This window comes from Pelophylax lessonae (genome assembly GCF_965119305.1).
Source record: "Pelophylax lessonae genome assembly, chromosome: 4".
Classification (NCBI taxonomy): Eukaryota; Metazoa; Chordata; class Amphibia; order Anura; family Ranidae; genus Pelophylax; species Pelophylax lessonae.
The window spans coordinates 156,883,395-157,163,210 of NC_138771.1; the positions used below are offsets into that span (position 1 = coordinate 156,883,395).

General features: G+C 44.7%; 1 protein-coding gene across 1 annotated transcript; it reads left to right on the forward strand.

Annotated features, from left to right (window-relative positions):
* Positions 1–79,299: 79,299 nt before the first annotated feature.
* IL15RA (interleukin 15 receptor subunit alpha) lies at positions 79,300–243,517 on the forward strand. The gene is made up of 9 exons (XM_082254181.1): positions 79,300–79,567; positions 126,277–126,465; positions 146,994–147,050; positions 166,519–166,599; positions 214,805–215,014; positions 224,858–225,067; positions 239,914–239,946; positions 240,033–240,102; positions 243,338–243,517. Exons 1-9 carry the CDS (start codon positions 79,354–79,356, stop codon positions 243,426–243,428), a joined length of 1,155 nt encoding a protein of 384 aa, XP_082110307.1. The 5' UTR covers positions 79,300–79,353; the 3' UTR covers positions 243,429–243,517.
* Positions 243,518–279,816: the final 36,299 nt, after the last annotated feature.

Consider the following 279,816-nt stretch of genomic DNA (forward strand, 5'->3'; position numbering starts at 1 on the left):
AGTAGCCAAGTCTCCTTCTCCCCCTGGTGCTCCTGGGCTTTTTGTTTTTATATGCTCCTGCCCTCTTGCAAATGGTCCTGGGCTGTGTATTTTGATCTCAGCTAAGCTGTAGTTCTGCTTCCAGCATACAAGTTCCAGCGACCCTGCACTTCTGTATTGGAACTTGTGATGAACAGAGTTGCTGATGCTGAACATTGCCAGGTCAAAATAAAGATCTGCATTACAGTAATAATGTACAGTGTTATATATATATATATATATATATATATATATATATATACAGTATATGTGTGTAAAATAAGTGCATGTGTGTGTGTGTAAAAAAAAAGAGAAACCGTGAAAATAAGGAGTGGGGGGGGGGGGGGTGAGGGTGAGCAGGTGCAGTATTGAGCGGAGTAAATCTTGTATAGAGACATTCATAGAGAAAACATCCTACAGGTGAGGTCGTGTTAGTGGTGGTGCAGATGTGTTGGAGAAGAAATCTCCAAAGCAGACACTACTGCCCATGCACAGGATTTTGCTGCCTTATTGCCAATGGCCTCTCTTGAGCGCCGTAGTAAAAATCTATCCATGTTCCCAATGTTTAAAAAGCCATGTACAGTCATGGGCATGAGGATATGCCTTACAGTTCAGATTAGCACACATATAGAGGATTGCATTATGCATGCACGGGACAAAGTCTGCCAGGATTGTAAGCATCATTCTGTGCTATGAGCCCACCGTATTAACAGTAGGAACCCTGCGCCATCTTTCCAAAGTCCAAAGAGAAATTTTACCCACTTGAGTACCAGCCTGTATATAGGTTTAGTGCTACCTCCGAAGGAGCCATTTGCTAATTTGAGTTACCCTCAGCCTCTCAAACAAGCAGAATTTAGGGCAGTTCTGAGAACAGAGCGAGAGGTGAAGATCTGCTGTCGAAGTCTGTGCCATACATCCGAGGGACCAGAGCCCTACAAGGGAACAAGCTGACCACCTGCTGACTTGACCGACCAGGGAGTGCGGTGCTCATGTTGGAAACCAGGTAGTGAAACACTGGAGGTATTCCTGCCTTGTTGGAACCCCAAAGGACTAGCTGTGGAGTATGTGCCTATCACCAATGAGGACCTGATCAAACAAATTGGCACATAAGAACTGATATTTCTGAGACAGCAAACTGCCAAGTGCCCAGGACTGAACCCCCTGCTTGCCAGAAGTAGTGAGCTGAACTACACATCCTAAACTCTTGCTACACATGGTAATGCAATAGAGACTGCCCCCTTGTTTAGCAGCCCACTAGCCATATGCTGCACACTCCAAAATGGACACCTACTTGTGCACCACCTACAAAAGGGGCCCAACTTAAGCCAGTGAACACTGACATTTAGGCACCAGGTACTTTGCAAGCAATCTTCAAGGGTACCCCTACCTCAGGAAAGCATACACCCACCCGCTATTGTGGCTGTATGCGCAGTGTGCACACGAGGATCTCTATTTTCCTGGATTCATTTATGCCAATATATTAACCCTGTTTGTATTAGTTATAGTTTGGTTTACTATTGCCACAGAAAAATGTATTGCCAGGTAAAATGTATTGCATAATCCATGATTATTTATCTAGTATAGTATCTTTAAATCTGTTTATTACCTGTTAATTGATTTATGCAATCTACATAAATTAACTACATTGCCATAATAACTAATCTACCACCAAGTTGCTTGTGACCTATTTTCTGTGCTTTATTATAGAGTGGTAGTTTACTAATGCTTAACGTAGTTGTAGTCTCAGTCATAAACTCTTTTTATCTTCTCTGTTATAGGGCCATAGTAATTGCAGTGTTTTTTTTTTTCAATTTTAAATAACATTGCTAAGTATCTTTTTAAACCAGCCCTTCTGTGTGGTCTTTTCTCCTCTCATTCCCAAGCACAGGGAGTCCAGTGGGAGGGGCTGATAGACCCCCCTGACATACTGTATGTAAGAGACGGCAGAGGAGGCAGGAGGCGATGAGTGGGAAGGGAACTGGCTTTACACACTGAAATGGCAGGGAGAGAGGAAGGGAGATACAGACACGCTGTACAGAGAGCCCTATGATGAAAGGTGTAAACTGACCACGCTATCATGGATCGACAGCCATAAATGCCATGGTCAGTTTACAGACAGGAACACAGGAACAGCCAGTATCAACTGGGTATTATACAACATGGAAAAGACTAAATAACAGTGCAACATCAATATGCAGTTTATTGTGCCTTAAAAAGACAGGAACGTTATTGTTTGTATAGGTTTACAAACATTTTACCTCAAACAGGTGTGAGCAGGCCTTCAGCTTATAACCAGGTGTGTCAGTGGGGATTGAGCAGTCTAAAAAGTCATGCAGAACAGAGAACCTATCATCACCAGCGTCTCCTGCAGGGGTAAGCACTACAAAAACATGAGCATAGATACCTTTAACTTGGCTGTGAATTAGTACCAGGAAAGAGACAGAAGAACGTCTAGTGGTGAATTACCTCAATGTATTGATAAGGGGTAGACTAAATGGCGGTTTGACCATAAATGAGTTCCATACCACTAGATTGGGATTACCTCATGAATCAGCAAAGTCAACAATAAATAGTGTACAGTATATAAGCATTAACTGCAATGCAATGTAAATAATAATACTATAACTAGTGTTGCGTGCACTCTAGGAGAATAGGTAGGATATGGTGCATTGTCCCCAGAGAGGTACCTCCTAGCATAAGCCAATAGGTGAGGATCTCTGTAACAGCTACAAAGGGACTGTCTTTAGTCTTATCGCTTTAGCTAGCTAGTGTTGGGGCCCAGTTGTACTGACGGTGGACATGAAAATAGTCACAGTCAAGCCTGGGACAATAATAGGACTACTAGATGGCTGTATGGTCAGTTTGAAAAAAGGCTTAGTCTCTCTCTGCTCTGAACCCAGGTGACTCTGGCTGTTTGGCCCCACCTGGACTCAGCACTCCGGGTCATGATCAGGCCATTGTTATGCAGCAGTGGTGGAGCACACTGGACAATGTAGTACACTCTATGGGCTGCCTCATGTACAGGAGTAGGGGAGTCAGTCACCAGCAGCCCCTGCGGGGTTAGTGCTATACTGATATTTTGTAACAAATGAGTAAGTGAATTAAAGGATGTTTAATAATCCTAGAATTCCGGACAATTTTTTTTTTTTTTTTAACTATGCAGTGGGGCTTACGCCTGCACTGCATGGGTTACCTGCTCCTTTTGGTCTAGGGGTAAGAGAGCCAAGATATAATCACCTAATCTCCCAATCCCCCAGGGCAAGATTGGTCCTTTTGGCTTCTTCTCCAACCCCCCCCCCCCACGGGGGGAGCGGTCTTGTGCGATGGACTGTTCCTGACATTGTCACACCCCCCATAGACCGCCTCTGGATGTAAAGACATTAGGAACAGTCCACTGCTGGACTTGGAGGAGTGGTGTTTTCCAGAGAATTAAAGGATCAGAGTATAGGCACAGCCTCACTGCAAGGAAAAAAAAATTGCCCAGAGTTGGACTTTAAACCCTTTTTTCCGAAAGCTACAAATTGAAGCATTACATAAAAAATGGAATAAAGCACAATAATGACCCGGACTAAGATTTTTTTATCATAATTCACAAAAGTTTTTTTTTTTTTTTTGTCCCACAGTAAAAGTGGAAGAGAAGACTGAAACTAGCGCAAAATGTATGTAAAGCTCATGCTATTAAAAAGATATTCTAACATTTATCTTTTATGTATCTACCTTCATTCCATGTATCTAACAGTGTTTTCTGTTTGTTAACAGCAATACATCGATACATCATTACTTGCACAGCTTTGATCATCATGGTCATGACACTGTTCATCTTTGGAGCAAGACATTGGTGTGTCAGTTTTATAAAATACTTTTTAAGAGCAAAGCTTCTGTGCCAGAATTAAAGGAGGACTGAGCCAGTTATAATGCCAGTGGGGTTACAACTACTTTTGACAAAGTAAACTGATGAGGATGGGGGGGGAGCAGAGGTACTGTAGGTGGTAAGCTGAAGCTGTATTTTGTAAGAGCCAGAACTTTAGGTGCTAAAAGGACAATAATGTCCCACTCTTGCCGTATAGTCCAGAGACCCTAAACCGCCTTTAGTGCTTGTGTTGATGGGCTTTGGGCTTGTGTTGAGGGGTAAATGCAGCTTGCTTTCAGTTGAGAGTTGACAGTTTGAGGCAATTTAAAGTACATTCACAGTTTACCGACTGATGGATATGACCCGCAGTTGTTCTTCTAAGCTGCATAAATCTGATTAAACTGCTTTTTCATTCCGCCTGCCTTCTATTGGAAAAAAAACTGCAAATCCTGTCCATACATATCTGTAGCCGAGTGTCTGCATCCCCACCATTCTTAGCCCCCCTCCCCCTCACAGTTCGTATTTGCTCAGCGCTTGTGCCAATAGGCATCAGGAGGAGGACACAGCCGCCGAATGACACACTGGGACACGTACTGTCAGACTGTATGGATGGCTAAACAGAACATCAAATCCAAGGTGACTTTGGGACACCAGGAGTGAGGAGGATTTTTACTATACTGCTTGGGAAAGTTTGGGCCTTTTGTTCCCAGGATGCAGAGGAGTTAAGACCTTGGTCCATTTGCTCCCTCCCGCCACAGGACCTGGCTGGAAAGGGGGTCTGATTCTGTTACCCTATGTGTAAGACACTGGTTGTTGTGCAACGTTGGCTGCACTGGCGGCACCTCTGATCCAAACCCAGGGAGCCTGGAGCATCCATCCACCATCTGTGTAAACTGCTGTTTGCCGGGGACTTCGAGGAGGAACTGGGAGGGCCCCTTCCACCATGAATGCTGAAGCTGTATCCTTGGGACTAGTGAGAGGGCTATCGGCCCATACATTACCCTGCTGGCAGGGACTGAGTTGCTGAGAGCAGGACACCAAATACAGCCAGTTGATACCGCATTTATCCCAAACCTGTGCTGCACCTACTAACTCCAACTCACTGTATACTGAATGGCCACTACATCTAACACACCTTTACATGGTACTTGTCCCACATCTACATTGCATCCGTACAAAGACTATACCACCCCTATAGAAATTTTTAACTGCATACAGGTTCTTCAACACTTCTTAAGGGTCTTGACGTATAGCTGGCAGAAAAAACATTTTGCCCTGTCACACAACTTGCACACAAACCCCCTATATCTCTCTAAACTCTTTCTTTTTTTGGAATTCTATATTTAAGAATGGTTACAGGTTTGTACTATAGGACCATAAAGGATCCGCTTGAACAGAGTTAAAGGTCTGTTACAGTCATAAACTGAAGTCATAAGGCAAAATATAATGAAAAAGTACAGGCCTTTCCCTAACTATACGGAATCTAGAACACGTAAACCAAGCAAAATCGTACACTGAGTACAGACTTTTTTAACCATATTCCGTTACCCTTTTTTGCTCCTAAGGTAGAGGAAGGGTTCCAGAAAGATAAAGGAGTGGTGAAAGGGAAGGGGGAGAAGAAAAGGGAAAAAAAAAAGAAGGGGCAGGGGTGGTTGTGACCTATCCCCTGGGTGACGTCCTAAAGGCAGGAGGCAATTAAGTTATGCCTTGCTGGCAAGAAGTCTCTTATCTTTCTCTGAGAGCATAGCCACCGTTAGTGCACAGTATAGCGCCAGTGATTTATAGTACATCTATTTTTCTGCTCATAGCTGTAATTCAGGTGGCACTGTTACTGCTTATGCTGTTCTGGACAGCTAATGTTACCTAATACCTTGTCTTTATTGCTAAATATTGTGTATACTAAGTGTAAAAATATAAAATATTATTATTAATTTCATCGCTAATCTCTACCTGCCTTCACCAAATTTATTTTATGACAATATATTAAATTTGCTTTTACCAGTTGGTTTGGTGCTTGCTTTCTTTAAATTTAGCATCATAGTTCGATACTGGTGTTAATGTCACAAATTTCTCTGTGATACAGTGTGTTTGTGTACTCAGACTGTCATGCGCACGAGGGGCTGAGGTCTTTAAGAAGGTTCAGGCAAGAAACAGAGGACCCATCCTAACCAGTAGCTCCTTCGGGGGGGGGGGGGGGGCGGGCGCTACATAGCATTCCAAACCAGAGGCGTAACTAGAACCTTCAGGGCCCCAGTGCAAGAAACCATGAAGGGCCCCCCTGATCCCATCCCGGGGCCCTTCCCACTAAACTCGGGACCCTTGCCACTGATCAAGGGCCTTTTCTCCCATTGCAGTCCCACAGCGAGACCCCTTCCTGCATAGTTGCCAATCTTTCCAGATAGTTTTAGGAACACTTTTTTTTTTTTTCTGTGTTCAGCCAGTCATTGTATGCGGAAAATGTATCTTCTCCGCATACAATGGGGTGGGCCATTTAAATGGGTGTGGTTCTACAAGAACTATCTAATGCCATACCCCTTTGCACATCTCTACGCCCCCCGGTATGCCTCTGTACCCCTCAGCATGCCTCTATACCCCCTGAAAATCTCTGTACCTCTCTAATAACCCCTGTACCCCTAGCACACCTCCATATCCCCAGAACACTTCTGTACTACTTCTGTTCCACCCCCCCCCCCCCCCACACATACACACACCTCTGCACTTCCCAACATCCTCTGTATTCCCCAGCACAACTATGTACTCTGCTGCACATCTCTGCATCCCCCCACACCTCCATAACTCCTCCCCACACACACACACACACCTCTGCACCTCCCAGCAACCTCCAGCATCCCTCCAGCACACCATTGTACACTGCAGCAAGTAAACTTGGCACCCCACATACCCCTAAGGCTCCTTTCACACGGGGAAGACCCGTCAGCAGGATCCGATTGCTCAGCAGAGGATCATTCAGCTGATTCCCACTGAGCAAATGGATGACAGGTCCATATCTGCTCCCCTTATGCAGAGCAGACACGGACACCACCCACTGCTCTCTATGGGGGGGTTGGATGGAAACAGACCGCCTGTCTGTTTCCATCTGACTGTCATCTGATCCGCCGAACGGATGGGGAATGGATCCCCATCCGTTTTCTTTTTTACAGGATTGGATGGCGGCGAGTTTCAGCGGACACATCATGTCCGTTTACACCTGACACTCCATTAGGAGCTATGAATGGACCGGTCGGGTCAGCCTGAAAAGGGTCTGCCAGTTTGAAAGGGGCCTAACACCTAACACATCTCTGCTCTGTACCCAATGGATGTGCACCTCCAACCTCCAGCACATCTCTGTACCCCCCCCCCCCCCCCGCAACCACACACACACACTTTCCCAACACACACACCAGTGTACTTCCAGTACAGTCATATCACCCCATGGCTACTCATCTGCACATTTATCAGCAGCTCTGTGGTGCCTGCAGCATCTCCCCCTGCACCTCAGTTCACTACAGCTGCAGCTCTGTGGTGCACACAGGATCTCCCTCCGACTAGCAGTTCACTTCCCTCTATACAATGGGGCCCCTGACCTGGACAGGCACCAGATTCAGTACACAAGTGAGTTGCTCTGCTTGGACATTGAAGATGATACCTGCCTTGGTCAGAGGCTCCTCCCCTATCCACTGTATAAAGGGAAGTGAACTGCCAGCTGAAGGGAGATCCCGTGGGCACCACAGAGCTGCCCCCTCCCACCCCTCTCCACTGCATAGTAAATTGCCAGCCAGAGGTACAGGTGGAGATGCCAGGTTTTAGCCTCCCAAGAGTGGCAGAATGTCAGGGCCCTGTAGCAAGTGAGACTGCTGCGACCCCGGTTGTTCTGTCACTCTTCTAAGCTAACAGTCCCTGTACATAAAAGCTGCAGCGGTCTCTTTATTGCCCTCCCTCTCAAGTCACAGCTGTCTAGCAGCTAAAAGAAAAAAAATATTTTCAGGAAAATGGGAAAGATGGCATGAAGTCATTGTCATTGTATCCAGTTTTGAACACAGACCCCAGAAATCAAAAAGACTGGTGCAGATAGATTTTTTGCAAATCTGTCTTGGATGCTTTCTAAAAGTGGCACAGCGTGAGCCAAATACCTGAATTTGTCACATGCTGCTCCACCTATAGAATGACAAATTTTATCCAATAAATCTGTTGTTTTTCAACAGAACAAGCTGTGTTGCAGATATAGCAATTAGAGGGTTGAGACAAACGATATACTACTAACAGGGATGCTTAGAATGGTCTGCTTTTATTCATTTTGGTAAAAATCTTTATCCCAATTGAAACAAGATTGTTACTGTAACTGCTTATAAAGTGTTAGACCGCATTCACACTGCAGCGGCACGACTTCTGCACGACTTCGGGGGCGACCTGTGAAGTCCCGTGCACCGCGACTTCGGCGCGACTTGCACGGACTTCACATAATGGAAGTCAATGCAAGTCACCTCCAGGTCGCCCCGAAGTAGTACAGGACCCTTTTTCTAAGTCGGAGCAACTTGTGTCGCTCCTATTAGAACGGGTCCTGTAGCACTGCATGGACCGCGAGGGACTGCGACTTGTCAGGCTGACAAGTCGCCTGACAAATCGCAGTAGTGTGAATGGAGTGGAGTTTTGCTCCAATTTGTTAGTGTATCTGAATTAACACTACCCTCTCTTCAGACTAACAATGCTGCTGACCAAAGTTGTCTCTGTTGCTCCTTACAGCAGTTGTAAACTGCTGGTTGTTGTTTTTTTTTAATTTTTTTTAGGACCTGCAAGGTAAAGGCATAATGTGCTAGTACTGTATGCATCGCATACTAGCAAATTATGTGAAGCTTACCTGAAAACTAAGCCCTCCACGGATGAGATGTAATCGCTGGAGGCAGCATCCATCTTCACCCATTCTCCCTTCCTGGTCCGCGGACTCTGGCTGTGTGAAAGGCCAGGGCCACGATGACGTCACTCCCACACATGCATGGGGGAGCCGTCATTCAAGGCACAGGTATCTGAAGAAACGGCACGGGTGGCCATTCTTTCATAGCGCATGCGATGATGTCTTTATCAGCTGCATGTAATGTAAATATCTCCTAAACTGTGTAAGTTTAGGAGATATTTACAGTACCTATAGGTAAGCCTTATTATAGGCTTGCCTATAGGTACAAATTATGCACAAGAGTTTAGTTCTTCTTTAATCCATAATGTAGGAACTCTAATTCAGGAGGTGTGTTACTGACCAGATCACCAGGTGGAAATAGAAGGAACAAAGCCTAAAAAAGAAAACTAATGCAACCATAACATCTGATGATTTGTGAGCTGCAATATATTACATTTTGGTTTGGGGTTTATTACCACTTTATTGTAAGTTTCTAATGCTTGTATTCTTAACAGGCTACCTTTTAAATAAATGCAGCTCTTTAGTAGTCAGTAGAGTTTGAATACAGATGTAAAATAAGACCCTGTATATAGCCTATATAAAAGTTGTATTTAATAGGGAAAGTTTAGGGTGCTGTGTGTTATACTATGCACTATGGTAGGCATGCGCAACCAGTGGCCCGCGTCAAACTTATGGCAACCCACACAGCCTCCTTTGCGTATGAGCACTCTACACAAGTCGCTATTGTGGCTGGCTCCCCGCTCTTCCCTTTCTTTCCTAATACATAGAGAGGAGCCTTTAGCGAATTGAATAAGTCTACATAGTAGTATCCATAAAAGGGCTCTAAAGGTTAATTCTTACAGTTGTGTAATAAGCTTGGTGCCATTCCGGGTGCATGTGAATGCATTATGTCGTTAAGACGTTTTTGTCACTACTAGGGCATTCACTTCCCTGGTTTATAGGTCTTAGATTTTCCACAGTGCTTGCTTTGGCAACTCAAGGGATAGCTGTAAAGACATTGATATAGTGAAGGCTGCAACTTTGGTTCAGAGAGTGGAATTAATGGTGATCTGGCTAATAAAAAATGGAATTTTTATGACTGTGATTAAACAGTGAGAAAACATTCAACGGGGACTGGTCCCACAGAACATGATGATCCTGATTGTTGCTTACATTTTTAATTATACTATTCAAAATAAAAAAATCTAAAGTTCTGAACCATTTCATTTCATTGTGGCCCATAACTGCTTACCAAATCACCTAAGTGGCCCGGGATCTTTATAAGGTTGAGCATCCCTGCACTGATGAATACAATATTCATCCCTTTAAATGTACATCATGTAATGTTAAAGCTGAACTAAAAACAATTTTTTGTACATTTGCATTATAAAAATAAATGACCACTAAGGAAGTAAGGCTGGCTGCTGCAGCATTCATTAGATCGCTTACTTTCATTCAGCCCACTCTTTCTTGTTAACACTGAAACTCAAGCACTGAGATTTTCAATCCCCGCTGTAGTATACTTATCAGTCCCAGTGAGTTGCTTGCTGTTTGCTGAGTTGCTTCATTTACAGTGCCTTGCAAAAGTATTCGGCCCCCTTGAACTTTTCAACCTTTTGCCACATTTCAGGCTTCAAACATAAAGATATAAAACTGTAATTTTTTGTGAAGAATCAACAACAAGTGGGACACAATCATGAAGTGGAACAAAATTTATTGGATATTTCAAACTTTGTTAACAAATAAAAAACTGAAAAATTGGGCGTGCAAAATTATTCAGCCCCTTTACTTTCAGTGCAGCAAACTCTCTCCAGATGTTCAGTGAGGATCTCTGAATGATCCAATGTTGACCTAAATGACTAATGATGATAAACAGAATCCACCTGTGTGTAATCAAGTCTTCGTATAAATGCACCTGCACTGTGATAGTCTCAGAGGTCCTTTAAAGCTCAGAGAGCATCATGAAGAACAAGGAACACACCAGGCAGGTCCGAGATACCGTTGTGGAGAAGTTTAAAGCCGGATTTGGATACAAAAAGATTTCCCAAGCTTTAAACATCCCAATGAGCACTGTGCAAGCAATATTATTGAAATGGAAGGAGTATCAGACCACTGCAAATCTTCGAAGACCTGGCCGTCCCTCTAAACTTTCAGCTCAGACAAGGAGAAGACTGATCAGAGATGCAGCCAAGAGGCCCATGATCACTCTGGATGAACTGCAGAGATCTACAGCTGAGGTGGGAGACTCTGTCCATAGGACAACAATCAGTCGTATACTGCACAAATCTGGCCTTTATGGAAGAGTGGCAAGAGGAAAGCCATTTCTTAAAGATATCCATAAAAAGTGTTGTTTAAAGTTTGCCACAAGCCACCTGGGAGACACACCAAACATGTGGAAGAAGGTGCTCTGGTCAGATGATACCAAAATCGAACAATGCAAAAGGTCATGTTTGGCGTAAAAGCAACACAGCTGATCACCCTGAACACACCAGCCCCACTGTCAAACATGGTGGTGGCAGTATCATGGTTTGGACCTGCTTTTCTTCAGCAGGGACAGGGAAAATGGTTAAAATTGATGGGAAGATGGATGGAGCCAAATACAGGACCATTCTGGAAGAAAACCTGATGGAGTCTGCAAAAGACCTGAGACTGGGACGGAGATTTGTCTTCCAACAAGACAATAATCCAAAACATAAAGCAAAATCTACAATGGAATGGTTCACAACACAAGTAAACATATCTAGGTGTTAGAATGGCCAAGTCAAAGTCCAGACCTGAATCCAATCGAGAATCTGTGCAAAGAACTGAAAACTGCTGTTCACAAATGCTCTCCATCCAACCTCACTGAGCTCAAGCTGTTTTGCAAGGAGGAATGGGCAAAAAATTCAGTCTCTCGATGTGCAAAACTGATAGAGACATAACCCAAGCGACTTACAGCTGTAATTGCAGCAAAAGGTGGCGCTACAAAGTATTAACTTAAGGGGGATGAATAATTTTGCACGCCCAATTTTTCAGTTTTTTATTTGTTAACAAAGTTTGAAATATCCAATAAATTTCGTTCCACTTCATGATTGTGTCCCACTTGTTGATACTTTACAAAAAATTACAGTCTTATATCTTTATGTTTGAAGCCTGAAATGTGGCAAAAGGTCGAAAAGTTCAAGGGGGCTGAATACTTTCGCAAGGCACTGTAGGCCTTACATTCTTCTCACATAATGCAAACCATTCTCTGATATGAGGAGGGGGGGTCGTACCATTAATCAGCACCTCCTCTAATCACAGAATGCCTTGCATTCTGTGAAAAAAATGCATTTTTCATAATGGAGGAAGTGGTACAACATGTGACCTGTCATGTGATTAGTGTACTACAGCAGGAACTGGAAACCTCAGAGCTGGACTTTCAGTGCCAACAAGAGACAGCATGCTGAATAATAGTAGGTGATTTAACGAACACTATGGCAACCAGAGATGGGGCACACCTAATTAGGGTAATCTATTTTAACTGTTTAAATGTACAAAAATAATTTATGGCAGGACTTCAGCTTTATTCATTTGTACTATTTCTTTTTTCAGGAAAGAGATGTCTGGTAGAAAATGTAGAAATACAACAAAGAGCGTGAAATCTGAAAGTGAGAAAGAAAATGAAGAACATACAACTGTAATTCAACTTAATGAAAACAAATAATAAATAAAAAAAAGCAATGAATAATTATATATTTTATAAAAATAATAATTATTGAAAATTTTATCGTAAAGTTTAATTTTTTGGTGTTGTCACCACTATATATCTGTATACCTATTCTGGGCCAACACTAAAGCCTGACACTGAGGCAACTAACATTTTCAGAAGGATAGGTCAAAAAATTCATGGTTTATGTTTCTAAAGATGAGATTATTCAGATAACTGAACTGTCCCCTTCAAAGCCCCCCTTCCTTGCATCCCAGTCCCCTTCAACCCCCCCCCCTCCTTTGTTGCATCCCAGTCCTTCACAGCCCCCCTTTCTAGTATACCAGTACCCTTTACAGCCCCCCCCCTTGCATCCCAGTCCTCTTTACTGCCCCCCCCACTCTTGCATCCCAGTCCTCTTCACAGCCCCCCCTTTCTTGTATTCTAGTCTCCTTCATAATCCCCTTTTTTTGTATCCCAGTGCCCTTCACAGCTCCTTTTTCTTGTATTCCAATCCCCTTCATAGATCCATCTTTCTTGTATCCCAGTCCCTGCTTTCTTGAAACCCATTCCCCTTCGCAGCCCCCCTTCATTGCATCCCAGCCTCCTTCACAGCTCCCTCCTTCCTTGTATTCAAGTCCCCTTTACACCCCCCTTTTCTTGTATCCCAGTCCTCTTAATAGTCCTTCTTTGTTGTATTCTAGTTCCATTTACAGCCCCCTTTGTTGTATCACAGTCCCCTTCACAGCCCCCTTCCTTGTAACCCCGACCCCCTTCACAGCCCCTCTTTCTTGTATTCCAGTCCCCCTCACAGCCCCCCCCCTTGCATCCCAGTGCCCTTGACAGTCCCCCTTTCTTGTATCCTAGCCTCCTTCACAGACCTTTTTCTTGTATTTTAGTCCTCTTCACAGCCCTCCTTCCTTGGAACCCAATCCCCTTCATAGACCCTATGTCTTGTATTCCAGTCCCCTTCACAGCTCCTCCCCTCCTTGCTTCCCAGTGCCCTTCATAGTCCCCCTTTATTGTATCTGTCAGGGTACCAGGAAACCAGACCACAGGTAAAATAAGCAGTTTATTGGAGAAAACAAAAATAATCGCACAGCAAGAGTGAGGAAGAGAGAGTAGGAACAAGCCGGGGTCAAGTCCAGGAGCGGGTAGTCATCCAAGCCGGGGTCGGGTTCAGAAGTGGGTAGTCTGCCGATGCCAGGTCATCTGTCAATGCCGGGTCGTCAGCCGATGTCGGGTCAAGAGTTAGGAGAGTCATTAGCCAATGTCAGGTCATACACGGAGGAACACAGAGAACAGAAGACTGCTAGCAGAGATGTACATTGGAGCACAAACACAAGGGCAAGGATTGCAACCCAACAGATGATAGTTATAGTCAGGTGTGCAGCATCATCAATGTGCGATGCCCAGGCCGCAGGAAGTGATGATGGAGTCAGAGTCTATATGAGGCAGGAGTCTGCATATGTCCAAGATGGCTGCCAACCGGAGGGCAAGGTAAGACCTTGACAGTATCCCAGTCTACTTCAGACACCTTTCTTGTATCACAGTCTCTTCACTGACCCCTTTGTTGTATCCCAGTCCCCTTAACAGTCCCCCTTTCTTGTATCCCAGTCCCCTTCCAAGCCTCCCTTCCTTGAAACCCATTTCCCTTCACATCCCCTCTTTCTTGTATTAAAGTCCCCTGCACAGCCCCCCCCCCACATTCCAGTCCTCTTAACAGCCCCCCCCCCCCTTTTGTTGTATTCCAGTCTCCTTCACAGCCCCTTGAAACTCAGTCCCCTTCACAGTCCCTCTTTCTTTTATTCCAGTCCCCTTTGCAGCCGCCCCACCCCTCCTTAAATTTCAGTGCTCTTCGCAGTCCCCCTTTCTTGTATCTCAGTCTCCTTCACAGACTCCTTTCTTGTATCCCAGTCTCCTTCACAGACCCCTTTCTTGTATCCCAGTCCCCTTCACAGCTCCCTTATCTTGAATTGCAGTCCACTTCACAGCCCTCCTTTTGCTGGAATACGTAATTGTCTTTTGTGCAACAACTACAGTACATCAGTATTTAGTAGAGATTAGTGTTGAGCGAACACGGACTGTATTATTCGTGTTCGTACCGAATAATTGGATTTTTTGTACCCGAACACGGACACGGACACTTTACTGTATGTTCGGGTAAAAATCCGTGTTCGGTCGTTTTATTTCCGGGTTTTGCATGCTTTGGCGCTCTTTTCATGGCGGGCTTTCAACAGCCAATCAACAATCGTTTAACTGGTGTGCCTTAAGCCATCCCAGCCATGCCTGCAAATGTCTCAGTAGCTGTGATTGGCCGTCTGAAGCATGTGACCAAGTCTTTATAAGTTCGAGGCAGCCGCAGCGGCGTCATTATGCTGCTTAGATTCAGGGACAGAGCACACATCAACGTGCTGGCTGCTGATTAGGGAAAGATAGGCAGGAAAAAAACATTTGTGTCCGGATAGAATTGAGGGACAGGTCGGAGTGTTTAGGCAGGGCGAGTTGTAGGCATTTTAGGGATAGAGTCTGCTGAATTATATAGGGTCAGTGTCTTCTACAAACTACAATCGATATTGCTGTGTGGGGGGTGGGGTGAATCTGCACTCAATCCTGATCTACGATCTCTTCTCAATCCTGTTAGGGACAGAGTCTGCTGAATTTTAGGGAAACTGTGTTCTACAAACTACAATCGATATTGCTGTGTGGGGGGTGGGGTGAATCTGCACTCAATCCTGATCTACGATCTCTTCTCAATCCTGTTAGGGACAGAGTCTGCTGAATTTTAGGGAAACTGTGTTCTACAAACTACAATCGATATTGCTGTGTGGGGGGTGGGGTGAATCTGCACTCAATCCTGATCTACGATCTCTTCTCAATCCTGTTAGGGACAGAGTCTGCTGAATTTTAGGGAAACTGTGTTCTACAAACTACAATCGATATTGCTGTGTGGTGTGGGATTGGAGATAGGCAGGTGTCAGTGATCCACATCCATTTTTCTGTGTGTGAGCTGCAGTGAACACAATCTTTTTGGGCTGCAGTGAACACAATCTTTTTGGGCTGCAGTGAACACAATCTTTTTGGGCTGCAGTGAACACAATCTTTTTGGGCTGCAGTGAACACAATCTTTTTGGGCTGCAGTGAACACAATCTTTTTGGGGTGCAGTGAACAAAATCTTTTTGGGGTGCAGTGAACACAATCCTTTTTGGTGTGCAGTGAACACAATCTTTGTGGGGTGCAGTGAACAAAATCCTTTGTGGGGTGCAGTGAACACAATCTTTTTGGGGTGCAGTGAACAAAATCCTTTTTGGGGTGCAGTGAACAACATCCTTTTTGGGGTGCAGTGAACACAATCTTTTTGGGGTGCAGTGAACAAAATCCTTTGTGGGGTGCAGTGAACACAATCTTTTTGGGGTGCAGTGAACACAATCTTTTTGGGGTGGAGTGAACAACATCCTTTTTGGGGTGCAGTGAACAAAATCCTTTTTGGGGTGCAGTGAACAAAATCATTTTTGGGGTGCAGTGAACACAATCTTTTTGGGGTGCAGTGAACACAATCTTTGTGGGGTGCAGTGAACACAATCTTTTTGGGGTGGAGTGAACAACATCCTTTTTGGGGTGCAGTGAACAAAATCCTTTTTGGGGTGCAGTGAACAACATCCTTTTTGGGGTGCAGTGAACACAATCTTTTTGGGGTGCAGTGAACACAATCTTTGTGGGGTACAGTGAACAGAATCTTTGTGGGGTGCAGTGAACACAATCTTTGGGGGGTACAGTGAACACAATCTTTGTGAGGTGCAGTGAACACAATCTTTGTGGGGTGCAGTGAACACAATCATTGTGGGGTGCAGTGAACTCAATCTTTGTGGGGTACAGTGAACACAATCTCATACTGAAGGTTTGAGGGTGCTGCCTGTTCCATACTCCCCCTACTCCTCATCTAGCCTTTTAGGGGTACAAACAATAGTAATTGGGGCCTAGTGTGGTTGTGTACGTGTGATATACATACACTTTTTTGGGATCATATTTTCTATTCCGCTATTTAATCAAAAACCTTTGGGGATCAGTTAAATTGGGGGATAGTCTGTGTTGGTACGTGTGAGAGAGATCCACCTTTCCAAGTTGTTGGGGTTCATCTCATACTTCTGAAGGTTTGAGGGTGCTGCCTGTTCCATACTCCCCCCTACTCCTAGCCTTTTAGGGGTACAAACAATAGTAATTGGGGCCTAGTGTGGTTGTGTACGTGTGATATACATACACTTTTTTGGGATCATATTTTCTATTCCGCTATTTAATCAAAAACCTTTGGGGATCAGTTAAATTGGGGGATAGTCTGTGTTGGTACGTGTGAGAGAGATCCACCTTTCCAAGTTGTTGGGGTTCATCTCATACTTCTGAAGGTTTGAGGGTGCTGCCTGTTCCATACTCCCCCCTACTCCTAGCCTTTTAGGGGTACAAACAATAGTAATTGGGGCCTAGTGTGGTTGTGTACGTGTGATATACATACACTTTTTTGGGATCATATTTTCTATTCCGCTATTTAATCAAAAACCTCTGGGGATCAGTTAAATTGGGGGATAGTCTGTGTTGGTACGTGTGAGAGAGATCCACCTTTCCAAGTTGTTGGGGTTCATCTCATACTTCTGAAGGTTTGAGGGTGCTGCCTGTTCCATACTCCCCCCTACTCCTAGCCTTTTAGGGGTACAAACAATAGTAATTGGGGCCTAGTGTGGTTGTGTACGTGTGATATACATACACTTTTTTGGGATCATATTTTCTATTCCGCTATTTAATCAAAAACCTCTGGGGATCAGTTAAATTGGGGGATAGTCTGTGTTGGTACGTGTGAGAGAGATCCACCTTTCCAAGTTGTTGGGGTTCATCTCATACTTCTGAAGGTTTGAGGGTGCTGCCTGTTCCATACTCCCCCTACTCCTAGCCTTTTAGGGGTACAAACAATAGTAATTGGGGCCTAGTGTGGTTGTGTACGTGTGATATACATACACTTTTTTGGGATCATATTTTCTATTCCGCTATTTAATCAAAAACCTCTGGGGATCAGTTAAATTGGGGGATAGTCTGTGTTGGTACGTGTGAGAGAGATCCACCTTTCCAAGTTGTTGGGGTTCATCTCATACTTCTGAAGGTTTGAGGGTGCTGCCTGTTCCATACTCCCCCCTACTCCTAGCCTTTTAGGGGTACAAACAATAGTAATTGGGGCCTAGTGTGGTTGTGTACGTGTGATATACATACACTTTTTTGGGATCATATTTTCTATTCCGCTATTTAATCAAAAACCTCTGGGGATCAGTTAAATTGGGGGATAGTCTGTGTTGGTACGTGTGAGAGAGATCCACCTTTCCAAGTTGTTGGGGTTCATCTCATACTTCTGAAGGTTTGAGGGTGCTGCCTGTTCCATACTCCCCCCTACTCCTAGCCTTTTAGGGGTACAAACAATAGTAATTGGGGCCTAGTGTGGTTGTGTACGTGTGATATACATACACTTTTTTGGGATCATATTTTCTATTCCGCTATTTAATCAAAAACCTCTGGGGATCAGTTAAATTGGGGGATAGTCTGTGTTGGTACGTGTGAGAGAGATCCACCTTTCCAAGTTGTTGGGGTTCATCTCATACTTCTGAAGGTTTGAGGGTGCTGCCTGTTCCATACTCCCCCTACTCCTAGCCTTTTAGGGGTACAAACAATAGTAATTGGGGCCTAGTGTGGTTGTGTACGTGTGATATACATACACTTTTTTGGGATCATATTTTCTATTCCGCTATTTAATCAAAAACCTCTGGGGATCAGTTAAATTGGGGGATAGTCTGTGTTGGTACGTGTGAGAGAGATCCACCTTTCCAAGTTGTTGGGGTTCATCTCATACTTCTGAAGGTTTGAGGGTGCTGCCTGTTCCATACTCCCCCCTACTCCTAGCCTTTTAGGGGTACAAACAATAGTAATTGGGGCCTAGTGTGGTTGTGTACGTGTGATATACATACACTTTTTTGGGATCATATTTTCTATTCCGCTATTTAATCAAAAACCTCTGGGGATCAGTTAAATTGGGGGATAGTCTGTGTTGGTACGTGTGAGAGAGATCCACCTTTCCAAGTTGTTGGGGTTCATCTCATACTTCTGAAGGTTTGAGGGTGCTGCCTGTTCCATACTCCCCCCTACTCCTAGCCTTTTAGGGGTACAAACAATAGTAATTGGGGCCTAGTGTGGTTGTGTACGTGTGATATACATACACTTTTTTGGGATCATATTTTCTATTCCGCTATTTAATCAAAAACCTCTGGGGATCAGTTAAATTGGGGGATAGTCTGTGTTGGTACGTGTGAGAGAGATCCACCTTTCCAAGTTGTTGGGGTTCATCTCATACTTCTGAAGGTTTGAGGGTGCTGCCTGTTCCATACTCCCCCTACTCCTAGCCTTTTAGGGGTACAAACAATAGTAATTGGGGCCTAGTGTGGTTGTGTACGTGTGATATACATACACTTTTTTGGGATCATATTTTCTATTCCGCTATTTAATCAAAAACCTCTGGGGATCAGTTAAATTGGGGGATAGTCTGTGTTGGTACGTGTGAGAGAGATCCACCTTTCCAAGTTGTTGGGGTTCATCTCATACTTCTGAAGGTTTGAGGGTGCTGCCTGTTCCATACTCCCCCTACTCCTAGCCTTTTAGGGGTACAAACAATAGTAATTGGGGCCTAGTGTGGTTGTGTACGTGTGATATACATACACTTTTTTGGGATCATATTTTCTATTCCGCTATTTAATCAAAAACCTCTGGGGATCAGTTAAATTGGGGGATAGTCTGTGTTGGTACGTGTGAGAGAGATCCACCTTTCCAAGTTGTTGGGGTTCATCTCATACTTCTGAAGGTTTGAGGGTGCTGCCTGTTCCATACTCCCCCTACTCCTAGCCTTTTAGGGGTACAAACAATAGTAATTGGGGCCTAGTGTGGTTGTGTACGTGTGATATACATACACTTTTTTGGGATCATATTTTCTATTCCGCTATTTAATCAAAAACCTTTGGGGATCAGTTAAATTGGGGGATAGTCTGTGTTGGTACGTGTGAGAGAGATCCACCTTTCCAAGTTGTTGGGGTTCATCTCATACTTCTGAAGGTTTGAGGGTGCTGCCTGTTCCATACTCCCCCCTACTCCTAGCCTTTTAGGGGTACAAACAATAGTAATTGGGGCCTAGTGTGGTTGTGTACGTGTGATATACATACACTTTTTTGGGATCATATTTTCTATTCCGCTATTTAATCAAAAACCTTTGGGGATCAGTTAAATTGGGGGATAGTCTGTGTTGGTACGTGTGAGAGAGATCCACCTTTCCAAGTTGTTGGGGTTCATCTCATACTTCTGAAGGTTTGAGGGTGCTGCCTGTTCCATACTCCCCCTACTCCTCATCTAGCCTTTTAGGGGTACAAACAATAGTAATTGGGGCCTAGTGTGGTTGTGTACGTGCGAGATACATACACTTTTTTTGATCATATTTCCTATTCCGCTATTCAATAAAAACCTTTGAGGATCAATTGAATTGCGGGATAGTCTGTGTCGGTACGTGTGAGAGAGATCCACCTTTCCAAGTTGTTGGGGTTCATCTCATACTTCTGAAGGTTTGAGGGTGCTGCCTGTTCCATACCCCCCCTACTCCTCATCTAGCCTTTTAGGGGTACAAACAATAGTAATTGGGGCCTAGTGTGGTTGTGTACGTGCGAGATACATACACTTTTTTTGATCATATTTCCTATTCCGCTATTCAATAAAAACCTTTGAGGATCAATTGAATTGCGGGATAGTCTGTGTCGGTACGTGTGAGAGAGATCCACCTTTCCAAGTTGTTGGGGTTCATCTCATACTTCTGAAGGTTTGAGGGTGCTGCCTGTTCCATACCCCCCCTACTCCTCATCTAGCCTTTTAGGGGTACAAACAATAGTAATTGGGGCCTAGTGTGGTTGTGTACGTGCGAGATACATACACTTTTTTTGATCATATTTCCTATTCCGCTATTCAATAAAAACCTTTGGGGATCAATTAAATTGCGGGATAGTCTGTGTCGGTACGTGTGAGATCCACCTTTCCAAGTTTTTGGGGTTCATCTCATACTTCTGAAGCTTTGAGGGTGCTGCCTGTTCCATACTCCTCCTCCTCCTCATCCATCCTTTTAGGTGTACAAACAATAGTAATTGGGGCCTAGTGTGCTTCTGTACGTGTGAGATACATACACATTTTTTGATCATATTTCCTATTCCGCTATTCAATAAAAACCTTTGGGGATCAATTAAATTGCGGAATAGTCTGTGTCGGTACGTGTGAGATCCACCTTTCCAAGTTTTTGGGGTTCATCTCATACTTCTGAAGCTTTGAGGGTGCTGCCTGTTCCATACTCCTCCTCCTCCTCATCCATCCTTTTAGGTGTACAAACAATAGTAATTGGGGCCTAGTGTGTTTCTGTACGTGCGAGATACATACACTTTTTTTGATCATATTTCCTATTCCGCTATTCAATAAAAACCTTTGGGGATCAATTAAATTGCGGGATAGTCTGTGTCGGTACGTGTGAGATCCACCTTTCCAAGTTTTTGGGGTTCATCTCATACTTCTGAAGCTTTGAGGGTGCTGCCTGTTCCATACTCCTCCTCCTCCTCATCCATCCTTTTAGGTGTACAAACAATAGTAATTGGGGCCTAGTGTGCTTCTGTACGTGTGAGATACATACACATTTTTTGATCATATTTCCTATTCCGCTATTCAATAAAAACCTTTGGGGATCAATTAAATTGCGGGATAGTCTGTGTCGGTACGTGTGAGATCCACCTTTCCAAGTTTTTGGGGTTCATCTCATACTTCTGAAGCTTTGAGGGTGCTGCCTGTTCCATACTCCTCCTCCTCCTCATCCATCCTTTTAGGTGTACAAACAATAGTAATTGGGGCCTAGTGTGCTTCTGTACGTGTGAGATACATACACATTTTTTGATCATATTTCCTATTCCGCTATTCAATAAAAACCTTTGGGGATCAATTAAATTGCGGGATAGTCTGTGTCGGTACGTGTGAGATCCACCTTTCCAAGTTTTTGGGGTTCATCTCATACTTCTGAAGCTTTGAGGGTGCTGCCTGTTCCATACTCCTCCTCCTCCTCATCCATCCTTTTAGGTGTACAAACAATAGTAATTGGGGCCTAGTGTGCTTCTGTACGTGTGAGATACATACACATTTTTTGATCATATTTCCTATTCCGCTATTCAATAAAAACCTTTGGGGATCAATTGAATTGCGGGATAGTCTGTGTCGGTACGTGTGAGAGAGATCCACCTTTCCAAGTTGTTGGGGTTCATCTCATACTTCTGAAGGTTTGAGGGTGCTGCCTGTTCCATACCCCCCCTACTCCTCATCTAGCCTTTTAGGGGTACAAACAATAGTAATTGGGGCCTAGTGTGGTTGTGTACGTGTGATATACATACACTTTTTTTGGATCATATTTTCTATTCCGCTATTCAATAAAAACCTTTCTAGGGCAAGATCTTAAATTACAGAAATATGAGGAGACCGTCAAATAAGGGCCGTGGCCTGGGTCGTGGTGCTGCTGGTAGAGCTCCTGTTGCAAGGAGAGGACATGGTCGATCTGTGCCAGCTACACGCACAAGTGAAACACCTTCCTCAAGTGTGAGTAGGCGACAGAACCTGCATCAGTATTTGGTAGGGCATCAAACGCCCCTAGAAGTGATGAGGCCAGAACAAGTTGAGGCGATAGTAGATTGGTTTGCTGCTGACAGTGCCTCCAGTTCCTTCACATTGTCTCCCACCCAGTCTACTGCAGAAAGGTCAGAGTTGGCACCTGCAGCCAATGTCCAACCGTCTTTCACCTCACCCCCTTGCAAATCAGGCCAGCAGTCTGAGCCCCAAGCCATACAGCAGTCTCTTATTCTTTTTGAGGACTCTGTCAGCAGGGTTTCCCAGGGCCATCCACCTAGCCCTGCCCCAGAAGTGGAAGAGATTGAGTGCAGCGATGCCCAACCACTTATTCCTCAAGATGAGTACATGCAAGGATCATCGCAGCACGTCTCCGATGATGACGAAACGCAGGTGCCAACTGCTGCGGCGTTCAGCATTGTGGAGACCGACAAGGAGGGCAGGGGTGAAGACTGGGTGGAAGATGATGTGGAGGACGATGAGGTCCTCGACCCCACATGGAATGAACGTCATGCAGGTGAACTGAGTAGTTTGGAGGAAGAGGCGGTGGTCGCACAGAGCCACCAGCACAGCAGAAGAGGGAGCAGGGTGCAGAAGCGGAGCGGCCGTGCCCTAGACACTACGCCCGCTACTGCCCAACGCAGCAAGGGAACGAGCGCACCAAAGTCAGCTCAAAGGAGTTCTCTAGCGTGGAAGTTCTTTAGAAAATGTGCTGATGACAGGACACGAGTGGTTTGCACCCTGTGCAATCAGAGCTTGAAGCGAGGCATGAACCTTCTCAACCTGAGCACAACCTGCATGATCAGGCATCTAAGTGCAAAGCACGAGCTGCAGTGGAGTACACACCTTCAAAACCAAGAAACGTCTCTGGCTCATCCTGCTTCCTCTTCTGCTGCAGTCTCGGCCGCTCCAGCCACATCTGTAGTGATACCGGCACCTGCCACCCCGCAAACAGACGATCTGTCAGCAACACCACCACCTGGGTCACCAACAACCATCTCCACAATGTCCCGTGGAAGCGTTCAGCTTTCCATCTCCCAAACACTTGAGAGGAAGAGGAAGTACCCCCCTACCCACCCGCGATCCCTGGCCCTGAATGCCAGCATTTCAAAATTATTGGCCTTTGAAATGCTGTCATTCCGTCTGGTGGAGACGCACAGTTTTAAAAACCTTATGTCGGTGGCTGTCCCACAGTACGTCGTGCCCAGCCGCCACTACTTTTCCAGGCAAGCCATCCCTTCCCTGCACAACCAAGTGGGGGAAAAAATCAGGTGTGCACTGCGCAACGCCATCTGTGCCAAGGTCCACCTAACTACGGATACGTGGACCAGTAAGCACGGTCAGGGGCGTTATATCTCCCTAACGGCACACTGGGTAAATGCAGTGGCGGATGGGCCTGAGGCGGATAGCAATTTGGCGCATGTCCTTCCACCACCGAGGATTGCAGGGCGCTTCAGTTTGCCTCCTGTTCCTAACTCCTCCTACTCCGCTTCCTCATCCTCTACCGCCTCCTCATCCGGACAGCGTAACACCTTCACCACCAACTTCAGCACGGCCAGGGGTAAACGACAGCAGGCAGTTTTACAACTTGCCTGTTTGGGGGACAAACCACACACCGCGCAGGAGTTGTGGAGGAGCATGGAACAGCAGACAAATGAGTGGTTGCTGCCAGCGAGCCTCAAGCCCGGCCTGGTGGTGTGCGATAACGGGCGAAATCTCATAGCAGCTCTGGGCCTAGCCGGTTTGACGCACATCCCTTGCCTGGCGCATGTGCTGAATTTGGTGGTGCAGAGGTTCCTTAAAAACTACCCCGATATGTCAGAGCTGCTGCAGAAAGTGCGGGCCGTTTGTGCGCACTTTCGGCGTTCTCACCCTGCTGCTGCTCGCCTGGCAGCGCTGCAGCGTAACTTCGGCCTTCCCGCTCACCGCCTCATATGTGACGTGCCCACAAGGTGGAACTCCACCTTGCACATGCTGGAAAGACTGTGCGAGCAGCAGCAGGCCATAGTGGAGTTTCAGCTGCAGCACGCACGCGTGAGTCGCTCTGCGGAACAGCACCACTTCACCACCAATAACTGGGCCTCCATGCGAGACCTGTGTGCCTTGTTGCGCTGTTTTGAGTACTCCACCAACATGGCCAGTGGCAATGACGCCGTTCTCAGCTTAACTATCACACTTCTATGCCTCCTTGAAAAAACAATTCGGGCGATGATGGAAGAGGATGTGGCACAGGATGAGGAGGAGGAGGAGGATGAAGAGGTAACATTTCCAAGGCTTTCAGGGCAGTCATTCGCAAGGGGCTCCGAGGGTGGGTTCCTGCACACGCAAACGCCAGGGACGCAATTGTCCAGCAGGGGCACAGTTCTGGAGGATGAGGAGGATGAGGAGGAGGAGGAGCTGGAGGAGGAGATGGAACCATGTTCACAGCAGGGTGGCACCCAGGCCAGCTCATGGCCATCACTGGTGCGTGGCTGGGGGGATACAGAGGACACGGACCATACACCTCCCACAGAGGACAGCCTTTCGTCGCCTCTGGGCAGCCTGGCACACATGAGCGATTACATGCTGCAGTGTCTCCACAACGACCGCCGAGTTGCCCACATTCTAACTTGTGCTGATTACTGGGTGGCCACGCTGCTGGATCCCCGTTACAAGGACAACGTACCGTCCTTAATTCACTCACTGGAGCGCGATCGCAAGATGCGCGAGTACAAGCGCACGCTGGTAGACGCCATGCTGCTGGCATTCCCATCTGACAGCGGGGCCACAGTGGAAGCACAAGGCAGAGGAGGAGGAGGAGGAGGTCGCCAACGCAACCAGGGCACCGCCAGCACCTCAGAAGGCAGGGTTAGCATGGCCGAAATGTGGAAAAGCTTTGTCAGCACGCCACAACAAACAGCAGCACCAGCAGCTCAGATGGAACGTCTTAGCAGGAGGCAGCATTTTACCAACATGGTGGAGCAGTATGTGTGCACACGCCTACATGTAGTGAATGACGGGTCTGCCCCCTTCAACTTCTGGGTCTCCAAATTGGGCACATGGCCTGAGCTTGCCCTTTACGCCTTGGAGGTGCTGGCGTGCCCTGCAGCCAGTGTATTATCTGAACGGGTATTTAGCACGGCTGGGGGCGTTATAACAGACAAGCGCAGCCGCCTGTCCAGAGACAATGTGGACAAGCTCACGTTCATTAAAATGAACCAGGCATGGATCCCACGGGACTTTTCCGTACCTTATGCAGAATAGCAATGGATACCGACCTTACCCACCCATTGTTCCATTTTTGCTCTTTCTCACTCTTTTGGGGTGTACCCTCATTTAAAATTTGTGAAAAGAAGCAGTGTTGGCTACCTCGTCCTCCTCCTCAGGGCCAGATTAATGTAGGGTCTATTGGAGCTGCAGCTCCAGGCCCCTACCTTTTATATAGGCCCCGGGTTGGCCATATTCACTGTTACCGCTCTTCTGTCACTTGTAAACACAGAAGTCTGGCTTCTATGCTCGCTTCCCCAGGCAGCACCCTCAGAACCTCCCCACACAGCGTGAAGGCCGGACAAGGAGGGACAGTTGGCGATGCATGGATGTGTTTATGGGCTTCAGAGACAGCATCCCATGTTGAATTAGGCATGCATGGCTGCACCCTTCCTCCTCTGGGTGCATGGCAAGGCACGGCCCTAAGGCCCTTCAAAATCCTCAGCACCAAGCCCATGATGCTGTTAATCCGGCCCTGGTCCTCCTCCACCGCCGCTTCCACCTACACCGCCCATAGGTGTGCGCAGCCTATTGCATTAAGGTGTGCACCCCAAAGTTGAAATACACATGCATGTGTTTGCCAGCAGGGAGAGTAATGTATCGGGGCCATGTACCTGTAGGCAAGGAGAAATAGAGCAGAGCAGGTCCCAGGGAGATCTTTCCCATCTCCTCACTGGCAATGCTATGTGCCCTAGGTGATTAGGGTGTGCCCAGGCACACCCAGCACACCCTGTGCGCACGCCTATGTCACCGCCACATCCACCACCACCTCAACCTCCCTCCTACTCCATATGGGCCTCGTCCTTCAGAGATGAAGAAGAACATTGTTTTATTTTTCTGTTTTTTTTTGTTGTTTTAAGTTATTTCCCTATCCACATTTGTTTGCAGAGCACTTGCCATGCTCTTAATTACGTTTTGCTGCCATTTGCAGCACTCTAGCCCTTTCCTTTGGTGTTTTAGAGCCATTTTAGTGCCTTAAAGTTCGGGTCCCCATTGACTTCAATGGGGTTCGGTGTCCGGGAAAAGTTCGGTAAAAGTCCGGGACACGGACCGGGACTTTTTTTTAAAGTTCGGCCGAACCCGTCGAACACGGACATCTAGGTGTCCGCTCAACCCTAGTAGAGATATATTCTTTATTTTCAATATTTTTATTGAGCATTATTAGATTACAAGTAATGTTACAGTGTAATAATGCATAATATAGAACATAAAATTAGTATTACATGTAGTATACATAGGATTTCAAAGGTTTTCAGAAAAAAAGAAACTTTAACAAACTTATTTAGTTATGTAAGTGAGTGTTAATAAAAAAATGCAACAATAATGTTACAAGAGGGGTGGTAGGTGGATGGGGGAGAGGGGGTAGGAAAGGAAAAGGGGAGAGGGAAGAAATGCATGAGATAACTACCAAATATTTCCTGCTTGGTTAATGTATCATACCAGTTTGACCAGGAATTCCACATTTAGTGTAGGAGGGGTTTTTTTTTTTTTGTCAGGAGAAGTTCGTAATTATGGTGGGTTTGGACCATCATGATAACATCTGTAACCTCTGGAGGTTTGGAGTTTTTCCATAGTTTGGTTATGTTATGCCTGGCTGCCAGTAAAATGTGAGTAAATGCTTTTCTGTGAATTACGGGTAGGCGTTCTATATTTAGATTTAATATTGCTATTTCAGGTGATGGTATAATGTTTGTTCCAGTAATCTGGGGAAGGAGTGTAAAGACTTTACTTCCAGTAGTGTGATAAACTAGGGCATTCCCAGAGGGTGTGGAATAGTGAGCCAAGTGCTCCGCAAATCCTCCAGCAATTGGGGGATGTGTGGTTGTCAAATTTTGCTTTTTTTATCTTAGGTTAAGTATCTGCTTTGGACAATATTTTGCATAAGTTCCCACATTGCAGTGCATTTTGTGGTATCATATATGGATTGGAGAGCTTTTTGCCATTGCTTTCCTGTGTATGGTTTGCCTAGGTCTCGTTCCCATAGGTTGAAGGCCAATGTGTGTTGGAATTGTGTCTTTTCTTGAAGTGTATTGCAAAATAGAGATACTCATTTTCTCCCAGAGGAGTTAGGTAAGTAGTATGATAGTGCCTTTATAGGGATGGAAACCCAGAGTTGTGGGTTGTTTTCAATATAGTGAGAAACTTGTAGGTATCTATAATAGGATTCCTGGCCAAGTTTTAGGTCTGTTTTGAGGTAATGGAAAGTTTTTATTTGTCCATTATGGATTAGATCGTCAAGAGTAAGGAGTCATGTTTGAGCCATTTATGTAGTGGAAAGTTGGGAATAAGTAAGGCGAGAACAGACATGGGTAGTTTGATGGGTGTTGTAGGTTTACTATTCCAAATATTGGAAGTGAATTTACGCCAAGCTCTAACTGTTGCTAGGATAGCTAAAGGGGGGTGATTCAGAAGGGTTGCTTTTTGTTTTAGGCTGCAGAGCCAGTTTTTTAGGTTTTTGCCTGGGATGGCATGCATTCCTAGAGCACTCCATCTGGTGGAGGTCGTTAGAAGGAACCACTCCCTTAGCTGAGATAGAATGCTTGCTGTGTGGTAATCTGCAATTTCTACTGATCTGTGTTTGACAAGTCTGAATCTAGACACTGGTGTTTTTTTCTTGCCCAGATGTCGAATTGAAGTAATGTTTGGAGGGAATTAGTTTAATGTTTAGGTAGGCGAATAGGTAGGGTGCGGAAAAAGTATAGAATTTGTGGAAGGATGCACATTTTAAATGCTGCCAAATGGCCAGCCAATGAAAATTAGTGTTTTTTACTTTCAAAAAATTTTTTATTTTGTTGTAATAATAACAAGAACAAAGGAAATACAGCAAACACAGTATGCGTGAACTGGGTTACAGGGTAAATGCACAATAAAGAAGAATAACAAAAGTGTGCAGACTGCTTGGATTGTGCCAACAGAACAATATCTAAATAGAGCTTTTCCAAGAATTTATGATACCGGATATGAACAGGAAAACTGACTCCCCAAAAAAAAGGAAAACAGATAGGTGAAGGAAACATCCAGTATACATGTAGTCCGGTCTAGGCTATGAGTCAAAAACCCCAAGAAGACTGCAACAGCCTTTCCATGACCCTCCCTTCCCCAACAAGTTTAAAAGAGGGGGGAAGGTGTCGTGTGCCCTAGCTTAGGGGAACAAATTGTGAGTAATAAACAACCCCGTTCACAGTAATAAGAAGAAATAGGGAGAGAAAGAAAGAGGTAAAGAGCAGGGAAGGAGAAGAAGAAGAGGGGGGAGAAAAAGAGTGCAGCCGTGAACCGGAGAGGCACGCCCAGAGAGTGTAATTTAAGCCAGGCCCGGAACTAGTGAAATTCCTGAATAGGCAGCCCAAGGTCCCCAAACCATTTCAAATTTAGTTACCGTATCTGTTAGGGTGGCTACCATCTTCTCTTGTGACATGATCCACGTAATTTTATTTCTAATTTTCCTGATGGACACCGTGCGTTGTTTCCATGCTGCCGCGATAGTCATTTTGGTCCCCAGAAAAATAAAGAATATCAGTTGTTGTGTATATTTGGGCGTTTTAGGTACTTTAGCGTTTAACAAAGCAATGGCCGTCTGTCTGGGAATTCTATATCCAATGACTTTAGAGATCATGTGGAATACTCTATTCCATGAGCCCCTCAATTGCGGACAATCCCACCACACGTGGAGCATATTACCAGGAGTTTGGCATCCCCGGAAGCAGAGTGGAGAGGAGGAGGGAAACATTTTATGGATTCTCGTGGGAACCAAGTACCAGCGAGTCAGAACTTTTATGTTCGCCTCAATCAAGGATATGTTTCCCATGCTTCCATGTAGGGTAGTCTAGTTCCATCAGACATAAGAGATAAATATATCAATGATATGCCACCCCTTTGTGCCTCCGAGTTTCCGCACCACGTCTCATACTCCGTAAATGCCATAGGGGGCACCATCCCCACAGAAACCGATTGTAGAAAATGAAAAATTTGGCGAAACCTGAAGGTTTCCGACTTGGGCATCTCTAGTTTGTCAATGCAATGTTTCAGTGAGTACGGGCCCCCATTGCTCTAAAAAGATATAATAGTCTCGGAAGCACGTTCATCTTGATCGAGTTGATTCTGCCCAGCCAAGAAAGATTATGAGAAGACCAGTCCGCCAGTTCCCTCCCCAAGGATTGATAGATTGCTGTATAGTTCAGTTTATGGAGAAGTTCTATTCTGGACGATAAGTTTATACCTAAATATTTAATATGAGACTCACTCCACTGGAACTTGAAAGAGGATTGGAGAGAAAGGACTTCCCGGGAGTTGACCGAGACATTAAGAATGGAGGATTTGTCATAATTTACCTGTAGTCCCGAAACTTTCGCAAATTTGTCCAGTACTGAACAAATGTTTGGTAGGGTGGTTGTAGGGGATGAGACAAATAAGAGAAGATCGTCCGCAAATAGAGCACATTTGTGTTCAGAGGGCCCGCAAAAGACTCCTTTGATGTTGGGATCCGCACGGATGGCCAACGCCAAAGTTTCTATGGCGATTGCAAAAATAAAGGGTGATAGGGGGCATCCTTGCCTTGTGCCTTTTGAGATTGGGAAAGGGTCTGAGTAGAACCCCTGATACCTAACCTTAGCTGTGGGCGTGGAATACAGTGAGAGCATGATACCCATAAATTTACCACCAAATCCCCATCTGGTTAGGAGCGTGAAAAGGTATGACCATTCTACAGAATCAAACGCTTTCTGCAAGTCAACCGAAAGCAACAGTCCCTCCTGGCGTCTCGAACCATCCCACCCTGATTGGAGTACCGTGATAATATCCACTGCCCTTCTAATTTGGTCAGGACCCTGCCTACCTGGCATAAAGCCCACCTGGTCTTTATGAATATATGAAGTTATAAAAGAGGATAATCTATTAGCTAGGATTTTAGTTAGTATTTTCAAATCGTTATTTATCAGGGATATGGGTCTATAATTGCTAACCTCCCCAGGATCTTTGTCGGGCTTGGGGATAACGGAGATGAAGGCCGAGTTACTGTCTCTATCTAGCGGGTTGCCCGAGCGTATTTCGTTGAAATATCTGACTAAGTGGGGGGTTAACGATGGTTGGAAAGTTTTATAATATAGGTTAGGAAAGCCATCCGGGCCAGGTGCTGAATTCAATTTTAGCGATTTAATAACCTCTGTGACCTCAGACTCTGTAAAGGGCGCATCAAGCTCAGCTCTATGGTCAGAGGATAGCGTAGGAATATCGAGATCCGAGAGAAAAAGGTCCAGTTCCAAATCAGCCCCTACCCTATCTGAAGAGTACAGGTTTTTGAAATAGTCTGCAAAGGCCGGCAGGATGCGTTTGGGGTTTTGAGACTTTTGACCCCCTGGAAGAGAGAACTTGGGGATATGGGTCGCACGAACTTGAGGTTTCAGTTTAGATGCCAACATGGACCCAATTTTATCTCTGTGGTGATAAAACTTTGCTCCCTGCCATCTCAGATACTTTTCCGCCGAGCTGGTGAGGGCAAGGTTAAGTGCAGCCCTGGCCTCATCCAACGTACCTATGGGAACAGAGGAGGGTTTTGCCTTATGTTTAATGAGCAGGGCAGAATAGTCCTGTTCCAATTTATCAATATGTGCCCGTCTTTCCCGTTTAAGGTTTGAAGACATGCAGATCAGGGTGCCCCTAATGGTGGATTTATGAGCCGCCCACAACATCTCCGAGGACGTGTCCCCGGTATCGTTGAGAAGAAAATATTCGGAGATAGCCTTTTCGATTTCGGATACTCTGCAGGGCTCGCTAAGCATAGATTCGTTAAGTCTCCAGTGGAAAGCGGCATTAGCGGGATGGGGTCGGGAGATTGTTGTCACAACCATGGAGTGATCCGACCACACCGCGTCTACAATAGACGCGGAATGGACATACGGCAGCAAGGTAGTAGACATGAGAATGTGGTCGATGCGTGCGTAAGTCTGGTGTGGGTGGGAGAAGTGGGTATAATCTCTGGTTGTGGGATTGAATTCCCTCCAGCAATCTATCAATCCGGTTTGTTGAAGCAACTTGGCAATTTTCAGGCTGAACTTAGTGGGTCTTATTGACTGGGCTCCCGGGGGTCTGGACTTATCCAGGCTGAAATCGAAGGCTGTGTTGGAATCCCCTCCAAAAATTATATGGCCCTCCAAATGGGGGAGAAGTATTTTAAACATATTTTGGAAAAATTTTAATTGATTGTAGTTAGGGGCGTATTATGATACGAAGGAGTATAATTGGCCATCAATCGTGCCCTTAATCAGCAAAAATCTACCTCCCTCATCCGCTAATTCCAAAGTACAAGTGAATCTACAAGACTTGGCGAATAGAATCGCAACTCCGCAAGTTTTGGTGTCCGCGCTAGCTAAATAAAAGGTGGGGAACTTGGCATGTAGGAATCTGGGTTTATACGATTTCGGGAAATGAGTTTCCTGAAGTAGCAAAACATCTATTTTCCTATGGTGCATCTCCTGAAATGCTTTCCTACGTTTCACGGGAGAATTGAGACCCTGAGCATTATGTGTAGCTAAGCGGAAACGTGGAGCGGAGACCTTAGAAGAGGACATTTTGTCCGAAAGAGAGAAGCCCATGGAACGATAAACCACTTACCCCATTAGTAGTGTGTATATCATAGATAATGCTGAGGCCTGATGAGATGGTACCTGGCGTGGTGCGAGAGGTAGCAGAACCACTCCAGAGCACGGCTGCTAGAAAAGGAAGAAAGAGAAAGATTAGAGAAAAAAGAAGGCGCAGATCAACGTCCAAAAAGGACATTCGGCATCGGATTGCGATCTGCATCAATCCGAACCGATAGGTAGTCAATGTCCCGTCCCCCTGATGTGGGAAACGGGGTCTGTCACACCGGGAAGACCAGAATATAGAGTTCCCTGGTGACAGGTGGAGGCGTCATCCGACCACTCCGACAGGGTCCCCCCCATCTGAAACATAACAAAAAAGCATCAAAGTGCGCATAAAAAGGTGAACCAAGTTAACTAAACATAGAGAAAAAACCCCCAGACATAGAGATCGCCATAACTGTAAACCAATATGAGTTGCGGTTGATCTAGGCATGCCTCATGGGGGCATGGTGAGATAAGCTACATATTAAGATGGAACATACGTTGTGGGAAAAGCTCCTGACCCCACTTTGGGGAGAGGAGAAAAAAAAAAAAAAAGGGAACTATTAAAGTCACAGCAAGTCAGGTATAATCAGATGTCAAATGGACCACAAAAAGAGATGTCCACAGAGAACCACGTTCTCAAGTTTGAGAAATATGAAAAAAAATATAAAATGACCAGAGATTTCACGGAGGATTACTGTCCTTGGATCGCTTGAATTTGGTTTTGTTCCACACGGGCGTCAGAGGACTCGTTGGGATCGGGCGTTTAGAGGATCCTGGGTTGGTAGACAGGTGATGTTGTTCCGGGGATTGTGAGAGAATATTGAGGTGAAGGAGCAGTCTCTCGCCGTCTTGAAGACTGGAGAAGGAGTATGTTTTATTCTTTAGGGAAAACTTCAATGCAAAAGGAAATGCCCACCAATACTTAATTTATTTTTGTGTCAAGACAGTAAGCAGTGGTTTCAATGCCCTTCGTCGTTGAATGGTAGACGGAGCAATATCAGCGAAAATTTGCACCGGGTGTCCGAGACATGTGAGCATTGCGTGCCCTTTTAATGATTTCCTCCTTAACTGTGTAAAAATGAGGTTTAACTACCACGTCTTTCGGGTTACCGTCCTTTCTAGGAGGGCCTAAAGCCCTGTGGGCTCTATCCAATTCAAGTTTGTGATCCGGTATCTCCGGGATGAGATCCTTAATCAGACTGTGGATGGCAGCAGGGATATCTGTGACTGTGTCTGGAAGCCCTCTCAGTCTGAAGTTTTCCCTGCGCGAACGATTTTCCAAATCTTCTGCTTTAAGCAAGGCAGAATCCACTTGCTCCTGCAGGGTGTGTATTAGGGTGGAATGTTGATTAGTTTTTGCGATCGTCATGTCCAATTTATTTTCGATCGCTTCCATACGCGATCCCAGGTTCTGAAGATCCATTTTGAGATCAGAAGTGATCTTAGATGCGACTTGTGTGAGACCATCGTTCAGGAGGACCGACATCCTAGAGATGATATCATCTGAATGTGAGGTGTCAGGCCTGGCGGAGCACAGTAGGCCAGAACTGTGCTGAATGATGGCGGGAGAATCACAGACTGGGGACAGTGAGTAATCTGCTGCCATCCGTCCCAACAGGGATTCCGTGGATGCCGGGGATGGAGTAAGAAGCAAGTGAGTACTCACTGCGCCCTTTGGGGTGAGGTACTGTGCACCGCCGATGTCGTGATGTACCTGTGAGGGTTCCCCTTCCTCCATCTCCGCTGTGTGAGGCGCCGGATCTGCCATCTTGGCTCGAGCGGTCTCCGACTGTGCAGCTTGGTATTCCGGTCTGAGGTCTCTCCTGACTCTGCTATGTGGCATGTACCGGTTCCGGGGATCGTGGGGAATCGGGCTGGCGTCTCCGGGTGCGGATAGATGTCCGTTCACCGGCTCGGGGCGGGAGACAGTGTCGGGGTGGCACGGAGCTCCGGGCTTAAGCGGCCATCTTGGAGAGCTCCGCGCATGCGCCTCTAGTAGAGATATATTCTTAAACCAGTAGATGGCAGTGTTTATAAGTTTGTAGCTGCATCTATGTTATGCTCTGCGTCTTTTCTCTTTAATACATTTTCATTTTCCTGTTAGCTGTTATGCAGCAAATCTCATGTAGACTATGAACTGTCTGTTCTGTAGGTCTTTACACAGAATTTTGAAATACCTTTCTTGTATCCCAGTCCCCTTCAAAGCCCCCTTCATTGCATCCCTGTCCCCTTCACAGCCCCCCTTCATTGCATCTCTGTCCCTTTTATGTGAAAGCCCCTCCCCTACATTGCATTTACTCCTTCCATTCACAGCCCTCCTGCAACTTTTCCAATCCTACCTTACAGCCATCATCTTCCTTTGATCCCAGTCCCCTTCACAGCCCTTCTGTTTTGTATCCCAGTCCCCTTCTCAGTCCCCTTTCCTGCGTCCAAGTCCCCTTCAAATGAAAGCCCCCCTCCCTAACATCACATTTCCCCCTTCCAATCACAGCTTTCCTCCAACCTTTCGAGTCCTACCTTACACGGCAGGTAAAAGGCAGCAGGCGTGGCATGTCTGGACAGAGTGTGGGAGCTGACCAGAATGCAAATAGATGCTGGGTAAAAAGATGGGTGGCCAATAAATTATAGCAGAGGATAATGTTTAGACTGATTTATATTTTTCATAATGCTCTCTATTGTTATTATTAATTATGTATCTTTGCAGTTTGTTTGCAGCTTAAAATAAATAAAATCATGTTATGGTCACTGGTACCCAGATGCTTTTCGAAATGAACATTAGTAATTTATATGATTCATATTATTGTCCCAGCCCTTGCAGCCCTTTCTGTCTATGCCAGTAGTTGAGACCACACTTCCTCATTAAAACTGGGTGACTTGTAACAAACCTCAATATACAACTATATGCAGCTCTACCCATAATGCTTCAGCACAATCACACTCTCCCCATCAACAAGGTCCTCTTTCACACTCGCTTTGAGATCACTTTCCACACAGAGACAGATACCACCACCTTTTCATTTTACCCCTGTCTCTCTGAAAGTGAGCATAGCCAGGAATATTATTAGTCTGTAAGGGATACCAAATACAAGTATCCAGCAAGGATCACCAGATCAGTAGTCTATACCTTATGAAATCAGTAGCCAGGCTGAATAAGGTAAATTAAGTTTTTTAACATAAATATCATAAACTACCAATAAAATGACAAAATAAATGTGATAGTGCAGCAACCTGTCAGGAATCATGATTCAGACTAAGACAGAAAATGCTGTAAAAATCACACCTTTAATGTAATAGTAAAAATAGTACAGATCAGGAACGTAGTCAAAACATAAGCCAGGGTTCGGAAGTCAAAGCGGGAAATCAGACAAGCCAGTGACCAGGAAGCCAGAAATCAGCATAGTCAGAAGCAGTAGGTTTGGATTCGGAACCATAAGGGACGTCAGCCGGGCAAAGTCTTTAACAGGAACACAGCAGAAACTCAGGATATCCTGACAAGGCAAAGGCAGGAAAGGAATGAACAAGGCAGCTTAAATAGCCAGATGGGGCTAGCTGTAGGCAGGACTGATGGGCAGATAATGATAACTAGGTAAACCACTGAGGAAACAATGAGTGCTGACAATTATCTGACAGCTGAGCAGCCTGAGCACAGAGAAGAGAGCTGCTGTGAGCCCAGCCATGACAGTACCCCCTCCTCAATGACCCCTCCCCCTCAGAGGGGCACCAAGATTGAGGGGAAAACATCTATGGAAAGAGCACGGAGGAGAACAGGAGCATGGACGTCCAAGGATGAGACCCAAGAGCTTTCCTCCGGATCATACCCTCTACAATGAACAAGGTACTATATGCACCCGTGGATCCTATGGGAGTCAATGATCGATTGTATCTCATGCTCCTCATTAGTGATGGACGAACATCGGCGGGGGCGGTTCGCGAACGTTAGCCGCAAACCTTGTCAAAAGTCCGCGAACTGCAATTTCGCGGCGGGCCCCATTGACTTTAATAGGAGGCGAACTTTAAAAACCTTTAGGTCATATTTGCAGCCACAAAAGACTTACTAGCTGTGCACAAATAGTCCCACCACATGGACAATGTCATATCAGAAGTATTGCAATTGGAAAAGCTGCCCTAAAATCTTTTATTTTTTTACAGCAAAAACATTTTTTTTCCCCCTAAATCAGCCAGAACTGACAGCAGCCGGTAAATACATGTCAAATACATATAGGGTCCATTCACACATCTGTAAAATGGGTCCACATCCATTCCACAATTTGGCGGAACGTTTACAGACCCATTGATTTTCATTCACAGGATACAGAAGTAAGTGTTGGTCATAAAAGGCCCCAAAAATTAGGCATTCAATGGACATGAAATGCCTTTTCTGCAGCTGTATTTACCGAAGACAAGGACCATGAATTGTTGTGGCTGGATGGCTGTCTGGCGGATATTTGTGGCCTGTCATGAGGAATTGTAATCAAACATGGTCTACTGGTCACATGTGTTGAATTCCTCAGAGATCCATGCCTCATTCATTTTTATAAATGTGAGATAGTCAACACTGTCATGAGCTAGGCGAGTGCGCTTATCGGACACGATCCCCCCTGCTGCGCTGAACGTCCTTTCGGACAGGACACTGGACGGGGGGCAAGCCAACAGTTCCATTGCAAATTGGGCAAGCTCTGGCCAGAGGACAGCGCTGTGGATTGCTACCCGCAACTGTCTCTCTGGGACTGGAAATTCCTCTGCCAGCGCACACGAAAAAGCAGAATGCAGCATTTCTTCCAGTCCTGGAAGTGCTGGATTCTGACTGCCCTCTGTGTTGGTGGTAACATTTCTGCCATTTTTTGTTTGTACCAGGGGTCTAAGTACGTTGCCACCCAGTACTGGTCCTTGCCCTTTATGCTTTTTATACGGGGTCCCCCTTAAAACACTGGAGCATGAAGGCCCCCATTCGCACTAAACTGGACGCGGTGTAGTGGCCTGGCTCCAGCTCATCATCCAGGATAATCTCGTCCTCGTTCTCCTCCCCCCATCCACGGAGAACACCAGGGATCCCAGACAGGTTTAAAGCATGCTCTTCTTGCTCCTCCTCATCTGCCCCAGCACCATCCTCCTCTGACTCCTCTTCAGACACCTGTTGTTGACTTGCCTTAGATGGAGTAGCACCCCTGGAAATTCATCCAACATTGCGACTTCCTCATCTTCCTGGCCCTGTTCCTCGACGGCTTGATCAATGACACAACCCAATGCACGGTCCAGAAAGAAGGCGCAAGGTACGATGTCACTGATGGCACCCTGGCGGTGACTGACCAGTTTGGTGATCTCATCAAATGGCAGCAGAAGTCTGCATGCGTCTGAGCAGCCACTGGCGAGGTGAAAAAAAACCCAAGCTCCTCAGAACCTGTCCTGCCACAGAGTTCGTACAGGTAGTCGTTAACTGCACGTTTCTGCTGGAGCAGCCTATCAAGCATATGCAACGTTGAGTTCCATTGCATCGGGCAGTCACAAATAAGATGCCTGACGGGCAGGTTGTGTCGCCGCTGAATATCAGCAAGGCGAGCCATGGCTGTGTAAGATCTTCTGAAATGGCCCGATGATTTTCCTTTCCTGCCGCAAGACGTCCTGGACCCCAGGGTATTTGGCAACGAATTGCTGCACAACCAAGTTCAGGACATGTGCCATGCATGGCACGTGTGTTATTTTGCCCTGTTTCAGCGCGCTCAGCAGATTGGCACCGTTGTCACACACCACTTTACCAGCTGTCAAATTGTGCAGTGTCAGCCACTGATCTGCCTGTGAACGCAAAGCTGAAAGGAGTGCAGGACCAGTGTGGCTCTTGGCTTCCAGGCACAACAGACACAGCACAGCATGGCAACGTCTCACCTGGCATGTGGAATAGGTTCTGGGGATCTTGGGCGGCGCAGCAGAAGAGACGGTAGCAGCGAAAAGGAGGTCAGCCGAGGAGGAGAGGGAGGGTGGAGTAGGAGGAGGAGAAGAAGAGGCAGGCCTGCATTCAATCCGTGGCGGTAAAACCAAATCTACACGGGTACCACGGTTTACATGCTTGACGGCTGTCAGAAGGTTCACCCAGTGGGCAGTAAAAGTTATATACCTTCCCTGCCCGTGTTTGCTAGATGTATCTTGGCACCGACACTGTGTGCCAGAGATACATTCACTTGCCGCTGAACATGGCCATACAGCTCTGGAATGCCCTTCTGCGAGAAATATTTCCTGCCTGGGACCTTCCATTGTGGTGTTCTAATGGCCACAAATTTCCGAAAGGCCTCCGAGTCCACCAGTTGATATGGCAGTAGTTGGCGGGCTATCATTTCCGACAATCCAGCAGTCAAACGTTGGGCAAGAGGGTTATCCAGCGTCATCATTTTTTTACGCTCGAACATTTGGGCCACGGAAGCCTGCCTTTTTCTAGAACAACGTGAGGACGGCATGATGGAAGGTGGAGTGGAGGACAATTGTGAGGAGAGAGGAGAAGGAGAAGAGGCTGGACGGTGAGAGCCTGGAGTGTGGCTTTGTGGGTTCTGACGGCGTTGCTCCCACTGGGCTCGGTGATGGGAGTTCAGGTGCCTTCTTAAGGTGGTCGTCCCTAGGTGAGTGTTGGGCTTACCGCGACTTATGCGTTGAATGAAAAGGCTGCAGATGGCAACACTGTTGTCCGCAGCGGACACATTAAAAAAAAGCCCACACTGCGGAGCCATGTGTCGGCGTCCTGGGAGCCAGATGTGACTGTACATGATTGATGGCTCGCTCCTGATACATTTGCAGTCTGCTTTGTCCCTCCTGTGCAATGCAAGTTCTGCCTGCTTATCCTCCCTATCTGCTGGTCCGTCTCTCCCTCTGAACTCCCCTCCTCTTCCTCTCTTGTGGCCACCCATGGGACGTCCATAGACCCGTCATCATCCACGTCACCTTCCCCACCACTTACATTCGAGATCTCGGAGTAGGCAGCAACAACGGGGACCAACCTCCTTAGGGTTAATCTTGGTACAGTCGTCAGTGGTGGCTGTTGCTACCTCCTCTTCCTAATCCGATGCAAACAATGGTTGCTCATCGCAAATGTCTTGTGATGGATCGTAAAATAATTCCAGTGACTCAAGCGGAGGGTATATGGTGGTGGTGGTGGTGTTGGTGGTGTCTTTGGGGGTGCACACAGCAGAGAGTGAAGAGGGTGCACATAGAGAGGATGAGGAGGGTGCAGAAGAGGAAGGCTGAGTGAGCCACTCAACCAAGTCTGGTGCGTCCTTTGATGTAATCGAACGCACCTTCTGAAACTTCACACTTTGGCTCCGGCCTACTGCTCCTGCCCTACCCCTACCACCCCTGCGTAAGGGCCTGCCTCTTCCTCTGCCTGTCATTTTTTAAATTACTCTGTGACAAACGTCTTTAGAGAAGCGCAGTATATGTGGAACAAGGTATATAACACCCCGCTTCAATCTGTGGTATTGTTGGGCCACTGGTTTATCACACCAGTTTTACAAATAATTGGCCAGTAACTGTTGTCACTGTGTGTAGCACAGTTAATGCAGCAAGAGGCCACATTTTTGCAGGACTAAAATACACTCTTATAAATGTATACTCTTAAATAACACCCCACTTCAATATGTCGTATTGGGGGGCCACTGGTCTATCACACCAGTTGTACAAAAATTGGCCAGAACATTTGGCACTGTGTGTAGCAGAGTTAACGCAGCAAAAGAGGCAATATTGTTGCAGGACACAAATACACTTATAAAAGTATACTCTGATAACACCCCACTTCAATATGTGGTATTGGGGGGCCACTGGTCTATTACACCAGTTGTACAAAAAATTGGCCAGTATGTTTGGCACTGTGTGTAGCAGAGTTAACCTAGCAAAAGAGGCAATATTGTTGCAGGACACAAATACACTTATAAAAGTTCACTCTGATAACACCCCACTTCAATATGTGGTATTGGGGGGCCACTGGTCTATTAAACCAGTTGTACAAAAAATTGGCCAGTGAGTTTGGCACTGTGTGTATCAGAGTTAACACAGCAATAAAGGCAATATTGTTGCAGGACACAAATACACTTATAAATGTATACTCTGATAACACCCCACTTCAATATGTGGTATTGGGGGCCACTGGTCTATCACACCAGTTGTACAAAAATTGGCCAGTACATTTGGCACTGTGTGTAGCAGAGTTAACGCAGCAAAAGAGGCAATATTGTTGCAGGACACAAATACACTTATAAAAGTATACTCTGTTAACACCCCACTTCAATATGTGGTAATGGGGGGCCACTGGTCTCTCACACCAGTTATAATACTTTAAAAGTGCTTTTGTCACTGTTTGTAGTATTGCTGCAGAAACGCTCAACACACCAGTCACAATGCTGCACAGTGCACAATACAAATCCACTATAATATGCTTTCTATATTAGAAAGTATATTATAAGTGGATTATACCCCTATATAGTGCACTGCACACCTATAACAAATACAATTAAAATTACTTTTGTGGACCTTAACAGAGCGAATCTGTCCCTGGTGCACACAGCAGACCTCTCCCTATACTGACAAAAATGAGACAGTACACCTATACCAAATACCAGCCCTTAAAATTACTTTTATGGACCTTAACAGAGAGATTTGTGTCACTGACAATCTGTCCCTGGTGCACACAGCAAACCTCTCCCTACACTGACAAAGGAGACAGTACACCTATACCAAATACCAGCCCTTAAAAGGACTTTTGTGGACCTTAACCTCCCTGGCGGTATGATTCTTTTGGATTTTAGGTGCTGAAAGCGGTACCATTATTTTGCATGTAATTCAGTTACAGTTGGTTTGGGCTGCTCATTCACAAGAATTACGTATATATATATATATATATATATATACGTGTGTGTATATATATATATATATATATATGTGTATATATGTATATACGTATGTATATATATATATATATATATATATGTATATATATATATATATATATATATATACACTGTATATATATATATACACTGTATATATATATATATATATATATATATATATATACATATATATACATAAAAAGTACAGTAAAACTGCAGGAAAGGGCACTGGGGGGGCAATGTAATGTGATTTTATTTTATTTTGAACGGTATCAGTGTGTTTGGTGTGTTTTACATTTGAATTTGCCGCTGGTTCCACCCCCCGGCGGACGTCGCGTCGCCGGAGACGGAAGCCGGGGCTCGCAGACGAAGGAAGCTCCGTCGCCGCATTTAACTGACAATTGCGCGGTCGTGCGACGCTGTACTAAAACAAAATTTACGTCCTTTTTTCACACAGATAGAGCTTTCTTTTGGTGGCATTTGATCACCTGTGCGATTTTTATTTTTTTGCGCTATAAACAAAAAAAGGCTTGCCAAAACCTGGGCACAAACTGGCTACCCCTGTCCAAGATAATAACCTTGGGTAGCCCATCTAAACTAAAGATCTCCCGAGCGAAAATGTATGCCAGTTCTTTGGATGTAGGCAAGTGGAATATAATGAGACCACTATAAGAATAAATGTGTTGCCCTGGGAGTAAGGTGACTCCTCAATAAAATCCATAGACAAGTGGGTCCAAGGCCTCTCTCCATTGGGTATGAGTTGAAGGAGGCTGTCAGGGAATTCCTGTAAAACATCTGGAGCATGGATATGCGCATGCGCATGGTATTTCTCAAAGAAGGGATAGCAGGCGCGCGCGAGTGGGAATTTGCGAACAGGCATGTGCACGTGCCAGACAGGCTATTTAAAGGTAACTTGATCCCATATCCCTTGCTGACTGATCTTCAGCTGTGCCCTGTGTCCTGATTGATCCTGCATGTTCTCCCTTTTACTGACCTGGCGTGTTCTTGAGCTGACACTGGATTCTGCTTCTGTCTTGTCATTTACCCTTGATCCAGCTCTGTCACCGACTCTGGCTCTGCTCATGATTTGATACCTCGCTGCCTGCCTGTTGACAACCCTGGCTTTTCCTGAGACCCTGCTTCTGATTCTGATACAAATAAATTCATCTGACTGGTTAGTGTAGCATTTGAGGGGAAAATAACAATAATAACATAAATACTCCTTTATGTATATATTGGGTTTATTATAAAATTATGGTGCATATATTGCTTGCATTTTGGAGGAGCATTTATTAACACCGATTGAGTATATATATATATATATATATATATATATATATATATATATATATATATATATTGTGTAAGGGGTTAGCTCGGTAGCGGGTGTGGGTGACCCCCTTGGGTGGGTTCGTTACACAGAGAGACAGCTGAGGAGTGGTTGAAAACAACGGTCTATGGTTCATTCTTCCAATTTGCTGGAAACAAGTGCAAGCATCCAAACAGCATAAATCAAACAAACATAAAATAAACCCTGGCCACTTGGGGCGTCTACCTTCACAACACAGGAACCTACCTATGGTGTCTGTCCCAACCTACTGCTGGGCAGACACTGCTGGTCATACAGCAGAAAACCAATAGTCTATTTGTTTTCTTTTCACACAGAAAAATTCAACACCTCCTCACCTTCAGAAGTCTCTCAGCTCACTGCTCTCCTTAACACACAAAGCCTCAGGGTGCAGCAATCCGTAGTCATCCTTTGGATAACTTATATAGGCCTTAATTGCCTCATTCTGAATAGCTGAAGCTTTCCAACGTCCTTAAACCTTTCTGGCTATCTCTGCAGCCGACACCTGATAGTAATTGGTGAATTGTCTAAACAAGGCATAAATGTATCTCCCCCATCTGTGACAACACCCACAGATTTACCTGACTTCCTGTCACATACCCCCCCCCTCTTGTTTCGACCCTAGGGTTGGGACACAGGTTGCCAGGCACGCATGCACTCGGGACAAACCATCTGCATTCCCCATGTTAACACCGGGGCGATGCGTTACCACAAAACTAAATTCCTGAAGGGCCAGGAACCACCTATTAATTCTCCTATTGGTCTCCTTGTTCTGTGCCATCCACTTTAATGGGGCATGATCCGTCACCAGTTCAAACTGTCTACCCAGGAGGTAGTACCGGAGAGAATCCAAAGCCCATTTCACCGCCAAACACTCTTTCTCAATGGTGGCATAATTCTCGTCATGGGCCTTCAACTTTCGGCTGAGGTACATAACAGGGTGTTCTTCCTCCTTGATAATCTGGGACAGTACAGCTCCTAAACCCACATTTGACGCATCTGTCTGAACCACAAAGTCCCGTGAAAAATCAGGCAAATTTAAAACCGGCTGACTACATAAGGTCTGTTTTTAAAGCCTGAAAAGCTGTTTCTGCTTCGGGAGTCTATTTGATCATGACAGACTCCTTCCCTTTTACTGCAGTGCATGTGGTTACAAAAAAGGAATGTCGTCTCTCTGTCAGAAAGTCACACTGCAAGGGTTCATCACCCGCTGGGCAAACCGCTGTTACATGTCCCTCTTCCCGGCAACGGTAACAAATCAATCTTCTGGTCCTCTCCTGTGGGATGGGTCTTCCAGGCCGCTCTCGCCAAACATTAGCAGTAGTCCCGATAATACCTCTAGTTGCTCTTTGGTCCCTCTCTCCACCCCCATCCCTTGATGCAGTCTTACCCATAGGTGGGGAGGGTCTGGTGTTGGGGTGAAAAGTCTGTGCGTCTCTGGGGAAAGAGGTCAAATTCTCTGTTGTTAGGTACCTTTCGACTAGGTCTACTAGTTTGTCTGCGGTTTCCGGACCACCATGACTCACCCATTTCTGCAGGGTGTTAGGAAGAGACCTAAGAAATTTGTCCATGACTACCCGTTCCAAAATTTTTGGTCCGGACAGAATTTCTGGCTGCAGCCATTTCCTAGCCAAATGGATGAGGTCATACATCTGCGACCGAGGTGGCTTCCTCAGCTGATAACTCCAATTGTGGACCCGCTGAGCACGGACATCCAAGGTTACCCCAAAACGTGCCAACATTTTCTCTTTTAATCGATCTTAGTTTTTTGCATCTGCCAGCTCCAAATCAAAATATGCCTTTTGGGCTTCTCCAGATAATAGGGGGGCCACTAGTCCAGCCCACTGTTCTTTAAGCCAACTCTCTTTCTCCGCTGTTCTTTCAAACGTGGTCAGAAACATCTCAGGGTCATCATCTGCAGTCATCTTTGGCAATAAATGGCTTACCCGAAAAGTCGGTATGTTACTGGCCTGACTCCCAGCCTCGGTCTGCTGTCTCTGAAGCTGTTTCACGATGGCCTCCATTTGCTGCTGGTGTCTCTGTTCCAGGCCTGCAATGCTCTCTTGGTGAGCCTGTGGTTGAGCTGCAAGGCTCCGCTGAAAACCCGCATTTGTCTGTTGTTGATTTGCATTTTCCTGCTGTTGATTTGCATTTGCTTGCTGTTGATTTGCATTTGCTATAGCCAGTTGTTTCAGTATCTCCTCCATTTTGGGTTTACTTTAACTGCCCGCGGCACTCTACCATGTGTAAAGGGTTAGCTCGGTAGCGGGTGTGGGTGACCCCTTGGGTGGGTTCGTTACACAGAGAGACAGCCGAGGAGTGGTTGAAAACAACGGTCTATGGTTTATTCTTCCAATTTGCTGGAAACAAGTGCAAGCATCCAAACAGCATAAATCAAAAAAACCTCAAATAAACCCTGGCCACTTGGGGCGTCTACCTTCACAACACAGGAACCTACCTATGGTGTCTGTCCCAACCTACTGCTGGGCAGACACTGCTGGTCATACAGCAGAAAACCAATAGTCTATTTGTTTTCTTTTCACACAGAAAAATTCAACACCACCTCACCTTCAGAAGTCTCTCAGCTCACTGCTCTCCTTGACGCACAAAGCCTCAGGGCGCAGCAATCAGTAGTCATCCTCTGGATAACTTATAGAGGCCTTAATTACCTCATTCTGAATAGCTGAAGCTTTCCAACGTCCTTAAACCTTTCTGGCTATCTCTGCAGCCGACACCTGATAGTAATTGGTGAATTGTCTAAACAAGGCAGAAATGTATCTCCCCCGTCTGTGACAACACCCACAGATTTACCTGACTTCCTGTCACAATATATATATATATATATATATATATATATAAAATTTATAATAATAATATATATATATTTTTTTTATATTGTTATATACTAAGTTACCACTTAGATGGTCTTTTCAGTGTCAGTTTTTGCTTCGCTTATTTTCATCTTATTTGATGATTTTTCCTTCTCAGATAATACTTCCTCATTTTTTCTATATGAAATGACATATGAAAACAATTTATTTCATTTATAGTTTTATAATTCTGTTTTTTGTTTCAGTCCTATGATCAAAATGATTTGTATGATTATATGCTCATCACTGTTATTATTACTATTATTTTATACATATGTGGTGGAAGTCTTTTGGATTTTTCTTTTTTCTTTTCTGTTTCACTTCTTAATTTTTCTACTTTATTTAATTTTTGCTTTTTGCTTTGTGGAATATTCTGCTGCAGGAGATATGTATGTTACTAATTGACAACACCGCTTGTTATTGTATTGATAGTTTTCAGGTGTTTGGATACTATTTGTGCAGCCTTTCCACATGCATTTTTCATGGTTATGACTAAGCTAATGCAATTTCGTGAAACGCGTTAACCTCTGTCTCCTGTCTCTGTAAGTTTTTCTGTCAGAAACTGATCAATAAATCGTCAATATTTTCAAGTCGGAGTGCAGTCTTTCATCATCTATGTCAGGGGTGGGGATCCTTTTTTTCTGCCAAGGGCCATTTGGATATTTATAACATCATTCGGGGGCCGTACAAAATCATCAACCTAAAAATTAGCCTGTTATATTTGGTCAAACATTGAATTAACTCACCCCTAATGTGATGGCTGGAACTGTGTCTCTTTGGTTAGGTGTGTGATGTTAGCTGGTATTGATGATGTCGCTACTCGCAACTGGTTTTCCAGGTTTGCGTCGGTCAGTCTGGAGCGCAGTCGACTCTTTGCGGTGGTAAGTTTTGATAGGAACTGCTGGTGGGTACAGCTGGCTGGTTCTGCTGGTGGGTACTGCTGGCTGGTACTGCTGGTGGGTACTGCTGGCTGGTACTGCTGTGGATACTGCTGGCTGGTATTGCTGTGGAAACTGCTGGCTAAGGTTGGTACTGTAGAAAAACAAAATTCGGTGTAACCGAAAAAAGAACTGCGCAAATGGAGTGATATTTAACAATGAATATATAAATGTGAAAAATTAGGGAATTTCTTCCTCTAGCGAGCAGCAATAAAGGTTGGTACTGTGCTGTGCTGTGGGTACTGCAGCTGGTACTGCTGTGGGTACTGCTGGCTGATACGGCTGGCTCAGGCTGGTACTGCTGGCTGGTACTGCTTGCTCAGGCTGGTACTGCTGGCTGGTACTGTGCTGTGAGTACTGCTGTGGGTACTGCTGCCTTGTACTGCTGGCTCAGGCTGGTACTGTTGACTCGTACTGCTGACTTGTACTGCTGTGGGTACTGCTGACTAGTACTGCTTTGGGTACTGCTGGCTAAGGCTGGTACTGCTGGCTGGTACTGCTTTGGATACTGCTGGATCAGGCTGGTACTGCTTGCTGGTACTGTGCTGAGGGTACTGCAGGCTGGTACTGCTGGATGGTACTGCTGTGGGTACTGCTGGCTTAGGCTGGTACTGCTGGATGGTACTGCTGTGGGTACTGCTGGCTCAGTCTGGTACTGCTGTGGGTACTGTTGGCTCAGGCTGGTACTGCTGGATGGTACTGCTATGAGTACTGCTGGCTCAGGCTGGTACTGCTGTGGGTACCTCTGTAGGTACTGCTGGCTCAGGCTGGTACTGCTGGATGGCACTGCTGTGGGTACTGCTGGCTCAGACTGGTACTGCTGTGGGTACCTCTGTGGGTACTGCTGGCTCAGGCTGGTACTGCTGGATGGCACTGCTGTGGGTAGTGCTGGCTCAGGCTTGTACTGCTGGGGGGTAATGCTCTGGGTACTGCTGGGTGGTAATGCTCTTGTTACTGCTGGCTCAGGCTGGTACTGATGGGTGGTAATGCTCTGGGTACTGCTGGCTCAGGATGGTACTGCTGGGTGGTAATGCTCTGGGTACTGGTGGGTGGTAATACTCTGGGTGCTGCTGGTACTGCTGGGTGGTAATGCTCTGTGTACTGCTGGCTCAGGATGGTACTGCTGGGTGGTAATGCTCTGGGTACTGCTGGTACTGATGGGTGGTACTGCTCTGGGTACTGATGGCTCAGTCTGATACTGCTGTGGGTACTGTTGGCTCAGGCTGGTACTGCTGGATGGTACTGCTATGGGTACTGCTGGCTCAGGCTGGTACTGCTGTGGGTACCTCTGTAGGTACTGCTGGCTCAGGTTGGTACTGCTGGATGGCACTGCTGTGGGTACTGCTGGCTCAGGCTGGTCCTGCTGTGGGTACCTCTGTGGGTACTGCTGGCTGTGGTTAAGGACAGATAAGATTACATCAAAGAGTCACTACTTTCTGACCGGAACACTTACACCATACTCCCCCAGGATCCACTGCTGTTTTCTCTTTAAAATAAATACTCAGAATAAATATAATGAGTAAGCCCTTCCCCTTCATGACATTGTTGAAAAGGGGAGTAGCACGGGTGACCTTAAAATGATGCCCCCCCCCCTTGAAAAAAGTTCTGCGGATGCCCATGCCCACCACCACTGCTTTACTGAGCCCATCCCCCCAACACCACTGCTGCAACTCATTCCATCCATCCCACCACCGCTGCCAATAATCTCATCCCCCACCAACACCCCTGCCAGTGATCCCATCCCCCACCACCATCATCCCTGCCACTGATCCCATCCCAACCCCCCACTACCATCGCTGTCACTGATTCTATCCCCCCACCACCACTTCCAATGATGCCATTCCATCTCCCCACCTCAGCCACCACCACCACTGCCACTCATCACATCCAATCCCATTCTACCACCACCATCGCTGCCACTGATCCCATCCCCCCACCACCACCACCACCACTGCCACTCATCTCATCCCCCCACCACCACCACTGTCAATGATCTAATGCCATCCCCCCACCACCACTGCTGCCACTGATCGCATCCCCCCACCACTGCTGCCAATGATCCCATCCCTCCACCACCACTGCTGCCACCCATTCCATCTCATCTGCCCACGCCCACCACCACCACCGCTGCCACTGATCCCATCCCCCCACCACCACTGATGCGACTTATCCTATCCCATCCCCCTACCACCACCACTGCTGCTACTGATCCCTTCACCACCAGCACCGCTGCCAATGATCCCATCCCATCCCCCCCAACACCACAGGTGCCACTGATCCCATCTCCCCACCACAGCTTACAATGATCCCATCCCATCCTTCCACCACCACGGCTGCCACTGATACTATCCCATCCGTCCACACCCACCACCACCACTACCACTGCTGCCACTCATCCCATCCCATACCCCTTCAACCACCACTGCTGTCACTGACCCCTTACCCACCAGCACCACTGCCAATGATCCCATCCCATCCCCCCACCACCACCGCTGCCACTAATCCCATCCCATCTGCTCACCACCACCACTTCTGCCACTGATTCCATTCCCCCCCTCCACCACCACTGCCACTCATCCCAGGGGTGTAAGTTCAGGGGCCCATGCGTCATCACTGTACACCTGGACAGGAAGGCTGGTGGGGGCAGAATATAGAGGAACAAATCCCCTCCATTTTCCCTCTGCACCCGCTGAAAACTGGCTTCTCCTCCTCTCCCTCCCGCCACCATTCAGTGGCTGCAGGAGGAAATAGGAGGAAATTGGAGGAGATTGGTTCCTCTATATATCACCCCCACCGCCCTCCTATCCAGGTTTTGCTGCCACCGGGCCCTGGGATCAGTGGGAAGGGCTTCGACTGGGGGTCAGGGAGGCCCTTCATGGTTTCTTGCACCAAGGCCCTGAAGGTACTAGTTACGCCTCTGATGTGGGTGCAGAATATGTCCAAAAAAGCAGGTGATCCAGGTACTGACAAAACTCCTGACATAGCCCAATCCTGTGAATAATGAAGCCAAGATTCGGCAATATGAATTAAATCATAGTTCTCTTCATGCACCAAAGCTGACAACTTTTCTATTTTACACAAAAAAAGAGGGTTAATAGACCACGCTCAAATAAAGTGCCTAAACCAAAACGTGATCACATTAATCCATAAGTAATTGTGAGTCTCTTTCAATAACCAGATTTCTTTGTATAATTACAGTCCAATTCATATGTGAAACACTTTTCCTTTTCCCTTGTGTTGAATCACCTGTTTTTAAGCAGATGGATGTAACCTCCACCAGGTATTTTTCACCAGGACCTTAAATACACAATTACCAGAACGGTTTGACCCCTATTACAGGCAGTCAAATCAAGCACCAGTACAACAAAAGGGCGATCCTGCTTAAGGTTCTCCTCACCAGGTTTATATGGATATATCAGCCATCAGGCAGGCATATAATAGACAGGAGAGAAAATGAAGAAACTCCTCTTGGTCTAGTAGGTTAAAATAGTGTTTATTTAAACAATATGTAGACTTAGAATTAGGTTGTCCACATTCAGCCGGTCTAGACAGTACTCTGGAGCGGTGAGACAATCAGGGGACGTTCTCACGTCCCAACGCGTTTTGTCAGCATGCAACTGATGTCATCAGGGGTCATGTGATCGCATACGTCGTTTCTCTAATTTATACAACCAAGCCGCACTGACATCCAATCCAGTTCCATCTCCCTAAAGGACCTCCTCAACAGGAAGTGGAATCAGCTCCCATGTATCAGGACCGAATATCCAATAAAGCAAGATGTATATTATCCCTATTAAAGAACAGGGTCAATTTGGATGGATGGTGTAAAAATTTAGAAATACATCGGGTCCGAATAGTAGCGGGAAACTTTTATTTAAATACATATCTTCTTTTGTTTTGTTGTTAAGGTTAAGTGGGAAATGGGAAATTATTGGGAATGGGAAATTATTGAACAGGAACTAAATTCGATGTCACAAGATTAACAACCATAATAAATATTGATGTGAATAAAATCATTATTAATAATAATGATTATTAATATCATTATTATTATGTTATTAATAACAATAATAACAACATCAATATTAATACCACAAACAGTTAATAAATATCAATAACCATTAAATTAATATTAAATATTAAAATCCTATTTTATGTATTGTTTTTTATATCAAATGAATTTGAAAAAAATATAAAATAAATAAAATAACATAGCATCTCAATAATTTGAAATAAAACAATTGAGATCTATGCCTATGTTCATGCCTGAGGGGTGCAGCGTATTCATTCTATATATTCACTCAGTTTTGTTTCTGGATATTTTCTGAGTCAATTTACCTCCCCTCCAAAGAGGTTCTACCCTATCAATTCCACAGAAAGTCATACCACTTGGGTCCCTGTTATGGTGGATACGAAAGTGGTTAGATAAACTGTATTTGGGGAACCCCATTTTTATGTTTTTAATGTGTTCATTAATTCTGACACATAACTTTCTGGTGGTTCTCCCAATATATTGTAACCCACAAGGGCAAGTGATGAGGTAAGCGACATGTGTAGATTGGCATGAGATAAATTTCTTTATCTTGTAGGTTTGTCCTGTGCTCCTGGATTGGAAAGATATACCTTTTCTAGATTTTCTCTCAATCGTCCTACAAGCCTTACATTTCTTGCACTGAAAAAAAAAACAAAACATTTTGATCTTTGATCTTTTCATTGCAGGAGATGTAAGGCTTGTAGGACGATTGAGAGAAAATCTAGAAAAATTACACCTTAGGATTTTAATATTCAATATTGATTTAATGGTTATTGATATTTATTAACTGTTTGTGGTATTTATATTGATGTTGTTACTATTATTGATTTTATTCACATCAATATTTATTATGGTTGTTAATCTTGTGACATCGAATTTAGTTCCTGTTCAATAATTTACCACTAGAGGGCAATATATTCCCACTTAACCTGAACAACAAAACAAAAGAAGATATTTATTAAAATAAAGGTTTCCCGCTACAATTTGGACCCGATGTACAAACACAATTCCAAAAAATTTGGGACAAATTGTGAGTAAAAAAGGAATGGACTAATTTACAAATCTCATAAACTTATATTTTATTCACAATATAATATAGAAAACATATCAAATGTTGAAAGTGAGACATTTTGAAATGTCATGCCAAATATTGGCTCATTTTGGATTTCATGAGAGCTACACATTCCAACAAAGTTGGGACAGGTAGCAATAAGAGGCCAGAAAAGTTTAATGTACATATAAGGAACAGCTGGAGGACCAACTTGTAACTTATTAGGTCAATTGGCAACATGATTGGGTATAAAAAGAGCCTCTCAGAGTGGCAGTGTCTCTCAGAAGTCAAGATGGACAGAGGATCACTAATTCCCCCAATGCTGTGGCGAAAAATAGTGGAGCAATATCAGAAAGGAGTTTCTCCGAGAAAAATTGCAAAGAGTTTGAAGTTATCATCATCTACAGTGCATAATATCATCCAAAGATTCAGAGAATCTGGAACAATCTCTGTGTGTAAGGGTCAAGGCCGGAAAACCATACTGGATACCCGTGATCTTCGGGCCCTTAGACGGCACTGCATCACATACAGGAATGCTACTGTAATGGAAATCACAACATGGGCTCAGGAATACTTCCAGAAAACATTGCCGGTGAACACAATCCATCGTGCCATTCGCCGTTGCCAGCTAAAACTCTATAGGCCAAAAAAGAAGCCATATCTACACCTGATCCGGAAGCGCAGGCGTTTTCTCTGGGCCAAGGCTCATTTAAAATGGACTGTGGCAAAGCGGAAAACTGTTCTATGGTCAGACGAATCAAAATGGCTGCGTAGAAGAAGGATCCAGGTACTGAAATGGCCAGCCTGCAATCCAGATCTTTCACCCATAGAAAACATTTGGCGCATCATAAAGAGGAAGATGCGACAAAGAAGACCTAAGTTGAGCAACTAAAAACCTGTATTAGACAAGAATGGGACAACATTCCTATTCCTAAACTTGAGCAACTTGTCTCCTCAGTCCCCAGACGTTTGCAGACTGTTATGAAAAGAAGAGGGGATGCCACACAGTGGTAAACATGGCCTTGTCCCAACTTTTTTGAGATGTGTTGATGCCATGAAATTTAAAATCAACTTATGTTTCCTTTAAAATGATACATTTTCTCAGTTTAAACATTTGATATGTCATCTATGTTGTATTCTGAATAAAATATTGAAATTTGAAACTTCCACATCATTGCATTCTGTTTTTATTCACAATTTGTACAGTGTCCCAACTTTTTTGGAATCGGGTATTTGTATTTATACATTTTTACACCATTCATCCAAATTGACCCTGTTCTTTAATAGGGATAATATACATCTTGCTTTATTGGATATTCGGTCCTGATACATGGGAGCTGATTCCACTTCCTTTTGAGGAGGTCCTTAAGGGAGAAGGAACTGGATTGGATGTCAGCGTGGCTTGGTTGTATAAATAAGATAATTGACGTATGTGATCACATGACCCCTGATGACATCAGTTGCGTGCTGACAAAACGCGTCGGAACGTGAGAACGCCATACGTCACTTCCGGTCCCTGGATCGCAGGTGGAACATGGAACGGCGTCCCTTGATCGTCTCACCGCTCTAGAGCACTGTCTAGACCGGCTGAATGTGGACAACCTAGAGGTAAGTCTATATATTGTTTAAATAAACACTATTTTAACCTACTACACCATGAGGAGTTTCTTCGTTGTCTCTCCTATCTATTATATGCCTGCCTGATGGCTGATATATCCATATAAACCTGGTGAGGAGAAGAGAACCTTAAGGAGGATCGCCCTTTTGTTGTATTGGTGCTTGATTTGACTGCCTGTAATAGGGGTCAAATCATTCTGGTAAGCAGCTATTGTGTATTTAAGGCCCTGGTAAAGGATATCTGGCCGAGGCTACACCCATCTGCTTAAACACGGGTGATTCAACACAAGGGAAAAGGAAAAGATTTTTCACAGAAATCTGGTTATTGAAAGAGACTCACAATAACTTATGGATTTATGTGATCACTTTTTGGTTTTTGCACTTTATTTGAGCGCGGTCTAGTAACCCTCTTTTTTGTGTATCATTGAGCGTATTCAACACTTTTTTGACGTGCTTCTCATTTATTCATTTATTTATTTATTTCATTATTCACTTATTGACTTATTTATTCACTTTAATAATTTTTGATGAATTTGAATAACACATTTATTTAAGGTTTTGAAATTAATTAACCAAGCACAGGTATTTACTCGTAGGTGAATGTATTGCATTGGCACTTTTTCTTCACTATATTATCCTATGCGCAGGTGCATTAGTGAATAGCACTAATTTTCTACCAACTTTTCTATTTTGCTTGGCAGACTTCTGGCATTGGTGAACACTTTAATCCATTGTTGCATTTTGCACTTGTGTTTTGCATATCTTTTTTTTTTTGTAGTGGCGTTAGGAAATCTCAGGGCCCTCTTCATTGCTATAAAGCAGGGAATGAGAGAATCCATCCTTTATTATGCACTGTAATTACAAGACAAGATAATTACAAGTAGCTAAGATGTTCTGGAGGGAGAGGGAATAAGGAGAATGGCCTGGCTACAGTAATGCAGATGGATGGCTGAAAGGACAGTTAGTGGATTGAAGCACCCAAATGAAGTTCCTCAAACTGTTAGAAGCAGCTATAGCATATTAAGAGCAAAGATGCACAGGCTTGTACCACCTTGTCCTGCGGGACAGTATAATATATTGAAGAGTTATAATTCCCTATGAGCCTTTGTTGATCTGGCAGATCATACTGTCTAGGGCCCAAGCTAAACACTGTTAAAGCGGTAGTATACTCCGCTTTTTAACTTTTACCCAGAGGTAAGCCTATAATAAGGCTTACCTGTAGGCAAAATTAATATCTCATAAACCTGCATGGTTTAGGAGATATTCCCCCTGCATGCAGCCGCTGACACCAGCGGTGCATGCGCTCTGAAGGTCCGGCGTATCTTGCCGAACCTTCAGAGCTCCTTGCCGGCTCTTTGCCGGAAAGAGAACTACCACGCGCATGTGCGGGAGTGAAGTCATCGCGGCTCCGACCACTCACAGCGCCGGAGCCGCCGAACTCGGAAGAGACGCCAAGGGAACATGTCAGCTGCCTCAGCGGTGTCCGGGCAACTGTGTCAGGGCTTCGTTCTAAGGTATTTCATAATGTGCTAGTATGCGATGCATACTAGCACATTTATGCCATTGTCCTGCAGGGTTTGTTTTTGTTTTTTGTTTTTGTTTTTTGAGGATACAACCGCTTTAAGAGAAGTACCTGGAGTTGTTATAGAACAGTTATTTCCAGGTTTGCCAGTCTATGATTTACACTATAGATTCCTTAAGCCAATTAAAAATCACAGAGGGGCTGATGAAAGTTCTTCTGAATAATCTGTCCAAATTTGTAAGCTACTGGTGTCCCAATCACCAGAGGTCCAGTCGTGGCTGCCCTTGCTCTCACCCATTACCCCCGGGGAAAATCCTGGAGCCTGGTGAGATAATACAGTCCAACGGTCACCTAGAACAGGTCCATGCCCACTACTGTTGAGCCCACTGAACCACCATCCACTCACTGACATGCCAGAAGATAAAAACACATCACCTCTTGTTCTGGAGGATGGATATGAGATTCAACCCTTAACAAATTGTGCAGTCTGGGAACTTGCCAGGGACAGAGATGGATCGCCAAATGTTTGGTCCTCCACAGTTTCTCCAGACACGTAGGCAGCCACTTTGGAGCACATTATGCTTATCCAGTGGGCAGTTTAGCCACTCACCTGGACTACCAGACACAGTAAACTTCATGTGAGAGAGGTACTGTCCCAAGGGAAACACAAGTAGTCGTTTGTAATTTACTGTTTGGTTTATTGTAATAGTAACTCTCTGATGTTAAAGTTGACTCCTTATTTGGCCAGCTTCTTAATCAAATGCAGAAGTTAGCCTCCTTTTCACATAGCTTCTTATTCAGGTTGGACCTTATTCACAAAAGTGATTATTTTCTAAACAATCATCTGCAACGTTATAATAAAATTGTAAAGTTTGGCAACAATTCTATCTTCCTAACTGCCGTGTATTTAATGGGGTAATTCTGAATAAATGCCTTTTTCTCTCTGTAAACTATTTTGGCACACCCAGATGCGACTTGTTTTCATATAATTGGGCATCCCTCTATTAGTTAAACAGCATCATATGCCTCGTTTCCACTGAGCGGAACAGTTCGGATCGGTGCGGTGCGGTACGCTATTTTTGGTGTTTCCATTATGAAAGTGGCCCATTGAAAAAACCGAACCACACCATTTGTGGTCCTCCTTCAGATGTAGGGCCATAGGAAATGGTACGGTACGGTTAGGGCGGAGCTACTGGCGTCACACGATACATTCCACTGATTGGTGGACAGGAAAACGTCACTGCTGTCGTCAAACGGAAGCGCAGTTGTGTCCAGATATAGGAGAAGGATGCCTGCAAATAACAGCAGGGTCTGGTCGACTCAGGAACTATCCACTTTCCTTACTATAATTGCGGACAGCGTTATTCAGAGTGAGCTTGATAGATCAGTGAGGAATGAAAAGGTGTATAAAGATATTTCCCAGCGGATGGCAGCCGAGGGATTTGAACGGACGTCGGGTCAGTGTAGGGCAAAGCTTAAGAAGCTTAACCGCTTCCATACAGAGCAGTTAGACCCCCTTCCTGCCCAGACCAATTTTCAGCTTTCAGCACTCTCACACTTTGAATGACAATTGCTCAGTCATGCTACACTGTAACCAAACAAAATTTTTATCATTTTTTTCACACAAATAGAGCTTTCTTTTGGTGGTATTTGATCACAACTGGGAGTTTTTTTTTTTTTTCATGATATAAGCAAAAAAAGAGCAAAAATTTTGAAAAAAAAAAAACACTTTTTTTTAGTTTCTATTATAAAATTTTGCAAAAAATTAATTTTTCTTCATACATTTGGGCCAAAATTTATAATGCTACATATCTCTGGTAAAATTAACCCAAATTAGTGTATATTATTTAGTCTGTGTGAAAGTTATTGAGTCTAGAAGCTATGGTACCAATTACTGAAAATTGATCACACCAGATGTACTGATGGCCTATCTCCTTTCTTGAGGCCCTGAAATGTAAGGACAGTACAAATACCCCCCAAATGACCCCTTTTTGTTAAAGTAGACAGTCCAAGGTATTTAGTAAGAGGCATGGTGAGTTTTTTGAAGTTATAATTTTTTCCCACAATTTTGGGGAAAATGAAGAAAAAATGTTTTTTTTCTTTTTTTTCCCAAAACTTTGTCAATTTATAAGCTATTTCTAACACATAGCATGTACACAGAAAAAATTACACCCCAAAATTAATTCTGCTACTCCTTCTGAGTATGGTGATACCACATATGTGAGACTTTTACACAGCCTGGCCACAAAAAGAGACTCCACGTCCAAGTAGCACCATAAGGCATTTTAGGAGCATAAATACACATAAAACTTTCTTACTACCTATCACACTTTTCAAGGCCCTAGAGCACCAATACAATGGAAAAGTCCACAAAATGACCCCATTTTGGAAAGCAAACACTCCAACGTATATTCTATGAGGCATTATGGGTCCTTTGAACATGTCATTTTTTTCCACAAGTTTTTGGAAAATGTGGGAAAAAAATAAAAACTTTTTTTTTTTTACACAAAGTTGTCAATTTATAGGATATTCCTAACACATAGCATGTACATAGCAAAAATGACACCCCAAAATACATTCTGCCACTCCTCCTGAGTATGGCAATACCACATGTGTGAGACTTTTTCACCGCCTAGCCATATAGAGGGGCCCAACATCCAAGGAGCCTCATCATACATCCTAGCCACTTGCCTAGGCCTATTTTTGACATTTGGTGTTTACAAGCTAAAATCAGTTGTTTTTGCAAGAAAACTACTTAGAACCCCAAAACATTATATATTTTTTTTAGTAGAGACCCTAGAGAATAAAATGGAGATTATTGCAATACTTTTTATCACACCGTATTTGCGCAGCCGTCTTCCAAACGCAATTTTTTTGGAAAAAATTCACTTTTTTGAATTAAAAAATAAGAAACCAGTATAAAGTTAGCCCAATTGTTTTCCATAATGTGAAAGATAATGTTACGCCGAGTAAATAGATACCCAACATGTCATGCTTCAAAATTGCGCACGCTCACAGAATGGTGACAAACTTTGGTACTTAAAAATCCCCATAGGCGACACTTTAAAAATGTCTACAGGTTGCTATCTTAGAGTTACAGAGGAGGTCTAGGGCTCAAATTATTGCTCTTGCTCTAACGATCGCGACGATACCTCACATGTGTAGTTTGAACACTGTTTACATATGTGGGCGGGGTTTCCGTATGCGTTCGCTTCTGCGCGTGAGCTCACAGGGACAGGGCGCTTTAATTTTTTTTTTTTTTTACTATTTTATTTATTATTTTTTATTTTTACACTGTTTTTTTAAAAAAAAAAAAAAATTGATCATTTTTATTTAAACATAGACATAGACATAGAATGTGTCGGCAGATAAGAACCATTTGGCCCATCTAGTCTGCCCAATATATCTGAATCCTATGAATAGTCCCTGGCCCTATCTTATATGAAGGATAGTCTTATGCCTATCCCATGCATTTCCTAAACTCCTTCACTGTATTTGCAGCTACCACTTCTGCAGGAAGGTTATTTCATGCATCCACTATTACAAGAAATGTAAACATTACTTGTAATAGAAAAAGGCACGACAGGACCTCTTTTTTGTGAGATCTGGGGTCAAAAAGTCCTCAGATCTCACAAGTACACTAAAAGATAGAAAAAAAAAAAATTAAATAAAATGAAAAAAAAAAAAGGGACCTTTAAACTGGTTGCTAGGCAACGACGTTTGCCGTAGCTCCGGTCCTCCAAGACCATAGAGTCGAGTGAGGGCAAGCTTGCCCTCACTCGACATCCTGTCTGTGAGGATCCGGGACCGGATAGTTTTCCCCGCTGCCGGCGGGTCCGGTAAGCAGGGAAAAGGACCAGAATGCGCCGGGAGGGGGGGGGGGGGGGCACCTCTTCCGCCACTCCGGAAGGGTGATCCTGCGGCGAATCCGCCGCTGGGACCACCCTTATCGGAAAGCCAACCGTCCACCGTTTAAAAAAATACCAGGGTTATGGCAGCTATCTGCTGCCATAACACCGGTATTTAGGTTTAAACGGATTACATATATAAACATTTTTGGACTTAGACATGGTGGCTGTATGAAGGGTGACAGGTACTCGGGTACTTTGCTGGGCAGGTGACAGGTACTCTGGTACTGATGAGCAAGTGGCAGGTACTCGAGTACTCCGATAGGCAGGTGACAGGTACTCGGGTACTCTTATGGGCAGGTGACAGGCAGGTGATAGGTACTGATGAGTAGTACTGATACTGATAGGTGATACTGATACTGTACTGATGGGTACGGATGATCAGTACTGATACTGATAGGTGATAGGTACTGATGGGTACTGATGAGTACTGATGAGTAGTGATGGGTACTGATGAGCAGGTGGCAAGTACTCAGGTACTTCAGGTGTGAGGTACTCTGATGAGCAGGTGGAAGGTACTCGGGTACTCTGATGGGTAGGTGACAGATACTCGGGTACTCTGTTGGGTAAGTGACAGGTACTCGGGTACTCCGATGACGGGTACTCGGGTACTCCGGTGACAGGTACTCAAAGTACCCGAGTACCTGTCATCAGAGTACCCGAGTACCTGTCATCAGAGTACCCGAGTACCCTTCATCAGAGTACCCGAGTACCCATCATCAGAGTACCCGAATACCCGTCATCAGAGTACCCGAATACCCGTCATCAGAGTACTCGAGTACCCGTCATCAGAGTACCCGAATACCTGTCACCAGCCCATCAGAGTACCCGAGTACCTCTCTGTATCCCATCAGAGTACCCGAGTACCTGTCACCTACCCATCAGAGTACCCGAGTACCTGTCACCTACCCATCAGAGTACCCGAGTACCTGTCATCAGAGTACCTGATGGGCTGGTGACAGGTACTCGGGTACTTTGATGGGCTAGTGACAGGTACTCGGGTACTTTGATGGGCTAGTGACAGGTACTTTGATGGGCTAGTGACAGGTGCTTTGATGGGCTAGTGACAGGTGCTCTTTATTGGGGGGGGCAATCAGTGTGTTTGGGGTGCACTGTATTTGGTAACTAGCTGTTACCACAATCTCCTCCTCACACAGGATCAGTGTGTGAGGAGGAGAACACGGTGACAGCTAGTTACCGTGTTCTCTGTTGACATTTGTGACCGGCTGTGATTGGACACAGCTGGTCACGTGGTAAAGAGCCAATTTCATTGGCTCTTTACCTAGATCGGGGATGGGCTCTGTTCGAGGGACGAGCCTCGTCCCCGATCGGCGTGCTGTGCGCCCCCGGGGGGCGTGCATTGAGAAGGGAACGAGCGGCTCGCGCTGGAGCCGCTCATGTGATCGGCTGTGATTGACACAGCCGATCACGTGGTAAACAGCCAATTTCATTGGCTGTTTACCGTGATCGGGGTTAGGCTCAGACCAAGGGGGCGCGCAGTAGCGGGGAGATCCGGGCGCCGTCATATGACGTCCGCCCGGATCGAGAAAGGATTCCTGCCGCCGTCATTTTACTATGGCGTGGTATGGAAGGGGTTAAAGGCCAATATAAAAAAATTAAGGATGCCAACAGCTGTAGTGGAAACAGTCAAAGTACTTGGAAGTGGTATGATGCCATGGACGCCATTTATGGGCATAGGCCGGCAAACCAAGGCAGGGAAGGAGGTCTGCATCTTCATCTGCATCTGTACTTCTCGAATCCATGATAGATCCTGTTGGTAAGTTTTTTTTTTTTTTCCTGCTTGGCATTGGCTTTCCCTATGCTAACAATTTAAAAAAATAACTGCACAAAACCATTAACTCTGAACCAAAAATGTAATTGTATTTGTGCAGTGGACTGAAAGAAAATGGTAGGGAGTAGGGCTGCACTGTTTTGTATAATTAATGAAAAATGTGTGACTGGTGTTTTGCTTAATTAGTATGGGCTTGATAATATTAATAGGTGCTGAATATGCATAAAACTACTATTAAAGGCTATCATGCATGATTTCAAGCCGCCACAGTGCACTTTAGCCAAGTAAAGTTAATCAAAGAATGGATAGGGAAATGTACTGTCTGTATAAATCAGCCCCTATTTTTGAGAAAAAAAGACAACTGTAGAAAAGATAATGGAGATTTCTGATGCTCTCATTCTACCTTAGCCCTTAAACTGATATAGTTCCGTTATTTTTTATTTAAATACCTGCACAGAAGAATATAGGCATCTCATTTTTTTACCCACTCTGCATCCCATTGTTTACTACCTGATGATAACTGCCATAAGATAGTACACCGTGTCTTCTTCTCGTTGTTTGTGTATAAAACCCTTGATATGTGCATTTTCAGATACTGTGGATGGACTCTCCAATGATACCTCAAACTTTTCAGACGATGGTCCATCGACATCTTTCAGCAGCACCAGTACGATTGTGTCAACACCAAGCCAACCACAGAGTACGCCAAATGCACCACGTCACACAGGTAAGACATTATGATCAGAGTGAAATTTATAATTGTGCATTTTCTTAAATCAATATTCTGGTATTTTGTATATTCCAGGTGAAAGGAGACGGTTGCAGCTGGATCTGCGCACAGTTATTGATGATATGAGGGCAGTAGAGGAAAGACAACAGGAAAGGATGGAGACCCTTTCTGAGCGGTGGTTTCAGGCACTGCGTCAGGATGCCAAGGAAGCTATGCGCCAGGAGGCTGAGATTGCCCGGCAGCAGATGGAGCAGTTAGCTACCTTCAACTAGGCCTTCCTTGGTGTCCTTGGGCAGCTTGTTCAAGTGCTGGGAGCCAGTCGTGATCCCAGGCCACCGCCAAGGCAATAGTGCCTGTCAGCCAGCACAGGACCTGTACCCTTTGTTTTTTGGTAATTTCTCAGTATTTTTTTTGTAAAAATGTTTTATTTTTTTGAATTCTTACTTGTAAGAAAATATAGAAAGAATATTTTTGTTGTGGAATAAAAGAGATTTTATTTTATAAGAGACTTTAGATGTGTCTGATTCATTAATGTAAAACTTTATTAAAACTTTAAAACAATCATGGTAAGAAATTAGGTGTTGAGGTGCCGCACCAGAGCCTGACGTATTTCATTGCACTCATCTTCAAACTCCTGTGCTATTACCCGTACTGTCTCTTCTGCAGAAGTATTCCAATCCTGGTGGAAGTCTTCTCCATGACCTTCACAAAGATTGTGAAGAGCACAGCAAGTAAGCACCATGGATTTGACAAGTTGAATGTCACTGTCATTCCTCTTCATAAGACACCGCCACCTACCTTTAAGTCTTCCAAAAGCATTTTCAACTACGACCCGTGCCCTGGATGTTTTCTTGTAGGTTTGTTGTTCTGGTGTCAGGCGGCCATTGTCAGGAAATGGTTTCAGGAGCCAATTTTGTAAAGGGTAGGCAGAGTCCCCGAGCACATAATAGCCAACATTCACCCCCCGAATGTTCTTAGTGCAAAGAGGGTACAGCCCTCCCTGCCCAACCCAATCCCAAAATGTGGACAATCATAGAATCCGAGCATCATGCAAACTCCCAGGTTTTCCAACATTCACACTCCAGAATAGTCCTTTTCCATCCACCACTCCCTGGAGGATGATGGAATGCCAGCCCTTTCTGTTGAAGTAGTCAGTGTGGTATTCTTGTGGTGCTATTATTGGTATGTGTGATCCATCAATAGCACCAACACACTGTGGAAGGCCCCACCTGTTTTCAAAGTAGTCAGCCATGTCTTTTAGCTTTTCCCTGTCTGGAAAATGAACAATTTCAGGAGCTAGCAATGTGCAGACAGCCTTACAGAAGTCCTGCACACACCGGCACACTGATGATTTACTGAAACCAAAAAGATGACCTATACTTCTGTATTCACTGTTGGTAGCTAGCTTCCACAGTGCAATGGCAACTCTTTTCCTCACCGGCAAACTGGCTCGGAAGTTTGTGCTTTTCTTCTCCATCGCTGGACGTAGCCTTGCACAAAGGTATGAAAAGGTTTCCTCCGACATTCGGAAATTGTGCACCCACTGTGTGTGTGTGAATCCTGGGACGGTCACATCCCACCACTCATTGGCGCGGGGGAGAGCCCAAATGACTGGTCGGCGGCGCTGCTTTGACAAAAGGAGAAGCATCTTTAAAAGAAGGAAACACAGATGTTACCATATCACAAATAATAAAAACATATTAATACAACATACTATATTTTACACGGCCAGATAGCATCATGTATAAAAGTGAGCAATGAGTACACATTGCAAGTATTACACCTTATACATAAATAAGAAAATACAGAATCTGCAAAGATCTAATATAAGATGGGAAGGATATACACATATGTAAACATGCACATTTGAAGAATTACACCTTATACATAAAGACTCATTATACTACTAATGATTAGTTATGCATTATATTTAATACTTCAAATGTGCATGTTTACAGACGTGTGCAACATGTATGTTGTTAAATACATAATGTACTGTATATCCTTCCCATCTTATATTAGATTTTGTCATATTCTGTATTATTTTACTTTTTAATATGGGTAGAAATAAATGACAATTGGCATAATGTTGCTTACCCTATAACGCTGCTGTCTTTGTCTTTGCCGCACAAAGGTGTACTTCTCCTCCTGACTCAAGAACCAAGCCAAAAGTTTTCTTCTCTTTTCTGCTGTGTTTCGCTTTGCCGCTCGTAACCTTCTCTCACACTGTGTGACATGTATTTTGATTAGTAAGAACCAAAAGCCAAGTAGAGCAAAGACGAACTGCTGGATGACCTCCATTGTTGTTGTTGTTTGTAGCGTCATGTCTGTTGTCGCGCTAGTGTGACGCCACGCCGCCACGCTAGGCATTTGGTGTACGCCCCACATGGACCCTGGAGGTCCGACTTGCAGTGGAAACGCTCAACTGAATAGACCAGACCATTATCACCCTTCCTATCTGTCCCGATCCGAACCATTCCACTCAGTGGAAACGAGGCAATAGTGACTCTTTTCTAGAATCTGTTCCTACAGTTTCACAGACTGTAGTGTGCTGTGCTGCCACCTAGTGCCTATTTAAAGAATTGCCTCTAGTGGCTCCTGTTTAGTAACAACTTAGTGTTTGTTGTTCATTGCAACTCACTGTATACTCAGCTTTTTTGTTCTTTTACTCGATATTCAAAGTTAATCTTACTCTGTATTTACATAGCAACGTCAAGTTACTGTTCACCCCTTTCCTGATTACTTGGCCAATTTCTGTTACATGGTTATCTCCAATATTTAAATACAGGTTTTAAATGACGTCTGTGTCCTCACTGAAATTTATGTCTATAATTATGTGTCCTTGTTGACCACTTGACCTCCGGAAGATTTACCCCCCTTCATGACCAGGACATTTTTTTGTGATACGGCACTGCGTTACTTTAACTGATAATTGCGTGGTCGTGCGACACTGTACCCAAATAAATATGATGTCCTTTTTTTCACCACAATGAGAGCTTTCTTCTGGTGGTATTTGATCACCACTAGGTTTTTTTTTTATTTTTTCTGCTATAAACAAAAAAGGACCAACAATTAAAAAAAAAAAAAAAAACATATTTTATCCTTTCTGCTATAAAACATATCCAATAAAAAATGTAAAAAAAAATAGAATTTCTTCAAAAATTTAGGCCAATATGTATTCTGCTACATATTTTTGGTAAACAAAATCGCAATAAGCATATATTGATTGGCTTACACAAACTTTTTTTATTCTAATAATGGTGGCAATTAGTGACTTATAGCAAGATTGTGATATTGCAGCAAACAATCGGAAACTAACTGACACTTTTGACACTTGGTGGGAACCAGTGACACTAATACAGTGATCAATGCTAAAAATATGCACTGTCACTGTACTAAAGACTCTGGCTGGGAAGCTGTTAAACATCTAGGGCAATCAAAGGGATGCTGTGTGCCTAGCCAGTGTTTTTGTGTACACAGTGTGCTGATTTCACTAAGGGAAGAGATTGACTGTAGTCTCTGCTTTGCAGGAACACAGAATCCATTCCTGCCCCCTGTCAGAACTGAGATAAGTCTTGTTTACATAGGCATATCTCAGTTCTCTGTGTTTTACTGACGTTTGGTAGGTGCCGGAGGACATTGAGTCTCTAGGACCTGCAGATTGGCTTCTACTGTGAATTATAACAGCAGAAGCGGCCTGCCGGCGTCATATGCGCACCCCCTGCAGGCAGAAGTGGAGGATCACGTATATATATATATATATATATATATATATATATATATATATGTGTGTAATCCTGCGCACAGCTGCCGCCCTGTAGCAGTAAAAGTGCTATAGGGCAGTCAGCAAATGGTTAAAGAGATGTCCCCTCTCCTTCTTGTCTGACACCTGTCACCTGGACAGGTAGGGAAGGGAAACTCTCAAATGGACACACAGAAATGAAATGCTGACAGGCGTTCCTTTTGTCCTCTTCTAGAAATGTGTTTTAATTGCTGTCCCTCTACTTTGTGTCTGACCCCCACAGAAGGAAGTGGGGAGATTTTTCCTTACTTTCAGTTCTCTCTGACACCTGTCAAATAGACAGGAACTACGAAGAAATCTTTAAAAAGCTATGCACTTTACCTCACTTGGAATATGAAGTGACTTAAATATCTAAGGCCAACAACAAATCATGTATACAACTATTGCAGCTTAGTGGTACTTAGATCCAGTGGTTGTATTAGGTTTCTTTTTCAGTATTTTCTCCAATATTTTCACCTTGTGATCCTGCCAGTAACACATCCTGTTCTAGGGTCACAACACCCATTATGGCTTCGTTCACACCAATGCGTTGCAGGAACAGGTGCAAAATCTCACATTTTTCGCAACACACAAAAGCCTATGCCCTTTGTAGACATTAATTCTTAATAGCACCACTACACATCTTGCTAAAGCGGCATGCTTGCTCTAACCAAAACGAATGGCATTGCAATATCATGCATTTCAGTGCAGCACAATTTTTCAACTGGTACAGGCACCGTTTTTCCCATTTTTCACACAAAGAGCAGCCCATTAAAATTAATGGTCAATCTAAAAGTCAGTCTAAGTTGGAAGAAATGTGTATATTATGGCTGGAGGCACTTACAGTATCTCACAAAAGTGAGTACACCCCTCACATTTTTTACAAATATTTTTTTAAATCGAAACAACTTTATTGTGAACTGAAAACAACACAAAACATACGCAGCAAAAACTGGCATTAGACAGTAAACAGCAAAAAAAAAAAAAAAAAATGAACAACAGCATGGAGACATAAAATACAGGACAGCAAAAAAATCCCAAACATATGACTTGTTGCGAAACAGAGGAAACATTATGAAGGCATCTAACATCTGGTCAGCAAAACAGCACTCGTGATGTACAAGTAGTGGAAGAATTGAGCCACCGGTCCCAGACCTTATGATACTTGCCCGGGCAACCCCTATTAAAGAGGTTGTACACTCGTTTAAATTTTTTTTTTTTTTTTACAACCTGCAAGAGAAACGCATAATGAGCTAGTATGCATCGCATACTAGCTCATTATGAAATACTTACCTTAGAACGAGCCCCAGCCGTGCCGCTCACTCACCTGTATGACGAGCGACATGTTCAGTCGCCCGTCTTCCGGGATCGCGGCATCCGGCCATCTGATTGGCCGGAGCCGCGGTGACGTCACTCCCGCGCACGCGCGGGAGCCGACGGTCACGACACGGGGCTCTGAAGGAACGGCACGATCAGCCGTTCCTTCAGAGCGCATGCACCAGTGACGTCACTGGCTGCATTAAAGGTAAATATCTCCTAAACGGTACATGTTTAGGAGATATTTACAGTACCTATAGGTAAGCCTTATCATAGGCTTACCTATAGGTACAACTTCCCGAGGAGGGTTTACTTCCTCTTTAACATAGATAATTTTCTTATAGGGGAGAGTAACATTTACCTCATTGATCCAGGCAGCCAAAGTAGGCGCAGCCTGTTGGATCCAACCCCTAGCCAAAAGTTTACAGGCCAAAAAGAGGGTTTCGTGCAAAAAGGTAACCAAGTGTTTGTCCAGCTCAGCGTCAGGGAACAGCCCCAAGAGGCACAATCTGGGGTCGAGTGTTACAGGAGCACCCATCTGGTCATGGAAAAATTGGACAACCTGGGCCCAAAATCCCCGCACACGCGGGCAGTGCCACAAAAGATGGTCAAATGTACCAGCCGACACTTAGGGCAGTGGGAAGCCCGGGTGGGACAAAACTTAGCCATGCGTTCGGGAGTAAGATATGCCCGGTGAAGGATACAGACATGGGTAAAACAGTCAGACATCTTGGGGGAAACAAATTTGGTGCAAAGCAAAACATCGTCCCAGTCCTCATCCAGAACCTCCCCCAACAATGGTTCCCACTTAGACTTAAGGTGGTACGCAGCTTTAGTAGCCGCAGGAGTCACCAACATTTCATACAGTAGGGCAATCAGTTTACAGTGATCCGTTCCCATGAGAACCCTAGACAGATCCAGTGGTTCCACAACAGGACACGTCACCGGGAACTGGGCCCGCAAAGCATGATGAAGTTGCATATAACGAAAAAACATGCTGGGCGGAAGGTTAAATTCCTGCTTGAGTTGACTATATGTTTTCACCGACCCCTGATGTATTACATGAGAGAGCAGGAAAACACCCTTAGAGATCCAAACCTTCGGATCAGGGAGCAGTAGGAGTTCGGGTAACGTTTTATTTAACCACAGCGGAGTATCAGCATGGAAAGTTTCACATCCCATCTTTTGCATTGCCACATCCCAGATCCGTTTATAGTTATAGAGGAGACCCCCACACGGAGGACACCGACGAGACCCATGCACCCCCCGGAAAAGATCACAAAATGGGTGAGGGACATCAGCTCCCGAATCCATACAGATCAAGAGACGGCACCGCAGATTATCCTGTTTATCGAGGTGGAAAAAATGGGACAGCTGAGCAGCCAAATAATACAGGGGGAGATCCGGGACAGCAAGGCCCCCCAGGGAGGTAGGGAGTCTGAGCACACGCGAGGACAACTTGAGCCGGGAGGAGCCCCAAATGAAGGAGTTCCAGAGGGACTCTAGAACCTTAAAATAGCGGAGGGGCACATACGTAGGGCAGTGCCAGAGGACATACAATATTTTAGGTAAAAGGATAATTTTAAGGAGACCTATACGCCCATCACCGCTAAGGGAAGCCTAGCCCACGTTTGCAATTTAGCTTTAAACAGGGCGATAACTGGCTCAATATTAAGGGAAACATATTCCGAGAGATCGCGAGAAACACATACTCCTAGATACTTCACCCTACTTACCCGTTGTAGTGGCGAGGAGGCCTGATCCGAAGTAGGGGGGAAAACATCCATGGGAAGGATCTGAGATTTATCCCAGTTGATGCGTAGCCTGGAAAACTAGCCAAAACGTTCAATCACGATCAATCACCAGCGGGCCGACACAGAGTCCCGCGATGCCCGGATGCGAGCGAAGCGCCTCCGCCAAAGGCTCCACCGCAAGTGCGTACAATAGGGGAGAGGCAGGGCACCCCTGACGCGTGCCCCGAGAAAGAGGAAACACATCAGAGGTCCACCCATTCGCCAACACAAGTGCCCGGGGGGCATCGTAGAGGATGGTCTACCACTCGATGAAGCGCGGGCCAAAACCAAAGGAGCATAAACAGTGCCACAAATAAGTCCATTCGACAGAATCGAAGGCCTTTGCCGCATCAAGCGAGACCACCACACGAGACCCTATCTGATCGTGTGAGGCCTGTAAGTTCATAAAAAGGCGTCTGGTATTGTAAGCAGTGTTTTTCGTGGGCATAAAACCGGTCTGGTCAGAATGTATCAATGTAAGGATAACTTGATTTAAGCGGAGAGCCAGTATTTTAGCCAAAATCCCTCCCCGGCTTCGGGAGCAGTACTATAAGAGCCTCACGCATAGAATCCGGCAGAGCAGCTCCCTCAAATATGGATCGATATAGGGCCAGGAGTCTGGAAAAAAGGGTAGAGGAGAAGTGAATATAAAACTCTATCGGGAGCCCATCTATACCCGGGGCCTTACAGCGGGCAAAGCTAGAAATCACCACCTGCACCTCTTCAGCAGAGAAGGGGGCCTCAAGGGCCGCCAGCTGGTCCGCCGAGAGCTGGGGAAGGGTAAGATCAGCAAATAAGGTGAGCAGTTCAGGGGGATCGTAGGCCACCTTAGAGGAGTATGTGTCACGGAAAAACTCGGCAAACATGCCAGCAACCTGGGCAGTGTCACTAACCAGAGAGCCGTCCGGGGCAGCTAGGGAGATAACATCGGGGGGACAGGCCTCAAAATGAGCCAGGTACGACAGAAGCCTACCCGGATGTTCACCCTGTTCAAAAATACGCTGTCTAGCAAAGAACATTTTATGGCGGGCTCGTTCATAGCTAAGTTGCTCAGCCACCCGTGTCTGTAACCGAAGGCTAGCCAGGGCTTCCGGAGTCGGCGCCAAAGCATACTGAGCCTCCCGAGAAGCTAGCTCCTCCAATATCTGGGCATAAGAGGCTCGAGACTGTCGCTTGAATTTAGAGATAACCTCCGATATATGTAAACGTGCATGGGATTTAAACGCATCCCACACCGTCAGGACATCTGAAGTGCCGTCATTGAACTCAAAAAAAGAGTCCCATTCTGTTCCCATGGATTCAGTGTCAGGGATCACATCCAGCCAAAACGGATTGAGACGCCAGTTACTGCGTGGGGGTCTGGACAAAACATCCAGGACCACCCAGTAAGGGGCGTGATCAGACAGGATACGGGGGCAAAAACCTGCTGCCCGCAGACAAGGAGCAAGCTGCGGAGAAATAAAAATATAATCGATGCGGGACATGGACGCATGAGCCGCAGAAAAGCAGGAGTAAGCCTTTTTGGTGGGGTAAAGGTGGCGCCATGTATCAATAAGGGAGAACTGAGCCACAACATGACCAAAGCGGGTCAAACCACCCGATGGTCGAACAGAGGGGTCAGAACCCACCCTGTCCAACATGGGGTCAATGGTCATGTTGAAGTCCCCTAACCAGACAACAGGCACCGAGGGGTGCCGGGCCATGAAATCAAAACCCGCCCCAAGGGCAGCACCAGTAAATAGGGGAGGCACATAATACGCCATTAGCAACATAGGGGATCCAGCCAGAGTCACATGCAGAAAAACATAGCGACCCTGAGGATCGGTCTCCACTGAGCAAACAGCAAATGGGAGGGACTTAGCCACCAGCACAGAGACACCACGGGAATAGGAGCTGTACGTGGCATGAAAGGCCCAACCCATCCACGGCTTCTTGAGTGCACGAACCATAGAGCCAGTGGCGTGGGTTCCAACCAAAACAATAATATCGGCCGGTTGGGCCTTCAAAAAAGTAAAAAGGGCCGTATGTTTAATTTTGTCCCTTGCGCCACGGACATTCCAAAGCAACACCTTCAGTGGGGCCATGGGAACAGAAAAAAAATATCAGAAGGAGAGCACACATTAGTGGAGACCGAGCCTACAGGGAGGCACAGCATAAAACTACAAAATACAGCAGGGAAATGCATGATAAGAAAAATAAAAAAACAGAAGCATAACGCACAATAGGGAAATATGCACACAACACAGTAGTGTAAGTGATTCATATGCAGTACACAAAAAACATCCATAAAAAACAAAACCCTAACCCACCCAGCTCTACACCAACCCCAACCTGTGTGAGCATACAACCCCGAACAGAGAAACCCAACAAAAATTGGAAAAAAATTTCACCAGCCATGGTGAAGACCCCTAAGGATCTAACACAACCACGGCTGGGGTACCAAGCTTGAAAAAACAAGTGCCCAATACGAGGTGGCTACACAGGCACGTAGCAGCTGGGGGGCAACCATACTCTGAAGGACAAAAGAGGTCACTTGACGCATCCGGTTAACAGCTCCCAGGGGACATGACATCCAGGGGCCGTGCAGGTAGAACAAACCGGAGGTGAGACCGCACGGCAGTCTGTTGAAAGTCCATCAGTCAGGCCGGAAAAATAACAGTGTAAACAGCTTCCAAACAATGAAAGAGGGGGGAAAAGGAGAGTCCAGGAGCAGGGGCAACAGTTAAAGGTCATAGCAGGTAGTTGCTCCAAAACCCCCCCCAGCAGGCACAAACAGTGAGACACAGGCCCCAACGACAGGAGCCCCAGGCGATCCATAGCAGCCAGGAACAGTGAAAAATAGGCACAACGGGCGGGAGGCATGGGAGAGTCAGAGTACTTACAGCTCAAGCAGGGCACAGTCTGTCCAGCCACGCCACAGCCTCATCCGGGTCTTCAAAAAAGTGCACCCGGTCCTCACCGACCACTCTAAGCCGGGAACAATATAGCGTACTTCAGATTGCAGGCACGCAATCTCCGCTTGATATCCACAAACTTGCCCCGACGCCGCTGGACCTCCGCAGAGAAATCAGGAAAAGCTAACACTTGGGAGTTGAGATGAGGAATATTGCCTTTATCCCGGGCCAGGCGGAGGATAACATCACGATCCCTGTTGTTGAGGAATTTAGCTATGAACACCCGTGGAGGAGCCCCCGGGGGCGGCGGCTTGGACGGCACACGATGGGCCCGCTCCACCACAAAGGACTGAGAGAAGGGTTCACGGCCGTAGGTAGTAACAAGTAGGTCCTCCAGGAAGGTGGCCGGGGAGGCCCCCTCAGCACCCTCAGGCAAGCCGACAAATCGCAAATTATTGCGACGCATGCGATTCTCTAGGTCATCTTGTTTAGCCAAGAGCAGGGTGATGCGGCGTTCGGCCTGATCAGAGGAGGCCTGCAGAAGGGGAAACGCATCCTCCACATGGCCCAGGCGGCGCTCCGTCTCCGACATCCGCTCCCGGAGCCGCTGCATGTCTTCCCGGATGAGAGAGACATCGATTTTCACCTCCTCAATTTTCGCCGTCAGGGTCGCCTGGCAGGTTGAGATGGCATCCAGGACCTGTGCAAGGTCAGTGGCGGGAGCGTCCGAGGAGCCAGACTGGGCCGGGCCATTCTCCGGTGGGGACTCCTTGTCCTTGTGCCGGAATTTATCCAACTTAGCGGCGGCTTCGGACTTCTGCCGAGGGGGAGACATACTGCCACCGGGTCCGTGCAGGAATAGGAGCCAATATAGGGTAAGTCAGACGTCAGATAGGAAGCAGGATCGTAGAATCAGGATGATGCCAGCGAAGCTCACGGTCAGTGCGTCCTACTCCATTGAGCTTCAGGCCACGCCCCTTCCTTTTACAAATATTTTATTAAATCTTTTCATGTAACAACACCGAAGAAATTACACTTTGCTACAATATAAAGTAGTGAGTGTACAGCTTGTATAACAGTGTAAATTTTCTGTCCCCTCAAAATAACTCAACACACAGCCATTATTGTCTAAACCACTGGCAACAAAAGTGAGTACACCCCTAAGTGAAAATGTCCAAATTGGGCCCAAAGTGTCAATATTTTGTGTGGCCATGATTATATTCCAGCACTGTCTTAATCCTTTTTGGCATGGAGTTCACCAGAGCTTCACATGTTGTCACTGGAGTCCTCTTCCACTGCTTCAGGACGACATCATGGAGCTGGTAGATGGTAGAGACCTTGCTCTCCTCCATCTTCTATTTGAGGATGCCCAACAGATGCTCAGTAGGATTTCAGTCTGGAGACATGCTTGGCCAGTCCATCACCTTTACCCTCAGCTTCTTTAGCAAGGCAGTGGTCATCTTGGAGGTCGTTAACATGTTTGAATCCTGTCTTTGGCCCAGTCTCCGAAGGGAGGGGACCATGCTTTGCTTCAGTATGTCACAGTACATGTCAGCATTCATGGTTCCCTCAATGAACTGTAGCTCCCCAGTGCTGGCAGCACTCATGCAGCCCCAGACCATGACAATCCCACCACCATGCTTGACTGTAGGCAAAGCGCACTTGTCTTTGTACTCCTCACCTGGTTGCTGCCACACACGCTTGACACCATCTGAACCAAATACGTTTATCTTGGTCTCATCAGACCACAGGACATGGTTCCAGTAATCCATGTGCTTAGTCTGCTTCTATTCAGCTAACTGTTTGCGGGCTTTCTTGTCCATCTTTAGAGAAGGCTTCCTTCTGGGACAACAGCCATACAACCAATTTGATGCAGTGTGCGGCATATGGAGCACTGACATACCGCACCCCTACAACCTCTGCAGCAATGCTGGCAGCACTCATACGTCTATTTCCCAAAGACAACCTCTGGATATGACGCTGAGCATGTGCAGTCAACTTCTTTGTTCGACCATGGCAAGGCCTGTTCTGAGTGGAACCTGTCCTGTTAAACTGCTGTATGGTCTTGCCCACCATGCTGCAGCTGTTTCAGGGTCTTGGCAATCTTCTTATAGCCTAGGCCATCTTTATGTAGAGCAACAATTCATTTTTTCAGATCCTCAGAGAGTTCTTTGCCATGAGTTGCCATGTTGAACTTCCAGTGACCAGTATGAGAGAGTGAGAGTGATAACACCAAGTTTAACACATGTGCTCCCCATTCACACCTGAGACCTTGTAACACTAACGAGTCACATGACACCGGGGAGCAGTGGCGTAGAGTGGGTTGTCAGCACCCGGGGCAAGGCAAGTAATTTGCGCCCCCTAACCCGTGGGATTTTAGCACTCAAGTCTCTTCCACTAGATTAGTTAAAGAAACCCTTACCCCCTAAGCACATGTATTGTTTGTTATGAAAATATTGATGCAATTCAATGCAGAGAGACCAGTGTGCCCCCTTTCAATGCAGAGAGACCAGCGTGCCCCCTTTCAATGCAGAGAGACCAGCGTGCCCCCTTTCAATTCAGAGAGACCAGCGTGCCCCCTTTCAATGCAGAATGACCAGCGTGCCCCCTTTCAATGCAGAATGACCAGCGTGCCCCCTTTCAATGCAGAGAGACCAGCGTGCCCCTTTCAATGCAGAGAGACCAGCGTGCCCCCTTTCAATGCAGAATGACTAGCGTGCCCCCTTTCAATGCAGAGAGACCAGCGTGCCCTCTTCCAATGCAGAATGACCAGCGTGCACCCTTTCAATGCAGAATGACCAGCGTGCCCCCTTCAATGCAGAGAGACCAGCGTGCCCCCATTCAAAGCAGAGTGACCAGCGTGCCTTGCCCCCATTCAATGCAGAGTGACCAGCGCGCCCCCTTTCAATGCAGAGTGACCAGCGTGCCGTGCCCCCATTCAATGCAGAGTGACCAGCGTACCCCCTTTCAATGCAGAGTGACCAGTGTGCCCCCTTCAATGCAGAGAAACTTACCTGCAGCGGCGGCTTCTCCTCAGTTCCTCTTGTCTCCTTGAGTCCTCCCGCCTCCTCCTCGGCCAATGGCATGCGTTTGCCTTTCGGCCAATCAGGAAGCGGGTCTCGGACCCGCTTCCTGATTGGCCAGGAGGAGGATCCGTGTGACAATAGCGAATTTTTATTCGCTATTGTCACACAATGGGTTCGGCCCCGGGTCCACTCTTTTCTGAAGCCTATTAGAGCCCCTGGCTCTAATCAGGTGATTAAAAAAAAAAAAACCCCATTGAGCTCCATGCGCCCGGCGCCCTGCATGTATGTTAGGGAACAGGACGCATGGATGGGGGGGGGCGGCGCCCCTGCGCCCCCAACGCACCAGCCGCCACTGCTGCTGACTCTGTGACAGCACCAGGCTGCAGTGTGCGGCATATGGAGCACTGACATACCGCACCCCTACAACCTCTGCAGCAATGCTGACAGCACTCATACGTCTATTTCCCAAAGACAACCTCTGGATATGACGCTGAGCATGTGCAGTCAACTTCTTTGTTCGACCATGGCAAGGCCTGTTCTGAGTGGAACCTGTCCTGTTAAACTGCTGTATGGTCTTGCCCACCATGCTGCAGCTGTTTCAGGGTCTTGGCAATCTTCTTATAGCCTAGGCCATCTTTATGTAGAGCAACAATTCATTTTTTCAGATCCTCAGAGAGTTCTTTGCCATGAGTTGCCATGTTGAACTTCCAGTGACCAGTATGAGAGAGTGAGAGCGATAACACCAAGTTTAACACATGTGCTCCCCATTCACACCTGAGACCTTGTAACACTAACGAGTCACATGACACCGGGGAGCAGTGGCATAGCGTGGGTTGTCAGCACCCGGGGCAAGGCAAGTAATTTGCGCCCCCTAAGCACATGTATTGTTTGTTATGAAAATATTGATGCAATTCAATGCAGAGAGACCAGTGTGCCCCCTTTCAATGCAGAGAGACCAGCGTGCCCCCTTTCAATGCAGAGAGACCAGCGTGCCCCCTTTCAATTCAGAGAGACCAGCGTGCCCCCTTTCAATGCAGAATGACCAGCGTGCCCCCTTTCAATGCAGAATGACCAGCGTGCCCCCTTTCAATGCAGAGAGACCAGCGTGCCCCCTTTCAATGCAGAGAGACCAGCGTGCCCCCTTTCAATGCAGAATGACTAGCGTGCCCCCTTTCAATGCAGAGAGACCAGCGTGCCCCCTTCCAATGCAGAATGACCAGCGTGCCCCCTTTCAATGCAGAATGACCAGCGTGCCCCCTTCAATGCAGAGAGACCAACGTGCCCCCCTGGCTCTAATCAGGTGATTAAAAAAAAGAAAAACCCCATTGAGCTCCATGCGCCCGGCGCCCGGCATGTATGTTAGGGGACAGGACGCATGGATGGGGGGGCGGCGCCCCTGCGCCCCCAACGCACCAGCCGCCACTGCTGCTGACTCTGTGACAGCATCAGGCTGCTGACTCACTTGCTGCTAAACTGACTGAGCTGAGAGGAAAGGGGGCATAGGCGGGGCTTGGCTTGCGCCACCCCACCCTACACCAATGGACAGGTGAGGCACAGTCAAGCCCCCCGCCCCGCCATTTTCAGCCATAGGGCAGCCGCGCTGGACATCTCCCAGCCTAAAGATGGAGGCAGCCGCAGACAGTGTGTGAACTGTGTATGTCAGAGTCAGACAGAGTGACACTGCAGATGCGCCCCCCAGATGTTGCGCCCGGTGCGGCCGGCCCCCCCTGCACCCCCCAGGCTACGCCACTGCCGGGGAGGGAAAATTGCTAATTGGGCCCGATTTGGACATTTTCACTTAGGGGTGTGCTCACTTTTGTTGCCAGCGGTTTAGACATTAATGGCTGTGTGTTGAGTTATTTTGAGGGAACAGCAAATTTACACTGTTATACAACCTGTACACTCACTACTTTACATTGTAGCAAAGTGTTATTTCTTCAGTGTTGTCACATGAAAAGATATAATAAAACATTTACAAAAATTTGAGGGGTATACTTACTTTTGTGAGATACTGTATCTACAGCAGGTCCTACAAAGAACAGGTTCTTGTCTGGAAATGATTCCTATGGAGATACATCTTATACTATATGTAAAAAAAATATTTTGTGTTTCAGCACTCTTGTCTTCTCTACATAAAGAGAAACTGTATTTCTACAGATAGAATTAGCAGTGCAATAAATAGGCATACAGATTGCATTCCCCACACAGTTAGAAAGGTTCCCCTAGGGACACACATAACCCTTTGATTGCCCCTGGTGGTAACGCCTTCCCTGCTAGTGTCCTTGTTACAGTTACAGTGCATATTTTTATCATTGAATACTGTAGTAATGTCACTGGTCCCCTCAAAAGTGTCAAAAGTGTCAGTTAGGTGTCTGATCTGTCCACCGCAATGTCGCAGTCCGGCTAAAAATCACTAATTGCCGTCATTACTAGTAAAAAAAAATAAAAATGCCATAATGCTATCCCCTCGTTTGTAGACTCTGTAACTTTTGCGCAAACCAATCAATATACACTTTTTGGGATTTTTTTTTTAACCTAAAATTATGAAAAAATTAGATTTTTTTCATTTTTTTATTGGATAAGTTTTAAAGCAGAAAGTAAAAAATACATATTGGTTGATGATCAAAAACCACCAAAAGAAAGCTCTATTTGTGGGAAAAAACGGACATCAATTTTATTTGGGTACAGCGTTGCATGACTGCACAATTTTCAGTCAAAATAACAAAGTGCCTTATCGCAAAAAAATGGCCTGGTTATTAAGAGGGTGAAACCTTCCGGTCCAGAAGTGGTAAACAGTAGCACATGTGGAGTGGCACAGCATGTAACCTTTCCTTCCACTTCCTCTGTGGCCACTGATCCCAGCACCACTTCTTCAGGCAATGCCAGCCTGCCTGGCTGCAACTGCCTCTTTACCAGCCGGCCTGGCTGCCTCTCTACACCAGTCTTCCCGACTGACTCTTCACCAGCCCACCCAGCTGACTCTTTCTCTCTCTCTGGAGACCTCCTAGGAAAAAGGTAAAAGACTTAAGCCTGCCACTGTCTTCAAGGGAGACTGGCTATATGTGGCAGTCTCCCCCCTTTGTTAGTTCCCACCAGTGTTCACTACTCACACTCTCTTCTCTTTGCTCCCGTACCTCCAGGAAAGCTTCCTTCCTTGTGTCTTTGGCAGGATCCTTCTAGTACCTGAGCCCCGGCCCAAGGCAGGACACCCTCAGGGCCACTGACAGCCTCCCTAACACTGTATCTCCATCTTCAACCCAAATGCCCCTGCTGGCATAGCCCATGTATATTAATGCAGTAATCTCTACCTCCTGCCATCCCACTTCTGGGGATTGGCCAAGGCCCTACAAATATTCATGGCAGCCCCTCCTAACTCCCACCCTCTAGTTCAAGAAGGTTCTCCAACCTTCCAGACCAGGGGGAGGCACCAGATAGAGCTACCAAAATGAGTCATCCAGCCCTGGCCTCTAATAACCAGTACCCAATTTAGTGACTCAGGTTATTCCTGGCCAGAATATGCTTTTTCCTACTCTCTCACAAGTAGCACACACTAGAGGGTGCTACACCATGTTGGTGTTTTTGTTTTTTTGTGGGGATCTTCAATCCTTACAAAAGACTCCTAAAGAGCCCATTCAGACTAGCGCGACTTGTCAGCCTGACAAGTCGCGGTCGGTCGCGGTCCATTGAGTAGTACAGGACCCGTTCAAATAGGAGCGACACAAGTGGCTCCAACTTAGAAAAAGGGTCCTGTACTACTTTGGGGCGACCTGGGAGCGACTTGCATTGACTTCCATTATGTGAAGTCCCTGCAAGTCGCGCCGAGGTCGCGGTACTTGCTGTGCACCGTGACTTCACAGGTCGCCCCTCGAAGTCGGATCGCCTCAGTGTGAATCGGCTCATATTTTGTCCCTGATTTGTTTTGCAACAAAGAGCCTTTTATCCTCAATATTTATCCCCAGGATTCAGCAGAATCGTCCTCAAGTTTCCCAGCAGTAGGACAACAAGATGATCCCCCCTTCTGAAAGCCACTTCACTGTTGGGGGGTGGTTATTTTATTCATTGGATTGATGACATTTACGCTGGATACACACTATACAACTTTTTTTTGATCAATTTCCATTAGCTTTTACCTTCAAATATGTAGTACAAGGGCCTGCCTGACTGCATACAAATTAAAAAGTGTTAGGGTTTGACCTTATATCACACTGAACAAAATTATAAAAGCAACACTTTTTTTTTTTTGCCTATTTTTCATGAGCTGAACTCGAAGATCTAAGACTTTTTCTATGTATACAAAAGGCCTATTTCTCTCAAATATTGTTCACAAATCTGTCTAAGGGCTCTTTCACACGGGCGGTCCGATCAGATCCGCCTGTCAGTTTTTTAGGCTGATCTGATCGGATGCCCCATTCAGCCCTATGGAGCAGCGGATGTCAGCGGTGACATGTCCGCTGACACCCGCTGCTATCCGCATCCGATCCTGTCCGTGAAATCTGGACGGATGAAAACCCTATTTTCCATCCGTCCTGGGGATCGGATTGGATGGGATCGGATGAGAGCGGACAGGCGGTCTGCTCTCATCCGATTCCCCATAGAGAGCAGCGGGGGCTGTGACACCTCCCTCTCCGCACTGCAAGCAGAGACGGAGCTGTCATCCGCCGGCTCAGCGGGGATCGCGGATCCATCCCCGCTGAACAGCACGGATCCGCCTACGGAGGCAGACCGTGTGAAAGAGCCCTAAGGCCCCTTTCATACCCTTCAGTTCATCAGTTCAGTCACGTCAAAATGTATCCGTTTTTGATCCGTTTTTTTTTATATCCACAATGCAAAAATGGATGAAAAACAGACAGTTTGTCTGTTTACATCCGTTTTTCGTCCGATCCGTTTTTTTGACGGATGAAAAATAGGGCATTCATCCATTCCAAAAAATGGACATTGACAGAAGCAGATGAAAATGGATGTTAACAGATGATCATCCGTTGTCACATAGAGATGCATTGATGTCCATTTTTCATCCATCAACGGATCGTATGTGTGAAAGGTGCCTAAATCTGCGCCAGTGAGCACTTCTCCTTTGCCGAGATAATCCATCCACCTCACAGGTGTAACATATCAAGATGCTGATTAGACAGCATGATTATTGCACAGGTGTGCCATAGGCTGGCCTGTGGACCAACATTCCACAGGCCAAAATCTGCAACCTGATCAACTCTATGTGAAGGAGATGTATTGCACTGAATGAGGCAAATGGTGGTCACACCAGATACTGATTGGTTTTTGGACCCCCCCCCCCTCTCCAATACAGTAAAACTGCACATTTTAGAGTGGCCTTTTATTGTGGCCAGCCTAAGTCACATCTGTGCAATAATCATGCTGTCCAATCAGCATCTTGATATGCCACACCTGTGAGTTGGGTGGATTATCTCGGCAAAGGAGAAGTTCTCACTAACACAGATTTAGGCAGATTTGTGAACAATATTTGAGAGAAATAGGCCTTTTGCGTACATAGAAAAAGTCTTAGATCTTTGAGTTCAGCTCACGAAAAATGAGGGCAAAAACAAAAGTGTTGCATTTATAATTTCGTGTATATGGTTTTAGTAAATCTAAAGGAAAAAAAATCTAAAGAAAATTGTAAAGTGTGTATTCAGCTTTTGAGAGCAAACATTTTTGGAAAACATGAACTTCCAAGCTCATCTTACACAAAAAAAAAAACATGCATTAGAAATAAGGCAACTGTCCCTTTAAAATGACTTCATTTGTAAAAAAATGAAAGTGAAAGTGGAAATCCACCCTCTGTCTGAGACTTCAAGCTATGAAAACAGCTAAAGACTCCATGGCTTACAACACGGTAAAGCCTGTAGCCTCCCCATGTGGTCTAAAAGCAGATTTCAATGCGCAGCACATGTGGGTAGAAGTTTAGCCCCTCTGGCTGCCCCACTGTGGAATTCCACAGGCGGAAGACAAGACACCCAGCAGTGTCTGATGGCCGTGGCCCTGCTCACTACATACATACATACTTTACTACTTTGTGTGCTGCTGGCCCTGACACTCCGACTGTCTACATCAAGATCTGCTATTGAAGGTAAGAATGGACCCTCTATTTATTTTTTCTGCATACACTTATTTATTCTTATTCAATGTATTATCAGTCCTTAATATTTTCCCATTCAAAGGTAAGAACACATTATTGATTGTTGATTGTCAGCTTAACAAATTGTTCCCACATTTTTCTTGCATAAAATACTTTGTTTCCTTGCAAGCAGCTGAAAAAACATTTTAGGCATTGTGACATGTAAAGATTTATTGGATTGTGTTTGCATCAGACCCCTTTCACAGGGACACCCTCTGGTCTAATCAGCTGGGGATCTGTTAACAAATCCTCTGCTGCATTGGAGCAGAATGGAGCAGTTTTCTGCTGCTTTTAAAAAGCATTCTGGACTAGTTTAGATCTATGGGTAGACAGATCTAAATGGACTTGCGCCCATTTACATCAGGCTATGTCAGATACATCACATTTAAGTCCGAAAAGGATGCAGACCTTTCGATTTTTATTATTTTTGGACCTGGATGGAATCAGAGGTAATTAGATGTAAACTGACCCAAGTCCGTTTATATCTGGTTGCTCATAGACTAACATGAAGCTTCTAAACCAGTCCACTTGAAAAACTAACATGCAAACTTGGTGGTAGTGTCCATGTGAAAGGGGTCTACGTACTTTACTTCCCAAAGTTCTCCCCATGTGCCAGGGGCGTAACTACAGGGGTTGCAAGGGTTGCAATTGCAACCGGGCCCCATGCTCCAGGGGGCCTGTGCGGCTCCCCTGTACACCTAGATAGGAGGGGCGACGGGGGCAGCATGTAGAGAAATCACTGTCCTCCTTTTTCCTCCTGTAGTTGCAGGGAGAAAATGGAGGAGATTGGTTCCTCCGTATGCTGCCCCCGCCACTCCTCCTATCCAGTTCAATTGTGTTCTGCTGTCTCCGGGCCCCTGTGTGCTCCCCTGGTCCCCCCCCCCCCCCCACTGTGCTACCTCCCCCCACTGTGCTCCGTCCCATCTCCTGCCGGCTGCTGCAGGGGATGTGTCACAATAGGGAACCAGGAAGGGGTCAGTAAATATGTAATTTTCCAGCTCCTTCCTTTTCTGAATGGACAGAGTCATAGTTAGTGACATTGTAGAAAAATAAAATAAAATGATAAAAAAAAATACAATTAAAATACCAAAAAATGTAAACTACTGACACCAGTGGGTGAACTTCCAGGATCACAAAGGTTACACTTGCAACCTAGCCCTGGCATTCCACCTCAGTGGGGAGGCCCCAAGATGGCAGGAAGGGGGCCCACTGCAGAACTTGTGAAAGGGTTCCGCTGCATGACCGTAATAAAGGGCCTCGCAACGAGAGTAAAGGGCCCCAGAATCAGTGGGAAGAGCCCCAGGCTTGAAGGGAAGGGCCCCGGCCAGGGGTCCGGGGGGCCCTTCATGGTTTCTTGCACCGGGGCCCTGAAGGTTCCAGTTACGCCTCTGCCATGTACCTATAAGGATCATGTGTTAGAAGTGTCAGATGTAGAGTCCTTATACGTTTTACAAAGAGGCAACAGATTTATCTAGGAAACATAAGTGTCAAAGCTGTAATCTATCCTTCTGAAAACCAAATACGCAGAAGCACTGAATATTTTTCACTGTCTGTAACCTAAGAAGGGGTGGCCGGAGAGTGATTTCATTGAAAATATACATTGGTTGGGGTGTGGGCTTCAAAGAGACTTTGGCATTTTGCTGTGATTGTGCAGTGCAAGAGGGTCTCTTTAAAGCAAATGTAAAACCTAACAAAATACAAATCTTTTTTGTGCCCCTTTGGTCTGTCGACAATGGTATTAAGGCTCCTTTCACACGGCCGCTCCGTGTGAAAGGTCCGCTGCGGGACTTTTTTTTTTTTTTCTTCCACGGAGTGGATGACATTTCTGTCATCCGCTCCGTGTGCCCGCATATCATCCCATCCGTTTGCGGATGATATGCGGACATAATGTAAGTATATGGCACTGCGGATGTCAGCGGATGACACCACTGACATCCGATTTTCCTTCCTTTCCGTTTTTTACACGGAAGGAAAAATAGGGTTCTGTTCCATTTGTAAAAACGGAACAGAACTGAAAGGAGGAAAATCGGGTGTCAGCGGATGGTATTCCGCTGACACCCGCAGTGCCATTCACTTACATTATGTCCGCAAATCATCCGCAAACGGATGGGATGATTTGCGGACACACGGAGCGGCCGTGTGAAAGGAGCCTTAAGGTGTTTTTTTTTTAAATATTTGTTCAATAAGTGCTAGCAAAAACATATCGATCCAACCAAAAATCCAGTGACTGATTCAGTTTCTCTTACTCTCACATGACAGCACTACTGATTGGCCCAGCTCTGTCATGTAAGAATACAAGAAGGAGGGAGAGCGCCTCTGAGTGCAATGAAGGTTTATTGTGACAATTAAAATGTAGTAAGGCCTCTTTCACACGGCCGCTCCGGTTTTTTGCTCCGCTGCGGGACTTTTTTTTTTCACGGAGTGGATGACACTTGTGTCATCCGCTCCGTATGTCCGCATATCATCCCATCCATTTGAGGATGATATATACGGACATAATGTAAGTCTATGGGCATTGCGGATGTCAGCGGATGACACCGCTGACATCTGATTTTGCTTCCTTTCCATTTTTGATCGGAGAAAAAAATAGGGTTCTGTTCCGTTCCAAAAAACGGAACAGAACTGAAAGGAAGAAAATCGGATGTCAGCGGATGGTATTCCGCTGACATCCGCAATGCCATAGACTTGCATTATGTCCGTAAATCATCCGCAAAAAAATAGGATGATTTGCGGACATACGGATCGCCCGTGTGAAAGGGCCCTAACTCACATGGAGGTAAAGAGATTAGCGTGTAGATGAGACAGGCTCCGGGGAGATGGTCCATCTGTCAGCGGTGCTCGGGGGTGTCCGGGATGTCTGAGGGGTCCAGAGAGACCTGAGAGAACCGGCTCTGTTATCTTCCGGGTGGACAGGCGGATGTGACCGCAGGGCGGCGACTGGCAGCGTCTGATGTTAGGAGCGGAAGAAGGGCAACCGGGCTTCACGTGTTTTTCCCTGATGTTTTTCCATGATATTTTATTGTGTCCTATACACACATATAGACACACATTATTACCCGCTGTAGTAATATGGTTTGCACAACCTCTGAGCGTCAACACCCCCACATGCAGCTCTGTCATGTAAGGCTGGGAACACAGTACTTGGCTTCAAATTAAAGTGAAAATTTAAAAAGGGTGTCCAGGCAGGCTTTTTATTGCAGATGACACATACTGTTCACTGGAGTTGATTTACTAAAAGCAAATAGACTGTTCATTTTGCAAGGGAAGTTGCACTTTGCACAAACATTTTCCCAGAGCTTAGTGAATGAGATAAAGCTTTGCTGACTTCCATCATGCATTTGTGTGCAAGTATGATTTTTTTATTCTTTACATTTTCCTTACACATGATTAGGCATTCTTTGCAAAGTTAGATTTTACCGCATTTACTAAGATCTGGGGAAAAATCCCTTGTAATGTGCAATTTCCCTAGAAAAGTGAACGGCGTATTTGCCCTTAGTAAATCAACCCTTATGTCTCTTCTGCAGAAAATGACTCTTAGGTGAGGTGAGAACAGTTTCACTATAATCCCTTCAGAACTTACACAGGTCTTCCTTTTCTTAGTCCAAGTGGCAAAATGAAGCTGCGGGGAGCCAATGTCCTCCTGGCTAGGGGGGATAAGGCAAAGTGACGGCTTGCTTTAACCCTAATGGCTTAAATCACTTATAAGCATACTAACATGTTAATGTTGTTTCAAAACTAATTTTTTATATTTTTAATCTTCACCTTTCAGTAAAATCATACCTATGATCTGGCCATGAATGTCCATGTTCAAGTTACTTTACATTAGAGTGACAGTATTCTGTCCCTGTCTCCCAGTAGTGATCTTCCATTGTCACTATGTCACACGGGATTCCAGTAAGGGCTCCGAGTGGCCATATCAATACATATTGCAGAGGCATGCTGCACTGTTGCCACCATCTTGTAACCAGCACTGAGAAAGTCCATGTAGCCATTGCTGCAGTGCATGTATGTAGACATGATGTTTCAGCAGTAGATTAAAGAGGAAGTAAAGCCTAAAGAATAATAATTTGTACCTATAGGTTAGTCTACAATAAGGCTTACCTATAGGTATTGTAAATATCTCCTATATGTGTACCATTTAGGAGATATTTACATTGAATGCAGCCAATGACGTCATCAGCGCATGCGCTCTGAAGGAACAGCCACCCGTGCCGTTCCTTCAGATACCTTTACCTTGAATGACGGCTCCCCCGCACATGCACTGGGAGTGACGCCATCGCGGCTCCAGCCTGTCACACAGCCGGAGTCCGCAGACACGGAAGGAAGACCGGGAGAAAACGGACGCTGCCTCCAGTGACTAGATTGCATCGCTGGAGGGCTTCCTTTTTAAGGTAAGTTTCACTTTATGCCTTTACCTTGCAGGTCCTAAAAAAAAAAAAAAGTAACCAGCGGTTTACAACCACCTTAATAGGACTGTCGTATTAAATATTTAAAACTGTTCCTGGAACCCGTGAAATAATTTTTATGTGTGGAGGAACCCCTGCCAAATTATTACATCTCTATGTAACTGTACATTAGCTTGGTCAATAACTTTAAATGTAATAATACATAGAAGAATGTGGCATACCTAGCATATTTGACTACCAGAGCAGATCAGTTTGAAAACCTCACTGTGAATATCAGTAATAATCATGGAAAAATAATAATTGGCAGGAAAGAAACACAGTCAGTAAAAATTGTAGTCCATTTTACATTGGTGGTCAGTAAAAAAGTGCCTTTTTACATTGGTAGATGGTATAGTGGTGCCATACAATAGTTTCCAATGGTAAAAGAAGCCACTTATGATAAAGGTCTGTGGGAGGACACTCTTACATCAATCAGTGGGAAGACTATCCCTGTTTCAGAGTACTAAAAAAGATCATTGATATTAGTAGTTTCCAAGAGATGAGACAGAGTCCATTGCCAGCAAATAATGGAAGAACCCTTTTTGAGAAGACTGGTCCAGGAGATGGCCTAAATAAGGGGTACTTACCTTTCCTAAGTCATCTTCCAGGACAGCTTCATGAGAGAGGGATGTGCATCCTGAAAAAAGAAAATGTCAAGCTCTTCGAAAAAGCAACTTTGCCAAGATTGCATTGACAATCTAGTGAATAAGGGAATTTCCTCAAAGAGTGTTGGGATAGCATGAAAGAAGAAATGGCGCATACTTCCCAATACTTCAGATCTCTTCTTCAAGAGTCTTCCCAAAGTGAAGCATTGCTGAGTACTTCTGGTTCAAGGACGTTAGCAGCTGCTCTTACTCCAAGTACAATAGTGGACGGTTAGGGTATGTCAGAAAAATTGGAGATAAACTCAAATGATAAAATGGACTCAGAAAAGGAGGAGCTTAGAGAGGAGAGGAAAAGTAAGTCACAGAGGTTCTTCTTTCCTACTGATGAAAGAGAAAAACTGCTAAAAGTGATGCATTATACCCTATGGTTTGTGGAGGAAGAGAAAGTCATGTACATACATGCTTCACTCTATGCGGGCTTGCAGAAGAAACAACTACACACATTTCCAGCACATCACACTTTTAAAGAGACTATTATTTGACAATGGAAGGAACCAGAGAAAAAGTATTTCTTCCAAACTGCCTGAAAAGGAGATTCCAGTTTAGAGAGGAAGAAGCAGGCTTATGGGAAAAGTTATTTCGATTGGATTCCACTCTTTCCAAAGTTTCTAGGAAAACTGATCTTTCATTTGAGGATAGAGGGGCACTCAAAGACCCTATGGACCAAAAGGTGGAGGGTTATTTAGGACAAACATCAAAAAAGAAGGCTGGTAACACGGTGTGTTAAAAAAAAAAAAGCTTTTTTATTGTAGGTCCATCAGTAGTAAAAAATACTATGCACAAGAGATTTTAATGTGTTTCAGTTATGACTAAAGCCCAGCTGGGATGACATGCACCAATATCTCTTGCGCTGACCCGATAGACCTACAATAAAGAAGATATTTATGAGCATAACACACCATGTTGCCGGCCTTCTCGTTAGATTTTTGTCAACAGCATGTGCGGCTGAGGTCTGAGCACAGGTGTGTCTTTCTTATTTGCAATATATTTGGAGGGTTATAGCATCACATCAGTGTTATATAGACTTTGGAGGGTTACTTAAAGCGAGCATGGGAAGCTATTGCAGCCAATTTCAAGCTCCTTCCGGCTACCACATGCTTAACACGCATGCTAGATCTATGGCTGAAACAACTGCTCACTCATGTAGAACAAGGTACCCCAATGGATCAGAGTGTGTGTTTGTGTGTGTGTGTCTGTGTGTGTGTGTGTATTACTTCAGTATCATAAGCGGTGACAAAATTATTAATAGTATTATTCATTTTTAATATTATTAATACTGAGTAAATAGGCTTATAGCTGAAATGCAATAAATTCTGTGGTTCATGAGGGATGTATCGGTAAAGAAGCTGAAGTAGAGAAAGAACAACTATAGCCAGGTAAAAAAAATGTAAAAAAATAGACTGCCTCACCCACCACTCCTTTATGCTCTTATCAAATCTCCCTTTTTTTGTGTAAATAGAATTTCTAACACCCAATATTAAGGGAGGAAGAGGGAAGAATCATTCATTTACTAGTGTTTACATTTGCATATTTGTTAGGGAGATTGGATCTCCTCCTCTAAGGTGCTTTGCAACTCCTTTCCACTGAACATGGGAAGCAGAGTGTCTTAGTTATTAGTACTTCTGCCCTGCAGCACTAAGGTCATTGGTTTGAATCCCAGCCATTATACTACCAGCATATTCGTGCTTGCATGGGTTTCCTCCAGTTTCCTACCACACTCAAAACACGTGCTGGTAGGTCAACATCTTAATCAGTGGCGGCTGGTGCTCAAAATTTTTTTTTTGGGGGGGGGGGGGGTGCAAAAAGAAAAATGTAATAGGTATTGCTTTGCGGCAAAAAAAAGGCAGTAAAAAATTGCGTGACTTTGAGGTCACGGTACAGGCATGGCACAGGCATGGCACAGATGATGGTATAGGCATGGCACAGGTCATGGTATAGGCATGGCACAGGTCATGGTACAGGTGATGGTACAGGCATGGCACAGGCATGTCACAGGTCATGGTACAGGCATGTCACAGGTCATGGTACAGGCATGTCACAGGTCATGGTACAGGAGATGGTATAGGCATGGCACAGGTCATGGCACAGGTCATGGTACAGGCATGGCACAGATGATGGTATAGGCATGGCACAGGTGATGGTATAGGCATGGCACAGGTCATGGTACAGGCATATCACAGGTCATGGTACAGGAGATGGTATAGGCATGGCAAAGGTCATGGTACAGGCATATCACAGGTCATGGTACAGGCATGTCACAGGTCATGGTACAGGAGATGGTATAGGCATGACACTCCCATCCCTCCCATTCCTAGATTTACACAAAGGTAAATTGAGTAAACTTGCCACATTTTAATTCAGTTTTAATATTTCCCTTAGTTATCACTGATGGAGGTCACACAGTCTAGGAATGGGAGGTTGGCTCAGCAGGCTGTCTGGACTCCTTATCATAGGACATTCCAAATAGCAGAGTGGGCAGTGGCAGTGGCATCCTTCCCTGTCCTGGATGAGGCCAGAACTACTACAAGGAGTTCTCATCATGCCATCAGTCCAGAACCATGATGGAACCATCTTATACCAGGCCGCTGTGTGCCATTTTCTATTAATAAATATATAGTGCCAAGCCAGCAGCCTGCTTAGCAGTGTACACAATATAAGACAGTGCAGGCCAGGCCAATTACATTGTACATCAGGTAAAGTGCTATGCTAACTTAGCATAGCACTTTACCTGTGTACAATGTAATTGGCCTGGCCTGCACTGTCTTATATTGTGTACACTGATAAGCAGGGTGCCCAAACTTTTGCATTGTTCAGCTCTCAGAGATAAAAAGAAACATTTTATCATTTGGTTCTTTAGATCAAAGGGATGAACTTCTGTCTGAAAATGAGGTCAGTTTAACCACGTAAAGACTAAGCCTTTTTCTGACACTTGTTGGTTACTAGTTAAAATTCGTATTTTTTGCTAGATAATTACTTACAACCCCCAAACATTATATATATATATATTTTTTAGCAGAGACCCTAGAGAATAAAATGGAAAAGGAAAATATGTCACACGTATTTGCACAGCGGTCTTTCAAACCCATTTTTTGGGGAAAAATACACTTTATTACATTAAAAAAAAAAAAAAAACACTAAACAGTAAAGTTAGCCAAATGTTTTTGTTTAATGTGAAAGATGAATTGTGATCTTTATTCTAAGTGTAGCACCCTCCTAGGTAGGTGCTAGAAGAGAGTATAGTTTTTGGATCTTTCTGCTTACCAGGAAGATTGCCAGGAAAATATATAGTGCTCTCTGCCTACCAGGGAGCAGGATCCATTGGTAGGGTCTGCTCATGGTGTTCATGTGCATGTTGTCTGAATGTTTCACACTGGTCCAAAAGGGAGGCATATTGGACAGTGGGAGGAAACCTAACAAGTGAGGGCACAGGCATTGTTACAGCCCTGGTGATTGGTAGAGAAAAGTGCATCAGTGCATGCTGGGTGACTGTATAAATGCCAAGGGCACATGTGCTTAAGGTCTTCGGCTGGAGAGTGGGGTCCCGGAGGGATGGGTCGGTTGCCCCTCCTCTGTAGAAGCTGCCATCCGGCCTTAGGTAGTTGACCTGAGTGCCTGAAAGCCAGATAGGAGCTGAACCCAGATGTCCTGCAGAGCTGACTGGAAGGGAGACACTGGAAAGGATCTGATTCTGCCTATAGTGCGTACAGATCTGTGTCATGGGGCCTGTCATGTGAGGGCCATCCCTTCAGTGAGTCAGTGGATTGGAGTCAGTCAAGGGGATGCTAGAGAGTGTCCTGAAGATAGTGTAGTTGCATCAAGTCTGTTGCTAGAGAGAACATGAAGACTTAACCCTTCCATACAAGTGGCAGTATGGTAAAAGCAGTGTGTCTGCTTCCACAAATAACCTGGTGAGACCAAGTGAGAGTTGTCCTTATCTACTGTAGATAGTTCAGTTGGAGTATCCCCCTATTCCGTTCCCCCATCCAAGTTCCACAATAAATACAAACCCAATACCCCTGGACTGTTTATTGAGTAAGGGGGGAAATATGTGAAATTCCCCCAGCAACTGTGTGCAGGTAATAAGAGGGAGGCCTAAGAAGTTAACACACAGCTAGCCCTACGGAGAGACAGTGCTACATAAGAAGAAAAAATTGTCATTCTCATTTTATCCAGAATCGTGCAGCTCGATTTTGTTGCGGGGCTCTAAACATAACAACTTGGAAATAAATTGTATATATAAAGCATGAATATTTCAAGTGGCCAATGTCAAATATCATTGTATGGACAACTATTAAAGAAATGTTCCAAGCCCAACAACATTCATTGCATTTTAATAGTCTGGAATGATAAAGAATAGTAGAACAGACAGCGTGCAGATCGTAATAAATAAAAAGAAACGACAGTTGTGGTTTACTATGACTGCAGTAAATTACAACCGTTGTTTTATATCACACCACAAGCTTCAGTTTGCTTGCCTGTGTGCCAGTTCCCCGTCAAGATACATCTTACCTCATTTTTTATCTGAGTCTGAGTAACTGAGGACTGGAGGAGTGGAAGTCAAAGAAAAGCTTTCCTATTTATTTGAAGCATTGACGATATCATTCACCCAGTTTTTTATGAAGCCTTGCCACAGTTACATCTTGGTCAGCTTAGTAAGGCACTACTCCCTATCTAGCACTCTCCTGAACCCTGTGCATAATGCACTCCAGAACCCTGCATTCTGTATCTAGCATTCTCCTGAACGTATTCCTGACCCCTGCACTCTGTACGGGGATGGGGTTGTGAATTTGTGGAGGGATTTGGGGGGTTGCGCTGTGAGGGATAATTGGGAGGGATTTCTGCTAGGAAGAGGGATTGGGGGAGGGGGTGATAATATAATTTTGATATTTTCGGTGGAAGGGGGGGGGGCCCTGTCAGTTAGGCTGTATGGGGCCCCAGGATTTCTAGCAGCAGCCCTGGTTACATGACTAGAGATTATCTGCTGCTTCCTAACCGCTTGCCGACCAGCCAACGTAGTCTTATTGCTGCAGGTCGGCTCTGTCTCGTGAAACGACGTGCCTGTATGTTGCTTCGCAGGACTGCTAATGGGAGCGCACACCCGCCGATTGGCCACAGAGGGAGCCAATCAGCGGGTCCGGCGGCCGCGATCACTCCCTGTGGAATTTTTTTTTATTGGGAATGTTATATAGCAGAAAGTAAAAAAAATATATATATTTTTATATATTTTTTTTGTTTATAGCGCAAAAAAATACAAATATCACCAAAAGAAAGCTCTATTTGTGGGGAAAAAAAAACATAAATTTTATTTGGGTACAGTTTCACACGACTGCACAATTGTCAGTTAAAATAACGCAGTGCCGTATCGCAAAAAATGGTCTGGTCATTAAGGGAGTAAAACCTTCCAGTCCAGGAATGGTCAAAGTGATACTAAAGTCTCGTTTTTTTTTTTAAATAACAAACATGTTATACTTCCCTCCTCTGTGCAGTGCTTTTGCACAGAGCATCCCGGATCCTCCTCTTCTCGGGTCCCTCTTTGCCTCTTCTGGCCTCTCCCTCCTGTTGAGTACCCCCACAGCAAGCAACTTGCTATGGGGGCACCTAAGCCAAGCTCCCTATGTCCATTGAGACACAGAGCAATGGCCCAGCCCCACCCTCTTTCTCTCCTCATTGGCTCACTGACTTTAATTGACAACAGCGGAAGCAATGGGACCAGCCATTGCGGAGAGGGGAGTCCGGGACAGCCGAGTCTCTCGTGCAACATCACTCAATCTAGATGGACATCAAATAAACATTAGAGAGGCTCAGGGGGGAGCTGCACACAGAATGTTTTTTTATCCTAAAGCTAAACTCCAACTTCTTTACACTAGGACTGAATGGAATGATCAGTCCCAGCATAGATCATACTTCTCTACCATGTTGCTCTGTTGTCTGCAAATTTCTGAAATTCTGGGTTTAGTGTTGGCTTTGTACCATGTGACACTTTGTATAATCTGATGTAGTCTGCGTCTCTTCCATAGCCACTTCCTGCTCCATCTCTAGCCTAAAACACACCCCTTTGTAGTCTGCAAATTATGTAACTTCCTTCATAGTGGTGGGTGGGATGGAATACATCCTGATTAGCATTCAGTCCCTCCAAGTCACACCTACAGGAAGAGTCCAACCCTCCCAAGTCCCACTTAACAGATCACAGCATTATTCAAAATCACATAGTACACGCCTTCATACACAGCCTGTTGTGAAAGCTAGCTATGCTGCTGCTGGGAGGGATATATAGACAGCTCTGGTACACACAGCACCACATGAAAGTCATGTGACTTCCAGCGCCATTATCACAGACTATTACTACCACACAGAAAATGAATGCTTTTTCTTGCCGTACATTTGGAAACGCACAGATGCAAATGAATGGTAACATAAGCGCGCCGTGCATTTTCTTGTGGATTGCCATGCATTTGGTAATGCGCAGATATGAATGAATGGTAATGCAAACTTAAAGTGGAGTTCCAGCCTATTTTGCAACTTTAGTGATTCCTGGAGTGCTCGCTATGCTGATCAACAAATCATTACACAGACCAGGGAAGTATGACAAGCCATTACACAGAGCAGGGAAATATGACACACCATTACACAGAGCAAGGAATTATGACACACCATTACATAGAGCAGGGAAGTATGACAAACCATTACACAGAGCAGGTAAGTATGACAAACCATTACACAGAGCAGGGAAGTATGATAAACCGTTACATAGAGCAGGTAAGTATGACAAACCATTACACAGAGCAGGGAAGTATGACAAACTATTACACAGAGCAGGGAAGTATGACAAACCATTACACAGAGCAGGTAAGTATGACAAACCATTACACAGAGCAGGTAAGTATGACAAACTATTACACAGAGCAGGGAAGTATGACAAACCATTACACAGAGCAGGTAAGTATGACAAACCATTACACAGAACAGGGAAGTATAACAAACCATTACACAGAGCAGGTAAGTATGACAAACCATTACACAGAGCAAGGAAGTATGACAAACCATTCCACAGAGCAGGGAAGTATGACAAACCATTCCACAGAGCAGGGAATTATGACAAACCATTCCACAGAGCAGGGAAGTAGAACAAACCATTACACAGAGCAGGGAAATATAACAAACCATTACACAGAGCATGGAAGTATGACAAACCATTACACAGAGCAGGGAAATATGACACGCCATTACACAGAGCAGGGAAGTATGACAAACCATTACACAGAGCAGGGAAATATGACACACCATTATACAGAGCAGGGAAGTATGACAAACCATTACACAGAGCAGGGAAGTATGACAAACCATAATACAGAGCAGGGAAGTATGACAAACCATTACACAGAGCAGGAAAATATGACACCCCATTACACAGAGCAGGGAAATATGACACACCATTACACAGAGCAGGGAAGTATGACAAACATTATACATAGCAGGGAAGTATGACAAACCATTACACAGAGCAGGGAAGTATGACACACCATTACATAGAGCGGGGGACACAGAGACGTAACTAGAACCTTCAGGGCCCTGGTGCAAGAAACCAAGAAGGGCCCCCCGACCTCCGGTCCTCGGTCCTTCCCTCCAAGCCCAGATCCCTTCCCACTGGTCCAAGGAACCTTTATGGTGTCGCAGTGGATCCCTTGCACATGTTGTGCAGCGGACCTCCTTCCTGCAGTCTTGGGCCCCGCCATGGTGGTGGAAGGCCAGGGCCTAGTCGCAAGTGCGACCTTTGCAACCCTGGTAGTTTCACCAGTGGTGTCAATGTCGACTGTGAATAGTGTTAGTCAGGAGAGCAGTGGACATGGTCAGTATGGCAGTGGACATGGTCAGTATGGCAGTGCAAAGGTCAGTATGGTAGTAGACATGGTCAGTATGGCAGTAGACGTTGTCAATATGGCAGTAAATGTGGTCAGTAGGGCAGTAGACATGGTCAATATGGCAGTGGACATGGTCAGTAGGGCAGTAGACATGGTCAGTATGGCAGTGCAAAGGTCAGTATGGTAGTAGACATGGTCAGTAGGCCAGTAGACATGGTCAGTAGGCCAGTAGACATGGTCAGTAGGGCAGTAGACATGGTTAGTATGGCAGTGGAAAGGTCAGTATGGCAGTAGACATGGCGAGTAGGGCAGTAGACATGGTCAGTATGGCAGTAGACATGGTCAGTATGGCAGTGGAAAGGTGTAACGCTCCTGCGTTTCATGTATGGTGTGGATTTTCAGCTGCAGAAATATTCCACTTCAGTAGTCATGTAAGAGAGATGCTGAGATACCATTCCCAACCTCAATGACTCATCATGTGTGGAAGGTCTTAATTCAGCTAGTAAATACACACACTCAACAAGCTGGTTCCTAGAGTGACTTTATGTATGTAGTAACACAGTGATGAAGATTTAAGAGACAGGTTGAGTGGAGGTGGTAGGTGACAGACACTTGAAGGTAAGACAGTAGCAGATGGATGCAGGTAGGTTTAGCAATCATGTATGGTAGCAGATGACAGAGTAGCAGGTGGACATACAAGAGAGATCAACCCAGTGCAGGAATAAGTAGCAGTAGTCTTAAGAGCTAGCAATCTAGATATGCAGATGTGATAAATAGTCTTTACTATGCAGAGCTAGATAGTGTAAGCTTAGTATAAGTTTATAGAGGGTTCCCCTGCGGGGTACTTAGCACTAATAGCAATACAGCCGAAGGTTGGTTCAGGAGGAGCAGATGATCCGGAAGCGGGATGCAGGGATCAGCGCAGCGAGGTTCCGTCAGCGAGGTATGCTTGCAAGCACGAAAGCTTCAAGCCAAGTTAGCATCCAGGTAAGGGTGTTTGAACGAACACATGTGAGTGAGAACCGGTGATTTAAATAGCCATCTAGTCCGGCGCTGAGTGATGACAGCTTCAGTCTTAAAGGTGTATGCGCACCTTTCCAAAAGAGAATGGTGGGGTGCATACACTTGTGAAAAGAGTAATTTAGGGTACCAAAGGTACCGGAACATTACAATACCCCCCCCTTAAGGCCGGCTCCTGAAGGCCTCTGGAGCTGGTTTGTCTGGGTATCTCGCATGAAAATTGCGGATTAATCTAGGGGCATGTATTTCAGAGGTGTTTAGCCAGGTGTCGTCTTGGGGCCCATAGTTCTTCCATCTAACCAAGTACTGAAGTCTTCTTCTGTAGATACGAGAATCCAGAATCTCTTTTATCTCGTATTCTTCTCCACCTTCAACTTGTACAGGAGGCGGAGGTGGAATATTAGGCCTTATTCCTTGGTCCGGAACATGGGGCTTCAGTAGCGACACATGGAAAATGGGATGGATTTTTAGGTCTATTGGCAATGTAAGCTGTACTGCAGCTTTTCCAATAAGTTTTTTGATTGGGAAAGGTCCCAAGAACAGAGGTCCAAGCTTTTTGCTAGGGATCTTCAGTCTTAAATTTTTTGTTGAGAGCCAAACGAGGTCCCCGATAGTGTACTGTGGAGAAGGTCTTCTGCGAAGATCATAGTACTTCTTTTGTTGACTGTGAGCGTGTGCGATGGTAGTATTTAATAAACCCAGAGAATCCTTTATTTGGGTAAGATAGTCTGAGGCTACTGGGTTGTTTGAAGGAAGGATGCGTGGTGGAAGAATAGAGGGATGAAACCCATAGTTCAAGTAGAACGGACTCTGCTTGGTTGTACTGTGGGTTGCGTTGTTGTAGGCAAATTCTGCCAGAGGGAGAAGATCCACCCAATCATCCTGTTGGTAAGAAGTGTAACAACGTAAATACTGCTCGATGCATTGGTTGACTCTTTCAGTCTGTCCGTTGGTCTGCGGATGGTAAGGAGAAGTGAGCTTCCGCTCGATCCGTAGTATGTGACATAGTTCTTGCCAGAACTTAGAAATAAATTGGGATCCACGGTCAGACAGAAGAGTTTTTGGGATACCATGTAATCTAAAGACATGTTTCATCAGGAGTTCTGCCGTTTGTTTGGACGAAGGTAGTCTGCGAATAGCAATGAAATGTGCCATCTTTGTCAGATGGTCCACTGACACCAAGATGGTATTAAATCCTTTGGAAAGAGACAATTCTACGATGAAGTCCAAGGACAAAACTTCCCATGGAGTTTCGGGTATTGGTAGACTGCATAGTAGACCGGATGGTCTCGTAGTGTCAATTTTGGACCTGGCACAGACATTGCATGAAGAGACGAATTTTTGTATAGATGTTTTCATGTCAGGCCACCAGAATTGCCGGGAAATCAAATTAAGAGTCTTTGTCATACCCATATGTCCTGCCATAGGCACATCATGAGATAATTCCAAGATCTTGGTGCGTAGGGTAGGTGGTATGTAAAGTTTGTCGTTGTAGTAGAGGAAGCCTTCTGCATCAGTATTTAGTTGTGGTGGGGGTGAATCCAAACTTATACCATGCAAAACCTCTTCCTTCAAGGAACGGACAACTCCAATAATGCGTTTGTGAGGTATTATAGGAACGGAAGGGATTTCAAAGTAGTTTTCTTCAGTTAGTCGTGATAGTGCATCCGCCTTTTTGTTCTTATCTGCAGGTGTGTAAGTCACTAGGAAGTTAAACCTTAGAAAGAATAGTGACCATCGTACCTGTCGGTGCGAGAGAGTTTTGCTAGTCTGAAGATATTGGAGGTTTTTATGGTCCGTGTATATAATTATTGGTAATTGGGTGCCTTCGAGTAAATGTCGCCAATTCTCCAGAGCCAATTTTATAGCAAGCAGTTCCTTTTCACCCACGGGGTAATTTATCTCGGGACTGCTTAGGGATTTAGAAAAAAAGGCGACTGGATGAAGTGGTGAAGTGTGGGTTGGTCGTTGGGAGAGTATTGCTCCTACTGCCATGTTTGACGCATCTACCTCCAGAATGTATTGGAGGGATGGGTCTGGATGGCGTAATATGGGAGCGGAAGTAAACCTTGTCTTTAACAAGTGAAAAGCTTTATTGGCTTCTTCTGACCATTTGAATGGTTTTTTTATGCTAGTGAGCTGTGTGAGGGGTCTCACAATAGCAGAAAAGTTTTTAATGAACTTCCTGTAGAAATTTGAAAATCCCAGGAATCACTGTAGCGCCTTGCGTGTGGTTGGTGTAGGCCAATCCTGAATGCAGGATATTTTACTCATGTCCATCTCGATTCCTGTTTTGGATATGATGTAGCCTAGAAAGAGTACCTCGTCTTTATGAAACAAGCATTTCTTCAGTTTCACATAAAGGTTATGTGCAAGCAATCTCGATAGTACAAGTCTTACATGTCTTATGTGTTCAGACAGGGATCGTGAATATATAAGTATATCGTCCAGATATACCACAACACAGACATCTAGTAAGTCTTTAAAAATATCGTTTATAAATCGTTGGAAAACTGCAGGGGCGTTGCATAGCCCGAATGGCATCACAAGATATTCGAACAATCCGTATCTGGTTCTGAATGCAGTCTTCCACTCGTGTCCATCACGGATTCGAATGAGATTGTATGCTCCTTTCAGGTCCAATTTTGAAAAATAGGTAGCTCCACGCACCTGCTCAATGAGCTCAGGGATAAGCGGTAGAGGATAGCGATCTTTTATTGTGATAGCATTCAATTTCCTGTAGTCGATGATAGGTCTGAGACTTGAGTCCTTATTGCGAACAAAAAAGAGTCCTGCTGCTGTGGAAGAAGTGGAAGGTCTAATAAAACCTTTTTCCAAATTCTCATCCAAATAGGTCTTGAGATGGGAAAGTTCATCCTGTGAAAGAGGATAAACATGACCGAACGGCAATTTGCTATTTGGGAGTAGATCAATGCTACAATCATAGTCTCGATGAGGAGGTAATGCTTGAGCATTTTTCTCAAGAAAAACCTCAGAAAGATCCTGATAACATAGTGGTGCAATCTCATCTGTCACCATAGACAGAATCTTCCCGGAAGACGGGAGGTTACACGTATCCTCGCAATAGCAAGAGAGGAAGGCCAAGGACCGTTCCTTCCAATCTATGGTTGGTTGGTGTGTGTGTAACCAGGGAAGTCCCAACACAATGGGAAAGTGGGGTGAAGGTATTAAATCGAAGGTAGTAGTCTCCCTATGAGACTCGTTAATAGTGACTAGAAGTGCTTGTGTCTGATCGGTGATCGGACCAGAGGATAACGGAACACCGGTAATAAGACTTACTGAGACAGGTTTAAGTTTAGAAATAATAGGAATTTTATTTGAAGCAGCAAAACATATATCAATATAATTTCCACAAGATCCTGTGTCAATCATGGCCTTAGTAGTAATCCTGTTCTGGTCCCACTGTAATGTCAAACAAACAAAAATGTAAGGGTTAGTGAATGAAGTTGTCAATCCCCCTAGGAGGACATGTGAACACTCACCCTTCTTTTTGTTGACTAGGGGACAGACATTTATCTTGTGATCCGGGGATGCACAGTACAAGCAGAGATTTTCATATCGTCTTTTGGCTTTTTCCATAGTTGATAGCGGTGGGCGTATGGTTCCTACCTCCATAGGAACGGGGTTAACGGCCGGGATCCGAGAGGAAACGGATAATGGCATTCCCATTTTCTCAGCCTTTCTTTCTCGTAGTCTTCTATCTATGGTAATACTGAGTTGTATTAATGCATCCAGGGTTTTTGGTAGATCCGCTCGGGGGAGCTCGTCCTTAACGGCTTCTGATAGGCCAAGCCTAAATTGGGTTTTCAGAGATGCATCATTCCATTCTGAATCAAGGGTCCATCTCTTGAATTCCGCGACAAAGTCTTCTACAGGCCTCCTTCCTTGTTTCAAGGATCTTAATTGAAGATCGGCAGTACTCTGCCTATTGGGGTCATCATATAGGCTAGTGAGTTCTGCTAGGAACAAGGCATAGGAGTTAAGAAGCTGGTCGTTTTTCTCAAAAAGAGAGTCTGCCCAGGCTCGAGGATCGCCTGTTAGGTAAGAAATAATAGTACAAACCTTAATGTGATCAGTAAGGTAGGTACGAGGTTTTAGCAAAAAAAGTAACTCACATGCGTTTTTAAATTCGCGAAATTTTTTGCGATCGCCTGTAAATACCAAAGGGGGATTTATCTTGGGTTCAGGGGACTGAGCAGAGGTAAGTTGTGTCAGTCTAATTACCTGCTGCGACAGAGCCTGATTGTCTTCTTTTAATTCAGCAAGTGCGTGTATTAACGCAGTTACTTGCTGTTTTAATTGTGTCACCTGAGTGGTTATTTCTGCTGAATCCATTTGTAGGTTCGTTCAATCTGTAAGGCTCCTGCGTTTCATGTATGGTGTGGATTTTCAGCTGCAGAAATATTCCACTTCAGTAGTCATGTAAGAGAGATGCTGAGATACCATTCCCAACCTCAATGACTCATCATGTGTGGAAGGTCTTAATTCAGCTAGTAAATACACACACTCAACAAGCTGGTTCCTAGAGTGACTTTATGTATGTAGTAACACAGTGATGAAGATTTAAGAGACAGGTTGAGTGGAGGTGGTAGGTGACAGACACTTGAAGGTAAGACAGTAGCAGATGGATGCAGGTAGGTTTAGCAATCATGTATGGTAGCAGATGACAGAGTAGCAGGTGGACATACAAGAGAGATCAACCCAGTGCAGGAATAAGTAGCAGTAGTCTTAAGAGCTAGCAATCTAGATATGCAGATGTGATAAATAGTCTTTACTATGCAGAGCTAGATAGTGTAAGCTTAGTATAAGTTTATAGAGGGTTCCCCTGCGGGGTACTTAGCACTAATAGCAATACAGCCGAAGGTTGGTTCAGGAGGAGCGGATGATCCGGAAGCGGGATGCAGGGATCAGCGCAGCGAGGTTCCGTCAGCGAGGTATGCTTGCAAGCACGAAAGCTTCAAGCCAAGTTAGCATCCAGGTAAGGGTGTTTGAACGAACACATGTGAGTGAGAACCGGCGATTTAAATAGCCATCTAGTCCGGCGCTGAGTGATGACAGCTTCAGTCTTAAAGGTGTATGCGCACCTTTCCAAAAGAGAATGGTGGGGCGCATACACTTGTGAAAAGAGTAATTTAGGGTACCAAAGGTACCGGAACATTACAAAAGGTCACTATGGCAGTGGAAAGGTCACTATGGCAGAAGACATGGTCAGTAGGGCAGTAGACAAGGTCATTAGAGCAGTGGACGTGGTCAGTATGGCAGTGGTTGGGGCCAGAAATTTTTAATTTTTGTTATCTTGTTTTTTTTTTTATTATTTTTTACCATTTTATTTTACATTTTTATTTTTTTGTTTTTACAATTTTATTTTTTATTTTTTTTACAATTTTTTAGGAGCTCCATTTTTGGAGCTTTACTGAGATATCAGGGGGAGAGGGGATGCCGGTAGTGCTGTGGGGGAGTGGGGGATTTTGAGCTCCTCGTTCTCCACCAACATCCTCCCACTAAACTTGCCACACACAGTTACTGTACACCTTCTGTATTAGGGTGCCTCAAGGGAGCACAGGGGGCACCTTCAGAAGGGGGGGCGGTGTGATGGGGAGGGGGGGAGTGTGGAGGACAGTATGAGGGGGCAGTGTGACTTTAGGGGGTCAGTGTGTTAGGAGGGGCCAATGGGCTGGAGGATGGGGCAGTGTGACCGGAGAGAAGCAATGTGATAGGAAGGGGGCAGTGTGACAGGAGGGAGGTAGTGTGATGGAAGAGGGGGCAGTGGAGGGCAGTATGGGGGGGCAGTGTGACAGGAAGTGCAGTATAGGGGGACAGCATGAAGGAGGGGGGCAGTGGAGGGCAGTATGGGGGGACAGCATGATGGGAGGGAGGCAGTGGAGGGCAGTATAGGGGACAGTGTGCCAGGTGGAGGGCAGTATAGGGGGACAGTATGGGGGGACAGTGTGCCAGGTGGGGGCAGTATGGGGGGGACAGTGTGCCAGGTGGGGGCAGTATAGGGGGACAGTGTGCCAGGTGGGGGCAGTGTGTCTGGTGGGGGCAGTGTAGGGGGACAGTGTGCCAGGTGGAGGGCAGTATAGGGGGACAGTGTGCCAGGTGGGGGCAGTGTGTCAGGTGGGGGCAGTGTAGGGGGACAGTGTGCCAGGTGGAGGGCAGTATAGGGGGACAGTGTGCCAGGTGGAGGGCAGTATAGGGGGACAGTGTGCCAGGTGGGGGCAGTGTGTCAGGTGGGGGCAGTGTAGGGGGACAGTGTGCCAGGTGGAGGGCAGTGTAGGGGGACAGTGTGCCAGGTGGAGGGCAGTATAGGGGGACAGTGTGCCAGGTGGGGGCAGTAGAGGGGGACAGTGTGCCAGGTGGGGGCAGTGTGTCAGGTGGGGGCAGTGTAGGGGGACAGTGTGCCAGGTGGGGGCAGTGTGTCAGGTGGGGGCAGTGTAGGGGGACAGTGTGCCAGGTGGGGGCAGTGTGTCAGGTGGGGGCAGTATGGGGGGACAGTGTGCCAGGTGGGGGCAGTGTGTCAGGTGGGGGCAGTATGGGGGGACAGTGTGCCAAGTGGGGGCAGTATAGGGGGACAGTGTGCCAGGTGGGGGCAGTGTGTCAGGTGGGGGCAGTGTAGGGGGACAGTGTGCCAGGTGGAGGGCAGTATAGGGGGACAGTGTGCCAGGTGGGAGCAGTGTGTCAGGTGGGGGCAGTATGGGGGGACAGTGTGCCAGGTGGGGGCAGTAGAGGGGGACAGTGTGCCAAGTGGGGGCAGTGTGTCAGGTGGGGGCTGTATAGGGGGACAGTGTGCCAGGTGGGGGCAGTAGAGGGGGACAGTGTGCCAGGTGGGGGCAGTGTGTCAGGTGGGGCAGTATGGGGGGACAGTGTGTCAGGTGGGGGCAGTATGGGGGGACAGTGTGCCAGGTGGGGGCAGTAGAGGGGGACAGTGTGCCAGGTGGGGGCAGTATGGGGGGACAGTGTGTCAGGTGGGGGCAGTAGAGGGGGACAGTGTGCCAGGTGGGGGCAGTATGGGGGGACAGTGTGCCAGGTGGGGACAGTGTGCCAGGTGGGGGCAGTAGAGGGGGACAGTGTGCCAGGTGGGGGCAGTATGGGGGGACAGTGTGTCAGTTGGGGGCAGTAGAGGGGGACAGTGTGCCAGGTGGGGGCAGTAGAGGGGGACAGTGTGCCAGGTGGGGACAGTGTGCCAGGTGGGGGCAGTAGAGGGGGACAGTGTGCCAGGTGGGGGCAGTATGGGGGGACAGTGTGTCAGGTGGGGGCAGTAGAGGGGGACAGTGTGCCAGGTGGGGGCAGTAGAGGGGGACAGTGTGCCAGGTGGGGACAGTGTGCCAGGTGGGGGCAGTAGAGGGGGACAGTGTGCCAGGTGGGGGCAGTATGGGGGGACAGTGTGTCAGGTGGGGGCAGTAGAGGGGGACAGTGTGCCAGGTGGGGGCAGTAGAGGGGGACAGTGTGCCAGGTGGGGGCAGTGTGTCAGGTGGGGGCAGTATGGGGGGAGCACTTCAGCATGATGGGAGATGGGGAGTATGTGGCCGGGGGGAGAAGAGTAATAGTTGGGCAGTGTGGGGCCTCGGAACAGGGAGAATTTCTCCTACCTAGAGTGCTAGCAGCCATAAGTCAGTCAAGAAGCGGGAGCCGGAGTCGGGGGGCGGAGCTAGGAGGCGGTCCCAGTACGGATGACTGCTTATCACCGGCGTCCACCCCTGCCTCTCTGCATCAGCCTCCTCTGTTTATTGGAGGATCGGCAGGGCTGAGGGCCGTGCAGGCAGACACAGACTGCTTTGTAGAAGACTTAGCACAGCCAGGCAGCCTCCTCTTAGCAACCGCCCGGCCGCTGTAGACACCTCCCCCTCCCTCCCCGCGCAGTGCAGCACAACGATCGGGGAGGGCAGCCGTTTACAATACTAGTAGTAGTAGCCACTAGTCCCCAGAACAGTTGGACGGACGGGCCCCCTCAAGCCGCGGCCGCGGTAAGAGAACGGGGGCTGGCGGGCCCCCCCTCAGGTGGCGGAACTCCAGGGCCCGGTCGCAAGTGCGACCGCTGCGACCCTGATAGTTCCGCTACTGCAGGGACATACGACACACCATTACACAGAGCAGGGAAATATGACACACCATTACACAGAGCAGGGAACTATGACACACCATTACATAGAGCAGGGAAATATGACACACCATTACACAGAGCAGGGAATTATGACACACCATTACACAGAGCAGGGAAGTATAACAAACCATTACACAGAGCAGGGAAGTATGACACACAATTACACAGAGCAGGGAAGTATGACAAACCATTACACAGAGCAGAGAAGTATAACATACCATTACACAGAGCAGAGAAGTATAACAAACCATTACACAGAGCAGAGAAGTATAACAAACCATTACACAGAGCAGGGAAGTATTACAAACCATTACACAGAGCAGTGAAGTAGTACAAACCATTACACAGAGGAGGGAAGCAGAACAAACCATTACACAGAACAGGGAAGTATAACATACCATTACACAGAGCAGAGAAGTATAACATACCATTACACAGAGCAGAGAAGTATAACAAACCATTACACAGAGCAGGGAAGTATTACAAACCATTACACAGAGCAGTGAAGTAGTACAAACCATTACACAGAGGAGGGAAGCAGAACAAACCATTACACAGAACAGGGAAGTATAACAAGCCCTTGCACAGAGCAGGGAAGTAGGACAACCAATTACACAGAGCAGGGAAGTATGACAAACCATTACACAGAGCAGAGAAGTATAACAAACCATTAAACAGAGCAAGGAAGTATGACAAACCAAGATTGGGATTAAAATTCATGTGCGTGTAAAGGCAAGCATCCCAATACTTTTGGTAAAGTAGTATATACAGTGCATTCATAAAGTATTCAGAACCCCTTCCCTTTTTTTAATGTTCTTATGTTGCAACCTGATACTAAAGTTGTTTAAATTCATTTTTTCTCATTGATCTTCACTCAGTACTCCATAATGACAAAGTGAAAACAGAATTTTAGAAATGTTTCAATTTATTAAAAAGAAAAAACTGAAATATCACATGTACTTAAGTATGTTCAGACCATTTACTCAGTACTTTGTTCAAGGACCTTTGGCAGCAAATACAGCCTCGATTCTTTTTGGGTATGACCAAGCTTTGCACACCTGGTTTGGTGGATTTTCTGCCACATCCTCTCAAGCTCAGTCAGATTGGATGGGGACCATCACTAGACAGCCATTTTCAGGTCTCTCCAGAGATGTTCAATAGGGTTCAAATCAGAGCTCTGGCTGGGCCACTCTAGTACATTCAGTTGTCCTTAAGCCACTCCTGTGTTGTCTTGGTTCTTTGCTGTGAGCTTAGGAATGCTGTCATATTGGAAGGTGAACCTTCGGCCAGTCTGAGCTCCTGAGCGCTGTGGAACAGGTTTTCATTGAGGATATTTATGTACCCCTGCTCCTCAACCCTGACCAGTCTCCAAGTTTCTGCTGCTGAAAAACACCCCATGGGATGATGCTGCCACCACCATGCTTCACTGTTGGGATAACATTGGGCAGGTGATGAGCGCTGCCTGGTTTCCTCCAGGCATAACGTTTAGACTGGAGGCCAAACATTTCAAACTTGGTTTCATCAGACCACAGAATCTTGTTCCTCACAGCCTTAGAGTCCTTCAGGTGATTTTTTTGCAAACGCCAAGAGGGCTTTCATATGCTTTGCACTGAGAAGAGGATTTTGTCTAGCCTATCTGCCATAAATCCCAGATCCGTGGAGGGCTGCAGTGATGGTTGTGCTTCTGGAACTTTGTCCCATCTCCACACAGGATCTCTGGAGCTCAGAGTGACCATTGGGCTCTTGGTCACTTCCCCTACTAAGGCTCTTCTCCCCCGATTGCTCTGTTTGGCTGGACGACCAGTTCTTGGAAGAGTCCAGGTTGTATCGAACTTCTTCCATTTGAGAATTATGGAGGCCACTGCTCTTGGGAACCTTCAGTGCAACAGGATTTTTTTGTAGTCTTCCCCAGATCTGTTCCTTGCAAAAATCCTGTTTCTGAGCTCTGCAGGCAGTTCCTTTGACCTAATGGCTTTGGTACGGATATAGTATGCATTGTCCACTTATGAGGCCTTTTATAGAGAGTTGTGTGCCTTTCCAAATCATGTCCAATCAATCAATGTCCAATCAATTTTATTTTACCACAGGTGGACTCCAATCAAGGTGTAGAAACATCTCAGCAAAGATCAAGAGAAATGGGAGGCACCTGAGCTAAATTTCAGGTGTTATTGTACAGGGTCTGAAGACTCATGCCAATGTGATTTTCCAGTTTTTCTTGTTTCATACATTTGCAAACATTTCTAAAATTCTGTTCTCACTTTGTCATTATGGGGTACTGAGTGTCAAAATAGATTAATGAGAAAAAAAAAAAGAAGAATTTAAAAAACTGTAGTAACAGAATGCAACATAACAAAATAAAAAAAATAAAAAGTGAAGGGGGTCTGAATACTTTAGTAAATGCACTCTACATGCGCATGCGTGTAAATTACTGCACTCAAACGTAAAATTTTCTATTTTGTATTTTACGGCTCTGAGCTCATCGCTACTTTACTGATCATTTCGCAGCTGTATGCATTGTCCCATAAACAATGCATCTGTTTAGAAACATGAAAAATGCTGCATGTCTTTAAACTTGTGTTTTTTCTTTTTCCTGTGTTCAGGAGTCTAAAAGCTGTGGATACAGAACCAAGTCAAATATATTTGCATATGACCTTTTAGACATTACAAGTTCCTCAAGTTTGTTGAAAATTCCTTTAGGGTACATTTACCTTATAAATGTTTAGCAGATCCCATTTATCATAAATAATTGTTTGCAGCTGGGTGTCATTAGTGTAATTTTCAAATACAGCAACACAATGTAAACATTTCCATCACCAAGGCTCTAAATATGCACAAATATACTATAGTGAAAATGTTTTGTGTTTCTGTCTATGTTCTTCATATGCTCCCCAGCGAACCCGACAACCAAAATGAGTTGTCAGCATGAGTCACAGCTGTACTCTGGAAATGAATGAAGGCAGTATGAGATTTCAGACATCCCAGTATAGAAAGCATATTTCTCATAATATTGTATGCTATGTTTAGCCAGAGATTGGATAGATTAGGTATGAATTTTGAGACCGCCCCCCCCACCTCCCATCTGAACCATACTAGGCTACATGCCCTCAACATAGGGGGATTTCTTGGGGCTAGCACCCCCACTCCAAAGCACCTTGTCCCCATTTGCTACAATATAAAGTAGTGAGTGTACAGCTTGTATAACAGTGTAAATTTGCTGTCCCATCAAAATAACTCAACACACAGCCAATAATGTCTAAACCGCTGGCAACAGAAGTGAGTACACCCCTATGTTAAAATGTCCAAATTGGGCCCAAAGTGTCAATATTTTGTATGGCCACCATTATTATCCAGCACTGCCTTATCCCTCTTGGGCATGGAGTTCACCAGAGCTTCACAGGTTGTCAATGGAGTCCTCTTCCACTCCTCCATGACGACATTGCGGAGCTGGTAGATGTTAGAGACCTTGCGCTCCTCCATCTTCCATTTGAGGCTGCCCCACAGATGCTGAAGGGAGGGGATCATGCTCTGCTTCAGTATGTCACAGTACATGTTGGCATTCATGGTTCCCTCAATGAACTGTAGCTCCCCAGTGCCGGCAGCACTCATGCAGCCCCAGACCATGACACTCCCACCACCATATTTGACTGTAGACAAGACACACTTGTCTTTGTACTCCTCACCTGGTTGCTGCCATACACGCTTGACACCATCTGAACCAAATAAGTTTATCTTGGTCTCCAGTGGTTCCAGTAATCCATGTGCTTAGTTTGCTTGTTTTCAGCAAACTGTTTGCGGGATTTCTTGTGCATCATATTTAGAAGAGGCTTCCTTCTGGGATGACAGCTATGCAGATAAATTTGATGCAGTGTGCAGCGTATGGTCTGAGCACTGACAGGCTGACCCCCCACCCCTTCAACCTCTGCAGCAATGCTGGCAGCATTCATACGTCTATTTCCCAAAGCCAACCTCTGGATATGACGCTGAGCATGTGCACTCAACTTCTTCGGGCCGACCTTGGCGAGGCCTGTTCTGAGAGGAACCTGTCCTGTTAAATTGCTGTATGGTCTTGGCCGCCGTGCTGCAGCTCAGTTTCAGGGTCTTGGCAATCTTCCTGTAGCCTAGGCTATCTTTATGTAGAGCAACAATTATTTTTTTCAGATCCTCAGAGCGTTCTTTGCCATTAGGTGCCATGTTGAACTTCCAGTGACCAGTATGAGAGAGTGAGAGCGATAACACCAAATTTAACACACCTGAGACCTTCTAACACTAACGAGTCACATGACACGGGGGAGGGCAAATGGCTAGTTGGGCCCAATTTGGACATGTTCACTTAGGGGTGTACTCACTTTGGTTGCCAGCGGTTTAGATAATAATGGCTGTGTGTTGAGTTATTTTGAGAGGACAGCACATTGACACTGTTATACAAGCTGTACACAAACTACTTTACATTGTAGCAAAGTGTCATTTCTTCAGTGTTTTCACATGAAAAGATATAATAAAATATTTACAAAAATGTGAGGGGTAACTCACTTTTGTGAGATACTGTATATGCATAAACAAAAGAATTTAACAAACTTAGCCATACAAAAATATAAGACTGTGAGCACCATGCTCCATGACATTAAACTATAAAGAGAAAACCAATTGGGTTTAAGAAAAAAGGAGTAGTGAAATGGAAAGAGAAATCTAGGAACTGAGAAATAGGGGAAGAATAGACGGAGTGGAAGGGGGAGAATAGAGGGAGTGGAAGGGAAAGAGGGAAGACAACTCACCCATCCAGGAGTCCAACCCCATCCTACCATACATCCACCACTAGTCCAATGGCAGCTGCAGTTATGAGAGCCAGGGATTCCAGACTTTGTCAAAGAACGATCATTTATCTCAGAGCAGTCTAAATATTTTTTTGTTATCAAAGTTTACTTTTCAGCAGCCATAAGATAATAATAGAGCTTTTCAAGGCTGTATCAATCGCTATCTTAGCTGCTAGAAATATAACATGTGGCAAAAACCACAAGTAATAAAAATAAAAAATATAAAGTAGGCGCTGTTACATTGACATCAATAAACATATAAAAATCCTGTACACATTCATAAACCATGAACTATTAATCCCATATAGCTAACAAAAAATGTTTTTTTTTATATATACACGTGTCAGTGATTGTGTGTATCAGAATAATAACTGAGTAATAAACATATACAATATTTATAATGCAAATTTTTCAATCAGTAAAAATAAGTTGATACTGTGAATGATAGTCCAATATAAAAGGTTGATACTCCAAAAAATGGTGATGTATAAAAAATTCCAATATAAAAAGTGACAGTTCAAAAAATCGTGAGAGTATCTAAGTCCATATATCCATATATCCATATCCTTGCAATATGCATGCTTTTTCTAAATAAAGAGTGCTCCACCACGTACAGAAAATATATATATATTGCCTCGTTTCCACTGAGCACAACGGTTCGGGTCGGTACAGTTTGGAAGGATTAGAATGGTCCGGCCTATTCAGGTGAGCGTTTCCACTGCAAGTCGGACCACCAGGGGCCATGCAGGGTTCACACCAAACGTGGTGTTTGTTTTGTGCTTTTGTTTGACGTGAGCATTGACATTTTCCTGTCCACCAATCAGTGGATAGTATCATGTTACGCCAGTAGCTCCGCCCTAACCGTACCGTACCATTTCATATGGCCCTACATCTGAAGGAGGACCAGGAATGGTGCGGTTTGGTTCGGTTGTATGGGCCACTTTCATAATTGAAACACTCAAAATAGCGTACCGTACCGAACTGACCGAACCGATCCGCTCAGTGGAAACGAGGCATAATGCACTCACCAGAGCCCCTAGGCCCCAGGGACCATAACACATGTAAATGACAGATGGATCTTAGTATACCATTGATAGACCTAGAGAATGGTCCTAATATGGCCGTTCCTTCCCTCAGATAAATTATGTCAATAGGCATGGAAGTCAGATAACATAATGATAGTGCAACACCGTTTATTAAAATCCATAAATAAAAAATAGCTCTGCTGCAGTTGCCCTTACATTAAAATGTGCCCCGACCGGCACCAGTTCTGTAAGCAAATATATGCCCCCGAAAAATGTATCAGGAACCCACTCTCTCCCACGTCAGACCCCAGCTCTTCGCGCGTTCCCTTTTTCTTCAAGTCCTATCTGAGCAGTGCATGGAGGTGCTCCTTCTATTTTTTCAATTATTTGGGTTATTAAAGATATTTCTGTTTCAGGCTTGGAAACATTACTCTGAGCAGTTTGCTGAGAGTTGTCTTTATACTTTGCCAGGTGATACTGCTGTACAGTCAAGAGGACAAGCTACAGTATTTCCAAAATGTCACGCACTGCAATGATAGAACTTTAAGAAAATAGTGGTAAGTAAAAATATCAAGCTTTTTATATCAAAAGTACCACAATTTGCATACATTCCTGCACATCACGACTATGAGTAGATAGATAGGCAGACAGACAGACAGACAGACAGACAGACAGACAGACAGACAGAGTCATGAAATGGTCATTTTTTTTTTAAAGTTAAAGGAGTTTTAGAGTCAGAAGGTTTTTTTTATCTTAATGCATTCTATACATTAAGATAAAAAGCCTTCTGTGTGCAGCAGCCCCCCTAATACTCACCTGGGGTCCCTCTCTTTCGAGCGATGTCCACGAGTGGCTCAGCCTTCACAGATTCTCCCTCCTGATTGGCTGAGACACAGCAGCAGCGCCATTGGCTGCCGCTACTCTCAATCAAGGTCAGCTAGCCAATCAGGAGAGAGAGGAGGGGGCGGGTCAGGGCTCCTTGGCTGAATGGACACAGGGAGCTGTGACTCGGCTCGGGTGCCCCCATAGCAAGCTGCTTGCTGTGGGGGCACTCATTAGGAGGGAGGGGCCAGGAGCACAGAAGAGGGACCCGAGAAGAGGAGGGTCCAGGCTGCTTTGTGCAAATCCACAGCAACAGAGCAGGTATGTATAACATGTTTGTTATTTTTATACAAACTTAATCTAAAAAACTTAAGTTTCACTGAAGTGGCATACTATACTGTACACACCATGTCAAAGTTTAACCTCTTCAGCCCCAGAAGGTTTTACCCCCTTCATGGCCAGGCCATTTTTTGAGATACGGCACTGTGTTACTTTAACTTACAATTGTGCGGTTGTGCAACACTGTACCCAAATAAAACTGATGTCCTTTTTTCCCCACAAATAGAGCTTTTTTTTTTGGTGGTATTTGATCACCTCTTCGGTTTTTATTTTTTGCTCTATAAACAAAAGATTACAGACAATTAAAAAAAAAAAACATTATTTTTTACTTTATGCTATAAAACATATCCAATAAAAAACTGTAAAAATCATATTTCTTTATCGATCTAGGTCAATATGTATTCTGCTAAATTTTTTTGATTAAAAAATACCAATAAGTGTATGTTGATTGATTTGCGCAAATGTTATGGCATCTACAAACTATGAGATAGATTTATAGAATTTTAATTTTTTTTAATAGTAATGTCGGCGATCAGCGATTTTTAGCGGGACTGCGACATTGCGGCAGACAAATCTAAAAATAAGTGACTCTTTTTAGGGACCAGTGACATCAATACAGTGATCAGTGCTATAAAAAATGCACTGTCACTGTACTAATGACATTGGCAGGGAAGGGGTTAACATCAGGAGCGATCAAAGGGTTAAATGTGTTCCCTGGGAATGCTTTCTAACTGTAGGGGGGGGGTGCTTTGACTGGGGGAAGACAGGTCTGTGTTCCTGCTTGGAAGAAACACAAGATCTCCATCATCTCCTCTCACAGAGCAGCGATCTGCCATAGGCAGACTGCCGTTCTGACTCTCTCTGGAACGATCGTGGGGTGTCAGAAAACATTGGGTCCGCCGAGTCGCCAGCACACCCCAGACCTGGAACTAGAAATCACACGCAGGTACGTGATTTTGTCTAGGAGGGCCGCCCTGACGCAGTATATATGCGTGGGGCAGCCTGGAAGATGGTAAAGTTAAGCTAAACCCCAGGCCGTAAGATGAATTAACTTAAGAAAAAACCTGCAATTTGTGATTCTGTTCAGTCAGTTTTTTTTTTTTTTTTATCTAGTCATACCTAGACAATATATCCTGGTCTGGGACTTCCATTGCTCCTACAGCACAAAATAAAGGCCTGTACCTTCCCCTAGCTTGCTGATTGGACATTAAAGGTGAAGCAGCATATTAAGGAAGTTATCCCTCTGCTGCCTTCTACTGTCCGCATGAACACTGCTGCAGAACTGGATTGACATCTAATGATTGCCTTCCCTCTTCTAGTCTGGCAGTTTATGTTGAGGGGATTGCTGAAGCCCAGCTCAGGATCAAGGCTGCACGTCTATCCCCATAGCAAGTGGCTTGCTATGGGGGCAAACGGAGAAGAAGAGGAGCCAAGAGTGTCCCGGGGGACCCCAGAAGAGGAGGATCAGGACCGTTCTGTGCAATAACATAGCACAGACAGGTAAGTAAAACATGTTTTTTAATTTAGGAAAAAAAAAAAAGCCTTTAGAATGGTAGATAAAAGTACATGATGCTTATAGTGTTGTCTCTGTATGTCACTTATAATGCAATATCTGGATGCTGGTCTGCTTATGGATACCACATCGTAGAATGGATATAAGTAATTAGAAAATCTTACTAAAGGTAAAAGATTAGAAAGAATAAAATATAAGAAGATAAAGGGTTGTGCTCCATAATTAGCTTGTTTTTGATCCAATCCCTGTTAATGATAATTATTATTATTATAGAGGATTTGTATAGTGCCAACAGTTTGTGCAGCGCTTTACAACATGAAGGCAGACAGTACATTTACAATACAGTTCAATACAGGGAGGAATCAGAGGACCCTGCTCGTTAAAACCTACAATCTAGAAGGGAGGGTCAAGTGATACAAAGGGTATTAACTTTGGGGATGAGCTGATGGAGAAAAGGAAAATACAGTTTTTAGGTATAGGCAGGATAGGCTTCTTTGAAGAGAAGGGTTTTCAGGAATCATCTAAAAGCTAACAGAGTAGGAGATAACCGGACAGTTTTTGGATAAGGAGTTCCATAGGATGAGAGAGGCTTTGGAAAAGTGCTGGAGGCGAGCATGGGAGCAGGTAACGAGGGAGCTAGAGAGCAGGAGGTCTTGAGAGGAACAAAGAGAATGATTAGGTTGGTATTTTGAAACTAGGCTACTGATGTATCTGGGCGCTAAGTTGGGGATGGCTTTATAAGTTGTTGTTAGTATTTTGAATTTCATTCGTTGGGTGAGCCGAAGCCAGTGGATGGATTGGCAGAGAGCTGTGGCAGACACTGAGCAGTTGGTAAGGCTGGAAGCAGCATTCATGATGGACTGAAGGAGGGATAGACTATGTAAAGGTAAGCCAATGAGAAGCGAGTTACAGTATGGAAAAAACAGAGGGGATTGTGGGACTTTGAGTGAGTGCAGCTAGATATTTATATGTGTATGATTGTATTAAATGTCATGGAAATAGGGTAAAATCCCAAATAGGGGACCTATAAAAACCTAGCACCAGATCTGACATTCCCAATCAATGAAGTAACATGAATCAAGAAGAGATCATATATATAATTATTCTAAGCAAAAAATAAATGCAACAATAATATACACAAAATCATTGTTAATAAATAGCAGATTTATTGTGACAGCTTAATCTCTGCAGGTACACAATCTTATAATATACATAAATCACTTATTAAGACCCAAAAAATGGGGACCTGCAGAGAGCTGACACATAATTCACATATTAAATTCAAAATTCATGGCCTATAATGTCACATCTATTGATATCAATAACAAGTCATGTTTTTTTACACAAGATTTGCATAAACAGAAGTACATTAATAACATTTCAAAACTGATTATACATAAAAAACAGATAAAATACGGGAATATATTCTTTGTAAATACATGATTTTTCATTTTGACAGACTTATACATGATGGCTGAGTAATTGTAGGCTCGACGCGTTTCGTGGACCTCCGTCCACTCATCAGGAGCATAGGAACTAAATTGTATGTCTGAAAATATAAGTTTGGATATATATCAGAATAATGATGTAGACACAGGGAGAGATAGGGATGTATGTCAAAGTATATAAGGAATTGACAACTACCTTGAACAGTGTCATGTCTACAAAAATCCAATCCCAGAGAGGAGGTATAGGGCTGGGCCGAGATACGCCTGACCCGGGGCTGAAGCATGGATAACAACCAATAAAATGGGGAGGAGCATTGAAAGAGTAAAAATGCCATATGGAAACGAAGGAATCAATAAGAAACCAGGCAAATAGTCAAAAAACGAAATCGTAAATAATTCGATATCAGTCACGCCAACGCCATGTCAGCGTCGGATATATATGGACGGACAACAGACCCACCCACATCCGGTCAGAGGGCCGGATGTTGGTCGGAGAGGACCGCCTCCGATGCAGATGGATAACAGTCACCATAGCGACGCGGTGACGGAGGGACGCCGCGCCGCTGGTCTACTGTGCATGGCGCCGATGGTAGTAGCACAGCCACGCCCCCAGCCTGGATGTAATGAACAGAGACAGGCGAAGGGAGCGGCAGCTAAATACCATCGCAGCCCCGGTGCAGGGAACCCGAACACAGGAACCTGACCTTCCATATCGATCTGGGACTTGGATGATAATCTAAAAAAGGGATACTGTTGACTCAAAAATAAAAAAGGGGGGGGGGGTTTGTATAAACATATAAAGTATAGGGACTAAAAATGAAGGATAAATTAGTAAATATATATATCTTAATTATAAGGAATCGGGGGAACCTTCCTATGCGTGTGGAGGGGTATACAAAATGTGGCAGACCTAAAAAGCGGGTGTCTTCCACCCAAAATGTACTAGGGCAAGCAACGGGGGATAGATCTGCCACATGGGTAGAGTATCTAGCTGTCTCCATCCCTAATGAAATATGGAAAAAACAGAGGGGATTGTGGGACTTTGAGTGAGTGCAGCTAGATATTTATATGTGTATGATTGTATTAAATGTCATGGAAATAGGGTAAAATCCCAAATAGGGGACCTATAAAAACCTAGCACCAGATCTGACATTCCCAATCAATGAAGTAACATGAATCAAGAAGAGATCATATATATAATTATTCTAAGCAAAAAATAAATGCAACAATAATATACACAAAATCATTGTTAATAAATAGCAGATTTATTGTGACAGCTTAATCTCTGCAGGTACACAATCTTATAATATACATAAATCACTTATTAAGACCCAAAAAATGGGGACCTGCAGAGAGCTGACACATAATTCACATATTAAATTCAAAATTATTGGCCTATAATGTCACATCTATTGATATCAATAACAAGTCATGTTTTTTTACACAAGATTTGCATAAACAGAAGTACATTAATAACATTTCAAAACTGATTATACATAAAAAACAGATAAAATACGGGAATATATTCTTTGTAAATACATGATTTTTCATTTTGACAGACTTATACATGATGGCTGAGTAATTGTAGGCTCGACGCGTTTCGTGGACCTCCGTCCACTCATCAGGAGCATAGGAACTAAATTGTATGTCTGAAAATATAAGTTTGGATATATATCAGAATAATGATGTAGACACAGGGAGAGATAGGGATGTATGTCAAAGTATATAAGGAATTGACAACTACCTTGAACAGTGTCATGTCTACAAAAATCCAATCCCAGAGAGGATTCTTGTTTATGCACGTTCTACTTGCTATTCGGGATGGCTATAAGTTTCCTTGAAGTCCTCCTTCTCACAACGGTTCTGATTTTTCTCCCAAGCTTGCTCTTTCATTCTGGAATCACCTCTAATATCACCTGGTAACACAAGTAACCTTTTTCACTTTCATCTGCCCCCTTCACTCACTTAATTGTTTCACCTGTCCACTACTATGCTTTGACACCTCTTGTTTGAGATCCCTTTCTGGTATCTCCTGAGTATCGGCACTGTCTCTGGTGGTTTCCTGACTCCTATCGATCACTTATAAATGTTTCTTATATCCAGACACATTCTTTTTCCGCCTTACAAAATATATCTTCATTCTATTAGAAGAATCAAAACTAAATCAAGTCTATCTTATTATATATTTTCAGATTCTACTGATATCGAATTATTTACGATTTCGTTTTTTGACTATTTGCCTGGTTTCTTATTGATTCCTTCGTTTCCATATGGCATTTTTACTCTTTCAATGCTCCTCCCCATTTTATTGGTTGTTATCCATGCTTCAGCCCCGGGTCAGGCATATCTCGGCCCAGCCCTATACCTCCTCCTCTCTGGGATTGGATTTTTGTAGACATGACACTGTTCAAGGTAGTTGTCAATTCCTTATATACTTTGACATACATCCCTATCTCTCCCTGTGTCTACATCATTATTCTGATATATATCCAAACTTATATTTTCAGACATACAATTTAGTTCCTATGCTCCTGATGAGTGGACGGAGGTCCACGAAACGCGTCGAGCCTACAATTACTCAGCCATCATGTATAAGTCTGTCAAAATGAAAAATCATGTATTTACAAAGAATATATTCCCGTATTTTATCTGTTTTTTATGTATAATCAGTTTTGAAATGTTATTAATGTACTTCTGTTTATGCAAATCTTGTGTAAAAAAACATGACTTGTTATTGATATCAATAGATGTGACATTATAGGCCAATAATTTTGAATTTAATATGTGAATTATGTGTCAGCTCTCTGCAGGTCCCCATTTTTTGGGTCTTAATAAGTGATTTATGTATATTATAAGATTGTGTACCTGCAGAGATTAAGCTGTCACAATAAATCTGCTATTTATTAACAATGATTTTGTGTATATTATTGTTGCATTTATTTTTTGCTTAGAATAATTATATATATGATCTCTTCTTGATTCATGTTACTTCATTGATTGGGAATGTCAGATCTGGTGCTAGGTTTTTATAGGTCCCCTATTTGGGATTTTACCCTATTTCCATGACATTTAATACAATCATACACATATAAATATCTAGCTGCACTCACTCAAAGTCCCACAATCCCCTCTGTTTTTTCCATATTTCATTAGGGATGGAGACAGCTAGATACTCTACCCATGTGGCAGATCTATCCCCCGTTGCTTGCCCAAGCGAGTTACAGTAGTCTAGGTGAGAGATGACCAGTGAGTGAATTAAGAGCTTTGTGGTGTCATTGATTAGAAAAGGGCGTATTTTGGAGATGTTACAGAGGTTGAGATGGCATGATTTGGACAGTGATTGTATGTGGGTCTTAAAGGATAGATCAGAGTCCAGGATTACACCTAGAACCTTGGCATGTGGAGATAGGTTGACAGTTGTGCCATCGATTTTGACAGCGAGATCAGAGGAAGGAGCACGTGGGGGAGGAAAAATGATAAGTTCCGTTTTGGACAGATTGAGTTTGAGGAAGTGGTGTGGAATCCAGACTGATATACCTGTTAGTCATTTATTGATATGTGAGGAGACTGAGGGAGGGAGCTGAGGGGGTAGGAATATAGATTTGGGTGTCGTCAGCTGACCCAGGAAGGGGGAGTAGATTGAAAATAGGAGATGTCCAAGAACAGAATCTTGAGGGACCCCCAACAGAGAAAGGAAGAGGAGAGGAGGAAGTGGAATTGTAAGTAACACCAAAGGTGCGGTTGGATAAGTAGGAAGAGAACCAGCGAAGAGTACAGTCATGAAGATCAAAGGCATGGAGTCTTTTTAGGAGGAGGGGGTGGTCAATCCTATCAAAAGCAGCAGATAGGTCCAGGAGTAGGAGGACAGAATAGTGTCCATTGGTGTTGGCCATCAGTAGATCATTTGTTAGTTTTAAGAGAGCAGTTTCTGTGGAGTGTTAAGGACGAAATCCAGACTAAAGGGGATCAAGAAGGTTACTCTCGGCAAGGTGGTCGCTCAGTCAGTTGTAGACTAGGCGTAGTTTGTTAAGATTGTTGGGGCCCAGTGAGGGCTTTTTAAATATGGGACTGACTAGTGCATGTTTAAAAGAGTTGGGGAACGTGCCAGAAGAGAGGGAGTGATTGAAGATGTGGGTTAGAGAGTGTGGAATAGAGCCAGAGGATGAATGTAGCATTTGCAAGGGGGCAGGATCCAGAGGGCAGGTGGTTAGCTAGGTGTTAGCAATTAGTTTAGCAACCTCGCTATAGTGGTGGGGTCGAATGAGGGAAGTAATGATTGTACCTGTGGGCATGAAGTGTAAAGCGTAGAGGGTATCTGTACAGCAGAGTACTCAATCTTATGTTTGAAGTGATTGGCAATCTCCTGGGCAGTAGGTGAGATAGTGGGTGGAGGCAGTGGAGAACGAAGTAGAGATTTGAAGGTAGAGAAGAGTGGACAGTGTGATTAGTTGTTAATGAGAGTGATAAAATAGGTCTGCTTGGCAGCGAGGAGGCAGGAATTGTATTTTTGGATGGCAGATTTATATTGGTAGAAATCTTTCTGAGACTTAGCTCAAGAACAAGGCTATGTTTTTTCAGACATCTAGTGTCATCTGTTTGCCAAGGTTGAAGGGGTCGGGCCTGATTCTGTGTGTAGTGTGGGGGGCCAGTGTGTCCAGGGAGGATAAAAGTGAAACATTTTAGACAGAAGTGGCTAGGTTGGTGCAGGACAGGGGTGAGATTTTGTCATGAAGGTGGTCAGTAGCAGAGTAGAGAAGAGAAGGCTTGAGATGGTGAAGGTTTCTGCAAGTAACTGTTAGGCAGTTGGAGAGAGAGGAGGTGGAGGAGAGGGAAAGAGTTAAACTTATAAGGTAGTGATCAGAGAGAGGGAAAGGATAGTTGGAGAAGTTGCACAGAGTTCATAGTTGGTAAGAAACAAGGTCAAGGATATTGCATTTAGAGTGGGTAGAAGCATGTATCCATTGCTTCAGGTCAAAGGAGGAGGTTAGACTGAGAAGTTTGGAAGTAGCAGGAGTGTTAGTATTAACAGGGATGTTAAAGTAATATATCGTCAGGTGCTGATGGGCATGGGACTTCCGCAGTAGGGGGAAAGGGTGAGGAAGTCACACGCCCATCAGCACCTGACGATACGTGTCTAGTGGGCGGAGACACCACGGGCGAGATCCAGCTACAGGACACAACTTCTCCTGCATCTCCTAAACCGATTCAATGCCTACCCAGCCCGCACAGCTTATGTGCCTACGAATGTGAGTTTTAATATTTGGATTATTTAATAAATACCTTGTATACAGAGAGCACTAGATTTGTTTTCCATTTAGTCCCGTTTTATGACGGAGACTGGGGAAATACAGTGAGGACAGAGCCACCCTAATTATCTGTGCAGCAACCAGGGAGCACTCAGGACCTAATGAGAGGATCGAGTCTACCCATTTGTCTGGGGATACTATAAAGCTGTTTTTGACCTAGTGGTGAAACACTGGTCAGATTATAAGGTGAGAGGCCATCCATCACTGGTGGTGGGATCGTGAGCACCTGAATGATCCATTGCGGCAGCTGCACTTATTTTGGCACTTTAGAGACTGTTTATTCACTTGAAATCACTTTTAGGGCTCTTTCACACGGGTGATCCGATCAGATCCGCCTGTCAGTTTTTTAGGCGGATCTGATCGGATCCTCCATGCAGCTCTATGGGGCAGCGGGTGTCAGCAGAGACACCTCCGCTGACACCCGCTGCTATCCGCATCCGATCCTGTGCTGAAATCTGGACGGATGGAAACCCTATTTTTCCATCCGTTCAGTAATCGGAGCGGAGCGGATCTGATGAGAGCGGACAAGCGGTCCGCTCTCATCCGATCCCCCATAGAGGGCAGCGGGGGCTGAGACACCTCCCTCTCCGCTCTGCAAGCGGAGACGGAGCTGTCATCTGCCCGGCTCAGCGGGGATCGCGGATCGATCCCCGCTGAGCAGCACGGATCCGCCTACGGAGGCGGACCGTGTGAAAGAGCCCTAATGGTTTAGCACCTTGCAATTTTGATTTATCTTTTCAATTGATGTGATTAAGCTGATTTTGACATGTTATTTTAGTGTTCATGCTAAGGAGTCATATGGACACATATATGTTGATTGATTTGTTGATATATTCAGTAATTTCTTCAACCCTTTTAATTATTGAACCTTTGCACAGCACAGCAACTTTTGTTATTTGCACTGCACAGCATTTTTTGCTGTTCGAATAGAACAGCAGTTTTTTGTTATTAGCACTTTATTGTAGCTTGATATCACTTTATATATTTATTGATTTTATGTGTAGTGATTCACCACTTTGATATTGCAGCCCCAATATTTTTTCATACTTCAATACTTTATTTATTTAGTTGCGCTGATATCCATTACACCTTTTTGCAATATAATAAATGTTTGCTTTTGGGTTTAATACTACTTTGAGTCGTTTTTAAAGCAAGTATGTGCATTGTGTGGGCTATTTTGTGACACATGAGAAAATCACATTCTTCATACAGTTCAGCACCTTTAAAACAAACCTGTGGTTTGCTGGTGGAAAACTGTACATGGTTTTCCTGTGAGGCACCCAGCTAACAAAAATATCATGCACTGGATTTAGTATTTTTCATAATTAATGCAGTCAAGATACACTGTATACAGGGGAGGACTGGACCAGGGGGCAGGGGGGCAATTGTCCCCTGGGCCGCTCTGATGCCCCGTAAAAAGGCTGCACCACTTCTGCCACAGACATGCCTAAAGTATTCCTGGTGAAGAGAAGTAAAAAGTCCCTGCTGCTGATCTACTGAGTGTGGGTTGAAGACAAGGACAAAGTGCAGCCCCCCCCCCCCCCCCCCAAGCATTGATGGTGTAAACCAGGGATCTTCAAACTACAGCCCTCCAGCTGTTGCAGGACTACACATCCCATGAGTCATCGTAAAACTCTGACATGCATAGACATGACTAGGCATGATGGGAATTGTAGTTACTGAACAACTGGAGGGCCATAGTTTAAAGACCCCTGGTGTAAACCGTGTCTGAGCAGAGGCCGGTTCCATGCCCCACTGGAGACTCTTCTGCTCCGGCCAGCCCCAACTGAGCTGTCCCAGCTCCCCCCAACCTCCCCCTGCTGGCCAGGTTGGGTACCCAGATTCAGCCGGTAAGTAGAGAGTATCTGCATCAGGGCTTCACCTTGGAATGGAGGTCAGGAGGAGGATTGGGAGAGTGGGAAGGGGAGTGAGGGAAAGTGGGAGGGTGCCAAGTCGATGCACCATGAGCCTCTGGTTTGTACTTGCCCCCTGGGCCGAAAGTTGCCAGTCTGCCCCTGTCTGTATATTAACCATTTTGAAGACTCCCCCCCCCCCCCAATCATAAAAGTAATTAGCATAGACTTTGGCTAACTTGTTTATGATTCAGTAGTGAAAAATCCTTTAAAACATTCAAATAAACCAGCGTGGTAGTGTTGCCGTTTTGTTATATTACTAATGCAGCTGCCGTTGAATCATTTCCACAATACCCACACCCATAAACATGTGGTCAGTTAACTTACCCATAGATTTATGGCTGTTCTTATTCAATTAAACTGCAAGTTAAAAAAAAAAAAAAAATACCTAAATATTAGCAGCTATATATCTCTTATCCTTGTAACACTTTTGTAAATACAATAAGTTTGTATAGTTTTTCAGTAAATGCAAATTCCTGTCCATTTAGTTCATTTGTAAGATATTAGAGCACAGGTGTCAAACACAAGGCCCGCAGGCCGAATGCGCCCCCCCCAGGCCATTTCTTGTGGCCCTCGCACCTCTCCTGCAGCACCCCCCTTGTCTCTGCCCCCACCTTGTCTCTGTAGTCGGCAGCAGAGAGGACAGAACTCCTTTGCCAGATCTTGCACTCCTCTACTCCTCTATGCAGCTGTAGAAAGGCTCCTCTTTGCCCCCTCTTTTCACCAGTCCACAGCAGAGAGGAGGGCAGAACTCCTCCTACAGATCCTGCACCTCTCTGTGCAGCCGCACATCCTTGTCTTTGCCTCCCCTGGCCTCAGCATTCAGCAGACTCTGGAAGCTGACTCTAGCCCTCCTCTGGTTCTCCTCCAGACCCTGCACTTCTTCCCAGACCCACCCGCATCTTCTTCCTGGCAGCGGCACACGGTAAGGGGGTGCATTGTGATGTAAGGAAGGGGGGGGTGACTTGACTTCTGATGGTGGGCTTTTGACATCTCATGTAAGGGTGTAAGGGGGGCATGGGGTGCTCTGGACATCTAATCTTACAGATATTACCGGCCCTTTGAGGGCAACTATAATGCTGATGCGGCCTGCGATTAAATTGAGTTTGACACCCCTGTATTAGAGAATCTTTCTGTGCATTCATTTTTCAAGGGAGGGTGCTTCTTGTTTGCTTATAGTTTACAGATGGTCCTTCCAGCTATTACTGTACGGTATATAAAATTGTAAAAACAGAGATGTAAGCCACCTAGGCCGCTGGCACGGTTCACAATCCCATAAATGTGCTAAAAGTGACTATAAATATTCAAATAGTGCCGCGCTATAGTGCTCAATATATGTTAATGTGTAAAGATGGTGTTAACCACTTCTGGACCGGGCCTTTTTCTGACACTTGTTCTTTACAAGTTAAATTCTTTTTTTTTTGCTATAAAATTACTTACAGCATAAACAAACCTTATACAGTGTATTTTTTTTTTAGCAGAGACCCTAGAGAATAAAATTGAGATTGTTGCAATATTTTTTATCACACCGTATTTGCGCAGCGGTTTGACAAACGCAATTTTTTTGGAAAAAATTCACTTTCTTAAAATAAAAAAATAAGAAAACAGTAAAGTTAGCCCCCTTTTGTTTATTGTGAAAGATAATGTTACGCCGAGTAAATAGATACCCAACATGTCATGCTTCAAATTGCGCACGCTCGCAGAATGGCGACAAACATTAGCATTTTAAAATCCTCATAGCCATAGCCAACATTTTAAAAATGTCTGCTGGTTACCAGTTAAGAGTTACATAGGAGGTCTAGGGCTCAAATTATTGCTCTCACTCTTAACGATCAGGTGATACCTCCCATGTGTGGTTTGAACACCGTTTACATATGTGGGTGAGACTTGCGAATGCGTTCGCTTCTGCGCGTGAGCTACTGGGGACGGCCGCTTTCATTTATTTTTTTTTCCTATTTATTTTATCTTTTATTTTTTATTTTTACACTGTTTTTAAAAAAAAAAAAAAGTGATCACTTTTATACCTTTTACAAGAAATGTAAACATCCCTTGTAATAGAAAAAAGCATGACAGGACCTCTTTAATGTGAGATTTGGAGTCAAAAAGACGTCAGATCTCACATCTACACTAAAAAAGAAAAAAAAATCATTTTTTTTTCATCTTGGAAAAAAATGGGCTCTTTGAATCGGTTGCTAGGAAGCGACGTATGACATTGCTCCGGTCCTCCAAGGCCATAGAGTGGAGTGAGGGTCATCTTGCCTCTATGGCCTCACCTCACTCGACTTCCTGCCTGAGGGGACAGCAGACAGAAATCAAAGACCCAGAAGGGCGATACCTCATACTTACAGGGTATTTACTAGATTCTCCAGTTACAGTTTACCCTACTATGCCCTGAACAAAACTCCAACCTCTTTTCTTTCCCACTTATTACAGGTGGTCAAAACTCATAAAAAGGGCACACTTTTAATCTGTGGAGATTCAAATCAAGTCCTTTACCCATTTCTGGACAAATCCCCTGTTCCCATTGCCTCTAGTCCCCGGAATCATACATTCCAACAGTTACTCCAGCAAAATTCCTTATTAGACTCTTGGCATGAAACTAACCCTGCAAAACGCTAATTCGCCTTTTAGTGCCGGTTCACACATGTGCGGCTGCGGCGATCGCATGTAATGTCGGAGCGCACTGCTCCTTCATTACATGCGATCGGCTGTGCGGTGCGAGTTTAGCCATACACTTTGTATGGCTAAATTCGCACCGCACCCGCAGCAAAGTCGCACAGGACCCTTTTTTGCAGCCGCATCACTTGTGCGATCCGATCCTGTGCGAACTGCAAGATCGCACTGCGATATGCGATCAAACTGGGGGTGTCTTTAAGACTTCATTGACACCCCCAGCGTATCGCATATGGCAGTGTGAACTGCCAGGGGTGCGTTTGCGATGCGGGAACAGGCTGCAAATTTGCAGCCTTCCCGCATGGCATAAGTGTGAACCGAGGCTCACTCTCATCCTCATAAATCATTCTCTCGAATAGATCATATTCTTATCACAATAGGCATGACCCCTAAACTCCTATCCTCCTCTATCATTCCTTTTATGTGGACTAATCATTGTGCAGTACTCACCCCTTTCATAAGGCACATGATCCCACATGGCATATTAACAACTCCATTTTATCTCATTCATCCCATTCCACAGATTTAGAATTTGCTTTAAAAGATAACTTGACCAATAACTCAACTCCAGATTTTTCCCCACTGACCCTCTAGGAGGCTCATAAGTCTGTTCTTCGAGGAGCATGTATTCTAAGGGCTCTTTCACACGGGCGTTCCGTATGTCCGTTTTTCATCCCATCCGTTTGCGGATGAAAAACGGACATAATGTATCTCTATGTAAATACGGATGTCATCGGATGATCATCCTCTGACATCCGTTTTTTGTCAGTTCAGTTCAGTTCAGTTTTTTTGAACGGAGGAGAACCCTATTTTTTCTTCCTTTCAAAAAACGGAACTGAAGCAAAAACGGATGTCAGTGGTGTCATCCGCAGACATCCGTATTTACATAGACATGCATTATGTCAGTTTTTCATCCGCAAACGGATGGGATGAAAAACGGACATACGGACAGGATGACACAAGTGTCATCCGTGTCCGTTACAAAAAAAAAAAAAAGGACCCGATCGGGCAGAAAAAAAGGAACGCCCGTGTGAAAGAGCCCTTAAAGAAAAGCGCTTGCTGCAACAAAAGTTGGAAGCAGAACTCAACTCCTCTCACACACTCTTTCAATTGAACCCTACTCCTGCGACTAAACAAGCACATCTTGACCTTGATTTTTTTCTATCAGACTCTGTTGATAAAATGCTATGTAAGTCTAGACACGCATTCAACCTTAAAGCTAATAAACCTGACACACTTCTAGCCCGCATCCTCAAAAAATTAGATCCAAACCAATACGACTGAAACTATCTCAAGATACATACACCAGTAATCCCATAAAGATTGTTCACACCTTCCAAAAGCATCTTGCTGCCCTAAATAAAACAGAGGGTTCTCCAGATCTAGCTTCGGCAGATTCATTTTTCTCTCAAATCACACTTCCGACTATTCCTTTAGCACACCGCTACTGTCTTGAAAACCCCATCACTACTAGTGAATATTAATGAGCCGAACACCCCCCTGTTTGGTTCGAACAATCGAACTCCATTGAAGTCTATGGGACGTGAATGTCAAAAATCAAAAGTCCTAATTTTAAAGGCTTAAATGCAAGTTATAGCCCAAAAAAGTGTATGGGTGTCTGGGTACTGACCTAGGGAACATGTACCAATGCAAACATTTTTTTTTTTTTAAAACTATCATTTTTAAAGGAGCAGTGATTTTAATGATGCTTAAAGTGAAACTAGAAAAATGAAAAATTCCTTTAAATAACGTGCCTGGGGGGTCCCCTTAATGTTCCTGTAAAGTGGCGCATTTGTGTGATGTATGAAGCCTGCTGCAGCAATGCTGACATTTCTAAATGTCTTTATGTAGAGCAACACTTATTTTTTTCAGATCCTCAGAGAGTTTTTTGCCATGAGGTGCCATGTTGAACTTCCAGTGACCAGTATGAGAGAGTGAGAGCGATAACGCCAAATTTAACACAGCTGCTCCCCATTCACACCTGAGACCTTGTAACACTAACGAGTCACATGACACCGTGGAGGGAAAATGGCTAATTGGGCCCAATTTGAAAATTTTCACTTAGGGGTGTACTCACTTTTGTTGCCAGTGAATGAATTTCTCCTAAACGTACAAAGTTTAAGAGATATTCATCCTGGATGCAGCGGGTGACCTCTCCAGGGCATGCTCTCTGAAGGTCCAGGGCTCCTGCACGCATGGCGGGAGTGACGTCATTGCAGCTCCGGCCAATCACATAGCCAGAGCGTGCAAACCCAGAAGAAAGACCAGGGAAAGATGTCAGCCCTCTCAGTGGTGAAAGCATGTCGCTGGAAGCCTTAGTTCCAAGGTAAGTATTTCATATTGTGCTAGTATGTGATGCATACAGTAAATTATGCAATTGCCTTACATGTGTGTTTTGTTTTTTGTTTTTTTTTAAGCAGCCCTGTTTACTACTGCTTTAAGGCAAAAAAAAAAAAATCAGCACAAGCACTTACAGTACATTCAATGAGAAGTATCCCTTGTGCTACTGACTGCTGGTTTAGATGAATTTGCAAGTCCTCTGTCCAGCTATGATTTTCTGGTGACACAGGGGTTAAAGGATAAATCCACCCTAACACTAAAATCCCTACATCTATAGATCTCCACGATCTAACACTAACCTATCTAACCCTGTAAAGAAGAAATCGGTGTGCTTACCTTTTTTGAAGCCGATGTGACTCGATCCCACGGCTTAGCTGCGGATGCGGGTGCAGAAGACACAGCCAACAACAGAAGTCCCATAGTAACTCTATGGGTGACGTCACATTCCAATAATTTCACAGCCGTTGTCGGCCGTGTCCTCTGCAGAGCTTCTGCCGCTGAAGATCAGGTCGGATCGGCTTCAAAAAAGTTAAGTATATACATTTTTTTTTACAGGGTTAGATAGGTTAGTGTTAGAACGTGGAGATCTATAGATGCAGGGATTTTAGTTTTAGCGTGGACCTATCCTTTAATAGAGCTGACCTATGTAATGACCTCATGACTTTTTCATCGTCCAGTCAGCAGGCCTTGAATGCTTTTATGAAATAACTGTGCTGCTGCAGCAGTGGAGGTTGAGCCTTTGGCTCTGCTGTGCTTACACAAGGTTGGTGGTAAAACAGTTCTATATAATTATTTTAACTTATGAGTTCTGCATAACAAACATTGCACAAGGACTTCTGCAACATTTTGAGCCTTGTTTAGAAGATGTTAAAAGACTTTTAAACCCAAGGGCAATGAAAAGTGTTTTCACTTTTTTTTATTTAGATATACATAAAAGAGGCCATGCAAAAATTTTTACTGACTTGTTAAAGTGTTACTAAACCCAGAATAGTAAAATCAGTCTGTATATGCAGTAAAACACGCTTGTTATACTCTGTGGAGCCTAAGAGGTTTATCCTGCACATTGTGTATAAAGGCTGTTTGATCCTGTCTTCGCTAATCCATCCCCTTCTTTTACTGTCCCCAATCCATATTTTGATAGTGCAGAGCCTTTGGAGTCACTCTGCACATGCTCAGTTTGGTGTGTATTGCTAGAGAGATTTTGATTTCTTGGGAGGGTGCATGTGATCGGCACAGGGCCAATCAGCACTGTTCAGACAGAGGGTCAGGGGTCATGCAGCCTCATAGGACAGTCAAAGGAGAATGAAAACTCTGCTACACACTTTAACCAGACACGATAGAAGTCACAAGACTGCTATATACTGCTCATAAGAAAAGGTATTTAGCAGTTTATATTGCTAAAATGATTGCATTTCCATGTTCTGTGTACTGTGGGAGACCAGATATAGTGAATGCAGGGTCCTCAATTTTGTTAGCACTTTAACCTCTCCCTGCTGAGTGTACACATATATGTGACCTCACTGAAGTGGGTCTTCTAACGTGAGGCCAAATATGTGCGCACTTTTGTTTGTGCTCAGAGCGCGTTGCACAGTTTCTTGAAGAAATCCACAAATACTTTATAGTGGGACATTTTCTTTCCCTGTGAGAACTGTCAAGTTACAGTCGATTTTAGGTTTAATTTGCCAACCTGGCCTGAACACAGCTGAAATATAATTTATTGCTATAAAGAACAAGACTAGTATTCATATATGAGACTATCTGCCTTTTTGGCCATCTCTTAGGCTACGTTCACATGTGGGCGCGGCGGATCACGGGCAGTATCACTGCGATTTTGCCCGAGATCCAGAAATCATTGCAAATCACGGGACGCCTGTGCAATGCCCGTGATTTGCAATGGCACCCCAAACGCTGTGCGATGTTGCAAACAGAATCGCGGGACACATGACGCACAAAAAAGGTACAAGAGCTTCTTTTGTGCATCATGCGTCCCGCGATTCTGTTTGCTCGATGTTACCGTGATTCGGCAGGCGGAAATCGCGGCAACATTGCACAGCGTTTGGGGTGCCATTGCAAATCATGGGAATCGCACAGGCGTCCCGCGATTTGCAGTGATTTCCGGATCACGGGCAGAATCGCGGTGATTCTTCCCGCGATCCGCTATGCCCACATGTAAACGTAGCCTTAGGTTTAATATTGTGCTTTATAATTTATAGATATAAGGAGTCTATTCATGGGTTTGTTGAAAACTAAAAAGCATTCTGAAAAAATTTTTTTATTTATTATGTATAGTTTGAATGTGCTTGTTAAACCCTGAAGTGTTCCTGTACACATCACATTGTTCCCCTTTTCTCCCCGATCAGACTGCGGTGCCCCGAAAACAGTGAAAAACGCAGAAGTGAAACCATTCTCAGAAACAAACCAGCAGTATATACGGTATAGATGCCTGAGCGGCTACAAAAGAAAAGCGGGTACATCAAATCTTGCCATATGTGTATCTAATAGTACCACTAAAATGGCCTACTGGAAGTATGGGAACATCTCCTGCATCCGTAAGTGGCACTGAATTTTATTGTTAAAATATATTAAAACTCTATCTATAAACATCTCGTATTTGCTCCCTTTTGGTTTGTTAAACCAGGACTTTACTCTGCAAGATTACTTGGAGTCTCTGACCCCATCCCTAACTCCGTAGTAATAATAGCTGTTATTTTGGCTTAGGCCAGAATGACGTGCTGTGCTCCAGCATCCCCCCCCCCGGGATAACCTTGGAATGTGTCCTAGGAGGTTAAGGGAGCCCATTCACAGAGTGGCCGGGGGTTGAGTGGGGTTTGCTAGAGCTGGCTTGTTATTGGGGGCTTTGCTGCCTGAACCTGGGAGATGCAGCCGAAGGACCAAGATGGCGACTTGGTACACCGTCTCTGACACAGTGGATTGGTGCAGGACAGTGCTGGATATACTGGATTGGTGAGTATGTATGAGAACCCAACAAAACAGCTAAGGGGGGCAGAAAAGGGGGGATCCTATGGAGGAGTTAAGTTCTGCTTTAAATATACCATTAAAAAGTTATCTGTTTGATAAATGCATTATTATGTTGAATTTGTTGGAAATTTAGAGCTGGCCTTAGCATACTTGCTATGTTATATTTAAGAATCTATTTAGCTCTCTAACTTCATTAGTTGAACTACAGAATCTTTAGCCTTTATTTTGTAGAGATCTGAGAGTGGGAGTGGTTGAACCATTTTGTAAAAGACACTGGGCATGGCTGGCACCATGTGGTCTACAGAAATGCTGTGTGTTATCAACAGGCCCTAGGATCTGATTGCATTTGTGACATAACAATAGCTATTTGTCTGTACTTTCAGAGCCCATTCACACTAGCGCGACTTGTGAGGCGACTTGTGTCGCCCAAGGTCGCTCCAGGTAGCTTGACATAACAAAAACAATGTTAATCAATCAGTGCCGTCTTAATTGGCACTACTGAAGTCGCTCCGACTTCAGAAAAGGGTCCTGTACTACTTTGAGGCGACCTGTGATCCGACTTGTCTCATATACTTCAATGGGAGTCGCCTCCTTATCTTAATTGAAGCGACTTGTTATCAGACTTTCCAGGAAGAAGAAAGAGATTAGCCAGGCATTCCCCACATTGCAGCCATGCCTATATGGTATATATATATATATATATATATATATATATATGTAATGGTATTTATATATATTCCATTATCTCTGCTTGGTCTGTGTGAGTGGCACTGGTGGACACAGATAAGTGGCACTGGTGGACACTGATACGTGGCACTGATACGTGGCACTGATACGTGGCACTGATACGTGGCACTGATTCGTGGCACTGATACGTGGCACTGGTGGACACTTATTCGTGGCACTGATATGTGGCACTGGTGGACACTGATTCATGGCACTGATACGTGGCACTGATACGTGGCACTGATACGTGGCACTGATACGTGGCACTGGTGGACACTTATTCGTGGCACTGATATGTGGCACTGGTGGACACTGATTCATGGCACTGATACGTGGCACTGGTGGACACTGATACATGGCACTGATATGTGGCACTGGTGGACACTGATTTGTGGCACTGATTTGTGGCACTGATACGTGGCACTGGTGGACACTGATTCATGGCACTGATATGTGGCACTGGTGGACACTGATTTGTGGCACTGGTGGGCAGTGGCACTGGTGGACACATACATGGCACTGGTGGGCAGTGGCACTGATGGACACTGATACGTGGCACTGGTGGGCAGTGGCACTGGTGGACACATACGTGGCACTGGTGGGCAGTGGCACTGGTGGGCACTGATACCTGGCACTGGTGGGCAATGAGGAAATGAGTAAAAAAAAAATAGAAAAGGGGAATTAGGTCACAACACATCATATTCTGATTGGCCAAACACAAAGTCGTCTGTCATATAAGTCGCGCAAAATAATTCACAAGTCGCGCTGAAGTCACTGTAAAGTCGCGGTAAAATCGCGGTAAAAAGTCGCTCCGAAATGGGGCGACTTATGGTCGTGGCAGTGTGAACCGGCTCTCAGGGTATCCACAGTGACAAAACATGTACTGCATATGATGTTTTTTTTTTTTTAATTGACATACTCTTGAATTGTGAAAATGTATTCATTATGGCTGTTTTACTTACTTTTACTTTGCCTACTTTCTGGAGGTAGAAGAGACGGCGGTGTTCACTTATTGCTAGTATGCTGACCCTTATCTCAGTGGTTAAAAGCTAGCTGGTGTGGATCCCGTTAAAAAAAAAAGTCCTAGTATAAGTGTCATTAGACTGCGCACATACAGTACTTCTCACTACAGGTTTTTTTTTTTTTTTTTTGGGGGGGGGGTTCAGTAAAATAAATACACTCTAATTCTTTTTTCTTTTTTATATTAATAAAAATTGCTTGTCTGGGTCTTGTTTAACCACTTAAAAACCATACCTAGTAAAAGTGTTTATAGACAACATAATTGAGTGAATATTAGATTCCACGCTTAAGACCTAGAATGTGGCTGTTGCCTTACCCCAATTCACCACCAGAGGTGGAAAACATAGATATAGAGAGGTATGGATGGCACTGTGTTAAAAAAAAAGTGTTAAAAAACAAAATGGGAGTATAAAAAATGTGCTAGTGCTGTGCACTACCCCTTTAAATAACGTGCTAAGTAAGATATTGCAATTGATAAATCAGAGCACAATTGAAATCTATGATTCTTTGAAAATAATACGTGAAAGAAAATAAATGCAGTAAAAAAATAAATCACATCTCTTATCCTCATATAAAGCCTGGGTTCATCCAAACCTGATTATAAAGTGCAATAGTGTCCAGCAAACAAAAATTTGTATGTGCAAAAGCCACTGTGCAACAATGTACAGAAATATGAAGATCAAAAAAAATCAAAAACTAGGAATGCATTGTCCATTTTTTTATCTGAAAAATGTATATCACAAAATCAAAATGTATATCACAAAATCAAAAACTATGTATGCACTGTCTCTCTTTTATCTGAAAAAAGTCTTATCACATAATGAAAAATATGTGACCTTAACCTATCTAGTATGCTTATAAGATGCTAATGAATCAGAACTGCATATGTGCAAACACAACACACAGTGCCAAAGAATAGTTAATCGTGTAAGTCCATATAAACTGCCCCAATTCAAGGTGACTTGGGCTTTAAATATACATGCAACAATATCCAGACGGTGAATAGGTGGAAATCACTCATGCTCCCCTTTTTTGGGACTACACTCCCCAGATGGTTGCACCCCTGAAGGGGCAAAAGGCACTGTGTGTAAAGAATTCCAGTCCCTTGGTAAAAACATCTGGTCTCTCCTCCTCCTCCTCCTTCTCACTGGATATAATAGGTAGATATACTCATGCAGGAAACTAGTGGACAAAGAGACATCTCATAATGTGATTATGTTTGGTGAATTTATTACTATTAAAGCCAAAACCTCACTTATAGCAATCAAAAGGTAAAAGCGCATGTAGGAAATGGTATGTCTGGGATGCCCTGTGTTCCACAGATTGAAGATCCAAAAACTGTAAGTAACACAATGACGTTTCAAGCCCCACCCTGCGCATTTCGTCAGAGTGACGTCATTAGGTGCGATCTTTCTATCTATCTTTACTACAACATGTTGGGGGCTTTTTACAGTGAAATACATTGTAATTACACTTTTTTTTTTACATTACAAGCATTGTTGACATGAGTCTTGTTGAAATGTGGCCTAGTAAAACTGTGCAAAGGCCATGCATGTACTCACTACACTATTTTAGGGGTGTTTACAGCACATTAAAATAAATACACTAAAATGCTTTTTTTTTTTAAGTTCGTTGGTGTAGGTCCTATTACCAAAGCCAGCCTAGTGAAAGGGTTTAAATATGGTGTATTTTTCACTACAATATTTGAGTTTTTTTCAATGAAATAAGCACACTTTCATGTTATTTTCTTTTTTTTTTTAGAAATTGGCTGGGAGTCCTGTTTACAAAATGGCCTAGTCAAAGTGTTTACAGACTGTTTATGTACTCGCTACAGTATTTGGAGTGCTTTTTTTCAGAAAAATAAATACACTATAATGCTGATTTTTTTTTTTAAAGCGGAGTTCCGGCCTCGAAAATGTTTTTTCAATAAAAATACCCCCCGGACAGTCAGGGCTAGTACATTCCATAATGGATAGCCTCTGAACTGTCCCAGGTCGCACTTACCTTGTAGAAGAAATACTTACCTTGAAAATTTCTTCTCCAGCGCTGCCATCTCAGGTGTGGGCAGCTGAAGCCAGCGCGTCCTCTTCTGTGTCCTCTTCCGTGTCCTCTTTGTCCCAGAATGCCCTGCACCGGCCTGGCTCGTCACTTCCGGGGTCAGCGCGTCATCCCTGCACAGCTTCTGGGCATGCCCAGTAGCTGTTTAGCAGGGAATGACGCGCCTGCACCGGAACTGACGAGCCAGGCCGGTTCAGGCGCATTGACTCCTAGGAGCGATGACGTTCAGCTCCCAGGAGTCATCGCAAGCAGGAAGTGACGGTGCGGGCCGCGGCCGAAGAGGAAGGAAGTAGAAGGAAGGTAAATATACTTTCTTCAAAAACAAGGTAAGTAAAGAAATAAAAAATCGGGAGTATCTATTTGTTTTTTAGGGGATTTACAGCAAGCGGATGGGCCAAAGTTGTTTTTGAGTCCGGAACTCCGCTTTATGCTGTCTGGTTTGTATCCTGTTGACAAGGCATTCTGGTGAAAGTGTGTAAAGACCATTCATGCACTCACTACAATACTACACGCTTTTTGCAGTGAAATACATACACTATAATGCTGCTTTTTTAACCACTTCAGCTTCCAACTTCAGACTTACCCCCCTTCCTGACCAGGCCATTTTTTGTAATATGGCGCTGTGTTATTTTAACTGACAATTGTGCATTCATTTGATGCTGTACCCAAATACAATTTGTGTCCTGTTTCCTACAAATAGAGCTTGTAGAACTATATCTCCCAGGACCAGCTAGCACTAAAAAAATGATCCAACACAGACTCAGTAGGATCCAGAGCGAATGCCCTTTGCAGGCAGGGACTGCGAGCCCCTTTGGTAGCGTAGCAGAAAATAAGTTTTAGTGCTTAGCTGTTCTATTCCTGTGGCTACTGATCCCAGTGTAGCACTACCCCCGCAGAAGCCGTTTGAATATTGTTGGTTCCGTACACTGCCTCTCAACTCCAAGAACAATCTCAGCCCCTCTGGCACACCGGGAAATAGTGTAAGTGCAAAGACCAATGAAAACACACACGTTATGATAAAACAAAGAAATGTCTTTACTATAAGGTTTCTGTGGAAAAGTAACAAACGGTAACAGTATATTCCTGAATGAATTCTTCATCAAGAGCGATATACCTCATTATATTATATCAGGCTGCTTTCAGGGGATTCCACACCTGTAAGTAACCCCAAAAGCAGAGATAAACACTTCAATAACAACACATAACAAGATGGCAACTTTATACTGGCTCGGTTATCGTAGAAGGTTAATAGATTGGTTTGGCAAGAACGATTTTTCAAGAATCCATGCTGATTACTACTAATAATACCGTTTTTATTACTAAAGTCTTGTATGTGGTCCCTTAACATTCCCTCCAAAATCTGTCTGTGTAATAAGGTGAGAGGCAGAGAATGCCTGGTGGTGGGAGGTTATGAGCACCTAAAATCTACATCATTCTGGAGTGTATACCAGTCTTTTGGTCTCTGCTTTTATCATCCACAGAAAGGACTCTTCTTTTTCCTCTTTTTTGCAATATATAATTTGGAGTTTTCCTCGCACTTATTTACTATCTGACTTATTGTAGCATATAATGGGTGCATCCATTACCGTGTAACGTGTGTTTTAGGATTACGTTGCACTATATTATACAAGATGATGTCCTTGCCAGAGAATGCTGGGGTGTGTAGTCCTGTCTCCATACAAGGCTATAGGGCCACTTTTGGTGGGGATATCCCAGAATGCTTTGCTGCTGATGATGATGATTGGCTCCCTCCCCCCTGCCAATGAGGATGCAGTGGAAGGAACAGGGACTAACAGCCGCTTCACCAGGTCTGTGTTGGTTCCTCCGATTAACAAACTACCTGTGGAAAAAAAAAAATTTTGGTGGCCCAAAAGAAACTGCGCAAAATTGGTGATATTCGATAGTAAATTAATCAATCAAATTGTCATAAATAAATTAAATATATATAAGAGGAATTGCTTCCATAGTGCAAGCTGCAATAAAAACGTATAAAACGCATAAATGTGAAAAGAATGGAATAAATTGCGCTCAACACTTAAAACACAACCAAAAGGTGCTTGTGTGCATAAATATGTGAATAAATGGTTATAAATAAATAAATATACAGAATCCTAAATGTGAAAAAAGTCCTTGGTAAATAAAGTCCTTGGTAAATAAATATATCAACAGTCTTTAAAGTGCCCAGTGCAATACAAATCTCTCAGCAATGACTGAATATCACTCCAACTTCAAGTGAAGTTCCCTGAACGTGGGAACGTGAGACCGTGGAGTTCCGGGTTGGTGATACGCAGGAGCAGAGGAGCGTCCCGTACACCGAACCCATGCTGCATTTACTGCATGAAGGCATTTGATTCTAATGTTTGAGTAAGTGCAATTTCATTAATAAACCCTAATTATCAGAACATACTACACTATTGGAGTTTCCTTATCTTTCTCCCCACAATATCCTGAAATACTTGGAGTTCCTTATGCGAGCTGAGCCATATATCAAGGGACCTGAAGGATAGCTTGGAGGCATTTGTGGACCATTTACGCTGCTTTAGACCCCCTGTAATTAAGGGGTCCACCAGCTTTGGTAAGAAGTATTTACCCCGAGCACTGGGTGGAGAAAAGTCTCTTAAGGTGGAGGTCCCTCACTTGAAGTTGGAGTGATATTCAGTCATTGCTGAGAGATTTGTATTGCACTGGGCACTTTAAAGACTGTTGATATATTTATTTACCAAGGACTTTTTTCACATTTAGGATTCTGTATATTTATTTATTTATAACCATTTATTCACATATTTATGCACACAAGCACCTTTTGGTTGTGTTTTAAGTGTTAAGCGCAATTTATTCCATTCTTTTCAAACTACCTGTGGACCCTGGCACCCGAGGACAGTGTCATTGTGTCCTGAGGCTGACCAACCATCAATGGATCACACGATAACTTGATCCACAGGTAGCCATCACAAGGGCAATCTTCTGTTTGAATACCCTGGATCTCAATATCTTCCAACTCCCTCAGGGGTATATATGACAATTACCTCTCATAAAAGTCTCAGAAATGCTTCCACCAAAAAGGTTTGGTGGAAGCATTTGAAATAGAAGGTTTGCCTGACTGGACTTGTGCTTCCTTCTTCTTCTGTACTCGGTCCACCATTGTTCTCTTGCAGAATCAGTAAAGGTTCTCCTTGAAGGCCCAGGCCTTCTCTCCATCCTTGAGTCACTTCTCTGTGGTCAACGGACCCTACCTTTTTCAACGGATTTGGGCATACTCTCTGGTAATGACCCACACCCGCACAATTTAGGCAGACGTCTCAATTCGCTGGCCTCTTGCTAGGTGCAACAGGCAAGTCCGGGGGTACATTCTGACCATTAACACCCTCATTGGATTACTCGGTGAACTTTGCTGCCAACATTTTTACCATGTCCATCATCAACACCTCTCCCCTGGGTCCAGTCTCTTCTCCTGCCTCGTGGGGACAGACTTCTCTTTAGCAGACAAGATGGCACCCTTGATCCTTTCCTTGCCAGAGAATGCTGGGGTGTGTAGTCCTGTCCCCATATAAGGCTATGGGGCCATTTTTGGTGGGGACTGCATGTCCCAGAATGCTTTGCTGATGATGATTGGTTCCCTCCCCCTGCCAATGAGGATGCAGGGGAAGGAGCAGAACAGACAGAGTCAGTGAGGAAAGGGAGGGGGGGAAATCCCCCGCAGGTGCTGACAGGCACTCTCTCCCCTCAGTGAGAGCATCGGTTAGCTTGACATGGCCGTGGGAGAAGCAAGGCACCCACTACGCCAGTACCACCTCTTCAGGCACTGCCAGCCTGTCTGGCTACAGCTGCCCCTTTCACTAGCCCTCCTGGCTATTTCTCCACAGTCCTCCCAGACTGACTCTGCATCCATCTCAGACTGCTTGCACCCAATCCCTTCAGGCATGCCTCTCAGTCCTCTGACTGCAACACTCACCAGCCCTCCTGGCTGTCTTCCTCCTTGAAGATTTGCCCAGCAGTGTTCTCCTGCTGTCCTGTACTTGCTTCTGTGGCTCCTGGTCAGGATCCCCATGTGTGTCTTGAAGAGGGAACCCTTCCACACCTGAGCCCAGGTCTGAGTTCACCCCCCCCCCCTCCCCGACTAGGGGGTTACTCTCAAAGGCCTCCGACAGCCTAACACTCCATCTTCCACTCGAACTCCACTGCCCCAGCTGGGCTGACCCTGATTTGAGGGGGCCTGCCCCTTGCCATCCCATCTGTTGGGGATTGGTCAGGGCCCTCATAAATACTCCAGGCAGCTCCTCCTCTCCTCCACTCCCATCCTTTTAGAACCTTCTGCATGTTTCTAAAAGTAGGGGGAGGTCTCAGAGATGCTGCCTGTGAGTCATACCAGCCTCCCTGAGTCATTCAACCCTGACCCAGCCAAGCCTGAACAATTTACGTACTCTGTACAAAAACGAACTCTAGCAACGCTAGGGGGTGCTACATATTCAAAGGCAGATCGCCATTCTGCCTGTGTACAGAACGTTCAGTGGGTGGCGGCAATGGGGTCCACTTGACTCGCTGATCAGCTCTTGCTGTGTAGAATCACAGTGGGAGTGAGCCACCCGCAGTGCACACCCACGCCTGATACCCAGAAGTGCAGAATCACATATGTATACACATGATCCTGCACAGCGTGGCTGCCCTGTAGCAGTAAAAGTGCTTTAGGGTGATTGGCAATTGGTTAATAAAAGCTAGCTGTTGGTCTTGTTGAGAAAAGCAGCCAGCTGAAAGTGTTTAACTGCTTGCTGACCCACCACAGTACATATACTGCAACCTAGTGGCTCCTACAGGCAGAGCAACAAACCCATTTATCACTACCTATTTACAGGTTTCGGGTGCGAGTGCGCGCCTCCGCCCACCTGCTCTCCGGTAATTTGACAAAGCAGGAATTTGTCAGCAGATTCCGGCAAATGATTCATGGCCTGGTCCTACTGATCAGCTGTGTCGAATTACAGCCCATAGCCCCGTGTTGACAATCAACACAGGGCTCTATACAGAGGGAATGATCGCTTTGTTTCTTTTTCCTGCAAAGCAGGAAAAAAGAAACTAATTTATGTGTAGTAAAAAGCAGCACATATTACACACATTACACATTGTTAGGCACACAATTATCCCCTTGATTGCGCTTAAATGTTCCCAGTCAGCGTCATTAGTACAGAGGTAGTGTATATTATTAGCACTGATCACTGTATTAGTGTCACTGAAAATGTCAGTGGCAGTAAGTCAGTTCCCACAAAGTGTCAGTTGGTGTCAGGTTGACCGCTGCATGATAACAGTCCCACTACCAAGTCGCTGATTGTCGCCATTACTAGTTCAAAATAAAAATAAAATTCCAGTATAAATACTATTGTTTGTAGAGGCTATAACTTTCACACAAACTAAATAATACACACTTATTGGGATTTTTTTACCAGACATGTAACAGAATACATTTTGGCCTGCATTTATTCAGAAATGTCATGCTTTACATGTTTTTAATTAAATGTTTTATAACAGAAAGTAAATATATTTTTTATTAGATAAAATAAAAAACCCAGCAGAAAGCTCTATTTGTGTGAAAACAAATTATACAAATTTAATTTGGGTACAGTGGCATGATTGCGCAATTACCAGTTAAAGTAGTGCAGTGTCAAATAGCAGAAAATGGCCTGGTCATGAAGGGTGTAACATCTTCCGGAGCTTAAGTAGGTAAAGACTTTGCACATACTCACTAAAATGTTTTTTTTGTTTTTTTTTTTACAGTGAAATAAATACGCTGCCATGTTGATTTGTTTTTTATTAACAGCTGAATGGTTTGTATCCTGTTGAAAAAGTGGCCTAGTCAAAGTGTTTAAAATCTATGCACATTAATCACTACAGTATTTTTGAGACTTTTTTTGGTGAAATATACTATTATGCTGATATGGACCCCCACAAAGCAGTAGTTTAATGCTATTCAATGGGAGTAGTGATGCTGACTTTTTCCCATTACTGTATGCGTTACTGAGTTGCTATAGATATTTGATGATTTTATTGCAAATGTTTTTGGTAGATTCTGTGTTAAGCAGCTAGATCCCCCCTCCCCCACCCCCACCATTGATATGCAAATAAACCAGTCAGATTGGTTTAGGAGCTAAACAGGGGAACAAGAAGTATGGGGAGGTGGTGTTTAGGACTTTTGAAACAAGCATGTGTTCAGACTATGGAGAGTTGTTTTTGGAACACAAAAGGAACAACATGTCTGCTTTAGACTTGATCTGAGGATTTTGGAGAAAGCAGTCCATCTCCATAAGAAGAAGTTGAGTAATTATTTAGGATATATATTGCATACACATTGCACATGCTTAAAGAGTAACTCCACTTTCGTGGGGGGAAAAAAAATAGCAAATAAAAAAAAACAATATAGCATATACAATTGCAACACAAATCATATTGTAATTGAATGTTATTAAAAATTACCTTTACTTTTCAATCTGCAGTCGTTGTCATTTTCTGAAAATGCAATGCAATATGGCTATCTGGAGCTGTTCTGTACACAGAATGTGTACTGACCACACCCCAGAAATATCATTTCCTGCTTGTGTGATTGGTTCACCAATTTTCCCAGAAGTCTGCCTAAGATACAAGTCAGATTTCTGGCATCCCCTGCAACAAAAATGTCATTTTTGGTGAGATACTCCCAATAGGAACACGTCTAAAGGGATGTAGGCCCAGTAGATTTCCTCATTAGAGCTCTGCAGCTGCCACAGCTGACAGATAGTTATGAAACCACTCCCATTAGACCCACTCAGCACAGAGGCACAGAGGAACAAACATGGATTTCTTCAGAATAACAAAAGGTAGGAATCTGCAACAAGGTTTGTTAAAATCCTTGTAATGTACACAGATCACCCACAGGGAAATGTTTTTTTTTCTCAACAAAAGTGGAGATACGTTTTAAGATAATTAGCTTGTGCATGTTGTACACATATTTTTGTAACTATGAATTGTGTGATGTGAGTCATGTATATAAGGAAAAAAGCATTGAGGAAAGCTAGGCCCCTACGAGAAGTAGAAATGTATGAATTGTAATCATTGCCTATGTATGGGAACAACAGGAGGATTGTATCAGTTGTGGATATTTCTAACTGATTTTTGACAAATGTTCTCATACATGTGTAATATCTCTCACCCACAGGTAGTTTAGTGAGCTTTTGATGTTGTGTATTTAAAGGTGGCTGCCGCATATCCAATTGACCATATAGTTATGGGGGGAAGTGCAACCATGTGTTAGAAACCTCACTCACAAAATTACCTGTGAATGGTCAAGAAGAGTGATTACATCCTGTGGGTGGTTTCTGGTATACAGGACTATAAAGAGAGTCCATAGCATGAGGAATAGTCTGTTATTTTGAGCTGTGGAAAGACCAAGCATGCAGCCAGGATTTCTTATTGTCCTATTCCTCCAGCTATCCAGTGTAAGCTGTTGACATTCAACTACCAGAGCTAAGAATTATTTGATATTTGGGATATAGGGAATAGGAGTGTATGTTTAAGTCATGGTATTTTGTGTGAGGTTTATGGTAAATTTTATGTGTAATAAACGTTATGTATTTTGACGTCCAGTAAAGTTTTGTTTTATGCTTCTTATCAAAACTGCTCTTGGTGTGTCTGTTCATTTTAAATATACACTAGATATTTATGTGGCTGTCCAGTATACCTTCATTATAAATTTTGTTGATCCCACATTTGTTACAGTTACCCTTAGTAGGACTCATTCTGCAGATTTTCTTGGTGGGGGAAGAGGGATGGAATTATCATTGCCCTCATACTCCACTAAACTATAGATGTTTTCTGTTCTATTTATGTTGGTCATTCATGCTTTTTCTTTTTTATGGGGTGGTCAAGTAGGGAAAATGTTATAAAGGTTAATATTTGTTACCTTGTTTGTATAACATGGCTCACTTAAAGATACAAATTTTGTCTGGAATAAATATGGTTATACCACCAGGTTTTGATGCCCCAGGAAACTCATCACACTCTTGCCTCCAACTTTTCCCTACATATCAATAAACAATGGTTTCTGAGTACATCCCCAATTCTCAAAGTTAGAGGGGTGGCCATTACTGTACTAAGAAATGCCCTTTCTCATTGTTGGAGACTCTGATCTACAGGACAGATATATCTTTCTTAACCTTCCTAGCGGTATTCCCGAGTGTGGCTCGGGGTTAAATTTCAGTGCCAAAAGCGGTAACCCCGAGCCACACTCGGGGTACCGCTAGGAAGATCGCTGGATCCTGGTAGAGGGGCTACTTACCTTGTCACCGGAATCCAGCGATGTATCCCAGCGGTATGCGGCGGCGGATCTTCCTCCCGATGCTCTGTGTGCCCCGGCTTCCATCTCCTGCGACGTGACATTTGCAGGGGGGTGGAACCGGCGGCAAATTCAAATGTAAAACACACGAAACACACTGATACCATTCAAAATAAAATTAATTCACATTAGTTTGCCCCACAGTGCCCTTTCCTGCAGTTTTACTGTACTTTTTATGTATATATATATATGTATATATATATGTATATTGTGACAGGAAGTCAGCTAAATCTGGGAATGTAGTCACAGGAAGGAGATACATTTCCACCTGATTTAGAAAGTCCATTAATTAATTTAGGGTGTTGGCTACAGAGCTAGCCAGCAGGAAGTTGAAAGGCCTTCAGCTGTTCAGAATGAGGAGATCAAGGACTCTATAATTTGTCCAGAGAAAATCTATTGAGTGCTGCCTCCTGTCGCCGTGTAGGCTGGGAGAGGAGGACAGACATACGTGTACCTCCCGACGCCGTGTGGGCATGGGAGAAGGACTGCTGCCGCCTGTCGCCGTGTGGGCTGGGAGAGGGGGACAGTCGGATGTGTGCCTCCCGACAAGCTGGTGAGCATGGGAGAAGACCCCCTAAAGCGATGTGAAGCTAAGGAGGGTAACCACGAGTGAAGACGTCTCAAAGGTGAGAAGACAAAGTGTTCCATGTGAAGAGTGTGAAGAGAAGTGTTCCATGTGAAGAGTGTGAAGAGTAAAGGGACCTGTTAAATGAACTGTGTTCCATGTGAAGAATCTGAAGAGTAAAGGATCCTGTTATAAATGAACATGTGCTGTGTGAAAGAAAACAAAGGGACATGTTCAATGGACAATGTTTGTGCTGTGTGAAAAGCAAACAAATGGACATTTGAGTGTCTGCTGTAGGATCAGCAGTGTCGGCCCAACAGTAGGTTGGAAAGACTTCTTAGGTAGGTTCCAGCTGTGAGAAGGTAGCCGCCCACAGAGGCAAGGATTTATTTTGTCTTTTATTTTATTTTGGCTGTTTTGATGCTTGCAATTGTGTTAAGTAAATTGCATGAATAAATCAGTCTTGTTTTTCAACCTCTAATCGGCTATCTCTGTGAAAACGCACCCCCAAAGGGGTCACCCATACGCCTACCACCGAGCTAATCCCTTACATATGGTGGAAATATGCAGTGGGCATAAGCAGAGATCCCTGCAAGGAAGTGCAAATGTTTGATGAACTTTATCTGGTGCATGAGATTGCACAATCTATGTGTGCAGGAGAGAAGATCCTGACAGAAAAAAAAAAGTGTTTTAAAGAGACAGCGGTCTCAAAATTATTTGATGAACTTTGTTGTGTCTGGTGCAAGTGACTGCACAAACTGTGTGCGCAGGAAAAGAGATCTTGCAAGAGAGAGAACAACTACATGTGTTAAAGAGACAGTGGTCTGAAAATTTTTTTGCTGGACTGTGAAAAATTTGTTTGTGGAGTTATTGAAGATGGGGCGATCCAAACGCCTGAAGAATGCAAAGATAGATGAAATGAGAGACCGGATTCTATGGATGGAGGGGATGTTACCGTCTGAACCAGCCCCATCCATGCCTAAAGAGAGTCTACTAAAGAGGAAGGTTGTTGTCCCTAGCAACACTGATGAAACCGCTATGGAGACGCAGTGTGCTCAGATGAAAAGTAAACTCAAAATGGAGGAGATGTTGAAACATCTGATTATATCAAATGCAGCTCAACAGCAAGCAAATGCAGCTCAACAGCAGGCAAATGCGGATTTTCAGCAGAGCTTTGCAGCTCAACAAAAGGCTCATCAAGAGAGCATGGCAGGCTGGAAACAGAGACGCCAGCAGCCAATGGAGGCCATCGGTTTGGAGGAAACCGAGTATGTGTGCAGGGCTGAGTTGGATGCCTTGCAACGGAAAATGGAAGAAAAGGAACAAGCCTTGGAATTGCTTAAAATGGAGCATAGAAACTTGCAGGAAACGAATGGACTACTCAAGTCTCATGTGTTACAGTGGGAAGAATCCACTGCTCTTCTTTTGGTCGAGTTGCAAAAACGCAGAGAGACTATAATGGAGAAAGATACCATCCTCATGGAAAAGGAAAGTGAAATTCAGACTTTGCAGAAGCAAAGTATGGCTGATATGTTGGAGTTGCGTAATCAGCTGGAAAAAAGTCTTCAGTCTTTGGGAGCTACAAAAATAGACCTGCAGGAGTCGCAGGAACAGAATGTTGCTCTGAAAGCGACATTGTCTCTCAGCGACAAAGAGAAAAGTGAAAGAGAGGCTAAATTACTGAGTACTGTGTATGAGCTCACTACTTTGAGCAATGTGGTAAATGAATGGCGTGCGGACTGTGAAAGTTGGAAAGGGGAAGCCCAACGTGTCCAGCAGCAGTTAAAGGAGAAAGAAGCCTGTGTGGCAGAATTACATTCTTATTCCCAGATGCTAGCCAATGAGGTGAAGGCTCTTATGCAGGGAAAAGAAGATTGTGAACATAAGAGGGAAAAAGTAGAGGCACAGCTTCTGGAATCGCAAGTCAAGGTGTCAGAAGGTGACCGATTGTGTGCTAAGCTGTCAGAGAAGGCAAACCGACTGCAGGTTGAGTTGGACAATGTTACAAATCAGCTTTCTCAAGCAGACAGCAAATCTAGAGAAATTGCGGAAGATTTTTCTATCTTGGAATCGCAGCTGCAAGACACGCAGGAACTCTTACAGGAAGAGAGGTGTCAAAGGCTGAGTTTTAGCACAAAGCTCAAACAAATGGAAGATGAGAAAAATGGCTTCCTGGAACAATTAAAAAAGGAGGCGGAAGCAAAGAAAAACCTATCAGAGCAAGTCGCAACATTGCAAGCTCAGATAGCGGATATGAAAAAACGCATGGAAGAAAGCGTTGGTTCATTACAGTGTGTTGAAGATGTGAAAAAGAAGTTTGATCAGATGCTTGGTGAAGAGAAGACTGTGTCTGCAAAATATGCAGAAGAACGCGCCCGTGCAGAAACGGAGGTGCGTGATAACGAGAGCAAAGCCCTGTTCTTGGCTCGCTCTTTGGAGGAAGCTCTAGAGTGTAAGGCTGAACTAGAAAGTGTTAACAAACAGCTGCGTACAGAAATGGAAGAATTGGTCAGCTCCAAGGATGATGTTGTGAAAAGAGTTCAGGAGCTAGAAAAGTCTAAGCGAGCCTTAGAACAGCAAGTAGAAGAGATGAAGATTCCGTTGCAGGAACTGGAAGAGGAATTCCAGGCAACAGAGGATCTGTCCCAAAGAGGGGATAGTGTGCCTGATGCAGTTTTTAAAAGGATCAGTGTTTTGGGGTCTGTCCTGAGTGAGCCTCAGAAATGTGATGACATGTGGCTTGAATCACCCCTTTGGAATAAACCGTTCCTTCAAAAACTTCAAGCATTGGAAAATGTATCATTAGAACTTCAGCAAACAAAGGAGCTGAGTAAGAAATGTGATGATTTCTCAGTTCAGGCTGAAAACCTAGTGGGGAAAACTAAGGCTGTTGGTGAAAACGTGAAGCAAATGAATAAGTGCCTTTCAGGGAGTGTTTCCAAAATGGAACTGGTGAAAGACGGGTGGCAGAAGTTTGATCGTGATCTTGAGATGCATTCCATGTGGAATTCAGATAGAGAAAAAGAACTAGGTGACCTTGAGCGGTCAAACAGTTCAGCAGAAAGTGCATTGAAGAAACCTGTAAAAGAATGTGTTGCAGTTCCATGCTTCTTCACTGATGCAGAGAGGAGGTCTATAATGGATACCACCCAGATCGCTGGGTTCAACTGTGTTGTTGCCTTTAACCCCTATGTTGGTGTAAGGAAAGTTGATGATGTTCTGGTTGACTACTTCTGTGAAGAGTTTGGCAAGAAATATAAACTGAATATCAAATCAAATAGTAGGCCTTTACTGCGACTCGCTCAGGAGGGCGAAAAGTTTAAGAAGTTGATGAGTGCAAATGCTTCAGATCTGCCTATGAATATGAAATGTTTGGTGAATGATATTGATATCTCTGGGAAAAGGAACAGGGGTCACTTTGAAGAAATGTGTGACAGCCTGTTGTCTCAATTGGAAAATCCTCTGCACAGCATCTTAGAGCAAGCAAAGCTCAAGAAGGAAGATCATTCCCTTTTACAACAAAAAGTCAATGATTGTGTACAGCTGTATGGAGAGGCAACTCAAGTCACAGAGGGATGTCAAGAGTCCCTACTTGGAACAAAGCTTAGTGAAGCAAAGGTTCTCAAAGTTTTGTGGAAAACATTTATGGATTGCAGAGAGAGGCGTCTTAAGAATGTTGAAGACATTAAGACTAGCCCAATTGAGTTGCCTATGGATCACGGTCCTCCATGGTGGATTGGACAGACGGTTATGAGGGACAAGCTGTCTGACATTTATGAGAAAGCTGTCAATGAAGATGACAGAAACGAGAAGGAGCAAAATGATGCCAAAAATGCAGTTGAAGAATGTGTATATGAGATGAGAGACAAACTGTGTGGCATTTATGAGAAATCCGTCAATGAAGATGACAAAACAGTTTCATCCGGAAGCTTGAGGATAATAGGAGGCTTATCAGTGAGTCAGCAGTGCCTGACACATGCGTGCCTGGAAATATGTGTCCCAACCCTAGGGTTGAAACAAGAGGGGGGGGTATGTGACAGGAAGTCAGCTAAATCTGGGAATGTAGTCACAGGAAGGAGATACATTTCCACCTGATTTAGAAAGTCCATTAATTAATTTAGGGTGTTGGCTACAGAGCTAGCCAGCAGGAAGTTGAAAGGCCTTCAGCTGTTCAGAATGAGGAGATCAAGGACTCTATAATTTGTCCAGAGAAAATCTATTGAGTGCTGCCTCCTGTCGCCGTGTAGGCTGGGAGAGGAGGACAGACATACGTGTACCTCCCGACGCCGTGTGGGCATGGGAGAAGGACTGCTGCCGCCTGTCGCCGTGTGGGCTGGGAGAGGGGGACAGTCGGATGTGTGCCTCCCGACAAGCTGGTGAGCATGGGAGAAGACCCCCTAAAGCGATGTGAAGCTAAGGAGGGTAACCACGAGTGAAGACGTCTCAAAGGTGAGAAGACAAAGTGTTCCATGTGAAGAGTGTGAAGAGAAGTGTTCCATGTGAAGAGTGTGAAGAGTAAAGGGACCTGTTAAATGAACTGTGTTCCATGTGAAGAATCTGAAGAGTAAAGGATCCTGTTATAAATGAACATGTGCTGTGTGAAAGAAAACAAAGGGACATGTTCAATGGACAATGTTTGTGCTGTGTGAAAAGCAAACAAATGGACATTTGAGTGTCTGCTGTAGGATCAGCAGTGTCGGCCCAACAGTAGGTTGGAAAGACTTCTTAGGTAGGTTCCAGCTGTGAGAAGGTAGCCGCCCACAGAGGCAAGGATTTATTTTGTCTTTTATTTTATTTTGGCTGTTTTGATGCTTGCAATTGTGTTAAGTAAATTGCATGAATAAATCAGTCTTGTTTTTCAACCTCTAATCGGCTATCTCTGTGAAAACGCACCCCCAAAGGGGTCACCCATACGCCTACCACCGAGCTAATCCCTTACAATATATACAGTATATATATATATATATGTATACATACATACATATATACTTTAACTTATTTATAGTTTTTTATTATATTATAATTTATGATTTTGTGTTTCAAACTTTATCATACCCGAGATGTTATTAAGAAGAACGCACAGAAAAAAAAAACATATGTAAATAGTTGGTTTGGGCTGCTCATTCTTAAGAATTACATGCAAAATAATGATCTTTCAGCACCTAAAATCCGAAAGAATCATACCGCCCGGAAGCTTAAGAAATATATCTGTGGCTATATTCTTGCCATTGTTTATGTGCAAAATATCCTCCAAATATTGTTTATTGATAACACCCTGGAAATGATTAATGATTTTATGAAAAAAATCTTTGTGTTTAATGTGGGTATTAGCGCCGGTTCACACTAGTAGGATGCCAGACATCGCATGTGATTCGCACCGCATTGCTGTGCAGATGCGATTTCAGCCATACAAAATGTATGGCTGACATTACATCACATTCGCACCAAAATGGTGCAGGACCCTTTTTTTGGTTCGCACTGGAATTGAATCGCATGGGTGTTCACACCTATACAATCCGATTCCTGCACCAATTCACAGTTCGCACTGCGATCTGCGAACCAATCTGGGGGTGGCATTAAGTTTACATTGACACCCCCAACAATTCGCAGATCTCAGTGTGAGCCACTGTGCGATTCTGGCGCGATGTGGGAATCTGCACTGATTCGCAGGGTTTCCTGCATTTCACCAGTGTGAACCGGGACTAAATGAAAGCCCAGACCTGAAGCTTAACACCTCCTTAGGCAAATCTGCCCTATCCTTTGCTGCTCTAAAACACTTTAGGAAATCTGTTCAACCCAACCAATGCATCCTATTGATTGTTGGAGAAACACTCATGCCTCCCAAAGTGACTATAGTTACTCTTCAGAGGTTTTACAACACATATTCTAAGATTGATATCTTGTATGTGGACCAATTCGACTTAGATTCTCTGTGTGTTTTTTTCCACAGAACAGATTGCTTTGTTGGACCATGCGTTTGTGTCCATTCAGAATTTAACCTCTTGATGCTGTATGCAAACACTGGATCTGGCACCTGAATGACAGCAGTTGGGATGATGTAACAGCTTTTGAAGCTGTTAAACTAGCTAACAAATGTTTCCTTGAGCAAAATACAGCAGAGATGTGTCAGAGGGCTCAGTATGGGAGGGACACAGTCATAGAAGGAATTCTACTCCCCCATGGCTTTCTCCCTAAAGAGACTCATTAGTTAGTTCTTGAAATACAGCAAGCCAAGTATAGACACAAATGCAGCCAGAAAATAGAAGACCTGAACCGTTTGGAGACTCTGTGCCAAAATCTGTTGCAACTTCCAGATCAACAAGTTCACACGAAACTGAGATATGTAGCCCAGGGGTATTATGAGCATGGTCAGTAACATAACAGGAATAATGTTAGCCAAGGATTTGAGGAAATGAAGAGAAATCAGTCATGGTCAAAAAATCTTTCATATTTCTGAACAGATAACCTCGCACATGACCCAAATTGCTAAACATTTTTGCAATTTCTGTCAGAATCTTCACATCCTGAAACTGAAAGGATTTGTCGCCTACTCATAATTTCCCTATGCGGAAACAAGCCAATTTCTTGGAATCAAAGACTTAGAGGATCTCCAGGTTCCCGCGAAAAAAAATTAAAAGTCTGCAGCTACAAATACTGTAGCTGCTTACTTTTTTTTTTTTTTTTAAATCAGATCATTTTTATTGAAAAGTTTTTTTGTGAAACAGACAAACAAAAAAAAGAACATCCAAAACACAATAGAAAATAAACAATAACACAATTGGTAGTGAGAAGTCTCATCGCTACCAAACAGAGCTAGCTGCTTACTTTTGATATAAGGACACTTACCTGTCCAAGGATCCAGCAATGTCCTCACCCAAACCGATTCTTCAATCAGCTTCGGGTGCAGGCTCTGGCATCTGTAGTAAGGGAAACAGGAAGTGAAGCCTTGTGGCTTCACAGCCTGTTTTCTACTGCGAGTACTGAATGGTCCTGTAGTCTTCTGGGACCTGTAATGTGTGTAAGAAGACTGCATGGGGAAGAAGGGGCGCAGAACTTCTGGCTTAGATCACAGCAGTGACCTGAACCGGAAGTGGGAGTGGGGAGTTTTCAAAACCAAGTACTCGCTCCTTTCCCAAAAAATACCAAATGTTGCAGTGGAGGGGAGGATGCAAATAAACGGTGCTTTTCCTTTTTGGGTGGAGTTCCACTTTAAAGTCTCTGGAATAATTTTGGAAGACTTTGGGATATGGGAAAGGGATGAGGTTCATGGAATGTGGTGTTGTGGTTTTGAAGTACTTTTGTGCATTCTGTTTTAACATTTTATTACATTTTTAAGGCAATGCAGACAATTTACTATTTACTTTTCTTTGAATTAGGAGACCCATCATTATCTACGACCACGAGCAGCACATTGACATCACCTACCACATCTAGTAAGTTTATTATATATACATTAGCTCTGATCCATGTTTAGGTATTTAGATTATTGAATATAGATGTAATATATATTTTTATTGTGTGTGTTTTCTTTATTTATACAGTAGCTCATAATAGAATATACACTCATCAGCCACTTTATTAGGTAAACCTGTTCAATTGCTTGGTTGGTAATACAAATTGCTAATCAGCCAATCACATGGGAGAAACTCAATTCATTTAGGCATCTAGACATGGTGAAGACGACTTGCTGAAGTTCAAACTGAGCATCAGAATGGGGAAGAAAGTGTCATGGCATGGTTGTTGGTGCCAGACGGGCTTGTCTGAGTTTTTTAAAAACGACAGATCTGGGACTTTCATGATGTCAGAGGTCAGAGGAGAAGTCACACAGCAGTGACTCACTTAACCATTTCAGCCCCCCAAGGTTTTACCCTCTTAATGACCAGGCCATTTTTTGCAATACGGCACTGCGTTGCTTTAACTAACAATTTTGCAGTCGTGCGACGCTGTACCCAAATAAAATTGATGTCCTTTTTTTCCCACAAATAGAGCTTTCTTCTGGTGGTATTTTATCACCTGTGCAGTTTTTATTTTTTGCGCTATAAACAAAAAAAGACTGACAATTTTGAAAAAAAAAAACAATATTTTTTACTTTCTGCTATAAAACATTCCCAATAAAAACATTTTAAAAATCAAATTTCTTTATCAGTTTAGGCCAATTTGTATTCTGCTACATATTTTTGGTAAAAAAAAATCTCAAAAAGCATATATTAGTTGGCTTGCGCAAAAGTTATAGCGTTTACAAACTATGGGATAAATTTATAGACTTTTTATTTTTTTATTGTTTTTATTAGTAATGGCGGCGATCAGCGTTTTTTAGCGGGACTGCGACATTGCGGCGGACAGATCTGACACTAAGTGACACTTTTTGGGGACGAGTGACACCAATACAGTGATCAGTGCTAAATAATATGCACTGTTACTGTTTAAATGACACTGGCAGGGGTTAACATCAGGGGCGATCAAGGGGTTAAGTGTGCTCCTAGGGAGTGCTTTCTAACTGTGGGGGGGAGTGGACTGACTGCAGGAAGGGAGAGATCGGTGTTTAGCATAGGCAGACGGCTGTTCTGTCAGTCTCCTTGACAATTGTGGGAGGCCGAGGACAATTGCAGCCGCCGCACCCGTGGACTGGTTACCGCTGTGTCTAATCACAGCAGGAGCTCAGCTCCAGCAGCGTGCGCGCGCCCCTTAGAGCCTTAAAGCAATATCCTATACATGTACGTGATTTTGCGCTTAAAGGCTGCCCTGCCGCAGTATATGTACGGTGGGCGGTCCCTAAGTGGTTAGGGAAATCAACATTGTAACCCTTCCATCACCATATCAATTCCCTCATACACATACAATCAAGTGTCTGACAAATAAAACTCATTAAGTTATCTATTTCACTTTCATGTTGCAAGAACAGCCTTAAGTGATTGTAAAGGCACATTTTTACTTCTTAAAAAAAAAAAAACATGTTATACTGCTCTGTGCAAAAGTTTTGCACAGGGCAGTCCCGATCCTTCTCTTTTCGGGTCCCCTGTTAGCGAGCCTGGCCCCTCCCTCCTACCGAGTTCCCCCTTAACAAGCTGCTATGGGGGCACTCGTGTGTGCTTGCTCCTGAGGCAGCTCTGTGTGTCCATTGATACACAGCTCCAGCTCGGCTCTGTCACCTCTCTCCTCGCTGGCTGTGATTGACAGCAACAGGAGCCAATAGCACATTGCTAAACCTAGATCGGACTTAGGTAAGAATTTAGAGGGGGGGGGGGGGGGGGGCTGGGCGGCTACTGCATGCAGAATTTTTTGTTAATCTTAATGCATAGATGCATTCTATGCATTAAGGAAAAAAACATTTTGCCTTTAGAACCACTTTAAACAGATGCAATGTCCCAGCTTGCAATGATCTCTTATACTATACTGTATATACACTTATTCAGCCAATAGATTTGTTGATCTGCAAAATAACAAAAACTAAACAATCAATCATATATTTTTACAGCAATAAATACAAATCATAAACCTTTTATTAGTAATCATTCAATTTTATGATTACTACTAAAACTAATTTTTATGAATAGAGGAGTGTGAGTGTGTGTGTGTGGTGTTAAAAAATCCACCAGTGCTGGGGGTTATTACTCCCACTGATACCAATGCTTGAGGTGCTTTTTAGTACGTATATTACTCCCACTAACACCAGTGTTAGGGCATCATTCCTCCCACTGACCACTGATGCAGGACCAATAATTTTCCTTACTGACCTCTGGTGCTGAGGCATTCATGACTCCCAATACCGATGCAGGGGATTTTTTTTACTCCTACTGGCCACAATCTGGCCCACAAACAGTCTGATAGACAGTAAACTGGCCCTATGTTTTTTGGGGATTCCTGCTATATACAGTACTATGGAAACACACCACTTTAACTTGGAGATTCACCACCCCTTCAATAAATCAATGCATGTGCCTCGGCAGCCTATAAAGCTGTGATATATTTGAATGATTATTCGGCTAACGTTGGATATTTTAATAAGTGAACACCCTGCATTTGGGGGCTTCCCAAGTGCATTAAAGGAGCATTATATTAATTAATTTCTCTGTGAATGCTTACAGCCCCCACAATATAATATGGAAACAGATTTTTTTATGGTTCCTATTTGAATAAGTACATTACCTTATGTGTCCTTGCCCAATATTACAATGCATAGACCTACTGACATGCAACTCAGACCCTAGGCATTGCATTATGGAACATCCCAGTAGTCATGCATGTTCTCTACTCTCATAAAGGTTTGGTGGAGTAACATGCAGGTAGGGGATATCAGCTCATGCTGTCATCCAACTTGTCCTGGGGCCTGTTTTGTTCTAACCCTTATTCCACCAGAAGTTTGCATTCATATGTGAGTAGCTGCATGTCCAAACTCTAGGTGTTTTGTGACAGATTGCCATTGAGGACGAATAATGGGGTCCTTTTTCATATATCTGCTTGGGCCACACAGTGTGCATTCAGCACAGCACAGGACCCAGATTCTATGAAGTCTGTATTCCAAATGGAAGTCCTTAATGCCGAAAAGTCATGTACCTCATAACAGCTTTATGTAAAATGATCTTGGTGATCACATTACTTAGATACTGTTGTATAAAGAATCATGTATTATGTTTTGATTGCTGGTGAATAAAGTAGGTATTGTAACTATGGAACATTTATTTAAATTGTAGATCATTGCTTTTATTATTAACTGTAAATATAATTATCCTGATCTATCTGCAAAGGGGCATTACTTTTCATTATCTCTCTCTCTTCCTACATTTGTTATTAGATGGGGAGCTTCACCCCACACATCGCCCCTAGGGGTACCTGATAAAACTTTAAGCCTTTATTCATTGGACAGTTCGGGCATTTAACTATTTTTGGCCAAAAGCCAGTTGACACTGCAGTCCTAATTACACACTGAGAGAAGGCCCGCATCCTCTCTTTCCATGCAGCCCATGGCTAAGTCTATTCCTTCTTGCCCTGGAACATGGACTCCAAAGCATTATGAGACAGCCATACAGAATATGCACTTTACTCCTTCAGTCTGTGTCACATCTTCACTTGTCACTGTATCTTGCACATTGCACCCTTTGCTCAGGGAGACCTTCACACTTCACTTATAGAAAGGCCTTCCATCACATGATCCCAGTCCAGGTCTATAGGCAGACCCTGTATCCTGACACACTCCAATATGGAGGTCCAGTTACTAAGTGGAGAACCTGAAGTGCTCCCAACTCTTTTTGATACACCATGAGCACTGCACTTTAGCATTACACTTTGTCCCCTTCGATATTTCAGAACAGAAAAATGTTTCCTGTTCAAAATAAGAAATGAAAAATTCTTCACATTTTACATCATCTCACCATCAAGAAAGTGGTTAGCAGTGGCGGCTGGTGTATATGGGCGCAGGGGCGTCGCCCCCCCTATTAATGCGTCCGTCCCCCTAATCTACATGCGGGGTGCCGGACGCATGTAGTTCAATAGGGCCTTTTTTTTTAACCAAGTGACTAGAGCCAGAGGCTCTCACAGGCTTAAAAAAAAGGGTGGGCTCAGGGCGCAGAGCATTGTCACACAGATCCTCCTCCTGGCCAATCCGGAAGCGGGTTTTGAGACCGTTTCCCGATTGGTCGAAAGGAGAAGCCATGCCATTGGACATGGAGGAGGAGGGAGGAGACACAGAAGACAGGGGGAAGAAGCCGAAGCTGCATCCAGGCAGGGTGAGTGAGGGGGGTACTGTGCTGTCTCCCCTGTCCTGTCTCCTGTCTCCCCTGTCCTGTCTCCTGTCTCACCTCTCTCTGGTCTCTCCTGTCTCGCTGTAGTCAGGGGGGGGGGGTATGGTGTGCGGCCTGGTGTGGTCCGGGGGGGTATGGTGCAGTCCATCTGCCGCCTCCCCTGGCCCCTGGAGCACCAGCCACCACTGGTGGTTAGCACTTCTGCCTAGCAGCAATAGGGTTGCCATTTTGAATCCCAACTACGACGCTACCTGCCTGGAGTTTGCATGTTCTCCCTGTGCCTGTGTGGATTTTCACTGGGTACTCTGGTCTCCTCCCACACTCCAAAGACATGCTGGTAGGTTAACTGGCTCCTGTCTAAATTAACCTTAGTATGTGTATGAATGTGAGTTAGGGACATTAGGTTGTAAGCTCCTTGAGGGCAGGGACTGATGTGAAAGTAAAATATGTGTGTGTATATATATATATATATATATATATATATATATATATATACTGTGTATATATATATATATATATATATATATATTAGAGATCGACCAATTATTGGCAACACCGATATATCAGGGGCCGATATGCGCTTTCCCCGATATATTGGAATCAGCCTTTTGATTTGCCGATATTGCGGATATTTTCGTGACATCATTCCATATGTTGCGCATGCACATTATGCCTTCTAACACTGCCTCCCACGCCTGCGTGGCCCATACGTGACGCCATATCACCGCGCGCTGCACTTAAGACCGCCTTCCACGCCTCACACTGCCTCGTGTTACAGCCAGCTGCAGTCCGGTCCGGTCACGCTGCCAGCCATCCATCCACCCACAGGCCCTGGCCTCAGCCACCCACCACAACAGGGTGCCAGCCCAGCGAGCAAGCAACCAACCACCCAGATGACACCAAGCCAGCCACCCGCCACCGTGACCAGTGTTCCAGCATGCCAGCTACCCGCCACAAAAGGCCAGGGTGAGTGAGTGACACCAAGCCAGCCACCCACACAACAGGATGACCCCAAGCCAGCCCCCTCCACCACAGTGTTCCAGCAAGCCAGCCACCCACCACAATGTTCCTGCAAGCCAGCCACCACAGTGTTCCTCCAAGCCAGCCAGCCGCCACAGTGTTCTTGCAAGCCAGCCACCCATACCAAGGTGACACCAATCCAGCCACCCACCACAGTGTTCCTGCAAGCCAGCCACCCATAACAGGGTGACACCAAGCAAGCCAACCAGGCACCACAGAGTGTTCCTGAAAGCCAGCCACCCATAACAGGGTGAAACCAAGCCAGCCACCCTCCACAGTGTTGCTGCAAGCCAGCCACCAATAACAGGGTGACACCAATCCAGCCAGCCACCACAGTGTTCCTGCAAGCCAGCCACCCATAACAGGGTGACACCAAGCCAGCCACCCGCCACAGTGTTCCTGCAAGCCAGCCACCCATAACAGGGTGACACCAATCCACCCAGCCACCACAGTGTTCCTGCAAGCCAGCCACCCATAACAGGGTGACACCGAGCAAGCCAACCAGGTACCACAGACTGTTCCTGAAAGCCAGCCACCCATAACAGGGTGACATCAAGCCAGCCACCCACCAGTGTTCCTGCAAGCCAGCCACCCTTAACAGGGTGACACCAAGCAAGCCAACCAGGCACCACAGACTGTTTCTGAAAGCCAGCCACCAATAACAAGGTGACACTAGTCACCAAGCTAGCCAGCCACCCATAACACAGTGACACCAAGCCAGCCAGCCAGTGCCACCACAGTGTTCCTGCAAGCCAGCCAACCAGAACAGGGTGACGCCAGCCAGCCGCCACAGTGTTCCAGCAAGCAAGCCACCCACAACAGGGTGACACCAAGCCAGCCACACTGCCAGGCGTCAGCCACCAACCCACAACAGGGTGCCAGTGCCAGTATCAGCAGCAACTTCAGCTTCAGCAAGCCATTTCTTTAATCTTTTTTGTGTCTTTCAAGTTGAAGAGTAAGAGAGAAAGAGTAAAAGTGTGGTCTGGGACTATTTCTCATCTCAACCATCTCCAGGAAAAGCAGCAGTGTGCAACACATGTACAAACAACATAAGTATGGGATCAGTAACTGCAAAAAACAAAAATACGTCAGATCTTTGGGCCCATCTAAGAGTTCATCATATTGAATTGTATCATGCAGCACAAAAAAAACGAAATGAATATCAATGTGATTTTGATTCAATACCTCCTCCACTATCCCAGGCAACAATAACAGATATGTTTGTGAAAAAAAACAGATGTCACTGTCTAGATTCACAGAGATGATTGTCACTGATAACCAGCCATTTACAATGGTGTCTGACTCAGGATTTAAGCGGTTGATGTCCATGCTTGAGCCAAGCTACACACTGAAGAGTGAGAAGGAATTATCGAACCAAAATGCCGGCAAAGCTTCACCAAAAGGTAGTTGACAAAGTAAAGGCTATGCTGCAACCAGAGAATGCTGGCAACTCATTCTCATTCATGACGGACTGCTGGTCACAAACAGAGTGTGAGTCACTACTCATTCTAACATGCCACTTCATTGACAGCGGATGGACAAAAAGGCAATTGGTGTTGAATACAAAAGTGATGCAAGGATCCAACACAGCTGAGTACGGAAGAGAAATGTTTCTAGGCATGCTTGAAAAATGGAGAATCAACAAAGACCGAGTGATGCTTGCGCAACTTGGAGACAGTGGAGCAAACATGCCTAAAGGAATGAGGCTTGCTGATACGTCAGACCTCTGTGTCATCATGGCACACAACACCCTCCAACTTTCAAATGATGGTCTGTCAAGCCAAAGAGCTTTGATTGATATATGTTTTGAGAAGCATGAAGAGATTAAAAATGTTGTGCTTGCAAGTCTTTTGAATCCTCGATACAAGAACCATGCTTTCTCTTCTGATGATGTATTGGCTAAGGCGAAACAATAGCTGACAGAAGATATGGAGGTGCAGAAGGTTCCTGCTGAAAAGACAAGTCCAGAACATTATTTTTTTGAAGAGCAGCATGCTGGAAAAAACAGACAAATACCCAAAAATACGTCAACGAACAGAAGAGAATCTGCTTCATCATCGTCTAATTGATCAGGACATTTTCAGTGTTTTATTGGGGCCTCATGAGGAGGATTCAATTTCTTCTGAATCTGCAACGATGAGCCTTGATGATGAACTTCATCTCTATTTGAAAGAAGCCGTAATTGACAGAAGAAGTCATCCTCTTCAGTGGTGGAGAGAAAATGAGGCACGCTACAAAAGACTTGCTTCCCATGCTAGAAGATACCTCTATCTCTGCTCCTCTGTCCTCCCCTCCTCCTGAGCATGTTTACGAAGTTGCAGCATTGTTTGAACAAAACAGAAGACCTTTAACAGGTGACCATGGACATGCTGAAATGTTCTGCTTTCTGCATTATAATATTGTTCTACTTAACTGGGAGTACTGAAAAGAGTAGTGTCCACTCCACTTCTCTCCAATCCACTGTCTAGCTGTTGCCTACCTTTTTTTTCTAGCAGTTTTTGCACTGACTGCTGTAGTTGCAGTGAGTGTCCTACTGCAGAGGTAGTCCGCTGAGTGACTCCAATCCACTGTCTAGCTGTTGCCTAGCTTTTTTTCTAGCGGTTTTGCACTGGCTGCTGTAGTTGCATTGAGTGCCCTACTGCAGAGGTAGTCCACTGACTCCAATCCAATCCACTGTCTAGCTGTTGCCTAGCTTTTTTTCTAGCAGTTTGCACTAACTGCTGTAGTTGCAGTGAGTGCCCTACGGCAGAGGTAGTCCACTGACTCCAATCCAATGCACTGTCTAGCTGTTGCCTAGCTTTTTTCTAGCAGTTTGCACTGACTGCTGTAGTTGCATTGAGTGCCCTACTGCAGAGGTAGTCCACTGACTTCAATCCAATCCACTGTCTAGCTGTTGCCTAGCTTTTTTCTAGCAGTTTTGCACTGACTGCTGTAGTTGCAGTGAGTGCCCTACTGCAGAGGTAGTCCGCTGAGTGACTCCAATCCACTGTCTAGCTGTTGCCTAGCTTTTTTTCTAGCAGTTTTGCACTGACTGCTGTAGTTGCAGTGAGTGCCCTACTGCAGAGGTAGTCCACTAAGGGACTCCAATTCAATCCACTGTCTAGCTGTTGCCTAGCTTTTTTCTAGCAGTTTTGCACTGACTGCTGTATTTGCAGTCAGTGCCCTACTGCTAAGAGTCCAAATCCAATGTCTAGCTGTTGCCTAGCTTTTTTTCTAGCAGTTTTGCACTGACTGCTGTCGTTTCAGTGAGTGCCCTACTGCAGAGGTAGTCCACTGACTCCAATCCAATCCAGTCTGTCTAGCTGTTGGCTTGATTGTTTTCCAGCAGTATTGCACTGACTGCAGTAGTTGCAGTGAGTGCCATACTGCAGACAGAGGTAGTCCTCCACTGACTCCAGTCCAATCCACTGTGACATGTGTAGCTGTTGCCTTGCTCTTTTTCTAGCAGTTTTTCACTGACTGCACTGCATTAGTTGCAGTAAGTGCCTTACTGCAGAGGTAGTCCTCCACTGACTACAGTCCTGTCCAATCCACTGTGACATGTGTAGCTGTTGCCTTGCTCTTTTTCTAGCAGTTTTGCACTGACTGGACTGCATTATTTGCAGTCAGTGCCTTACTGCAGAGGTAGTCCTCATTCACTGACTCCAGTCCATTCAATCCGCTGCGTATGTGGTGTATATTGTGTAGCTGTTGTTGTTGCCTAGCTTTTTTTCTAGCAGTTTTGCACTGACTGTACTGCACTGCATTAGTTTTAGTCAGTGCCTTACTGCAGAGGTAGTCCTCTTCCACTGACTCCAGTCCATCCAATCCACTGTGTATGTGTATTTTGTGTAGCTGTTGTTGCCTAGCTTTTTGTCTAGCTGTTTTGAACTTACTGCACTGCAGTAACATATTGCAGTGTGTGAGTCCCCTACTGCAGCACTTTATTATGTATTTATGCACAATCAGATGATGTGAAATGCAAAGCAAGTGTCCCTGCAATTGAAGTTTTCATATCAGTTTTTATGCAGTTAAGGTGTGAAGAACGAGCACTTAATGGTAAAAATGTTAATAAATAAAGATTAACATGTTTATTAAGAGATTTGTGTAGAATTTTGTGTTTTTTTGGGTAATTTTTACATGTGTGAAAATATCGACCAATATCGGCCGATACCGATAGGCGATCTGCAAAATATCGGCAATGAAAAAAACGATATTGGTCTATCACTAATATATATAAATATATATTTATACAGTGCATCCGGAAAGTATCCAGAGTGCTTTTACTTTTTTCACAGTTTAAATTACATTTATTATTTTCCTCAAAATTCTACAAACAATACCCCATAATGACAACGTGAAAGAAGCTTGTTTGAAATTTGCAAATTTATTAAAAATAAAAGGCCAAATAAAATCACATGTAAATAAGTACTCACAGCCTTTGCTTAATACTTGAGTATGATGCTACAAGCTTGGCACACCTATTTTTGGGCAGTTTCTCCCATTCTTCTTTGCAGGACCTCTCAAGATCCATCAGGTTGGATGGGGAGCGTTGGTGCATAGCCATTTTCAGATCTCTCCAGAGATGTTCAATCGGGTTCAAGTCTGGGCTCTGGCCGGGCCACTCAAGAACATTCACAGAGTTGTCCCATAGCCACTTCTTTGTTATTTTGGCTGTGTGCTTGCGGTCATTGTCCTGTTGGAAGATGAACCTTCGCCCCGGTCTGAGTTCCAGAGCACTCTGGAGCAGGTTTTCATCAAGGATGTCTCTATACATTGCTGCAATTATCTTTCCCTCCATCCTGACTAGTCTCCCAGTTCCTGCCACTGAAAAAACATCCCCACAGCATGATGTTGCCACCACTATGCTTCACTGTAGGGATGGTATTGGCCAGGTGATGAGCAGTGCCTGGTTTCCTTCAGACATGATGTTTGCAATTCAGGCCCAAGAAATCAATCTTTGTTTCATCAGACCAGAGAAATTTATTTCTCATGGTCTAAGAATCTTTTAGATACCTTTTGGCAAACTCCAGGCGTGCTGTCATGTGCCTTTTACAGAAGAGTGGCTTCTGTCTGGCCAATCTACCATACAGGTCTGATTGGTGGAGTGCTGCAGATGGTTGTTCTTCTGGAAGGTTCTCCTCTCTCCATAGAGAAATGCTAGAGCTTTGTCAGAGTAACCATCAGGTTCTTGGTCACCTCCCAGACTAAGGCCTTTCTCCCCGGATGGCTCAGTTTGGCCTGGCGGCCGCTCTGGGAGGAGTCTTGGTGGTTCCAAACTTCTTCAATGTACGGATGATGGAGGCCACTGTGTTAATTGGGACCTTCAATGAAATGTTTCTGTACCCTTCTCCAGATCTGTGCCTCGATACAATTATCACATGCCTGACGAAGGGGTCCTGCGATGGGAGTTTGGATTGTGTACTGTCAATACAATCCTTTCTCTGAGGTCTATAGACAATTCCTTCGACTTTATGGCTTGGTTTGTGCTCTGTCATGCACTGTTAACTGTGGGACCTTATACAGACAGGTGTGTGCCTTTCCAAATCATGTCCAATCAACTGAATTTACCACAGGTGGGCTCCAATCAAGTTGTAGAAACATCTCAAGGATGGTCAGTGGAAACAGGATGCATCTGAGCTCAATTTTGAGTGTCAAGGCTGTTAAAACTTATATACATGTGATTTGTTTTGTTTTTTATTTTTAATAAATTTGCAAAGATGTCAAACAAACATCTTTCATGTTGTCATTATGGGGTATTGTTAGTAGAATTTTGTGCAAAATAATGAATTTAATCCATTTTGGAATAAGGCTGTAACATAACAAAATTTTGACCTTCCCTGCCTCCCTGGTAAACAATCCACTCTGACAGCCTTTCACAGCTGTTGGCTTTCCACAAAGATGCAAGCAGCAGTAGAGTATTGTTTATGCAATACCCCTTACTGGCTAATTTAAATGATTCCAGTGTTTAGGATAACTGAACTTGTTCAGGCTTTATATATTAACCACGTTAGGACCGGAGGATTTTCCTGCTTAACGTCCAGGCCACTTTTTTCAACCTGGCACTGCACGAATTTAACTGACAATTGCGCTGTCATGCAATGCTGTACCCAAACAAAATTTACATAATTTTTTCCCCCACAAACAGAGCTTTCTTTTGGTGGTATTTGATTTTTTGCGATATTAATAAAAAAATAGCGAAAATTTTGCCAAAAATTGACATTTTCTACTTTGACAGTTAAAAAATATCCAATACCGTATATTCAATTTTTGTCATATATTTACAGTAGGACAAAATGTATTTAGCTACATGTCGTTGACAAAAAAATTCTCAAAGAGTGTATTTTTATTGGTTTGCGCAAATGTTATAGCGTCTACAAACTTTGGTGTAAATACTGGAATTTACGCAGCTTTAATTTCTGACTGCCTATCTCAATTCTTGAAGTGCTAAAATGGCAGGGCAGTACAACCCCCCCCCCCCAAATTACCACTTTTTGGAAAGCAGATATTCTAAGGAATGTAGTGAGAGGCATGTTGAGCTCATTGAATATTTAATTTTTTTGTCAAAGGTGTTTGAAAAATGACTAAAAAAAAAATAATTTTTTTTTTTTTTACAAAAAGTTGTCATTATTATTTTTATTTATTTATTTCAGGTACTTATATAGCACTGTCAATTTACGCAGCGCTTTACATATACATTACACATTCATATCAGTCCCTGCCCTCAAGGAGCGTACAATCTAAGGTCCCTAACTCACATTCATACATACAAAGTAGGGCCAATTTTTTTTATACAGGATCCAATTAACCTACCACCATGTCATTTTTTTGTCACAGGTGTTTGAAAAATGACTAAAAAAAAATTTTTTTTTTACACAAAGTTGTCATTGAAATTATATATTGCTCACACATATGTGTAATTACACCCCAAAATATATTCTGCTGCTTCTCCTGAGTACAGGGATACCACATGTGTGAGACTTTTTGGGAGCCTAGCTGTGTACGGGACCCCGAAAACCAATCACCACTTTCAGGTTTTCTAATGGCGTAAATTGTGCATTTCACCTCCGCACTACCTGTCACAGTTTCGGAGGCCCTAAAATTTCAAGATAGCACAACCCCCCCCCCCCAAATATCCCCATTTTGCAAAGTAGACACTCCAAACTATTTGCTGAGAGGCATGGTGAGTCCATGGAAAATGTTATATTTTGCCCCAAGTTCCCGGGAAAATTATTATTTTTTTTTTTTTTGCTTTTTTACACAAAGTTGTCACTAAATGATATATTGCTCACACATGCCATGGGTTTATGTGAAATGACACCCCAAAATACATTCTGCTGCTTCTCCTGAGTATGGGGATACCCCATGTGTGAGACTTTTTTGCTGTCTAGTCACGTACAGGACCCCGAAAACCAATCGCCACCTTCAGGCTTTCCAAGTGCGTAAATTGTTGATTTCACTCCTTACTACGAGCTATTTGCTGAGAGGCATGTTGAGTGTTTTGCAGATCTCACAAGTCTTGGAAATTGAAAAAAGAGGGAAAAAAATGCATTTTCCTTTTTTTTCTTAATTTTCCAAAATAAATGAGCGCTGCAAAATACTCGCCATGCCTCACAGCAAATAGCTTGGAGTGTCTACTTTTCAAAATGGGGTCATTTGGGGGGGGGGGGGGTTTGTGCTATCTTGGCATTTCATAGCCTTCAAAACTGTGATAGGTAGTAAGGAGTGTGTCAACGGGTCTGTGGTAGTGAGCCCTTATAGATCCCCAGCTCAGAATTCCCCAGGGCGCGGAGTCTCAGCCTGCTTCTTCACCAGGGCCCCTGGTGGTGGGGATGGACTTGCAGCAGACTGGAACCAGGTCGCGGCCCCCAGGTAGGCCCATCTGAAGATGTGGAGACCGCTGGCGTGTGCAGTGTAAACGGGAGACTACAAGGATATCCAAGAGACAAGCTGAGGTCAGGACAGGCAGCAGACGTACATAGACGGAGAAACAAAGCCTGGTCAGTACACAGGAGATCAGATACAATAGCCAAGGTTACAGGGATGGGAGCTCAGAGAACAGCGATGTTGCTCAAGCAAGGAGCAGAGCACTGAGCATGTGTATATATAGGGAAGCACACAGGGAGGTGACCCAGGAAGTAATAGACAGGAACAGCCTATAACCCACAGTGGAGCAGTCGACGCCCATAGGAGAACAGAGCAGCCAAACACCACATGTGAAGATAGCAGCAAGGAGGTAAGAGATACAAACAAACTACAGACTAACTTGTGACAGAGTGAAATCAACAATTTACGCCCTTAGAAAGCCTGAAGGTGGTGATTGGTTTTTCGGGGGTACAATAAAACATTACAGAATAGCAGTATATTATAAAGTACAGAAAAACAGTAGGAACAGAAAACCAACTCAATGAATGACAACTATTTTTTGCTTTTTTATTTTATTTTTTTGAACTTTTTTTACACTTTTTTTGTAACTGTAAAAAAATGTAAGTGGCTAGGGTCTCTCAAAATGTGATAGCCATCTAACACCTTTTAACACCCTGTGTGAAAGTGAGCCCCCTAGACTAGTGTGTGATAGTGACAGAAACAGTCCCCGATGCAGAGACCAGGTTGGCCAGGACAGAAGGGCCAAAATTAGCGGATGTCATGCCTATATCCGCATTTGGAGTGCTCTTTGGGTAGAAGTACCAGGGAAGACATCAGGAAAATGCCTCTCATGCAGCCGGCTCCTTGCATCTGGATTGCGAATTTGGGCCACAGCTTCTTCTGGATACAAAAGGGCTTTGATGATCTCTTCCTGGAATTTTAGGAAGGATCCACTAGTGTGTGGTAGCGATGGAAAGATCAGGTTGGCCAGGACAGGAGAGCCAAAAATAGGGGGTATCACTCCTATATCCGCGTTTTCTACAGACACGACATCTTCTTTGAGATGCTCTTTGGGTAGAGGTACCAGGGAGGACATTGGGAAAATGCCTCTCGTGCAGCAGGCTCACTGATTGTGAATTTGGGCCACAGCAGCTTCTGGATACAAAAGGGCTGTGATGATCTCTTTCTGGAATTTTAGAAAGGAATCCACTTCTCCCTGATGCTTTGTATAGGACATAAGCACTCAGCAGTGCCAATTGGAATAAGTATACAGACACTTTTTTGTACCAGCGTACAGCCTTATGGGCAATTAAGTACAGTGCCATCATCTGTTCGTTGAAGTCCACCCTTCCCATGTTAAGGTTGTAGTCGTGGACACAGAGGGGCTTCTCAACAACAACAGTCGCCGTTGTAATTGGGACTGTCTTATCTGCGTGAATGGAAGACTGAACGAAAACATTCCGTGTGTCCTTTCAGCTCACTGAAAGCAATTATTACACTTTAAGCAGGCTCTCTCCCCCCATCCAAGTTATGCATCTACAAGCTGTTGGGGGAAGCCCTGGCGATTAGGTTGCACGGTGCCACATGCACCAATTCCAGAATCAAAAAGGTGACTAAAAAGTGGCATGCTTGTGTAATAATTGTCCGTGTGTAAATGGTCTCCCTTTCTGAATAAGGGTGACACCAAGTCCCAAACAATCTTGCCGCTGCTCCCTATGTAGTCTGGGCAGTCAGGGGCTCCACACTGCTATCTTTTACCTCGTAAATCCAGAAACGACATGTATAGCCTTTTGCCCTGTCACAGAGCTTATACATCTTGACCCCATATCTGGCATGCTTGCTGGGAAGAAACAGTTTAAAAACAAGGTGGTCAGTAAACTTCATCAAAGCAGGCATCTTGATGTGGCATACACAAGGCTGCAAATTTTTGGTTGAAGTGTTTTACGAGGGGCCGAATTTTGTGGAGCGGGTCATATCCAGGGTCCCCCCGAGGACGACGGAGTTCATTGTCATTAAAATGCATGAATCGCAAGATTTGCTCGTATCTAGTCCTGGCCAAGGCAGCAGAGAAAATGGGCATATGATGAATTGGGTCAGTGGACAAATATGACTCACTCTTTTTAGTAACACCCATAATGAGGGATAGGCCCAGAAAAGTTCTAAATTTGGAAACAGTATGACGTTTCCATGCAAATTCTCTGGCTAGGGTCAAATTTGGGTTTGCGGCGATAAATTGATTGGCATATAAATTGCTTTGGTCCACAATAGATCTGTATAGATCTTCCGTGAAAAAACAGCTCATAAAATCCAAGGCAGCCCCATTAGTGTTGATTAGACACAACAGCTGCACAGACAGCCACTGCTCAATTGGATATTTGTGTGGGTGCGTGTCCCCGAACGCAGATAGTGTGAGTGTGAGACATGCATCTGCACCAACACCAATGTCTACGACCAGGATGTACTAGGCCGCTGGTGCTCGCCAGTTCACCAGAAGGTCGAGCACCACTAGTACTGACACTCTGCTGCATATGAGAACCATGTGATTGTTGTACCACAGCAACCTGGGAATGGGGTTGGTACGCCTGACCTTAGCAGGACCACTATTCCGTCATCAGAGCTACTGTATCTGTCAGGGTGCCACTGCTATCTACAGGTTCGAATGCTGAGCCTGATTCTGACAGCGAGGCTTCCCCATCGCTCTCATCTGTGATGCATTGTTTAGGCCTCTTCACTAGTGTTCCACTGTTTGGACATTTTGGCCAATAAATTTATAGGTACCTAGTGAGACTCACAGGTAAAAAAAGCACCTGGTTGTCAGGGACTGTTTGAACTGCTACCAAAAAATGTAACTACTAGCGCTAGCAGAGATCAGGCCTGACTGCTAACGCTGCGGTTTTGTGTGCTATGTATTAAAAGTGACAGTGATCTACAGATACTGCACTTTTTTGGGGCTGTGCGGAGGGGCCAATTGCAGGTGCTGGCAGAAGTCGGGGCTGATCCTACTAAATCTGCGTTTTGGGAACACTATACTATACTATTTGGGGGCGCTAGTATAGTTCTGATCTAATCAAAGATATTGATCCGTTCAAACACTATACTAGTAATGGAGGTGTTTAGTGTGTGTGTGTGTGTCACTGGCAATCAAAGGGGTTAAAATATATTACTGAATATGTGGCGGGCAATCTGATGCTATCCTTGATTGACGCTAACTGATGCTGACACTAACTGACGTCACCTTTGACATTAATACAGTGATCAGAAAAAAGATCTGTACACTGTACTGACACTGTGACAAGGCAGTTAAGGGGTTAACTGGGGGTGATCAGGGGGTTAAAACTAACACTAATACAGTGATTAGCAAAATATCTGTACACTGTACAGTGACACTTTGACAGGGAGTAAAAGAGTTAACTGTGGGGCAATCAGGGGTTAAATGTGCCCAACTATGTGTAGTGCTTTTACTTACTAGTTGATGCTCTCTCCTCTCACGCTGGAACCGAAAAGGTCTCCAGGAGAGGAGATTGCATCATTACCTGTGCCTGTGTTTGCAATACACAGGTACAAGACGTTGTGTGATTCGCCAGAACTGATCAGCAGGTCCAGGCCATAAATCATTGGCCTGGCCCTTTAGAGTGATCGGTTCTGGAACTAATCCGATCACCGCTGAGTCAGCAGGCGCAAGCGACGTACAGGTATATCGATTCACACAGCCATGCTACCTTGCCCCAGTAAATCTGCAGCGGGTGGTCGGCAAGTGATTAAATCAGTGCTTGGCTCATCCATTCTAAAAATCCTACAGATCCTAGGAATTGGCAGTTATTGTGCGCTGCACAGCAAATGTGCATAAGCAAGAGGAAAGGGATTTTTGGCAGAAGAGTCATACAAAATCTCTTGTGCCAAAAACATAGCTCACAGCAATTGTATTATATTAAAGTTACACTTTTATTGGCTGCTTACTGAACATATGCACAAATACAACATCTGGCTAAATGACCCAGAATTAGAGCACCTCAGGATCTGCATATCATAGATGATATGTAGAGTCATTCATTTTTTTTTTTTTTTTTATATGTGACATCATCGTAAACCAAAAAGTGAAAATGCAACCAATATGTGGTTGCTGCAGCTACAGTGACTTCATTAAGAAGTGTGTACAAATAGTTGCACTAACCAATACATAAAATATTATTACTCAAATCAACATAAACACCAATATTTCCAACACTACTAGTGATGTGTAGCAAACCACAAATAAATAGTGTTCTCAAAATATAAAATGTAAATAAAATGTCCATTGACAAATCTATTCCGTGCCAAATAGTGATATCTTGCATATAATTGCTTATATGGGGATTCACCCAGATTTAACGGGCTATACCCACCACCTTCCAAAATTCATAATCACCAAATGGCAGTGTAGTATGAGCCTGGTCGTCAATATGTGGGTCTTTTAATCCCCTGTTATGATCTTTCCTGTGGTCTCAGATGTATATTACGATACTCCACCGGCTTTTTGATCACTCCAACAAGCTCCCCTCTCGTGCACTCATGAAATCAGATAAAAAAAGCCAACATTCAAATTTACTTTATTAAAAAACCCATAAAAATATTTCACTCACATGTAAAAGTGCCCTTCGACTGGCACTAGGTCTATCCAGCAATCCCCTAAGCCTGTGAGGCCACCGCTCCGTCCGATGGAGCCGGTATGCGTTCCAAGCCTCTGTTTCAGTGCAGGTCAGGAAGTGGAAGTAGCATCAGCGTCACTCCACTAGCCTCAAGGAGGGGATTAAAAGACCAACATATTGACCAGACTCATACTACACTGCTATTTGGTGAATGCAAATTTTGGAAGTGGTGGATACAGCAAGTTAAATCTGGGTAAATCGCCATCTAAGCAATTATATGCAAGATATCACTATCTGGCACGGAATGGATTTGTAAATGGACATTTTATTTACATTTTCTTATTTTTTTATTTTGATAACACTATTTATTTATGTATAGCCATGATGACTTGATTATTTTGGGGTTTGGATCCACGGTAGATGGATCACAGGCCTTTATTGTGTTTCTAAGACAAAGACAATTTTACCTTAATGCATTCCCAGCATTGAGGTAAAAAATGTCCTAGTAATTTTATCCCCCCCTCACCTCCCTATATACTTATCTGATTATTTGCAGTGGCGCTGTCCTGTATTACCCTCCTCACAGGACACACAGGCAGCAGAGGAAGCCATTGGCTCTTGCTGCTGTCAATCAAAATCTGTAAGGAGGGAGTGAGGGCGGTGCCTAGCTGCGCTGTGTGTGTCTATGGAGCAAGCCCACATGCAGCTTGCTATGGGGACACACTCAGAAGAGGAGGTTCAAGGCCTGTCTGTGCAATACCATTGCAGAGAGCATTTAAGTATACCATGTTTGTTATTTTATTAAAAAAAAAAATTATACTTTGCAACCACTTTAAATGATCCTAAGAGATCACAAACATTGTGCAGGTGACAACAGTCACATTTTTTATTTCAGTTTTCCTGTTTCTTGAGTCTATTAAAGTTGTCGGGTTACAATATTCAACTATGAAACCCACTAGCCACAGCAATGCACCTAACAATGCAAATTATCTGTCAGCACTTCAGGTATTCAATCTCTATACAACTTCAAGATTCCATTATAACTGTCTCATGAAGACATTACTGGATGCTGGTGCTTGAAATACCCACTTTTCCATTTGGGCTTGGTAACACATTGTAACTCTTGCTGAATTTTATTTTGCAACCATTCACAAGTATAACTCTATCATTGAGACAGATTTGATTTAATTTTTTCTGAATGTCCAGATGCATGGTGCGCCATCAAGAAAGGCAGAATGGGGCTGTAGGCAAGGTGGCAGCTTTGGCCTGCATGGCTTTGAATGGCATTGATTAGGATTAGACAAATAGAATGGTATTGCATTGTCTATACTGGCATGGCACTGGCTACCTACAAGTACATAATCCCTTGGGAAGTTACAGGCAGGTTCACAGCTTTGACCAAATGTGGATGATCCAGCTCCATGTGGGATGGTGGAAAAATGCTTACAGTATATGATGCAGTTGAATTATATTTATTGTCCCATGTACAATCCAGCTAGCTCTTCCTGGTTACTTATTGAAAATTCAAGCAATCTTTTTTGGGAACATAAATGTGCAGTTTAATACATGTTTGTTCACAGAAAGAGCAACTGAGTGCAAAATAAAAACTATTTAATCAATGATCGAAAAGCAATGACCTGTTTTTTTTTGTTTTGTTTTTTTATTCAATGCAGACCAACAGCATTATACAGCTTTTCCAACTACTGGAGCCTCTACAATATACATTATGGATACCACCAGCTCAACAACTTCTGGTAAGCAATAGGGATGATCGAACGGTTCGGGTCCACCATCGGTTCGGCCCGAACATTGGGTGTTCGAGGTTCGGCCGAATTTAGAACTTTTTGCCCAAAAAGTTCGGAATTCGGCAACCAGAAACGACCAAAATGCAATGCTTCAGGAAATGGGCTTTAAAAGCCTGTGATTGGACCAGAACCATTAGCAAAAGCCAATTGAGGGGGCAGGAGAATGCTAGGAATGTGATTGGAGTGACTAGGGGGTCCCTAGACCAATCATTAGTGAATACGCCCCCCCAGTATATAAGATCGACCCCGGCATATTCCTAGCATTGTTATACTGGACATGGAAGAGAGTGGAAGCAGTTCTGTTAATTTTACTTTAAAAGTGTCATTTAGCATTTATTAGTGTGAGGAAAGGGATATCTAGTGTAGTTAGAGTGCTCCTTTACACTTAAGTTAGCTTAAAAAATTTAGTTTCTGTAGGGAAAGTGTTAAGTGTAAGGGGACCGTAGTGTAGTGTAGGGTTAACTGACAGTGACTGCTATGGAAGGGTGACAAAACCCTTCCATAGCAGGGTGACCGCTATAGAGAAATGATCATTTCTCTGAGTTGCTTCGGGACAGGAATATGGCTTCTCACCAGCCAAGCATTTTTCATGCTGCAGGGGCTGCCACTGCCAGTGCTTTTTTGATGACATGTTTGATGTCAGACATGACATCTGAACATGTGTATAGGGGGTATATATACACATATATGTCTGTATATATACCCCTAGACATATATAGGTGTGATAGTAGCAGAAATATATGCTTGCGCTAATGAAATCATTTACAGTAATATATTTCTGCTACTATCACACCTATATATGGCTAGGTGTGTATATATACCACTATACACAAGTTCAGATGTTTTGCCTGCCTCAAAAGAACCCAAAAAAATGCCAAAAAAACGCTAGCGTCAAAAAAAAATGCCCAGGTGTGTTTTTGCTGGCATTTTTGGGGGGGTTTTGGAGGCAGGCAAAACATCTGAACTTGTGTATAGTGGTGTATATACACACATACATATATTTATATACACACGTAGACATATATAGGTGTGATAGTAGCAGAAATATATGCTTGCGCTAATAAAATCATTTACAGTAATATATTTCTGCTACTATCACACCTATATATGGCTAGGTGTCTATATACATATAATTATGTGTGTATATATACCACTATACACAAGTTCAGATGTTTTGCCTGCCTCAAAAGAATGCCAAAAAAAACGCTAGCGTCAAAAAAAAAATGCCCAGGTGTGTTTTTGCTGGCATTTTTGGGGGGTTTTTGGAGGCAGGCAAAACATCAGAACTTGTGCACAGTACCACTATACACAAGTTCAGATGTTTTTCCTGACTGCAAAGAACCCAAAAAAATGCCTGCTTTGAAACCGGCAAGGTGTGAAAACCGAGAAGAGAAGCCAACCCCCTGAGCTGAAAGTGTTCTAATACAAACGATCTTTTTTTTATGGTTCTGGACATGCTACAGCGCTGAAACTTCACATGTACACTTTTTAGACCCCCCAGATACGAAATCCAAAGTAAAAATCAAAAAATCTCTTTTTTTTTTTTTTTTAATTTTTCAATAATTGGCTTTTTTATCAAAAATGTCAATTTTTAAGAACTTTTTTTTGTGATTTTGTGTCTGAGGGGTCTAAAAGGTGTACCTGTGAAGTTTCAGCTCTGTAGCATGTCCAGAACCATGAAAAAAGAGATCATATAGGTGTAAAAGGAGGGTCCCACATCCCTGTTCTACTGAAAAATTATCTTTTTTTTTTCATGGTTCTGGACATGCTACAGAGCTGAAACTTCACATGTACACCTTTTAGACCCCCCAGATACTAAATCCAAAGTCAAAAATCAAAAAATCTCTCTCTTTTTTTTTTTTTTCAATAATTGGCTTTTTTATCAAAAATGACAATTTTTAACAATTTTTTTTTGTGTGATTAATAGTTAATGGGGCATGACCCAGAACCCTAGGGACTTTTTAGGGGCATTTATTGGGTTTTAGGGCTTAAAAATTTTGTTTTTTGATTACCGAAGTTCGGGTCCCATTGATTTCAATGGGGTTCTGAAATCCGGGCCGAACTTTCGGGAAGTTCGAATGTTCTGGCCGAACCAAACTTTTCAAAAGTTCGATCATCCCTAGTAAGCAACAGATGTCATATCAAAACATTTTTACAAAATAGAAAATTATAGATTGGATAAAAATGATTGTTGATGTGATAATAGATTCCCTTATTGCATAGACAATGCCCTTGACATGTACTACTTAAGCAAAATGTCAATAAACATTTTGTGGTCGCTCTTTTAGATATTTCTGCACATTTACTTAAAAAATGCTGCAGTAACTGAATACATAAAGCATGCCGACTTGGACAAGAGATTTAGGTGGTGTTAGGAATGGTTTTTGATCTAAATGACTTAGGCCATGGAATGACTATTAGTTCCAAACTTAATTGTTGCAGTATCTAAGAAACTGCTGACTTCTTGGGATTTTCAAGCATTACAGTGTCTAGAGTTTACAGAAAACATTGTCAAAAAAAAGAAAAAAAAAAAAAAACCCCAAACACCTAGTGAGAGGCAGTTCTGTGGATGTTAATAATAGAGGCAAAAGGGCAATGTCCACACCTGGTTAGGCTAAGAGTAAGTCCATATCTGCTCAAATGCCCACTCTTCAACAGTGGCAGGTAGAATGCCACCTCTGAATGCACAGCAGATCTAACATTCATGACAATTGACTACAGTTGGCCTCCAGTCCTGTTCACAAAAATTAGGAAAATTGTGCTTTACTGGATGGACAATCACTATAACTAGAAGACTTAATAATGTTGCCTGATCCAACAGATCACAATTTTGCTGCAACATGCACGTACTATGTTCAGACTGTGCCACACACAGCATCCAAGAATTGAACCTGTCTTGTGCCAATAGCTATTTATTTTATAAATAGACCTCTTTTAGCCATTCACTAAGGCTCCGTTCACATGTAGGCGTTTTGGGGCGTTTTTGGGGCGTTTTTCTGCTCTAGGATCAGCTCTCAAAACGCCCAACAAGACAAATCCTATTCATTTCAATGGCCCCTGTTCACATCTGAGCGTTTTGACACTGTATACAAAACGCCCAACGCTCAAAAAAGTACATGAGCTTCTTTTTGGGCAGATTACAGGCGTTTTCCATTGATCTCTATTCAATCTAAAAACGCCTGCACAAAAATCGCGGTAAAAATCGCGGTAAAATCGCGGTAAAAAACGCCGCAAAAATCGCGGTAAAATCGCGGTAAAAAACGCGCGAAAAACGCTACGCTCAGGTGTGAATGTAGCCTAAAAACTATGCTCTTCTGTAATGTATGGCGGTGTCTCCTCCACCCCTTCCCTTTTGCTTGGTTATCTGTGGTTTTCAGTACTCTAAGTCAGCCTTTTTAAACCAGGGTGCCCAAGCACTCTGGGGTGCTTTGAGGTGTCTTCAAGTGTGCCTTGGCAAAATGCCTAAAAATTGCCCAATATTTGTATACAAGTCTGCATGTGGATGAAGCCTACCTTTTAGTTACACAAAGCCACAGGTTTTCATTGTGCACCATTACAACCTTCTAGCTGCCAGAGTCCTAACAACCAATGGCATCATCAGTTGATATGGAGGATGTCAGTCGACTGCATAGCATCCTTGTTTGACCCTCCCCTGCCCCTCTCCATCAGCGTTGGGGGTCACATTAGCTGAGTGATGGAGAAAAACTGAGGGGGAAGAGAAACATTGGAATACTAGTTAGTACCCGTTGGGTGTCCTACTTGTGTGGATGTTGCTGCATTATGTAAAATTAAAGGGTGCCTTGAGATTATCCATAATTTTTAAAGAGTTCCTTGACTGAAAAAAACTTGAGAATTACTGCTCTAAGTTACTGACAAATAACAAGAATGCAGTTAAGGAACGTCAGGGAAAAGTTACAAATTCTTATCTGCATATTTCTTTTAAGTAAGTAACTCTAATTACTGAAGGCAGAGGCCCAGCAAAACATCCAGGTAACTGGCATTTTCAAAAGCAGAGGTCAACAATGGAAGCCCCTATGTTTTGGTACAGTTTTTCTTTAAATTGACCCTGTCTCCACTGGGTCACTTCGTTTAAAAATCACCCTATAAAAGAACAGGCTTTAGATTTAACTTTCTGACAGTCCATGTTGAAATGCAGCTGCTTTGCCTCCCCCACCTTCCCCTCCACTGCAGCATATATTCTACACTTTCAGGTGTGAAGAATACCTGATCCCCCACTGCGTGCTATGGTTTCTCCTGCTGGCTTGGACATTACATGTTTAAGGTGATGTGGCAGATGGGTATTTGACTCACCTGGAAATGTAATGCTGTTGCTGCGGAAAAAACAAAGCATGGTGCCTTAACACATGGGCCTCCAAAAAGACAAGTACAGAGTCTGTTCTTTTACAGGGTGTTCTTTGAAGAAGAGGTGTTTATCTCATTAACTGATGCAGATTTTTTTCTATCGATTTCTAACTATTCTTCTGAAGAGCTGTTCTCCTATTTACATACTGTCTACCATTGTTTCAAAATCCAGTTAATCTACTATCCTGTTTTTCAACATTTTTTCACTCTTCATTTTCGGGAAATGCTGTGTATACTTGTGATATCAAATAATTTTTGTAGCAGAACATTCTGTTCCGGCCATTAAGGGTTTTTATTTTCTTTTATGTTTTTTTATTATTTTTGAAAAAAAATAGGTATAAAACAGAGCCCTATAGGGCATACCCAGGCTTGGTACATATACATAAAAAAAAGCATACAATCAACAACAACTGTAGTGCCTTAACTGGCACTGAACCAGTAGTACACTCCATTAGCCACTTAAGTATTCCTACAAATTGTTGTGATTCGTCTACTCAGGGTCTAAAGTAAGGACCAGTTAAAAGGTAAAAATCTCCGCTCACTAAATTTCAAGTCAAGCATGGTCTGCAGTACATGTTCTTATGTTGGCTTGAGACACAGGGGATTGAGCTACTTAACCCAAAAGGTCTGGGTTTGCATTAGTAGAGGGGGCCTCAATCCAAATATCTCATACTTTTTGGATTTTGTTAGGGCATCCCCTTGATAGATAAGGGGCTTTGTACAATGGCAGCTCAGAGTGAATGAATTGTTTCCAAAAAAGTTTAAAATAATTTTCTGTGAATAAAAGGGTAAACTCCAGCTAAGTCTACTTTTTTTACATTTTGCACAGAGTAAGGAATGGAAATAACTTGTGTCAGGCTTTATTACTAATACTATCTGTCTAACAAAGTTTCATCAATAGGACACAGTAGTGCATATTCACAAACACATCTTGATTATTGTAGTAATGTAATAAAGTGATTACTTTAAGTCCCCGTTTACACTGATGCGATTCCTATGCAGATTTGATCCGAAAGTCATAGATTTGCATGTCATCTGAAAAAACATTGTTTTCAATTATTATTATTATACAGGATTTATATAGCGCCGACAGTTTGCGCAGCGCTTTACAATATGAGGGAAGACAATACAGTTACAATACAATTCAATACAGGAGGAATTAGAGGGCCCTGCTCGTTAGAGCTTACAATCAAGTGAAACAAAAGGCAATAACTGTGGGGGATGACAGCTGTTCACATCTATGTGGTGTGATTCTGATCTGGTTAAAAAAAGGGCCACAAAACCTAAATTTAAATGGATGTCAGCTCAACCTCCGCACAATTCCAAAAGAAGAGAATATACATTTGTACCCAGCATAAATTAACTGTATATATGCCACAAAAATTCACTGGACAAATGCGACAGGGCTACATATGGTCATCTTTATATACCTTTAATCTTCAACATGATCTAATATTAACCACTTCCATACAGAGCAGTTACACCCCCTTCCTGCCCAGACCAATTTTCAGCTTTCAGCACTCTCACACTTTGAATGACTATTGCTCAGTCATGCTACACTGTAACCAAACAAAATGTTTATATTTTTTTTCATATAAATAGAGCTTTCTCTTGGTGGTATTTGATCACAACTGGGTTTATTTTTTTCGTGATATAACCAAAAAAAAAAAAGAGCAAAAATCTTGAAAAAAAACACTTTTTTTTAGTTTCTATTATAAACTTTTGCAAAAAATAAAGTTTTCTTCATACATTTGGGCCAAATTTTATACTGCTACATATCTCTGGTAAAATTAAACCAAATTAGTGTATATTATTTAGTCTGGGAAAGTTATTGTGTTTAGAAGCTATGGTACCTATTACTGAAAATTGATCACACCTCATGTAATGACGGCCTTCTTTCTTGAGACCCTGAAATGTCAGGACAGAACAAATACCCCCCAAATGACCCCTTTTTGTAAAATAGACAGTCCAAGGTATTTAGTAAGAGGCATGGTGAGTTTTTTGAAGTTGTAATTTTTTTCCACAATTCCCACAAAGTTGTCATTCTATAAGCTATTTCTAACACATAGCACGTGCACAGCAAAAATTACACCCCAAAATACATTCTGCTACTCCTCCTGAGTATGGTGATATCAGATGCGTAAGACTTTTACACAGCCTGGCCACAAAAAGACTTAACATCCAAGTAGCACCTTCAGGCATTCTAGGAGCATAAATACACATATAACTTTCTTACTACCTATCACACTTTTGAAGGCCCTAGCACCAAGACAATGGAAACGCCCACAAAATGACCCCATTTTGGAAAGCAAACACTCCAACATATATTCTATGAGGCATTATGGGTCTTTTGAACATGTCATTTTTTCCACAAGTTTTTGGAAAATGTGGGAAAAATTAAACCCTATTTTTTTACACAAAGTTGTTAATTTATAGGATAGTTCTAACACATAGCATGTAAATAACAAAAATGACACCCCAAAATACATTCTGCTACTCCTCCTGAGTATGGCGATACCACATGTGTGAGACTTTTACACAGCCTGGCCACATAAAGAGACTCCACATCCAAGTAGCACCTTCAGGCGTTCTAGGAGCATAAATTACACACTTCATTTTCTGACTACCTATCACAATTTTGAAGGCCCTGGAGCACCAAGACAATAGAAACGCCCACAAAATGACCCAATTTTGGAAGACAAACACTCCAACATATATTCTACGAGGCATTGTGAGTCTTTAGAACATGTCATTTTTTTCCTACAAGTTTTTGGAAAATGTGAGAAAAAAATTAAAACCTATTTTTTTTTTTTACACAAAGTTGTCAATTTATAGGATATTTCTAACACATAGCATGTAAATAGCAAAAATGACACCCCAAAATACATTCTGCTACTCTACTGGAGTATGGTGATAGACATTTTCACAGCCTAGTCACATAGAGGGGCCCAACATCCAAGGAGCACCATCATGCGTTCTAAGGATATAAATCACACACATAAATTCCTGACAACCTATCACATTGTTGAAGGCCCCTAACACATAGCATAATACATACCAAAATACATTCTGCTGAGCAAAGGATAAACAAAAGATTACCTGTGGTTTTAGCAGTGCAGTGGTCCAGGCAGCAGGCAGGAAAGTAGACAGCGACAGTGAAAGGATTGTTCCAGGCAGCAGGCAGGCAGGGCCCGCGCTACCTATAGGCAAGGTAGGCGCCGGCCTAGAGCGTACATCAGTAGGGGGCGCTATGTGGAGAGCGGGCATTGAGAGCAGAAGTACGCTCTGCTCCCCAGCTATCTACATGACAGGAGATACGCTGCAGTCACTCCAGTCATAAGAGGAGTTTGCTCCGCCCCTTCTCCAAGTGCAGGACTGGATCTCCTCTGGCTACCAGGCTCTTGTGTGGGTCGGAATTGCGACCAGCTTTTGAGATCCTACCCACTTTATCTGACTGCTCTCCTGCTCACCCACATGTCTGAACCACCCAGCTGAACCACCTGCTGCCCGCCCTCCCGCATGTCTGAGCCGCCTGCCCGCCCACATGTCTGAGCCGCCCACCCACCGGCCCGCATGTCTGAGCCGCCCGCCCGCCCGCATGTCTCAGCCGCCCGCCCGCACGCATGTCTGAGCCACCCGCCCGCATGTCTGAGCTGCCCGCCCGCATGTCTGAGCCTCCCGCTCGCCCGCCCGCATGTCTGAGCCACCCGCCCGCATGTCTGAGCCACCTGCCTGCCTCACCTGTCACCCGCCTACATGTCTGAGCCGCCTGCCAACTGTCTGAACCACCTGCCGCCAGTCCGCCGGCCTGCCTGCCCCGCCGGCCACCCACTGCAACTCAGAGGGAGATGTTGACGACCAGGAGCTGAGGTAAGCTTAACTGACTGTACCTAACTGACAGAGTACTAAGAGAATGGGACTGGAGAGCAGGCTGGAAGTGAGGAGGGGGTTCATTTTGCCATGTCCACTGATGTAGGTGGGGGCTGGGGGGGAGTAAGTGGCAGTGGAAGTTTTAATTCATCCACTGATACCTGTGTTGGGGGTTAATATTGCGTCCACTGATACCTGTGTTGGGGGTTATTATTGCGTCCACTGATACCTGTGTTGGGGGTTAATATTGCGTCCACTGATACCTGTGTTGGGGGTTATTATTGCGTCCACTGATACCTGTGTTGGGGGTTATTATTGCGTCCACTGATACCTGTGTTGGGGGTTATTATTGCGTCCACTGATACCTGTGTTGGGGGTTAATATTGCGTCCACTGATACCTGTGTTGGGGGTTAATATTGCATCCACTGATAACTGTATTGGGGTTATTAATGCATCCACTGACATCAATGCTGGGAGTTATAATATGGTCTAATGACAGTTTATGCATTCAGGAAGGGGGAGCAAATTGAAATCTCTGCCACTGAGATCCATATCTCCCCTGTCCACGCTGGCAGATGGTGGATCCAGCATCCCAGGTAATGGCAGCTGAGTGAAGGGTATCGGTAACAGCTGATGATCTGCCGCAGAGGATCCCCAGTGATGCATGTACAGGTACCGCCTCCCCTACCCCCCACACACACACCTCCAAGCCCCAACCCCACACCGGCTGCAGGGGGCGCTTAACAGCTGGGAGTGTCTACATGAGACCCCCCAGTGGGGAGGGCTGGAACTTACCCACGTGGGTAGTAGACCCCTGCCTGCACTGCAGCCTCTTGTCTTGGACTGATCCCTGTCTATATACTACCCTAGCCTGTCCATATACCTGTGGACCATGGCTGGCATGAGGAAGTGAGCCGGTGCCGCTACTATTTGTGTTCAGGCCGGGTCCAGAGGCACAGGTGCAGGCCTGAGGATCATGGCTGAAGAAATAGGTGGAGAGGCGCCGTAAAAATATCCACCCCACCACCTCCACCATATACATAAGCAGGGGCAAAGGGGGCGCAGTCAGAAGCGGATGGGGGGGGGGGGCGGCAAAATGAGGTTTCGCCTAGGGTGTCAAAAATCCTTGCACCAGCCCTGCAGGCAGGAATACTGTCCATAGTCAGTACAGGCAGATATATTGTCAGCACAGCCAAAGCATTGGTCCAGGTAGCAGGCAGGGATATGGTCAGCAGCAGCGAAAGGATTGTCCATGCAGCAGGCAGGAATACTGTCCATAATTAGTACAGGCAGCAGGCAGAGATATGGTCGGTACCGCCCAAGTCTTAGTCCAGGCAACAGGCACATGTTCCATTAAAAATACCTAGGTCAGTGCAGGCAGAGATATTATCAGCACAGACAAAGTATTGGTCCAGGCAGCAGGCAGGACCATCAAGCTTAGGGCCTTGGTCAGGAAAGAATGGGGACAGGGGTAGAGGCTTCTCCCACCCAAATCGCTTTGAAGCCCATGGACTCCAGACCCTGTTCTGAGATTACAAAACCCAAAAACTATGGTTGGTTGAGGCAGCAGGAAAATATTCAGCACAGAAACTAAAAAAGGGGAAATGGCAGTCTGATTGAAATATGGGCTAAAAGTTTAGGGCAGTGTTATAACGTCTGAAGAAATCTCCAATGCATAGGCCAGGATGGGTGGGACATTGTTCACAATAAAAACTGGTGTCTTTCCTAAACCCTCTTTTGCTACACACCCGACACCTTTTTTGGCATCTTCTTCTGGTTTCTGATGGTGGGATATAGTCAGGGAAATGGGGCTCATGAAGTCTGCTGCCACAATCGGAACAAATGCTTTCTGGTAACTCAGGGCAGTGGCAATATCTTCAATAAACTGGAGGAAGGGGATTGGTGTTTCTGTTGATTTTTGATAGGTGACATATGCGTTGTAAATGGCCAAATGGAAAAAGTAAATTGCGACTTTTTTGTACCAAAAGAGGGACTTGTGTCGGGAGATAGGGCTGTAGCATTTGATTATTTAAAAACAACCCCCCCCCCCCCCCCCATGTACTTATTTTACTTGTGGATACAACCAGGCTTTTGAACGGGATCGCGTCTTCTTCAAAATTCCACTGAGGTGTCATCATGGATGGTGGACATGATGTAAACGTCCTTCTTATCCCTCCACTTCAAAGCCAACACTTCTCTTTACTAAGGCTTGTGGATTCCCCGTTTTGTAATTTTGTGGTGACAAGACGCTGCAGGAAGCCCTTCCTGTTTTTTCTTGCTGTACCGCAGGCCAAAGTTTTCTTCAAGTACGGGAGGCGGAAAAGGGGTAAACTGTCCCTATAAATGTGGTACCCCTTTTGCAACAGTGGGAAGGCTAGGTCCCAGAAAATTTTCCCACTTATTCCCATGTACGTTGGGCACTCAGGGGGCTGGAGCTGAGAGTCTCTGACTTCGTACACACGAAAGGCGTACACATACCCAGTGTTGCTTTCACAGAGCTTGTTAAGTTTTAAGCCGTACCTATCCCTCTTGCTGGGAATGTACTGCTTAAATCCCAGCTGGCCTGTGAAATGGACCAGTGATTCGTCCACAGAGATGTTTTGGTCAGGGACATAAACTTCGGGAAACCGCTTAGAAAAGAAATCAATTAGGGGGTGAATTTTATAGAGTTTATCAAAATTGGGATGATCTCAGGGAGGGCACTGCGAGTTATCGTTGAAATGCAGGAAGCGCATTATAATGTCAGACCGATGAATAAATTGGCATGTGGTGGATGGGTTTGGTGGACCAATAGGAATGCAACTCGTTTTTTTTTTTGTGAGCCCCATATTGATGGTAAGGCCCAAAAGCACTTTTAGTTCTTCTAATGTTAGGGGTCTCCATTCGAAAGGACGGGCATGATATGAGGTGGGGTTGTTCTCTATGAACTGTTGGGCAAAAAAAATTTGATTGGTCCACGATGCCTTGAAGGAACTCGATAGGGAAAAATAAATGTAAAAAATCAATCAGAAAAAATTTTCGGTGTTGACCTGCAAACCTGGCTGTGCTGTGAATGGGGGGGATTGTAGCTGACCCAGAGCTAGAAGGCGGCCACAATGGGTTTGCTAAGGCATTCGGAAGCTGCATTTGGGCTCTGCTTCTTTGGGGCTGGTGTGAAATTCCAGTGCTTGTACTAGGCCTTTCATCCTGGGGTCTAGCACAGTTGGTGTTTGCCGATTTGCCATTGGCGCTGCTGGTGCCTGGTTTTCAGTCCGTTGTCTTTTAGGCCGAAATTCTTCCTGCTCTGATTCAGTCCCCAATGTAAAGCCTTCAAAGGGCTTGGATTCTGAACCAGATTCGGAACTGGTTTCGGAATCGGACGGTGAGAGCTCCCTGCTGCTCTTATCCGTCAGGGTTAAAAATTGATATGCCTCTTCGGCAGTGAAATTTTTTTTCGACTTGGACATGGTGGCTGTATGAAGGGTGACAGGTACTCGGGTACTCTGCTGAGCAGGTGACAGGTACTCTGGTACTAATGAGCAGGTGGAAGGTACTTGGGTACTTTGATAGGCATGTGGCAGGTACTCGGGTACTCCGATAGGCAGGTAACAGGTACTCGGGTACTCTGATGGGCAGGTAACAGGCAGGTGATAGGTACTCGGGTACTGATGAGCATGCGGCAAGTACTCGGGTACTTCAGGCGGCAGGTACTCTGATAAGCAGATGGAAGGTACTCGGGTACTCTGATTGGCAGGTGGCAGGTATTCGGGTACTCCGATAGGCAGGTGACAGGTACTCGGGTACTCTGATGGGCAGGTGACAGGCAGGTGATAGGTACTCGATTACTGATGGAGCAGGCGGCAAGTACTCGGGTACTGCAAGCGGCAGGCACTCTGATGAGCAGATGGAAGGTACTCGGGTACTCTGATAGGCAGGTGGCATGTACTCGGGTACTCCGATATGCAGGTGACAGGTACTCGGGTACTCTGATGGGCAGGTATAGGTACTCAGTTACTGATGAGCAGGCAGGAAGTACTCGGGTACTTCAGGCGGCAGGTACTCTGATGAGCAGGAAGGTACTCGGGTACTCTGATAGGCAGTTTAGAGGTAACCGGGTACTCTGATGGGTAGGTGACAGTAACTCAGGTACTCTGATGGGCAGGGGACAGGTACTCAGGTACGCTGGTGACAGGTCCTCTTTAATTGGTTGGGGTAATCAGGCAAACAGGGCACAGTAATATTCACAGTATTGTGGTAACTCACTGTTTCCAGATCTCCTCCTCACACTAGATCGGTGTGTGAGGAGGAGAACCTGGTAACAGTGAGTTACCACATCTTTGTTGACATTTGTGACCGGCTGTAATTGGACACAGCCGGTCACAGGGTAAAAAGCCAATTTCATTGGCTCTTTACCTAGATCGGGATGGGCTCTGTCCGAGGGACGAGCTTTGTTCCCGATCGCCGGGCTGCGTGCCCCCGGGGACTCACATTGCGGAGAGAACGAGCGGCTCATGCTGGAGCCGCTCATGTGATCGGCTGTGATTGGACACAGCCGATCACGTGGTAAACAGCCAATTTCATTGGCTGTTTACCTTGATTGGGGATGGTCTCTGTCCGAGGGACGAGCCTCATTCTTGATTGCCGCGCTGCGCGCCCCCGAATCGACAAAAGCTTCCTGCCGGCGTCATTTTACTATGACCCGGTATGGAAGTGGTTAAAAAATATGCATACAACAAAACACATATGACATACAACACAATAAAAACCTGAAACCCCCCATGTTGCTAGCACCTCCCCCCCGCTCTATATATATGTGTGTCTGTCTGTCTAAATGTGCAATATTGAGTGTGAAAAAGGGGGGATATGATATATGTGTGACACCACTATCTGCCCCTAATTATGATAATTCCCCCACACATGAAGCATAGTATTAAGTACAGGGAACTTGATTTGTGTTCTTTGGAACACTAATTGGGTAAATAAATGCACCGGTGTAATGTTGATGATGTCCACACAAGGCCTGTCCCTTTTTTCACCAGGTAAATTGGGGAGTAAAGATTAGTTTATTGGTCCCATATACAGTACATATATAGTTAGGAAACGCAGACATTCATTCACAACAAGCCTCTGAAGCAGCCGGGTCTCTCTGCAAAACCGATCAGGTGGACGACCCTGTGTTCGGTGCACCTCCACCCCCCTTATGTGGTCTGTTTTTCATGGGATCTTTGAATTGGGAATGGAAGAAACAATTGCCTTTTGAACTGCTACAAAATTTTCAGGGAGGAAGCCAGCTTGACTGTGGATAATGATGAGTATACAATTTCAACCTTTTTCTTTGCATTCGTGAACAGCAAGTGAAGACTGTGTTTATACTTTTGTGAATCAGGATCAGAACTCCATGTTTCCCTCACAAGATTGCTGGAACTTTAGACATAACTTCCAAGCAGTGGCTGAAATTTCTTTCTGTAGCAATATTTCCAGGCATTGGGCCTGAGGTGGGTCTTCCATTGTTACCGGAAACACTTCCAACACATTTAAGCTAAAAACCCAAGTGTGAGAATTGAGACAATGACCATTCCGGCATCTTTGGTTTGTGTTGTTTATTTTATAATGGGGATGGGAGAAGGGAATGAGTGGGATACTCCTTTGGCTCAACTAGGTTTAACTGGGACACTTTTGTAGACAAATGCTTATTAGCGCTGTCCAGACACCAGCTAAATGCCGACCAACGCTTCTTGGCGCTTTAAATACTGGTCTGCTGAAAGTGCTGAAACTTCGATTTTAACTCCTTGGTTAACTCAGAAGATCCAGGACTGTATTGATCCTTGACTCTTGACACTCTGTCTAGCTCAAAAGTCCTGTGTATGACTCCCTCCAGCCCTCTACTGACTGAGGTAGCTCCTTGTAACTGCTTGTGCTTGTGCAACTCTTAACACTGCATACCTTACTCTTCAGGGCCCAACCGCTGGCACCCCCTCTACACTTCCAGGGTCCTCTCACTAGGCAACACCCTTGACACTTCAGGGTCCTTTCACTAGGCAACCCCCTTGACACTTCAGGGTCCTTTCACTAGGCAACCCCCTTGACACTTCAGGGTCCTTTCACTAGGCAACCCCCTTGACACTTCAGGGTCCTTTCACTAGGCAACCCCCTTGACACTTCAGGGTCCTTTCACTAGACAACCCCCTTGACATTTGCAGGCTCACCCGAGTGGTCCCCTCTACACTAGGCAGACCCCAGGGGCAGTTCACAGTACTCACGACCTTGGAAGGCTTTCCTGGAACTGAACCCCTCTTTCTCCACTGGTCCTCGACACACCAGATCCTCTCTGCAGCTCAGCTCCGCTCTCCCTTCTGGACTCTCAGGCAGCCACCCAAGACACCCGATCCGTACTCTCCCTCCTGGGACTCTGCTTCCCGCCAAAGACGCTGCGTCATGTGCTCCTCTCAAACTTATACCCACTCCTGTGTGAGGGAGGTATAGGGATTATGACTTTATGCATTTATTGTATGTGCCTCCTCTGGACCACAGTGGATGTGTGTATATCTCTAATACATATTTCATGAGTGGGTAAGCTCATGCAGAAATCTTTAGCCTCACTGTAACTGCGTTTATTGCACATCAACTTGCCATGGACATTCGTTTCCACATTCTGTGAGGAATCGACTTAATTAACAAGTTCCTTACCGGCCCATAGTAATATGATGCCGGCAGGAACACTCCGTCAATCTGAGTGGCTGTCATATGACGTCCACCCGTTCCTGCCGCTACTGCACGCCCCCAAGGGCGTGCAGCGCGGCGATCGGGGACGAGGCTCATCCCCCAGGCAGAGCCCATCCCCGATCAAGGTAAAGAGCCAATGAAATTGGCTCTTTACCTCGTGACCTGCTGTGTCCAATCACAGCCGGTCACAAATGTCAACAACGATGGGGGAACTTACTGTCACCAGGTTCTCCTCCTCATACACTGATCCAGTGGGAGGAGGAGATCTGAAAACAGTGAGTTAGCACTTTACTATGCATACTACTGTGCCCTGATTGCCCAACCAAATAAAGAGGAACTGTCACCAGCTGATCCTAGTACCTATCTGTGAGCCCATCAGAGTACCCGAGTACCTGTCATCTGCCCATCAGCGTACCTGAGTACCTGTCCCCTGCCCATCAGAGTACTCGAGTACCTGTCACCTGCCCATCAGAGTACCCAAGTACAAGTACCTGTTACCTGCCCATCAGAGCACCCGAGTACCTGTCACCTGCCCATCAGAGTACCCGAGTACATGTCACCTGCCCATCAGAGTACCCGAGTACCTGTCACCTGCCCATCAGAGTACTCGAGTACCTGTCTCCTGCCCATCTGAGTACCTGTCACCTGCCCATCAGAGTACCCAAGTACAAGTACCTGTTACCTGCCCATCAGAACACCCGAGTACCTGTCACCTGCCCATCAGAGTACTCGAGTACATGTCACCTGCCCATCAGAGTACACGAGTACCTGTCACCTGCCCATCAGCGTACCTGAGTACCTGTCACCTGCCCATCAGAGTACCCGAGTACCTGTCACCTGCCCATCAGAGCACCCGAGTACCTGTCACCTGCCCATCTGAGTACCCGAGTACCTGTCACATGCCCATCAGAGTACCCGAGTACCTGTCACCTGCCCATCTAAGTACCTGTCACCTGCCCATCAGCGTACCCGAGTACCTGTCACCTGCCCATCATCGTACCCGAGGGGTGGATTTAAATGATCAAATGTTGCAGCCCTATCTCCCAACATGAAAGTCCCTCTTTTGGTATAAAAAAAGTCACAATTTACTTTTTCCATTTGGCCATTTACAATGCATATGTCACCTATCAAGAATCTGCAGAAACAGAAAACACCTTTGTCCAGTTTATTGAAGATATTGCCACTGCCCTGATTTACCAGCAAGGATCCCCCCAAGCCCGCCCAGAAAGCATTCGTTCCGATTGTGTCAGCAGGCTTCATGAGCGCCATTTCCCTGACCATATCCCATCAGAAACCATAAGAAGACACCAAAAAAAGTGTCGGGTGTGTAGCAAAAGATGGATTAGGAAAGACACCAGTTTTTAGTCCCTCCCAACCTGGCCTATGCATATGAGATTGCTTCAGACTCTTTCACACTGCCCTAAACTATTAGCCCATATTTCAATCAGACTGCCATTCCCCTTTTTCAATTTCTGTGCTGAATACTTTCCTGCTGCCTCAACCAACCATATCACTGCCTTCCATGTGAACCGACCCTGGCCTGTATATCGACTATGCCTCTGCCTGCCGTCTGCATTGTTTATCCGCCACATTTCTGCCTTTCACATGAATTGACCCTGGACTGTTTATCGATTATGCCTTAGCCTACCGTCTATTTCTGCCTTTTACCTGCACTGACCTTGGCCTGTTACGACCATGTTTTTTGCCAGCCACTTAGACTGATCTTTAGCCCTGCTACTGTAGTAGTGGGATTCAAAATAATACAGGGGTCTCACTTTTGTGAGGGGCTTTAGAATAGTGTTCTGAGTTGAGAAAACCCGTTTATGGTTTTCTCTGGGTTTTGTAATCCCAGAACAGGGTCTGGAGTCCAGGGGCTTCAAAGTGATTTGGGTGGGAGAAGCCTCTACCCCTGTCCCCATTCTTTCTCGACCGAGGCCCTAAGCATGTGTTACGCTGAGCGCTCCGGGCCTCCTGCTGGCCTCGGAGCGCTCACAGCGTATGCCTCCAGGCAGCACTCCAGCGTCTCGGCGTGTGCGTCCCCGCTCTCTAGGGCGCGCGCGCGCGCCGGGACTCTTAGATTCAAAGGGCCAGTGCACCAGTGATTGGTGCCTGGCCTAAAGTGGTTATTAAGGGTTAAGGTTTGTGAGAGGTAGTGCTGACTTAATTAGGCTTCACCTGTGCACTACCCATAAATACCTTCTCCTCCCACAGCTTCCTGCCGGATCTTTGTGCCTTGTGCCTTTGAGAAAGCGTTCCCTGCTGTGTTTGTTTGCTTTGCCTGTTGCCGAACCCGTTGCTACCGACTACTCGCCTTTGAACCTTTGCCGCCTGCCCTGACCTCTGCTACGTCCGACTACGCTCTTGCCTACTCCCTGTGTACCACGCCATATCAGCTGCCAGAGGGGTCGAGTTGTTACTAGGGGACACGACCTGGTAGTTACCGCCGCAGCAAATCCATCCCGCCTTGCGGCGGGCTCTGGTGAAGACCAGTAACTGCTTAGAACCGGTCCTCTAGTACAACCCGTGCCATCGCCTCTCTGGTCCAGAGGATCCACTACCAGTCCTGCCGGTTCGTGACAGTAAGATCCGGCCATGGATCCCGCTGATGTTCCCCTGCCAAGCCTAGCGGACCTCACCACCATTGTGGCCCAGCAGGGTCAACAGCTGGCCCAGTTGACCGCTATGTTGCAGCAGCTCCTGCCTTCTCAGCAACAGCCAGCACCTCCGCCTGCAGTTGCCACCAGTTCCAGAATCCGTTTGTCCCTACCAGACAAATATGACGGAGATCCAAAGCAGTGCCGTGGGTTCCTGTCACAGTGCTCTCTCCACCTCGAGCTACTGTCCGACCAGTTTCCTTCTGAGCGAGCCAAGGTAGCCTTTATTCTCAGTTTACTGTCCGGGAAGGCCCTGGCCTGGGCTACACCACTATGGGACCGCGCAGATCCTGCCACCGCTTCCGTCCAGAGCTTCTGCCTAGAGTTCCGGAATGTTTTTGAGGAGCCTGCCCGGGTTACCTCCGCAGAGACTGCCTTACTAAACTTGACCCAAGGAGATTCTTCTGTGGGTGACTATGCCATTCAGTTCCGCACCCTGGCCTCTGAGCTGAACTGGAACAATGAAGCCCTTTGCGCCACCTTCAAGAAGGGACTTAACAGCGAGATAAAGGACGTCCTGGCTGCACGTGAGCTTCCTTCCACTCTTAGTGACCTCATCTTGCTGGCCACTAGGATAGACAAGCGTTTCGCCGAAAGACAAGAGGAACTCCTCCTTGAAAAGGAAAAAGCTCGTCCTAGACGTTACCCTCGTCTGGCTCCCGTTTTTCTGCGTCCACCTCAACCCGCTACCGGGCCTCCCGCCATGGGGGCCATGCAGGTGGATCGGTCATGCCTGACTCCGCAAGAACGAAGCCGCCGCAGAGACGAGAACCTGTGTCTGTACTGTGCCAGTATTGAGCACTTCCTTAGAGATTGTCCTCTCCGTCCACCGCGTTCGGGAAACGCTCGCACCTAGTAAACGTGGGAGAGGCGTTGCTAGGTGTGGATTCTTCCTCTCCACGTCTCATCATACCTGTGCAGTTGATCATCTCTTCCAAGTCCTCTTTCTCCGCAACCGCCTTCTTGGATTCCGGTTCAGCAGGCAACTTCATTCACGCCTCCTTGGTTGACAAGTACCGTATTCCAGTAATCCGTCTACCCAAGCCGTTTTTCATCTCTACTGTTAACGGTGAGAGACTCTCTGCCACCGTGCAGTTCCGTACCCAGCCTCTGCAGATGGACATCGGAATATTTCATACCGAGACTTTAGAGTTCTTTGTCCTTCCCTTCTGTTCCTCCGAACTCCTCCTGGGTCTGCCGTGGCTTCAACGTCATAGTCCTGTCCTGAATTGGTCCACCGGTGAGATCCTGCGTTGGGGTTCCTCCTGTTCTGACCGCTGTCTCAAGCCTGCTCTGGTCAAACAGGACCCACAAGTTTCTCCGCCTCCAGGGCTGCCCAAGCCATACCATTCCTTTGCAGATGTCTTCTGCAAGAAACAAGCTGAGGTTCTTCCTCCTCACCGACCCTATGATTGCCCGATCGACCTGATACCCGGTTCTACTCCACCTCGGGGCAGAATTTATCCTCTCTCACCTCCTGAGACTCTCGCCATGTCTGACTATATACGTGAGAACATACAGAGAGGATTCATAAGAAAATCTTCTTCTCCTGCTGGGGCCGGTTTTTTCTTCGTGACAAAAAAAGACGGCTCCCTCCGCCCCTGCATTGACTACAGAGGTCTTAATAAAATTACCATCAAGAACCGTTACCCTCTGCCTTTAATCTCTGAGTTATTTGATCGTCTCCGAGGGGCAAAGATCTTCACTAAATTGGACCTTCGGGGGGCCTATAATCTGATCCGTATCCGTGAGGGAGACGAATGGAAGACCGCCTTTAACACAAGGGACGGCCATTTTGAGTATTTGGTGATGCCCTTCGGCCTCTGCAACGCACCTGCTGTCTTCCAGGAATTTGTCAATGATATTTTCAGGGACTTACTTTACACCTGCGTGGTCGTATACCTGGATGATATCCTCATCTTCTCCTCCAATTTGGACCAACACCGAGCCCATGTGCGACAAGTCCTTACTCGTCTTAGGAGGAATCGCCTGTACGCTAAACTTGAAAAATGTATTTTTGTACGGACCTCCCTGCCTTTCCTGGGATACATTATCTCAGCCCAAGGACTTCAAATGGACCCAGCCAAGCTCTCTGCGGTTCTGGATTGGCCACGTCCCTCTGGTCTCCGAGCCATACAAAGATTTCTGGGCTTTGCGAACTACTACAGGCAATTCATCCCTCACTATTCCACTCTGGTAGCTCCTATCGTGGCTCTCACAAGAAAAGGAGCTAACCCCAAATCCTGGCCTTCCCAAGCCGAGGAAGCCTTCCAGTCCCTGAAATCCGCCTTTGCCTCTGCACCCGTTCTCTCTAGACCAGATTCCACCAAACCTTTCTCTCTTGAAGTGGATGCCTCCTCGGTGGGAGCCGGAGCTGTCCTCACCCAGAAGTCCTCCAGGGGCAAGACTTCAACTTGTGGCTTCTTTTCAAAGACATTCTCTCCCGCAGAGAGAAATTACTCCATTGGGGACAGAGAACTGCTTGCTATTAAATTGGCACTGGAGGAATGGAGACATTTACTCGAGGGCGCCACACATCCTGTGTACATCTTCACAGACCACAAGAACCTGGCTTATCTCCAGTCTGCTCAGAGACTAAATCCCCGTCAGGCCCGTTGGTCTCTGTTCTTCGCCCGCTTTAATTTTGAGATCCATTTCCGTCCGGCTTGTAAGAACATTAGGGCAGATGCTCTGTCTCGCTCCTCTGATGTGGTGGGCGACGAGTTAACACCTATTATCCCTCCAGAACGCCTTATTACAGTCGCTCCCGTGGACCTGCGCCTTCTTCCTCTTGGCAAATCCTACGTACCTCCACGTCAGCGGTTGCGAATTCTCAAGTGGGGCCACGCCTCCCATTTTGCCGGTCATCCGGGGGTGCTAAAATCTCTCCAACTAATCTCCCAAAGGTACTGGTGGCCTTCTTTGGAGAAAGATGTCTCGGACTTCGTCCAGGCCTGTATGATTTGCGCCCGGGATAAAGCGCCTCGCCAGAAACCAACGGGTCTCCTCTTGCCTTTACCTGTTCCTGAAGTTCCCTGGTCTCACATCGCTATGGACTTTATTACAGATCTTCCCTCCTCCCATGGCAAGTCCGTTATTTGGGTCGTGGTGGATCGCTTCTCCAAGATGGCTCACTTTGTACCCCTGCCCGGTCTACCCTCTGCACCCATGTTGGCCAAACAATTTTTCCAGCACATCTTCCGTCTCCATGGCCTTCCCAAACATATTGTCTCGGATCGTGGGGTACAATTCGTCTCCAAATTCTGGAGGGCTCTATGTGCTCAGCTCGGGATCAAATTGGACTTCTCTTCTTCTTACCATCCTCAGTCTAACGGCCAAGTAGAACGGGTGAACCAAATTTTGGGTGACTATCTGCGTCACTTTGTGTCCTCACGCCATGATGACTGGGCTGATCTACTTCCTTGGGCGGAGTTCTCCTACAACTACAAACAATCCTCTGCTTCTAACAAGTCTCCTTTCTTTGTAGTTTTTGGCCGTCATCCTCTTCCACCTCTGCCACAGTCTCCCACTCCTTCTTCTGTACCTGCCGTTGACAGTCTTGTACAGGACTTTTCCTCCATCTGGCGAGAAACCCACGCTGCTCTCCTCAAGGCTTCCGCCCGTATGAAGGTTCAAGCTGATAAGAGACGCAGATCTCCTCCGGAATTTCGCCCGGGTGACAAGGTGTGGCTCTCCTCTAGGTACATCCGATTTAGGGTCCCAAGTTACAAGTTGGGCCCTCGTTTCTTGGGACCCTATAAAATCAAGAGTCGTATCAATCAAGTTTCTTATCAGCTCCATCTTCCTCCCTCCCTCCGAATCCATAACTCCTTCCATGTTTCCCTTCTTAAACCTGCTGTGTTTAACCGTTTTTCTCCCAAGCTTGTTTCTCCCACCCCTGTCGCCGGTACCTCCGATATATTCTCTGTCAAGGAGATCTTGGCGACCAAGATCTCCCGGGGGAAAAAAATTTTTTTGGTCGACTGGGAGGGCTGCGGTCCTGAGGAGAGGTCATGGGAGCCGGAGGAGAACATCCTGGACCGCAGTCTCATCCTCAAGTTCCTCGGTACCAAAAGGAGAGGGAGACCTAAGGGGGGGGGGTACTGTTACGCTGAGCGCTCCGGGCCTCCTGCTGGCCTCGGAGCGCTCACAGCGTATGCCTCCAGGCAGCACTCCAGCGTCTCGGCGTGTGCGTCCCCGCTCTCTAGGGCGCGCGCGCGCCGGGACTCTTAGATTCAAAGGGCCAGTGCACCAGTGATTGGTGCCTGGCCTAAAGTGGTTATTAAGGGTTAAGGTTTGTGAGAGGTAGTGCTGACTTAATTAGGCTTCACCTGTGCACTACCCATAAATACCTTCTCCTCCCACAGCTTCCTGCCGGATCTTTGTGCCTTGTGCCTTTGAGAAAGCGTTCCCTGCTGTGTTTGTTTGCTTTGCCTGTTGCCGAACCCGTTGCTACCGACTACTCGCCTTTGAACCTTTGCCGCCTGCCCTGACCTCTGCTACGTCCGACTACGCTCTTGCCTACTCCCTGTGTACCACGCCATATCAGCTGCCAGAGGGGTCGAGTTGTTACTAGGGGACACGACCTGGTAGTTACCGCCGCAGCAAATCCATCCCGCCTTGCGGCGGGCTCTGGTGAAGACCAGTAACTGCTTAGAACCGGTCCTCTAGTACAACCCGTGCCATCGCCTCTCTGGTCCAGAGGATCCACTACCAGTCCTGCCGGTTCGTGACAGCATGATGGTCCTGCCTGCTGCCTGGATCAATACTTTGACTGTGCTGATAATATCTCTGCCTGCACTGACCCAGGACTTTTTATGGAACATGTGCCTGTTGCCTGGACCAATATTTGGGCTGTACTGACCAAATCTCTGCCTGCTGTCTGTACTAATTATGGACAGTATTTCTGCCTGCTGCATGGACATTCCTTTCGCTGCTGCTGACCATATCTCTGCCTGCTGCTACCTGGACCAATGCTTTGGCTGTGCTGACAATATCTCTGCATGTACTGACTATAGACAGTATTCCTGCCTGCTGCCTGGACGATCCTTTCACTTTCGCTGTCTACGTTCCTGCCTGCTGCCTGGACCACTGCACAGCAAAATGTATTTTGGTATGTATTATGCTATGTGTTAGGGGACTTCAACAATGTGATAGGTGATAGGTTGTCAGGAATTTATATGTGATTTATGTCCTTAGAACGCATGATGGTGCTGTGAAAATGTCTATCACCATACTCAGGAGGAGTAGCAGAATGTATTTTGGGATGTAATTTTTGCTATTTACATGCTATGTGTTAGAAATATCCTATAAATTGACAACTTTGTGTAAAAAAAAAAATAGGTTTTCATTTTTTTCTCACATTTTCCAAAAATGACATGTTCTAAAGACTCACAATGCCTCGTAGAAAATACGTTGGAGTGTTTGTCTTCCAAAATTGGGTCATTTTGTGGGCGTTTCTATTGTCTTGGTGCTCCAGGGCCTTCAAAAGTGTGATAGGTAGTCAGAAAATGAAGTGCGTAATTTATGCTCCTAGAACGCCTTAAGGTGCTACTTGGATGTTGAGTCTCTTTATGTGGCCAGGCTGTGTAAAAGTCTCACACATGGGGTATCGCCATACTCAGGAGGAATAGCAGAATGTATTTTGGGATGTAATTTTTGCTATTTACATGCTATGTGTTAGAAATATCCTATAAATTGACAACTTTGTGTAAAAAAAAAAAATAGGTTTTCATTTTTTTCCCACATTTTCCAAAAACTTGTAGGAAAAAAATGACATGTTCAAAAGACTCATAATGCCTCATAGAATATACCTTGGAGTGTTTGCTTTCCAAAATGGGTTAATTTTGTGGGGTTTCCACTGTCTTGGTGCTCTACGGCCTTCAAAAGTGTAATAGGTAGTCAGAAAGTTAAATGTGTATTTATGCTCCTAGAATGCCTGAAGGTGCTACTTGGATGTTAAGTCTCTTTTTGTGGCCAGGCTGTGTAAAAGTCTCACATATGTGGTATCACCATACTCAGGAAGAGTAGTAGAATTTATTTTGGGGTGTCATTGTTGCTGTGTACATGCTATGTGTTACAAATAGCTTATAAATTGGAAACTTTGTGGGAAAAAAAAACATTTCTTCATTTTCCCAAGAATTGTGGTAAAAAATTGCAACTTCAAAAAACTCACCATGCCTCTTACTAAATACTTTGGACTGTCTACTTTCCAAAAAAGGGGTCATTTGGGGAGTATTTGTACTGTCCTGACATTTCAGGGCCTCAAGAATAGAGATAGGCAGTCAGTACATCAGGTGTGATTTTCAGTAATTGGTACCATAGCTTCTAGACTCAATAACTTTCACACAGACTAAATAATATACATTAATTTTGGTTATTTTTTACCAGAGATATATAGCAGTATACATTTTGGCCAAAATGTTTTAAGAATAATTAATTTTTGCAAAATGTTATAATAGAAAATAAAAAAGTGTTTTATTTTTTCAAAATGTTTGCACTTTTGCTTATATCACGAAAAAAAAAAAAAAAAAAAAACAGAGTTGTGATCAAATACCACCAAAAGAAAGCTCTATTTGTGTGAAAAAAATTATAAAAAAATTGTTTGGTTACAGTGTAGCATGACTGAGCAATTGTCATTCAAATTGTGAGAGTGCTGAAAGCTGAAAATTGGTCTGGACAGGAAGGGGGTGTAACTGCCCTATATGGAAGTGGTTAATTAATCTCTAAACAACTTGCTATATCATGGGAATCATTGGAAATGCATATACATTTTTTTATTGAATTCAACAATTTTTGGAAGGAGTTTTTTGCTTTCCAACCAACAGATCTCATCCTTAGGGGCGTTTAGTTGCCTTGACTGCATATAGCTGTTATATATTATCAATGATATTTGTATACTCAATAACATTTAGCTGGTTTTTCTCCCCTGAATTTACACCGGTGCATTTATTTACCCAATTCGTTTTCCAAAGAACAGAATTTAAGTTCCCTGTATTCTATACTATGCTTCATGTGTGGGGGAATTATCGTAATTAAGGACAGATAGTTGTGTCACACATATATCATATCCCCCCCTTTTTCAAACTCAATATTGCACGTTTAGATAGACAGACACAAATATATAAAGAAGGGGCAGGTGCTAGCAACATGGGAGGTTTCAGGTTTTTATTGTGTTGTATGTCATATGTGTTTGTTATATGCATATTTTTTAATATTAGATCATGTTGAAGATTAAAGGTGTATAAAGATGACCATATGTAGCCATGTTGCATTTGTACAGTGAATTTTTGTGGCATATATACAGTTAATTAATGTATATTCTCTTCTTTTTGAATTGTGAGGAGGTTGAGCTGACATCCATTTGCATTGGGGAGAGGCTCCCTCCTTAGTGGTCTAGAAGGACTTCAAGATTTAGTTTTTCGCTTTAAAAAAGGGCCCTGTGCGAGTTTAGTCCAGTGCAAATTAAATATCTATGGACTTCAATGGGGCCAGATTGAAATCGCAATCCCATGTCCACATCAATATGAATCCAGCAGTTTTTTTTTTTCTAGATTCTTCATATTTCCCTCCTTCTGCTCCACCTATCCTGTGAATAGTGGGTTGTTAAGAATGCTGGCATTAAAGAAAAAAAAACTGAGTGGGGACCCCCCCTCCCCCCCCCCCCTCACAATCCATACCAGGCCCTTAGGGTCTGGTATGTATTTTAAGGAAATCCCAATGCCAAAATTTTATTAAAAACAGCTTGAGTCCCCCCCCCCCCTTAGGTCTGGTATGGATTTCTAGGGAAATCCAATGCCAAAATGTTAAAAAATAAAATGGCGTGGGGGTCACCCCCAAAATCCATACTGAGCCCTAATCTGAGCATGCAGGCCAGGAAAGAGGGGAGATGAGCAAGTGCCCCTCCTCATTGGGGGGTGCTTTTAGGGGAGGACAAGGAAATCTTCCCCACAACCCTGACAAAGTGGTTGTGGGGGGGTGACTTATTGGAATCTGGAAGCCCCCTTTAACAAGGAAGCCCCCAGATCCTACCCTATGTGAATGAGTAGGAGTACATAAATAAGGGTCTGGTATGAGTTTTTTATTGCCAGCATTCTCACAGCTCCATAAGCAGGGAGCTGCTGACTGTATTACACTTGAATGCTTTTTAAAAAGTGAGTACCGTGCTGTCATTTTTCAATAAAAAAAACAGACAAGATTACGCTATGGAGCTTTATCTTTTTGCCTATATCTAATACGGAGTGAAATAGAAAACAGAGGAAGAGGAGTATAGAGGACACGTCTTTGACATTAGATGTGCTGGGAATGAAGGAGTAGTCAAGAAAGACTTACAGTATCTCACAAAAGTGAGTACACCCCTCACATTTTAGTAAATATTTTATTATATTTTTTCATGTGACAACACTGAAGAAATTACACTTTGCTACAATGTAAAGTAGTAAGTGTACAGCTTGTATAACAGTTTAAATTTGCTGTTCTTTCAAAATAACTCACACAGCCATTAATGTCTAAACCGCTGGCAACAAAAGTGAGTACACCCCTAAGTGAAAAACATCCAAACTGGGCCCAATTTGCCATTTTCCCTCCCCGGTGTCATGTGACTCATTAGTGTTACAAGGTCCCAGGTGTGAATGGGGAGCAGGTGTGTTAAATTTGGTGTTATCGCTCTCAATCTCATACTGGTCACTGGAAGTTCAACATGGCACCTCATGGCAAAGAAATCTCTGAGGATCTGAAAAAATGAATTGTTGCTCTACATAAAGATGGTCTAGGCTGTAAGAAGACTGCAAAGACCCTGAAACTGAGCTGTAGCACAGTGGCCAAGACCACATAGCAGTTTAACAGGACAGGTTCCACTCACAACAGGCCTCGCCATGGTCGACCAAAGAAGTTGAGTGAATGTGCTCAGCGTCATATCCAGAGGTCATCTTTGGGAAATAGAGGTATGAGTGCTGCCAGCATTGCTGCAGAGGTTGAAGGGTTGGGGAGTCAGCCTGTCAGTGCTCAGACCATACGCCGTACACTGCATCAAATTGGTCTGAATGACTGTCATTCCAGAAGGAAGCCTCTTCTAAATATGATGCACAAAAAAAGCCTGCAAACTGTTTGCCGAAGACAAGCAGACTAAGGACATGGATTACTGGAACCATGTCCTGTGGTCTGATGAGACGAAGATAAACTTATTTGGCTTCGATGGGGTCAAACGAGTGTGGCTGCAACCAGGTGAGGAGTACAAAGACAAGTGTGTCTTGCCTACAGTCAAGCATGGTGGTGGGAGTGTCATGGTCTGGGGCTGCATGAGTGCTGCCGGCACTGAGGAGCTACATTTTATTGAGGGAACCATGAATGCCAACATGTACTGTGACATACTAAAGGAGAGCATGATCCCCTCCCTTCAGAAACTGGGCTGCAACGCAGTATTCCAACATGATACCGACCCTAAACACACCTCCAAGATGACCACTGCCTTGCTAAAGAAACTGAGGGTAAAAGTGATGGACTGGCCAAGCATGTATCCAGACCTAAACCCTATTGAGCATCTGTGAGGCATCGTCAAACGAAAGGTGGAGGAGCGCAAGGTCTGTAATATCCACCAGCTCCGTGATGTTGTCATGAAGTAGTGGAAAAGGACTCCAGTGGCAACCTGTGAATCTCTGGTGAACTCCATGCCCAAGAGGGTTAAGGCAGTGCTGGAAAATAATGGTAGCCATACAAAATATTGACACTTTGGGCCCAATTTGGACATTTTAACTTAGGGGTGTACTCACTTTTGTTGTCAGAGGTTTAGACATCAATGGCTGTGTGTTGAGTTATTTTGAGGGGACAGCAAATTTACACTGTTTACAAGCTGTACACTCACTACTTTACATTGTAGCAAAGTGTCATTTCTTCAGTGTTGGCACATGAAAAGATATAATAAAATATTTACAAAAATGTGATGGGTGTACTAACTTTTGTAAGACACTGTATCTAATTCTGTTACCTTACAGCAGTAAGGTGAGAGGCCTGTGAACACGGAGGTGTCGTCTGCACTGAAGATTCACATTATCTTGGGTTGTAGTCATCCTCGACAAATACTTCACATGTAGGACCTGGCAAAACCCACCTTCGGTATATCCAAATAGCTAGGCCCTATGACCCCCCTTCTTTGAAACATCAGCTTTCTTACCAGCTTTTCAATCAACCATGTTTGGCCCTTGGTGCAAACAGGAACATAGAAGACTCTCTCAGGTCCTCCAGTCAGATCTGTCACTAATGGTAACTTCTTCATCCGCAATGTCCTTATGTAACTTTACACATTGGTTGCAGAGACAGAAGGCTTTGTCTTATATACAATCTATTTCAAGGCTCTCACATCCTTACCAAACCAATTGTTTTTGAATCTCTGCTTCTACAGGAGGAACCACCAACAAATACGGTCTCCTTACTGTATTCTAAAAAGAAAATTTCATATTCCCATCGCACACCTTCCTGTATATAGGCACATCTGTTGTGGGTGCTGAAGCAATCACCAGCTGGATACTGGATCTATCACAGGTACATACATATTCGCCAGCACACCATGGATCTTGCAAAGCAGTCTAAAGAAACTTTTTATTGCAGAAAGGAACACGTCAGGAACAGTGCAACGTTTCAGAGTCATGCCTGACGAAGGGGTCTTCAGACTGCTTTGCAAGATCCATGGTGTGCCGGCGAATATGTATGTACTTACTGTATTCTATTCTAATGACTTTGGCTCACCCAGAGCTTACCTTGTATACGCAGAATTGGGAAAAAGACCATCAACAGACCTTTTCCCCTTTGGCAAAAATGTTTTATTCTTACCCATAAATTGTCACTAGCCACGAAAACTAAAGAAAAAGGGTATAAATTGGTATCTAGATGAATTGGTATCCATTCTACATCACTTTAACCATGATATACCTGATATGTCTTGGTGACGCCATTCCTTGAAGGGAAACCTGCTCCATATTTGATGGGACTGCCCCCCTGTGTGGACTTTTTGGAAACAAATTTTTGATTTATACTGTAAATTTATGGACACTTTTATCCAAGCATCACCCGGGGGTCCTCCTGTCTGATTCCTGGACCTCTTCAGCCAGAGAAAAAGGATGTGCTTAGACACTTTCTCGCTGCAGTCAAAGAGGTCATTCCCTGATATTGGAAATCAACTTCCGTACCCTCTCTCAAGGGAAAGGGAAGTAAGGGCCAGGGTTGGTGAACGAAAGCTGATAAAGGCACTCAATCAAGGCTGGTTGGAGATGGTGACAGTGTTCCCTTTAACCCAAGTTAGGAACTCAGATGAGTATCTAAAACTGGACCAGATTATCCAGTATGAAAAAATGTTCTTCTTTTCCCATTTCCTGTGCCAACAGCCATTCCAGGCCTCTAATGGAGTCTAGTTCAGTTGCCCATTCCCCAAGAGAGACAAGGGGTTAGTCCTCAACAAAGCCCCAGGTTGTGCCACATCCCGAATTCAATTGCAAAAAGAAAGGGTTTCCCCTAAGCGGTTGGGACTTTGCAGGCACGAAAAAAATAGAAGAATTCAAAAAGTAATACATTTTATTAAACACAAAAGATTGATAAACATGAACACAGAAGATAAATAGGCAAACAGTTTGGACTTAAAAAACACAGCACAGATGCAAGGATTAACAGAAAGGCAGCAATGGAGTACCCAGGGATGTGCTTCTTCTTCAGGGGTAAATGACTATATGCTGCAGATCTGATTGTACAACAAGGTAATACAGAATCACATTAATACATACAATTTGCAATATATCTGGTATAGAAAATGTCTTAGTAAGACTGAAAAAACTCACATCATCCGTGATTGTGTTAAATTTCCTGTTTGCTGGATATAAAAACAGTGGCTTTTTCCAAAGAAAACTACCCGCAGGGCTCAAAGAGGGATGGTAAAATCCATAATGCAAAGGAATTTTTCTTTAGTATTTTAGGCAGGTCAACGGTGAGATCTACAGTCCACAGTTTTTATTTTTTTCCTTTCTCCTCTCGTTCTTTTCCCTTGCTCTCTCTCTCTCCGTCTATTTGCGTTCTCTGTGCATAGTGAGTGTAATATGAACAATATGCACATAGATGTGCTCTCCAAAGCAAAAGTAGAATATATGGCTACCTAAATACAACAATGCTCAAAAAAATTAAAGGAACAATTTTTAATCAGAGTATGACAACAAGTCAATTCAACTCCTGGGATATTTATCTGGTCAGTTAAGTAGCAGAGGGGGTTTGCGAATCAGTTTCAGCTGATTTGGTGGTAATTAACAACAGGTGCACTACATGGGCAACAATGAGGCAACCTCAAAACAAGAATGGTTTTACAGGTGGAGACAACTGAAAGTTTTTTCCCTACTCATTTTTTATGACTGTTTTTCACTAGTTTTGCATTTGGCTAGGGTCAGTGTCACTACTGGCAGCATGAGGCGATAAGAGGTTGTACAGGCAGTCCTATTCCTCCAGGATGGCACATCAATACGTGCCATTGCCAGAAGGTTTGCCATGTCTCCCGACACAGTCCCAAGAGCATGGAGGAGATTACAGGAGACTCCAGTTACTCTACAAGAGCTGGACAGGGCCATAAAGGTCCTTAGCTCATCAGCAGAACCGGTATCCGCTACTTTGTGCAAGAAGGAACAGGATGAGCATTGCCAGAACCCTACAAAATGACCTCCACAAGTCCACCGATGTGAATATCTCTGACCAAACAATAAGAAACAGACTTCATGAGGGTGGCCTGAGGGCCCAATGTCCTCTAGTGGGCCCTGCGCTCACTGCCCAGCACCGTGGAGCTCGATTGGCATTTGCCATTAAACACCAGAATAGGCTGGTCCACCACCGGCGCCCTGTGCATTTCACAGATGAGAACAGGTTCACCCTGAGCACATGTGACAGACATGAAGGCATATCCATGGAGGGATGCACAAACCACTACAGGCTAGACAAAAGAACCCTGGCTGCCATTGGGTATCAAGATGAAATCCTTGGACCCATTGTCAGACCCTACGCTGGTTTAGTGGGTCCTGGTTTCCTCCTGGTGCATGACAATGCCCGGCATCATGTGGCGAGAGTATGCAGCCAGTTTCTGGAGGATGAAGGACCAGTTTGCACCTCAGTCTGTTGAGAAGCTCAGTGATGCCCTGGTCCAGATCTGGGAGGAAATACCCCAGGACACCATCTGTCATCTCATTAGGAGCATGCCCCGATGTTGTCTGGCATGCATACAAGCATGTGGGGGCCATACAAACTACTGAGTACCATTATGAGTTGCTGCAATGAAATTTCAGCAAAATGGACTAGCCTGTTGCATAATTTTTTCACTTTCATCTTTAGAGTGTCTTTGAATTCAGCCCTCTGTAGGTTGATCATTTTTATTTCCATCAAACAATGTGGCATCCTTTCTTTCCTAACACATTACCCAGTCCATATCAGTATAGATATCCAGCATGATATATTTCCCCATTGAGATTTGATGTGTTATCAAAGTGTTCCTTTAATTTTTTTGAGCAGTGTATATATAATCTTTGATCCTAATAAATATTTTTTATTTACTTTTTATTCATTAGTTTGGGAATGTATACCCTTGGCTTATAATGGGTATGTATTGTACCCCCAAACATCGGTAAATGTTTCTTACACTTGCATCTCTGTTTACTGTGAGTGTGACTTCTGCCCTACATAATTGAAAACTTTAATAAAATAAGATCTTCAAGAGAATTATATCTGACGGGTGTTTGGTAGGTAGCTAGTGCTTGTGGTGGAGGAGATGTGGACACACAAACGAAGAGGAGATGATGGAGGAGAGATTTCTCTTGAAACACAAGCACTTTTTCCTGGATGAACTTTTTTTGCATATGGATTTTGTTGCACCTGAGCTTGTTTAACTAGATGGGACACTTTAAACATTTAAATGCACTGAACATTTTATTGAATATATGAATTTAATTGCAGAGGACACTTTCATATAAGAAATGTAAGCACTGGACAATTTTTTTATGAATTTTTTATGCAATTTATTTATTTTTTTTGCATGGTATTTGTAATATTTTCACATTGTTTTTCCGTTTTTTTGGGACACTTTACAATTTGGACGGTTTGTTTTTTTTTTTTTTTTTGTATTTTGCACTGTAGGTATGTTTGAGTGATTTGAGTCAGCTAAATCGACTGTTTAATCGATCAATGAACAACAGTGCCTCCAATACTAAATAATTTATTTTAAAAAAATTAGGCAGACTATTTATTCTCAAGATACTTTGCCCTGTGCAGAAATTCTTTAAACACAATAGAATTAAATTTATTTTACAAAAGTCACTTTACAAACACCATAAATAATAGTGAAATTGAGATCTTACACAGACAGACAGATTTAATTCCCAACCAATTCCTAACATTTACCCCATGACAGCAGATTTCTATATTTTATTTATTTATTTCAAGTTCTTATATAGCGCTGTCAATTTATGCAGCGCTTTACATATACATTGCACATTCACATCAATCCCTGCCCTCAAGGAGCTTACAAAATCTAAGGTCCCTAACTCACATTCATACATACATAGTAGGGCCAATTTTATACAGGATCCAATTAACCTACCAGCATGTCTTTGGAGTGTGGGAGGAAACCGGAGTACCCAGAGGAAACCCACGCAGGCACAGGGAGAACATGCAAACTCCAGGCAGGTAGTGTCGTGGTTGGGATTCAAACCAGCGACCCTCTTGCTGCTAGGTGAAAGTGCTAACCACTACACCACTGTGCCACCCATATTATTATCTCAAACAATTATTTCTCCCTCATAGATACCTAGTTTTAATAATGACAGACAATAATATGCGTTTGATCTCTCAGCCTGTTAACTCGCTGCAGTCGAATTCCCGGGTGGAATCTGTCTGAATTATGCCAATATGGCAAATTAAAATGACCAAATCTTGAGATGTTAGGCTATCTAATGGGGTACTAAATCAGGGAAACAGAAACTACAGTATAGTTACCCCAAAAGTGAATGTAGGGAAGCACTAGATAAAACAAGCAGGCTTTAAAATGGCTGCTGACCGGACCCCCAAAGATGACTGCAGATCAATGGGTGGAGTTTGTCTTCCCAAAATGGCGTCTAGCTAAGCTGGAAAATGTTTGTCCGAATATGTCTGATGAAGGATTGAATGATGTCCTCTCCTGTAGATGATGGGTGTGAGTGATGGGTGTTTTGAATGAACTCAGAAACCAACCCAGAGGGTCTTATTTTTCATTGGTGGCTTAGTTTATTGATTAACATTTTGCATATATAATCAGTAACTGACTACAGAGTGACCACTTGATGGCACTCTGGGACTAGAAATGACTATCTCAATGTCATAAAGTATAAACTAATTTTTATTCAATAAAGATTTAACAATGTTATATTACATGGTATATTTGTAAATGACAGTACACTACCTCCCCCCTCCTCCATGCCCACTAACCAGCTAAACACAATGGGGGTGGGATTTTACATGTAGATTGAAAGAAGCTTCACCTCCCTCTTAATCTAAAGCACAGGCTGGAGGGTGTAACACAGCCTGTGAATGGCAGAAATCCACCCACATCATATTATTAAGTAAGGAAAGGGATGGTCCACACTCAGAATGATATCCAAAAAAGTACACGATGTGGCCGCAGCGGGTAAAACACACTGTAACGAGGCTGAGTGCGGCGGCCTAAGAGCTGCCCAGTGCGGGCGCATGGAACATACGCGATGACTGAAAATATCGGCGATATCGGTAATCCAAAGGCCGATTCCTATATATAGGGGAAAGTGCATATCGGCCCCCAATATATCAGTGTTGCCGATAATCGGTCGATCTCTAGTAATAACGTTTCCCTACTTTATCCAAAATTTAAGAAAAAACATGTTTTGCCTATAGTTCTATTTTAATTATTTATGTTTACTCTGTATTCCAAAGGCTGTTTTTTTTTTTTTTTTGAACATGTGATCAGCAGCAGAGGACTAGATGCTCCTCCTGCTTATGTTTCCCTGCAGACAGACTGGGAGAGAGCTGAGTCATGTGATAGCTATATGTTAATTAGTAAAAAGGTAGGCTTTTTTTTTTTTTATAAGATGAATACAGTGCCATCATTCACATACAGAAATAAAAGGGACATTTTAAATTAGACGGTGTTTGTTTAGTATCACTTTAATTATACAGAGACACATAACTTGTACACTATTTCCATTTTCACTACTTAACCACTTAAGCCCCGGAAGATTTTACCCCCTTCCTGACCAGGGCCTATTTTGCGATTCGGCATTGCGTGACTTTAACGGACAATTGCGCGGTCGTGCGACGCTGTACCTAAACGAATTTGGCGTCCTTTTTTTCCCACAAACAGAGCTTTCTTTTGGTGGTATTTTATCACCTGTGCGATTTTTTGATCATGCGCTATAAACAAAAAAAGAGCGTCAATTTTGCAAAAATAACAATATTGTTCACATTTTTTTATATGAAATTCCCCCCAAAAAAAAGTAAAAATCAAATTTTTTTAACGTTTTAGGCCATTTTTTTTTTTTACCATATGTTTGGTAAAAAAAAAAAAAAAAAAAAAAAAAAAAAAAATCGCAAAAAGCGTATTTTGATTGGTTTGCGCAAAAGTTATTGGGTTTACTAACAAATGGAAAGATTTTTGTCATTTTTGTTGTTGTTTTTTTAGCGCGATTTTTTTTTTGCTGGACTGCGACATTGCGGCGGACAGATCGGACCCTTGACTGACATTTTTTACACTTTTGGGGTTACCAGTGACATTACTGCAGTAATCAGTGCTATATATATGCACTGTTACTGTAAAAATGACACTGGCAGTGAAGGAGTTAACTGTATTGGAGAGGGAGAGGTTAAGTGTGTCCTAGGGGCGTGCTTCTAACTGTGATTGGCTGTGGCTTGATGTGTAAGAACAGTGATCAACGGTCCTACATAGTAGAACCGTTTGATCATCATTCTTACACAGAGAGAACTGACAGGCGGCTTTGTTTACATTAGCCACCTGCCTTTCTCCCGCTGTCACCGGGTCCGCCGGGCACACGCGCGGGGGGGGGGGTCCGTGACCCTCCGGCAGCGCGCGCTCGCTACCAAAACCCTCACAGGCTAGCGACGTAGATCTACCTTACTCTGCCTGTGAGGGGCTGACTGCCGTCTGCCGGTGTAAATAGTCGTGCGGCAGACGGCAAGTGGTTAAAGTGTTTGTTACCCCAGCATTTCGGACTCCTGATATGTGCCTTCTATATCATGTATTTATATGAAAAAGTCTTCTGTTCTCTTTGTATTCCTTCCTTTGTGTGAAATCCCTTGTGTTCCTGTCAGTCTCTCTTGTAACAATCCTACAGGCTCACCTGAGTCAGAGGACTGCTGGCCGAAGGTAGGAGGGGAGCCCAGTGGCAAGGACCGCGGGCCGGTAGTAGGTGCGGGAAGTCTGGCAGAGGTGTGGTCAGACAATTCGGGTTGGCTACGGTGGTAGCAGTGCTGGATACTGGATGGACACCAGGTAGTACTCTGATGAGGACACGGGTTCACCTGAGGTGCGGAAACTAAGTGCTAGCTGGTTTTCACTAGAGCCCCTGATGGTGGGGATAGACTGCGCTGCAAGCTAACACCAGGTCGCGGTCCACAGGATCACCCAGCCAGGCAGAGTGCAGGTTCGGTCCGGAGGTGGAGAAGCAGACAAGGGACAACCAGAGAGAAGTCAGACGAGCCAAAGGTCGGGCGGGCAGCAGTAAGCGTGGTCAGACAATCCGGATCGGCAACGGAGGTAGCAGTTCAGTAGGTAGGGACAAAGCAGAAGAGTAGTCGGTAGTCAATTCCTGGTCAGCAGTGGATTTGTGGTAGTAGATAAGAGCAGCAGTTGAGGAGAAGCTTGATCAAGGCTCAGGAGCTCAATAATCAGCAAGCTTGAGTGCAAGGGGCTGGACTTATATAGGGAAGTACCAGGTGTGGGGAATCAAGGGTGATGAGCAAGGCATGGCAAGACTAAGGTTGAAATAATAGGCTTCAGGGAGGAATGTCCAGAGAGGACGTTAGCCCAGTAAGCAGGGCTATCGCCTGGGATGTGGCTGGTCACGGGTTCGAATCCCGACAGCTCTCCTCCAATGATCAGACTTGTCCTGACACCCCTCCCCTTGCACAGCGATCTACTTGGTAGCTCAGTGTGTTGTTGCTTCTCCTCCCCAAGCTCTTTTGCAGCTGAGAACAGAAGGAAAGTAATCATTTATAAAAAAGGTAAAAAAATATATTGGTAATGGTGTTTTTAAATCTATACACAAAAAATTTGCCTTTCATTTCAATTTAAAACCTAATGGGTTGTTTTACAAGATGATTGTTTACAATCACTTCAATGATAATAAATACAACAAACCAAAAATATGATGAGGTAAGTCCTGTGACGGACGCAGGTATCAGATCCCTGTCCTTCTCACTAACGCATGACAAAGGACCAGCCAATCTCACACCCTGCCGTCACTTTCGTAACAATGCCACTCTCAGCTGCACCCTGCACAAAGATTTTCCAGCTTGCAGGACCACAATCTAGGTGCCAGCAGGCTGAGAGCGATTGTCACTGGGCTAATTAGGTGAATAACCCCTTCAATGCCACCACTTCTGTGTTATGAGCCCAGAGGAAGCTTGTAATTTTAGAAATACCAATTATGATTTTAGAATAATCGTCTGTAACACACACTGTCACCACAGACAGGTATGTTTATAGGATTTGTTCTATACAGTAGCACTCTTCAAGAGACAGGTTCTTTGTTAGCTTGCAGTAAGAGCCTAGGGATAAGGTTAACACTTTTCAAAATAAAGTTTTAATAATGAAAAAGTCAAAGTTGTTGCAAATAAAATATTTACAGAAAAAAGATGGTTTGGAGAAATAGAGACACAATTCAGCAATTAGACAAATAAGGTAGAATTGAGAAAAAAGAATACTTGCATTTAATGTTCTGGGTGTTATCAGAGTTCAATCGATGAGCCAGGGGTGATCGGTTCTCAAACTTGATAGATGTTCCTTCTTGATGTTACCATGAGAACTCTGATAACTGGGTAGGAGTCAGTTTTTTCACTGGGATCAAAGAGGTATTGACAGATGCCCCTGACCAATTAAAACGGAGTGGCAATGGGCTGTCCTGGGGTTATGACAATATCAGGACCTTCCTCTTTGGACAGTTTTATACCACTAGTCATATCTCAAAATATGTATTGGTTACATTCTTTCAACTGATAGTTTATCATTCAGCATGTCATTTCACATCCAGGGATACCAAACACAGAATATGTCAGATAAACTTGTCACCCAGGGAATATCTGACAGCTATCTTATATTCTGTATGTGATAGGGTGGTCATGCATGGTCTTAATTCGATCAGTATGACATTTCTCATCCAAATATATACTTATTGTTAATGTGTAATGTCCCTGTCTGTATTTATGAATCGTTTGTGTATTTGTTAAGTTTTTAATGAGCAGAGCTGCTGCTGTTTGCTATCTACGACTACCTGTCTGATTATCCTTAATGGATTTGTTCAAAGTTTTACAACAGGCCTGTTTGGAAGAAACAAACATCCTGCCAGAGCTCAATTAGTGGTTTTATGTCTCTGAGTGTAGATAACGGTTCTTTTGTAAAAGGTATGCATTCCATGAGTTAACTGAGGTGGGGAGGGGGGAGAATATCACTGCGTGTATAACTGTTCTGTCTGTCATGGCTGACTTATAATGACTGAACAACATGGCTGCTTACGGCAGCTTTTCGTTGTCCAGTGCAGGATATCATTATAAGTCCTTTTTGGAAAATATGATAATTCATCATGATTACGTATTTTTGGATAGTATTTTGCCATGGCTCTGTGTGTGAATAGAAATGCAGAGCCGTGGCTAGGGAACGAGCCTCCTTGGGTGCGCCCATTGCAAGTTGCTTGCTCTGGGGCCACTCAGCAGGAGGGAGGGGCCAAGACGCTAGTGAGGGACCCGAGAAGAGGAGGATCGGGGCTGCTCTGTGCAAAACCACAGCACAAAGGAGGTAAGTATAACATGTTTGTTTTTTTTTTTTTAATTCTTTCTTTTTTTTAAAAAAAGCCTTTAATATTACTTTACGTGTCGGTTCACACTATGGCGATCCGACTTAGGGGGCGACTTGCATGGACTTCATAAAATGAATGTCTTTGCAAGTCGCTCCAGGTCGCCCCGAAGTAGTACAGGACCCTTTTTCTAAGTTGGAGCGACTTGTGTCGCTCCTATTAGAACCGTTCCTGTACTACACTGTGGACCGCGACAGTGCACGACTTGTCAGGCTGAACATAGAAAGTAACTTGAATAGTGAATGTGTTGTCCTTAAACCATTTGAATTTGAGAAGGTATAGGTAGTTATGGATAAACACGGTTCGTTGTCATTGTCAAGTCATCTGTTTACCATGAGTATCAAACAATTCTCCAAATCTAGCCAGTTTTTCAAGGTCTTTTACTTATTAAACTCACACCATTGTTTTGGCAAACAACTCCTCAAGGTATTTTTATCACTTACTGGGAATCATTTCACGTGATGCTGGCTTTTTGGCCTATCTGACAATCTTCCATTGTTTAAAATTAGAGAAATAATAAAATATAATTTTTTTTCAGAGAAACAACACAAATGTCAGGAAGTTACACTGTGTATCATAATGTTTGGTAATGCTAAAAGGGGACGGCACAGTTACCATTTATAGGTTACATTAGTAATTCAAGAAAGAAATAAGGCTATACTGTATAAGGGGTACCTCATACATAAGAAATGTATATTAGAAAAAAAACAGAGAGATAATGGACTTTACTGGTACCAAGAGAAGGACGGCCAGATTTTGTTATAATAAAGAAACAACATTTATTACAAAAGTATAAAAATCATTAGTAAAACCATGTATTCATGTTAACATAGAACAATATCCCCCATATATTGAAGAACCAACATGTCTTCACCAAATATTCCAAGGTGGACGCTTTACGCAAAGTCACTTCCTCAGGACCTCTATATCTTGGCAGAAAAGAAATTTGGCGTATCATCACAAGAGCTTTGCACAAAGATGGTGGGATACAGATAGTGCGGGCAAAACATATTATGTGGGGTGGCGAAATGGCATACACGTGTACAGCCTTATCTGTAGATGGCGTGAAAAAAGTAGTATGAAAGATGTTAAAGGTTTTCACCTAAATGTCCATTCACAAAACCCAAAAAAATTACCATATATTTCTACAGTGTCACATATAATTGCTGGGAAGGAACCTGCCAATCCTCTCACTATATCTTACAAATAGGCTGTTGGTGGACATACTGTGGTTGCAGATTGTGGGGCACCCTTGAAACCTTGATTGGGCATATTGGAAAGAATATCCTTATTTGTATGCCATTTCGCTGCCTCACATAATATATTTTACCAATACTATCTGCTTTCCCGTCATCTTTGTGCAACGCTCTTGTGATGATATGCCAAATTTCTTTGCTGCCAAGATATTAAGGTTCTGAGGAAGCGACTATTCGAAACGCACCGACCTCTTGGAATATTTAGCAAAGACATGTTGGTTCTTCAATATATGGTGGATATTGTCCTATGTTACCATGATGAATACATGATTTCCTAGTGATTTTTTACTTTTGTAATAAATATTGTTATTTTATCATAACAAAATGTGGCCGTCCTTCTCTTGGTACCAGTAAGGTTCAACATCTCCTAGTTAGGTTACATTTTTGTACGAGGGCACTACACTTTTGAAAGTCTTTGTCTTATTTATTTTTGGACATTGGTATAATTTGTTTAATTATAATATTTATATTGTGTTACAGTGTACGGGGTATTATAAATTGCCCTGCTCTGGGTGTCAAATACTATGCTACTGTGCCACTTTCCTTATTCTTTTACTTAACGCATTGCATACCTTACTGATCATGCTAATGTGTCATGGGCTGTAGATAAAAAATATTAAAATAAAAGGGTTTTACTGCAACCAGAAAACTATTTCAAGGGTTCAAAAATATTAATAAAGGCTGTTCTATAGGAAAAAAAAATCTATAAACCGCCTACATGCTTTAATGTGGAGCTTCACTGCATCTGAGCACCAAAATGCTACTTATCCACTTGCCGACCACGCTATAGCGGAATAACGGCTACAGCATGCCCATCTAGTTCTGGGAGGATGTCTATTGACGTGCACCCACTTCTTGCGTGACCCCTGGGGCGCTTATCAGGAAACATCTGTGATCGCTGGGTCCGCAGCGCATCATGAATCAGGGTAAAGGGTGAAATGGTGTATACCATGTATTCGCTCTGTCCAATGACAGAGCGATTAATTCTATGTCAACAAACCAGCGTCATGTCCGGTTCAGCTTTCTCCTCTGCTCACACCGATACAGCGTGTGAGGACAGGAGTGAGATGGTGCAGCAGCATGAATGGGCTGGATTTGGAGTGCCCACAGTGCTCATTAGTGCCACATCAGTGCCATCACAATGCACATCAGTGCCATCACGGTTCACATCAGTTCCACATCAGTGCCATCACAGTGCACAATAGTGCCATTACAGTGCTCATCAGTGCCACCACAGTGCTCATCAGTGCCACCACAGTGCTCATCAGTGCCATCACAGTGCACTTCAGTGTCACATGAGTGCCAGTACAGTGCTCATCAGTGCCACCACAGTGATCATCAGTGCCTTCACAGTGCACTTCAGTGTCACATGAGTGCCAGCACAGTGCTCATCAGTGCCACATCAGTGCCATAACAGTGCTCTTCAATGCCACATCAGTGCCATCACAGCCACATCAGTGCCATCACAGTGCTCATCAGTGCCCTCACAGTACTCATCAGTGCTATCACAGTGCACATCAATGTCACATCAGTGCCATCACAGTGCTGATCAGTGGCACATTAGTGCCATTACAGTGCTCATCAGTGCCTTTACAATGCTCATCAGTGCCATCACAGTGCTCATCAGTGCCACTACAGTCACTTCAGTGCCACTACAGTGTCATTAGTGCCCTAAAGTGCTCATCAGTGTCCTACGATGCCACTACAGTACTCATCAGTGCTCATTAGTGCCACTACAGTGCCCATTAGTGCCCTACAGTGCCCATCAGTGAGTACTAATCAGTGCCATCAGTGAGTGATTATCAGTGCCCTACAGTGCCCTCAGTGCATACTCATCAGTGCCACTAAAGTGTTCATCAGTGCCACTACAGTGCCCTATTAGTGCACATCAGTGCCCATCAGTAAGTGCTCATCAGTGCCACCCTATCAGTGGATCCTCATCAGCGTCCATCGGTGCCATAAAAATGTGTTAAAAAAATGTGTTTTCATTTTCTTTGCACATTTTCCATAACTTGTGGAAAAAAATGATATGTTCAAAGACTCATTATGCCTCATAGAATATACATTGGGGTGTTTGCTTTCCAAAAAAAGTAATTTTGTGGGTGTTTCCATCGTTCTTGTGCTCCAGAGCCTTCAAAAGCATAATACGTAGTCAAGAAATTAGATGTGTAATTTATGCTCCTAGAACACCTGACAGTGTTCCTTGCATGTTGGGCCTCACTATGTGGCCAAGCTGTGAAAAAGTTTCACAAATGTGGTATCGCTATACTCAGGAGGTGTAGCAATATGTGTTTTGGGGTGTAGTTGCAAGTATGCATATGCCATGCCGTTAATATGACAATTTTGGAAAGAAAAAATTTTTAATTTTTCAATGAATTGTGGGAAAAAATTACAACTTGAAAAAACTCACCATGCCTCTTACTAAATACCTTGAAATGTGTACTTTCCAAAAAGGGGTATTTGGGGGGTATTTGTACTGTCCTTGTTTGTTAGTGTCTCAAGAAATGAGTTGTCAGTACATCAGGTGTGATTAGGTATGATCAATTTTCAGTGATTGGCTCCATAGCTTGAAGACTCTATAACCTTCACAAAAAACAAATAATATACACTGATTTTGATTATTTTTACCAAAGGTATGTAGCAGTATAAATTTTGGCCAAAATTTATGAAGAAAAATTATTAATTTGCGAAACAAAGAAAAATTTATTTTTTTACAAAAATGTTGGTCTTTTTTATTTATATCTCAAAAAATAAAAAACATAGTGGTCATTAAATACTACCAAAAGAAAACTCTATTTGTATGGGGAAAAAAAAAGAACAAAAATTTCATGGGTACACTGGTGCATGACTGAGAAATTGTCATTCAAAATGTGAGAGCACTGAAAGCTGAAAATTGTCCTGGTTAGGTAGGAGGTATAAGTTTTAATATGTTAATATTCAAAGCAAACTCCCCCATCAATTAATGTCCCCATGATTTATTTTGATCAGAAATCACTTTGATAAACAACCCCCTAGCATTTCTGGCCATGGCCATCCTTAGAGGGCAAATTATTTATGCAGCATTAACTTCCTGGAATCCATCTGCCCTTTGTTCAAGCATGCATGCAAGAGACTGTGCTTAGCCGAGAATACCCCTCTCCCTCTCCTCCCAAAGACTCCTGGGATGTATGACATCTTTTGCTTAGGCAAGAAACCCGAGAAGTAATTGAAGTAAAAAAAAGTTTAAAACAGATAAATATGATATACAGTACTTTCCAATCTATTTACTAATGCTAGCAGCATGAGGATTAAAAAAAAAAATTCAATGTTAATTTGGAGAGTGAAGTTCCACTCTTGCGTTTGCCTTCTGGTGCCTGATACATTACAAGTCTCTAAACAGTGTTGGTGGTTTGCAGTCACTGTTCAATAGGAACTTTGTATTCAAGCAGCTGTGTGTGCTGCGATGGCTGAATACAATAGCCGGGAGTGGAGATTCCTCCATCCACACTGTTCTAAGTGATTGAGTACCAAGACACATCTGGGGTCGCAAATACACACATTACATAAATCTTGATTGAAGTAGCCAGATTAAAGTGTTTCTCACCCTAAAAAGTGCTTGTGTTGTTTAATTTGGGCCCTTCTATCACCTGAAATACCTGGTTGATCCTGCCTGGTTCTGCCCCCCCCCCTATAAATTGAACACGGTTTATCATGGCTGCTGAGCCATGACACTGTGGTCAGTTTACGTGCCTCTGTCATCCGCAGCTCTTCTGTCGTCCTCTGTCCTCCTCTGCCCTCCTCTCCCCTTCCCTCCCTGCCTGTCAGCTAGTGACAGCGCCCTCCCTTCCCCTCCTGCTGCTAAAATTCCTTTATAATTTCATATAATCCTCTGTGGATAATAATGCTGTGTGCCCCAGTGTCTGTGTTTTATTAAAAAAATGCTGTCCTATACCTAATTTCAGAGTGCCACTTGGCGCTCACGTGGCCGCCTGCCTCTCTCCTTCTCTCCTTCTCCCCTCCCAACAGACGTCAGCGGGGGATCTCAGCCCCTCCCGCTTTAGCTGCCAGATCAGGATAGGGGAGAGATGGCCAGTCACGTGAGCCCCAAGTGCCACTCTAAAATCAGGTACAGAGGGCATTTTTTTTTTTAAAACACAGACACTGGGAAACACAGCAGTATATAAACCACAGAGGGCTATATGAAAATATGACAGTGGCTTAACAACCACTTTAACATTGAGTTTGAGTCTGTCTGTGCCTCTCTTGATAAATCCTTCCTTTTGAATAGGGCACCTATCAAACTTTTTTGTTTGTACATGACTACATGTACCTAAACAATTAAATACTGTCTCTTGGATCAAGTTCAAGCCGTAATTTCACATACACAGAACGTGAAAGGTTGACAACAACATTACTGTCAACAGCTACAATGAAGATTCATCAGATACGTCAAACCTCAAAGACAAAATTAACTCTCTGGATATGTTTCCACAACAAAAATAACTGCTACAGGTTATCATCATATAACAGAAGGGCAGACAACACACTTTGCTGGTTAGTCAATAAAGAATAGTTTTTAGGTTTTCGCTGTCATTAATCTGAAGGTTTGCTCATTTTTCTTTGGAGACATATTTTTTTCAAGTGAACCTGCGACCATGCTACAGACTGTTTAAGTATTTTACATTATAATATACAGTATCTCACAAACGTGAGTACACCCCTCACACTTTTGTAAATATTTTATTATATCTTTCCATGTGACAACACTGAAGAAATGACACTTTGCTACAATGTAAAGTAGTAAGTGAAAAGCTTGTACAACAGTGTAAATTTGCTGTCCCCTCAAAATAACTTAACACACAGTCATTAATGTCTAAACCGCTGGCAACAAAAATGAGTACACCCCTAAGTGAAAATGTCCAAATTGGACCGAATTAGCCAGTTTCCCTCCCCGGTGTCATGTGACTCGTTAGTGTTACAAGGTCTCAGGTGTGAATGGGGAGCAAGTGTGTAAAATCTGGTGTTATCAGTCTCACTCTCTCATACTGGTCACTGGAAGTTCAACATGGCACCTCATGGCAAAGAACTCTCTGAGGATGTTAAAAAAAAAAATTGTTGCTCTACATAAAGATAGCCTAGGCTATAAGAAGATTGCCAAGACCCTGAAACTGAGCTGCAGCACAATGGTCAAGACCATACAGCAGTTTACCAGGACAGGTTCCACTCAGAACAGGTCTCGCCATGGTCAACCAAAGAAGTTGAGTGCATGTGCTCAGTGTCCTATTCAGAGGTCGTCTTTTGGAAATAGACATATGAGTGCTGCTGGCTTTTCTGCAGAGGTTGAAGGGGTGGGGGGTCAGCCTGTCAGTGCTCAGACCATACGCCGCACACTGCATCAAATTGGTCTGCATGGCTGTTGTCCCCAAAGGAAACCTCTTCTAAAGATGATGCACAAGAAAGCCCGCAAACAGTTTACTGAAGACAAGCAGACTAAGGATATAGATTACTGGAACCATGTCCTGTGGTCTGACGAGACCGAGATAAATGTATTTGGTTCAGATAGTGTCAAGCATGTGTGGTGACAACCAGGTGAGGAGTATAAAGAGTAGTGTGTCTTGCCCACAGTCAAGCATAGTGGTGGGAGTGTCATGGTCTGGGGCTGCATGAGTGTTGCCGGTACTGGGGAGCTACAGTTCATTTAGGGAACCATGAATGCCAACATGTACTGTGACATACTGAAGCAGTATGATCCCCTCCTTTTGGAGACTGGGCCACAGGGCAGTATTCCAACCTGAAAACTACCCCAAACACACCTCTAAGACGACCACTGCCTTGCTAAAGAAGCTTAGGGTAAAGGTGATGGACTGGCCAAGCATGTCTCCAGACCTAAACCCTATGGAGCATCAGTGGGGCATCCTCAAACGGAAGGTGGAGGAGCGCAAGGTCTCTAACATCCACCAGCTCAGAGATGTTGTCATGGAGGAGTGGAAGTTGACTCCATTGGCAACCTGTGAAGCTCTGGCGAACTCCATGCCCTAGAGCAGTGGTTCTTAACCTTGTTGGAGGTACTGAACCCCACCAGTTTCATTTGCGCATTCACCGAACCCTTCTTAATTGGAAAAATAAAATATGATTTTTTCAAATTCAAAACATAGGTATATATTATTTTAGGTATATATTTATACATAGGTGCACAAAATGAACAAAACCATTAAGAACAAAGAACAAAACCATTAAAACATGATTTTTACACAAAAACAAAAACATAATAATGAATATTTACTGCAAATTAGTGTGACTTCTGCTGTTGTCTTTCAGAGACCAGTTCAGAAATGCGCAGCTTTATCTTGGCAAGTGCCACTCTCATGTCATTTTCGCAACAACGTCTGTTCCTTTTCTTTGTTTTTATGTCCAGCATCCCCCTTACAGCAGGCCAGGGTGAGGTGAGGTCCCGTCCCCCATATAGATCACCCCCTTTACAGTAGGCCAGGGTGAGGGGGATCTATATGGGGGACCCCGGACCTCACCTCACCCTGGCCTGCTGTAAGGGGGAGATCTATATGGGGGACAGGACTTCTCCTCACCCTGGCCTGCTGTAAGGGGGAATCTATATGGGGGACCTCTCCTCACCCTGGCCTGCTGTAAGGGGGGATCTATATGGGGGACCTCGGACCTCACCTCACCCTGGCCTGCTGTAAGGGGGGATCTATATGGGGGACGGGACCTCACCTCACCCTGGCCTGCTGTAAGGGGGGAGATCTATATGGGGGACGGGACCTCACCTCACCCTGGCCTGCTGTAAGGGGGATCTATATGAGGGACCTGGTCCCCCATATAGATCCCCCCTTACAGCAGGCCAGGGTGAGGTCCCCTATATAGATCCCAGGTCCCATATATAGATCCCCCCTTACAGCAGGCCAGGGTGAGGTGAGGTCCCGTCCCCCATATAGATCTCCCCCCCTTACAGCAGGACAGGGTGAGGTGAGGTCCGGACCCTGGCCTGCTGTAGGGGGGGGTCTATATGGGGGACCCCAGAGTGACCTAACCTCACCCTGGCCTGCTGTAAGGGGGGATCTATATGGGGGACCCCAGAGTGACCTAACCTCACCCTGGCCTGCTGTAGGGGGGGATCTATATGGGGGACCTCACCTCACCCTGGCCTACTGTAAGGGGGGATCTATATGGGGGATCATGTCCCCCATATAGATCCCCCCTTACAGCAGGCCAGGGTGAGGTGAGGTCCCGTCCCCCATTTAGATCCCCCCCTTACAGAAGGCCAGGTTCCCCATAAAATAGATGCCCTTTACATAGTCTTCTCAGTGTTCTCACACAGTCAGTCAGACAGTCAGTCACTAGACTAGTACAGCCAGTACTACTCCAGTCCTACCTTTTTTTCACCTGTGTCCCGACTCCCGATCACAGGCTAGGTTTTCCTCCTGCAGGCTGCAGCACCACTGTCACCACTGGCTCTCTGGCCTCTCACCTGCCGGCTTCCTCTGCTGCTGCGGCTGCCTGGCCTGGTGGTTCTCTCCCGCGCTGCGCTTGGCGGCCGCTGCACGGGTTAGTCCCTCCCCCAGACAGTCCCTCTCCACACCGCATGCCTGGCCTGTCTGCCCCCCCCCCCCACCACTCCACAGTGGGCGACGCCGGCTCCGGCTGGATCGGATTCGGGAGCCGAGCAGCCGAGCCGAGCTGCACAGCCAGCAGTGAGAGTGAGCCAGGGGCAGAGAGAGCTGCGAGTGCGAGCAGACTCAGCGGGTGGCGGCGGCCAGCCTATCATGACAGAGTGAGTGACATGACACTGCGGAGCAGATGCGCCCCCCAGATGTTGCGCCCGGTGCGGCCGGCCCCCCCTGCATCCCCCACGCTACGCCACTGGATGTTATGTATTTCCATGATGACGGCGCGGAGCGGGAGCAGAAGTACATGCCCGAAACTGGAGAAATAGTCCCTGACAGCGAAGTGGTACTAGCGGAGGGTGTGCCGAACCCTCGAGACTGACCCACTGAACCCCTGGGGTTTGATCGAACCCAGGTTAAGAACCACTGCCCTAGAGGGTTAAGGCAGTGCTTTAAAATAATGGTGGCCACACAAAATATTGACACTTTGGGCCCAGTTTGGACATTTTCACTTAAGGGTGTGCTCACTTTTGTTGCCAGAGGTTTAGACATTAATGGCTGTGTTTTGAGTTATGTTGACAGCAAATTTACACTGTTATACAAGCTGTACACTCACTACTTTACATTGTAGTAAAATGTTATTTCTTCAGTGTTTTCACATGAAAAGATATAATAAAATATTTACAAAAATATGAGGGGTGTACTCACTTTTGTTAGATACTGTGTATATATATATATATATATATATATATATATATATATATATATATATATTTTTTTTTTTTTTACATATAGTACATGAGCTTTAAAGCAAGCCCTCACAGACCTTTATAGCTGCAAGCACCATGGAATAACTAATTCTCAAATTTCACAGCAGAAACACAGAAGCTGTTTTAATTGTTATCTCAGCAGCTCAGCTTACCCTGCGCTCCCCTCTCCCAGCAGTGACATAGCAGCCTTCTAATATCTAATGCAGCCATTCCCAATTGCTCATTCATCAAGAGGTTGCTAGGGATTCCGTGAGCTGCTGCTGACTGACCTCCAATTTGAAGGTACCTGCACAATTCAAGGCCGCTTGGTAATGCCAGCAGCATGACGCCAATTATTATTTTTTCTGTCTGTAAGGGCAATATTCTGACCACAGCTATAGGCGTTCCATTCTTCCCACTATCTTCCAATGTATGAGGCATTTTACCATTGACCTCCCATGAATTGGTTTTAATAAGGGTTCCCCAAGGCCTGAAAATTATTTTTCATCAGGGTAAAAAGATTGGGGAAAGCTACTCTATTGTAAGCACATAGCAGTTACTGTGGGCAGGAGGAGCAAGGTGAGCTAATCTGCTGAGAGATAAGAACTTGATCATGGTCCTGCTGCAAACTTCGAGGATGAATTGCCTACTATTTACTCATTTTTTCCCAGCCCATGATTCAGAAAGTACTGAAGCCACGTGGTAAGCACTAAAGCCATGAAAATAGCATCTTTTTGGAAAGATGTCAGCAAAGGCAACTTCCATTTTTAATTGGGAAAGATTTACTTTTTGCTTACTGTTCTGGATTTCCATAATCTGACACAGCAGAAAAAAAACAAATGTGTGTTCATTTTTACCAGGGTCACAATCTACAGCAATATTACCAACTACTGTAGGAAAAGCGACAGCGAGAACAACGACACAGCAACCCAGATCTTCTGAACATACAGCAACTTCAAAGAAAACAACACAATCAGTTCCGGAATCCACATATACTTCCACTGATGAAACTCCTAAATTATCTACTATCAGTTATTATACAACGACTGGACACGATTCAAGCATTCCAGGTCTGTTAATATTAATTAAAGTGGAACTGCACTGCATCTGAGCACCACAAACCAAAAAATGCTATTCAATTCATTTTTAATACTTAAAGGAAACTCACCCAACCATCCATGTCTCAATGCTTTATTCTGCTCCTAAATCCCTTTGAAAAACACCCCCTAGCATTTCTGGCTGTGAGTTGAGTAACGGCAGATGGTTCATGTAGTATTTACTTCTTAGAATCTATCTGCCCTTAGCTCAGGCATGCAGAAAGGAGGGTGTGCTTAGATGACAGAACCCTTCCTACCCTGAAGCCTCCTTGGAGATATGACATAATTTGCCCAAGCCTGGCAACCAAAAGGTAACTGAAGAAATGTAAAAAAAAATAAAGTTTAAAACAAGTAAATATGAAACACTTTCCTATCTATTTACTAATGCTAGCAGCATAAGGATTAAAACTAGTCAATGTTGATTGAGAGAGTGAATTTCCGCTTTAAACTTTAGGCTACAGTTTTTGATACTACACAATATGCCGTAGTGCATCATACAGAATGCAATATCACGAGATGTAACACAACTACAGTTTGTATAGACCTCACGGATCTGTAGTTTTAGAGGAACTCCAATGTGGATTGATTCTGTGCAGTGTTTCCAATAAATTGTGAAACAATCTCTGCCTGTTTGATCAAATTTAGACCTATAAACTACAAAAACAGGCCTTGCATAATTACTGATAATGACATTAAAGGTTCTGTGCAGTCAATAGCAGCCAGAGGCTTCCTTTAATACAGATCTGCAGAAAAATAGCTGTCCATCAGTGTTACATTGCCAGCACTTTATAATACAGTAGATCCTTATTGGCTCAAACTACTTCTGCTGCTTCCTCTCCTCTAACTGGAATTATCAGAGATAATTTTATATGGAATATAATGACAGCTCCAAATGCTTGAATTATCAGCTGCACGTATTTTTTTTTTTTTTTGTGTAAATGATTTTTATTGAAAAATTAAATGCATACATTGCAAATGAACAACCGTACAAATACAGTAACATATTGACATGGTACAGGCTTAACGAAACACAACAGTACAAGCCGAACAGTGCCTGTCCCATGGGTGGGGGAGGAGGGGGGTGGAGGGGGGAGGGAAAGGTACAGGTTAGGTGAGGTAGAGTGGAGTAAGGATGCAGTAAAGAACAATGATGTCAGTACATTAGAACTGGTCTACAATGTTGTTGCCCAGAAGTTCCATTGAGAGTTGAAAGATTGCAACTTCAATTGGTTGATGGCGATAGCCTTTTCAAATTGATAGTTCGTTTTTAATAATGAAACCACCTCTGACAGGTTCGGGGCATCGGGTGTTCTCCATTTACGTAGAACTACCGTCCTGGCCGCCAGAAGAACATGAGTCACCCAAGGTCTATACATGACGGGGATTTTATCTATACCTAGATTTAGTAAAGCCATAGCTGGGGACGGTGAGGTCAGGCAACCCGTGTGAGAAGATATGTAAGAGAACACTTGGTTCCAAAAACTGCGTAGGGAGGGGCACGACCATAGTATGTGAAGCAGAGTGCCCACCTGGGAGCACTCCCTCCAGCATAGTTGGGAATATTTTGGGGAGAAGCCCGCCAATCGAAAGGGGGTGTAGTACCACCGATTCGTTATCTTGAGAGCCATTTCCCAGTGGGTGGCACAGTGTGAATATTTGTGAATCGCCTGGAGAGCTGCCTTCCACTCAGTAATAGAGAAGGTCGCAGTCAGGTCCCTGTCCCATCTGAACATGTGTGTGGTCTTGTGAAACGTCACATTGTCCAGCAATATATTGTAGTAGGTTGACAGTCTAGGGGAATGTCCCGAGGTGTCTGTGAGTGCGTCCCATATTTTCCCGTCCACGGTTATTTTGCATAATGGGTGAGATAGTAGGAAGTGCGTTACCCTGAGCACTTGGTAAAAGGAGTTGTGTGGGAGTGCATACTTGCGAATGAGGTCGGGAGTTGAGAGCAAAGTGCCGTTATCATAGAAGGAGTTAAGTGACCCAAGGCCCCAACTAGTCAGTAAGCGTGTGGGGAGATCAGGTATATGCAATCGGAGAATAGAAATCAGTAATAAGGTTTCGGACAGAATGTCTCTTCCATTGAGCGAGACTGGAGGGCGACGCCACACCCTCAGCGAAGCTTGCATAGTAGGAGGCAGTAAGCGAAGGTCCCAAGCCTTCCATTTATCACTCAAAAGCAGCGCTTTGAGGTCTGAAATGGGTGCAATGTCTCTCTCCAGGTCCACCCAAATCGGGTGTTCGGCAGGGTTTAGCCAATGTCGTAGCTGAGCCAAAACAGTGGCCCAATAGTACGTCGGTATGTCCGGAATTGATGCCCCCCCAAATTGTTTCTTCCGAACTAGAGTCGCGAAAGCACAGCGTGGGTGCTTGCCCTCCCACACGTAGGTCGTCAAGGTCCTAGATAGTTTGAGGAGGTGCGTCATAGGGAAATGGATAGGGAGAGCTCTGAACAAATACAGCAGTTGTGGCAAGATAAACATTTTATACGCCGCCACCCTGCCGCTCCATGAGAACCACAGGGGGCGCATGCGAGATATGTCGGCATTGATCTTTGCCTGTATTCTGGACATATTTGTTGAGAGCAATTTGGCAGGGTTTGCTGGGAGATCTATACCCAAGTAGTGTATTTTATCCGATGACCATGGAATAGGAATATTTCTCGCGAGGGATACCTGGGAGGTGGAGGAGACCCCCATGTTAAGGACCGTGGACTTAGATGCGTTTAATTTGTAGTACGATACCTTATTGTATGCCTGAAGTGTATCGTAAGCCGCTGGGAGGGACGTGTGCGGTTGGGTAAGCATTAAGATAATATCGTCCGCAAAAAGGTTTATCTTATGATGATAGGAAGGGAGGGAGAAGCCCATTATACAGGGATTAGATCGAATGGTCTCCGCCAAGGGCTCAATGACCAAGTTAAAAATCGACGGAGAGAGAGGACATCCTTGACGGGTGCCATTCGATATATGGAATTGTTTGGACAGAGTACCAGCAGTGTATACCCGAGCCGTCGGGGAAGAGTACAGCGCTGTAATAGCTGACAGTATTGGGCCCCGAAAGCCAAACTTCAACAACGTGGCTCGCATGTACCCCCAGTGGACCCTATCAAATGCCTTTTCGGCGTCCAAAGTGAGTAGCACCGACGGGGTTTTGGATGTATGAGCTAGATGCATGATCCCTAGGACCCTTCTAGTCGCGTCCGACGTCTGTCTACCAGCTGTGAATCCCATCTGGTCTTTATGTATAAGGGACGGCAATATAGCTTGCAAGCGTTTGGCGAGTATACGGGCGTATATTTTGGCATCGGAATTAAGTAAGGAGATGGGGCGAAAGTTAGCAGGGGTGTTGGGTTCTTTCCCTGGTTTGGGTAGCGTGACAATGTGGGCCCCTAGTATGTCAGGTGGGAGTGAAGACACCTCCATGGCCTTATTAAACACTGCAACTAAAGTGGGGCTCGTGAGGTGGGACGTGAGCTGGAAGAATTCATTTGAGAATCCATCCGGCCCTGGTGATTTACCCTTGGGCAAGGAGGAGATGCTGGTTTGGACTTCAGACAGTAGAATCAGTGAATTCAACGATTCCAGTTGGTCAGTAGTGAGAGATGGCAGGGACACGGCCGCGAGGAATTGATCAATATCCGCTGCTGTCGGTTGGTGTTCGCTGGGGTCGTTCTGTAAGTTATACAGCGCGCCGTAGAAGTTGGCAAATTCGTCGGCTATGGCCTGCGGGTGTGTGATTTTCGATTTGGTCGAGGGTTGCAACAGATGTGCAATCCTTGACTTAGCCTGTTTGTGTTTAACCTGATTGGCCATATATTTCCCCGCTTTGTTAGCTTGAAAATAATGTTGTTGTTTAAGGTATTGGAGATGTTTGTCTGACTGTTCTAGGAGTAGGAGTCGAAGGTCCTGTCTCAGCTTAATCAAAGCCGTCGAGTCCGCATCGTTCGGTCGTGCTTTGTTGGTCATTTCCAGATTGTGAATGTCAGTCGTTAGGGATGATATCTTGTCCCTCCTCTGCCTCCGAAGCCGTGACTGCTGCTGGATGCACACCCCTCTGATGAAGGCCTTGAGTGCACCCCACAGCACCCACGGGTCGGAGACAGAGGGTTCGTTAATGGCAAGGAACTCATGTATCTCCTTGTTGAGTCTATTTCGACACCCGTCGTCCTGCAAGACCCGGGAGTCACATCTCCAGATACGTGTCGGGGAGAATTTGGCGGATTCCTCTATGGTCAATTCCACCACCGCATGATCGGACCAGGTGATGTCAGCGATCCCAGAGGAAGTCGCCCTATTCAGCAAAAATAAGTCTACACAGAACAAATCTATCCTGGAATAGGAATTATGTCTAGGAGAGAAAAAGGAATAGTCCCTCTCCGCTGCATGTTGGCATCGCCAAACATCGTACAGCTTCTCTTTATGAAGAAGGGGCCCCAGGGACTGCCGTCGATCCCGGGGGGACGCCGAGGTGTCCAACCCAGGGTCGACGACAGTGTTGAAGTCCCCACACAACAATAAATGACCATATTTAACATCATATACTTGCGGGAGAACTCTCTTCAGGAACCGAAGATGGTGCGAGTTTGGTGCGTAGAGCACACACAGAGTCATTGGCATGCCATTTATGTCACAGGTGGTGATGATGAACCTGCCGTCAGGATCCAGTACAGTCTTGTGGATTGTGACCGCCAAAGTGTCTCTAAACGCCAGCATCACACCCCGCTTCTTATCGTTACAGGAGGCAAACAGGATCTGTGGAAAGTTCTTGTGGGTACAGCGAGGTTGACTGTCAACCTGAAAGTGTGTTTCCTGTACAGCTAATATGTCAGCTTTCCGTGAGGTAGCCTCCTTCCACAGAGAGCGCCTTTTTGCGGGGTGATTGAGACCGTTCGCGTTGATGGATATCACCTTAATAGTCATGGGGAGACATAGGGATCCTTAGAGCTGACCTTTGGGCGTACAAAACAGAACAAAAATGCATCAGTTGCGAATCATCCTTACTGTCCAAGGAGGAGGGAGCAGGGGAAGGAGGGATAGGTATGAGGGCAAAAGAAAACAAAAAGCATAAGAAATGGACTGTCTCGGCAGTCCGAGAGCGGAACCATCCGTTAAAAAAATAACAGGAGGCCAGATAGAGGTACTATCCATGGCCTAGGACAAAAAACGTGGGTCCTCAGTGTGCGTTGGGGCTGGAGTGCACTGACGGAGACCTGGAGGATCTTTTGCGCGATGCTACTTGCCATTCAGCTTCCAATGGGCGTAAAGGTGGAGAGAAGGGCGGCATAGCCTGATCCGCCAGCAGTATGTTCCATCTACGGAGCGCTGAGATCCCTTCTTCCAGGGATCTAATAGCCACAGATGAGCCTTCATGGGTGACCAGAAGGGTCGCAGGGTATCGCCACTTGTGTTGCACCTGATGGTTGCGCAGAGCCTTAGTGATCGTGGATAGGTTGCGCCTAGCCTGCAGTGTGTGCTTGGACAAGTCCGGCAACAGTTGTACAGCGCTATATGGATCCGGTAGCTGATTGTTCTGTCTGGAGGCAAGCATGATGCGATCTTTAGCATGGAAAAAATGCACCCTCATGAGAACATCCCTGGGAACATCATGCGTTAGGAAGGAGGGTTTGGGTAGACGGTGAATCCTGTCTATTAAAAGTTCTGAGTCCGGGATAGTGGGGACCAGAGTTTTAAACAGCTCCGTCGCATATTGCAGAAGTTGTGTGGGGGGTACCGATTCTGGAACACCTCTCAGCTTTATATTGTTGCGCCGACTCCGATCTTCTAGATCGGCGACCTTATTTTTCAGCCATGCGATTTCCTCGGATTGAGAGTTCGTCCTGTCTATAACCACATTGATGGATTCAGCATGGGTATTAACAGTTCGTTCCACTAAGTCTATCCTGGAGCCCAGAGAGGAGATTTCTTTAGTGATCTGCTTGGTTTGCTGCTGCATGTCAGCCTGCATAGATGCTCGCAGGGAGTACAGCATGTTCTTCATTGAGGATTCTGAGATAGGGTTCCCCCCCGAAGGGTAGGCTGCAAAGGAGTCTCCATGAGTGGGGCTGAAGGCCGCGGAGGCCTGATTGTTAAAAGTAAGTTCCATACCTGAGTCGTGCAGCGCTGGAGGAGGAGAGTCCATGCGCTGTCTGTGCTTCGCTGGGCTCCGGGATGACGGAGAAGGTGGCGATGGTGAACCCGAAGATTGTCCGCTGTCCGGGTTGGCAATTATGCGGCGCTGAGGTGGGGTAGTCTGGAGCTGTGGAAGCTTGGGGATCTGCGTCGGGCTCGGCTTCCCGCGCTGCCCTCCGCTCTTGGTCCCGCCGCCATTTTGGCGGAGCCCGGAGGCTTGGTAGATGAGATATCCCGTCATTTTACCGGACTGTCCGGTATCCTTCTTGCGCCTGGCCATGGCGGATGATCTCCCGCAGGTCACGGATCGCGTCCGGGGTGTGTAGGAGCTTTGTGGGCCCTAGTAGCGGCGTTTGTCCTGGGTGGCCGTGCGGAGCTGACTCAACAAGCAGCCATCTTCCGCGCTGGCAGCCACGCCCCCGGCCAGCTGCACGTATTTTTTAAGGAATGTATAACTTTTTTTTTTTTTTTAATTCAAACAGTATCTTTATTGAAAATTATACCAGTTGGGAATACATTGAAGTGTACATAAAGCAAGTAAAAAACAATACATCCATCATTAACAAAGGAAACATTTTGGGAATGTACATCCTGAGTGGAGATCACGTGAAAGACGCAAACTGCGTTAGAGGAAGCAGGATATAAACAGAACAGTGATATACATTATTAACTAATGGAGAGATGATCACAGCTATTGCTGCACGAAGGGCATGTCATAGATGTAGATGACCTGACTAGACACGGAATGTATAACTTTTAAATGTGTCAACCCCTCTGCCTTTCCCTTCTGCTCCCCACACACCACAAATGCCCAGGGAGACATGCAGCCAACACCTGGCCCCTTGCACACAGGTCCCACCATTCCACACCTCTTGTATGCTATCATATTCCCTGCTGCCGCTGGTGTGTGGATCTCCTCATGCCAGGCACTATGGTCTAGTGGGCATAGCACGCTCTCCTTCCCACACTGTGCCCCACTAAAAACAAAGAGCTTGCTCCTAGCCATACGTGAAGAAGGCTAAGCCTCTTGCCCAGGCAATCTGATGCTAAACATCAGGTTTCATGGGCTATAGGATTGCACCTAGCTAAGATAAAACTACCTGGGCTGGAGAAAATAGGGCACACATCTCTTGCTGCCAGCCTCTGTAGGCTACCTGTGCCTGTGAGGGCCTAAAACTAAGATTGGGCCACCAGGAGTTACACTCTGGGTTTTATGTCTTGTTTGACAATGTTGTTCTGGACTGTGGATATGGAATGTTGAATGGGGTGTAGACACCTTCAAGTAGGTGTAGTTCCTTCGAGAGAAAAATGGATCTCCGATTGATGTGCACATCCAAGGGTTGTCATCAGTTTTTTAGTGGGGTCACTCTGGGCACCTTTGGTTTTGGCAGTCTTGACGGGTGTGTCCTGGTAGACTGGCCATTAGGGGTGTCCCTGGATCCTTCACACGGTCCCTTCTCTGGATGTCTCACACACATCAGACTCTCGGCTTTTACGACCGACTCATGAACATTTTAGTCCTGTAAAGGAAAACGGATTCCATGAGAACTGACAAATACATTTTTCATGATCATAACCTGTGTTTGAGATCTCAGTCTTCTAATAATTGTAATGGATATCTGGGATGACATGCCCATAACTGGTTAATGTGCACCAATCTCTCAATGATTTCACCATCTTTAGAGATTTGGACCTTGTAGGCCACTGGTGAAATGTTGTCTGCAATGACATATGGACCTTTCCATGAAGGGAGGAATTTCCTCTCTTTAACCTGGTCTCTGGAAAAGTTGTACATATATACCTTGTCATGAATTTCATACTCTTTCTTAGTTGTTTTGAGATCACAGAAGAAGGTCTTAGCGCTAGTTGCAGCCTTCTCCAGGTTCTTCTGGGCAAAAACAAAAGCATATTGCAAATGTTTCCTGAGATCCTCTATGTATTGATGTGTGATCGGATGTACGGTATAACAAATATTGGGGCAATACCATTTTCCTACCAGTCATCAGTTCAAATGGTGACATTTTAGTGGCACCAGTTGGTGTTGCCTTTAATGCCATGAGAACCAATGGTAATTTAACATCCCAATTCTTACCTGTTTCTTTAACAAACTTTTGAAGGACTCTTACAATGGCTTGGTTATACACACCGCCACTGGAGGCTGGTCTACATGCAATATGTAGTTTTCTTTTAATCTCTAGTATCTTCCATAATTTGGCCATGACATCACTGGTAAAGTGAGTTCCCCGGTCAAATTTGATTTGTTGAGGAAGTCCGAATTGGGAAAACACATTATTAATAGCGCAGCATAGGTTTCAGAACTGTTAATCAATGCTGGCAAACATTCCACATATTTTGTAAAGAGGCAGGGGACTGTGAGCATGTATCGATTACCTCTAGAGGATTTAGTGACAGGTCAGATAAAATCAATTTGGAGGTCTGACCATGGCATTACTATCCCTCTCTTCTGGAGGGGTGCGCAGTAAGTGGATGCATTGGGCTGGAATTGGGGAAATATTAAGTACCCTTGACAGTAGGTTTGCACATCCCTAAGCATACGCGGCCAGTAGGCATACTCTCACAGGATCTAATTCCCCCCCATGACCGGATATAGGAGCATCATGGGCATTTTGTAACACGAGTCAGCGAAATTTGAAGGGAACACCCCACTGTTAAATTGTTAAATCCCATTTTTGGAAGTTCGGATCAATAAACCTTCTTGTAAAGTGAACTGGGATTTGGACTTCAGTAAAATCCTCAAATCCTCCTTGCCTACACAATCTTCTTTAGGGATAGGATTCTTGTCTAGATCATAGAATCAGGTCCTCACTGGAAGACTCCTGACTCCATTGTGCTTTTTGGGGCTCTTCTTGGGCCTTAGCATGCCATCTAGTGATGACCTCTACTTCAACGGTACCCAATAAGTGGTCAATGTGCAGGAATCCCCCCTTAATTGCCCCTTCTTTGGCCAGGGAATCGGCTAAATCATTACCATCTTTTTCTTCTCCCTGTATTTTGGAATGACCCTTGGTCTTCTTCTAGAAGATGGTTAGGCCATATGATCTTACCTATTTGTCTATTTTGCAGAATAGTTGGCCATGCTTGACTGGTTTGTTGTTACTTATCAACATACCATTCCTTTTCCAGGCTTGGCAAATACTCTACAAAACTGTTCCGTACATAATTGGAATCAGTGACAAAAGTAAATTCTTTGATGTTATATTCTACGGCCATTTCAATAACCCTGAGGATTGCTGTCAACAATGCCACCTGGCTGCTTCTAGGCCCAATCCAATACACAATGGATACCGGAGGTACCCCCTGTTTCCAAACTACCGATACCTGCCACCATTTGACGTTCCTTACCGATAGTAGCCTGGTAGGCACAGCCCTCTATGTACAAGTATGGCAATTGCTGACAGTAATCCTCATTGAAGGGAGAAAAGACCTGTTCTTCAAAACAATCCTTATTACTCTCTTGAGAGGGATCTGGAGCAGAGCAGTCATAAAGTACTGAAGCCACGTGGTAAGCACTAAAGCCATGTAAATAGCATCTTTTTGGAAAGATGTCAGCAAAGGCAACTTCTATTTTTAATTAGGAAAGATTTACTTTTTGCTTACTGTTCTGGATATCCATAATCTGACACAGCAGAAAAAAAAACAAATGTGTGTTCATTTTTACTAGGGTCACAATCTACAACAATATTACCAACTACTGTAGGAAAAGCGACAGTGAGAACAACGACACAGCAACCCAGATCTTCTGAACATACAGCAACTTCAAGGAAAACAACACAATCAGTTCCGGAATCCACATATACTTCCACTGATGAAACTCCTAAATTATCTACTATCAGTTATTATACAACGACTGGACACGATTCAAGCATTCCAGGTCTGTTAATATTAATTAAAGTGGAACTGCACTGCATCTGAGCACCACAAACCAAAAACTGCTATTCAATTCATTTTTAATACTTAAAGCAAACTCACCCATCCATCCACGTCTCAATGCTTTATTCTGCTCCTAAATCACTTTGAAAAACACCCCCTAGCATTTCTGGCTGTGAGTTGAGTAACGGCAGATGGTTCATGTAGCATTTTTTTCTTATGCCCCATACACACGTGCAGATTATCTGCAGACTTTTGTCTGCAGACTTACCAAAACCATATAATATGAGGTCAAACCTAAACACTTTCAATTTGTATGCAATCCGGCAGGCCCTTGCACTACATAGAAAAGGTAAGTCTGCAGACAAAAGTCTGCAGATAATCTGCACGTGTGTTAAGGCATTAGAATCTATCTGCCCTTAGCTCAGGCATGAAGACAGAGATGATAGAACCCTTCCTACCCTGAAGCCTCCTTGGAGATTTGACATAATTTGCCCAAGCCTGGCAACCAAAAGGTAACTGAAGAAATGTAAAAAAAATAAAGTTTAAAACAAGTAAATATGAAACACTTTCCTATCTATTTACTAATGCTAGCAGCATAAGGATTAAAACTAGTCAATGTTGATTGAGAGAGTGAATTTCCGCTTTAAACTTTAGGCTACAGTTTTTGATTCTACACAATATGCCGTACTGTATCATACAGAATGCAATATCACAAGATGTAACACAACTACAGTTTGTATAGACCTCACTGATCTGTAGTTTTAGAGGAACTCCAATGTGGATTGATTCTGTGTAGTGTTTCCAATAAATTGTGAAACAATCTCTGCCTGTTTGATCAAAACTACAAACACAGGCCTTGCATAATTACTGATAATGACATTAAAGGTTCTGTGCAGTCAATAGAAGCCAGAGGCTTCCTTTAATACAGAACTCCAGAAAAATAGCTGTCCAGTGGTCTAGTGGGCATAGCACGCTCTTTTTCCCACACTGTGCCCCACTAAAAACAAAGAGCTTGCTCCTAGCCATGCGTGAGGAAGGCTAAGCCTGTTGCCCAGGCAATCTGATGCTAAACATCAGGTTTCATGGGCTATAGGATTGCACCTAGCTAAGATAAAACTACCTGGGCTAGAGAAAATAGGGCACACATCTCTTGCTGCCAGCCTCTGTAGGCTACCTGTGCCTGTGAGGGCCTAAAACTAAGATTGGGCCACCAGGAGTTACACTCTGGGTTTTATGTCTTGTTTGACAATGTTGTTCTGGACTGTGGATATGGAATGTTGAATGGGGTGTAGACACCTTCAAGTAGGTGTAGTTCCTTCGAGAGAAAAATGGATCTCCGATTGATGTGCACATCCAAGGGTTGTCATCAGTTTTTTAGTGGGATCACTCTGGGCACCTTTGGTTTTGGCTGTCTTGACGGGTGTGTCCTGGTAGACTGGCCATTAGGGGTGTCCCTGGATCCTTCACGCGGTCCCTTCTCTGGATGTCTCAGACACATCAGACTCTCGGCTTTTACGACCGACTCATGAACATTTTAGTCCTGTAAAGGAAAACAGATTCCATGAGAAATGACAAATACATTTTTCATGATCATAACCTGTGTTTGAGATTTCAGTCTTCTAATAATTGTAATGGATATCTGGGATGACATGCCCATAACTGGTTAATGTGCACCAATCTCTCAATGATTTCACCATCTTTAGAGATTTGGACCTTGTAGGCCACTGGTGAAATGTTGTGAAGATCAGCAAGTCCTTGGGCCACTGGACTTTTCTTGTTTCGCTTATATCCGATTTCTAAAGGCCACCCTTGATGAGATAAAGTCCAAGCCGTGATGTGATTGTTAGACACATTTCCATCGCAGATACCCTTGCTTTGTAAGTACTGCAAAGGCTGCAAAGTTCCACTAACATTTTCACGCCCTGGATGTAGCTGCGTAAATTTTTCAGAGTCCATACAGTAGATGACAAAGCCTTCTCACAGTCACTGAACTTGACCTCGACAGGGGATAGCGTTTTGCTAGCATAAGCAATGACCTTGCCGATATTGTCCTGCTTCTCATACAGAACAGCGCTCATGCTCACCTCTGTGAATCCTATTTAAAGACAGAAAGGTTTACCCCCTTCTTGGTATGCTAGCCATGGAGCCTGGGTGAGTTTCTTTTTAGGTTCAGTCATGGCTGTTTCCTGGTTTTTATCCCAGTGCCATAATTCTTCCATTTTGAGAAGGTAGAGTAAGGGTTTGGTCAACACTGCATAATTGTCTATAAACTTGCGGGAGTAGTTAACCATCACTAGAAAGGATCTCAACTCCTTAAGGTTGGTAGGGATTTTAGTGTTCATTATTGCCTCCACCTTCTTTTTCTGAGGATTTAATCCTTCAGAGGTGACTTCATGACCGAGGAAATTAACACAGGTCCGGCACCACTGGGCCTTTTGTAGGGATAGCTTAACCCCGGCAACCTTTAATTTACCCAAGACATGCCTCAGCTCAATTAAATTTTTCTCCATGTCTATGCTTTTGATCAGGACGTCATGTACATTAGATAAGGTCCCCTTTCCAGGGAATCAGGCATGGCTTTGTGCATAAATACAGAAAATTCATGACCTGAGTTAATGTACCTGAACTGCATTCGTACTCAGGTGTACTGTTTATTTCCAAAGCTAAAGGCCAGCTTGTACTGGCCCTCCTCTCTCACTTTAATGGTCCAGTATCCCTGTGCATAATCAAGGGCTGTAAATACTTTAGACCCTTGTAACTGGGAAAGGCACTGGTCAATATAAGGCATGGGCCAACCAGACGTAAAGACACATTTGTTCAACTGTCTCAAATCGGCACATAGTCGACATTGGCCGTTAGGCTTCAGGACAGCTAAAATGCTAAAATGGGAATGTTTTATGAGCTTTGCACAGGTCTAATAGTACCCTGTTCTTCCAACTTATTAACAATTTCTGCTAGTGTTTTATATGAGGCTAGTGGCAGTCGATATTGTTTGACAAACACAGGTGGTGCAATTTTATCAGTTTGGATTCTGGCAATGTGTAAGTCCGTAGTCCCACAATCATATGAATCCCTAGCAAACATCTCCTGAAATTCCATGAGGATGTAGCTGTCGCTCATGATCATTAGAACAAGCATCAGCTGGACCAATAATCTCCTCTACCATCTCCTTGAATCTTTGGAAGGTTTCAGGTTGTCCAATCTCATAAGCCTCTTCAAGCCTTGAGATTAGATCGCCTGGTCTGTGATGTATTCCCTTCTCACATTCCTGGACGTTGATCAAAAAAAAAGAACTGTTTCCTCAACTCTACAGCTACCTTCTTCAGAACTGAATGGATAAGTGGATTAAATGGAGAACAGACCTCCGGGCATAGAGGTGAAGGATTGTTTGATAAGTTGCCCCTCCAATAAATATTCCTCCGATGACCTGATTAATAAACTTAAGGTATCATATCCTGTCTCTTATTCTAAACTATTGATGTCTCCCTTGGGCAGGATAATCTACTGGATATTTAGGTTATACACATAAATGTAAATGGGAGATTGTTGGACACTGATCATTGGGGTAAGAGTCATTGAAAATCCCTCTCGTTGCAATCTATGGGAAAGGCTTATTAAGGATTCGGGATTCTTTACCTTTTGTCCCTTCATCACCTGTATGAGCAACAGGAAATGATTTACACCCCGGGATAACAATATTTCTGGGTACCTGTACACCAACTGCATATGGCATCTGCTGTTCAGCCTTTAGGGCCAGGTTGGTATCATGAAATCCTTCGAGATCCCCCTTTAGTCTACTCCACAAACAGTCGTTAATCAGATCGATCTGGATTGCAAAACAATGCAGTATATCATTTCCAATGTACATTTATTTCTGGGGATTATTCAACACGTGGGGAGTCATCATTGTGGTCAAAAATCCAGTGGCTCTGAGGTGTGAGAAATCAAATAATTCCTGGGACAGCTATTTGTTTTATTAGGCCGTGGCTCACATAACTATGTTCTTGTCTGAAATTTAGTCGAGCATATTTATTTATTTTTTATAACAGAAACGTTTTATTAATGAATAAAGTACAAATCAGAGTATAGTTTACATAAACAAAACACTAAAATGCATCACCAGGAGGGGGAGGGGAGCAATGGAGGGAGGGAGGGGAATTAGAGAAAATCTGGTGTACAAAGAAGCAGAGTAGTGACCAAGATGTCAAGGCCACCTAAACCACTGTCTCCAAGTGCTCAGTTCCTAAGGTATCCAATACCAGTTCTCCAGAGGTTATTTACCTAGTTGGGGAGAAGATATAGGTTTATCATCCGAGACCTAGAGTCATATCCCAAGTGACCTTGCCTTGACCCAAGCATCCCAGACCTTCCCAAACTTCTCGGGACATTTGCGACTCATAAGTTAACTTGTATAGGGGTAACACTGAGTCAACATGCTGTTACCACTGGGGGGGGTTGCCAGCTTCCAGTTTTGAAGAATAACCTTCCTAGCATAGAAACAAATATAGAATAGTAGTAGTTTCTTGTGAGGAGATTGAGCCACTGAGTCTCCAATGCTCAGGAGAAACACCTTGGGGGTCCAATGTGATAGAGTGTTTTGCTATCACATTAATCTCAAATATCACCGCTCTCCAAAATTCCTGGATATACAAGCATTCCCAGATAACATGAAAATATGTCCCGACTGCCTGTTGGTACATTGCGCCAACACATGAGTGTGTGAGATATATCCAAGACAGACGTTGAGGGCTATAATATGCCCTATGAGATTACCGTGGGGATATATGCTTTGTCCCATTCTTCCTCTGTAAGATTGGGAATATTTTCCCTCCAGGAGATAAAGAGGGAAGAGTCCCTATCCATCTCTCCACCAGTAATGTGGAAATATATCAAAGACAGAATCCTGTCCGTATTGCGGGTGGTAAAAAAATAGTTTAACTACATGAGGCTCTACAATAACTGATCCGGGGAATTGTGTCTATACTGCATGTCTCAGTTGCAGGTAGTGAAATAACATCCGTGAGGGGAAATCAAATGTGGCACGTAGCACAAGAAAAGGGAGCAGGCGTCCAGCAGGCAAAATTTGCCATATGGTCACAATCCCATATTTGGCCCACACACTGGGGTCAGGAATAGATCTGAGGTGTGATCATTTGGGATTACCCGAAAGCGGAGTGTAGGGCGAGATAGTGCCATTCTTCCCAGTTGCCCCTATCATCTGCTCCCAGACCCCCCACTGTCGTCGGAATGGGGATCGTTGCCTGCGGAGTAGCCCTTGTGCCCCAAGTAAGTCAGGGTAGCATAGGATCCCAAAAAAGCGGCTTCAAGATTAACTGTTAGGGTTAGATCTAGGTTGGGCAAACCACCAACAGGCAGTGGCCATCAATAATACTTCCTAAAATAGGGTAGGGCCAGACCTCTGGGTGATAAGGGAAGCTGAAGTTTATGTTTGGCTATCCGAGGGACTGCCCCAGCCCAAATAAAGGACGTAATGATTCCATCTTATTTGTGGAAGAAAGCAATTGGAATAGGAACAGGGGTATTCCTAGATACATAAAGGATTTTTGGAAGAAAGGTCATCTTAAGGAGATTTAATCGTCCCACTGGGGTCGGGGGAAGTGTTTTCCATGCTTGGCACTTGAGGATTCAATTTTGGAGCACAGGATATAAGTTGTCCTCTAAATATCAGGATAAAATGTAAGAAATATTAGGATACCCAGGTATTTAAACTGAGATACCCATTGTAGAGGGGTGGGCCGAGAGGAGGGGGGGTGAGTGAGTGGTACCTTTTAAGGAATGTGAACACCAGAGAGCGCTTAATCTTTGAGTTCAAGCCTCTCACACTCCAAGTCAACAAGTTTAGGGGGGCCATAGTTTAACAAACAGTAATATGGGCCACCCACCCGGAAGTAGATCTTCCCCTGGACCCAGTGTAAACCACACAATAATCAGCTCATCACATATAGTACCTCATCGAATAAAACAGGTGAAGGCCCAGCATAGGGTAGCATTCCGTGCATGTATCTTATACCTCAACTGTAAGCAGCAAAAAAAAAAAGGGAAAACCATAACGAAAACAGCCCCAACATCATGTCCCAACATGAAACATGACTAAAAAAGTCAATGGGGAGCAGTATACCAAAAGGTGCCGGACGGTAACAGCATGGAAGCTCTACACAAAGTAGATAGAAGATGGACATTTAAAGAGCAATAGGTACATTGCCTGGTAGAAAAAATGTCATTACAAGGGTCGAGAGGGGAGCCCCTCCTCCCGCCGCCTTCCGCAGCTTGCCTGGGTCTCCTTTCCCACTGGGAGACCCAAGTGACCAGCCGGCATGTCTGCTGGATGGCCGAAGACCCGAACAAAGCCGAATTTGGCTCTGATCGGGTCTCTGATGTAAAAACCTGGAAGCGATGTCATGACATCACTTCTGGGTGCTGGAGCATTAAAGATGTCAGATTTTAAAAAAAGATAGCCAAACTTGGCTTTTAAGTGCAAAGGTGGAATTTGGGGTCTAAGAGACCCCAGATCCCTCTATAAAGAGCACCTGTCACTGCCTATTACTGTCACAAGGAATGTTTATATTCCTTGTGATAGCAATAAAAGTGATCAAAAAATGTTTTTTTAAATGGATAGTGTAGAAAAAAAAATTTAATTATTAAGAAAAAAAAAAGTAAAGCTCCCTGTCCCTCTGTGCTCGCGAGCAGAAGCAAACGCATACGCAAGTCACACCCGCATATTTAAATGGTGTTTAAAACCGCACATGTGAGGTATCACCGCAATCGTTAGAGCGAGAGCAATAATGCTAGTACAAGATCTCCTTTGCAACTCTAAACAGGTAACTGTTAACATTTTTTAAAGCGTCGCCTGTGGAGATTTTTAGGTAGGGAAGTTTGTCGCCATTCCATGAGTATGTGCAATTATAAAGCATGACATGTTAGGTATCTATCTACTCACTGTAACATCATCTTTCACATTATACAAAAAAATTGGGCTCACTTTACTGTTTTTTTTTTTTAATTCATAAAAGTGTATTTCTTCCCAAAAAATTGCATTTGAAAGACCGCTGCACAAATACGGTGTGACATAAAATATTGCAATGATCGCCATTTTATTCTCTAGGTTCTTTGCTAAAAAATTATATATAATGTTTGGGGGTTCTAAGTAATTTTCTAGCAAAAAATACTGATTTTAACTTGTAAGCAACATATGTCAGAAGAAGGCTTAGGCTCCAAGGGGTTAAACACTTTTCTTTTTAGTTTTCTTAAGGGCTCTTTCACACGGGCGGTCCGATCAGATCTGCCTGTCAGTTTTTTAGGCGGATCTGATCGGATCCTCCATGCAGCTCTATGGGGCAGCGGGTGTCAGCGGAGGTCACCTCCGCTGACACCCGCTGCCATCCGCATCCGATCCTGTGCTGAAATCTGGACGGATGGAAACCCTATTTTTCCATCCGTTCAGTAATCGGAGCGGAGCGGATCTGATGAGAGCGGACAAGCGGTCCGCTCTCCTCCGATCCCCCATAGAGGGCAGCGGGTGCTGAGACACCTCCCTCTCCGCTCTGCAAGCGGAGACGGAGCTGTCATCCGCCCGGCTCAGCGGGGATCGCGGATCGATCCCCGCTGAGCAACACGGATCCGCCTGCGGAGGCGGACCGTGTGAAAGAAGCCTAAGGGAGAAGGTTGGAATGTTAAATAAAACTTAGCTTCAAGGCATGTCCGTGATTAGCTTTTTTTTCTACACAAACAATTAAATGAACATTTTCCAAGAGTGGTGATTCCATACTTGTATTACTGCCCAGAGCATCACCTTGAGGATTATTCATTTACTTATTAAAAGCAGTAATATGTCAGCGCCTTAAAATCAAACAAAAGCAGCATGCAAACAGTATAAATGTACAAACACCAACAATAATAAAAATATAGGTTGCAGCACTGAAAATTTTATGTCACAACAGTGATTTGATAAATATTGATATCAAAACATAATATAGAAAAATGTACACATAAAATGTACATATAAAGTTCATGTATTTCAACATGGACTTTATATGTACATTTTTCTATATTATGTTTTGATATCAATATTTATCACATCACTGTTGTGACATAACATTTTCAGTGCTGCAAGCTTTATTTTTATTATTATCCTTTGCTTTTTGCTGCCCTGGGGACTATTTCCCTTTGCTGTTTCCTATTGCCATTCCATGGACTGTTCACCCACATTCCCCAAAAAATGCACATCGGGTTCCGTGTGCTCACTCTCTCTCTCTACACTCCTACAGCATTTTTGCCCGCCATATGACTTTCAGGCAAGCCACATACATGAACAGACATAATGCCACACTTCATGTTTAACAGGAATGTGTAATGGCTTCGTGTACAACCCCAATTCTAAAAAAGTTTGAACGCTGTGTAAAATCTACATAAAAACAGAATGCAATGCTTTGCAAATCTCATAAACCCATATTTTGTTCACAATAGAAAATAGAAAACATATCAAATGTTTAACTGAGAAATTTTACCATTAAAAAAGATAAGGTAACTTTGAAACTGATGGCAGCAACATATCTCAAAAAAGTTGGGACATAGCAACAAAAAGCTGACAAACTAAGTGATACTCATGAAGAAGAGCTGGAAGAACATGTTGCAACTGGTTAGGCTAAATGGCAACAGGTCAGTATCATGACTAGGTAGTATAAAAAGAGCTTATTGGAGAGTCAGGTTGTCTCAGGAGTAAAGATGGGCAGAGGTTCTCAAATCTGAGAAAAGCTTTGTCTAATAATTGTCAAACAATTTCAGAGTAATGGTCCTCAATGTAATATTAGAAAGACTTTAAATATATCATAATCTACAGTGCATAATATCATCAAAAGATTCTGAGAATCTCAAAAAATCTCTGTGCACAAGGGACAAGGCCTGAAATGCAATATTTGATGTCTGTAATCTTTGGACCCACAGATGGCACTGCATTAAAAACAGGCATGATTCTGTAATGGACATCACTGCATGGGTTCAGGAATACTTCCAAAATTACTGTTTGTGAACAAAGTTACCGTGCCGGCCAAAATGCATGTTAAATCTGTAATGCAAAGAAGCCCTATCTGAACATGATCCAGAAACGCCCCCATCTTCTCTGAGCCAAAGCTCATTTAAAATGGTCTATTGCAAACTGGAAAACTGTTCTGTGGTCAGACAAATCAAACTTTGTCATTCCTTTTGGCAACCATGGGAACCGCGACCTAAGGACTGGATGAGGAGAGGGACCTTCCAGCTTGTTATCAGCACTCAGTTCAAAATCCTGCATCTCTGATGGTATGGGAGTACCTTAGTGCATATGGAATGGGCAGCTTGCACATCTGGTAAGGCACCATCAATGCTGAAAGATATATCCAAGTTTTACAGCAGCAAATGCTCCCATCCAAGCAATGCCTTTTTTCGGGAAGGCCTTGCATATTTCAGCAGGACAATGATAAACCACATAGCTTATCACTTTGACAACAGCATTGCATTGTAGTAGAAGTGTCCAGGTTCCTAACTGCCTGACTGCAGTTCAGACCTTTCACCAATTAAAAATACTGTACTATAAAGAGGTCAGGACAGGTCTGTTGAGCAGTTAGAATCTTATATCAGGCAAGAATGGGACAACATTCCTCTCCCAAAACTCCAGCAACTGGTCTCCTCAGTTTCCAGATGTTTACAAAGTGTTGTTAAAAGAAGAGAGGATGCTACACCACGGCCCTGTCCCTACTTTTTTTTAGACATGTTGCTACCATCAATTTCAAAATAATCTTATTTTTTTCTTAAAATGCATAAATACATATTATCAGTTTAAACATTGTACATGTTTTCTATTTACTATTGTGCATAAAATATGGGTTTATGAGATTTGCAAATGATTGCATTCTGTTTTCATGTAGATTTCAACTTTTTTGGAATTGAGATTTTATATTTTCTTTCTTTATTTATTTAAAATGATCATGGCTACAAAATACATTTAAAAATTGTTTACAGAACTCAATATCTCAATGTGATTTTTGCACAGTTGATCAAATCAGGGCAGTAACTCATCCCCCTTGTTGCAAGGGTTTCAAATGGCCCCTAAAATTCATTTTTTTTTTTTTTGTAGGGGTATTAACCTATTGTCCCCCATGGGACTGGGCGATGATACAAAAGTCACCTTTCTGGGCAATACAGATGACAAAAACGATAGATGCATCAGCATTGGGTTCAGTGCCTTGCTAACCCTTATTTTGGGCATCCCTTTTTGTCTTTTCATTTTTTTTTTTATTTAAAAAGCTTTAATAATTAAAACCACAGCTAAGCTGACCCTTTCAGGTTTTTAAGCAGCACTATGCACAGGGAATTATTATATTTCCAATTAAAAAAGTACCAGAATCTTCCGTTTTCACCAGGTAATTGTTATGCTGTGACCAGAAAATTAATCTATTGAAAGGATTGATGTTAGCAAATGTAATGGGGATGTTTTATCAGGTCAGCTCTCCTGGGCGAGACGCTAGCAGCGATACAGTTTGATGTTTCTCCTGTGTCATGAACTGTAGACTACCTGACTGGATGAACACAGTATATGCATTTGCAAGATTGTGTCAGATAGGGAAGTAAGAAATATTGGGGATCTTTCTCCCTTCCTCTTTACTGTCTAGACCACTGATTTTAGCTCCCAGACAGAATCTTGCCATATTCAGAAGTTTTCTGTTGACTCTGCGGTAGTGGGATGTATCAGGGATGGGACTGAGTATAGGACTGTGGTGGAGAATTTTGTCACATGGTGTGAGGATAATGATCTATTTTTAAATGTGACAAAGAAAAAGGAGCTGGTTGTGGATTTGAGAAGGAGGAAGCCACCAGTGACCCCCCCATCTCCATCCGAGGAGTGGATGTGGATGTTGTAGAGAGTTACAAGTATCTGAGGGTATACATAGATGATAAGCTGGACTGGAGCAAGAAAACTGAGGTGCTCTATAGTAAGGACCAGAGCCACCTCTATTTTTTGAGTAGGCTGAGGTCATTTAACATCTGTCGGACAATGCTGAAGATGTTTTATGACTCTGTGGTGGCCAGTGCTCTCCTCTATGCGGTTGCATGCTGGGGAAGCAAACTTAGGGTAGCCGACACCAACAGACCCAACAAACTGATTTGCAAGGCCAGTGAGTCTTTAACAACAGTGTCAGAGAGGAGAATGTTGACCAAGGTATGTTCAGTCTTGGACAACTCCTCCCATCCACTCCACAATACGCTGATCAGTCTGAGGAATACCTTCAGTCATAGAATGTTACAACCATGATGTACCACGTAGCAACACAGGGAATTATTTTTGCCTGTGGCCATTACATTTTGTAATTCTTCTATGTGAGTGCTGGATGTGGGGATTTACTTTGGTTTATGATACAGATTTTTATGTCATTTAATGTGTAATGATTTTTGGGTAATGTTAGAGAAAGTGGTGTAGTTTGCATGTTGGTAGTTTGATTTTCTGTTACTTTTTCAATCAGTGTTATTTATTCAATGTAGTAGTTTATTGGATGGCATGATAGATTACAGTACAGTATTCATTTAGTTTTATGTGGTATTAAAGTGGTTGTAAACCATTACTAATCCTCAGTGTGGTGACTGGACTCAGGCGATACACAGAGATTAAACAAATACTCTGTGACGGAACCGGTGACCCACGCTGTACTTGTGGTCTTCCGCCAGTATATGGGTTCCTTGCAGTCTTGAACATATATACCAGATTTTCCCAGCCGCCCTCATACAAAGCTAGCCAACAACTTAGCTTGTACAAGTTTTTGGAACCTTCTCCTTTATTGAACAGGTTTCACACTCAATTTATACATACATGAGCACATCCCCTTCTGATCAAATTACTACACACAGGACAGGGGTTGCCTGACTACATTATCCTATGCAGATGAAATTGTATACAGAAATAGAATTAACATATCTAAAGAACAACCAACACAAACAGTATATTTCCACTCAGCAACTAATAGATGACAATGATTCAATCAACCTGAGCCAATTAAGTAGCAGACGGCCGTCCTCGAGCTCCTACAATACAATTCACAAACAATAGGTGTAAATACAGAACCTATTGTAGATAACAGGTGAGTACATCTGCATATTCAAAGATGTCTGGAAGACAGGTGGCTGAGCTGATGATATTAGCATATTGTCTGTCTTTCATTCCCAGTGACAGTTAAAAAAGGGGACAGGGAGCTAAAGTTCCAATCTGCAGAGCCCAGTGAGGAGAGCTCTGAGAGCTGGATTAAAGGAAACTGAACACCCCCCCCCCCCCCCCCGTACACAGGATCAGAGCTAAGGCTGTCAATCAGCTGGAGGTCCTTCCCCTGTCACCTTTTTTTCTCTTGGTGTCAGGAAAACATGTTAGAAGTGATTCATGCTGACAGCAAAGAAAGGGAGCAGCAGACAGAAATTGAGACAGGTACACATTATAGAGAGATATGCTTTGTTCAAATTTCATGTTTGAGGTTTACAGCCACTTTATTTGCTGTTATTGGTAATTTTATTGTTGTTGTGCATTGTTATTGTGATCTCGGTGTTGTCTTGTTGAATGTAATTGTATTTTAGTAATTTCTGTTTAGGACTAAAGTATAACTAAAGGCAAAACTTTTTTTTAGTTTTGGATGGAGTGGAGATGGTTTAGAACACCTGCCAGTTTTTGTTGCTGTCTGTGCCCCCGTTAAGGAGATTCTCCCTTTCTATTTGTCCTGTTTACCATTATCATTGAAAGTATAAGAAAATCCCAAATTTTGGGTTGACTCCAAAAAAGTAATAGAAAAGTAATAGAGGGTAAATCTTCCAAAGTGGACACTAGTTCCTTTAATTTGCAGGGATATCCTCTCACTTCCTGTTTGGCTATGGGACAGGAAGTGAAGGGAAATCTCTGCAATGGGACACAGATGGCGAAAAAAAAATTGACAAGGGTTGTAAGTAGGGATAGACCGCTTATCGGCAAGGCCGATATGCACTTTCTCCGATATATCGGTATCGGCCCCGGAACAGGCCGATACTGCCAATATTTTTGTGACGTCATTCTGCCTTCTTAGGCCGCCTCCCTCGCCTTGGACAGCCTCGCGGGAGTGCATCACAGCCATACACCCACCAACAGCAGCCCGGTGCCAGCCAGCCACCCGCATCCACAGGCCCTGTACCAGCCAGCCAGCTACCAGCCAGCCACCCACAGGCCCTGTACCTGCCAGCCACAGGCACTGTACCAGCCAGCCAGCCACCCACAGGCCCTGTACCAGCCAGCCACCCACCCAGCACAGGGTGACAGCCAGCCAGCCACCCACCCACCACAGGGTGCCAGACAGCCAGCCACCCACCACAGGGTGCCAGACAGCCAGCCAGCTACCCACAGGCAGGGTGCCAGACAGCCAGCCACCCACAGGCCCTGTACCAGCCAGCCACAGGCACTGTACCAGCCAGCCGCCCACAGGCCCTGTACCAGCCAGCCACCCACAGCCCATGTGCCAGCCACCCACCACAGTGTGCCATTTGGAGCCTTCTTTTATTCTACAACCTGACCGGACATACGGATGGAGGTAAACTAGGAGGTGACAGTCCGGAGGATTGGGGCACTACATCCCTCAGCGGAATCTTTCCTGGTCCAGGTGGACAAACAAGCGGTACCTAGTCTTAATACTATACAGTATATAAGACCCATTCTCTCTGGTGAGTGTGTTTTTTTACTACCCTCCACAGTGGAAACAAGTATCATCACTTGACCGCTTGGAAGCAGAGCACAGAGCACCAGCACTTTATTTGCACCCAAGAAATACCTGTCTAATTTGCACCTCAAGTTACACATGAACTTTATTTTTATGAGGATTTTTTTATGAACTTTTTGAGAACTTATTGAATACTAACCACTGTAAAATTTGCACTTCCAGTCACCCATGAATTTTGCTTTTTTGATTTTTATGACGATTTTTTTATGAACTTTTTTGAGCTATCACCATAATTAATGCACTGAAATTTAACTCAGCCTTATTTATGTTTCATGTCCTATTGAGCACCTTGTTTTTACCAAGCACCATAGATGTATTTATACATTTTGCATTTATTGTTTATTGCATGTGTGCCGCTGGCACTTCAGCATTTTATGCAACTTTTCAGGGGTACCCATCTCATGTGACAATTCTTGCATTTATTTATTTATTTGTCTTACTGTTAGCACACTTAGCACCTTAGAGTGTTTATCAACCATTTACCTATATTTATATTTATGCACTACTAGCACTTATAAAAATCTACATTACAGCGACTCAGGCTTATTCACCCCAATTTACATATTTAGCCTCATTTATATTTTATTCACAGCAAGCGCTAAAGGTAGCCTCCTCACTTGTGGCTATACATAACACATGATGAATGTACTAGGAAATGTTTTATAAATACACCTTTGGGTTTATGTAACACAGTACAGCTAGTTTGTAAAAAAAAAGCATAAACTGCTAAGTGTACAAAGACACAGATCAGAAATCACAAATTCATTCACTGAGTTTAGAAAACCAGAGTAATAATTGCTGTCTGTGTCCACATTGAAGAGATTTTTCTTTGTTGGGGGATGTCCCTGCTCCTGTTTGTCAACTTTTCATTGCTGTTTCCTGCTTTGGAGATTCCTCCTTCTTTTTGTGTACATGACCAGTGGCAGGATCCCTAATCCTTTTAGTCTCTATCCAAAAAAAATAAATAAAATTGTCTGAGTTTGGGGGATTGTCTAGCAGGAACAATTGCATAATATTCTGCACATTGTATAATATTTCACTTACATTCATGTGCTGTCTTGTTTTATATTAACAGATACAAGTTTGTGGCAACAGGAGAAAACAATTGGTAAGAATAATATATCCTACCATTGAAATGATTACCTCAGGATATGTTGCTAAATCATGTGTGTAATGCATTTTCTCTTTTAACAGGTAGCATTTCTGGAGTATTATTAGTTCTTACTCTGCTAGGTATCTGCATCTTTTTTTGGATAAAGCGCAGGTATGTTCTTCCTTATATTGGTAATCTTGTTATGGCTATATTCCCTTACAATATTTCATTCCCCTATAATATTTAATCTTTATAGACTAGGGTTTAGATGAAAGAAATTCTATGTGGGGATAAAACATTTTTTTTTTTTTTTATGTATGAAATTGCCACTACTAAAGTTCTATGGTCACAGCATACTGTATACTTTAATTATATAACAACAACATTGTAATAGCAATACAAACATAGGTAATTTTCAGTATCCAGTAGAAGCTTACTTAAAAAATGTCCTTTCATGTTGCGAGTGCTGCCTGTCTGCTGGCCATCTCCACAACTTTGTAGAAGGACTACATATCCCATGGTACCTTGCTGTCTGCAACAGTGATTCCTGTACTGACTCCACCTCCATAAACTCCTCCTCTCAGTGCTTCTATAGTTCAGATTCAGAAGGCAGGCTCTGTGAATTATGTGACCCAGCAGTGCCTACTCACAGGGAATATAAAAAACATGTTTAATTCAATGTATGTACACTGCTCAAACAAATTAAAGGAACACATCAAATCTCAATGGGGAAAAATATTATGGATATCTATACTGATATGGACTCGTTAATGCATTAGAAACGAAAGGATACCACATCATTTGATGGAAATGAAAATGATCACCCTATGGAGGACTGAATTCAAAGACAAAAACCCTGAAAATCAAAGTAAAAAAAGTAATGCAGCAGGCTAGTTCATTTTGCTGAAATTTAATTGCAGCAACTCAAAATGGTGCTCAGTAGTTTGTATGGCCCCCACTTGCTTGTATGCATGCCTAAAGTTGGGGCATGCTCCTAATGAGACAACGGATGGTGTCCTGCGGTATTTCCTCCCAGATCTGGATCAGGGCATCTCTGAGCTCCTGAACAGACTAAGGTGCCAACTGGCAGCGTCGGATAAACCTAAACATAATGTCCCAGAGGTATTCTATTATATTTAGGTCAGGCGAGCGTGGAGGCCATTCAATGGCATCAGTTCCTTCATCTTCTAGGAACTGGCTGCATACTGTCGCCACATGAGGCCGGGCATTGTCGTGCACCAGGAGTAACCAAGGACCCGCTGCACCAGCGTAGGGTCTGACAAAGGGTCCAAGGTACCTAAAGGCAGTCAGGGTGCCATTGTCTAGCCTGTAGAGGTCTGTGCGTCCCTCCATGGATATGCCTCCCCAGACCATGACTGACCCACCACCAAACCAGTAATGCTGAATGATGTTACAGGCAGCATAACTTTCTCCACGGATTCTCCAGACCCTTTCACATTTGTCAAATGTGCTTAGGTTGAACCTGCACTCATCTGTCAAAAGCACATGGTGCCAGTAGCGGACCTGCCAGTTCTGGTGTTCAATGGCAAATGCCAATCGAGCTCCACAGTGCCAGGCAGTAAACACAGGGCCCACTAGAGGACATCGGGCCCTCAGGCCACCCTCATGAAGTCTGTTTCTAATTGTTTGGTCAGAGACATTCATACCAGTGGCCTGCTGGAGGTAATTTTAGGTTCCTTATTGCACAAAGGAGCAGATACTGGTCCTGCTAATGAGTAAAGGACCTTCTATGGCCCTGTCCAGCTCTCCAAGAGTAACTGCCTGTCTCCTGGAATCTCCCCCATGCTCTTGAGACTGTGCTGGGAGACACAGAAAACCTTCTGGCAATGGCACGTATTAGTGTGCCATCCTGGAGGAGTTGGACTGCCTGTGCAACCTCTATAGGGTCCAGGTATTGCCTCATGCTACTAATAGTGACACTAACCCTAGCCAAATGCAAAACTAGTGAAAAACAGTCAGAAAATGTCAATCTCCCAGGAATTTACTTGACTTAATGCTTTACTCTGATTAAAAAGTGTCCCTTTAATTTTTTTGAACAGTGTATATATTTAATTATATATTCAAGTAAATATATGGTAATCTTTAAAAAGAATGTTTTCAAACTTCACAATTAATTATATTAATAGTAGTGAGATATAAATGATTGAATTTTAATGTGGAAGTTAATATATGATTTTACATTTTACACTCTAAAGCATATTGTTTGTACAACTTTGGATCTCCATCACTGGAGGGCTCTGGAGCAGATTTTCATCAAGGAAGTCTATGTACTGTACATTGCTGCATTCATCTTTCCTTCAATCCTGACTAGTCTCCCAGTTTCTGCCACTGAAAAACATCCCTACAGCATGATGCTGCCACCGCCATGCTTCACTGTAGTGATGGTTATGGCCAGGTGATGAGCAGTGCCTGGTTTCCTCCAAACATGACGCTTGCCATTCAGGCCAAAAAGTTCAATCTTTATTTCATCACACCAGAGAATTTTGTTTCACTTGGTCTAAGATTCCTTCAGGTGCCTTTTGGCAAACTCCAGGCAGGCTGCTATGTGCCTTTTACTGAGAAGTGGCTTCCATCTTGCCATTGTTTGGTGTGCTGCCTGATTGGTGGTGTGCTGCAGAGATGGTTGTTCTTGTGAAGGGTTCTCCTCTCTCCATAGAGAAACACTGGAGCTCTGTCAGAGTGACCATTGGGTTCTTGGTCATCTTCCTGACTAAGGCCCTTCTATCCCAAACACTTAGTTTGGCAAGGTGGCCCACTATAGCAAGAGTCCTGGTGGTTCCAAACTTCTCCCATTTATGGATGATGGAGGCCACTGTGCTCATTGGGACCTTCAATGCTGCAGAAATGTTTCTGTACCCTTCCCCAGATTTGGGCCTCCATACAATCCTGTCTCGGAGGTCTACAGTCAATTCCTTGGACTTTATGGCTTGGTTTTGGCCCTGTTAACTGTAGGACCTTATATAGACAGGTGTGTGCCTTTCCAAATTATGTCCAATTAACTGAGATTACCACAGGGGGACTCCAATCAAGTTGTAAATCTCAAAGATGATCAGTGGAATCAGGATGCACCTGAGCTCAATTTTGAGTGTCATGGCAAACGCTGTGAATACTTATGTACATGTGATTTTTTTTGTTTTTTATTTTTAATAAATTTGCAAAGATTTCAAACAAACTTCTTTCCCATTGTCATTATGGGGTATTGTTTGTAGAATGTTGAGAAAAATAATGAATGTAATCCATTTTGGAAATAGGCTATAACATAACAAAATGTGGAAAAAGCGAAGCGCTGTAAATACGTTACGGATTCACTGTACTGTTGCTATTGGTGCATATGATAAAATGTTGATAATTATTCCTTCTGTGCTTTGTTTCCTTCCATCTACAGAAACCAACATTCTCAAGTACCTCAGGAAGAGCTTAATCAAGAACATCCTGCTGACCAGGAAGAACTGGCGGAAGAATCTAGAGATTTGTAATGCACAAATTAACCAAATGTAGCATGCAGCATTATTTTCTTTGTTTTCTAATATAGTCCTTTAGACTGATGGACAGTAGTACTGCACAAAGGACAATATATTTTAGATTCTATAAAGGCATCAACTCGCAAGAGCGTAACACAGTACAACAGTGAGTCTCTGTGGGGTGTCTACCAAGGAGAGCAGGAGAAGAAGTTGTCTAAAGTCATGACAAAAGAACAGCTTTGATTTATGAGAAATGAAGGCTTTCGAAAATGAAATGTTCTTTTCATGCAGAACCATAATCCAAGGCCAATCTATTCATGCAGCTTTTACTTTTAGACACAGGGCCGTCTTTAAGGAGGGGCAAAAAGGGGCAACTGCCCTTGGTCCTGTCATTGTTGTGGGGCCCAACATCCAAACAATTGCTCCCTGTCACATAGTGTAGCTGAAGGGAAAAGGAAGCAGTGATCGGAGGTGTCCATGCCTGACAGCAGAACTGGCCGACTGGAGAGACATGCTGACAAGCAGTGGCAGAGAATGAGTGAGGAAGAGAACGAGTGAGGGGGGATCTCATAGACAATGACATTCCTAAGGCAGCAAAGATAAGAAAAGTGGTGAGGATGAGGAATTTACAATCTGAAACAGAACATGTGCTTGTTGGAACTGACATTTGCTTGCTATTAACATAACTGGGAATGCCTGTATGTACACACACTGGTCGGCATGGATGAGCAGTCAGCTGCTATGTTCTGTGATTAGCAAGTTGAATTTTCATTGATTTAGCTGCTAAAGTCACTTATCTTTGCCTCTCTGCTTGCTATGCTCATTGACAGTACCGTTTTGAACGTAATCTTGGTTGACTTCATTAACCTCATCTTTTCTGCCACATGTTAAATTCTGCTGCAGTGCAAAGACAACACTTCTAGTCTGGCAAAGGGACTGCTGTGTGAGTTTGTAGCATAATCCATCTAGCAATTAATCAGTTAACATTAATGATGTGCGGTAATCTCCATCCCACCAATCAGAGAGCACTAATGATGTGCAGTAACCTCTAGCAACCAGTGAGTGGTAATTATGTGTAGTAACCTCTGGCAACCAATCCGTGAGTGGTAATAATGAGCAGTAAACTCTAGCAACCAGTGAGCAGAAATGTTGTGCTGTAACCTCTAGCAACTAATCAATGAGCCGTGTGTGTGCTGTAACCTCTGAAACCAATCGCAACTGCTGCCTGATCTGCAAACTGATTTTGAGTCTAGCTGACATTTACTGTATGTCTCAGACCAGACGGAGAGCGAAATTGCATTCTGGGGACTCGGGGGGGGGGGGGGGGGCAGTTGGTTGCTGGGCTGGGGCCCAAAAAAATGTTTGCCAAGGGTCCAATCAATATTAAAGACGGCCCTGGTTAGACAAAATAATGTGAATTACCATTCAGGCTTTGTGAATTGATACTGGGATGGGTGGTTCTCTTAGGAAGATAATGCAGGAGTCCTGCAGGGACTGCAGGTGTGTGAATGCTTTAAAGCAAACGTTTCTAAATGTTTGATATCTGCATGGCTACCACTGCACATGCAGTGTCCAATGAATGGCAAACGTAATGTGTAATTAGGGCTGCACTACTTCAAAACTATAGTGGTTATACCTAAATGAAAACTGTCATGGGAGAATTATGGAGGCTGCAATTGATGACCCCTCTTTCTGAAAATGCTAATTGCCTGGCTGTTGAGCTTGTGAATTGGTTTCAATATAGTTAATACATTCTGACTGCCATTTACAGCATGCGCTGTATAAAGTTTAATTAACCACTTAAGCCCCGGAAGATTTTACCCCCTTCTTGACCAGGGGGTATTTTGCGATTCGGCACTGCGTGACTTTAACGGACAATTGCGCAGTCGTGCGACGCTGTATCTAAACGAATTTGGCGTCCTTTTTTTCCCACAAACAGAGCTTTCTTTTGGTGGTATTTGATCACCTGTGCGATTTTTTGATCACGCGCTATAAACAAAAAAAGAGCGTAAATTTTGCAAAAATAGCAATATTTTTCACATTTTTTTATATGAAATTCCCCCCCAAAAAAATGTAAAAATCTAAATTTTTTAACATTTTCGGCCAATTTGTTTTATGCTACCTATGTTTGGTAAAAATCGCAAAAAGCGTATTTTGATTGGTTTGCGCAAAAGTTATCGCGTTTACTAACAAAGGGAAAGATTTTTGTCATTTTTGTTGTTTTTTTTTAACGCGTAATGGCGGCGATCTGCGATTTTTTTGCGGTACTGCGACATTGCGGCGGACAGATCGGACCCTTGACTGACATTTTTGCCACTTTTGGGGTTACCAGTGACATTTCTACAGTAATCAGTGCTATACATATGCACTGTTACTGTAAAAATACACTGGCAGTGAAGGGGTTAACTTTTTTTGAAAGGGAGGGGCTGTGTGTGTCCCTAGGGGCGTGCTTTCTACTGTGATTGGCTGTGGCTTCAGATGTATGAAGAGTGATCAACGGTTCTACATAGTAGAACCGTATGATCATCCTTCATACACAGGGGAGAATGACAGGCAGCTTGTTTACACAAGCCGCCTGACTTTCTCCCTCTCCCCCGCCGATCGCAGAGTGACCAGCGGATATCGGGTCCGCCGGTCACACGCGCGGGGGGGTCCGTGACCACGCGGGAGCGAGCCTCCGGCGGTGCGCGCTCGCTCCCTAGACCCTCACAAGCTAGTGACGTAGCCCTACGTCACTTTGCCTGTGAGGGGCTGACCGCCGACGTAGATAGTCGTGTGGCGGTCGGCAAGTGGTTAAAGACAGGCGACAAGCATTTTTTAAAAGGAGACTGCAATGTTTTTATATATTGTTGGAAAATGAAATCGGTCTCTAATTCTCAGGAACATGTGAACATCATCTCCCTGTATATATTGCATATAATATACAATGGGGGGTAAGCTATAGGCACTGCAGCTATTAATTATAAAAGTATAGTTGTCTTTAGCCGCATTGACATTTCGATTTTGAATCGCAGGCAGAATCGTGGCGATTCTGCCCGCAATTCCAAATCATGCAACAGTCGCAGCAAAATGTGTAAAGTGCGTTTAGGTGCCTTCATTATTAATGGTACCCCAAACGTGGTGCATTTTCGCCGCAATTGTAGCAAACCAGAAGAGCTTCTTTTGGGGGACAAACACACATAGGGCAGCCCGTTGAAGTGAATGGGCTGCCCTGTGTGTGGCAGGCAAAAATGCGAAATCGCAAGTAGAAACGCTTGTTCCCACTACGCGAGATCTAAATGGGGCCCATACTTTTGTACAGGGTAAAAAACTAAAGTCTGCAGTGGTGTACATGTTCCACTTATTTGTGCCTAACTCGCTGGTGATTTTGAATCCTTCAAAGAACTTTGGACCACTTTTCTGTTGACATCTGCTTTTCACCCAAAAGCACCATCTTTATTAGAAAGTTTTAGGGGTGAAAGTAGGCCTTCGTTAGAATGGAACAAGGTATTAAAGATGGCGACTCTTTGGTAATCACCAGTTGATTTAAATCTGTCCAATGTTTTTGAATCATCCAGCACATTTCAAAATATGTCAATCCGATCCATTGTTTATGACTGCCAAGCATATTGTTTTATATTTTTTTATTATTTATTAAGAAAAAAAAACTATGAATTTATGCAGTTAGACACGTTTTATATTCCTAAGTATGCACTTTAACAGTCCTCTTTCGGCATGTTTAGATACATTGATTAGTTTGCTTTTTTTTTCTAACTAAGGTGTATGTCCAGCCAAAATCTTTTTCCTGACAGACTCCATGGCAGCATACGTATCGGGGTTTGGCCCCGCCTCCAAACCTACCCATAGGACCTCACTCCCATAAATCTTTGCTCCTGTTCAGCACACGTGTTCTTTTTTTGTCCTCCAAAGGATTACCTGATATCCTACCTGAAGATGGATTCCGGGTGATGGATGGCTCTACCAGTCGGGTATGGAGCTCTCCAATAAGCCCCAGCTGCTGCGGGGTATGGAGTAGGGGTGAAGATGTATGCAGCCTTGGCCAAAAAGCCCAGCTGCTGCGGGTGGCCGGTACCCTAAGAATGAGATAAGTCCGGTGTGTGCATCCATCCCTGGTGATCTGCGGTTCGTGAGTACAAAGTCCTCCATGGCAGCTATTTTGTTTATATTATTGCTCATGCTAGTGCCTTTATGTCTTACCTGGTTTTCTCCTGCTTTCCCTGGTGGCTAGTGGTCCGGGGCCGGTCAGCGATTCACTTCCTGACCGGCCTCCGGTGCGCGCTACTGCGCATGTGCGGCGCCTCGGGAACGAGGCTTGGTTCTCGCGCATGCGCCGTGTAAGCACGGCGCATGCGCAGTAAGCTGGCGTCGGTGGCGATCGCTGATGACGTCACCAGGCGCCATATTTAAACCCCAGAGCTGTCAGCAGTGTTGTGTTTGTACACACTGCTGATACTGGGTGTTACATATACGAAAATCGTTCGTTTTTTGGTCGTTTTGCTGTGCGCTGCCGCTCTGCCTGCTAACCTTGGTTCCTGGTGAGTACTGGCCCCAGTTTGGGAGCAACCCCCCCCCTCCCCCCCCGCTTTGCTGGTTTTTTCTGACATGCTGTCCGGCTCATTCTTGTAGGTCAGCATCAGAATGGAAGCTACTTTGCCCTCCGGTGGTCAGCCCGCCCCTAACAGGTATTTGGGGCTTCTTGGTGGGGTTGTGGGTTATAGGGGGTGGGGGTAGGAACTCAAGTGTTCCTAGCTTCCTGTCTGTTTTTTCTGTTTTTTCTCTTGTTTACAGCCCTCCTCGTTCAGAGACTAGGCACTCTTCTCAAAGAAGTGAAAGGCGCTCGAGCTCTCGCCACCGGCACTCTACAGGAAAGTCCAGTTCGGGCTCACATCATCGTAAAGCGTCTACTTCAGCCAGCCACGCACGGAGACCTGACAAAGCAGGTTGCAGGGGCTGTGGCGCTAGTGTCCCGGAGAGGAAGCTTTTCTGTGACAGATGTTTCTCCCAGGCTGCGGGAGAAAGGGATACTTCCGATCAACGCATTGAGGCTTTGGTCAAGAGAGTAGTAAAGGACTCTTTGGCAGAGATGGGTGTCAGTCGTTCTCAAGACACTGCAACGGCTTCCCCAAGCCCTTCCCCTGTAGCACTTCAGGTACAGGAAGATTTCGAGTCGGCCCACACAAGCCATCAGTCGATGCTCTTGTCAGGTAGCGACTCTGAAGATGAGGATCCCTGCCTGGGTTTCGAATATACCTTGGTGCCTTCCCTGGTTAAAGCGGTCAGAGAGACCTTAAATTGGGAAGAGTCAACTGTTCCCCCTCCCAAGCAGAAGAAGTACTTTAAACAGCTCAATAAGGAGCGTGTTAATTTTCCCTTCCTGGGAGAGTTGGGTGAAATTATCTTGGAGGAGTGGAGAAAGGTGGAACGAAAGAATTCCTTAGTATCCAAGATGGCTAAACTTTACCCCTTCAAAGAGGATGATGTGAAACATCTTGAGTCTCCTCCTCTAGTTGACGCAGCAGTCATGAGACTGGTCAAGCACGTGACCCTTCCCTTAGAGGATACGGTCTCATTTAAAGACCCGTTGGACCGAAGGATGGACTCCGATTTGAAAAGAATCTACCTTACAGCAGGTATGGCCTGTAAGCCAGTCCTGGCTTTAGCCGCTCTATCCAAAGCCATGGAGTCTTGGGCTTATGTGGTAGACGAATCGGTCAGATCGGTGTCGGAGGAGGTGGCCAGAAGCGCTCCAATCCAGGAGCTCAGGCTGGGCTCGTCGTTCCTTGGGGAGGCTTCCATAGACCTGATCCGTCTATTGGCAAGGGTTATGCTGTCCTCGGTCACAGCTAAGAGAGCTCTTTGGCTCCGCCCTTGGGTTGCGGATCCGGCATCAAAGCAAGTTTGGTGCCGTATTCCCTTTGAGGGGTCCTCCCTTTTCGGGAATAAACTTGACGAGGCCATAACCCGGGCTACGGGCGGTAAGTCTGGGTTTCTTCCCCAGGATCGGCGCCAGTTCAACGTCAAGAAAGGACAGCCTACCAGAAAATTTGTTCCTGACGGGGCCAGGGAAGCTCGTTCTTATAGACCTGGTCGGGAGTTCAACCGGAACTGGAGATCCAGACAGTCTTCCAGGAAGACGACAAAGAATGTCTCCTCGGGGGACCGTGAGCCCACTAAGTCCTTTTGAAGGTGGGCCCGCTCAGACATGTCAGGTGGGTGCGCGTCTACGATCCTTCCGGCATGTCTGGGCGGCTTCGATTCAGGACCCCTGGGCCGTCAGGACGGTGTCCTCAGGCCACAAGTGGGTCTTCAAGGAGAGGCCAGGCTCAAGGTTCCTGCCTACTGCCATACCATTCCTAGAAGAAAGGCGTCAGATTTTGTTTTCTTACGTCGAAGCTCTCATTGCTCAAGGGGCTGTCATCTCCGTTCCAGAGTCCGAGCGAGGCCAAGGAATATATTCTCCGCTCTTTCTGGTCCAAAAGAAGAACGGATCATGGAGACCAGTAATAGATTTGACCTTCTTGAACAAATTCATAAAAAAAGAAAGGTTCAAAATGGAGACCCTGTTGTCCATACAGCAGTCAGTCCAGCCGGCAGATTGGATGGTGTCCATCGACTTGAAAGACGCCTACTTTCATGTCCCTGTGGACGAAGATTTTCAAAGGTTTCTCTGGTTCGAAGTGGGAGGATTACATCTTCAGTTTATCTGTCTCCCATTCGGGCTCTCAACATCTCCACGGACCTTTTCAAAAATCTTATTGGCCGTGGTAGCCCTACTGAGATTGAAAGGTATCCGTCTTCACCACTATTTGGACGATCTCCTCCTGTTGTCCCAAGACAGAGACCAACTATTAGTTCATCTGGAGCAGGTCGTGTCCACTCTCCAGAAGTTTGGTTGGTTACTCAACAAGGAGAAGAGTCACCTGATTCCAACTCAGTCCCTGATCTACTTGGGCGCTCTGTTCGACACAGAGAAGGCGACTATCTCTCTTCCAGAGGAAAAAATAGGGACACTTCGAGACAGGATTCGCTTTGCCCTCTCATCCTCTCATCTTCAGGCACGTCAATGCCTGAAGGTGATCGGGACTATGGTCGCAGTAGTCCCCATGGTGAAGTGGGCCCTGTGGAGGATGAGACCCTTTCAGAAGGGATTCCTTCAGCAATGGGATACGTGGCATCTGGATCAACGCATCTTCTTAACCCCTTCAATGAGAGCGAGTCTCCCCTGGTGGTTGTGCAGAGACCACCTGCTGAACTGCCACTCTCTGAAGCCGGCTCCGTGGGTAGTGGTTACCTCGGACGCCAGCAACATAGGCTGGGGTGCCCACTGTCTGTCGGAGGTGGCACAGGGCAGGTGGGAGTTTTCCACTCGAGGAATAGTATCCAACATACTAGAACTCCGAGCAGCATTCCAAGCTCTTCGGGCATTTTCTCACCTGACAAAAGACCAACCTGTCATGCTGCGTCTGGACAACACCTCAGCAGTGGCATACATCAGGAAGCAAGGGAGAACACGCAGCTGGTCCCTATTGAGGGAAGTGGAGCCGATTATGTCCTGGGCACAGAAAAATCTCTCGAATCTTTCAGCGGTTTATGTTCCAGGAGTCCAGAATGTCAAAGCAGACTTCTTGTCCAGAGTGGACCTGGACAACAACGAGTGGTCCCTTCACAAGGAAACGTTCGACTGGATCCTAACATTGGGGCTCTCTCCAGAGGTAGACCTCTTCGCCTCCCCCTGCAATCACAAACTGCCGAGGTACTATTCAAGATCCAGAGATCCACAAGCATCAGGGATAGATGCACTCTCGGATCAGTGGAGATTCCACAGGGCATACGCCTTCCCACCAATTCCGATTGTGTTACAGTTTCTTCGGAGACTCAGGTCGGAGCCAGTGGAGGTAGTGGCGGTGATTCCCTTCTGGCCGAACAGGCCATGGTTTCCCCTTCTGACGCTACTCAGTGTCCGAGACCCAATCCCGCTACCCTTCAGACCGGATCTGTTGTCCCAGGGGTCTGTACTCCATCCGTGCCCAGACCGTCTACATCTCAGGGTCTGGATGTTGAGAGGAGGAGGTTACAGGCTTTAGGCTGTCCAGAAACGGCGATTTCGACATTGCTTAGTGCTAGAAGAAGCTCAACGAACAGGGTTTATCAGAGAATCTGGGAAAAATTTTCTGCACAGCTGACTACAAGGCCTGATCCTCAATCTTCAATTAAGATCCAGGATGTATTGAGCTTTCTCCAATCAGGTTTGGACTTGCCTCTATCAGTGAGTTCGCTCAGAGTCCAGGTCTCGGCTATTTCCGCTTTTACAGGGATCTCCTGGGCCACTCATGCCCTAATTCGTCAATTCTTCCAAGGGGCAGTGAGGATCAGACCTCAGAGAAAACCCAGGTTTCCCAAGTGGGATCTGCCACTAGTTCTGGATTTCCTGGCGGGTCAGATTCAAGACATGTCTGATTCTTTGACCATAAGAGAGCTTACACTGATAACAGTGTTTCTGGTAGCTGTAACCTCAGCAAAAAGAGTGTCGGAAATTGGGTCCTTTGGGACACAAGAGCCTTTCTTAACATTTTTTCCTGACAGAGTGGTGCTCATTCCCATGCTGGATGCGAGACCAAAAAGGACTTCTGTCTTCCATGAAAACATAGAAACAGTGTTACCAACCTTTAGACAGGAAGAGGAAGAATCTTTGGTTCATCCGCTGGATGTTGGAAAATGTATTAAGAAATATTTAGATGCCACTTCCTCTTTCAGAAAATCAGAACATCTTTTTGTTACCTTCTATGGAAAAAACAAAGGTTCAAGAGCCTCGACGAGATCCATTTCCTCTTGGATCATCCAGACCATCCAGTGGGCTTATAGGGCTAAGGGCTTGACCCCTCCAGCAGTAGTTACAGCTCATTCGACGCGGAGCATCTCTACCTCCTGGGCAGTATCCAGACATGTGGCTCCTGAAGTCATCTGCAGAGCAGCGTCGTGGTCCTCTATTAACACGTTCTTGTCCCATTACTGTGTTGAGCCAGCGGCTCTTTCGTCTGTGAATTTTGGTTTGCAAGTCCTGTCTGTTTGACAAAATGCATTAAATTTTTTCTGTTCAGCACCTGCCCACCCTGTGTGTACGGCAAGTTATTTCCCGATACGTATGCTGCCATGGAGTCTGTCAGGAAAACTGAAAATTTATATCAAATACTTACCGTAATTTTCCTTTCCTGATGGACTCCATGGCAGCAGGAGTTCCCTCCCGGATTTCTGTGGAGGATAGTTACAGAACACGTGTGCTGAACAGGAGCAAAGATTTATGGGAGTGAGGTCCTATGGGTAGGTTTGGAGGCGGGGCCAAACCCCGATACGTATGCTGCCATGGAGTCCATCAGGAAAGGAAAATTACGGTAAGTATTTGATATAAATTTTCAGTTTTTTGTTATAGTATTAAAAGGGGTAAAATCTCTATTGTGGTTTTATTGCTGACCCCATCAGTAAGCTTACCCCATATGTCCTGTCATGAGAGACACAACAGGAAGTAAGTTGATATCTTCCCCCTAAAATGAGGGGTAATCTCATTGTTGGAAGGCGTCCCCTCCATTCCTGTTCTGGTGACCACTGTAAAGTTTTAGATTCCGTCCTCATTTTCTGTCCCATTGACAATGGTAATCAGTATAAATAGTGAGGGGAATTCAACCTCATTGTAATCACAAACAGCAGTAAAATGCGAACTGAGTTTTTACCCCTTAATTACTCCTTCCAAAACTAGAAAATAATTTTGTCTGGAGTTCTACTTGAAAATCAATTTCCAGCCAAAAAATGTTTCTATAACATTGGAGAAGGTTTAGAGCCTCTGGAAAGCTCACCACACATGTTAACAATCTTTTTGTAGCATCTCCTTCAGAGCAATCAACAACTATGTAGTGAAAGGGCCTCCCTGAATAAATACACACTGACTGGATAATTTAGGTCCTCATGTTATTTGGTAAATTTGAAGGAGATTTTACAAAGACTGGAGTATGCATTGTGACAACAGTTCTAACGCTTCCCTAATGTATCCAAAAAAGAAAAAAAAATACGACTGGGATTCTTTATAATCAATACTGTGTAGTAAAATATATATATTGCCCCCCTCCCAATAAAAAATGTTGTTGTGTATGTGATGTGTACATAATGCACAGAAAATCCAGATATACCTTTTTTTATTTTTTTTAATAAAAGATTTCACTGAATAAAGAGTGACATAATGATAAAAAGTTTTAGATTTCCTTTTAAATTGTTATGTAAAGACCAACTTCAGCCAAAATATATTCTGTGAAAAGAACCATAAAGGGTCAGAGCTTCTGTCAAGATTTTTTATTGCTGACCTTGGGGTGGATATACTAAAGGCAAATAGACTGTGCACTCTGCAAGCCCAGTTGCTTCACTGTGTAGTAATTGAGGGGAAGCTCCTCTGAATTCCATCATCCAATCACGTGCAGGCAACATTTTTTTTTTTTTTTTCATTTTCTTAGCATGTAACTGTGTATTCTTTGCAAAACGAAGCTTCATCCCATTCATTACGCTGTGGGGCAACTGAACTTGCAGAGTGCACGGTCTATTTGCCTTTACAACCCCTGTGTCTCTACTAGAGAGATTGCCCCCTTTCTTCTTTATGAGACACAAAGTGATAGGAAATCTCTTCAACAGGGATAAAAACAGAAACGTATTTAATAGACTAAGGAATGAAGTTAGATGTTTTCTATTGCAGTCTATGACTTCCTTTCTTTGTCTGGTAATTCCCATATTTCTTGTACAGGTAACACAGGAAGTGACAGAATATCTTATAAATGGAGTCATAAATAAACAGGAATCTAAAACTTGAAAAAATGTTTTTGCTGGAGTTGGTTAAGTATACCCATTAATGATATCAACTTAAACCTCACAGATTTACATTTAGGCACTTTATATCTGTACAGTTAACCAATATTTTTTTTGGTTAACCACTTACGCCCCGGAGGATTTTCCTCAAAGACCAGGGTCTATTATGCGATTCGGCACTGCGTGATTTTAACAGACAATTGCGCGGTTGTTTGACGCTGTACCCAAATGAAATTGAAGTCATTTTTTTCCCCGCAAACAGAGCTTTCTTTTGGTGGTATTTGATCACCTGTTTGATTTTTACTTTTTGCGCTATAAACAAAAAAAGAACGACAATTTTGAAAAAATAACAATATTTTTCACATTTTTTTATATGAAATTCCCCCCAAAAAATACGTAAAAATCAAATTTTTTTAACATTTTAGGCCAATTTGTTTTCTGCTACATATGTTTGGTAAAAAAAAAATCGCAATAAGCGTATTTTGATTGGTTTGCGCAAAAGTTATTGCCTTTACTAACTAATGTCATTTTTATTGTTTTTTTTTTTTAACTAGTAATGGCGGCGATCTGCGATTTTTTTTCTGCGGGACTACGACATTGCGGCGGACAGATCGGACCCCTGACTAACATTTTTGACACTTTTGGGGGTACCAGTGACATTACTACAGATTGCTATAAATATGCACTGTTACTGTAAAATTGACACTGGCAGGGAAGGGGTTAACTTTATTAGTGATCAAGGGATTAAGTGTGTCCCTAGGAGCGTGATTCTAAAGGCCCGTACACACATACCGATCGTCGGCATACAAACGTCGGTGGACGAAGGATCTGCCGATTGTACGCGTGTTAGTATGGTGCCTCCGACAGATGTCTGCGCACAATCCGCGGACAAAAGTCTTTCGTGCAAACATGAAAATATTTGTATGCCGACACCAGAACGGACGATTGTTCGCCTGTCAGTACACAATTCGGCCGACAGACCGCAGATTTGCAAGACTGGGCATGCTCAGAAAATAGAAAACACAGGGAAAGTTAACCATTACATGACATCACTTCTGCAGTCGGCAGACAAAATTCTTGTGCTGTCCTTGTGCTGTCTTTGCACTTTTCAGCAGACACCGACATCCCGGGGAGAAAAGAGGAACATTTGTAAGCCGACCATCGGTACGTGTGTACGGGGCTTAACTGTAAAGGAGTGTGGCTAGTGATGTAACCACAGAGACATACAATCCTACATAGCAGGATCGTATGATCTCTGCAGATCAGGAAGAATGACAGGCGGCTTTGTTTACATTAGCCGCCTGCCTTTCTCCCTCTTCACCGGGAGATCGCGGGTGACCGGCGGACATCGGAGCCGGCGGTCACTCGCGCGGACATGTCAGTGAACGAGCGGGGTTGGGAGCGCGCCTCTGGCGGCACGCGTTTGCCCCCTAGAGGCTCGTAGGCGTCCGACGTAGCCCTACATCAGTTTGCCTGTACAGGGCTGACTGCCGCAGTAAATAGTCGTGCAGCGGTCGGCAAGCTGTTAAATATCATTTTTTTTTTTACATTTATTTAGGCTGATGTAAACTCACTAATTAAATAAAAAAAATATTAAATATCATACATTGCTTTAATATAAAATGGTTAGTTGTCATGGACCTGGTGAGTCAATTCTGAAAACAAACATAAAATAAATTCAACGTAGCCTACAAGATGCTAAAATATTAGAAATTAATTTACATAAGAAATCATGATCAGAATTTACAAATTCAAAGTGAGAGTTTATTGTATATATGTAGCTATGAGCATATCACAACTGTATAATAATAATTAATAATATAGTGAAAGATACTTACACAGAGTCCCGGTTCACACTAGGGCGACCTGTGAGGCGACCTGGTCGCCTCACAGGTCGCCGTAGGTCGCCTCCCATAGGGAAGCTGCAGACCCGTTCTAATAGGAGCGACACAAGTCGCTCCGACCTAGAAAAAGGGTCCGGAGCTTCTTTGGGGCGACCAGGAGGCGACCGCCATAGACTTCAATGTTATGAAGTCCGTGGCGGCCGCTCCAAGGTCGCGGCGCGCTGCTCGCACCGCGACCTCCGAGGTCGCGGTGCGAAGTAGCGTCGCCCCTATGTGAACGGGGCCAGATCATTCTTGTACATAGTTACATAGTAATCTGGTTGAAAAAAAAAAAAAAGACACAAATCCATCCAGTTCAACCAACAAAATATAGTTACGTATAGTTGTGCTCATAAGTTTACATATTCCTGGTAAAATTTGTTGTCTATTTTTACCGCACCAGAAGCACAAAACAGCACATGTACAAAATAATTTCGAATGATGAGACCAAAATGAATTCTAATGGTCCCAACTGTAAACATTATGTTTGGGTGACAAAGCCTATGAAGAGACGTACACCTTCCTCACCATGAAGCATGAAGGTGGCTATCTACTGTTTTTGGGGGTGTATGAGCTACAGTGACACATGGAATTATTCTAAAATTGATGGTGAAACAAATGCAGAACATTAACAGAAAATGTTGGCAGAAATGTTGCTTTTATCAGCCTGTGTGCTGTGTATGGTGCACAGCTGGACTTTAGAGAATGACTATGATCCAAAACATATGAGCAAGTTGACCCTTGAGAGACTGTAGCAGAAATGACAGTCTCCTGAATTCAACATCATTCAGCCGCTATAGGGATATCTAAAACGTGCTATTTATGACAGACAACCAAAGCAGCCTTACTTCAAGAGAAAATAAAGGGCCTATTTCACAACTATCACAAGAGACTGCAAGCTGTTATTAATGATACATGATATTAAGATCGAACGGTGTACACACTTTTTTTGACAGGACTAATTTATTATTTTTCTTTAATGATTTTGATTTAACGATTCTGTTATTCATATATATTTAAAAAAAAAGGGAAGGTGTTTGTCTTATCACTCATGTTTTCCTTAAAGGTCCACATCTTATAAATACTCCAGGGTATATACAAACGTATGATCACAACTGTAAATGTCCGAAACTTTAGATGTAATAAATGACAAAAAATTGGATTTTTGTACTTACTGTAAAATCCATTTCTCTGACTTCAACAACGAACACAGCACTCCATAAATCATAACTATTGGGTTATATTGCCTCCTCCAGGAGTAGGACTAGGCAGACCAAAAAACGCCTGGCTACGCCCATGGGCCAGCTTCAGCTTGGTATAAAGCCCATCTCTCTGCTCTAGGTAAACAGTTTAGTAGCAAGCAGCATTAAAAGTATCAGAACTCAATAGAGGGGTGGGTGCTGTGTCCAGGGCCGGTGCTAGACTATTCTGCACCCTAGGCAAGACCAACTACTTGCGCCCCCCAATAAATAAAAAAAAAACTTCAAAATTTCCATATTTCCCTATACTCGCAGCACACTCCATGCTTTCCCCATACTCCCCCCAGAAATCCATTATTGAGCCTGATTAAGGTTCCAGGTGTCAGAGGGGGGGGGGCAGTGTGTCAGGGGGGGAGCACTGTGACAAGGTGGGGGAGCAGTGTGTCAGAGGGGGGAGCAGTGTGTCAGAAAGGGGGAGAAGTGTGTCAGGGTGGGGGAGCAGTGTGTTAGAAGGGGGGAGCGATGTGTCAGAGAGGGGGGTGACCAGTGCTCCATTAATGCAGAGTGACCAGTGCCCCCATCCAATGCAGAGTGACAAGTGCCCCCATTAATGCAGAGTGACCAGTGCCCCCATTAATGCAGAGTGACCAGTGACTAGGGCCCCCATTAATGCAGAGTGACAAGTGCCCCCATCCAATGCAGAGTGACCAGTGCCCCCATCCAATGCAGAGTGACCAGTGCCCCCATCCAATGCATTAATGCACAGGGACCGATGTCCCAATCCAATGCAGAGTGACAAGTGCCCTCATTAATGCAGAGTGACCAGTGCCCCCATTAATGCAGAGTGACCAGTGTCCCAATCCAATGCAGAGTGACAAGTTCCCCCATTAATGCAGAGTGACCAATGACTAGTGCCTCCATTAATGCAGAGTGACCAGTGCCCCCATCCAATGCAGAGTGACCAGTGCCCCCATCCAATGCAGAGTGACCAGTGACAAGTGCCTCCATCCAATGCAGAGTGACCAGTGACTAGTGCCCCCATTAATGCAGAGTGACCAGTGACTATTGCCCCCCATTAATGCAGAGTGACCAGTGCCTCCATCCAATGCAGAGTGACCAGTGACTAGTGCCCCCATTAATGCAGAGTGACCAGTGACTAGAGCCCCCATTAATGCAGAGTGACCAGTGACTAGTGCCCCCATTAATGCAGAGTGACCAGTGACTAGTGCCCCCATTAACCACTTCTGGACCGGAAGATTTTCCTGCTTTAGGACCAGGCCATATTTTGCGATTTGGCACTGCGTGAATTTAATGGACAATTGCGCGGTTATGCGACGCTGTACCCAAATAAAATTTACGTCCTTCTTTTCCCATAAATAGAGCTTTCTTTTGGTGGTATATGATCACCTGTGCGGTTTTTATTTTTTGGGCTATAACAAAAAAATAGCGACAATTTTGAAAAAAAATATATATTTTTCACATTCTGCTATATGACATTCCCCCCCCCCCAAAAAAAGTAAAATCATATTTTTTTAACATTTTAGGCCAATTTGTTTTCTGCTACATATTTTTGTAAAAAAAAAAAATCGCAATAAGCATATTTTAATTGGTTTGCGCAAAAGTCTACTAGCTACGGGAAAGATTTATGTCATTTTTATTGGATTTTTTTTTTTTTACTAGTAATGGCGGTGATCTGCGATTTTTTGCGGGACTGCGGCATTGCGGTGGACACTTTTAGGAGTACCATTGATATTACTACAGTAATCGGTGCTAAAAATATGCACGGTTACTGTAATAATGACACTAGCAGGGAAGGAGTTAATACTGTTGGTGATCAAGGGGTTAAATGTAAGCCTAGGGTAGTGATTCTAACTGTGGGGGGAGTTGGGCTTTTGAAATGATCATAGAGACATGCGATCCTATATAGCCGGATCACATAGTCTCTGTGATCATTGCAGGCAGAAGGACGGACGGCTGTGTTTACATCAGCCGTCCGTCCTTTTCTCTCAGCGGGGAGAGATTGAGAGTGTCAGACGGCAATCGGAGTCATCTGACACACGCGTCAGCTTCCCTGCTGATGATCGGGGGTTGGAGTGCACCACCAGCGGCGTGCACCCGCCCCCTAGCTCCTCCCAGGCAAGTGACGTATCGATACGTGACTTTGCCTGGGAGAGCCAGTTTGCCGATGTTTATATAAAGTAAGCGGTTGGAAAGTGGTTAATGCAAAGTGACCAGTGCCCCCATCCAATGCAGAGTGACCAATGACTAGTGCCCCCATTAATGCAGAGTGACCAGTGCCCCCATTAATGCAGAGCGACCAGTGACTAGTGCCCCCATTAATGCAGAGTGACCAGTGACTAGTGCCCCCATTAATGCAGAGTAACCAGTGCCCCATCCAATGCATAGTGACCAGTGCCCCCATTAATGCAGAGTGACCAGTGACCAGTGCCCCCATCCAATTCAGAGTGACCAGTGCCCCATCCAATGCATAGTGACCAGTGCCCCCATCCAATGCAGAATGACCAGTGACAAGTGCCCCCATCCAATGCAGAGTGACCAGTGACTAGTGCCCCATTAATGCAGAGTGACCAGTGCCCCCATTAATGCAGAGTGACCAGTGACTAGTGCCCCCATTAATGCAGAGTAACCAGTGCATGGGGATTAGAGCGCCGCATGATTACAAAAAGCCAAGTTCTTCTGCTTACCCGGCGCGGAGGCTGTCATACGAATTTCGCCTACTGGCCTGGCTCCTATGATAGACGTCACTAGTGTTCTGTCTATCATAGGTAGGAGCCAGTCCAGGAGGCGGGACTTCATATGACAGCCTCCCCGCTGGGTAAGCAGAAGAACTTGGCTTTTTGTAATCATGCAGCGCTCTAATCCCCATCTCCCCCCTTCCCATCCGGAGGCAGCCCAAGCAGGAACTATCGCGCCCCCCTGCTCCAGTTCACGGTGTACCCGCCATCATTTGCACTGCAAACCGGGGACGTCTGGTCACCCTAGTGTAGGGTGGCAGCCAGGCTAGTAAGGAAACCAGCGGCCGTGGCTGTGCCCCCTAAGCAGCAGTGCGCCCTAGGCGGCTGCCTAGTTCACCTAGCGGGAGCGCCAGCCCTTGCTGTGTCTGTCGATGAACTCAGAGAAATGGATTTTACGGTAAGTACAATAATCCCATTTTCTCTTTCATACATCAATGGACACAGCGCTCCATAAATCATAACAACTGGGATATCCAAAAGAAGTGCCAAAAGGAAAATGAGGGGTGGGGAAAATAACCCAAGGCTAAACATAAGAGCACAGGACCAGAAATCCAGAACACAGGAGCCTTAACCGGGTCACAGGAGCCCCGTCTGAAAAATAAAAGTTTGCAGAAAAACACCACTCAAGAGGGAACAGCCCCTCTTAAACAGCAGCCTGAAAAATTTGCAGCCTAAAGAAGCATCAGCAGATGCCAAAGTATCCACCTCATAGACGTTTGTAAAGGTATGCAACGACGACCAAGTGGGCGCCTTGAAAACTTGCGATATCGATGCCTGATGACAGAAAGCCCAAGAAGCACTCAGCGTCTGAGTAGAATGCACCGTGACAGGGAAAGGTGGAACCTGACCTTTAATGGAATAGGCCTGAGTCACTGTTTGTCTGATCCATCTGGAGATGGTAGCCGGAGAAGCGACCAGCCCTTTTCTTGGTCCGTTTGTAACCACAGAAAGCGAGTCTGACCTCCGAAAGGACTCAGTAGCTGTCAGATACACCAGAATCACACAAACCACATCCAAGGTATGCAAAGCAAATTCCTTTGGATTAGTCAGCTTGGGACACAAGGAAGGCACTACAATGTCCTCATTCAAATGTAAGTCAGAGACAACTTTGGGTAGGAATGATGGACAGGGACAAATAACCACTTTATCCCTATGGACCACTAAATAGGGACTGCAACAGGATAATGCCACCAATTCTGATACCCTGGGGGCCGAGTTAATAGCCACTAAGAATATCAACTTCTGGCATAACGTAGGCAAGGGGATCTCCCAAATCTTCTCAAATGGAGGTTTCTGGAGAACCGAAAGTACTAGATTTAAATCCCATGGCAGCAAAAGAGACCGTACAGGTGGAGCCACATTTCGAACCCCCTGAATGAAAGCACGAACTAAAGCGTGCGTGGCTAGGGGCCACTGAAAGAAGATTGCCAGGGCAGACACCAGGCCCTTGATGGTACTCAAGGCCAACTTCTGATCAACTCCCTGTTGAAGAAAGATCTGAGCCACTGAAAAGGATCGATGATGAGCGCCAATCGACTCACACCAAGAAATGTACACTTTTCACGTACAATGGTATATATCTTGCTGGAAGACGACTTCCTCGCCTTCACCATAGTAGGGATCACTGATCCAGACAGACCTCTATCCCTAAATACCTGGCTTTCAATAGCTAAGCAATTAAAACCAGCGACTGTAAAGCAGGATGGTAGATCAGACCTTGGGACAGCTGGTCTTCTCTGGGAGGAAGCCCCCAAGGGACGTTTATGGCCAACAGACGATTGGAAGATCCTCACCCTTGATTCCTCACAGGAATTGCGAAAGAAGCCTGAGCCGAGGATAATACTGATCTAATCATAGCCCTTGGATGCCTGCGGCATCTGCCAGAGGAATCTGTGATCTCGCCACGGACCTCGGTATCCTCCTGTGGAGCTGAACCTGCAAAAGGAGCTGCATGTACCAGAAACCAGAACTGTCTTAAAAGTTAATTGTAGATCTCCCAAAAAAAAAAAAAAAGATATAAAAAGGAAGGAAAAGAAAATTGCTAGGACCAGAGATCTTAGCTGGGAGCCTAGGTCCTTACTCCTTACTAAATGGGCATGTTCCAAGTACCTTTGTAATAATGAGTGCCCCAACTCTAGAACAAAGCAGCTTAGAATAGCAGCACCTGAAAATCTGAGCTCATATTCCTGCATCTAAATCTGATCCTCACATAATAACTGCAAGCAGGATGTTTTGCAGGCACCCAACCTTATGCAAAACTGTATAACTGTGCCTTTTTGCAAAATATGTACTCCCCCCCCCCCCCCCCCACCAGCTTATAGTCCTTTACCGTTAAATTGGTCACATTTCCACACAGAGCATATGGATTTTAACCTCCCATTCTGAGTGGGAAGGAAGAGGGAAACTATTGACTTTGATACAGCATGTTTTACCAAGCATCATGCATACATATAGATATGTTTACACACATTTTTTAAGCAACTAAAAAAAAATAGTAAAATTGATTAAGTATTTTTATTAAATGTACACTGAAAAGCCTCTAGGCATAAATAGATCTTTAATATAGTGTTAATTATATTTATTGCATACCACACAACTTCATAAAAACAGATATTATTTTGGCATGACCAATGCTTTATGACCCTTGAGATATAGATATCTATACATTACAATATCTCAAAAATAACCACACTTGTTCAAGCTGACAGGAAGTCTGCCACTGCTGAAAGAACTATTTTTTACCCAAATGGTGTGCAAAAAGGCATCCTTGAATGCCCAATATGTTTAACATTGACTAGAAGACAATGCCAGCTTCCACTACAGTCACCTTGAAGAGAATAGGGTACAGTATCAGAAGACAATGCCAACTTCCATCAATTACCTTGAAGTGAATGGGATACAAGACAATGCCAGATTCTACTCCTGTTGCTTTAAAGAGGACAACATACAACACTAAAAGACATTGCCAAATTCTATTCCATTTACCTTGAAACAAACATTATAGAGCTATAGAAAATTCCAGATTCCACTCCAGTCACTTTAGAAAGGGCAGGATACAGTTCTAGAAGATCATGCCAGAATACACTTCAGCCACCTTGCAATGGCAAGATGCAGCTCTAAAGGACCATGCCAGATTTCAATCCAGTGACCTACAATAGGATGACATGCATGATCAGAACATCATGTTGGATTTTAATTTAGTTATCCTAAAAAGGAAAGGATACAGCCCAAGAAGACAACAAAAGACCCCTATCTAGTCATCTTGAAAAGGATAGAGTATTGCCATAGAACACAATGCCAGATTCCACTTTTGTCATCCTAAAGAGAACAGGATATACTTCCAGAAGATCATTCTAGACTCCCCTCTTGTTATTTTGAAATGGACAGAATGCAGCTCTAGACCACAATGCCAGATTTCACTCTGATCATTCTGAAAGTCACAATAGAGCTCTAAAAGACTATGCGAGATTCCTCTCCTGTCACCTAAGGGAGGAATCAGAGACATGCGTCATAGATCAAACCTAAAAGATCAAAATGGTGAAGGTCGTCAAAAGTAAGTGCATCCGAAAAGCCTACACAGAGTAGGTGTAGATAAATGCCCTACAACACAAAGTCCTCATCAAACAATACAAAGCTGCCAAATTACAATTGTGGTGCATATGTTAAGAAATGTTGTCTTGCAGTTTATCTCCTCTAGTTCCACCCATATATATATGTCAAAAGTTCTAAAGCGTACAAAAATGACAGTCACTGGAACAGTTAGATTCTTTTGTTGCTGAAAGGACAAAGGCGGGGCATAGTGACAGATTTTCTCCTGGTTTTAAAAAAATATCTAAAATTGTTGCACTGCCATTTTATAGAATAATATTGTACAATGCATTAAATTACACAATACAATAAATATATTTAAAGGCTGCTTAGCAGATATTTAGAACACAAAAGTTTAACATCGCTATAGGGAAAAATCCCAAAATGGATGGATAATTGATCTCCTACTGTCCTACAATCTACCCACTGGGCTGATGGATGGATAAATGAAAGGTAAGCCACCACTAACCCAACCACTGCCTGCCGCTCAGGCCAGATAGAACTGGGACATTCCAGTGGTTAGTACCAATCCAACTGTCACATAAACCAGGAAGGGAGATCTCACATGGTGCAGTAACCTAAAAACAGGTTTTATTAAATGCTAGCCTTCTACTTACATAAACAGAACTACAATCGGCATATCAGAAAACTGCATCCAACGCCTGAGTGGGCATGATGACGTCACCACTATGGCTCTACCCGACATGTTTCATCCAAACAGACATCACTGGGGCAACAGAGATTGTGTTAAATATTTCTCCTGGTTTATTTTTAAAAAGGAAGGCAGAAAAGCATTGGTCCACTTTTACCCATTCCCTCACATATAAGAAATCTATGAATACTGGATAGGGGCTAACCACACTAAAGACTTACATCAGAAAAAAAAATTTTCAGAGGGAAGATCTTTTAACCTTTAGTTATTCTGATGTGCAAAAAAAGGATGGGTTAAATGTACTTGTAAAGTAGAATACCAATGTGAGATTCATTTGTCAAATGACTGGGTTCTGGCCTGCATATAAGGAATGCCTTTCTGTAAAGGTGTGGATGTACACACAGTATAGCATGCATATTGTTTGTTAACCACATAGTCAGCTATGTGTTAAAGAGAAATGTCCAAGCAACAATTTTATGCTTGAAAAACAAGTAGCTAGATCAGGATCACAAGATTTTACTCTGTTATCTAATCTGTACTGGAACTTTAGTATGCCAGTTCAAATTTCCGAACTAGTGCATGTTGGAAAATGTACTCCGGGTTCAAGACACACCCTGGACTACAGCTGTACAGACCAGGCTGTCACTTACAGAGTGACACATGCTGCAGTCACTGCTACAGCTGTTCTTCCCCTCCTTGCCTGCCACTGAGGAGAGAAAGGGAGAGAGAGAGACAAATCACTGAACATTTCCAGGGCTGTGTGCATCCATAGAGATAGCTAGAAGAAAGCCCCACCCACCACCAGGGCTGTAATGTAAAAATGGGAAGCCTGGGATAAGAAAAAAAAACCTGCTGGGAGGAGGAAGGACTTAGTGCCCAAAAAGACTGAGCTTCTGTTTCTCTTGATATATAGATATCAGCAGGACCAGAGCTCTGCAGAAGAGGAACTGTTCCTGGGCTTGTGGCAGGGAAGTTGTTGTAGAACACAGACCATGTAGCTGGCTGCGGATGAGACGATTTGCTGATATTTTCTGGTCCATAGTAAAGACTCAAGTCTGGTGTCACTGCCTGGTTTTGGGGAGGATGTCACGGCAGCTGATATCGCTAAACCGCAGATAGGGAGCAGACAGAGACATGTCATCATCCTATGTGACAGTGAAAGGCCACTGGCCATACCCTCTGCACACTACTTAAAGAAACTGTATTGGCGCTTATGAGACCAATTAGGCGCCTACACCCGGATTTCTGGGACTCTAACGCCGGATTTGATCCACAACTAACTGACCAGTGGGAGGGGGTTTTAAAGAGGCTATCAGACCACTATTTTTAGATTTCCTCTTAGTCAGGACCCCTTATAGGTATTAGGGGTCAGTCATTGGTCCCTTGTTAACCACTTCAGCCCCGGAAGGATTTGTCCCCTTAATGACCAGGCCCTTTTTGGCGATTCGGCACTGCGTTATTTTAACGGAAAATTGCACGGTCGTGCAACGCTGTACCCAAACAAAATTGATGTCCTTTTTTTCCCACAAATATAGCTTTCTTTTGGTGGTATTTGATCACCTGTGTGAGTTTTATTTTTTGTGCTATAAACAAAAAAAAAGCGACAATTGTGAAAAAAAAAAACAATATTTTTCACATTCTGCTATAGGACATTCCCTAAAAAAATGTAAAAATCTAAATTTTTTTTAACATTTTAGGCCAATTTGTTTTCTGCTACATATTTTTGGTAACATTAAATCGCAATAAGCGTATTTTGATTGGTTTGCGCAAAAGTTATCGCTTGTACTAACTACAGTAAAGATATTATGTCATTTTTATTGTTTTTTTTTTTTTTACTAGTAATGGCAGGGATCTGCAAGTTTTAGCGGCACTGTGACATTTCAAGCAGAGAGATTGGAACCCTAACTGCCATTTTTTACACTTTTGACACTTTTACCAGTGACGTACCAGTGACGTTACTACAGTAATCAGTGCTAAAAATATGCACTGTTACTCTAATAATGCCATTGGCAGGGAAGGGGTTAACCCTGGGGGTGATCAAAGGGAATAATGTATGCCTGTATGCTTACTAACTGTGTGTGTGTGTGTGGGGGGGGGGGGGGTGGTTCTGTGCCAGGCACAGACAGATCGCAGTTTCAGCTTAGCTGAATCTGTCAGGGTTCCTGACTGTCTCACAGAAGATCCGCCTGCTTTGTTTACATTCAGTGACTTGCGAAAGTATTCGGCGCCCTTGAACTTTGCAACCTTTTGCCACATTTCAGGCTTCAAACATAAAGATATAAAACTGTAATTTTCTGTGAAGATTCAACAACAAGTGGGACACAATCATGAAGTGGAACGAAATTTATTGGATATTTCAAACTTTTTTAACAAATAAAAAACTGAAAAATTGGGCGTGCAAAATTATTCAGCCCCCTTAAGTTAATACTTTGTAGCGCCACTTTTTGCTGCGAATACAGCTGTAAGTCGCTTGGGGTATGTCTCTATCAGTTTTGCACATCGAGAGACTGAAATTTTTGCCTATTCCTCCTTGCAAAACAGCTCGAGCTCAGTGAGATTGGATGGAGAGCGTTTGTGAACAGCAGTTTTCAGTTCTTTCCACAGATTCTCAATTGGATTCAGGTCTGGACTTTGACTAGGCCATTCTAACACCTGGATATGTTTATTTGTGAACCATTCCATTGTAGATTTTGCTTTATGTTTTGGATCATTGTCTAGTTGGAAGACAAATCTCCGTCCCAGTCTCAGGTCTTTTGCAGACTCCATCAGGTTTTCTTCCAGAATAGTCCTGTATTTGGCTCCATCCATCTTCCCATCATTTTTAAGAAATGGCTTTCTTCTTGCCACTCTTCCATAAAGGCCATATTTGTGCAGTATACGACTGATTGTTGTCCTATGAACAGAGTCTCCCACCTCAGCTGTAGATCTCTGCAGTTCATCCAGAGTGATCATGGGCCTCTTGGCTGCATCTCTGATCAGTCTTCTCCTTGTATGAGCTGAAAGTTTAGAGGGATGGCCAGGTCTTCGTAGATTTGCAGTGGTCTGATACTCCTTCCATTTCAATATTATCGCTTGCACAGTGCTCCTTGGGATGTTTAAAGCTTGGGAAATCTTTTTGTATCCAAATCCAGCTTTAAACTTCTCCACACCAGTATCTTGGACCTGCCTGGTGTGTTCCTTGTTCTTCATGATGCTCTCTGCCCTTTAAACGGACCTCTGAGACTATCACAGTGCAGGTGCATTTATACGGAGACTTGATTACACACAGGTGGATTCTATTTATCATCATTAGTCATTTAGGTCAACATTGGATCATTCAGAGATCCTCACTGAACTTCTGGAGAGAGTTTGCTGCACTGAAAGTAAAGGGGCTGAATAATTTTGCACGCCCAATTTTTCAGTTTTTTATTTGTTAACAAAGTTTGAAATATCCAATAAATTTCGTTCCACTTCATGATTGTGTCCCACTTGTTGATTCTTCACAAAAAATTACAGTTTTATTTCTATATGTTTGAAGCCTGAAATGTGGCAAAAGGTCACAAAGTTCAAGGGGGCCGAATACTTTCACAAGGCACTGTAAGCAGGCAGGTCTTCACTCCGTTTACCGGACGATCGCAATCGCCACCTCTCCACCCGCAGCCCGCCTCCCGCTGTGTCTAAACAACGCTGTTGAAACCCCTTCCCCTCCAGTCACGTAGAGCTACGTGACTGGACCCAGGGGAGCCACACTGCTGCAGTAATATAACTGTGGGTGGTCGGCAAGCGGTTAATTACGAAGTTCATGTTATTTTGCAACTTTTCCATATATTTGTTGAGATATTTATTGCTGCTTTCTATTCTTTTGGTCTTTGAATTATTGCGCATTGTTACAATAAATATTCCCTCCCAGCCTTTGGTGTGTCACAGGGTGTGGAAGGTCATTCATCCGGTACCGGGTACACCTTTGAGTGTACATTTAGGCCTCGCTGTCTTCCTACTTCCCTTTTCCATGTCAGAGAACTCATGGTTTATAAAGGAAGAGAAATTATAATTTCAGTGTTGTAAACTACTGATATCAGTTAAAATACACATGCGGAGTAACACAACATTTTTTTAAACTCAAGGGTGTACCCTTTTTTTAGGGTCATATGGGGTAATTATATCTGTGCCCCGTACAGGGACATGGTTTCCCATCACAGGGAAGCACAGAAGTACCTGCTTTACATGCTGCCAACCAGTCTTACAAGTCTGTGCCTTTGATCCCATTTCAAATTTTCTACTCTACGTGCATTTTGAAAAGTAGTCAAGACTTATTTACATTAAACAGAAAGTATAGGCCTGGTATTGTGGCTTGCCAATTCAACTGCTGGAACAATTGCAGTGTTTACTGTCAAGTGATTATTAAGTAATAACACCCGCACATCATAAATTTGCTTGTGTCAATCTAATACTACTTGTGGAGACAACATTACGAGGAGAGACTTGGCAGATATTCGGATACTTGGAATATGTAATGTATTTCTTTAAGACTGTATTCACTAAAAAGAAAACCATGGTTTTTGTTTTCAGAGTATGCCAGGGTCCTGCCAGTGAGTTGTTACATTGTGATTTTGGCAGTAAGGGCCAGAATGGCACAGCCTCACCCCCTTCTTACAGGAGTTTGACTGACAGCAGCAGGAGCCTATGGCTCAGCTGCCCTCAATTTCTCCTGTAAACTAGGAGGTGATGGGAGCGATGATGGAGCCAGTGGTGGAGACATGGAGCAAAGTAAGTGTTTAGGAATGGGGGGGGGGGGGGCAGGTGGTAGGACAAGTAAATGGGCATTTGTTTACATAAAAGCCTCATGCAGACGGGACATTATCAAAACACCAGTAGAAAGTAGTTGTAGAGTTTTTCAGCTATTTTGCAGTAGCGTTTTTCCCAGTTTTTAGCTTTTTTTCAGCTGTAGCGTTTTTTTAGCAAAACTATATTCCCACAAAAGCTTATGGCTCAAAAACATTTATAAAAGCTGAATAGCTGTGTTGTTCAGCATTTTTAAGCTTTTATCAGAGTTGGAGAATTTTTTACAGCTGAAAAACTCCTCTCAAAACCCACTAGTTCTGGGTTTATTCCAGCCAGAAAACGCCCCTGCCAAAAACTGCTGATAACAGCCTATGTGTGCAAGGATACATAGGATAACATGCTGGGGAGTTTACGGACTGCAGAAAAAAACTTCTGATGCCAAAAACAGCAGCTGTAAAAACATCAAGCGTGCATGAGGCCTAAGGCTTTTACTTTAAGGTAGGGATCGACCGATTATCGGCAAAGCCGATATATCGAGGGCCGATCTGCACTTTCCCCGATATATCTGAATCGGCCACTAAGGTGACCGTTGTAGCCGATATTTCTGGAAAGTGCTTGTACCGGAGTAAGGCCTGCAGCTAGAGGCATCATCCCAGTACTGGTGTCCATAGCGGACGGTCGACTGTCCTGTAACGAAAACCGATGCGGCTGAGAAGCCGCTCGGCTGTCATTACAAGGAGCGGGAGGGGACATCCCCCCTTCCCGCTGCCTTGCGCGGCTCGCCCGGGTCTCCCATCCCATGGGGAGACCCGGGCAACCAGCCTGCACAGCCGCCAAAGACCCGATCAAAGCCGCATTCGGCTCTCATCGGGTCTCCATGCAAAAACCCAGAAGTGATGTCATCACTTCCAGGTACTGGCACTAGATTCAAAAAATGACAGCATTCAAAACAGCCAAGCTTGGCGTTTTGAATGCTTTTAAGTGCAGAGGAGGGGTTTGGGGTGTTTTAGACTCCCAGATCCCTCCACAAGAGTACCTGTCAAAGAAAAAAATTTTTTTTTTTTAAATATACGAAAATATGGGCAAATATTAACCAATACCGATATGCATTGACCAAAATATCTGTAACGATATCGGTCGATCACTACTTTTAAGGCATCCAATTCACATGACAGGAGACTGTGACTGGCTCTCAATGGAGCCGTTTCACACTTCACAGGGGTCCTGTGCATCTTTGGTGTTTCAGGTTTGAATTCAGGCAAAAATTCGGCCCTGATTCGTCCCAAACAGTGATGCACCGGACCCCTGCTGTCAGCTGCATCCGTATACAGTGTAAACCCAGCCTAATGCAGAGAATGCATTAAAGTGGTTCTTAAGCCACTGTCCTATCTTTGTTTAATCATGTTTGTTTCCTAAGCCTGTGTGCCCCAGTGTCCGTTTTATAAAAACAAAAGCCGACTTTACCTGATTTCAAAGAGTGACCAGCCGCCTCTCCCCTCTCCTGATCTGACAGCTAGAGCGGGAGGGGCTGAAAATCCCTTGCTGATGTCAGTCGGAAGGAGAAGAGGAGAGAAGAGAAAGCTGGCCAGTCACGTGAGCGCAGAGCGGTGCTTTGAAATCAGGTATAGTCAGCATTTTTTTTTTATAAAACAAGTGCACAATGTGACATGTAGTTCTGGAAAACAGATGGCTCCATTTCGATAAATTGAAGGCAAACTACAGCCCCCAGCATGCCCGTAAATAAGAGGGATAGCAAGCAGCCCTGGAAAATGAAAGGAGAAGAGTGGGGACACAGAAGAGGGGAGGCTGAGGTTAAAGGGAGAGAGATAAAGTGACCAAGCAGAAAAAAAAAATGACTAGGATTGTGCCAGCCTGGGCATCTGAAGCAGGGGAGAAGTCCACCCTGCTCCAACTCTAACAAACTGCCGAGATTTTGAGGGGACAGAGCCAGGAGACAAAAGAGAAGAAGCGCTGAGGGGGAGCGAGGAACAGTGACATCCACACGGTTCACCACCGTTCAGCCCAGGAACCCTGCTTAGCAACCCAGCCCAACGGAGACAACCCACACCACTTTAGGGAACGATTTATTAATCTGGGTATTGGGTCGGCCGCTGTCCGATCACTTTGCAATTTCACTACCCACCATCTTGATTGGTTGTCATGAGGTGATCCGATGCCTCACTACGTCACCAGGAGCCCGAAACAGCACTTGGGATTTCCGTTTTGTCATCGCATAGAGGATTGGTGAGTGGGTGCAAACCCAACATCCTTCTTAGTACAGTACAGACACTGCATGCAGACACCGATTTCACTTTATAGTGTCAGAGAAAGCTTGTTTGGAGCTGCCACCTTTTTTTTTTGAAAAATTTCAAGTGGAAAACAGGGCCTTAGGGGCATTCCCTGGCCAACAACCACAACACTCAAACGAACAAACATAACAGATACAATTGGAGGTCGCTAACTAAGAGGAGCTGCCACCTTTAGCGGTTATGTCCTTGCAAATCACTACCTAACGGAACAACCTAGATCAGGGGTATTGAATTAAAATTCATGGAGGTCCGATTAGTAAAATTTTCTTCCAGCAGAGGTCCAGATTGCATTTTTGCGTGATGACTCGGATTCTTTACATCACAGCCCAGTTGTGCAGGCACAACAGCCCATTCATTTGAATGGCTGCTGTGTCTGTTTTTTCTGTGCAGCTGCTTATCCCCCTTCACATCACCAGCCCCCCCCCCCCCCCCACACACACACCACTGTCCCCTTCATATATCACCCCCAAAGTGCTGCCCCTTTCACATATCCCCTCACAGCACTGTCCCTCTCACATCCCCCCACACCACTGTCCCCTTCACATATCCCCCCACAGCACTGCCCCTTCACCTATCCCCCCACAGCACTGCCACCTTCACCTATCCCCCCAACAGCACTGTCCCTCTCACATCCCCCCAACATCACTGTCCCTCTCACATCCCCCCACAGCACTGTCCCTCTCACATCCCCCCAACATCACTGTCCCTCTCACATCCCCCCACAGCACTGCCCCCTTCACCTATCCCCCCAACAGCACTGTCCCTCTCACATCCCCCCCCCAACATCACTGTCCCTCTCACATCCCCCCAACATCACTGTCCCTCTCACATCCCCCCACAGCACTGCCCCTTTCACCTATCCCCCACAGCACTGCCCCCTTCACCTATCCCCCCCAACATTACTGTCCCTCTCACATCCCCCCAACATTACTGTCCCTCTCACATCCCCTCAACATCACTGTCCCTCTCACATCCCCCCACAGCACTGCCCCTTTCACCTATCCCCCACAGCACTGCCCCCTTCACCTACCCCCCCCCCCAACATCACTGTCCCTCTCACATCCCCCCACAGCACTGTCCCTCTCACATCCCCCCAACATTACTGTCCTTCTCACATCCCTCCACAGCACTGTCCCTCTCACATCCCCCCAACATCACTGTCCCTCTCACCTATTCCCCCACAGCACTGCCCCTTTCACCTATCCCCCCAACATCACTGTCCCTATTACATCCCCCCACAGCACTGCCCCCTTCACCTATCCCCCCAACAGCACTGCCCCTTCACATCCCCCCAACAGCACTGTCCCTCTCACATCCCCCCAACATCACTGTCCCTCTCACATCCCCCCACAGCACTGTCCCTCTCACATCCCCCCAACATCACTGTCCCTCTCACCTATCCCCCACAGCACTGCCACCTTCACCTATCCCCCCAACAGCACTGTCCCTCTCACATCCCCCCACAGCACTGCCCCCTTCACCTATCTCCCACAGCACTGCCCCTTTCACCTATCCCCCCACAGCACTGCCCCCTTTACCTATCCCCCCACAGCACTGCCCCTTTCACCTATCCCCCACAGCACTGCCCCCCTTCACCTATGCCCCACAGCACTGCCCCCCTTCACCTATCCCCCCAACAGTACTGCTCCCTTCACATATCCCCCCACAGCACTGCCCCCTTCACATATCCCCCCAACAGCACTGCCCCCTTCACCTATCTCCCACAGCACTGCCCCCTTCACCTATTCCCCCCAACATCACTGTCCCTCTCACATCCCTCCACAGCACTGTCCCCCTCACATCCCCCCAACATCACTGTACCTCTCACCTATTCTCCCACAGCACTGCCCCTTTCACCTATCCCCCCAACATCACTGTCCCTCTCACATCCCCCCACAGCACTGTCCCTCTCACATCCCCCCACAGCACTGCCCCCTTCACCTATCCCCCCACAGCACTGTCCCTCTCACACCCCCCCCAACATTACTGTCCCTCTCACATCCCCCCGCAGCACTGCCCCTTTCACCTATCCCCCCAACAGCACTGTGCCTCTCACATCCCCCAACATCACTGTCCCTCTCACATCCCCCAACATTACTGTCCCTCTCACATCCCCCCACAGCACTGCCCCCTTCACCTATCCCCCCCAACAGCACTGTCCCTCTCACATCCCCCCACAGCACTGTCCGCTTCACATATCCCCCCACAGCACTGCCCCTTCACCTATCCCCCCACAGCACTGCCCCCTTCACCTATCCCCCCAACAGCACTGTCCCTCTCACATCCCCCCAACATCACTGTCCCTCTCACATCCCCCCACAGCACTGTCCCTCTCACATCCCCCCAACATCACTGTCCCTCTCACATCCCCCCACAGCACTGCCCCCTTCACCTATCCCCCCACAGCACTGTCCCTCTCACATCCCCCCAACATTACTGTCCCTCTCACATCCCCCCGCAGCACTGCCCCCTTCACCTATTCCCCCACAGCACTGCCCCTTTCACCTATCCCCCACAGCACTGCCCCCTTCACCTATCCCCCCAACATCACTGTCCCTCTCACATCCCCCCACAGCACTGCCCCCTTCACCTATCCCCCCCAACAGCACTGTCCCTCTCACATCCCCCCACAGCACTGTCCGCTTCACATATCCCCCCACAGCACTGCCCCTTCACCTATCCCCCCACAGCACTGCCCCCTTCACCTATCCCCCCAACAGCACTGTCCCTCTCACATCCCCCCAACATCACTGTCCCTCTCACATCCCCCCACAGCACTGTCCCTCTCACATCCCCCCAACATCACTGTCCCTCTCACATCCCCCCACAGCACTGCCCCCTTCACCTATCCCCCCACAGCACTGTCCCTCTCACATCCCCCCAACATTACTGTCCCTCTCACATCCCCCCGCAGCACTGCCCCCTTCACCTATTCCCCCACAGCACTGCCCCTTTCACCTATCCCCCACAGCACTGCCCCCTTCACCTATCCCCCCAACATCACTGTCCCTCTCACATCCCCCCACAGCACTGCCCCCTTCACCTATCCCCCCAACATCACTGTCCCTCTCACATCCCCCCCAACATCACTGTCCCTCTCACATCCCCCCAACATCACTGTCCCTCTCACATCCCCCCACAGCACTGCCCCTTTCACCTATCCCCCACAGCACTGCCCCCTTCACCTATCCCCCCCAACATTACTGTCCCTCTCACATCCCCCCAACATTACTGTCCCTCTCACATCCCCCCAACATCACTGTCCCTCTCACATCCCCCCACAGTGCTGCCCCTTTCACCTATCCCCCACAGCACTGCCCCCTTCACCTATCCCCCCCAACATCACTGTCCCTCTCACATCCCCCCACAGCACTGTCCCTCTCACATCCCCCCAACATTACTGTCCTTCTCACATCCCTCCACAGCACTGTCCCTCACATCCCCCCAACATCACTGTCCCTCTCACCTATTCCCCCACAGCACTGCCCCTTTCACCTATCCCCCCAACATCACTGTCCCTCTCACATCCCCCCACAGCACTGCCCCCTTCACCTATCCCCCCACAGCACTGCCCCTTCACATCCCCCCAACAGCACTGTCCCTCTCACATCCCCCCAACATCACTGTCCCTCTCACATCCCCCCACAGCACTGTCCCTCTCACATCCCCCCAACATCACTGTCCCTCTCACCTATCCCCCACAGCACTGCCCCCTTCACCTATCCCCCCACAGCACTGCCCCTTTCACCTATCCCCCCACAGCACTGCCCCCTTTACCTATCCCCCCACAGCACTGCCCCTTTCACCTATCCCCCCACAGCACTGCCCCCCTTCACCTATCCCCCACAGCACTGCCCCCCTTCACCTATCCCCCCCAACAGTACTGCTCCCTTCACATATCCCCCCACAGCACTGCCCCTTCACATATCCCCCCAACAGCACTGCCCCCTTCACCTATCCCGCATAGCACTGCCCCCTTCACCTATCCCCCCCAACATCACTGTCCCTCTCACATCCCCCCACAGCACTGTCCCTCTCACATCCCCCCCAACATCACTGTCCCTCTCAAATCCCCCCACAGCACTGCCCCTTTCACCTATCCCCCACAGCACTGCCCCTTTCACCTATCCCCCCAACATCACTGTCCCTCTCACATCCCCCCACAGCACTGCCCCTTCACATCCCCCCACAGCACTGCCCCTTCACATCCCCCCACAGCACTGCCCATTCACATCCCCCCAACAGCACTGTCCCTCTCACATCCCCCCATCACTGTCCCTCTCACATCCCCCCAACATCACTGTCCCTCTCACCTATCCCCCACAGCACTGCCCCCTTCACCTATCCCCCCAACAGCACTGTCCCTCTCACATCCCCCACAGCACTGCCCCCTTCACCTATCCCCCCACAGCACTGCCCCCTTCACCTATCTCCCACAGCACTGCCCCTTTCACCTATCTCCCACAGCACTGCCCCTTTCACCTATCCCCCCACAGCACTGCCCCCCTTCACCTATCCCCCACAGCACTGCCCCCCTTCACCTATCCCCCCCAACAGTACTGCTCCCTTCACATATCCCCCCACAGCACTGCCCCCTTCACATATCCCCCCAACAGCACTGCCCCCTTCACCTATCCCCCCCAACATCACTGTCCCTCTCACATCCCCCCACAGCACTGTCCCTCTCACATCCCCCCCAACATCACTGTCCCTTTCACATCCCCCCACAGCACTGCCCCTTTCACCTATCCCCCACAGCACTGCCCCTTTCACCTATCCCCCCAACATCACTGTCCCTCTCACATCCCCCCACAGCACTGCCCCCTTCACCTATCCCCCCACAGCACTGCCCCTTTACATCCCCCCACAGCACTGCCCATTCACATCCCCCCAACAGCACTGTCCCTCTCACATCCCCCCATCACTGTCCCTCTCACATCCCCCCAACATCACTGTCCCTCTCACCTATCCCCCACAGCACTGCCCCCTTCACCTATCCCCCCAACAGCACTGTCCCTCTCACATCCCCCCACAGCACTGCCCCCTTCACCTATCCCCCCACAGCACTGCCCCCTTCACCTATCCCCCCACAGCACTGCCCCCTTTACCTATCCCCCCACAGCACTGCCCCTTTCACCTATCCCCCACAGCACTGCCCCTTTCACCTATCCCCCACAGCACTGCCCCCCTTCACCTATCCCCCACAGCACTGCCCCCCTTCACCTATCCCCCCCAACAGTACTGCTCCCTTCACATATCCCCCCACAGCACTGCCCCCTTCACATATCCCCCCAACAGCACTGCCCCCTTCACATATCCCCCCACAGCACTGTCCCTCTCACATCCCCCCAACATCACTGTCCCTCTCACATCCCCCCACAGCACTGCCCCCTTCACCTATTCCCCCACAGCACTGCCCCCTTCACCTATCCCCCCAACAGCACTGCCCCCTTCACCTATCCCCCCAACAGCACTGCCCCCTTCACCTATCTTCCACAGCACTGCCCCTTTCACCTATCCCCCCACAGCACTGCCCCCTTCACCTATCCCCCACAGCACTGCCCCCTTCACCTATCCCCCCACAGCACTGCCCCTTTCACCTATCCCCCAACAGTACTGCCCCTTCACATATCCCCCCAACAGCACTGCCCCCTTCACCTATCCCCCCAACAGCACTGCCCCCTTCACATATCCCCCCAACAGCATCCCAGGGTCATCATTAAAAACGCTGACACTTAAAACAGCCTTCCTAATTGCGATTACATCAGCTAGACGAGATAGCGAACTTCAGGCCCTCTCTATAAAAGGAACCTTTCTTCAGTCTTCCCAGAAAAAGTAGTACTTAGGACAGATCCGCTTTCTCCCCAAAGTTTCCTCAGCTTTTCACCAGTCACAAGAGGGGTTAATTTTACCATCTTTCTGCCAAAATCCTTCCAAACAAGGGGAGGAAGCGTTCGCAAGTTTGGTTAGAAGATGTGCCCTTCACTATTGCTACTTCCTGGGCAGAGAGAGCTGGGGCCTCCATTAAGCAAATCTGCCGAGCAGCCATCTGGTCTAGTGATTCCACCTTTGTGAAACATTACAGGATCGACTTGGTCTCCGTCCAAGATCTAATCTTTGGTGGAAAGGTCCTGCAGGCGGTAGTCCCACCCTAGGTATGAATCTTTAGGGGTCTCATGTGACCATCCTGGAGAATGACTGGGGAAAGCTAGAGTTATTACCTGATAACTCCTTTTCCAGGAATCCTCCAGGAAGGTAGACCCCCACCCTTACTAATGGAAGATATTAAGTTCATATATCAGAACGTTAAAGCGGTAGTATCCCGCTTTTTTCACTTTTACCTACAGGTAAGCCTATAATAAGGCTTACCTGTAGGTACAAATAATATCTCCTAAACCGGCACGGTTTAGGAGATATTTACAGTGCATGCAGCAGCTCGCGCGAGCGGCGCATGCGCTCTGAAGGTCCGGGGGGACCTTCAATTAAGTTGCCGGGAGCTTGCCGGAAAAATCATGCGCGGGAGTGACGTCATCGCGGCTCCGGCCAATCAGCGCGCCGGAGCCATCTCTTCCGGCCAATCAGCCCGCCGGAGCCGCCGAACCCGGAAGAGACGACGAGGGATCATGGCAGCGCCCGCATCGATGTACGGGGGTCCGTGTCGGTGCTTCGTTTTAAGGTAAGTTACACATAATGGGCTAGTATGCGATGCATACTAGCTCATTATGCCTTTGTCTTGCAGGTTTTTTTTTTTATAGGGTTTACAACCGCTTTAAGAGTTTTGACGGCAAGGCAATCTTTGTACAACTGAAGGGGCAGCCTAGGGCGGCCTTTTTAAACTTGTGTGTGCTTGGGTTTCCTGCAGGAGGTGTAGCCTATCTCTCATGTGACTGTCCTGGAGGATTCCTGGAAAAGGAGTTATCGGGTAATAACTCTAGTTATTTCAATGAAACCAGTTTATACCATTGTGCTTAAAAAAAAGTATAACGACTAGACCGAGTGCGCATGTGCGAGAGCTCCGGGACGGATGCCTAGCCCGTGAGCTCCGCATCGCTTCGGCCATCGGGAGCCCCAGCACCGTCGGGAGCTTCCGTCTCCCCGCTCGCACCTCACCTCCAGCACACCCGGGGGTTAGTTCCTGCATGTCGGCGGGACATAAAAAGGACATTTCCCGCCGACTCAACTTCGATCCTCCACAGCAGGACTCTCTTAAGATGGCGGCCGCCAGCTCACCACACAACGCTGCACGGAACAGCTCTGAGGTAGGGGGACCTGCAGAGATGATTGCGGACATCACACCAGCATCCCCAGGGACCCCGGCTTTTGCCACGCACCCCCCAGAAGCCTCCCCTTCCTCCATAGAATCCCTCCTTCACCGCTCCATGGGACAATTTATGGGGACACCAGACCAGCATAGCCCAGCCTCTCAGGCCTGTTTACTTCATCTGGGCCTCAGTCCCCTGGGATCTAGCCCTGAGGTTGCCCAGCTCATGGCGCAGTTTTCTGCCATGCTTGCCACGGGATTAGCCCAGAATGCCTCCCAGATCACAGAATCCATCAAGGCTGAGTTACAGAATATTGGCACAAGAATGGACGCAATAGAATCCACTGTCGACCAAACTGTTTCTAGGGCCAACCAAAATTCTGCATGCATTCAAACGCTCCAAGACCAATTAGACACTGCTCTCTCTAAACTGGATGGATATTGAGAATAGGAGCAGGCGTCTGAACTTCAGGATACGGGGGGTCCCTGAAACGATTACCGACATCCCCTCTGCAGTCAAAACCTTCATAAAGGACCTTATTCCAGACATCCCGGACCCCCGGCTTGAATTGGATAGGGCGCACAGAGCCCTTCAACTGCCCCGCAAAGATGGCCTCCCACGAGACATCATCCTCAAGACGCATTTTTTCGGGGTAAAAGAGGAAGTCATGAGGAAAAGCAGGGGCAGGGAGGACCTCTCGTTGCTAGGTCATAAAATCCAACTCTTTGCAGACCTCTCGCCTATGACGATACAGCGCCGCAGATCCCTAAAACCGCTGCTCACTGCTCTATCCAATAAGTCTCTGAAGTACTGGTGGTCCTTCCCTTTCAGGCTTAATTTCCTACACCACAACAAGACTTTCACCTTCTCCAGCTTCCAAGAGGGGAAGGCGTCCTCCTACATCTGGGAATCATCACCAGGGACCTGCAGACCCCTGCTCCACACGGCAGACCGACATCCTCCAAGCGCCCTCCACCGATTAGCCCAATCTCATCCGTCTGGAACAACCACCAATCAAAACGCCACCGAGATGTCAAGCCCCCTTGAAAACTCTTTTTGGTCCCGAGGGGCTTTCTTCTTTTTTCCTAACCACTTTGTGCCTGTCGGAGATTTCTCCCTGTTGGGGTGGTATGACGCCACCAAGGACCTTG

Excerpts from the sequence above, each read along its gene's own strand:
- IL15RA (XM_082254181.1), top strand. The coding sequence starts at position 79,354 with ATGTGGTCTAAAAGCAGATTTCAATGCGCAGCACATGTGGGTAGAAGT. Across the intron at positions 126,466-146,993 it reads TGGGAACATCTCCTGCATCC|GAGACCCATCATTATCTACG; the intron begins GTAAGTGGCACT and ends TCTTTGAATTAG. Across the intron at positions 147,051-166,518 it reads GACATCACCTACCACATCTA|ACCAACAGCATTATACAGCT; the intron begins GTAAGTTTATTA and ends TATTCAATGCAG.